The sequence below is a fragment of the Panthera leo genome, chromosome E2, assembly GCF_018350215.1.
Source record: "Panthera leo isolate Ple1 chromosome E2, P.leo_Ple1_pat1.1, whole genome shotgun sequence".
Taxonomy (NCBI): domain Eukaryota; kingdom Metazoa; phylum Chordata; class Mammalia; order Carnivora; family Felidae; genus Panthera; species Panthera leo.
The window spans coordinates 2,423,809-2,709,352 of NC_056693.1; the positions used below are offsets into that span (position 1 = coordinate 2,423,809).

At 47.7% G+C, this 285,544-nt stretch overlaps 8 protein-coding genes, 1 long non-coding RNA gene, 1 other non-coding gene and 1 pseudogene across 25 annotated transcripts; 4 read left to right on the forward strand and 7 right to left on the reverse strand.

The window, feature by feature from the left end:
• The first annotated feature begins 17,790 nt into the window (after positions 1 to 17,790).
• TRNAR-UCG lies at positions 17,791 to 17,875 on the forward strand. The gene has a single exon. It is a non-coding gene; the product is annotated as a tRNA-Arg (tRNA).
• Positions 17,876 to 32,543: 14,668 nt separating this feature from the next.
• LOC122208797 (zinc finger and SCAN domain-containing protein 5B-like) lies at positions 32,544 to 36,554 on the reverse strand. Its single transcript, XM_042920250.1, has 4 exons — positions 36,219 to 36,554; positions 34,559 to 34,762; positions 33,485 to 33,635; positions 32,544 to 33,217 (listed from the first exon to the last, which is right to left on the reverse strand). The coding sequence occupies exons 1-4, from the start codon at positions 36,552 to 36,554 to the stop codon at positions 32,544 to 32,546; spliced, it is 1,365 nt and encodes a 454-aa protein (XP_042776184.1).
• Positions 36,555 to 46,001: 9,447 nt separating this feature from the next.
• LOC122207648 (galanin like peptide) lies at positions 46,002 to 49,845 on the reverse strand. 2 transcript variants are annotated; one of them, XM_042917772.1, is made up of 6 exons: positions 49,717 to 49,845; positions 49,541 to 49,589; positions 48,738 to 48,818; positions 48,521 to 48,599; positions 47,674 to 47,751; positions 46,002 to 46,336 (listed from the first exon to the last, which is right to left on the reverse strand). In XM_042917772.1, coding segments are annotated over exons 1-6 (345 nt in total). In that variant the 5' UTR covers positions 49,719 to 49,845; the 3' UTR covers positions 46,002 to 46,280. The 2 variants fall into 2 exon arrangements, with proteins under 2 accessions (XP_042773706.1, XP_042773705.1); XM_042917771.1 differs by lacking the exon at positions 48,521 to 48,599 and having other exon boundaries at positions 49,717 to 49,799.
• Positions 49,846 to 64,802: 14,957 nt separating this feature from the next.
• Positions 64,803 to 81,875, reverse strand: ZNF444 (zinc finger protein 444). 4 transcript variants are annotated; one of them, XM_042917758.1, is made up of 4 exons: positions 81,723 to 81,875; positions 77,158 to 77,499; positions 67,441 to 67,525; positions 64,803 to 65,882 (listed from the first exon to the last, which is right to left on the reverse strand). In XM_042917758.1, exons 1-4 carry the CDS (start codon positions 81,732 to 81,734, stop codon positions 65,296 to 65,298), a joined length of 1,026 nt encoding a protein of 341 aa, XP_042773692.1. In that variant the 5' UTR covers positions 81,735 to 81,875; the 3' UTR covers positions 64,803 to 65,295. The 4 variants fall into 4 exon arrangements, with proteins under 4 accessions (XP_042773692.1, XP_042773693.1, XP_042773694.1 ...); XM_042917759.1 differs by having other exon boundaries at positions 81,685 to 81,874; XM_042917760.1 differs by lacking the exon at positions 81,723 to 81,875 and adding an exon at positions 81,283 to 81,358.
• A 6,810-nt stretch (positions 81,876 to 88,685) lies between these two features.
• ZNF787 (zinc finger protein 787) lies at positions 88,686 to 119,841 on the forward strand. Of its 8 annotated transcripts, none has more exons than XM_042917754.1 (4): positions 88,686 to 88,703; positions 102,563 to 102,735; positions 107,898 to 107,986; positions 118,117 to 119,841. In XM_042917754.1, exons 3-4 carry the CDS (start codon positions 107,908 to 107,910, stop codon positions 119,187 to 119,189), a joined length of 1,152 nt encoding a protein of 383 aa, XP_042773688.1. In that variant the 5' UTR covers positions 88,686 to 88,703; positions 102,563 to 102,735; positions 107,898 to 107,907; the 3' UTR covers positions 119,190 to 119,841. The 8 variants fall into 8 exon arrangements, with proteins under 8 accessions (XP_042773688.1, XP_042773686.1, XP_042773685.1 ...); XM_042917752.1 differs by lacking the exon at positions 88,686 to 88,703 and adding an exon at positions 94,623 to 94,938; XM_042917753.1 differs by lacking the exon at positions 88,686 to 88,703 and adding an exon at positions 101,652 to 101,884.
• Positions 119,842 to 132,316: 12,475 nt separating this feature from the next.
• On the reverse strand, positions 132,317 to 166,660 carry NLRP5 (NLR family pyrin domain containing 5). Its single transcript, XM_042920251.1, has 14 exons — positions 166,536 to 166,660; positions 163,910 to 164,301; positions 160,987 to 161,061; positions 157,178 to 157,234; positions 155,070 to 155,130; positions 151,665 to 153,320; positions 150,698 to 150,868; positions 148,580 to 148,747; positions 146,536 to 146,706; positions 144,402 to 144,572; positions 141,384 to 141,554; positions 139,389 to 139,559; positions 137,654 to 137,824; positions 132,317 to 132,838 (listed from the first exon to the last, which is right to left on the reverse strand). Exons 1-14 carry the CDS (start codon positions 166,658 to 166,660, stop codon positions 132,706 to 132,708), a joined length of 3,693 nt encoding a protein of 1,230 aa, XP_042776185.1. The 3' UTR covers positions 132,317 to 132,705.
• Positions 166,661 to 173,103: 6,443 nt separating this feature from the next.
• Positions 173,104 to 194,107, reverse strand: NLRP8 (NLR family pyrin domain containing 8). The gene is given in 13 exon segments (XM_042920253.1): positions 173,104 to 173,169; positions 174,249 to 174,386; positions 177,664 to 177,838; positions 179,952 to 180,062; positions 181,362 to 181,511; positions 184,167 to 184,334; positions 186,601 to 186,771; positions 187,594 to 187,613; positions 188,358 to 188,387; positions 189,141 to 190,605; positions 190,607 to 190,691; positions 192,568 to 192,642; positions 193,816 to 194,107. Coding segments are annotated over 13 exon segments (2,946 nt in total).
• Positions 194,108 to 208,014: 13,907 nt separating this feature from the next.
• NLRP13 (NLR family pyrin domain containing 13) lies at positions 208,015 to 233,976 on the forward strand. Of its 4 annotated transcripts, XM_042920166.1 has the most exons (12): positions 208,015 to 208,332; positions 213,628 to 213,696; positions 218,681 to 220,268; positions 221,669 to 221,833; positions 223,280 to 223,447; positions 223,896 to 224,066; positions 224,646 to 224,816; positions 227,396 to 227,566; positions 228,169 to 228,339; positions 230,269 to 230,439; positions 231,688 to 231,767; positions 233,942 to 233,976. In XM_042920166.1, coding segments are annotated over exons 1-12 (3,228 nt in total). In that variant the 5' UTR covers positions 208,015 to 208,031; the 3' UTR covers positions 233,944 to 233,976. The 4 variants fall into 4 exon arrangements, with proteins under 4 accessions (XP_042776100.1, XP_042776099.1, XP_042776101.1 ...); XM_042920165.1 differs by lacking the exon at positions 233,942 to 233,976 and having other exon boundaries at positions 231,688 to 232,027; XM_042920167.1 differs by lacking the exon at positions 233,942 to 233,976 and having other exon boundaries at positions 230,326 to 230,439; positions 231,688 to 232,027.
• Positions 233,977 to 233,991: 15 nt separating this feature from the next.
• LOC122208742 lies at positions 233,992 to 248,567 on the forward strand. 2 transcript variants are annotated; one of them, XR_006197348.1, is made up of 4 exons: positions 233,992 to 234,030; positions 237,145 to 237,261; positions 238,491 to 238,666; positions 248,506 to 248,567. It is a non-coding gene; the product is annotated as an uncharacterized LOC122208742 (long non-coding RNA). The 2 variants fall into 2 exon arrangements; XR_006197347.1 differs by lacking the exon at positions 248,506 to 248,567 and having other exon boundaries at positions 238,491 to 238,947.
• On the reverse strand, positions 237,151 to 267,143 carry NLRP4 (NLR family pyrin domain containing 4). Its single transcript, XM_042920169.1, has 9 exons — positions 266,864 to 267,143; positions 258,111 to 259,683; positions 256,896 to 257,057; positions 255,129 to 255,296; positions 249,918 to 250,085; positions 246,976 to 247,146; positions 241,122 to 241,292; positions 240,063 to 240,233; positions 237,151 to 237,258 (listed from the first exon to the last, which is right to left on the reverse strand). Exons 1-9 carry the CDS (start codon positions 267,141 to 267,143, stop codon positions 237,165 to 237,167), a joined length of 2,958 nt encoding a protein of 985 aa, XP_042776103.1. The 3' UTR covers positions 237,151 to 237,164.
• Positions 267,144 to 281,097: 13,954 nt separating this feature from the next.
• Positions 281,098 to 285,544, reverse strand: part of LOC122208801 — a 13,841-nt pseudogene continuing 9,394 nt past the window's right edge.

Consider the following 285,544-nt stretch of genomic DNA (forward strand, 5'->3'; position numbering starts at 1 on the left):
TGGACATCCTCAAACATGGGCAAAAGTCCACGCAGGTGGGACAGTTGGGACATAGCCTAGTCTCGAGATCACTACATCTTCAGATGCCTATTTCTTCATTTGGGAGACCTAAATCTTTATACCAAAAAAAAAAAAGACTGGAATGAGTCAAACCTGTCATCTGTGTGACCTTGGACAAGTTATCGATCCCTTTGGGCTATAGTTTCTTCACCTGTAACAGGGACAGCATAACAGAATTCTTCATGGGGTGATTGCCAGAATTAAGGGGTATACATGATTCTTGGCCCCCTTCCCCCCCCCCCCCCCAAGGTATTAATTCTCAGTGTCGCGTGAATGGAAGAACTGAGCCCTCACGGTCTCAATTAGTGTACATTTAATTAGAGAAACAGTGGGGGGGGGGGGGGGGAAGAGGCCAGGGACAGCGGTGTGGAAAGCCCCCTGAGGGCCCTCGCTCGCCCTGGGTCCACCTCCTCAGGACCCTCAGGGACACCTTCCTGCAGAGACAGGTGTCACCCCTCAGAGGACCCAGTCCGTCACTCTCCAAACTGGCGGTCCCGGGCAGACAGGGTTCTTGGAGGCGAGACTAGCGGGCATATGAAGGACTGGCGACCGCCCAGAGGGGACAGAGCAGGGTCGCTAGAAAGAGCAGCAGGGGTCGTTCCTGGGGGAGGGAAGAGGGCGGGGAGAAAGGTAGATGTGCCTCGCTCTGCGCCGCCGCTCGGTGGTTCCACCGACTGGAACGCGCGTCCCGGGGTCTGAGCCGGGGGGGGGGGGGGGGGGGCTCCACCTGGTCACTCCCAGCAGGTGCCTCCCCCTCCGAAGGGTTCCTGCGACCACGCGGAGGAAGGAGGCCGCCCCTCCAGTTCCGTCTGTCACCGTCCGGCCTTCCAGGACACTCACTTGATTGCCAGTCACCCTCCAGAGGGCGCTCTCCTTGACCTCGAGGACCTCCCCTGCCGCAGCCCGTCTGTGCCCCGGCAGCTCGGTGACCCCGCCCCTCCGTGACCCCGGCCCCTCGGGGTGCTCGCCCCTCGAAGACCCCGCCTCTCCGTGACCCCGGGCCCTTCCGTGACCCCGCCCCTCCGTGATCCCGGCAGCTCTGTGCGCCCTCCCCTCTGTGACTCCGCCCCTTGATGACCCCGGCCCCTCGGGACGCCCGCCCCTCTGAGACCACGCCCCTCCGTGACCCCACTTCTCCGTGACCCCGGCCGCTCTGCGCCCCCGGCCCCTCCGTGCCCCCTGCAGCACCGCGCCCCCGGCTCCGGTACCCCCAGCCTGGCACACTGGAGCCTCGCCAGGGTGGGGCAGGGAGCGAGTGTACAGGGTCTGCCGTGCGTGCTGGGGTCCCCGGGGTACATCCGTCCGGTGGACTTGCTCCCAGAGGGTCTCGCAGCGCAGTGCGGGGGTCCTCAAACTACAGCCTCCCCCACTTTTTATAGGTTTTTAAAACAGGTAACATCCACATGGCATAAAATTCACCATTTAGCCGTTTTAGCTACTCAAGGATCCACCATAGAATCGTCGCTCAACAAAAGCTTGCTGAGCTCCTCAATCAAGTTCAACAGCAGCAACCCCGCGGCCAAGTGTGTACCCGGAAGAACTGAAAACAAGTGTTCAGACAGAGGCCTGGACACAGATGTCCACAGCAGCACTATTCACAGCTGTCAAAAGGCGGAAGACACCTCAAATGCCCTTCAGCGGGACGTAGAGCGAAATGTGGTCCCGCCGGCCGATGAGGTGTACCCAGACTGCTCGGCCACCGTAAGAACGGACACGTGACCCCTGCCACCTCCTGGATGAACCTTGAAAGCGCAAAGCGTGACACGGGTCACGTGGTGTGTGGTTCCACGTCTATGACACTATCCGTCCAGAACGGGCCAAGCCATGCGGACACAGAGAGTTGAATGGTGGTTACCAGGGGCTGGGAGGAGAAAATGCCCTTCTGGCCGTCACATACCTGATGTCCACTTCCGTGCTACAGGAGTGACAGTAACACTTGGGTGGTTGACGAGGAAGTGAACCGGAAACAGAGAAAGAAACAGGAGGGGTGAGGTACGTCAAGTTCCTCCCCTGGCTTTCTCCCCTTCCTTATTGTTGTGACACCCTGAGGGCCTGCGGGTCTATGGCCCTCACCTCCCACCTTCTGTCCCATCTTCCAGCCAGCTCTTCCCATCCTCATCAGTAACACCGTCCTCTCCCCTGGGGTTTCTCAGCTTGATCGCTACTGACATTTTGAGCTGGATCACTGTTTATTTGGGGGTAGCTGGCCTATGCAATGCAGGATGTTGAGCAGGATCCCTGGCCTCCTCCCACTAAAGGCCAGTAGCACCCCGTCCCCAGTCATGACAGCCAACAGTATCCCCAGATGCTGCTGTGCCCTCTGGGGGGCAAGGTTACCCCACTGGAGAACCACCGGTCTAACCAAGGGCCCAAGTCCAAGCCTGAGGCTCATCTCGTTGGTGCCATTTTCCTCGTCCCTCACATGCAATCCGTTAGCATTTTTATTTTATTTTTCAGAGAGAGACAGAGCGTGAGCAGGGGAGGCGCAGAGAGAGAGAGAGAGAGGGAGACACAGAATCCGAAGCAGGCTCCAGGCTCTGAGCTGAGCTGTCAGCACAGAGCCCTGCGAGGGGCTCAGGGGCTCAAACTCAAGAGCCATGAGGCATGAAGTCATGACCTGAGCTGAATACTGACGCTCAAAGGACTGAGCCGCCCAGGCGCCCCCCATTAGCACTTCGTATAGAACCACCAGGTGGTCTTCCTCATCTCCACTACCTCATCACCAGGTATTCTGCCGGCCCACTCGGACCTCATTCTCTCATCTCTCTGCTTCCGCTCTTGCCCTGTCCTCATTCAGCACCCAGACCGACCCTTTCCTACCTGACGTCAGATCTTGCGGATGGCTCTCCACCAAACTTAGAATAAAACTTCCTTCTCGCCACGGTCTATGGGGCCCCTTTGTGACCTGGACGCCCTCTGGCTCTCCCAACTCATGCAGACTTTCCTTTGGTCCCTCAGAGGCACACAGGGCAGTTCAGCCTCGGGGTCTTTGCCTTGCATGTTCCCTTTGCTCAGGACGGCTGTCCCTGCAGCTCTCAAGGCAGGCTGCTTCCGCCAGCTCAGCTCGCCTTTTCCAGTAAAGCAGCCCACCGCTTTGCGTGCTCTGACAGACCCCCTGATTCGCTTCCTTTCCTGGAGCTCACTGTTTGTTTTGTTTCCGTCCTGCCCCTATCCTGTGAGCTTGTGGGGTCCAGGGACCTTGTGGGGTCTCGTAGTCCCGGCATCCAGCAAGGGGACATTTGTAAATATTGTAAAGCATGTAAAGCATGTGTAAATATTTGAGTTTGCGGATGAAATGAATGATTACTGGCCATTTCTTACAGGTAATATTCCCATGCCTCCGCCCCCCTAACCTCTACCCCCAGACCTCTACTTACTGCTTGGTAAATGACTTGGTCCTTAAGAACCTACCTTATTTACATGGAGAGAGAGAGAGAGAGAGAGAGAGAGAGAGAGAGGGAGAGAGAGAATGAATGAATGGTAGTATTTCAGAGGAGTCTCTGAGGCCGTGTTAGTGCAGAAGGGAGTGTCTCCTAGCCAAGCCTGGTGGTGGAGGGATGGAGGTAGGGAGTGGAGAGAGACAGTGAGGGAGGGGTGATTCGAATTACAGAGTGGGGGGGTCTTCCTTCCTACCCCTTCCCTTGCTTGGCACCTCCTTCACTCCCTCCCTTCTCTGTGCCCTCCGTCTCTGTCTCTGCCATCCTTCTTCCCTTTTCCCTCCTCCCTACCCCCTCCCTCCTCCCTTCCCCTCCCTCCTCCCTCCTCCCTACCCCCTCCCTTCTCCCTGCTCCTCCCTCCTCCCTGGTCCCCCTCCTTCCAGCCCCCTTCCTCCTCCCTCCTCTTTGTCCCTCCCTCCTCCCCGGTCCCCCTCCTCCCTCTTTCCTGCCCCCCCCTCCCTCCTTCCTGCCCCCCTCCCTCCTTCCTGCCCCCCTCCCTCCTCCCTCCTCCCTGCCCCCTTCCTCCTCCCCCCTCAAAGGTAACAGGCTCCTTCTTACCCAGTCTCCTTTGTTGTAGGACACAAACAGGAAGGTGACCATCATATAAGTGCATTTCAACAAGTTCCATCTGGTCCGTTTCGTGGGTGGTTTCTTGGTGGAGGTGGCAGTGGCTAGGGAAATCTTCCCTGGGAGAAGCCGGTGGGAAGGATGCACGCTGAGGATATGCCCGTCCCCATCCAGAAATCCCTGCCCTTCCGAAATCTCTGTTCCCAGCACAAGTCCCCTCCTGACCTCTCTACACCACATCTCCACCTGACGCCCTGAACTGAAATTTTGGTCTCCTGCTGCCGGTTCCCATCCCTCCTGTCCACCCGACAAGCAGCCAGCTACACGTGCTGTCCTCCCCGATTACTCACCAGCCTCCCGCTCACCTTTCTGTCCCTCAAGCCTCCTCCAGCCTCCATGAGGGTGCCAGGAGGGTCTTTCTAACACCCAGATATGAGCATGCGGCCTCCCGCTTCAGACCTGATGTGATTTTCACCTCCCCAACGTCCTTCCCTGCCCTTGTCATCCGAAACATCTTGTTCAAGTATTACATACAGAAAGCCCAAATTTTTGCAATAAGCATTTTAGGATCCTGTAGGTACAAAGTAACATCTATGTAAAATGAGTTTCCTTTCTGACTTTCAGGTCCTTTCTCTTGCCTGGATAGGACGTGCACAGGAAGGAACACCCAGTACGATGGGCAATAGAAGTGGTGACCCGGAAAGCCGTCCATTCACGAGCTGGGGGCTGGGAAATCTGTCACAATGTCCGCATCGAACAGGTTGTTCCCTGTGAGTTTGCGGGGGGGCTTCTCTTTGTCATATGGAGATGTTCTCTCCATCCCTGGTGTGCTGGGATTGTATTCTGTAATCAGGAATGACTGTTGGATTTTATCTTTTTTTTTTTTTTCTGTATCTGTTGAGATGATGATATGATTTTTTTCCCTCTTTATATTAATAGGGTGGGGATTCCAGGGGTACCTGGGTGGCTCGGTCAGTTAAATGTCCAACTTCGGCTCAGGTCATGATCTCACAGTTTGTGGGTTCGAGCCCCACATCGGACTCTGTGCTGACAGCTCAGAGCCTGGAGCCTGCTTCGGATTCTGTGTCTCCCTCTCTCTCTGCTCCTTGCCCACTCATGCTCTGTCTCTCTCTCTCATTCTCAAGACTAAATAAACATTAAAAAAAAAAATGTTCCCTGTGTGGTTTTAAACTATTTTGTGGCAGTGTTCCTAGAAGTGGTTTTCTTTATATTCATTCCCTTTCGCATTCTCAGAGCTTTTAAAATCTGTTGCTTGATGGTTATTTTTTTATCAGAACACAAAATTCTTAGCCATTAACTCTTGAGCTATCACTTCAGCTTCATTTTCTCTTGCTTTTCCTTCTTAAATTCTCATTTCACATGTGTTACAAATTTTCACCAATTCTCATAAGTCTCTTATTTTATGCTTTTTTCTGTTTTCTTTAATTTTTAAAAAACTGTTTACTTATTTTGAGAGAGAATGAGAGAGAGAGAGCAGGGCAGGGGCAGAGAGAGAGGGAGACGGAGAATCCCAAGCAGGCTCCACAATGTCAGCACAGAGCCCTGCATGGGGCTCGAACTCAGGAACCGTGAGATCATGACCTGAGCCCAAATCAAGAGTCAGACGCTTAACCTACCGAGCCACCTAGACGCCCCTTTTCTGTACTTTTCTATTCTTTTATCCGTTGTTCTGCACTTAGAATAATTTCTCTTGACCCATTTTCTAGCTCACTAATCGTGCTTTCTGCTAAGCTCAACCCCTGAACTCTTCATTTCAGGTACATATTTTCAATTCTAGAATGGCCATTTGACTTTTTTTTTTTTTTAAACAAATTATAACTCTCTGGTGAAATGACTCATCTATTTTTGTGAACTTAATAATCATAAGCTTTTTTAAAGTGCTTATGGCCAAACTCTGGGTCCCCTGGAGGCTCGCTCTTATTGCCGGGTTTCCCCTCTCTTGGTTTTTTGGCCACGCAGCCCTGACACTCAGGACTTACGTGTTATTTCCAGGGGGAACAGGAATGTTTCCCACACCTACCTCAGTGGGCGGGGCCTCCTGGGCACCCACGAGTGGCAAAAAGGAACAGAAGGCTTTGGATGCCCTTCTGAAGGACACCTTCACAGGTACTGGAGCTGTGCCTGCGGCTACCTGGGGTCTTCTCCACGGGGCTGTTGGATTTTAGCGGATCCATGACTTACCTTCTTCCTTGCAATCATTTGTTTCTTCTAAAGATGAACATGGAGGAGGAGGAGGGGGAGGAGAGGAAATCAGTAAGGGAGCTTGAGATGGATGGATATAGTGCTTCTAGTGCCTGGGGAGGGAGGGGGATGCAGTGACCTCCTTGGTCTCCTTGCTGTCCCTCGGTTCCCAGCCACTCTCCTCCCTCACGCTGTTCCCTGCGCTGTTCCTAGGCACTCTCCTCCTTTGTGGCCTGTGCACATGCTGTTCCCTGTGCCTGGAGCACTCTTGTGCACTCGACTGGCTCCCTCCTTCAGGTCTTTGCTGAAATGTCACTTTCCATCATCACCCTGTAAATGCCTGTCAACCTGTCCCAGCTCTATTTCCCTCTTCCTTTCTCCAGTGTTTTCCTAAGACTCATCAACATCCAACAGACTCTTAACCCCCTTCTTTTTTTTTCTTTTTTAACGTCTATTTTTGAGAGGCAGAGCACGAGCAGGGGAGGGGCAGAGAGAGGGAGACACAGAATGGAAGTAGGCTCCGGGCTCCGATCTGTCAGCACAGAGCCCCATGCGGGGCTTGAACCCACAACCCGTGAGATCATGACCTGAGCCGAAGTCGGACACTTAACTGACTGAACTACCCTATTTATTTGTTTTCTTTCTCTTCTCCCTGGAATGCAGGGTCCATCCAGGCACAGATTTCTGTCTGTTTCATCCCCTGCTATCTCCCCAACACCTAGAACAGGACTTAGCACAAAGGAGCTAATATTAACCAGCATTTGTTGGATGAATGACAAAAATGTTAAACCATTTATGATGGTAACGATGAGGAGAGAGAGCGTAGGGTTTGGTGGTATCTAAAGGCTCTTCCAACACTAATTAAAAAAGCAAAGAGCTCTGTGTTTCTGTGCACAGGAGTGAGAACAAATAGTGGGACCCAAACAGCACAGTCACTACTTACCGCTTAGCACCTGGAGGCTCAGCAAACCTAAGGAAGACAACACACAGACTGAATTACAAAAAGCAGCATGATGAGTGCTCTCGGGTCAACAGGTTCAACAGGCTCGCCACAAGCTAGCTCTCCTCCGAGAAGCCCTGCTGGGTTGCGGGCACCTTTTCTCCTTGCCACCATGGGCAGGACGTTGATCCATATTGCATAATAACCACCTGTCCCCCAGTAGACTATGAGCTCATGTACAAGTCTGAGCATGTCAGATTCATCTTCGGGGTTCCCACCGCCCTGCATGGTCTTGGCACATACTGAAGTGTCAAAGAATATTCTCACCAGACAAGATATTCTCACCAAAATCCCAGGGCATGCATGGAGTGAGATTCTTACCTAGGATCTCTGAGGTCACTCATCCAGGTAAAAGGGTGGTCCCAGGAGGCAAGACCATGGTGGCAGACAAGGTCCAGAGTGTTGAGTCCATGGGGTCATGAGCGAGGAGGCCATAAGGAGGAAACAAATCACCAGATAAGAAGATGGGGAGACTGGGAACGCATGAGGACAGAGCCCAGGTGGCTTGTGGTGATCAGTTAGGACTTAGCAGTGAGCAGGGGAGACCTTTGAAAGCCTCATTGTCTGGGTCAGAGAGGAAATCAAATGGCTTAAGGGACTTGCATTGGGTCAGGGTTAGGCTGGGCAGGCAGCCACCATCCCTTTCCATGTGTTTAGTGTCCCCATGTTGTCGGCACCTTGCACACTTTGGGTGAATAATGCCTACTTTGTGAACAAGTTGTGGGGAGCCCTGATTTGGTTCCCAGAGGATACCCCACCTTTCTGAAAGTCAAAGTAGTACAGCTAGTTTTTCAAGTCCCTGGTTTAAAAAAAAAAAATTATCCAAGAGATGATCCCTGGCTAGGAATGGACCCTTTAGCAGAGATAAGAAAGGGAACAAAGTGGAGGATGGGGGAGCAGTGTGAAATAAGAATCTTAGTTTCAATACTGTTGAGATGTGAGCAGCAAGGAGAGAATCCAGAAGGGGTCATTGGGCAGCGACAGAAACAGAGAAGACGAAGGAGGTGTTAATGGTTCCTTCTTAGCTCACCCCACCCTGATGGTTCTCAAAAGAGGAGGGAAAGGAGGGTATCCCCCAGATTTCATGGGATGCTCTGCGGACCAGGGTGGGTTGCTTTGACTTACACTTATCCCCTTTGGAGACACATTTATCCAGGTGGCCAGAATCCCTGGGTACCATTTTCCTTGGGGATTCATCCCCCAGAAATTAAGAGGATTAACAGCAAAGGATCCCCTTGACCCATTTTTTATCTCATCTCTCTCCTGAGGGTCAGGTGAGAGACAGGTGGAGGAAAGAGTAGGCTACACTCTCAAGATCTCTTTATCCAGTACCTCTTTGCACACATACACAAAACTCAATACATCCTTGTATTCTATGGCAGTGGTCGTTGGCTTTTGAGAGTCTGATAAAATCTGGGGACCTTACATGCATATGTGCTTCCATACCCAGTCACACCTGCAGCCTCAACCCACCTGAGTCCCAGACACCCTCTCTCAGTTTTCCCTGCAGCCTCAGGGGTCATGTGGACCCCTACAGCTCGTCCCGTAGGGGTGGGGCAGTGGATTGTGGGGCAGTGGATTGTGACCTCCCTTAGCAGAGGGTGTCTCTCAACCTGGTCCTTGAATCAAAGAGAACAAAGATCCCCTTCTCATTCTTGTTTTCTATACTTCATAGCACCCAAATACATCCCAGTTACCCCTAGAAAAGGGAAAACTAACTTACCTTTCACTGTAGGGCACCGCAGAACCAGAAGTCAGGACGTCAATATGGAAAAGAGAGAGCAAGAGAGTAGGATAACATTAATACCTCCCCAAGTACACTCCATTATTCCTTCATTAAGTAATCTTAAAGTTGTGTTTAACTTTTTATTGTGTACTATTTATAGACTCACAAAGTATTGTAAAAATAGTACAGAGGGGTCCTGTGTAACCACCATCCAACTTCTCCCAATGGTGGCATCTTACATGACCGTAGTACTTTATCAGAACCAGTAAGTTAACATTGGCACAATATCAGTAACTGGACTGTAGAACATACTCAGATTTCATCAGGGTTTTTTTTTTGTGTGTGTGTACTCCTTTTTGTTTTAATTGTATTTTATGAAATACCTAGCTATCTCACAGTCATAGGGAAGCTATCTTAAAATAATAAGGATATCATTACCTTGCTCTATAAGTGAAAGAAGGGAGATTCATACAGTTCCTAGGGGTCTCTAGGAGAGCCAGACAGTGACCCAATGCAGGTGGGTACCAGTGAATCCCCGCCTCTCATTCTCAAGGGGCGAGTAGAAGCGGGACTTGAGGCTAATACTGGAGATGAAGGGGGGAGCACTACTTCTTTATTTGTCCACTTCACCCCCATAAATCATGATGGGCCCCACCTAAACAATCTGCTTGTTGAGTTGAAGTTGATGGGTCCATATGTGTATTAAGAATCAACACCTGGGAAGCTTATTACAAACAGGCCTTAAGCTCCGCCCCAGATGTCCTGATTCCTTAGGTAGATCTGAGATGGGCTCTTAATTTTAAACAAAGTCTCAGAGGTCAACAAACATCTTCTGTAAAGGTCCAGATGTATCTATTTTAGGCTTTGCAGGCCACACAATCTGAGTATGACTACTCAACTGCTTTGCCAACCAGAAACCAGCCATAGAGGATACATAAACGAATGTGTGTGACTAGGTGTCAATAAAACTTTATTTAAAAAAAAAAAAAAAACACAGGCAGCAGGCCAGGTGGTAGTTTGCCAACTGCTACTTTAGCTCAGTGGTTCCCAAACCATCTGAATCACATCACCTGAGAAACCTTTTGAAAGAACAGATTTCAAGATCCCTTTCTTTGGTATTCTCATGCCAAAATTGCAGGTGGAATACAGAAATTTGTGTTTTGTTCTTTCAAGTTTCTGATTATCAGCTCGTTTGGGGAACCACGTCTTCTAACCTAGGCTCCATCTGGCTCACAGTGCCATTATGAGACAGAGATAGATCTCCAATATTATTTCTCTTTGACTCCTTCCAATGAGCAAAAGTACCACGCATTAGCAGTTGTAGGGAACATTCTTTTCCTTTAAGAAACATTTGTGTAGCCCAACTGTGTCCCAGACCTTTATTCTAGGGCAAGTCTTTGCCTCAGAGGAGCAGTAGACATGTACCCTTTCCCACCTGTCCTTCTCCCCAAGAGGCAGTTGCTAAACATCTGCCAGGACACTGCAGCTTAGATCCTTCGGTGGAATCTGCCTGTACTGATTATGCTCCTGACCCCAGGCCAATATCTAAACACCAGGGTCTGCACCCACCCTTGCCCACAGAAAGTTACGAGTATGATCTCAAGGACACAAAGTCAAAATGGTCACAGTACTCACTTTCTTCTTCTGTCCTATCTGGAGGGGAGAATGCAGGCAGCCAGGTTCCGAGGGAGGTGTAGGGTAGAGAGAGACATAGGCATTAAGAGTGGGATCCTAGGGGCGCCTGGGTGGCGCAGTCGGTTAAGCATCTGACTTTGGCACAGGTCACGATCTCACGGTTCGTGGGTTCGAGCCCCACATCGGGCTCTGTGCTGACAGCTCAGAGCCTGGAGCCTGCTTCGGATTCTGTGTCTCCCCCTCTCTCTGCCCCTCCCCTGCTCATGCTCTGTCTCTCTCTCAAGGAATAATAAACATTAAAAAAAAAAAAAAAAAGACTGGGATCCTAGACACCAGCAAAGGAGTGTCCCTGACTGGTCAGAAGAGAGCAGTGGTGGAAAGACCACTGGGGATGAGACAGATGAAGACTCAGACTCCACCGTTTGCTCCATCATTCCCTCCCACAAATCTTTTTTTTTTTTTATGTTTATTTATTTTTGAAAGACAGAGGGCGAGCAGGGGAGAGGCAGAGAGAGAGGGAGACACAGAATCCAAAGCAGGCTCCAGGATCCGAGCCATCACCACAGAGCCCGATGAGGGGCTCGAACTCACAAACCGTGAGGTCATGACCTGAGCGGAAGTCGGCGCTCAACCGACTGAGCCACCCAGGCGCCTCATCTCCCCCACAAATCTTGGCGGAGCATCTACTATGTGAGGACACACGAACAGCAAAGCGGGCAAGGTCCTTATGCTCAGGGAAGCAGTGACAAGGGTCATCTATGGGGTACAAGCAGGGTGAGTGTGTTTGGGTAAACCTGCAGGGGGCAGGGGGAGCCTGTAAGCCGGTGGTGGTGGCTGACCTTGTGGGGGTGCCAGGGAAAGCACCCTGGAGGCATCGCTGCTGTGCCTGAAACCTGAAACGTGATTGGGGTTAACCATGTGATGACGCTTGGAAGCAGGGAGAGAAAAGCATCCGGGCAGAGGGAATAGCATGGGCATGGTCCTGGGTGGGGAGGAGCCCAGGGCTTTGGAATGATAGCGAGAGACCCCCCACACACTCACATAGGGACACGATGATATAAGACGACCACGGCACAAGTGTATCTGGAGCACAGCCTTGTAGGCGATTTGAAAGCCCTCAGACTTCATCCTGAGAACAGCCAGGCAGCACTGAAAGGCTTGGACACGTGTCCAAATCTCGGCTGTACAAACACTAGCTTTGTGATCTTTGGCAACTTACCTCACCTCTCTGTGCCTCAATGTCCTTGTCGTAAAAATGGAATTCTAACAGGATGACCAGGCATTCAGGCTTGCCCGGGACGGAGGGGTTCCCAGCAGAGAGTGTTTTCATGCTAAAACCAGGAATGTCCTGGGCAAACAGGGTCACTCTAGATGATGATGGCGTCTACCTCTGTTCTAAGAGCTAAAGAAACAATGCAAGCGGAGCCCTAAACACACACCGGCTTTGTTAAGGTGCTTAGTGAAACTTTTGTTAGTTGCCAGTTGACTCCTGATAGTCTGCTTCTTTGTGGACCTCAGTTTCCCCAGCTGTATACTGGGTCACATGATCTCCAGCCCAGTGAGCCTATGACTCAGGTTGAGGGTATTACACCTAATAATGGCTTTATTACATTGATCTTCTGCTTCCTGACAGGTGCTTGGCACTTGGAAGAAGAAAAAAATTTTACTTTTTTACAAAGTGCAGCTGCCCTTCCAAGGAGGGTGGTCTGGTCCACAGAGGGCTGACGTGAATGGATTATCTGAGGACGGGAGTCAGGGAGAGCTGAATTATTTGCCCCGCAGGCAACGCAGGAGGAAGGGAAGGAGAGAGGGAAAGAACCCCCACTGATGTCCACTCTCTCCATTTGTACAAAATGGGGACCCATTTTCTTTCAGCCATCCCACCACTGAAAAATCAAAAAGTTATATAATTCCCTGTGTGACCAAACGTGTGGAGACATAAGCATTCTTGTTGGCTGTTGATGGGAGTGTAAATCTGTTTATCCTCTGTCCAAGTTTTTTATTTTATTTTATTTTAATTTATTTTAATTCTATTCTATTCTATTTTATTTTAATGCTTATTTGTGTATTTATTTTTGAGAGAGAGACAGCACAAGCAGAGGAGGTGCAGAGAGAGAGAGAGAGAGAGAGAGAGGGAGAGAGACAATCCGAAGTAGGCTCCAGGCTCCGAGCTGTGAGCGCAGAGCCAAATGCGAGCTTGAACCCACCAACCATGAGATCATGACCTAAGCTGAAACCAAGAGTTGGACGCTCAACCAACTCAGCTACCCAGGCGCCCCTCCTTTGTCCAAATTTTAAATGCCAGTGCCCTTTGACCCAGTCGTTTCCCTGTTAGGAGTATATCTCACACATAAGTACATGCAAACATGAGAAAATCCAAAAAGTGCAAGGATATTGTTGTAGCACTGCTCACAATGGCATAAACATGAACTGAAGCAAAACTGAAACGAAAATAAGAGGTAAACAAAAGTCCCGTAAACAGAAAAGACCCATTAAATGACGTGAGTCAGTGAAATATCATTCAGGTATCTGAAGGAAAGAGACGAGTTCTGCCACTGAAATGCATACCCTCTTTAACCCAGATGGTTGAGGATATCCATACATATGTGTTACTCTTTCTGGTTAAGAATAAACCAGAGACTACTCATAGCTATTTCTAGACAGACCTGGGACGGGATGAGGAGGAGATTCTGACTTTTATTTTTTGTCCCCTTGACTTCTTCCACGTGCATATACTATTTTTTTTATATAAATCTACAGCATAACAATTACCAGGGAAAGTTCCAACTGTGCCATATGGCAAGAAAAATTTCTATCACCTTAAAACTCAGAGAAACAAAATGGGACTGGATGCTCTCTGAATGGTTCTTCCCAAATGAATAGGACATAAAATAAACAAGTTGATAATTACATACTTATTTTAAGTAAATAAATAACAACCTCAATGACTCTGTTAAGTCTGCATGTCCTTGTAGACAAGAGAAACACTGTAAGGATATAGGCTCCCTACTTACCGTCCGTTGACAACCTGCTCATCATACCTGAAGAGGAAGATATACCACATGGTATGCAAATACAAGACAAAGAAATATTCCTAATTAATGGATTTCTCCAACTCAACAGATGTAACAACCTCTCTTCTTTGGGAAGTATGGCTACGGTGGCTCAGGCATGATTTAGGGTGTCCCCCAATACCCACCACTGTCCCTTTTCCCCATCTTCACTAGCCTGCATGTCTAATATAATCTGTTTATTTGCGTCTCTTCTCTACCAGCGTCTGAGTTTCTCAAGGACGAGCATCTCTGATCCATCTCTGGGTTCCCATCACCCAAGCATGGGTCCAGGCTCATAGTGGATGCTCGGAAATTCATGCTCAAGGTTCGCCCATCAAAGTTCACAGTCCAAAGCCATCACGAATGTGGCATGGTATTTACCTAGGATTCCTGGCAGCAGCCCATGCAGAAGAGGAGTTGGCAGCCAAGGTCACAGACGCGGTACAGAATGGCGGGATTGCAGAGATGGCACCACAGACCAAACATAAGATGAGATACTGAGGGTCAGGAACGGGCTGGGGAGCAGGGTCAACCATGGGTCGTGGTGGGCGGTTAGAGGCTGAGACTCAGACCTCTGTGAGATGCTGGAGTCTCTGCATTTGATTTTGGAGGGAGCTTCAGTGAGCTGGGGAGGGGAGGGACCATTCCTCCACCATGGTAGGAAGAGATGGGGGAACAAGCCGTTACTGACTCCAGAAGGAAGTGCCCAGTCTTTACTTCCGGTGACTTCATGCCACCCCCCTCAGATCAGACCATTGGCCCCATGTTGCCCGTGAAGATCGCTCAGGAGAAATCATGGGACTTTTGACACCTCATGCAGCTGGTAAGTGAGTGCAAGAATTCAACCTCAGGAGCTCTCCGACCTCCTCTGTAAACCCCTACATCCTCATCTGCAAAATGGGGATGTTAACACTCATCGTGGGGTTGGGGTGAGGTTTCCTACATACCAAGGACTTCTGCTGTTTGTTGGGGGAGCCTTCTGTATTCTGTATTCACAAAACCACCCTCCATATCACTTAAAGTAATCAGGTAGTAACTTGTCGTCAGGAGTATTGGCATGGGAGTTGAATGTGACATCCTGGTTGTATGTGTTACTAACCGGGTGATCCTGGGCCGCTCACTGAACTCACAATGCCTCTGCAAAATGCAGATATTATGTCCCCTTTGGAGCTGTGGCAACAATGAAGGAAGAATGCATACAGAGGGTCGTGGAACTTAACCTAATTCCTGGCCCAAGGCATGTTAGAAATAATAATATGTTGTAAGTGATAATAATAATTGCATTTGTATTTAGAGATGATTGTGTGTGTGTGTGTGTGTGTGTGTGTGTGTGTGTGTGTGTGGTTGGGAGAGGGGAGGAAGGGATATGGTATTTTGTTTTCCAGATATTCTATCTAGTACTGGAGTTGTTATGTTTCTAGATTGGGAGCTGCGCTGCAGCCAGGAGAAAAAAGACAGCAGAAATTACCCTCCCTCTGACATGGGCAATCAAACCGAACTGAGAGAGCTGGAACGAGAGTCTTACCTTTCAGCACTGTTGATGTTCAAGCAGTGGGAAGGAGAGGTCCGATGGTGGCGGGCAGGGGTCATTTTCCCAATAAAGGTTCAGAGAGAATACGAAATCAATCAAGTCGTCCTGTGTACCTCATGGCACCCCATAGGTCCCAAGATGGGATAAGGAACCAGAAAGAGAAGCTGTGACCCATTCTAAGAGTCCTGGACCCCTTTGGAGACACATTTATCCCAAAGTCAAAACCCCCCAGGGATCCCAGCTGCCTGGGGCATCCAAATTCTCCCCCTCCATCTGAGTTTTGGGAGGTTGGCCGAAGGAACCAATTATCACCCCCACTTTTCAACTGGACACCAGGAGTGTTAATACTTGGAAAAGAGGGAAGCCTGGCCACCCTACACCATATTTTTCTTGTCTAAAACCCACCAAATGAAAACATGCAATCCAACCCAATTCGCTTGTACTTTTTGGAGCATGTCACTGATCCTACTGAAAATTTGATCAAATCTATGAAGTACATATTCCCAGAAAACCACACCAGTTCCCTGCCCTCTTTCTCTCTCTCACACACACACTCAGTTTTATGCAAGATTACAAAGGCTCTCTGAAGTCCATCTATTTGCCCCCTGGGATCTGCAGATTCTGGGTTTGGAGCTTGAGTTGGGACCAAGAGCATCTCCCAGAATCTGCCTTGGTTGAACATGGTGGTCAGAACTTTTGTCTCTTCCTTTCGCCCCCTTCTCTGGGTTGAAGGGCTCCCTAGTGAGGTAGAGAGAAGGAGATGGGACTTACTTACGTTTGACTAGAAAGGCAACAGAACCAGGAATCGGTGAATTGACATGGAAAATAAAAGCAAGGGAGAAAATAGGGTAAATGCTAACATTACTTATCTCAGTTAATTTATTTATTCCTTCTTGGAGCATTTATCTGCCTTTACCACTTAGAGTTATGCCCTGCCCCCAAGACAAAGCCTGTGTGGCAGACCCGAGTCCCACCTTTCCCCAGAATTCCCTGAGGGGTCTTGACATCAGAAGGAATCTGAGAGCAGTTAGTTAGCTGTGGGAATACAAACTTGGGGGTTCACACAGCTCTTACTTTTTTCTTCAATGGCCACTGGATGCAAAAGTGTCAGCCATCCAGATGCCAACAGGAGCAGGAAGCTGGGAGAGAATTTGGTGTTAGATCACTGTCATGATCAAGAAGACAGATAACCCATCCACTACTCAGGTCTACCCACCATCCATCCATCATTCACCCAACCAACACTTATTTGGCACAGACTCTGACCACTGCCATATGCTTGGTGTTGGTGATGTGGGTGACTCAGACTCAGCCCCTGCCCTGTAGGCATTTGCAGTACCGCCTGGGGAGAGAGGTGTTGGCCCAGAGTTAACAAGATATCTCAAGCCCTGCTCTCACAAAACTCGTGACCTATGGATTTCTTTTTTTTTTTTTTAACGTTTATTTTATTTTTGAGACAGAGAGAGACAGAGCATGAATGGGGGAGGGCCAGAGAGAGAGGGAGACACAGAATCTGAAACAGGCTCCAGGCTCTGAGCCGTCAGCACAGAGCCCGACGCGAGGCTCAAACTCACAGACCGCGAGATCATGACCTGAGCTGAAGTCGGACGCTTAACCGACTGAGCCACCCAGGCGCCCCGTGGATTTCTTGAACTTCCTACGGACTCTTCCAACATAGCGTGTCCCAAAGAGAACTTGTGGTCATCACCCTCCCACCCATCAAAAAGTGATGTTATTTTTTGTTAATTAAATATCCATGTGTTCACAATGATATAAGTAACTACTCGAATAAATAAAGAGAACATATGGGTCAGCTCTTTCTTACACAAGAATTCCAATTAATACATGTAGAAGGAATACCGGAAATAGAAAATCACCACGGAGCAACTACCACCATGATCATTTTTGCAGGCAAGATCCACAGGTGGATGCTATAATTGGTGGGAAAATGTTTGAGGAGAAACAGGATATTGCGCATAGTCTCCCACTATCCCCGCCCCCCACGATGTTCATTAATTACAATGAGGGAAGTAGTTACTGGACTGTGGAGAACCCTGGCAGACACCACCTCAACCAAGTGATCAAGGTTAACATCGCAGGTAATGACACACATCAACATCCTTGAAGAAATGCATACGGAAGGGCATAGCACCACTTCTGGGACTTTCCTGCCCAAACTGCATAACCTCAATGTGATCGTGAGATAACCTCGGACAAGCTCAGAACGGCACACTCTTCAGAGTGTCTCACCAAGACTCTTCTTGGGAAGGGTCAAGGTCATGAAAGATTGGCCAAGTCAGCCACGAGTTCTAAGGATTAAAGGCGAGATTGGGGAGACGTCATGACTTAGTGAGATGTGGGCTCCTGGCCTGGATCCTCACTTGTGGGCAAACTAGTGAAATTTGGTAGTAGTTTTGCAGTGGTGTTGAGCTCCTGGCTTCGATCACTATACTAGGTTGGGTAAGATGGTAACATTAAGGGAGGTTGGGAGAAGGCTGTTTAGGAACTCTAGTTGTGTGACTTTTCTGTACGTCTAAAATTACTCCAAAATAAAGTTTAAAAAAATCAGTTGTAGGGGCGCCTGGGTGGCTCAGTTGGTTGAGCATCTGACTTCGGCTCAGGTCATGATCTCACGGCTCGTGGGTTCGAGCCCCACGTCGGGCTCTGTGTTGACAGCTCAGAGCCCGGAGCTTGCTTCCAATTCTGTGTCTCCCTCTCTCTTTCTCTCTGCCCTTCCCTTGCTCATGCTCTGTCTGTCTGTCTGTCTGTCTCTCTCTCAAGAATAAATAAAACATTAAAAACAATCAGTTGTGGTACATCTTGGTTACGGGTAGCCTCAATTATCCAACTGCAAAACTGAATGAATGAACGAACGAACGAATGAATGAATGAATGAATGAAATTATTGGAGTCTTTCTTCTCTCTTTCCCTAACCTCCAGCCTCATCTATCATTCAGTCTTATATACCCTTGCTCCTAGATACCTCCAACTCCTTCACCTCCACCCTGAGGATTGCAACCATCTCCTACCTGGTGTCCTTGCTTCCGTTCTGGTTCCCGACCAATCTGTTCTTCAGGACCAACACTGATCATTTAAACACACACACACACACACACACACACACACACACACACACTCCTAAATATGACATTCCCTTTCTGAAAGCCTTTCAGCAGCTTCCTATGGCACTTATAATATCCACATCCCTGATCTGACTCACAAGACTCCGTGTGTGCTAGTTTCTGCCTTCTCTCCACTCTTATGTGTAACAACCCCCACCCACCATGCCCCTCTCCCTGTCCACCTTGCTCCAGACACACTGGCTTCTCTTAGATCCAGGAATGGACCCAGTGCCCTCCTGCCCTATGACCTTTGCATGTGCCAATTCCCCCACCCTGAACCATCTCCCTAACTCTGACGTTAGCTCCCACCCACCATCAGCGTCTTGCCTCAAATGTCACTTATCCAAAGAGGACTTCTCCCAGTGGCCACACTGTGATGTGCTTATTCGTGTAACATGCAAATTCCATGAAGATGAGACTATGTCTGTCTTTTTCACCCACTGCGTTCCCAGCATTGAGCACAGGGAACGAACCAGGCACTCAACGAATATTTGCCGGACAAATGAGGCAATAGGAACTCAGCTTTGTGACAAGACTCTCAAGTCCTCTTTCTAACATATGGTGTCTTTATATTGTAAAGATCTGGGGTCTTGGTGCACCTGGGTAGCTCAGTCGGTTAAGCGTCCGACTTTGGCTCAGGTCATGATCTCACATATCGTGGGTTTGAGCCCTGCACTGGGGATGTAAGGGCAGAGCCTTCTTGGGATTCTCACTCTATCCTCCCTCTCTCTGCCCCTCCCCTGCTCATGCTTTCTTTCTCTTTCAAAATAAATAAATAAAAACTTTAAAAAATGAAAAGATCTGTGGTCTTGGTACAACTCCATAGCCATGATAATGTCAACTCCCAGGCACTATGCAAATGTAACCTTATCAATGACACACAGAAATCCAATGGACTGGAGATTTTCATGATGCCCATTGGTTCAATGAGGACAGTCAGGCTTATTCAGGCAATGTCTCAACCCCAAAGCCACCAAGAGTCCCTGAGGAAGCCAGGATTCACATACAAGTCTGTCTCCGAGGCAGGGCTACGGTCGGTACCCAGGACTCAGGCACTGACCATCTCCACCCAGGAAGAGAGAGAAGGGATGCTAACACCTGAAGCAGGGAGTCTGGCTGGACCACAGGAAGCTATCTGGAGCCAGCCACGGAACCTGTCCACTGTAAGCAGAAATGGAGAGGAGACGGGGAGTGGGTGCAGGCATCACCTTCACGGGGAATGCAGGCTTCTGCCAGTCCCAGGAAAAGCAGAACCAGCAAGGGCATCCTCAGAACCAGCTCGGATCTGCACATCGTGGGGTGGGATTTGGGGCGGACGTTCTCCTTCCAAGGCAAACGGGAACTCTGGTCACCCGCTGTCCTCCCAGACTCCCAGGGCAAAGCTAACTGCCCACACATGCCCTCCAGCTGGCCCGGAGGCTGGCAAGTACCCACACCTGGGCCCCTGCCGCCAGCTGCTGATGTAGGTGCTGCTCTTCCTGCCCACATTGCTTACTTATCTTAAAGCAACAATCTAGATAAAATGCTGGGCATCCTGCTTGCTATCCCATGACCCGCAAGGCCAAATCCTGCCTGTCTCCTGTTATCATGGGGCCCATGAGCTAAGTGTCCTTTTATATTTTTAAGTGGTTGGGGGTGGTGGAAGGGGAGACAAAAGAATATTTCATGACAAGTGAAAACTGTGTGGATTGGGAATTCTAGCATCCAGAAAGAACGTTTTATTGGAACACAGCCCACTTATTTAGATACTGCAGGAGGACTGTCCTGCTCCAATGGCAGAGCTGAGTAGCGGTGACAGAGACCGTCTGACCCACAAACCCTAAAATATTTGCTACTGGATTCTTCACTGAAAAGTTTGAAACCCTGTCCTAGACAAATTGTAATTTTCAGAAAACAAAGCAAAAACGCCTGTCGTACTTTTGCTCAGAGGTAAATATTATTTTCACATTCTTGGGCATATACGTGTTCCAAACACTTACTAGCTATGTACCCTGCACAAGTTACTTAACCCCTTTGTGCCTCAGTTTTCTCATCTATAAAATGGGGATAATGGTATTTCCAATCTCATAGGTTGCTGAAAAGCTTAATTGTGTATATATCTATAAAACACCTGGAACAGTGCATATAGTGTCTCTGTATGTATATCAAGAATGCAGGGGCATCTGGGTGTCTCAGTTAAGCGTCCGACTTCTGCTCAGGTCATGATCTTGCGGTCCGTGAGTTCAAGCCCTGCATTGGGCTCTGTGCTGACAGCTCAGAGCCTGAAGCCTGATTTGGATTCTGTGTCTCCTTCTCTCTCTCTGCCCCTCTCCCCCTCTCTTTCTTTTTCTCTCTAAAAAAATAAATGAACATTAAAAGAGAATGCAATATATGGACATATCATGATTGTACATACATTTAATACATGATATATGTGGTATCTTATGCATGCAGATCTTAAGAAGTGATCATGTCGTGCATAAAGTATTTAAAGTACTTTATTATGTATGCACATTGTAAACTGAGCATTTCTCCAAGGCTTCAAATATTCATCAACTGCAAAGTTTTACAGGCAAAACTTAAAAGTTTTTGTCATAGAGGCACCTGGTGGCTCAGTTGGTTAAGCGCCTGATTCTTGACTTCAGCTCAGGTCATGATCTCATGGTTCGTGGGTTCGAGCCCTGCATTGGGCTCCGCACTGACAGCACAGAGCCTGCTTGGGATTCTCTCTGTCTCCCTCTCTTTCTGCCCCTCCCCCACTTGCTCTCTCTCTCTCTCTCTCTCTCTCTCTCAGAAGAATAAATAAACTTAAAAAGAACATTTTAAGTGTGGGAAAATACATTAAAAATTTCTCAAAATAGGGGCGTCTGGGTGGCTCAGTTGGTTGAGCCTCCAACTTTGGCTCAGGTCATGATCTCATGATCTGTGAGTTCAAGCCCCGCGTCGGGCTCTGTGCTGACAGCTCAGAGCCTGGAGCCTGTTTCAGATTCTGTGTCTCCCTCTCTCTGACCCTCCCCGTTCATGCTCTGTCTCTCTCTGTCTCAAAAATAAATAAACGTTAAAAAATTTTTTTTTAAAAATAAAAAATAAAAAATTTCTCAAAATAGCAACCAAATATAATCCTGTATTACAAAAAAAAAAAAAAAAAAAAAAAAAGTGCAGGCCCAGTGACTGCTCATGTTAAAGCTGACCCAATTTAGGGGCTGCCTGAGTGATTCAGTCCATCATGCGTCCGACTTCCACTCAGGTCATGATCTCATGGTTTGTGAGTTCGATCCTCTGTCCCCTTCTCCCTCTGCCCCTACCCGCTCACGCTCTGTCTCTCTCTCAAAAATATAAATAAACATAAAAAAAAACCTAACCCAGTTTAAAAATTAAATCAGCAGCAGCAGCACCCCCCCCCTCCCCCAGCTCTTTACAGGGAAATTAATGAAAACAGTTCAATCCTTCCATGCAGTTCCTGAAGCAATCCCAGAGCTTGGTCACGGTGGGAGGGATGAGCACTGTGTCCCCATCACAGGGGCCGTTACTCCCACAGACTACACCCACACGGGTGGTCACGTCAGCTAGTGTGACCTGCTTCTGTCACCGGGCAGTCTGGCCTCCTTACCCCAACTTCCAAAGAATCTCAAGCCAACGGCTAGGTCCTGCCATCGACAACCCACTTCCTAGGCTCGGGCTGGCTCTCTGCTCAGTTTCCACACACCTGTCCTGGATGGTGGGTCCATTGGACTCTCTTGTCCCCCCCCCACTGAGCATACGAGGGAATGATGAGCTTAAGAGATTTGCCCGGAAGGGACTTGCACTGTGTAATGGTAATGAGCCAAACTGTGGAATCAGAAAGCCGTAGGATCAAGCCTCAACTCCTCCACCTCCTGGTCTGTGAATTTGAACATATTATTTTTCCTTTTTCGTCCTCAATTTCCCAAGAAGTAGAAATGGAAGCATCACAGGAATAGCTAATGCTTTTAATTTTTTTTTTAACGTTTATTTATTTTTGAGACAGAGAGAGACAGAGCATGAACGGGGGAGGGGCAGAGAGAGAGGGAGACACAGAATCGGAAGCAGGCTCCAGGCTCCGAGCCATCAGCCCAGAGCCCGACGCGGGGCTCGAACCCACGAACCGTGAGATCGTGACCTGAGCTGAAGTCAGACGCTCAACCTACTGAGCCACCCAGGCACCCCTCTAAAGATTTATTTTTGTTTACATATATTTGTTTCCTTAACTGCTGATGGAAATGACTTGGTTTTTTTTTAATCTACAAGGGTTTTTTTTCACCTTTATTTATTTATTTTGAGAGAAAAGGACCACGTTTGAGCAGGGGAGGGGCAGAGAGAGACAGAGAGACAGAGAGAGACAGAAGCAGAGAAAATTCCAAGCAGGCTCCACACTGTCAGTGCAGAGCCCGACTCGGGACTTGATCTCACAAACTGTGAGATCATGACCTGACCCAAAACCAAGAGTCAAACGCCTAACCACTGAGCCACCCAGGTGCCCCCAAAGTCTACGAGTTTTTGAAGCTACAATTTAAAAACTTTCTTCCAGCAGAACAATGTCTGTGCCTTCGGAGCAGATAGGAGGTGACAGGATTCTTAAAAAACCTTAAAAAGGCCTAAAATACCATTTTGTAATATTTGTTTATATTCATATTTATTTATGATATTTTATGATCCAAAGTCACCAAGCCAGTAGGTGAGGGAGGCAGGATCTGAACCCATCCTCCACTTTCAGATCAACTGTTGGGCACACACCCCAAATCCCAAATATGAAAATCCTTACAAAGACGCTTTTAAAAAGCCCCTCAGACGTGTGAATTTTCAGGCGCTAAAATTTGGAACTCACATGGCTTCGTGCATTTTGTGTGTTCTTCTCACAAACAGGAAGGGCGGAGGGCAGATTCGAGGAAGGATAGAGGAGAGCCTGGAATAAACAGAGACCAGATCCGAAAGAGAATGTCCTCTGGACTGTGCAGATGAACACCCTTGGGGGGACCGTTGGAGGACAAAGCAGGGACAGGGCGGGGTCAGAAGTGCAGGGTGGAAAGATGTGACGCTGCTCCAGTTACCTGTCACGGGTTTCCCGTTTGGGGAACGGGTCACCCCAAAACTCAGTGACTCAAATCAGCAACAGTTATTTGAGTACCTCTCGTAGCTTCTGAAGGTCAGGAATTCAGGGAGGACCCCACTGGGCGGTCTGGCTCAGGCTCTCTCACAGGGTGACTGGAGCCAGAAGTTCCAGTGACAGGTGGTTGGTGGCCACCTCTCTCTCTCCGTGTTGTCCAGGGCGTCTCCAGCGTGGAATGGGCCAGTTGGGTCTTTGTCACAACATGGCAGCCTCAGGGCAACGGGACAAGGGAGGCCAGCTTGGGCCTTCTGTGCAAATAAGGAACAGGGGGAATTATCCTTGCTGCCACTTTCTGTTGGGTGCAAGCTAATCACCTCCCGATCCCTCCCCCACCCTCAGACACAAGGAAAAGGAAATCAGATCCATTTCTCCACCAGGAACCGGCTAGTTTAGAGCACATGAGATGGGAGGGAGTGCCATGACCGTCCTTGAGACACAAAGCGGATGTGTTTGTGTGTCCCTGGCCTCCGTTCCACAGACGGTAAGGTCTTCATGGGCAGGAACTCTGATTTCTGTCAGTCTGTCAGTCCCCACAGTGTGCACACGGGTCTAGGCTGTACGGGTGGCTGGATGAGGGCTTATGGGAAGGGTGGGCTTCACTGATGCAAAACGGCACCCCTGTAACTCCCTAGGGACAGCACCAGGGGGCAGAGGCGGGGCAAGGTTCTTGAAGCCTGCCTGAGGTTTGCGGGTCCTCCCAGGCCTGTGTCCAGCAAGATCAGATGGGGGCAGTCGGGAGGGACCAGGGTGAGAGGCGGCCCGTTGCCAGTCAGGTGAGCATGCAGGGCGTCTAGTTCCTGCATGCCAGCCATCTGTCCAGTACTGGAGGGACTGACTCCGCAGCCCATGTCCCAGAAACAAGCCTTCCATGTCCTTCCCATAACTTCTCCTGAGAACATGGAGATCAGCCCTTGGCTTCTTCTTCAGTGTCCTCCAGCCCCGAGGAGTCACCTGCTTCCAGGAACTGTCACGCCTCAGCATCCCTCAAAACTCTGCTGTGCTGTCCTGACCCAGCCACCCCCACCGTCCCCCTGGGCCTTGCTTTTCCTTCCCTTTGTCCTTCCTCTGGTACCTGATCCCCACACTCTCAGTTATCTGGGCTCATGAACCCCTCCGGAGTGGACGGCCGAGTCTGGGGTGCACTCCTGGGCCCTATGCCTCAGTATCCCGTGGACCCCAAGCGTCTCCCTGGACGCCCCACAGACCTCACGGACTGCTAACAGTGAGCACTTAATTTCCGCCTTCAGACCCGTTGCTCATCTCGTGTTTCCTTTTGGGCGGAACCCCCAAAGCAACCGGTTTGCTTTTCTTTACCATCTGGTACAGATGGGCCATCATGACACCTGCTGATATTTACATAGTGCATGTATCCATCCATGTGGGTTGTTACACGTGTGTGTGTGTGTGTATGATGTATACATGTATCTATAAATGTGTCTATTACACACACATATATGATGTATACATGTATCTATAAATGTGTCTATTACACACACATAAGATGTATATATGTATCTGTAAATGTGTCTATTACACACACATATATGATGTATACACGTATCTATAAATGTGTCTATTACACACACATATATGATGTATACATGTGTCTATAAATGTGTCTATTACACACACATATATGATGTATACACGTATCTATAAATGTGTCTATTACACACACACATGATGTATATATGTATCTATAAATGTGTCTATTACACGCACACATATGATGTATACACGTATCTATAAATGTGTCTATTACACACACATATATGATGTATACATGTATCTATAAATGTGTCTATTACACACACACATGATGTATACATGTATCTATAAATGTGTCTATTACACACACACATGATGTATATATGTATCTATAAATGTGTCTATTACACACACATATATGATGTATACATGTATCTATAAATGTGTCTATTACACACACACATGATGTATACATGTATCTATAAATGTGTCTATTACACACACACATATGATGTATACACGTATCTATAAATGTGTCTATTACACACACACATGATGTATACACGTATCTATAAATGTGTCTATTACACACACATATGATGTATACATGTATCTATAAATGTGTCTATTACACACACATATGATGTATACATGTATCTGTAAATGTGTCTATTACACACACATGTATGATGTATACATGTATCTATAAATGTGTCTATTACACACACACATAGAAAAAATATCAGAAGGACACACTCTAAATATTAAATCCGCCTGTCTCTAAAGGATGGGATTATGGGCGGCTTATTGTCCATTACTCTTTCCCCGTGTATTTAAAATGTATTCGATAAACATATGTATATTATCTTTATGGTCAGAAGCTGACGATGATCACTGTTTTTAAAATAAGCCATTGAAAGGAAGCAGGCCACCCTGGAGGCTGGCAATCAACAATGTTTTCCAGAACTTCAGAGTGAACTTTCTGATGGCAATTTAGCGCCACGACAGGCAGGAAGTGAGCCTCGTGCTCTGGGGCTCATTAAAATCGCCCTAACAACCCTCACAGGGACCCTGAAAGTAGGGAAGGCTGTGTTCTTCATCATTGCTGCCAGCTAGGTAATTACGATCCACTCAACCCAACGTGGGACTGGCAGGAAAAACAGCTTTCTTGTTTTCAGGGGCAGGAGGGCGGCGTTGAGATGCCAGAGGGAAAACCTCTTGGGCCACAGGCAAGAGAACTTTGGGAATAAATAAATTTAAACACTTGTGAGGGAATTAGAACTTTGAAATAGCAAGAGGAGAGTTACATCAGGCTGCAATCAGGCAGAAGCCACCTGTGAATGCTGAGGCTGTTTTTGTTTTCCCAGTTTGCTTGAGGGCAGGAGTTGCTGGAAGGGGGTGGGGTGTTATTCTCTGTGGCCAGAGGACAAACTTTTCTGCACGTCACACCTTTCGCTTCCCTGATCCCCACCTCCCAGGTTCCCAACAGGATCTCGACCACACTCGGGCTCAACATGTACATTTTTGGAGTCTCAAGTGAGACACAAGTTTGTGTACTTTTTCACTACAGAGTCACCAAAAGCTTTTACACTAAACTAAAAGTACCTTAACGTTTCCAAAGAGAGCAGCTTTAGAAATACAGAGAAAGTTCAAATCTCCTTGCCCGTTCCTCTCCTTTTTCCCCTCTTCACCTTAACCCTGTTGGCAGTTTGGTGTAGTCCTTTTACTTGCCTGCATGGACGCGCACACCTGTTCCCAGTTTCCAATATGCAAATGCAGAACACATCAAGTCTGTGGGGAAGTAACCCGCTTTTTTTTTTCTCCAGTTATCAGTTTGTGATGGACATTTTGCCAGAGCAGTAGATAAAGATCTTTCTTTTTCTTTCTCAATGACTACACAATGTTTACGGGGCTATTGCTGGGCTCTGTGCTAGCATCTGGGGATGTCATTGTAAATAAAAGGTAATAAAAGACATAGGGACGCCTGGGTGGCTCAGTTGGTTAAGCGTCCAACGTCAGCTCAGGTCATGATCTCACAGTCTGCGAGTTCGAGCCCCGCGTGGGGCTCTGTGCTGACAGCTCAGAGCCTGGAGCCTGCTTCAGATTCTGTGTCTCCCTCTCTCTGCCCCTCCCCTGATTGCACTCTGTGTCTCTCTCTCTCTCTCTCTCAAATATAAATAAACATTAAAAAAAAAAAATTTTTAAGATTCCCTTTCTCCTTCTGCCCCTCCCCCTCCTCTGTGTGTGCGCGCTCCGTCTCAAATTTAAATAAATAAATAAATAAATAAAATATGGAAAATGACGACAGTTTCAGTCTGATAAAATTGCATTAACAAATAAAATAGGTTATAGTCTAATTAGAAGATCATTATCAGTAATCACAGTTTTATCTCTGTGTAATACTTTGGGATTAATAAAAACTATACAACAAAATATTTCATGAAAAAATTTAAATACGCAATTCTAGTAAAGGGAAAAAACTGCAAATCATGTGAAATACCATATGAAGGATCAAATTTAGCCCCACACTAACAGCAGAAAGATTTACTTTTTTAAGAGCTACTCATTCGTTGGTAGAAAACCATTTTCCGGTGGAAACACTGGTTATTGTAAACGTTGGTGGAAGAACCAGCGAACGCAACCTGGTAGAAGGTCTTTGCTGCCATCTACTGGACGTTGTCACAAAAAATATACAAATTAGCCCTAAAATCAATTATTTTAGAATTTAAAATGTTCAGAGGCACCTGGGTGGCTCAATCAGTTAAACATCTGACTCGAGTTTGGTTCAGGCCGTGATCTCATGGTTCATGAGTTCGAGCCTCACATGGGGCTGACAGTGTGGAGCCTGCTTGGGATTCTCTCTGTCCCTCTGCCCCTTCCTGGCTCATGTTTTCTCTCTCTCTCTCAAAATAAGTAAATAAACTTAAAAAAAAAAAAAAAAAAAAGGAAATTTTTTTAAATGTTCAAAATGGGGGACCTGGCTGGCTCAGTCAGAAGAGCGTGTGACTCTTGATTTCGGGGTCATGAGTTTGAGCCCCACATTAGGTATAGGTTACTTACATAAGTAAATAAAGTTAAAAAAAATAAAATGTTCATGGGGCGCCTGGGTGGCTCAGTCGGTTAAGTGTCCAACTTAGGACATGATCTCACAGTTTGTGGGTTCGAGCCCCGTATCAGGCTGTGACGTCTAGACAGCTCGGAGCCTGGGGCCTGCTTCAGATTCTGTGTCTCCCTCTCTCTCTTCCCCTCCCCTGCTCGTACTCTGTCTCTCTCTCTCTCTCAAAAATAAATAAAGGTTAAAAAAAATTAAAAAAAATTTATAATAGTGTCAATATAATTCTGCGAGTTGCAAATAAAATTAAATTATTAAAGGTAAGAAACAGAGCATACTAACAACTAATATCTCTGGATATTGGAAGCAGCCTTTTTTCTTAAAGTTTATTTTAAGAGAGCGTGTGTGAGTGAGGGAGGGGCAGAGAGAGAATCCCAAGCAGGATTCCCTCCGCTCTGAGCCTGATGGGTGCAGGGCTCGATCTCACAGAGCTGTGAGATCATGACCTGAGCCGACATCAAGGGTCGGAATGTTAAGCTAAGTCACCCAGTAAGTAAGGTTTTTAAAAGTGTTTCTTTTATTGTCTCTATGTTTTATAATTACTCCATTGTGTGTGCACAACCTAATAAAATATTTTTTTCATTCTAACAACCTTATACACACACACACACACACACATATATATATATATATATATATTTTTTTTTTTTTTTTTTTACCCGTAACAAAGGTATGCCACTATTTAGAAATCTGGGACAAAAGGGGGATGTGAGGCAGAGAAGGAAGAGGAGAAGCCAGCTGGAGAAGAGCGAGCCAAGGGGACGAGGGGTTTTTAAGAGGGTAGAATTGTTACGGAACGAGGCTGGAACGCTGGCGGAAAAATCAAGCGGCACTTGGACATTTTGGTTGATCGGAGATTTATTTAACACCTGCGGGCTCAGAGGAGACTGTTTCTCCAAAGATCTGAGCCCCGAATGCAAGTGGGAAGGGTAATTTATAGTTGTCTGCTTCCATATCTGTGGTGGGTTCCGGCGGCAAACAGGGCAAGAAGAATGTGGAAGAGGGGTCTCTAAGCCAGAGACCAGAGCTTGTCTTAGTCCCACGGGCCATCTTTGGTGCGGTACTTGATTCACTTCTCCAACAGAATGGCCGGTTCCATCGCCGGCTGCACTGAGTTTGACGACTGACTTCAAGAAGACCCAAATCACTGTCGGCTCTGATAAGAGCTCTTTTAGTGGGGATGTGGGGGAAGGAAGCCCAAGTGAGAAGAGGACAGGCTGGATAGAAGTAAAAACACGTCTCTACACACCTGTGCCCCTATAGACGTCTAAATACATTGGCCTTGTGCCACTTATGCATCTTTTAATAGACTGGATCCAGGGTCCATGGGACCTCTGTGCACTATTTTTCAAAAACAAACAAAGCAAAACTCTACTGCGTGATTGACAGTCTAAGAACCAATGTTGAAGGACAGTGGTTGGAAAATCTCAGTGCGTGTTAGAATCCCCCTGGAGGGCTTGTAAGATGGAACCAGGCACTGCCCGCCCACCCCCCCACCCCCCCAGGGTTTCTAATTTAGTAGGTTTGGGCTAGAGCCTGATTGTTATTTAATTTCTATCGAGTACCACAGTCGTGTGGGATGCATCTGGTCCTGGCCCACACCCAGAGGGTAGGAGCGATTGACTGGTTGATCACACTTGACCCGGTCACCTTCCACTAAATCCTAACTATCCCCCGGGGAGGCATGGAGAAAGCAGAAGGGGGGAGGGGGCAGGATCGCTGACCTCTGTGAACACACAGCAATGTTCATCCTCTCTGTTGGCCATGGAGGTGGGCTGTGAAGCCATTGAAATGGCTTCATGGGTTTCAGTGGGGAAGGGGACCTTGTGGTGTGACAAGCCATAGGAGTCACTAGGTAACTACAATGGGCAATCAGAAGACTCTGAGCTGGCAGAGTCAGGCACACATAGGATCACCTGAGGAGCCTTCAAAATTCCCAATGCCCGGGATGCGCCTGGGTGGCTCAATCGGTTAAGCGACTGCCTCTTGATTTCAGCTCAGGTCATGACCTCACGGTTCAGGAGTTTGAGCACTGAGTCGGGCTCTGCGCTCACAGCATGGAGCCTGCTTGGGATTCTCTCTTTCCTCTCTCTGCCCCTCCCCTGCTCATGCTCACTCTCTGTCAAAAATAAACATTAAAAAAAAAAGAAAAGAAAACCCTCTCAATGCCCAGGCCACACTCCAGACCAGCCAAATTCTTATCTCTGAGTGTGGCCCCCATGCATGGGTGGTTTTCTGGTTTTGTTTTAATTCTCCAGATGGCTCCAACATGCAGACACATTGGAAAATGGGGTGAGGCTCATTGATGAGAGTCCCTACGATGAAAACAAACAAGGCTGTATCATCAAAACATTTCCCAGGTCTGGTGAATAAAGTCGGACTTAATCGCCATGATGGAGAACCACCTCCTGCTCAGCTCCAAGAACGCTCAGAGCCTGAAGTTTCTGGGTGAAGAGCAAGTCCACACAGGATTTCAGACGGGGAGCCTGCCCCAGGGAAGGACTTTAAACCCTCCTTACAAATAGGAGGACTTGTGTAAAAGGCCACCTCCTGTGGGAAGTGACAGACCCAGAGCTTTGAAAGTTACTGGACCCCACCTAGGAGCTAAACTTGCTTTTCTCAAAAGGTCCCAAGAGCAGGAGCATCAGCATCATTTGGGAACTTCTTCCAAGTGCAGATTCTCAGGTCCCTAAAGACAGGGAAAATCTGAGAAACTGTCACCACCAAGAGGAACCTAAGGAGGTTTGACAGGGAAACGTAGTGCTGGATCCTGCATAGGAGGCTGCAACGGGACATCACGTGAAAATCAAGGAAATCAGTAAAGTATGGGACTATTCCAACATATTATCAGTTGACAAATGTTCCTTGTGGTGCACAAGGTTAGAGCAAATGGTGCAGGACGTGAGGGAATCCTGTGGGCTTGGGAAAACTGTTCTAAAACTCAGCTTTTTAAAAACACTTTCTTTTTTAAAGTTTTATTTTGAGAGAAAGAGAGAACACAAGCAGGGGAGGGGCAGAGAGGGGAAGAGAGAATCCCAAGCAGACTCCACACTCAGCGCTGAGCCTGATGCAGGGGTATGATCCATGACCACGAGACCATGACCTGAGCCGAAGCCAAGAAAGAGTTGGACGCTGCACCGTGACTGAGCCACCCAGGCGCCCTAAAACTCAGTTTAGCGTGGGCCTGCTCACCTGTGGCTTAACAAGGCCCTCAGGGGATGCCCATGTCACTAAATTAAGGTGACCTACTAATGAGTGTCTCAGAATGCCTCTGTAGTCAATGTGGGAAATTAGTTTGCCAAATTTAGCAAAACATCCAGGATGCAAGTGACAAAGCAGAACAGGCAGAGCACAAAGGATTTTTAGGGCAGCGACACTATTCTGTATGAGACTACAAGGGTGGGTGAATGTCACACACCTGTCTAAACCCATAGAATGTGTAACACTGAGTGACCCCTAAACTATACACTCTGGGTGAAAATGACATCAGTGTAGGCTTATCAACTGTAGCAAATGCCACCACTCTGATAGGGGATGCTGATAGTTAAGGGAGGATGTGTTTGACTGGGGACCGGGGGCCTCTAGGAAATCTCTGTACTCTGTGCTGTTTTGTTGAATCTAAGTTTGCTCTAAAAATGTCTAGTTGAATTGTTCGGTGGTATGTGATGATTCAGAGCGTGTTTATACTTTAAGAAAATGTTCATCTGAGATCCAAATTTCATTATTTCATATTTAATCTGGCCACCCTACCTGGATCATCCTATTTTACAAGGGAGTAATGGATAACAGGAGGGGGATCTGGGTGGCTCGGGTCGGTTGAATGTTCATCTCTTGGTTTCAGCTCAGGTCATGATCTCGTGGTCATGAGACGGAGCCCCATGTCAGGCCCCTCGTGCTGACAGCTTGGAGCCTGCCTGGGATTCTCCCTCTCTCTGCCCCTCCCCAGCTTGTGCTTGCTTGTATTTTCTCAAAATAAACTTTAGGGCGCCTGGGTGACTCAGTCGGTTAAGTGTCCGACTTCGGCTCAGGTCATGATCTTGCAGTTTGTGAGTTTGAGTTCCGGGTCAGGCTCTATAGTAACAGCTCAGCCTGGAACCTGCTTCAGATTCTGTGTCTCCCTCTCTCTCTGCCCCTCCCCTGCTCACGCTGTCTCTCTCTCAAAAATAAACATTAATAAAAATAATGGATAACAGAAAGACATTCAGCAGCCACCATCTTTATAAGGAAACATTGACAATAAGATTTGCCTTCATAAACCCAAAAGCCTTATAAGGAAACAATGGGACATAATTAAAACAGAAAATGAAAACCAATAAGGAAGATGTCATCGTTCCAAGATCCTCCATAAATTAACATTTACGGAACATCTACTGTGTTCCAGAAACCTTGTAAGTGCTCACAATATCATATGTCATTTTTATAAAATAGGTGACAAATCGCCATTAACTTCCTTCTTGGAGCAGAAGGGACTTAAATCTGATGGTGGAATCATTGGGAAGTCATTTTTTAATGTATTTTTTGGTGGCGCTTAAAAGTGCCCAGCTGACGAAAGGCACAATTACACTCATGACACGTGTAGGGCTTTACCCCAGAGTGTGTGCGCTGGTGAACGTTGAGGTTCCCTTTGTGGCTGAAAGCTTTCCCACACTCTTCACACGCATAGGGCTTCTCCTTTGTATGGATCCTCTTGTGGCTCCGCAGGGTGGAGTCGTGGGTGAACGTCTTGAGGCAGATTTCACAACAGTAAGGCTTCTCGCCTGTGTGGATTCGCTGGTGAACTCGGAGGTCCGAAGTCTGCATGAAACTCCCAGAACAGGTGTTGCATTTAAAGGGTCTTTCTCCCGTGTGTGTCCTCCAGTGGATGGAAAACTGAGATTTATAACGAAATTCTTTCTTACAGAGGCTACAGACGTTTGATGTCCCTCCCGTGGCTTTTTTCCCAACAGGATGAACTGATGACACAGGCTGTCCTGAAAATTCTCCTCTGTCCAAATGTGTGGCCACGTCTTGGGAAATGGAGGTGTTTTCCTGTTTTCTCCTTTTGGAACTTCTTTGAGTCTTCTGAGAATCTCTTCTCTTTCCATTCTGAGTGGACACTTGTCTCTCTGAAACCTGTGTGGAAGGCTTTTCGGCATCCACATTTTTAATACCGGTTCCTTCTTGGAGAGTCTTCATGGGAGCTGTTGAAAGAAGGGTTAACACAACAACACTTAATAAAGAGCATTTTCAATGATACCACCTCATTTGAACCAAACACTGAGGTGGGCTAAGAACTTCTCATCAATCAACAAACTTGAGATTGGGTTGTATGTAGGACACTCTGGAAATCAGTGATGGAGAAGGCATTTGAGAGCCTCCCCACCACCAGCACCACCAAGAGATGTCAATGCTTGATCCCCAGCCCCCTCCCCAGCAGAGAAGTCACTCTTCCCAGTTTCCATGCTCACCAGGACCCTTCAGAAAGGGAGGCTCTTGGGATTTAAGTATTCTTGTCTCTTCCAAGTCTTCTGTCAGATTCTTCTCCAAGTTCTCCTTAGGTCTCAGACCCTCCAGTACACCTTTTCCAGGAATGGTCTCAGGCAGGAGAACGTTCTGTCCCTGACAATGGGCAGTCACTGTAGTTACCAATGTGTCTAAATTATGGGGTGGAAAGCTCTCGTCTCTTCTTTCCCCATCCTGCCCATCTTCCTAATCTGAGACCCCAACTTTCTCCATAATAGTGTTGTGAATATATCCCCACGACTTCCCTTGGACCACCCCATCACCCCTGATAATCACCTGATTCTCAGAACTTTGTTAACCAATACCCACTGCGTCTTTAAATCATGTCCACACATCACAACTTTTGTGCCTAATTCTCTAAGCATGCTCCCTAAAGCCACCCCTGCTTCCCCTTGTCCGACTCTGGAAGCAAGATGGCACTAGGTCCAGGTGTCCCTACTCAGTGCTACTGATACTTTGGATGATTCCCTGTTGGGAGGCTGTCCTATGCATTGTGGGACAATTAGCAACATCCATGGTCTTACCCAACAGGTGTCGATAGCACCCCCCATCCCCACCTCCATTCTGACAACCAAGAAGGTCTCCAGACATTTGCAAATGTCTTGAGAGGCAAAACGACTCCGAGTGAGAACCCTCCTTTAATTTATTGACAGTAGTCCCCAAACTGGTCCTTTGGCCGATTGTCATTTCATGGAATGCCTTTGAGGAACTCGACTATGGAAAAATCAGCTTTCAGTTCATTACCCTGTGGCAAATTGACCTGGCACCATTTCATCACCACTATTTTCCTCCAGCCTCAACACTAAAAGCCTTAATGGCAGGGGGACAAAGGCTGAAAGGTCCTCATTCTCCACAGAGGCTCAGAAATGTCTAGGGACTTGATGCATCCATGGGAATTCCTAGGGCAAAAGGGCCTAGTTCGGTGCTGTGCTAAATATCCCAATTATTCTAGCAGTTGCACACACTTCTGGTACCTTCTGCCACCACTCCCTAGAGATTGAGGAGGGCATCACACTCACCTGCCCCTTTGATGGTTCACTGGTTCCTGGCAGGTTCTGTAGCTCTCTGCTGACCTGGATGTTCTCTGGATGTATCTCACACCCAGAGGATTGAGGCTTCTTGGACAAGTCTGTCACAAGATCCCTGTCACCAGCCTCGGCGTTGGCCATCTGAACATCTGAGCTTCGCATGAGAAATTCCTGTCCTTCTATGCTAACTATGGTCTGCGGGGGGTGGGGGGGGGAAGGGGGGAAAATAAAACAAGATCAGACTCTAAGAATCAGAAGGTAGCTCTCTTGTACAGTGCGCATCCTACCACACATTCAATTTGTTGGAATAACTTGTTTAAAATGGCAACCAAAAATGTCTCCAAGCGTTGTCAAATGCACCCCTAGGGGGTGAAGGTGAAATTACCCCATTCCCTTGTGTTGGGCAGCTAACTACTGGGCTAGCCACAATATCTAATCAACTTCAATACCTCCCTTTTATTTCCCACTGCCCCAGCTAATACTAATACTAATACTCAGCCCTCAAACTGTCCTCCTGATCTAGGCACATGCAACATGGTGCCGTGAAAAACCCAATCCCTCCCCCAAGTGAGGCTGCCAATGTTTGACCTACGTGTCACCCAGCTGGTCTTAAATCCCTTTATCAATCATTCCAGATTAAAACCTTACGGTTTTCACAGCTATTTTTCCACGATGTTGTGGAAGCTTGTAATCTCCATTCTTGGCTCGCCCCCTGGAGGATTTCATCTCCTACCAGAGTACACAGGGAAAGGGGGATTGCCATGTTGGACTTAGTTCCCTCCTGTCCACTGGTTACAAAATTACCTACAGAGGAACCCATCCCCTGTGACTGGAACAAATATGCATGTGGCACACCAGGTCCTATTCCCTTCTAGATCCTTCTGAACCCTTCCTTTTTCTACAAAGGATAAAGGCACACTCAACCCACCATGATGGAAAATGTTCCCACGTAAATAAAGTCTTACCTGGTCTGGTGATTCTTACCCAAGAGCCAAAGTTTTGACCCTATGAGACGTTTTTGGCAACCACCAGAGATTTTGGGGGGATGGGGTGGGTTGGTGAGGTTTGATTTTCACAACTAGGGGAAGTTGCCACTGACACAAGGATGCTGCAAACCACCTTACAATGCACAAGAAAGCCCCCAAAGCGAAGGATGGTCCACCCCCCAGTATCACTAGTTGATCTGAGAGAACCCGATCCAGTCAAAAACCTACTATCCCAACCCCCTCCCTTCCTCAGCATCTTCCCAGGACTCTAGTTGCCATGACAACACATCCAATGCACCTCTCCGCACCCTGTAGCTGCTTTACTCAGGTAGGACCACTTTTAAGAGGGTCTCTGGCAATACCAAGAATTGTGGGGCCAGTGGACCGGTTTCAGCCTTTCTCCTCGAGTGTCTGGAACGTCCCTTACACAACTGTCCCCGTGAGAGGTAGGGCAGGGTTAAGTGACAGTAAAGTGTGCAGACTCACGAAGCCCACCAGATGCCGGTAATGTCCCCCCTCCTCCCTGTTCAACAGCCAGAAATGTCTCTAGACATTGCTGAGTGTCTCCTGCCTCCCACTTGAGAACCACTGGGCCCAGAAAAAGCCCCTCCTGTCCCCCATACCAGCCCCCGCTTTCCCGTTGCAATGAGGAAGGCGCTACTCACCCATTTCTTGGGCCCCTGGCTGCTTCTCAGCACATCCTGCAGGTCTTTGCAGCTCTGCACAGCACCTTCCTTCACTAAGACCTGGAGCTCCTGCGGCATGGAGATCATGAACTGCTCCATCACTAGCATGTCCAGAATCTGCTCCTTGGTGTGCAGGTCTGGCCGCAGCCACAGATAGCAGAGCTCATAGAGCCTCCTCAGGTCCTCCACAGGGTCCGACCTCCCCGAGCTGCTAAACGCCCTGAAGCTCACGTGCCACTGCTCACAGCTGCTGTCTTGCGTTCCAGCAAGGGCTCCTTGGGCTTTCTCCCGTGAGAACGTCTGGTCTGCGGCCATATTTACAGGAGAATTTTCCAGTATGGCTCTGTGCAAACTCTCTAAGGGCTGGTGCCTAATTAAGACCTACCTAAAGGTATTTACTCTGGTTTTCCTCAGCAGTAGACTGGCTGTTTTTTCACAAGTCTGGGGGTGGGGGGAGGAATGAACCAGATTAGTTTATTGTTTGTTGCTTTGAGGAAGAGAGAGACAGCAAGCAAGCAGGGGAGGGGCAGAGAGAGAGAGAGGGAGAGAGAGAATCCCAAGCAGGTTCCACACTGTTACTGCAGAGCCTGACATGGGGTTCGAACTCACAAACCGTGAGAGCATGACCTAAGCTGAAACCAAGAGTCAGATGCTTAATCAACTGAGCCACCCAGGTGCCCAAAGATTAAACTTCTTACCCTTCCTCCCCTCACCCAACACTAGACACCGACTGGTCTGTGTTTAATACATTGGAAAGTGAGCCCCACTATTATTTTCCCAATGTCCTTTATAGTAAAATGTGGTTTAATTGTCTGAATGGACCCCTAAGTTCTGAGCATGAGATATACAGAGGTGGGCTCAGTTTTTGCATCTATAAATTGGGACAATATTGTTCTTTACTATAAATTAAATATAACTAAGTGCAGGCACCAGGGTGGCTCAGTTGCTTAAGCATCTGACTCTTGATTTCAGCTCAGGGCAGGATCTCTTGATTTGAGTTCAAGCCCTACGTGACAATGGACAGTGAGGAGCCTGGTTGGGATTCTCTCTCAAAAATAAACTTTGTATATATTTCAATTTTGAATTTCAATTCAAAATATAGTTCGATTTTTCAAAACATATATTTTGATATATAAAATTTATTTTAACAATGTCAATCTTTGTACCTTCTCATCAGGACAGCATACAAGGCAAAACTGTTAGTTGTAATTCTGCAGAATACAGAAATATATTTCCAACCTAAGAATTTCATGTGGTGTAGAAATGTTGGAAATATTAACCTAGGATTGTCCCCCAATACATTTCCTTTTTCATCCCAGGATATTGATTTCTTCCAGGAAAGGAAGAACTCAAAAGAATCCTAACAGGATTAACAGATAACTTTGTCACTGTGATAAGATACACATTACATAAAATTCAGTCCTTTAAAGTATACAATTTTGGGGCAGTACTCACATTTGCAATGCTGTACAACCATTCACCACTGTCTATTTCTAGAACTTATTCATCCCTGAAAAGGAAACCCTGCCTTCCCCACCCACCTTTACCTCCTGGTAATCCATTAATGGGCTCTGTCTCTATGGGTTACACATACCTAATCTCATCCCAGAAGAAAGGATTTAAAATCCAGCGCTCTTTGAAGTTTTCAAAGAAGATTTTAAGAGAGAGAGTTTTTAAGAGGTTCTCAACCTAGCTCCCAAAGGCAAGAACCACTTTCTTACTCTGCAGACTGGTAGGGGGACTCAGTTCGCAAGTGAGAGCCACGGGGCCCCCAGGTAAAGGGGCTCTAATCCTGGCCGCTCTAGTAGGTTGATAAGAGGCCCATAATTAAAGGTTTGATTTTACCCCGTGGACAGCAAACACCCAGTGATGTGTTTTTAAGCAAAAGTGTGGCACGTTTAGAAATCTCAGGAGAACAATGTGCCACATGGAATTCAAAGGTAAGACATTTTGCCTAAAACCCACAATTGTCCACTTTTGTCCTGTTTCAGATCGTTGGGGAAGCTTGCTTGAGCTCAGTGTTGTTTTAGTTCCATGCTTCAGCTTCAATTAGCTGCGGGGTCTTGGGCAAGTCAATCAGCTCTTTGGAGACCGCAACCCTTCTCCATGCCATGGGCAGATAAAACCTACCTCTTATGTGGTGTGAGGATAAACTAAGGAGGCTAAAGACATGCCTGGCACACGTTTACTGGATGGAGCGACCCCAACATTTCGATCTGCGGTTCTCAACAAAGGTGACTTTTGCCCCTGTTCCCCACGCACCTCGGGACTTTGGGCAACATCTGGAGACACTTTTGGTTGTCCTAACCCGGGCATGGGGGAGGCGGGTGGGGGAGATGTCGCTAAACATCCTGCAAGGCACAGGGCAGCCCCCACAACCCACAACTCCCCTCCCCCCACCCCAACAAAACAGCAAACAATTATCTGGCCAAAAATAGCATCTGAGGTCGAAAAACCTTGGTTCAAAGTATAAACCACACTCACCATAGCATGAATGTATTAACATGATTCTCATTTCCCAGATGAATTCGACAATGAATCGACAATGAATCGAAGTTAATAATGGGGTGTAGGAAGATAACATTGCCGTCTCAAGACCTCAGAGCTGATGCATAGTGAATATAGACCCAAGCCTTCCTGGTTCCAACCTCCATCCATCCATCCATCCCAGTTTCCAAGCAACCTTAGGCATTCCCACCCATAACTTACCTCCTACATGTCTTCCTGCCTCCGAGGGACCAGCTCTCAAACTGTGCCTCAAGCTGAAATGTCTCTGTTTATATACGGCTAGAGAAACTCCAAACTTCCGGTTACCTCATCAGCCTGATGATTGGTTTAAAGCCATAGAATTAACAACTTTAAATGGTTGAGTGGATTAAATTTCTCACTGAAACCCCATCAAGAGAAAAACTCATTTAAAGTAAGTCTCTTTGGAGACAATATTGGTTTTCCTGCTCTGGTGAATTATTTATCATATGCCTAAGGTGCTCAAAGGAATCGGGAAACATAGAGCTGCAAGTTTTAAGCACTTTGGGTCAAGGTTTTATTTAAAATGGGTTGACAACTCCTCATCAGGGAAATACAAATCAAAACCACACTGAGATATCACTTCACGCTGGTCAGAGTGGCTAAAATGAACAAATCAGGAGACTATAGATGCTGAAGAGGATGTGGAGAAACGGGAACCCTCTTGCACTGTTGGTGGGAATGCAAACTGGTGCAGCCGCTCTGGAAAACAGTGTGGAGGTTCCTCAAAAAATTAAAAACAGATCTACCCTATGACCCAGCAATAGCACTGCTAGGAATTTATCCAAGGGATACAGGAGTGCTGATACATAGGGGCACTTATACCCCAATGTTTATAGCAGCACTCTCAACAACAGCCAAATTATGGAAAGAGCCTAAATGTCCATCACCTGATGAATGGATAAAGAAATTGTGGTTTATGGGGCGCCTGGGTGGCTCAGTCGGTTAAGCGTCCGACTTCGGCTCAGGTCATGATCTCACGGTCTGTGGGTTCGAGCCCCGCGTTGGGCTCTGTGCTGGCAGCTCAGAGCCTGGAGCCTGCTTCAGATTCTGTGTCTCCCTCTCTCTCTGACCCTCCCCTGTTCATGCTCTGTCTCTCTCGGTCTCAAAAATAAACATTAAAAAAAAGAAAGAAAGAAATTGTGGTTTATATACACAATGGAGTACTACGTGGCAATGAGAAAGAATGAAATATGGCCCTTTGTAGCAACGTGGATGGAACTGGAGAGTGTGATGCTAAGTGAAATAAGCCATACAGAGAAAGACAGATACCATATGGTTTCACTCTTATGTGGATCCTGAGAAACTTGACAGAAACCCATGGGGGAGGGGAAGGAAAAAAAAAAAAAAAAGAGGTTAGAGTGGGAGAGAGCCAAAGCATAAGAGACTGTTAAAAACTGAGAACAAACTGAAGGTTGATGGGGGGTGGGAGGGAGGGGAAGGGAGCTGATGGGCATTGAAGAGGGCATCTTTTGGGATGAGCACTGGGTGTTGTATGGAAACCAGTTTGACAATAAATTTCATATATTAAAAAAATAGTAATAAAATAAAATAAATAAGTAAATTGAAAAAAAAGAAATTGTGGTTTATATATACAATGGAATACTACTTGGCAATGAGAAAGAATGAAATATGGCCTTTTGTAACAACGTGGATGGAACTGGAGAGTGTGATGCTAAGTGAAATAAATCAGGCAGAGAAAAGCAGATACCATATGTTTTCACTCATATGTGGATCCTGAGAAACTTAACAGAAGACCATGGGGGAGGGGAAGGGAAAAAAAAAAAAAAAAAAAAGGTTAGAGAGGGAAGGAGCCAAACCATAGGAGTCTCTTAAAAACTGAGAATAAACTGAGGGTTGATGGGGGGTGGGAGGGAGGGGAGGGTGGGTGATGGGCGTTGAGGGCACCTATTGGGATGAGCACTGGGTGTTGTATGGAAACCAATTTGACAATAAATTTCATATTAAAAAATAATAAATAAAATGGGCTGACAAGTAGGCATTTAAAAAACCAGACGTTGCATGCAAGTAGGGAAAAATGCATCGACATTGCATCAATTGCACAAGCCACGCTTTTCCTAAAGGCGGAAGGCAGTGATACATCATCAAGGATGTGTGAAGAGATGATAGGCTGGTGTCAAACCAGTGATTTCATCTAGCTCAGGGGTGCCTGGGCGGCTCAGCGAGTGGAACAGGAGACTCTTGACGTCGGGGTTGTGAGTTCGAGTCCCGTTGCAGGTAGAGATTACTTAAGAATAAAAATAAAATAAAATATTTAAGGGGCTCCTCGGTGGCTAAGTTGGTTAAGTGTCCAACTCTCGATTTCAGCTCAGGTCGTGATCTCACAGTTCGTGGGTTTGAGCACCACGTTGGCTCTGTGCTGACAGTGTAGAGCCTGCTTGGGATTCTCTCTCTCTCTCTCTCTCTCTCTCTCTCTCCCTCTCCCTCTCCCTCTGCCCCTCCCCTGCTCCTTCTTTCTCTATTGCTCTCAAAATAAATAAACATTTAAAAAATAATAAAAGATAAAAATAAAATCTTCAGAAAAAAATAACCCTAGCTCAACCAAAGCTTTAACATATTAATTCCAAGGCACTGAAAAATGAAAAGTAAATATTGATACATAAGGAATATTAGTGACTTTTTAAAACTTATTTTTATTATTTTTCAATATCTTGGGATTAATGCCTTAAAACTCTGCTCAAACTAGATTAAATCGCTGATTTGACACTTGTCAATTTACCCTTTTATAAAAACAATGGAAAGCAGACACACAGGGGCACCTGGGTGGCTCCGTCGGTTAAGCATCAACTCTTGATATCGGCTCGGGTCATCATCTCATGGTTTGTGGGTCCTGCATCCAAGCCCTTCTTGGGATTCTCTCTCTCTCCCCCTCCTTCTCTGCCCCTCCACTGCTCATGCACTCTCTCTCAAAATAAACTCAACCTGAAATTTATCTTAATAATGGATTTTATGATTCTCTTCGAGTCCTAATATGTGATCCTGTATATGTCAGATAAAGATATATAAATATAGATGTAGATGTATAGATACAAAGCTATGCATGAACATAAAATAGAATACTTAGCCACAATATGTAGTAAATGTTTTATGCATAGTGTGTCGTTTAATTTAGCAACCAAAGGAAACTATCATACCCTTGGTTCCTTGTGAATTCTGGATTTGCCCCTGACCTTTCAGCCAGCCTATCTAGAAGCTAGAGACAACGTTCTCACAGTACTGCTGTTGTTGATGCTATATTTATACTATTTACTGGATCGTTATGCTTTATTTCATGCTTAGCATCTATTTGTTGAGCGTTTGCATTATGTGTTCAGCTAAGCATTTGATATGTGAGATATACGTATTTTTAAAATTTTTTAAAGTTTATTTTTAGAGAGAGAGAGAGAGAGAGACAGAGTGTGAGTGGGGGAGGGGCAGAGAGGGAGACAGAAGCAGGCTCTGGGCTCGGAGCTGTCAGCACAGAGCCTGAAGCAGGGCTCAAATCCACAAACTGTGAGATCATGACCAGAGAGGAAGTCAGGAGTTGGATGCTTGACTGACTGAGCCCCCCAGACACCCCTCTTATAAGCATTTTTAAATTCATTCTTCTGTGACCACCAGGTGTAGATTTTTCCTGCTCGTCCTGAAGAACACTACCGGTCTGAGAGGTTTTTCATCTTAATCTTATGAAATTTATCTTAACGATTTCTTACAAACATCTCCTTCTCCCCCTTCTCATTTTCTCCTGGAGTTGGCCTTGGATTCTTCATACTTTCTTGCTTCTGGAAGAGACTGCAATGTTTTGTTCCTTTTCTTAATTTGTTTCTCTGTTGTGTCTGTTCTGCCCTATGTCCCGCCTGGCGTGTTCTTTAGTTGAGCTATTATATATTTTTCTTAATGCATATTCGCTGCATTTAAAAGATGTTTAATTATTTCATCTTGCAGATTGCTTTTCTTATGTGTATTTCTATTTCTTGGATGACAGTTCTAATAGCCCTGTTTCTGAAGGTATCTGAAACCAGCTTTTCTATTCTCCATCGACTTTGCTTAACAAGCTGGCTCCTTATTGGGTCCCGTGAGTTAGAATTCTTTGGGATTGGATAATCTCTCAGTTCCGGGTAATTTGGTTTCAGGTGAACGCTCAACCATGGCTGGAGATGTGGTTGGTTGTCACAACCGGGGAGAGAGTGCTGCTGCTATCTTGTGTGTTGAGTGGGGGGGGGGGGGAGCTGTTGAACATCCTGTAACGCAAGGGATGGCCCCACAAAGAGAATGATCCCAACAGAAACGTCAGTGGTGCAGAGGTTGAGAAATCCTGGGATGGGGGTACCGACTGTAGCTGATTAACCTGGCGAAGTCTAGTAAGCCAGAGGCTAACCTGTTCTAGCTCCAATGCCCTCAAGGAGAGGAGATTAATCTACAGTTAACGCTGCCTTTGGTATAATCCTACCAAGTAAAACCTCAGATCAGGGTCACAAAATTAAGCCCGGCCCCTCCACCATGGGGGAAACCAGCACTGGGAGAAAGCCCTCCCTATATGTGAGGTTCACAATAGAATCACCAGGAACGAGACCACCCACAGCTTTGCCCCACCCTCCGATCCCTTGGTGGGTTGATTTGGTCTAGGGTGGGGCTTAGACAGGATGTTTTCAAAGCACCCAGGTGATAGGGAATATTACTCAGCCTTAAAAGGAAGAGAATCCCATCACAGGCTGCAACACCATGAGTATGCTAAACGAAGTAATCCAGACACAAGCAGATTCAATTCAGCAAGCAGGACCCTGGTTGCCAGGGGCTGGGCAAGGGTCCTGGGGAGTGGTTGTTTAATGGCGGGAGTTTCACTCTTGAAAGAAGGAAAGCACTCTGTGGATGGTGGGGCTGGCTGCACAATGGTGTGAATGCCTTTAACGCCACAAAACTGTACCCCTTACATGTGGATACGATGGTAAATTTCATGGTACGTGTATTTCACCACAATTTAAAAAATTTTTAATTAAAACTTTTTTTTCAGGTACCCAGCGTAGGGCTCAAACTCACAACCCCGAGATCAAGGGTCGTGTGCTGAACTGACTGAACCAGCAAGGCGCCCCTTGATTAGATATCTTTAAGAAGACACTTGTTTGGGGAACTTGACTAAGGAGGGACCACGGCTGGATGTGTGTCCACCTCCCTCTGACTCAGGTGTGTCCCTCACCTGCCGTCTGTGCACCAGCAACATCTCTGCTCGTCAGGACTCATTCGTCACCAGGACATCTGGAGGGAGATTTGCACCTGCAAGGAAAGCCCTCTCCCTCTTCAAGAGCCCACCCCTCCCCTCCCCCTCTGCAGACAGCCTCCGAGGTGAAGACCAGTCCAGTGAGTGGCCCTCGGAGGCCACAGCCCTCCAGCCTGGGAGGGACACAGCAGAGCTGTGCTGAGAGGCTGAGCAGAGCAGTCTCCTCTGGCATCAGCCCTTTCCTTCCCGAGCTGGAGAGAAGAGGAGCAAGGAGTGACGCTGTCTAGGGATGGGTCTCTGACCCCACAGCCGCTCGGGGACAGCGACCTTCATCCTGGACAGCCGGGTGTTGATGGCACTCTGGGAATGAAGCTGTGCCTCCTTAGGGTTGTCAGCGGTGGAAAATTCAGGATGCCCGGCTGAATGGGAATTTCAGGTAAGCCACGAATAATTTTCAGCAGAAGTATGTCCCGTGCAATGGGGATTATCCGAGTATACAATCTATTGCACGCAATACAAGCCCATGTGCTCAACATTAGGACAAGCCCTCTGCGGGGTTCCGAGCCCCTGTCAGTGTGGGTAAAACCCCAGCACCTGGGCAGGACCCCTACCCTTTCTCTCTCACCTTAGAGCTCACAGACTTACCATTCTCTGCCTCGGGGCCATCAGGTCTCATCTCAATCTATCCTTTACTTGTGTTTTTATCTGGTTCCCAAACAAGGCTCATTGTCCCCTGGCCACCCCTCAGCCCTCCGGGCCCCAGACGAACCTGACTCCAGGTATCCCCTATTGTCCCCCACTTCCTGAAGCGTCTTCTCTGAGGAGAACCCTTCACCCTCAGCCTCCTCTCTGAATGTACTTCAGGGCTCTCACCCAACGGGTCCCTGTGCTGTCCCCACACCACCTCTGTCCCCCAATTTCTGTGGTTTCTCCCCCCCCCCGTGAGATCTTTGAAGGCAGGGCCTGAGTGCCTTTTTTGTGCCTGGGGCTTGAGGCTGTCTCTTGATTCTGCAATTTAAAGTTGCTAAGGGCTTACAGTGAGATTTCTGATAGTGCACTGCATCCGGCCAGAGATCCAGGAACCCCGTGAGAGTGATCCCAGCCAAGGGGCGCTGCTGAGGAAGGGGCGAATTCAAAGGACAACAGCGACTCAGAACGTGTGTGACCGAGTGCCTACCTCCGCCTCTTCCTTTATGCTGTGTTCTTACAGGGGCACGTGCCCCCAGCTCAAGAGGACCGTTCCCCACCTCCCGCAGGACTCAGAATAGCCACGCACAGGTGTGTGAGCCAACACGACAGGTGCTGTGCAGAGACTTTTCTTTAAAAGAAGTGGGTGGGCCGGGGCGCCTGGGTGGCTCAGTCGGTTAAAGTGCCAACTTCGGTCGTGATCTCATGGTTCGTGGGTTCCAGCCCCACATCAGGCTCTGTACTGACAGCCTGGAGCCTGCTTGGGATTCTGTGTCTCCCTCTCTCTCTGCCCCTCCCCCGCTCACACTCTGTTTCTCTCTCCTTCAAAAATAAACAAACATTAGGGGCGCCTGGGTGGCGCAGTTGGTTAAGCGTCTGACTTCAGCCAGGTCATGATCTCGCAGTCTGTGAGTTCAAGCCCCGCGTCAGGCTCTGGGCTGATGGCTCGGAGCCTGGAGCCTGTTTCCGATTCTGTGTCTCCCTCTCTCTCTGCCCCTCCCCCGTTCATGCTCTGTCTCTCTCTGTCCCAAAAATAAATAAAAAACGTGGAAAAAAAAAATAAAAAAAATAAACAAACATTAAAAGAAGTGGGTGGGCCAGGGCGCCTGGGTGGCTCAGTTGGTTGAGCATGGGACTCCTGATTTTGGCTCAGGTCGTGACCCTGGGGTTCATGAGGGGATTGAGCCCCACATCGGACTCTGCGCTAGGCACGGAGCCTGCTTGGGACTCTCTCTTACTTCTCTCTCTCTTTCTGTCTCTGCAACCCCCACCTCATATGGGCCCTCTCTAGAAAAACAAAACAAAACAAAAAAACGCACCAAAATGAAAACAAATGAAAGAATACAATCACTTTACACGGACTACGGAAATATTCCCTGATTACATTAACCAAATGGTTCCAGAATTATTCTTGAGCTTGTTAACAATGCCCAGGAAAAATCAGTGAAACCCGAGACAGTCTGGGAACTTTTGAGGGAAATTCTGCCAACACTCCAAATTTTCGACATGGGATTTGGGGACTTAATTTCAAGATCCTAGTCTCAGTGGAGGGAGCTAGAGGGGGGCTCAGGAGGAGCTGGAGAGAAGGATGCAGAGGAGAGGTGTGGAGACGTCTAAGACTGCAGGACCTCTCCCTCCCTGGGAGCTTTCTTGCTGAGCTCGCCCGGGTCTGTGGGAGAGAAAGAGGCAAATTTTGAATAGTTCTGTTCACTGCCACCACCCAAACCAGGTCCTCGAGGCTGGGGATGAGGAGTTCGGCTGTGGTTCGTTCCATATCCCATCGCCTTCCCTGTTCGCTCTCCCTCGATCCTTTTTGCTCTGCCCTCCTTTCTTTGCATCTACCCACATATTTCCCTTTTCCTCCCCATTTAAGATGGCACGTGATGGTGGCGGGTGTTTTCGAGAGCCAGAGGGCTGTGAAGGTTGGCGTGGGGCTTAGAGGGTTGAGGAGGTCTGTCACGAGCAACACCGGTAAGATGTGCAGTGCTTTCCAGAGGGGCTAGCACAGCTGGGATGAAAGTATGCTGTTCGTTTCCAGAAACAGGGCTGGGGTTGAAGGAACTGGGGCGAAGTCCAGCCGGAGGAAGGCAGGAGAAAGCGAGCCTTGATCGTTGACTTGGGTCGTGGTTGGGTGGGAAGCCAGCACTTGGATAATTTAATCCATTCCTTTAACAAATATCTCCCAAGAGCCTACCACATATCATCCATCATCGTCCCCTGCACTAGGCAGCGAGCAAGACAGAGAAGGTCCCTGCTCACGTGGAGCTTAGATTTTATCGGGAGATGACAGAGAACAAGCAGAGAAATGTGCAAACCAAAGACGAGGTGCATCCTGGCAAATATTACTATGAAAATAAGAGAAGATGACAAAAATGGAGGGAAGGTAGGTTTACATCAGATACAAAGGTCAGGGGCAGGCCCTACAGTGGAGGAGTTGGCTCAAACGGTTTCTGTGTGAGGCGAAGGACGCAGCCATGCAAAGCTCTAGAGACAGAACATTCCAGACTGAGGCAGCAGCTGGGGCAAAGGTCCTCCAGGGAAATGGACCCTGTGTTCTGAGGAAACCAGGATTCAGAACGGGAGTCGAAGGACACACCTGATCGTGAATGCAGATGAGCACAGGGTCCAGAGGGAGTTGAAAGGCCGGAAATAAAGATCTTACTCCAGACACAGGTCAGAGCCAGAGGTGACCCATGGGGTCCAAGTGAGGGCTTGAGGTGAGTGTTGCAGCAAAGGCCTGGGGGTGGTTTTAGGGCAGATCAAAGTTTGGGAGTGGGGTCATGCCTGGAAAAGCGCCAGGTTGTGGGGAAATATCTGGGGTTGGCTGGGAAATTCGTGTTGGGCCGAGAGGCAGGGAGGGAGGTGAAGGAGCACAGAGGGAGGGAACCGTCATGGCCGCGATGGGTGTTCAGAGTTGACCCTCAAAGCTCCTTTGGCCATTTCTCCTGTCCCTGTTTCCTGTCCCTGTCTGTATCTCTTTCTCTCCTTCATATCTCCTATGCTTACCTGCCGTCTCTGGTTTGGCCAAGGTCTCCCTCGGACTCTTCTTGGTGGCCTGCTGAGGGTGGGGATTGGGGAGCCCGTCTAGGAACAAAACCAGTTCAGGGGTTTGTACCAAGTGACTTATTTCCTGGGAATTTCCTGCAGCTCTCTTATTCCCTGGGAATCTCTCGGTACTTTGTGGTACCCGTACAGGGTCATTTTCTCCAGCCCGGGGATACTTGGGAATGTGTGGGGACACCTGTGGCCCGAACACCGAACCATCGGCACCAAATACCAACAGGGCCACCGGCGAGGAACCAGCCCTTGATATGCCTCTATGGCCTGGCAGGTGACAACAATGAGACTCAGTTCAGGTCACAAGCTGCGTTCACAGTGTGCCTGTCCAGGTGTCTGAACCCCCGTGCACACCCGTGATTCTTTCCCTTCAGATGAGGGTGGGACAGAGCGGGGAGTCTCAGAGACAAGACGCGGCCCAGCGAGCAGACAAGGTAACAGCACCAGGGATGTGCAAGGACAAAGTGAATGTGGATCTTGCAGGGAGAGAAGATTAAAAATGGCAACCATAGGGGCCCCCCGGCTGGCTCAGTCGGTTAAGCGTCCGACTCTTGGTTTCGGCTCAGGTTATGATCTCATGGTTCGTGATACTGAACCCCGAATCAAGCTCCGCACTGACAGTGTGGAGCCTGCCTGGGATTCTCTCTCTTCCTCTCTCTCTGTCCCTCCACCACACTCTCTCTCTCTCTCTCAAAAATATTTAAAATAAATAAATAAAAATTTAAAAATAGATAGATAATGAAACCAACATGGCAACTGTGACTCCTTTAGTCTCCATCACATGCCAGACTGTTACCTGCCTTCTGTCGGCGAGCCACACAACAGAGCCGTTGGGCCTTTCCACTGATACGTTCTGCAGGTGGACGTATTTGAGGCTGGAAAGAATCGCCCTTCCCTGAGCTCCCCCAACCGGTAGGTGGCAGAGCGAGGGACGGAGCCCACACCTGCCAGTTTCCAAAGCCAGCCGCGGGCAGGCAAGGGGGGTGGTGGAGACGAATGCCCCACGCGCTCACCAATGGCCTTCCACAGGTCCAGGACCTCCAGGGCTGTCTTCTTCCCGTTGCCGCGGCCCCTGCTCTGAAGAAGGTGGAGCTCTGGGGAGGGGAGGGGAGGGGGGAGGAGGACGGGGGAGGACGGAGGAGAACAGGACCCATGGATCTGTGAAATGGCAACATAACGGGGAATCCAGCAATCCTGTTATGCTACTCCCTCGATGGAGCACCGCCACCAAATCCGGGGGACGGCGAGCATTTGGCAGGTGAGAAGTGGAGATGGCTGCCCGGAGTTACTACACCGCTAAGTGGCAGAACTGGGTTCTGAACCCGCCTGTGTCTGGATCCAAACCTCAAGTCCTTCCTGCTTTCATACGGTCCCGGGAGCCTGGGTTTTCCTGGACCACCGAGCGGCCCTGCCTTGAGCATCACAGGGACGCGGTGGCTGGAATTGTCCCCGAGCCCGGTACACAAGTGCACAGTGAGGAAGAACCAGGGGAGACCGGGAGCCAGCGATGGAGGAACATAAGTATGCACTGGGGATCGTTCCCGTTCGTCTAATCCGCACAACATCCGCGTGAGGCAGGGGACCAGCACGACGCCCACTGTCACAGGTGAGGAAACCAAGGCGTCCAGAGAATTAGGCGGGGATGTGAACACAATGCCGTGGCTCCGTGGCCCACACGCCCATCCCTCTGCTACACTAACTCTCCAGACGGGTCTGGAAATAAAACCCGTGGACCCCAGTGAATGTGAGTCGAGGGTCTTCCCGGGCTCGCTGAGCCTGGCCGCTGGCGGGGACAGCCCTCAGCAGGCTCACTCACCGGGACCCAGGAGGTAGCCGGCACTGTTGAGGGTCCAGCCTCCTCGGCCCTAGACAGAGACGGAGAGAGCGAGACTCAGACGGGCAGAAAGGGTGGCAGGCAGCCCTCAGCTCTGGGGTCGCGCGCACCAGCCGCCACGGTCCCGCGAGCCTGGCAAGCGGGCTCACGGAACCCACATTTCACGAGCGCGGAAATCGGAAGCTTCCTGAAGCACAGCAACTCGGAATGGGAAGGGGCTTTAAAGAGCACTGCCGTAAACCTTTCCACGCCGTCGCAAACCGCACAACACGCGCGTGTGCGCACGAGTGCGGGATCGAACCAGGCTGCGTCGCTGGGTGGTTTTAGCCACGTTGCTGCGTCCCTCTGATAATTACAACGGCCGACATTAATTGTGGGTTTACTACCTGCCAGCGTCCGTTCCAAGCAGGACTGGATACACGATTTAGGGGGCCCAGGACAACGTGAAAACATGGGGCCCTCTTGCTCAGAGGCGATTAAGCGTTTTGAGACGGCCGCAGCGTGCGTGGGCACCTCCTGGGTGGCGCACGCCCGCATCCCGCCCTGGTTCCAAGTCCTTGACGTGGTTACCACCTGGTGCCCACGACGCCCCGAGTCAGGCTGAAACTCTGGTTTGCTTCATTTAATGAAAGTTGCGTGAAGAGGTCTGTCAGCTTGCTTAAATCAAGCCAGGAAGCAGCTAGAGCTGGCCGGCAAACCCGGGCGGATTTCAGACTTCACGGCCACGTGTACCCAATACTCACGCCTCCCTTTTCCCTCGTGCAAAATGGGGAGTAACGAGGCCGAATTGCCGGACGGAAGTGGTGTAGCCCGGGTTCCCGGGGCCGGGAGAACACGCACACCCACCGACCCTCATCAGACCTGCCTGGCACCTCGGTCAGAGGGTCACCGTCGGCCCCCTCGGGACACAAGAGCCAGGGACGCTCCAAGACACTGGAGCGCCAAGCCTGGGCCCTCTGGACTGGGCAGTGCGCCAGCTAATGAGCCTGAGACCCAGGAGCTCAGTTAGCCCTCGCGGTGCTGGCATCTCACAAAGCACTTGGGGGACAGAGACCAACTAGGCACCTTGTCAGGAGGCGTGCAGCTAAAAGGAGAGAGCCAGGATTCCAAACTCCACGGGGGTCTCCGGTCTCCGCGGGCCCCTACTCCCAGTCAGGACCCGGACCAGGGGCTGGCATCGGGCTCCTCAAGAAACCAGAGGGGCGGGACGCAGCCCCTGCTGACAACTTGGAATGGCAGGGAGCTGTGCCTTTGAAGGCATCTTTTTGTACCTCTGGGCCATGCTAATCCTCAGGACGTTTGTGCTTCCTGACCTCTGGGTCGTGGGTGGGTTCGACAGACCCCCCCCACCCAGGGCCAAGGCGCCCCCACAGCCCGTGGCTCGTGGCTGGGCTGGGAAAATTAGAAAACTCTTCTAGGAGGGCAGTGACGGGGGTGGGGGTGCCGTAGGTGCAGACGGCTGCCGCGGGGTCCCACCTGGTGGACGGGTGCAGAGGCGGGGGTCACTGCCAGGCTGAGCAAGACGGCCAGGAGGAGGACCAGACAGACAGAGGGAGCCATCTGAGGGCCGGAAGGGTGGGCGCTCGGACCTCCAGGACACTGTCAAGAGAGAGTGGTGAGTGTATTTGTTCACGTCTAGTTTCATTAGGTATAATTGCTGTTCAAGAAATTTCCTGTCTTTGGGGCGCCTGGGTGGCTCAGTGGGTTAAACGTCCGACTTCAGCTCAGGTCATGATCTCACGGTTCGTGAGTTCGAGCCCCGCGTCGGGCTCTGTGACAACAGCTCAGAGCCTGGAGCCCGCTTCGGATTCCGTGTCTCCCTCTCTCTCTGCCCCTCCCCTGCTCATGCTCTGTCTCTCTCTCAAAAATAAGTAAACATTAAAAAAATTTTTAATTAAAAAAAATTCCCTGCCTTTAACATGCACATCTGGAGGAATTCGTACACAGGCATACACCCAAGATATGCGGGAGTCATATCCATCACCCTCAAAAATCTCCTTGCGTTTTTTTGATTGTTTGTTTCAGTTTCTTGTTTGTTTCGTTAACACGAGATCTGTCCCGACATACTTTTTTTTCTCTCAGTCTTACTGAGGTACAACGGACCTCCAGCACCGCGAGTAAGGTGTGCCATAGCAGCTTCACACATACACACCGCCAAGAGGGTCACCTCGTAAGTCTGGTTAACAGCATCTGGTACCTCGTACAGGTGGGGAAAAAATGACGTTCCCTTCGTGGTGAGGATTTTCAGCATCTACTCTCTCTCTCTCTGGACACCTTTCAAATACACCACACGGCAGCGTCCACGACAGCCGTGGAGCCGTCCATCACGTCCCCAGGACTACGGGTCCTACACGGGGTCCTACACGGGCCCCAGCCCCGCCTCTGGTGAGCCACCCATCTGATCTCTTTCCCCGAGTGGGTTTGGGTGTTTTTCTCCCAGTCCACACATAAGTGAGATCATATTCATCTTCCTCTGTCTTTTAACAAACTATAAAGTGCCTAACACTGTCGAAGGTTAACCTCTGTGTCTTTCTGCCTTAAATATACGACAGAAAAATAAAACCAAGGCTTCTGAGTTCATCGCTGGTTTTTCTGGTGGGGCTCCATTTTGGAACGCTTTTGTTTAAGTAAAAAAAAAGCCATAAAAAACGAGAGAGTTGGTTGAGGGAAAGGGCCGAAGGAGGCAGGTAAACAGTAGGATACTGGGTGCATAACCACAGAGCCCCACGGTGCAGGAGTGACCAAACTTTAAGAGTCACAGAGGCGTTAGCCCCTCTCCATCCTTCCGGACCCCTGGTTGCCATCCCCCCTCCCCCCTCCGCTTACCTCACTGGTGTTGGCAGGTGCCCCCAGCTCTCTCGGGGTCCAGCTCCTCCACCTCCTCCACGGCAGCTTTTATGCCTCCCGAGGAGAAAGGAGGCGGGCAGGGCAGGGGAGAGGGAGGGGGTCAGCAATTAGGGGGGAAGACGGGAGAGAGTGCCAAGGCTGGAGGAGGGGTGAGGCTTCACGGACACCAGGGGCTTTTATGAGCTGAGCTCAGAAGGGGGTGCTTCCCGCAGGGAAGTGTTTCTGTGTCTCACCTCAGTTTCCCCTGCAGACCCTCTAATCCGACGTGTACATGACCCTTCCTCCTCCCCTCCTGCCCCTCTCAGGTGTGATTTGCGCTTCAAGCTCTGTGTTTACTCGAGCAATCCCCCGGCCTGGATCTGCCCAGGCCAGGCCTGTCTGGGCCCCTGCACCCCACCTCTACCCACGCACGGCCCCGCAGCGCTGGGCTCCCTTCAGTCCCTCCTGCTCATCTGCTTCTCCCTTGTATCATGCACCTTGTCCGTATGTTTCCTTCATTGTTATGGATCTCCCGCTCCCTGGAAAATAGGCTTGGTGAGGGGTGGGAAGGCGCCTTGCTCACTGGGGGGCATTTGCCCACAGGCTTTCTTTCTTTCTTTCTTTCTTTCTTTTTTTTTTTTTTTTGCTCATCATGACTTGGGGGTACTTCTGTGTGATCTCCCTCTCTGTTTCTGTTCTTTTTTTAAACCTGTCTTTTTGTTTCTCTCCCTCTTTACCCCAGAGATCAGCAGGTTTCCAGGGGAAGGAGCCCTGGCATCAGGGAAGGGCATGCACTCCTGGCTTTGCCCTCTGCCCCCTGGAAGTCCTGGTCCTCACCAGACACGGTTTCCCCATCTGTACCATGCAGAGCTGGGGCCCATCGGTACCTTCTTTCCATCTCACATCAACCCCACCCCCACAGAAGGGACCTTCCTCATCTCAGTTATAAAATGAAGTCCCTGGGGGACGCCGGGGTGGCTCAGTCAGTTGAGCATCCGACTTCAGCTCAGGTCATGGTTTGTGAGTTTGAGCCCCACGTCCAGCTCTGTGCTGACAGCTCAGAGCCTGGAGCCTGCTTCGGACTGTGTCTCCCTCTCTCTCTGCCCCTGCCCCACTCACGCTCTGTCTCCCTCTCTCTCAAAAATAAAAATAAACCTTAAAAAAAAAAGAACGTTAAAAATAAATAAATAAAATGAAAACCCTGGACCATGGGTAGAATGAGAGCAAGAAAGAGGACCACTGGGCCACATGGACTGTTTGCTCCCATTTTCATTTCCGGGCATCCAGGCATCCGTGGGTCTCTTCTGGAGGAGGAGGGGAGGAAGTGACAGGAAGGTGTAAATGGCTTTGCTGGGAAAGAGGGTGAAGAAGGAGGGGTGTTGCTCACAGAGGAGGGAGAGAAGGACAGACGTTGCTGGAAACCCAGACGTGGTTACCTGGAGACCGATGAAGAGTCAGAGGACAGAGACCTCGCTTCCTCATTAACCAGGTCTGGAGAAATAAATGGAGTCCAAATCTCATGCAAAACAAAACCAAGGTGTGTGGGAGGAATGTCACTTTCTTTGCACTTCTGTGGCTGAGCCTGCTGTCGTGAGTCTGCATCCCTCTTAGCAACTTGGAAACGTGGGCACTGCAGTTTCCCATCCGACCTTTCTTTGCTGCTATTGGTGATGAGTCTGCTGGGTTTTATCTGAACATCCACAGCCTCGCTAAGTGTCCCAGTGCTGTGGGGAATGCTAACACATGCCTGCCCCTAGCAGGTGACGGGAGACTGGGGTCGAAACTTATCCTTCCTTCCAAAGATGGGTATTGGGTGCCTAACTGTACTCTGTCCCTGCCCACAACCCAGTGAGCCAATGACCCAATTACTCCGGCCAGCAAAAGCAGAAAAGATACTGCTGGAGCTTCTGGGAACAAAACAAAACGAAAGAATCTTCCTTTTTTAATGTTTTATTTTGAAATAATTTTAGACTTCCAGGAAAGTTGTCCAAATCATTCCCCAGTACGCAGACTCTCCAAATGTTTACATTTTTCTGCATTTGATTTCTCTGATACACCCTCCCCCACCCCGTCTGCCTCTCTCCTCTCCGCATATGCACATACAAATATTCTGAACTGTTGGAGAATAAGTCACAAACATTATATTCTCTCAGTCCTAAATTCTTCCACACGTCTTCCTAAAAACAAGGACATTCTTGGGGCGCCTGGGTGGCTCAGTTGGTTAAGCGTCCAACTCTTAATTTCAGCTCAGATCCCGATCTCATGGTTCATGACCTCGAGCCCCGCATCGGGCTCAGTGCTGACAGCATGGAGCCTGCTTGGGATTTTCTCTCTCCCTCTCTCTCTGCCCATCCTCTGCTCACTCGCCCTCTCTCAAAAATAAATAAGCTTAAAAAACTATTTTAAAAAAGAACATTCTTTAACATAACCACAGTAAGATTGTCAACATTGTAGAATGAATGTTGACACCCCACTAGTACCTAAGCTACAGACCTTACTAATATTTCACCAATTGTCCTAATGGCTTTTATAGCAAAACAAACAAAGAAAAAACAAAACAAAAAAAAAAGCAAAAGAAACACCTCCACCCCATGCCCTTTGTTGGTCCCCTTTACAGCTAAAGATTGTCTCTACTTTATCTTTCATGACCTTGATGTTTTCCTTGAAATTTTGGTGAGAGTACCAGTGAAATATTTTGTGGAATGCTTCTCAATTTGGGTTTGTCTGACACTTTCTCGTGTTTGGGTTGTGCATGTTGTGCAGGAAAGTCACAGAAGTGATTGGGGTGGTGTTGTATAAATTATGTCCTCCTGGGTGCATCTGGCCATGGGAGCTTGGGACATCAGTTCATCCTGCTCCTGGTCAATTGCCTGGTTAAGGCGATATTGGCCAGATCTCTCCACTGCGAAGTTACTTTTTGTCCCTTTGTAATTGATCACTGTCTTGTGGGGAGATACTTGGAGATGACGTAAGTGTGTTTCCTCAGTCTTTTGAGAGAATTTCTGGAAGCATATCTCTAGATAGATATGTATTCCTCTGTATCTCTTCCTTGAAAAGAAGCCCAAAGCCCCAGGAGATGCTTGGTGACCCGGTCACCATGAGGGGGAACAAAACGCAGGATTGGAACTGCAACACAGAAGGCAGGATGGGAAGACAGAGAAACTGAATCAGGACAACACTGAGAAACCGAGTCACCCAGATCTGAAAACTCACCCCATTCCTGCATTTCCAATTATGTGCTCCTATGCTGTCATTAAGCCAATTTGAGTTGATTTTTTTTTTTTTAGAGAAAGAGAGACGGTGTGAATGGGGAAGAGGGGGAGAGAGATGAGAGAGAGAGAGAGAGAGAGGGGGAGAGAGAGAGAGAGAGAGAGAGGGAGAGAATCACAAGCAGGCTCCGTGCTCAGTGTGGAGCCTGACACAGGGCTTGATCCCATGACTCTGGGATCATGATCTGAGATGAAACCAAGAGTCAGACACTCGACTGACTGAGCCACCCAAGCTCCCGAGTTGGATTTTTAAAAGAACAGCTTTATTGAGGTATACAGATGTACAAAGAACTGCGCATATTGCTAAGTTTAGACACAGACCAAGGCCCATGGCGCCATCACCACAATCCAGGTAACAGACACACCAGCACCTCCCGGAGTCTCCTGTGTCCCTTTGTGTTGGGTCTTGCGCACGCGCATGTGTGTGTATGTGTAAGAACACTTAACATGAAGTCTGCCCCCCTAGCAAATCTTGACGTGGGCAAGGCAGTTGTACGGCAGATCTCACAGCGTCTAGAGCAACTGAGAGTCTTCCCCGACCGCGAGTTACTGTTACTACAGAAGGTAAACGGGAGAGTTCACAAGCATGTCAGAATCAACAGCCAACAGGGCCGAGAAAAAATTGAAAGGGAAATCAAAAAATGTCTTGAGGGGCGCCTGGGTGGCTCAGCTGGTTGAGCGTCAGACTTCAGCTCAGGTCACGATCTCAGGGTTCATGAGTTCGAGCCCTACATCGGGCACTGTGCTGTGCTTGGGATTCTCTCTCCGTCTCTCTGCCCCTCTCCCACTCACACACACTCATTCTCTCTCCTTCTCTCTCTCAAAATAAATAAATTTAAAAAAAATGTCTTGATTTAGACTAGATGACTTGGATTTCTAGAACTTGTGGGGAACACTTCCCAAGAGACCAAACCTCCCACCTCCACCATTGCGTCCCAGTTTTCTTGGGGTGGGCGTGTGAGGTCAAGATGTCAACGGTGGCTCGTCCTCAGTGCTCTGAAGGGTGGAAGAACACGGACACTGGCGACTATGAGCTGCAGGCACTTGAATCCTTACTCCCACCCCTACTCTCTACACACACATTCTGCTTCTGCTGGGAACACTCATCAACATCCAAATAACTGACTGCACACTCCATTTCTTTTCCATCAAGTACTAGAGAAACGAGGGAGGAAGATTCAGCCTGCCCCCAACTAAAAGTATATTTGAGGGTCTAAAGGATGAAGGTTGTGAACTGAGAGAGTTGAGAAAAAAATAGGGAATTAGAGATAGTAGATAGATAGATAGATAGATAGATAGATAGACAAAACAGACAGAAGAAAAAGATGCAGAGGGTCAGTGAGAATATTTGCATCTAAGATTAGATCCACGCTGTTCCTCAGAGCTAAGGGAATGGAACAAACATTTGCAGAACAATGCTAAGTGGATGATAAATATAATAGCTTCTGATTCAGACCTTTACTCTGCCAGGGATAGAGTGTCTTTAGATGGGTTATCTCATTGAATCTGAAAAACAGCCCTATAAAATGGGTAGTATTGTGATCTCATGTATTTTATTTTTATTTATTTTTTAATGTTTATTTATTTCGAGAGAGAGAGAGAGAGAGAGAGGGAGAATCCCAAGCAGGCTCCACAATCAGCACAGAGCCCAACTTAGTGCTCGATCCCACAACCCTGGGATCATGACTTGAGTCGAAGTCAAGAGTCGGACACTCAACTGACTGAGCCACCCAAGTGCTCCTGCCTTGTGTTCTCATCTTAGAGGGGGAGATGTAGGTTCTGAGAGTTGAAATAACACCTCCCAGGGGACAGGGGCAAGCTTGCTCTTTGGCCGGCACTCCTCACCGCTGCATTAGGCATGTGTTCAATCACATGAAGCAGGCAGTGACCATCGCAGTACATCAATGCTCCCACACACGTCCAATTCTTGAGTCTCAAACCCTACAAGGCAACTCAGTCAAAAGCTGTGTACGTTTTGAGATTCTGGACGTATGTTTTCAAGTTGTCCTTCAGCAAGAGTGTACCAGTTTCTGGTTCCACAGAGCCACAGAAATGTACCATGTCGTCGGAGAGAGTGACAACGGTCAGGAGAAGTTACCGGGAGGGCTGGGAAGCACTAGGCCCTGTTGGTGCGGGAGAAAGACCTACCTGAGTTACTGAACCAGAATCCATTGAATTCTCAGATTTTTAAAGGGGGTTGGGCTGGTGAAGCTGTAATCGTGATGTCAGAAGGATCAAGCACAGCACCTGTGGCCAGAGCCGACTCCCCCAACAATGTTTCTGTGCAAAGCTGAGGAGAGCCAGAATGGAGTGGGGCCAGTGGCCGTCAGGTGGGGGTGGTGCGGCTGACTCATGGGCCAGAGTCACCAGAAGTGGAAGGGCGTCCTGGGGTTGGGCGGATGACAAAGGTGGTGATGGGGAAAGACAGAACGAGTGGATATCAAATGGTGAAAATTTGAAGAGTGAAGAGGCGGCAACCTGTCTGGATTCCGAATCCGAGGGCTCGTGGAGAATGGTACAGAGATGGTTATGTGGGCGGCGATGGGCTCCTTCATGTTGGTGGGGTGGGCCGTATCTTTCTAGTTTCTGCTTTCCTTGTAGGTGCACAGATAATATTAGTAGAATATTGAAAAGGGGGTAGTGTCCCGCCAAGGACGGACAGAAAGGGCGAGCATTCTGCTGTTGGCTCTGCCTGGAATGTCCCCGCCACATATTGCGTGGGTGAGTCCCTTCCTTCAGAGTCTGCAACACAGCAGACTGAAAGAGGGTAAATAAAATAAAATGAAAGAAAAGATCATAATGAAGAGACAGGGTGAGACCTTGGCACAAGCACGGCAGGCTACTCTTTCCTGTTGGTTAACTCTGGCTACCATGAGGTTCGGGGAGGTGCTGTAATGTGGAGGGATTGTTACGCATCATCACGGAGACAGGTACACGTGAATGTCTTTGGATTTTACCCCTGTGGAGTGAGGCAGGCTCTAAAAACCCATAAAACCACTCATAAAAGTCTCCTAAGGTTTACAAATTTAGACCCATGTTTGTCTTTTCAATCTTACCAAAGAAATCCCCTCACAGACGTACAATAAAAGTGAAAAGGGGGTCCTTGTACAGTTCAAAAACAATTTTTCACGGAAGCTTTATTTCTCCTTCCCATCCAAGGAGGTAAAAACAAGCTTGGGGGAGTTGGGTGCATGCTTCCTTCCTCCTGCAGGTCAGCTTTGAGCACCCACCTCTGTCCATTGTGCCAAATTTTCAAAATGTTCTTCACTTCTTTATTATCTTGGACCCAAATTAGGGAATTGCAATTAATCCTCTAAAGGACATAGGCATGCTATTGTTTGGGGTTGGGAACCTGGGTTAGGATTAAGACCCCACTCCCTTTACTGTCCATAACCCCAAGATCAGTGTTGTTCCAACACCCCTGGGTTCTCCACTCGTGTGTCCACTTAACCCCCGGGAAAAAAAGGACTCAGTCAGTCGCCTCGAGTCTCTCAGACGTCTTCACGTCTCACTGACCTGCCATGAAGTTGTGGGAGAGTCACGACAGATCTCTGGATCTCCGTTGCTTTACTGGTAAACTGAGGGATCAGGTCAGATGTCGTAAAGGGGTAACCCCGATCAGACCCTCTTCGGGTTCCTCTGCGGTGTTTCTGACAAATCGCAAGCCGAGCCACCCGCGTGTAGAGTTCAGGAATTTCAAGTACAGACCTGATCTCTGGCTTCTCTCGATGTGTCAGTGGGTCTGTACATCCCCAGATGGCAGCCACCGGCCAGGGCTGAGTGGCAGCTCTTGACAAGGTGTGTTCTTTCCAGTTCACTGCAGACCTCACCAACCCCTACTGTGTACCCCTCACTCCTTCACCTGTTTCTGCAGTATCTCTGGTTCCCATTATGTCACTTGGGACCTCCTGCCCTAGAAACCCTCCGATGTCCTGGATTAAAAAGATGAATCTGGGGCGCCTGGGTGGCTCAGTCGGTTGAGTGTCCGGCTTCGGCTCAGGTCACGATCTCGCGGTCCGTGAGTTCGAGCCCCGCGTCGGGCTCTGTGCTGATGGCTGAGAGCCTGGAGCCTGTTTCGGATTCTTTGTCTCCCTCTCTCTCTGCCCCTCCCCTGTTCATGCTCTGTCTCTGTCTCAAAAATAAACGTTAAAAAAAAAAAATTAAAAAAAAAAAAAAAGATGAATCTGAGACTTTTCCTTGGGCTCTGTGATGGGAAGGGGATACGTGCAGAGGCTTTGAACTGGCTGCCCGCCCTGGAACTCAGCACTTTCCGATATCTTCGTGTCCTGGCATCTCTCGTTCCCTGGGCTGCTCTGTGTTTCTTCGGAGGAAGAAAGGGACGTGGAAAGAGAGCTTTGGAACCGGACGTACCTGGGTTTGAATCCCAGCTCTGCTGCTTCCTAATTAGCCTACTGTCGGCTTCTTCATCTTTAGAAATGATTGTTTTTATTATAAAAATAATAATATCTCCACGGAGTTGTTGTTATTTTATTTTATTTTTTTAACGTTTATTTATTTTTGGGACAGAGAGAGACAGAGCATGAACGGGGGGGGGGGGGGGGGGGGCAGAGAGAGAGGGAGACACAGAATCAGAAGCAGGCTCCAGGCTCTGAGCCATCAGCCCAGAGCCCGACGCGGGGCTCGAACTCACGGGCCGTGAGATCGTGACCTGAGCTGAAGTTGGACGCTCAACCGACTGAGCCACCCAGGTGCCCCTCCACGAAGTTGTTATGAGAACAATTAAGTATTGAGGACTCTGCATATAAGGCAGGCTGGGAAGGGACCCACTGTGGAAAGGAGCCTTCATCAAACATCATGGTCAGGGGCGTCTGCACGGCTCAGTTGGTTAAGTGTCTGACTCTTGGGTTCAGCTTAGGTCATGATCGTGTGGCTTCGTGGGTTCGAGCCCTGCATTAGGCTCTCTGCTGACAGCAATGCAGAGCCTGCTTGGGATTCTCTCTCCCTCTCTCTGCCCCTTCCCCACTCACGCTGTCTCTGTCTCTCTCAAAATACATAAACTTTAAAAATAACAATCATATTTACAGTAATCACAGGCACTAACCGGGCTCTAAGTGATGTGCTAAGGACATTGTGCGTCTGACCTCACTGAACCCTCCTGATAACCCTGTGAGATAGGTATTACCTTCCCTGAACCAGTGACAAACACAAAGGCTCAGAGAGGTTAAGTAACTTCCCCAAGATTGCACAGACAATAAATAACCAGATCCAAACCCAGGCGTTGGGGCCCCAGAGCCTATTTGCTTACCCATCATGCAGCCATGCCTGCAAGTGAGAGTCTCCCCTGTTTGTGTGACTGCAGAATAGGGACGTGGTAGGATCCAAGGTCACGAGTGAGGAAGCGGAGGGCGCTTTCTTCTCTCCTGGACCGGACTCACCCCCTCCTGCATGTTGTCTACACTGAGCAATGCCTCTGAGTTGCCTGCTCTCATCTTCTCCCCACCACCCCCCCAACCTGTTTTCCACACGACGGCCAAAACAGTGCCCTTAAAATATAAGCAGGATAACGCGGGGCTTGCCCAAAACCTTGCAGCGGCTTCCCAGCGTCCCGAATTTATAATTAACCTCTCACGGCAGCCCGGACGCTCATGGCTCATCCTCCCTTCCTTCCTCGCTCCGGCCACCCTGGCCTCCTGCCCACACCAGGCTCTCTCTGCCCCGGGGCCGTGGCCTGGCTGTGTCCTCTCTCCGTAAGGTCTTCCCCAGGCCTCACCTGAGCCCCTCCTCAGACCTTCCCGACTCTTCCATCTCTACTGTCTGCCCCCAAACGTGCCCTGGACCATCTGAGCGTAAACTCAGCCAGGCAGGGACTCCACCTGGGCTCTCCTCCTTCCATGGGCCACTTGACGTGGTACCCGGCCACTGTGCGTGCTCATGAACGACTTCTGAGCAAACGGAGGGGTCTTAGCAGAGGGGCTGCACTGCCGGCCCCACCTTTTCCTGCATCCACACCGTCTGCACGTGGCTCTATGACTCCCTCCTTCCCCTTGACCGCGGGCTGGCCTTGCAGCTGGCTCTGGCTGAGAAAAGACGGCGGGAAAGTTGTGCTGGCTTCCAGCCTATGCCCAGGATGCCTTGCCTACCCCTGCTCCTCTGGCTCACCCTCAAAACCCTGCCTCTGATGGGAACGAGCCCAGGCACGTCTGAGAGTGGGCCCCTCGTCCGAGACAAGGGTGACCTTGCTTACTGATGACAGACAGACTCAGGTTTCCTCAGACCCTAACACCGCCTCTCGTTTGCAGCAGGGGTGAGGGGCGTGGGGGAACACCTAGGCTTGGCTCAGAGTTAGGGGTAACGAAAATGAAGGGCACAGCTTTGGGTGTATTTTGGGAGTGAGAGCAGAGTGGATTTGGGGGACCTGTGAGCAGACGAAGAGCACAGCCCTGGGTGCTCCTGGTCACCTCCTCGCACGGCGGTTCAGGAGCAGCGTTGGGTTCCCCCGGTGTGCTGTCCTGTTATGGGGAGGGAGGGGTGCAGCGGCCTCAGGGGAGCCCCCACGGGGACCTACGCACAACAGTCTCCCTCCCTGTCGCTGAAGAAGGAAGCAGGGAAGCCTCCAGAACCACAGCCCAGGCTCTCTCCGGGCTGTGGTGCCTGTGGGTGAGTAAAAGCTTGCAGATAAGGCGGCCTGTGGTAGGACGGCTCTAACGTCGCCCAGCCTCATCAGGGCGGCCTCTGGGGGGCGCAGTGCTGGCTTTTACCTGCTCCCTTCTCTTGAGAGGAAGTCTGCGACCCTCACGCCCTCCCTTCTGGGCTCCCCATCACTGTTGGTTTGTGCAAAACCATTTTATTTAGCTCATTTGTGGCTAATGCCAGAGATCGTAGGGAAGAGGCATTCGAGGGCCAGACTGCATGGTTAGCGGGGAGCAAGGCTGCTGCATCCAGACAGGTGATGGACCGCAGGACAGTGAACCGTAACACCCTGGGCTTAAACCTGGTCTACCACACTCAAGAAAGACCTCGCAGGAACCAGCTTGGAGCACGTTAACCTGGAAACGGCGCGAGTGGCAGCAGCCTCCAAACGATGGTTGGTCAAACATGGTTTTGTTACAAGATGACCCTCAGAGAGGATTTATTTTTGAATGCTCTAGCGTGATTTTATAAGGAGGCACCGTTGAATTTTGTCCTTATTTCCAAGCCTTGGGCTTTTCCCAACAATGTGGGTGCACCCCTCCCCCACTCTCCAGGGGATGGACATTTACGCGCCCCCCTCCCCCACTCGGTGCCGCCCCAGCCACATGGAGTGGGTGTGTCTGGTGACCCCCCGGTGACCCCGCCTGCAGCGCTCTGCACCACCAGCAGCTGGCACGAAGCTTGTTTCAGCCTTCTAGCATGTCCTTCCGGTCGGGGGGCCGCCCCCAGGCCCACCTTGGGCTGTGGAAGCTGAGGTCAGACGGATGTGCCCCCTGGCGGGCACTGAGGGGAGAACACCTGGGTGCCCATCTCCCCATCTCCTTAGTTGTGTCCTAGGGCGTTCTTCAGTGGCCCCTCCAACTCTAACCAGGACGGAGGCTCACGAGGACACGGCGGGAAGCGGGGGTCCACACCGATGGACACAGTGTGTGGGGGGGGGGGGTTCCCGGAGCAAACCAGGGTATAGGGGAGCTTGTCCGAAGGGACGGAGCAGTGTCCGCGCTGCTGGCAGAGGCGGGGAGCCGAGTGACACAGGAGCCTGTCAACGGTCACTGCGTGATGAGTGGGCGCAAGGCACTGGGGTCAGACCGCCCGGTTCACACCCACGGCCATGACCCAGTCGCTTCCCCTTTCGGAGCCTCAGTTTCTCCATCTGTGAACGGGGGCGGCAGCAGCGCTTGCCTCGTTGGGTGCGGTGGTAAGTGAGACGGTGGATGTCAGCACGGGACACAGGACTTGCTGTTCTCACCGGAACCCCGTCCTCAGGCCCCGCCCCCACTCCTCAGCTCCCCCTACCGCCCTGCTGAGGTCCTCAGACCTCCCCCTACTTCTCCCGTTCCCCCTACTGCCTTGCTGAAGTCCTCAGACCCCGCCCACTCCTCAGCTCCCCCTACTCCCTGCGGAGGAACTCAGACTCCCCTGCCCACTCCTCACGCTCCCCCTACTCTCTGCTGAGGTCCTCAGAACCCCCCTCTCCTCCCCCTCCCCCTCCCGCCCTGCTGAGGTCCTGCAGCTGCAGACGCTGCTTCTCCAGGCCTCTTTCCTCAGGAGGACAGCGGGCACAGGGACACGGCGCCCTGGCCGTGAGGAGGGCACCGTGACAAAGGTGTGTGCGGGCCGCTCACGCTGACAGTGCTCTGTGTCCGCGTTCACTGACCACTGGACTTCCGACTCACAGGCAGGGGCGGAGACCTCGGAGTACACGCTGGACATTCCCAGACGCTGCCAGCCACCCAGACCTGCCTCAGCTGTGGGGACGGTCCTGCCTCACAGGTCTCGGAAGGAGGAGCCCGCCTCTGGCTACAGATGCCCGACAGTCTAGCTGGCCACTTTCCCAGACCCGCTTGCAGCTAGGGCATGGAGTGTGGCCTGGATCTTGCTGGTCAGATGCACCAGCACCTTCCTAGGGAAGGCACCAGGGTTTGGACCCCAGGACTCTGCACTGAGATGAGGACAAGGGGTGGGGGAGACAGCACCCTGATGAGGCTGCCCAGGGACTGCATTCAACAGTGAGCCGCACCCAGGCCCCTCCTCAACCACCTCTGCGAGGTCCCGGACCCATGGCCCCCGAGCTCATACCCCATCCTCAGCAACAGACTGGATTCCTCTCTTCGCAAACTGGGTTACCCCAGACCTATTGAAACCGGTATTCGGGGGTCCCCATGAATGGGTGGCCTCCCACAATTAACACTCTAGCAATGCCCGTTTAAATCTGCTGCTTACAGGTGTGAACACGGGAGCCCAGAGCGGGTGAGATCTAAGATCACGGGCCAGGAAGCCACAGACTGACTTCAGAACCCCAGCCTCCAAGGCTCCTCCAAGGCCGGCCTCCGTAAGAGAGCAGTGCGCGAGCCACACCCAGGCCCTTCGGTGGGCCGGATGGAACCCACCTCCCCCTGGTCTCCAGGCGCAAGGACGAGGAAATGGTGCCCACGGCCTCCTGGCGATGGTGGGGGTCCAAGTCGGGCCTGGCCACAACAGAACCTGGGACTGCGGGGTGCACAACTCAATGACTTTATTACTCTCCATATGCCGAATTGTCTCCGCGGCGCCTCCCAGGAGCAGCCATCTGTCCATCAAACGCCTCTGGCCGCAGAGAGGAGCAAGGCCAAGAAGCCAACTAGCAGAGCCCGACCGTCCTGTGGGAACCACTGGCCCCTTCCCGTCCTCTCCCCCCCTCCCCCAGACGGGGAGGGGTCTCCCTCCTTCGGCCCTTCTCCGGATCCAGGCTCCACTTCTGGGCTCCTGGGCCTCGGGCGTCCTTCCCGCCAGGGCGGGAGGCAGGTGCGGAGGGAAGGGGAGGCGGGGCCTGTGGGCGCACCGAGTAGGGTGGGAGGGGCTGGGAGGGCTCTGAAGCCGTAACACGAGAGTGGGGAGGGGACAGAAAGAGCAAAAGGACAACGTGAGAGCCCGGGCCAGCAGAGGAGCCGGCGCAGGCACCGGAGGGGGGCTGCGGGCCCGGGCAGCACCGAGGGCAGAGGGAGGCGGGCGCTACCCCAGGGGCCAGGCCGGGAACGCGCCCCCGCCCCCGCCCCCCGGGCCCGCCGCCGCGCCAGCGCCGCCCGCCGCCCGGCCGTGGATGCGCTGGTGGCGCAGCACGTGCTCGCGGCGCCCGAAGCCCTTGCCGCACTGCCAGCAGGCGAACGGCCGCGCCCCCGAGTGCGTCTTGCGGTGGCGCACCAGGTGCTCGCGCCAGTAGAACGTCTTGCCGCACTCGCAGCAGGCGTGCGGCTTCTCGCGCGCGGGCAGCGGGCGCAGGGCCGGCCCCGGGCCGCCGGGGTGCGTGCCGCGGTGGCGCCTCAGGTGCTCCTTGCGCCGGAAGGCCTTGCCGCACTCGGGGCAGGCGTGCGGCTTCTCGCCCGAGTGGCTCTGCCGGTGGCGCAGCAGGTGCGCAGGCTTCAGGGCGGCCTTGCCGCACTCGGGGCAGGAGGCGGTGCCCGGGGCCGCCGGCAAGGCGGGCGGGCCGGGCGCAGGTGGGGCCGCCGGGGCCGGCGGAGGGCTGCCGGGCTCCTGCTTGTAGGGGCGCGCGGCCTGGGGGTCCCCCGTCGCCAGCACCTCAGCCCCGGGGACCGCATCTCCTGCCGGGCAGAGGCACAGGGTGAGGGCAGGTGGCTCCGCAGACGGCGGGGGCGGGGAGGGCAGGGGCAGGCCGGGGATGAAGGGCCCCCTGCTGGAGCGGGTGGGGAATGCTTAATGCCTGGAAACCAAGGGGCGGGAGAAGGGCTGACTGCAGGCTGCTTATTCACCCCCAGGAGCCCTGTACCCAGCACGGTGCTTGGTACACACCGCAGAGTCATCGCCAAATGAATGCACGGATGCATGGATATGAGGGAGGATGGGTGAATGGATGTGAAATTCGTGGTGTACAGAGGAGGGGCTTGATGGGTGAAGGCAGGTCAGCAGGTGGGTGGACGGAGGAGGAGGAGATGGGCAGATGAATGAATCCAAAGTACCAGGGTGTAGATGGATGGGTGGGGGGATGGATGGGTGGGGGGATGGATGGGTGGGGGGATGGATGGGTGGGGGGATGGATGGGTGGGGGGATGGATGGGTGGGGGGATGGATGGGTGGGGGGATGGATGGGAGGGGAAGTAAGGAGACAGATGAATGAATGAGCAGGGAGGCAGACTGATGGGTGAACAGTGGGTGAGGAGGGAGTAGATGGCTAGGTTAGTGGGGGGTGGTGGGGGGGATGGGGGGGTTGGTTGAGCAAGTTAGTGGGTGAGTGGGCAGGCTGACTGCTTGCCCCGGGAAGGGGGTGGGCAGCAGGCAGCGTCCGAATGGGTATCTGGGTGGACAGACAGATGGGTAAGTAAGCAGGTAAGTCAGGTGGACGAATGAACCTCATTTCCTTTCTCCCGGCTTTCAAACTGCTCTATGGCGTTCCAGGTAGATACGCAACCCGTTTCTATCCGACTTGCCTCACAAGCTTCCAGCTCACGACTCAACTTACAAAAAACAGTTCCAGCACAACTGAAGAGTCTGGTCCTCCTGTCCCACCCTTCCACGCCAACCACCAGGTCCCAAGTCGTGCTGTCCTGGCCTCCCCCCAGCCTGTGGAGTGGGTGCAGAGACACCTACTATCGGGCAGAAGCCCCAATCCCTATCTGGCTCTGGCCCTGACTTGTTGTGTGGCTTCAGGCAAGCTGCTTGAGTTCTCCTGGCCTCGGGTTGCTGCTGTTAGATCTCGGCTTCCGGAGAGCCGAGTGTGCCAGCTGGGCAGCCAAAGGTGACGTGGGCTTGGTGCACGGCAGTGTATTTAAAAATACAAAAAACGTTTAAAAATCAGGCAACATCCTAGAAATCTACACTTCTGTCTTCTCTTGAGGAAAAACCGCAGACGTACTGTGCCCACGTTCCCATGTGGCAACGCAGGCTGCAGGAGACTGGCAGGACAGTGCCTATCACTCGCCAACAGCTGGTGCGTGTCACCGGGTACCTGCTATCCTGACCCCCCACTCACTGTGCCCTCCATGGGGGCGTGTCTGACCCATCTCCAGCCCTGGTGCCCAGCTCAGGGCCTGGCACACGGCAGGGACACCACGAATGTTCACTGAACGAATGAATGGCAGGCAGGAGGAGAACACCTTCAGGGTAAGAGGGGAGCACAGTGTGAAAGGGGGGTAAGCTACTCACCTAAAGGCATCATCACACCATCTTCCTTTCCGACAGCCACCCCAGAGCCTTCCATCACATCCTGAGGTGCCCTCATTGCTGGTCCCTGAAACGAGAGATACGACACTCAGAACTGAGAGACCACAGCGATAGCCTCTACTTTTCTCCCCTGTGACCTCTGCTACATTCAGACAGTCATCAGGTCCTATCACAAGCTCCGGGGGAAGACGGCCACCAGGCCTCCTGCTGGCCATCATGTGAGGGACCCATCTGGGGAGTGGACCCTCCAGCCTCAGCCACAACCTGAGACACTTGGGCCAGATGTGCCCCAAATTCCTGACCCGTGGAAACTGTGTGGACAACAAATGTTTGTTGTTGCAAGCTGCCAAGTTTGGGGTGACTTGTATGTAGCAACAGACAACTGATGCACCTTCTTTAAATCCTGCCTTAGCTTTTTCCTGCCCTTCGGGTAAAGTGCAAACTCCTTGACAAAATACACAAGAGAAACACATAAGCTACCTTTAACTCAAGAAAAAAATAAAGTTTTTTTTTTTCCCTCAGAAATGGATTTTTTTTCCCAGCACAAGTGGTGGACTGCTTCTGAGCACGATGGTGCCAGCCAGGAACACCAAGGTTACCGAAAATGTCTCAGACTAATTTAAGTTCCTTTATGCTATTGTCAATGTTTCTCAAGCCCTTGCCCCCCAAGGAACAGATCAGAATCCTGGTGCTGATGCAGTTGACTACTGAGTTCCACACATCCAACCCTACCTCTCACGTTTTACTTCTTTCAAGTGTAACGTTTAGGATGGAAGTCAGCAATGCCTAAAATCTTTTTTTTTTTTTTTAAGTTTATTTTCAGAGAGAAACACAGAGAGTGAGAGAGCAAGCGGGGGAGGGGGAGAAAGAGAGAGGGAGAGAAAGAATTCCAAGCAGGCGCCAGTGTCAACACGGAGCCTGACGTGGGGCTCAAACACACCAACCGTGAGATCACGACCTGGGCCAAAACCAAGAGCCGGCTGCTTCACTGACTGAGACACCCAGGTGCCCTAGTAATGCCTAAAATTCTCTCACCTAGCAAGAAGAGTCTTCAGGAAGCTTCTGAAGCCTTTCTCAAACGTGCGTGGTTTGGAATCTGTGACGCCTACGTTGCCTGGTGGTGGCAGGATGAATACTTTGCGTGGTCGCCTTTCTGCTCCGGCAGACTGAACTGGTTCCCGGCCACTGGTGCAGCTCAGGGTGTCATGGTACTGCACGTGCCATCCCGCTGCTTGCTGCTACTGTGGCCCACGAGGCCCACGCGCCCGGCCCCGCCTCTCACCAGGGTCCTGCCTGGAGCCCCACAGTAGAACGCTTACAGCGCCCCGAGTGTGCCAGGCTCTCTCAAACCTCTACTCCTCATTCTGTTCTCTGCCTGGAACCCACTCTTCGTCCCCTTTCCCCTGTCTACCTTCTACATGTCCTTCAGGACCTGGCGGAGCCCACATCCCTGCCATTACACGCAGGCTTAGGACCCTGTGTGACTTGGGAACAGGCCCTACCCTGGTCCCCAGCACACCGCACTTCACAACAGCTTTACTGAGACAGAACAGACGTACAATAAATGCACACGTTTAAAGCATACGATCAAGTGAGTTTCAACACGTATACACGCGTGAAACCACCATCACAATCAGAATGGCAGACACATCTAGCAGCCCCTGAAAGTCTCCTTGTGCACGTCTGTGATCTCTCCACCTCCTCCCCATTACGCCTCAGCACCTGCTGGTATGCTTCTCACCGCTACCAGGCAGTTTTCACGTTCTAGAACTTGACACAGAACCACACGATAATTAGGTACTTTTCTGGGGTGGGGGGGAGTGGGCGGTTCCTGAAATATAATTATTTTGAGATTGGGGATACTGGCCCACAGTTTTCTTATCTTGTAAGCTCTTTGGTTTTGCATGTCAAGGTAATGCTGGCCCCGTAGAAGGAGCTGGGAAAGTTTTCGGAATGTTCTGGATGCCGCATTAATGGAATCTTGCCACACACGGTCCCTTTCGACCGACTTCTTCCCTTTCCCACGTTGTGTGTGTGACGGTCGCCCCAGCTGCATGGCTGCTTCCACTGCGCGTGGCTGAGTATCGCTCCATTGTGAAGCTGGACCACATGTGTTTATCTGTTCGGTGGGTCCCCACAGGGGTCGTTTCCGCTTTCTGGCTGTCACAGATGCCGCTGTCCTGCCATTGTTGACCTCACAGAAGGGACGAGTTCCGTGTGGACGACTCCCAGGAGGGGCACTGGTGGCTCACAGGGCGGCCCCGTGTCTAACCATCACGGGAACTGCAGACACCACGCCAAGCGAGTGAACAACGGACGTATCAAAGGGCAAAACCGTCTGCCTTCGCTCTGATGAAGGAGGGTTTCCTAAAAGGGGATGTTCTGACATAAGGGGGAACCGAAGCGTGGGGTCAGGGTTTGGCCCGTGACCGACTACGTCCCTAGGTGCCTCCAGCCACACACCCACTCGTGGGACCCCGAGCAAGTTCCTGCCCCTCCAGGGTCGGTGCACAGGGGCTGAGGTGCACTCGGTCTCCCCGAGTCCGAGGGCACAATCTGGGGTACCACCTGCTCCCTGGCCCCCAGCGGGGCTCCTGCGGAGGTGCCCGCCCTCACTGGCCTCCACTGCTGCCGGGTCAGCACTGCCAGCAGGCCCCCCTGGCGGTTCTGGGGCCCGCACAGGCTGAACGCCCTTGCTTCCTCTGGAGGACCCTACGGATGTCCTGCGGCTCTGCTCTGGGCTCCCAGACAGCGGATGCTAGACCGTGCGGAGACCGAGCACCGTCCACAAGAAGATACCCAGGCAGACTGGCAGTGGGGATAAGGCTGACGCCCTGGGCCAGGCGTCAGGGGCTCAGTATCCGGGGTACAGCAGGGGTCAGAGCAGAATCTAGAGCGAGGGCCTGCGGGTTCTTTTCCTCCCACTGCCCCCTAACTGGCCATGTGGCCTCAGGCAGGTTGCTTGGCCTCTGTGGGACTCACACCTTCATCTGTGACAGAGGATACTGAGGCCCCAGGGCCGCATGCAGAGACAGGGAGGCCGTGCTGACAATGGGATTTACGGGGACTTGTAGCCTCCAGAGAGGTGGAGATGAGGAGGAGCCATGAGGTGGTCAGCTGTGTCTATACGGCTGACCCCCAATAAAAACCGTGGATGGCAGTCTGGGGAGCCTCCCGGGTTGGCACGAGCAGGCGTTGTCCACACGGCGCCCCTGGGCGAGGAGCTTCACGGGCCCCGCCCGCGGGCCTCTCGCCTTTGCTAACTGGACTCCACGTCCTTCGCTGAAACGAATCTGAAGTCCTGAGTCCTTCTCAGGAATTACGGAACCCAGGCTGGTCCTGGGGATCCCCAGACTTGCAGGTGGTGTCACAGCGAGGGCATCCTTGGGGGAACCCCTGAGGGCTGTGCACTGAGCCGCCTGGCAGTCAGGACCCCGGGGTGCACGTCCACACTTCCCATCCTGGCGCTCGTTCGTGTACTTACTTGAGCTCTACAGGGCAAAGGGCGGGGGTGAGGGCCACGGGCCCTGCAGGCCACAGCAAGAAGGCGGGACGTCCGTCTCGCACAGGTTTGGGGTCTGGCCCAAGTCCTGCTAAGCACTCAGATGCGTCGCCTCGGTGAGCCCCGCCAGCCACCCTGAGCCACGGCCACGACGCCCCCTCACCTTCCTGCCAGCCCCACAGGTCCATCTGCCGACCTTGGCTTTCACATCTGACAGTGGACCTGTGCTCTCTTCTCTGAAGCCTCAGGACTCCCCTGAGTGCTGACCTCTGAGGCACAGACTGGCGGGTGTTTCCTGTTGTGCTGATCATAGCTGGGATCCTCCCCGCTCCTGCCCGCCCACCAGCTTTCCTCCGGGCTTCCTGGGCTGGCAGACGCCCAGCCCCTTGGCTACGGTGTGCCTGGACCGGACTCGGGTGACTGACAGCAGGCAAGTCGGTCCAGCCCCATCCACCTCCCCATCACCTGCAGAATAGACCAGGCTCTCCCTCAACAGAGGTGACAGGAGACCTCACACCGCTGCCCATGTCAAATCTCTCCCAGGACAGACGAGGGAGGCCGGGGAGGCTACTCATCCACTTGCTGGCAAGCACTTTTTGGAGCACCTACTATGCACCAGGCACTACTGAAAGCAGGGAAGCACTGGTGAACGAGACAAAGGCCCCTGTGCCCTAGAGTCTATGTTCTGGCCATCAGACAAACCATAAAGAAGTAACGAGTTCCATAAGGCTGGCTTAGCCAGGTAGGGATTTCTTTCAGCCCCCTGGAACCGGGGGAGGGGGGGGGGAAGTCCTTAGAAGCGTGGAGTCTCGTACGTGGTTGCGGGGACGCCAAGTGAGAAGCCACTCAGGAAGCATTTTGGCAACTTGTTCTAAAATTACACACACTTGGGGCACATGCACCCCGATGTTTACAGAGCACTATCAACAAAAGCCAAATTATAGAAGGAGCCCAAATGTCCATCGGCGGATGAATGGATAAAGAGGATGTGGTGTATATACGCAATGGGATACTACTCGGAGATGAAAAAGAATGAAATCTTGCCATTTGCAACTATCTGGATAGAACTAGAGAGTATTATGCTAAGTGAAATAAGTCACAGAAAAACATATGGTATCACTCATATGTGTAATTTAAGAAAGAAAAAACAGAACATATGGGAAGGGAAGGAAAATAAAATAAAAACAGAAACAGACCATAAAAGACTCTGAAATATAGAGAACAAGCTAGGGGTTGCTAGAGGGGAGGTGGGTGGGGGATGGGCTAAATGAGTGATGGGCACACAGGGCCCCAGGGTGACGGGGCCGTGAGGGCAGCACTTGGGGCCCTGGGGTGACTGCACGGCTCTGTGTCCTGACTGTGGCTGTGGTTACCATTAGCCACCGCGTGTTAACAGCAGAAAGAACCATATGCCCCCTGGAAATGTTACAAACACACAGCGAAGGGGCGCCTGGGTGGCTCAGTCGGTTAGGCCTCCGACTTCAGCTCAGGTCGCGATCTCGCGGTCCGTGGGTTCGAGGCCCGCGTCGGACTCTGTGCTGACAGCTCAGAGCCTGGAGCCTGTTTCGGATTCTGTGCTTCCCTCTCTCTCTGACCCTCCCCCATTTATGCTCTGTCTCTCTCTGTCTCAAGAATAAATAAACGTTAAAAAAAAAAGAAAAGAAACACACAGCCAAAGCCACAGCCCCTCGCACTGTCACAACCGATTCAGCACCTGAGCGTGAGACCCTCCAAGAGTGTTTCTTGAAGCTTCCACGTGCTCTAATGAGCGGCCAGGTCTGGAGACACAGCCGGACGCCCGAGCACACACAACTCGTCCCGGCAGGCTCCGCCGAGGATGGGCACGGACCCACAGACCAGAGCAGCGCTAGTCCTGGGGGCGTTTCCCAGATGCCAGCTCTCCCTGCACCTCCCACAGCGTCACCGCAATGGCCTAACACCCTAGCGATAACCACTGTCCACACCTTTCACCTAAATGGTCGCGAGTCACACCAGAAGTGGGGCAAGGGCATCACAGGGACACTGTGGACAATTCAGCGCGATCACGTAAAATGGCGTCACCCCAGAGCCCTGAGCCCTGGACGGCTCTGAGCCCGAGTCCTGCTCTCCTACCAGAACGGGAGAGAACACACAGAAGGGGCGGTGAAGACACCTGGGCACACGGGGAGGCCTCCTCCGAGCGGAGGGTCATCGGGAACCACGACTCCACGAGAATCGAGGACCCCCCGCTTCCTTGTGCACACACCTGCCTCTGGCCAGGCACAGCAGTGCCCCTGACGACGTCCACACCCTGATCCTGATCCCAGAGCCCGTGACTCTGTGACTTCACGTGTCAAAAGGGCTGGGACACTGAGGATGTGACTGACTTAAGGATCCTGATGTGTGGGGACAATCCCAGATCATCCCGACGGGCCCCATGTCATCATGGGAGTGTTCTGTGTGAAAGAGGGATAGCTGAGGGTCAGGAGGGGATGTGACCTTGGAAGCAAAGGTCAAGTGAGGCACTCTGCAGACGGAGGAAGGGGAAGAAGGCCACAAGCCACAGCACGTGGGCACCCCGGAAGCTGGGAGAGGCAGGAGACGGATGCCCTCCTGGGGCCTCCTTCTGGGGGCAGACCCCCCCCCCCCCCGCCCCGGACTCCCCCGGGACCTCCTTCTGGGGCTTCTGGGGATGGATTCCACCCCACTCCCCCGCCTGCTTCTGGGGGCGGATCCCCCCTCCCCCTGGGCCTCCTTTTGGGGACAGATCCCCACCCCTGGGCCTCTTTCTGGGGACGGATGCCCCCAGCCTCCTTATGGGGACGGATCCCCACCCCCCCCCCCCCCCCGCCCTGGAGCCTCCTTCTGGGGACAGATCCCCCCCCTTCCTTCTGGGAATGGACCCCCCCCACCCGCCGGAGCCTCCTTCTGGGGGCGGATCCCTTCCCTCCACCCACCCAGCCTCCTTCTGGGGACAGATCCCCCCCACCCTGGAGCCTCCTTCTGGGGATGGATTCCCCCCGGAGCCTCCTTCTCGAAGGAACACAGCCCACACCCTGGTTTCAACCAGCGAGACCCGAGTCAGACCGCTGACCTCCAGAACCTTGAGTGGGTAAGTCTGCATCGTCTTTAAGGCACAGGGTCTGCAGGAATTTGTTACGGAGGCAGCAAGAAGAAACACACAAGCAACCCTGGGACACAATGACCCAGAGAAGCCGCCTGAGGGGAGGAAACGGAGGGGTGAGGCTCGTCCCAGGGAAGGGTGGACAGGGTATCAGAGATGCAGGAAGACACAAAGGACCACAACTGCGTCCCTGGCAGCCGACAGTGCCCCACAGACGCTCGCAACAACATCCTGCCATCTTTCCAACTCCTCATTCCCCCTGTCCACCAGCCTCTGACCCGCCAGCCTCTGTGCCGGCCTGGGCTGGGCCCCAGCTGCTCCCTCGTCTTGGCTGCTCTCCTCCTGGTCTCTGCACGGCAGGTCGCTGCGCACCACGCGGCCACATGTGGCTGCTGAGCACCCGGAAAGGTGCCAAGTGCCACGTGCCCAGAGGGTCACAACCTGGCTATGCTAAGCTCAACCAAGTCACCTACCAGGATTAAACCGACTGGTTTCTCTTCAGCCCTCCTGAAGAGCTCCTAGAAGGCTCTCTTCAGCTCTCCCAACCTGCTCCTAGAAGGCGCTCTTTGGCCCTCCCGATGTGCTCCTAGAAGGCTCTCTCTGGCCCTCCCGATGTGCTCCTAGAAGGCTCTCTCTGGCCCTCCCGACGTGCTCCTAGAAGGCTCTCTTTGGCCCTCCCGATGTGCTCCTAGAAGGCTCTCTTTGGCCCTCTCGATGTGCTCCTAGAAGGCTCTCTTTGGCCCTCCCGATGTGCTCCTAGAAGGCTCTCTTCAGCTCTCCCAACCTGCTCCTAGAAGGCTCTCTTAGGCCCTCCCGATGTGCTCCTAGAAGGCTCTCTTAGGCCCTCCCGATGTGCTCCTAGAAGGCTCTCTTTGGCCCTCCCGATGTGCTCCTAGAAGGCTCTCTTTGGCCCTCCCAACCTGCTCCTAGAAGGCTCTCTTTGGCCCCCCCAACGTGCTCCTAGAAGGCTCTCTTCAGCTCTCCCAACCTGCTCCTAGAAGGCTCTCTTTGGCCCTCCCGATGTGCTCCTAGAAGGCTCTCTTTGGCCCTCCCGACGTGCTCCTAGAAGGCTCTCTTCCGCTCTCCCAACCTGCTCCTAGAAGGCTCTCTTTGGCCCTCCCGATGTGCTCCTAGAAGGCTCTCTTAGGCCCTCCCGATGTGCTCCTAGAAGGCTCTCTTGGGCCCCCCCAACGTGCTCCTAGAAGGCTCTCTTCAGCTCTCCCAACCTGCTCCTAGAAGGCTCTCTTTGGCCCTCCCGACGTGCTCCTAGAAGGCTCTCTTTGGCCCTCCCGACGTGCTCCTAGAAGGCTCTCTTCCGCTCTCCCAACCTGCTCCTAGAAGGCTCTCTTTGGCCCTCCCGATGTGCTCCTAGAAGGCTCTCTTAGGCCCTCCCGATGTGCTCCTAGAAGGCTCTCTTGGGCCCCCCCAACGTGCTCCTAGAAGGCTCTCTTCAGCTCTCCCAACCTGCTCCTAGAAGGCTCTCTTTGGCCCTCCCGATGTGCTCCTAGAAGGCTCTCTTTGGCCCTCCCGACGTGCTCCTAGAAGGCTCTCTTCCGCTCTCCCAACCTGCTCCTAGAAGGCTCTCTTTGGCCCTCCCGATGTGCTCCTAGAAGGCTCTCTTAGGCCCTCCCGATGTGCTCCTAGAAGGCTCTCTTGGGCCCCCCCAACGTGCTCCTAGAAGGCTCTCTTCAGCTCTCCCAACCTGCTCCTAGAAGGCTCTCTTTGGCCCTCCCGATGTGCTCCTAGAAGGCTCTCTTTGGCCCTCCCGATGTGCTCCTAGAAGGCTCTCTTCCGCTCTCCCAACCTGCTCCTAGAAGGCTCTCTTTGGCCCTCCCGATGTGCTCCTAGAAGGCTCTCTTAGGCCCTCCCGATGTGCTCCTAGAAGGCTCTCTTCGGCTCTCCCAACCTGCTCCTAGAAGGCTCTCTTTGGCCCTCCCGATGTGCTCCTAGAAGGCTCAGGATCCCAGAACTGGCCTGAGTCCTACTTCTCACTGGACAGCGCTGCTCTGAACCAGGGACTGGCAGGCTTTTCCTGCAGTGGCCGGAGTAGAGGATCTTGGCTGTGCTGGCCCCCCGGCCTGTGTCCCCACTGCCTCACCTTGCCCTTGTGGTGAAGGCGGCCACCGGCAATGCGCAGGACAGGCAGGGCTGTGCGTCCGGAGAGGTCCAGGGTGGGTGGGGGCAGGGCTGGCCCACTGGCCAGTTGGGCGACCCCTGCATTTACTAAAGGGTGCAGCCTCACCCAAAGGGATGGCTGACCTTTGCCCTCAACCACCACCGGGAGGTGACCTCCAAGCCCCTGGGGCATCCTACCTGCCTGGGGGCCTGGGCCACACCAGCGGGTCCAACAATACGAGGTACAACGGTGACTTTCAGACACTGCACCTGCTCCCTGCAGGGGGGCTGGAGAGCGAGGTGGGTCATGCCTGTAGCCCCAGTAAGCACTGGGGGCACCACCACGGCTCAGGGAGCCACCCCCCACTCCAGCCGGCCAGACTGCACACACATGGTCATATAATGTTGCCGGGAGGAGTCAGCTGCCCTCATGCCATGTGAGAGGGCGGTGGGAGGCTCCTTGTGGGTGGGGCTCCTCCAGACCCCACCCCTGCATCCTCCCACTGCCCGGACCCCGCCCTTGCGCCTCCCGCCTCTGCTGAAGCTGCAACCTCGTCCTCCTGCCAACGTGAGCAGCATCACCACCACGGTAAACAAGACGGCTTTCACGGAGTCCTCCTCCTGACTCACTCCACATAGGTCTCTGGGAGGCCCCAAAGCTGCACGAGGGTCCGCCGGCAGGGTGGTCTCAGGGACCACCCCCCTGCACTGCTCTCCACGCCGGACTCTCTCTGCCCCACGGCCGGCCGCCCCGGTGCTGGCCTGGTGGGCTTGCTGACGCACGAAGCGTCACTCCTACCCGCTGAGACCAGCCTCCTTCTGTAGGTCTGCAGGGGCGAGGCGGGAGGGAGGCCAGGCTGTAGGTCTGCAGGGGCGAGGCGGGAAGGAGGCCAGTCTCTGAGCCAGCTGGCGCGCGCAGAGGTGGCGGCCGAGGGCGCGCGTGCGAGCAGCCCCCCTCCCCCTCCCGCCCGTGGCTCACCCAGAGCTCCTCCAGCAGGGCCACGGCGTCCTCCCCGCTCTGGGGCCGGCGGCTGCACACCCAGGCCTGGATGTCGGCGGGCAGGGCGCTCAGGAACTGCTCCAGCACCAGCAGCTCCAGCATCTGCTCCTTGGTGTGCACCTCGGGCCGCAGCCAGTCCCGGCACAGCGCTCGCAGCAGGCCCAGCGCCTCGCGGGGGCCCGGCGCGTCTCCCAGGTGGAAGTGGCGGAAGCGGTGCCACGGGGAGTCCAGGGCCAGGCCCTCGGCAGCCTGGCCTTCCTGCTTCACGGGCTGGGGACACGGGCCCTCCATGGGGTCGCGAGCCCCGCAGGGACAGCGGGCCTGTGGGGAGGGAAGTGAGCGCGGTGAGAGCTGGGCCCGCGATGCTAGAAACCGCCGCCTCCTCCCACCGTCGCCGTGAGGGGGGCACCCCCAGGAGCCCAGTGACCTGCAGCGAGGGGCGGCGTCTCTCTGTGCCTCAGTCTCCCCTATCTTGCTCGGCGGAGGGCCTGCGGGGGAAGGTGCCTGGGGGCTGTGGCGCCCAGTGCCCTGCACACAACAGGTGCCCAAGGAATGGACATTCGGGTCCCGGTCCTGGGACACAACGCGCTCAGACCCTGGCTCCGCCCTCCCTGCGGGGTGACCGTGGGCACCGCGGTCTCTTCCCCCCAGTTCAAGTGAGCAGAGCGGGGCACCATCGAGAGCGCCACCGTCATCATAACGGCTCACCTGCATGACGCACAAACCCCACCATCCCCAGCGTCCCCAACGGCAGCTGCTTCGGGACGCCTACTGCAAAGCCACCCCCAAATCGTCACGCTGAAGCTCTAACCCCAGCACAACATCCGGATGTGGGATGTGGGGAGGTGACGAGGAGGCCACCAATGCCGGCTGAAGCTGGTGGAAGGTGCGAGCTTCGTTAGAGGATGGGTCAGTCGTGGGGGGGTCTAATGTGTGCGGTGACTGTGCCGCCTGCTAGAAGCCGTGAGAGCCGCGATCCCCAGAGTTCTCGTCACAAGAAACAAGTCAGCCAACGAGAGGTGACGGACGTCAGCAGAACCGACTGTGGCGAGCGCGTCGCAACGTCTACACACGTCATCGCATCACCACCTTGCGCGTCAATCACACCTCAATACGACTGGGGAAAGACAGGAAGTCACGAGGATGAGGTCCACATCCAACAGGATCGGTGGCCTTGGCGGGAGAGAAATCCCCACCACCTGCCCTGTGAGAACAAAACCAGGCTGCCGTCCGCAGTCAGGAAGAGGGTTCTCCCCAGACACCCAATCTGCCGGCACCTGACCTTGGACTCTGGCCCCAGAACCGAGACAGACAGATGTCTGCTGTTAAAGCCTCCAGCCAGTGATGGAGCGGAGGAATACACGGATGGCCCCCAAGCACGTCCAGGGACGTGGGAAACGTGGCAGACTGCAGGAGTTCACCCATGTCCATCGTCCCCTTCTCCTCTGTGTGGTCCCCCACCCCCGAGGAAGCCATGTGCCCCTACTTCCGCTTTCCCCTTCCTGAGGGAGGGAACCCAGACGTGACCCCGGGAAACAGCTGGAAATGTCTGGAGAGTTTTCACTGTTGGATGGGGGAGGGGAACAGTGCCTCTGGCGTCCAGCAGGCAGAGGCCAGGGATGCTGCTAGGTGTCCTAGAGCACACAGGAGAGCCCCATGGCACAGAATGGTCCAGTGCCAAGGCCGAGAGACCCCGGCTAGGGAGAGAGGTCCTCGCCTGGTCCAGGGACCCCTGGGTCTTGGCAGGTCAGAAGGATTTCATCACAAAAGACACTGCCCGTTTTACTCCCGTTCTCTGGGTGTGCCGTGGGGTCTTCAGAGGCTGCATGGACACGGGCTGTGAGCGGCTGAGCTGAGGTAGTCCCCTGGATAGCCTGAGTGCAAAGCCCTGACGCTTAACCACTACACCACCGACCACAGGCATCATCTCATTGCTGGGTCGGCTGTCACAGCCCCCGCAGCATCTCCCTGCTCCTGAGAGTGTCGCTCTAGTTGCAAATCACCACAACACTCAGGAAGGGGTTTTTTCCTTAATAGAAATCACGTTGTGACACTTCCCCGCTCCAAACCTGCTGACTGCTTCCTCGCCTACTTTTCTGATTTCTTCCTTCTATCCCTGGCTCTCCATACTCAGCCACACTGCCTCCCTGATTATCTTCTTGGACCTAAGGCAAGTCCTATCCCAGGGCCTTTGTACCTATTTTCTCCTTCCTAACCCTTGCTCGGCCGGCTCCTTCTCATATTTGAGGCCTCCATGTGATTCCCTCCCCCCATTGGAGAGTCTCCTCAAATCATCCGATTTGCACACCATCCACACACCATTCCCTGCAGTTACCTTTCCCTTTAGCAATTCCCTTTTAGCGTTTAACAAGATGGGCTGTCGTGTTTGTATGCTGTTTTCCCTCACAAGAGTTGAGAGCAAGAGAGCCCAGGAGAGCCCAGCATGCTGGCTGGCACTCAAAGGAAATGTACAGGATGATCTTTCCTCTGAAAGGAGTATTATGGCCCCCGTTTCACAAGTGGAGAGAGTGAAGTTACTCAGCTAGTAAGGGGCAGAGCTCAGGCTCTGCAGGACCACCTCCTGCCTACCCGTCCCTCCATCTAAGCACTGACTGGGCCTGGGAGAGGTAGGGTAGGGTTTCCAGAACACCTGGGCCAGAGCTGAGTCTCGAAGGATGCACAGAAGCCTTCTGTACTGTGACAAACACCCTCCCCCCCACCCCCAAAGGGAGTGGAATCTGACCTGAGGGAGCCAGGCCCCGGCACCAAGTGGCAGGGCCCTGCAGTCATGGGTCATGGGTAGCCACGTTCCCACAGCTGTCCACGCTGAGTTTCTCACAGCGGGGCCAGCGGGACCCTTCTCTGGGTCCCGGGGTCACCACCCTGAGAAAGCACATACTAAGTGCTAAGCAAGTTCATGCCACCCTGTAAACCAATCCTTACCACCCACTGAGGGTCCAGTGCCTCCTGCCACCGCTACAAAAGCATCTGTGACACTGTTGTCTGTGTCCAAGGAGTATCGTCCCGCCCGACCAGGCACCCTGGAGGCCTTGGGAGACAGCCACTGAGTGGCCTCTGTCTCACACTGCCCCCACCCCACCATCCCAACAGCCCTGTGAGCTGGGTACCATGGTGAGCAGGAGAAATGAACACTTAGAGGCAGTTTTCAAACCTGGAACCGTTCTGACTCCAGAGTCCCAGCACCTCTGCACAGCACGTTTGGCTAGCTGAATGCTGAAAAGATGGGCTCTGGACCTTGGCTGCGTGCCCCACTGTGTGACCTTGGACACGTGGGCTTCACTTCTGCACCTGGGACACAGGACTCGTGTAACAGCTTCTTCCCCACAGGGGTTGCTGGGAACCTGAACTAGAAGCGGCCCAGCTCCTAGTACACTTGAGGGTTTCCAGACCTCAGCACCAGTCATATCCGGGGCCAGATAATTCCACGTTGTGGCAGTCGCCCCACGTAACGTGTTTATCGACATCCCTGGCCTCTTCCCCCAGATGCCAGTGGCTATCTCCCCAACTGCGACAACCAGAAATGTTTCCAGATATTGCCACATGTCCCTGGGAGGCAAACTCGACCCCGGTGGAGAGCCACGGGTCCACTGGACAAATATTTACTCAGAGCACAAGGGCCCTGCAGCAAATCCCAGTTCGGCCACCTACCAGCCATCTGTCCTTGGACGAGATACAACAGCACCTTTTACACGGACTCTCCACAGCCCGGGCTGTACAATGGGGAGAAAAATCAAACCAATCCCAGACCGCAGGAGGAATTCAAGATACAAGGACAACAAAGACGCTGAGAATAGCACTAGGCTCTATGCAAGTCCTCAACTGGAGTCAGAGCTGAAATTCCTGCTACTTTGTGGAGTGCTAGGGGGCACCGCTATTAACCAAACACGCATTAAAATCCAACTCTAAACGGGAACAGGAGACGCAAGAGGGCGACTGGAGGGGAGCGAGAAGGGGCAGTTTCAGGTGGCAACAGCGGCAAACGCAGCCTCGAGGCATCTTGCACCCACTAACCAACTTCCTCCCCTGAGCACGGCCACAGAGGTGGGCGCTCCAGTCCACAGGGAGCGCAGCGAGGGGACCCACCTTGTCCCGGGGACTCGCAGAACTCCTGGGAGCGCGCGCGCTCGAGGTCGAGGCAAAATGAACCACCTGCACCCCTCCAGAGGGGCGGGCCCCCGAGCCCCCGGCCCCACCCCTGGGGGGACCCTCCCCCTTCCCGGCCCCTCCCCCCTCCCTCGGCGGCTCACTTGCCTCTGCGTTCCCCACCTCCAGGGGCCACAGCCCCCTCCCACTTCCCGGCCCTCCCCCAGCCCCTCCCCCCCCGTGCCCTCTCCCATCCCCCTCGCCCACCTCCCGCTTTACTCGCTCCCCGTCTTCTCCCCTCCGCCCCCCCGCTCCCCATCCCTCCCTCCTCCGGCCTCCAGCCCCCCTCTCCCCAAAGCGCGTCCAACCACCCCTCCCAGCCCCCCTTCCCCCCTCGCTCACCTCACTCTCCCAGACGAGGCCCCCCAAGCCCCCCTCACCTCTTCGCACATGCGCACAAAGCTCACGGGGACTCCATGCCCCGGCAGGCTTTGCGCCAACTCATCCGTCCCCCCCTCCCCCAACTCTCCGAGACCGAGTAGTCCGTTCCAGCCCACACCACCGCCTTACAGGCCTCATCCAGAACTACACTTCCCAGGAAGCATCGCGGCAAGGGACGCGTCCCGTTGGCCCCTCGCCGTGGCGTCCCTCGCACGCCTGTCTCCGAATGGCTCTAACGGCACCAGAACTACACTTCCCAAGGTGCACTGAGCACCGCCAGCGGCCTATCAGCCCTCGCAAACAAGGCCTCTCAGCGCGCCGGGCTTTGGACTACATTTCCCAGAATGTACATAGGGCCTCCCATTGGCTCGCGCGCGAGCCCGTGCAGGCGAAGACGTGCCGACGGGGGAGGCGGTGGGAGGGAAAGGGAGGAGCGTTGGCGGCGCTGTCCTGAGTGGGGCGAGGTTTTGTGCTGGGAGCTCGGGAGTGAAATCCTCTGGCGATCTGGGCGATAAGAGAGGAGGGGCCCCGCCAGAGTTCTGCGCCTGTCTGGCCTGCGGGTTGTCTCCTTGACAATGGGTCGCGTTTCCTCCCCTATAGTACCCGGCGGCGCTGACCAGGTTGGAGGTAGACGTGCTCGGCCCGGGGGCGCCCTGGGCCCTCTGGTTCGGCTCCTCTGGCGCAAGCCTCAGTGCTTCAGACTTCAGTGTCCTCTCCTGCGTGAGTCGGGAGAGGAGGCTTCCTGCCACACGTCCATGGCGTGCCCCCATCGGATAGGGCAACTGCCTCAGTTTCCCCATCTCGGAACCGGAAGAAAAAGTGGTTCTTGGAGCGGGAGGAAATCTTAAGAGATGGGTCGAAGCTTCGTATCCAGACGGATCCAGGCCTGGGGACGCTCACACGAGCCTTGGGGGCCCGGGGGCCAGAGCCAGACGCCATCCCCTACCTCGAACAGTAACTTTCCCCCCGGGTTTCACAAGTGGTCAGTGGCTGGATCAGAACTTGTTGCCCAAGACCGGTGAAAACCATCGCCCTCTTTGTGGCCCACCATCCCCCGGCCCAGCCCTCTGCCCCCTCTTCACTCTTGCTTCTTGTGTTCCAGCCACTAGGGCCTGCTTATGCCCCCAGGAACTTGCTGATCCCACTCTCATCTGATTGCCCAGTTGACATCCCCCATCCGGTGGGGGGGGGGGGAGGGGCGGTAGAAGTTTTTGCACCCCCGCCTCGCAAGGACACACATCTTCCCTCCTCCTCACCGTCTTACAGAATGAATCCTTTGTCCACCCAAATGTCCAGGCCAGCCATGGAAGGGTCGCCTTTGGCCCTGCCTTCAAGGTGGTCACAGTTGTCCATTTCTCTCCTTCCACAGCTGTCACCTGGCCTCCTCCCACTGTTGCACCCCACCCAGTCCCTTCACACGGCAGCCAGAGCGATCATTTTTGTGTGTAAGAAAACACATAAAATTTGCCATTTTAACCACATTCAAGTGCACATTTCGGTGGCATTGAGTACATTCACATTGTTGTGCAACTATCATTACCATCCATATCCAGGACTCTTTTCCTCTTGCAAAACTGAAAGTGTGTCCAGTAAACGACTCCCCATTCTCCCTATCCACCCCCCCCCCCCCCCCACATACACACACCAGCCCCTGGTGCCCCATAGGAGTGGAATCATACAGTATTTGTGTCCTTGTGACTGACTTATTTCATGTAACATAACGTCCTCAGGGTTCATCCATGATGTGGCATCTGCCAGAATTTCCTTCCTTTTTAAGACTGGTTAATACTTCATTATATCACATTTTGTTTTCCCCCTTATCACAGGGCTCTTAAATCTTAAACAGGAACACGTCAGGACTGTTTGGCTTTTAAACAGGACTTTTGCTTAAAAGTCTCCATTGCAAACTCTTGATTCTGGCCTGCCAAGTCCCGTATAATCAGACCCCTTCAGATCCAGAATTACTCTAACTTATATGGTGCCTTGGTGCAAATCCGAAAAGAGTGCCCTTGAAGGACAGTGGGCCTGAGCCAGGGCATGGGTCCCACAAGTATGTCAAGAGGAGGATTCGGCCACCTCTTCCCACCTGGCCAGGTACTTGTAGGTAGGATACAAGGTTCAGCCCGGCCCTCAGCCCAACACCACTTTCCTTCATTCACGACCACTGTTGCTGCCACATTGGCCTAACCCTCCTCTAACAGAAGGGTTCTCAAAGTCGGGTCTCAGACCAGCTACAGAGCATCACCTGGGGCTTGTTAGAAATGCAAATTCTTGGGGCGCCTAGGTGGCTCAGTCCGTTAAGCGTCAGACTTCGGCTGAGGTCATGATCTCACAGTTTGTGGGTTTGGGCCCTGTGTTGGGCTCTGTGCTGACAGTGTCTGGTGCTGAGCCACCCAAGCGCCCCAACCCCTTCATTTAAATACGTGGCTGTGCGGGGCGCCTGGGTGGCGCAGTCGGTTAAGCGTCCGACTTCAGCCAGGTCACGATCTCGCAGTCTGTGAGTTCGAGCCCCGCGTCAGGCTCTGGGCTGATGGCTCGGAGCCTGGAGCCTGTTTCCAATTCTGTGTGTCTCCCTCTCTCTCTGCCCCTCCCCCGTTCATGCTCTGTCTCTCTCTGTCCCAAAAATAAATAAAAAACGTTGAAAAAAAAAAATTTAAAAAAAAAAAATAAATACGTGGCTGTGCATTTTCATTCTGCCCTGGGCCTCACAAATTAAGCAGCCATTCACGTAACACCACCTCAGTGACCTGTGCAATGTCCACACAGTGCTGTTTCTCTAGCACTGGAGGGCACCACAAATACTGGTGAGCATTGGAAGGGACGACTCCCTGGATGTCCTTCTTCCACCTCTTCACCTGGTAACATCATACATCTCTCAGTGAGTTACCTGTTCAGATGCTGCCTCCTCCAGGAAGCCTTCCCAGACTACCCCCACCCCCAATAAATCTGGACGAAGCACCTCATCTGAACTTCCACAGGGCCCCTTTGCTCTCCATCTCAGCCTTGGACTTTTTTTTTTTTTTTTGTAACTGCCCTGCCTCTCCTCCTCCAGCGAGCAAATCAACTTGGGGCCTGCCTGTGAACCAGTAAATAAGGATTGAGGGAAAGTGTTTCTTCCCTTACTTCCCACACCTGAGGGCAAAAATTCCTTTGGCAGGAAATTTGGCCCATAATCCTCCCAAAGCTTCTAGGCTCCTTTGTAGCACCGCTATAATTATTACTCAAAATAATAATTAACGTTTTCTCTTTTGTATGGGGCTTTAAAGCAGGGAGATCCTCCGGGGTGGGGAGGGGATTTGGTTCATCTCAGGGTGCCCAGCCCCTGCACCCAGAGGCTCAGGTGTTTATTGGATAAATGGATGAAGGATGATTGGTCTGTGCCGCACAACAAGGGCTCCTGGGGGCTGGATGGCGAGTGTGAGTCATGGTCGCCGGGCCTCAGGAAACACCCGGGAATGAATAGTTAAATTATGAATGAATTGCTTAATGATGGGCACACACTGCCTATTATATTATTCCACCCTACGCGCTCTCGGTGAGGCTTCACAGCAGATCAAAGCATCAGCCCATTTTACAGTTGGGATGAGTGAGGCTTCCCCAAGAGACACAGCAAGAGAGCCAAATCCCACAACCAGCAGTGGGTGTGGGGAGCCTGCTCTTCTGTTCCAGGTCCTTCGTGCGACCCAGATGTTCCACTGGCCACGAGAGCCTAGAAACACAGACGGTGAGCGGGGCCGACAGCACGAGGGAGTCAGGCAGACCTTACCCTGCAAACACAGAGGATTCCCTGGCAAGTTCTCCCCGGCTCTACGTCCACACATCTGCCCAGCTTCTCAGAGGTGGAATCTCCTGAAAGCGTTTGGTTCCAAGGATCCAGGATCAGGGAAGTGGGGACCAGGTCTGTTGGATGGCATCAAGAAGTAGGGGCAACGCGCAGAGTGGGTTCCCCTGTGTTTGTCCTGGAGGCTGTAAGGTTAGTGCAGGGAAGGGTTGGTTCCCGGTGATGTGGGTCATTCGCGATTTCTGCTTGAGCTGCCATAATAAAGCACCTCAGACCTGGTGGCTTAAACAGCACAGATTAATTTTCTCCAAGTTCTGGAGGCTGGAAGTCCAAGATCAGTCTGTCAGCAGGGCTGGTGTCTAACACGCACTGATGTGGGGGGTAACGAATTTCAGCAAGTAGGCAAATTCTCGGGTACAGAATCCAGATATAATGAGGATCGACGATTTTTTTTTTTTAATAATTTTTAGTTTCATTTTTCAAGACAGAATTCCAACCAGGTTTTAAAATAGCATTCTTGGGGCACCTGGGTGGCTCAGTCCATTGAGTGTCTGACGTCAGCTCAGGTCGTATCTCACAGTTTATGAGTTCAAGCCCCACATCAGGCTCTGTGCTGACAGCTCAGAGCCTGGAGCCTGCTTTGAATTCTGTGTCTCCCTCTCTCTCTGCCCCTCCTCCACTCATGCTCTGCCCGCCCCCCTCTCCGCCAACAATAAATAAACATTTCATGCTCAGTCGGCTGGGCATCCAACTTCAGCCCAGGTCATGATCTCACAGTTCATGAGTTCGAGCCCTGCGTCAGGCTCTGTGCTGACAGCTCAGAACCTGGAGCCTGCTTCAGATTCTGTGTCTCCCTCTCTCTCTGTGCACCCCCCCCCCTCGCCCCTGCCGCCCTGCTTGTGCTCTCTCTCTCTCTCTTTCAAACATGAATAAACATTAGGGGCATCTGGGTGGCTCAGTCAGTTAAACGTCTGACTTTGGCTCAGGTCATGATCTCGGGGTTTAAGAGTTTAAGTCCCACGTGGGACTCTGTGCTGATGGCTCAGAGCCTGGAGCCTGCTTCGGATTCTGTGTCTCCCTCTCTCTCTGCCCCTTCCCTGCTCGTTCTCTCTCTCTCTCTCTCTCTCAGTCAAAAATAAATCATTAAAAATTAAAAAAAATAAGCATTTAAAAAATAAAATAAGGGGCGCCTGGGTGGCGCAGTCGGTTAAGCGTCCGACTTCAGCCAGGTCACGATCTCACGGTCCGTGAGTTCGAGCCCCGCGTCAGGCTCTGGGCTGATGGCTCAGAGCCTGGAGCCTGTTTCCGATTCTGTGTCTCCCTCTCTCTCTGTCCCTCCCCCGTTCATGCTCTGTCTCTCTCTGTCCCAAAAATAAATAAACGTTGAAAAAAAAAAATTTAAAAAAAATAAAATAAAATAAAATAACATTCTTGTAGAAATATGAGATTCAGGTGGCTGTGTGAACTGGCCTTTCCCCGGTGACACTGAGTCTGGGATGCTGAGGCCCTCACGTGCCGTTCAGGGCCTTCCACAGAGGCCTGCAGAAATTAAAAGGCTCCCTCCACCACTCTGGGCAGACTCGGGAGGGAGGGCTGATGATTATGCCCGCCTGGGCAGTCTGAGTCCAGGGCAGCGCCCTTCATCTTTACAGAGACGGGATGCCACCCCTCCTCTAGCTCTAGAAAGATGTGAGATCAGATGTGGAATCAGCAACTCCGAACATCCAACGTCCTGGGATAACACCAGGAAAAACTGCCTGAGATAAACACACCATTATGTTAAACGTGAATCCTGCAGCAGCGAGGACTGTCTCTCCTACCCTTACACCCACTTAGAACGTATGCTGAACATTTACAGCTCGGAGAACAATTCGCTGCCAGAAGAGGAAAGTGAACAGGTTTTACAGTTTGTTTACACCAACCGAAACCACTTACCGCCTCTTGTTAATTTTCTCATGACATTTTGTAGATGTCAAATTAGGTTTCCCTTGAAATGAACATAGGAGGTCATAACATATGTTCCTTTTTAAACAATAAGATCATATATATATATATATATATACATATATATATATATATATATATATATATATTAGTGTTTACTTGTTTTTGAGAGAGAGAGAGAGAGAAGAAGAGAGAGCCAGTGGGAGGTTGGGCAGAGAGAGAGGGAGACACAGAATGGAAGCAGGCTCCAGGCTCTGAATTGTCAGCACAGAGCCCGACGTGGGGCTCGGACCCACAAACCCGCGAACTGTGAGATCATGACCTGAGCCCAAGTCGGACGCTGAACCGACTGAGCCACCCAGGTGCCCTTTGACTTATTTTTTTTTTTTACTGTGTATTTATTTTTGAGAGGTGGGGGAGGGGCAGAGACAGAGGGAGACACAGAATCCGAAGCAGGCTCCAGGCTCTGAGTTGTCAGCACAGATCTGACATGGGGCTGGAACTCATGGACCGTGAGATAGATCATGACCTGAGCCCAAGTCGGACGCTGAACTGACTGAACCACCCAGGTGCCCCAAGGCCATCATATAAATCAAGTTTATTAAAAGCGTTTTAGCTTTTGGCGCCTGGGTGGCTCAGTCGGTTAAACCTCTAACTGTTGGTTTCAGCTCAGGTCATTACCTCACGTTCTGTGTGATCGAGCCTTTTTTTAGCTTTATGGACACCTTTGCCTTTTTGTTTTGTGTTTTGCTTGTTTTGTTTCTGGTAATCTTTTTCCTCTGTGGGTGTCAAGAGTTTTGGGAAACAGTCCAGTGTGTAGCCAGTTCCATCCGAGGGGGTGAAGCAGGTGAAGGCAGGGTGGACAGGACAGAGTCTGGAGCAGCGTCCAGGAGCTGCATTCAGATGCCAGTTCCACTGACTGTGGGGTCTTGACAATATTATTCGACCTCTCTGAGTCTCAGCTTCTTTGTCTGGATTCAAACAAGAGTCTCTCCCACTTCAAGCAACATTGTGAGTTTGAAGATGAAAGTCTTTGAACACACGAGAGTCTTTTTTTTTAAGTTTATTTATTTATTTTGAGAGAGAGAGAGAGAACATAAGCAGGGGAGGGGCAAAGAGAGAGGGAGAGAGAAAATCCCAAGCAGGCGCTGTGCTGACAGCACAGAGCCTGACTCAGGGCTCAATCCCACAAACCGTGAGATCATGACCTGAGCCGAAATCAAGAATCAGATGCCCAACCGACTGAGCCCCCCAGGTGCCCCTGAAAACATGAAAGTCTTGAGTGTCTCCATTGGCACAGAGCTTCCCCAAACTGGCTGAACAGGAGAATGGCTATCAGCATGGTCTTGGGTGTCAGACAAGCCTAGAATTAATAAGGCAGCAGGGTGACCTCGAGCACATAAGCTCCCCTCTCCTGTCACCAGTTTCCTCCAGCGTGAAATGGAAGCAACGATCGTTTCTATCCATATTAGTTGACATGCGTTCAGCTACGGCTCCTGGAAACTTGTTTCCAACTTGCTCAAACTCCAGGGAGAATTTATCAGCCAGTAGGAAAGTCCCGAGAAAGGGACCAGCTCCAGAGTCAATAGGATTCAGTGACTCAAAAATGTCACCAGGGGTTCGTCTTCTTTCCTACCCTCTGCTCTGTTGTCCTCAAACCTGCATCCCTTGATGTGGGGCCGCGAGCAGACCATCAAGAAAGAATTCTTGAGACGGGGCTATTTGTATAGTGTGGGGGCAGGACCCACGGGCAGAAAGAGCTGCACTTTTGCTGTGTGAAGCCCATGGTTATACGCTTAGTGCTCGAGGCAGGAGGGGACGTGCAAGGGAGAACTAGATCATAAATGACTCCTTCAAATTTCTACTCGTAAAACTACTTTCGCAAGATTTCTCTGGTCCTTATCATTCAGCTCGGTATTAACTACCTGTGAGATGTCCAGGCAGTCATGAGACCCTTCGGGAATGTAGCAGCCAGCGTGCATTTCGTACTTATCGGAACCGTGAGGGCTGTAGGTCAGCTTTCGGGGCGAAAGGTGAACATTTCTCTGCTTCTGGGTCTCGCCCTGTCGCTCATGGGACGGCAAGCTGTTTTTGTCACCATTCCAAATATCACATCCCGTATTCCGCCATCCAGGAAGAGAACCAGGGTCAGCTTCTTTGTTAAAATCCCACTGAACGAGGGCACCCTGTACACCCTGTGTGTTAGCCAGTTTGACACTATATTTAAAAAAAAAATAAGAATGCCACTGAAAACACTTCTTTATCATATGGGCATGAATTGGGTTACATCCTACCCAGAGACAGAGAGGCCACAGGGTATGATTTTGCTTGGATTAGCTTGGCCCCAAGGCACCTGTCACTCCCACTTTTTAAAGTGCAGGGGATGGAACTCTGTCCTTCCCGTGCACCCCCTCCCTGCACCTGAGATACATGGAGTGTGGAAATCTGGGGAAACCAGTGACGAAGAGGGCGTATGGTGTCATAAAAGCACCCACAATGTCCTCTACACAGGGCGACCAGATTTAGCAAATGAAAGTGTAGGATGTGGGGCACCTGCATGGCTCAGTCGGTTAAGCGTCTGACTTGATTTTGGCTCAGGTCATGATGTCACTGTCATGAGTTCAAGTCCTGTACTGGGTTCTGCACTGTCAGATTCTGTCTCTCCTTCTCTCTCTCTGCCCCTCCCTTGTGTGCTCTCTCTCAAAATAAATAAATACACTTAAAAAATATGTATACACATGTTTATATACATATATATGTGTGTGTGTATATATATAATGCACAGTTCCATTTGTATTTGAATTTTTTTTAGTGTTTATTTATTTTTGAGAGATACAGAGACAGAGCACGAGTGGGGAGGGCAGAGAGGGAGGGAGACACAGAAACCAAAGCAGGCTCCAGGCTCTGAGCTGTCAGCACAGAGCCTGATAAGGGGCTCTAACTCATGGACCGCAAGATCATGACCTGAGCTGAAGTTGGACACTTAACTGACTGAGCCACCCAGGGCCCCTGATTCCTTTTGTGTTTAAAATAAACCAGATGTAATTTTTTTCGATAAGGATCAGTACATTTTTATACTAAAAAACAACTCATCATTTACCTGGAACTCAAATTTAACTAAATTAAACTAGTTAATTTGATTTGGCACTCACTCTTTGCAGACTTTCTCGTGGGTAGGAACTGCTTGAGGACCGGGTTAAAATGCAGTCTGCCCCCGTAGGTTGGAGCGAGGCCCGGGATCCTGCATTTCTTATGGGGTCCTGGGTGTCGGGGACTAGGCGTGTGTGAGGCCCACACTTTGAGCGAGGGTCTGCGCTACGTCACGGGGTGGAAGTGAGCAGGAAGCACGTTGATTGGAACAGAACACTCAGCTCTGTGTCCAGCCCAGGATGAAAACTCTCCAAGATTGCTCATTATCATAATAATGAACATCGGAGGGGTGTGTGTGTGTGTGTGTGTGTGTGTGTGTGTGTGTGTGTGTTCTCCTCTGTGTCTCAGGGATTGGAGGACAGCTGCAAACTCCACGTGCACCCTGCTCTCCGCAGCTGTTCTGGCCGCTCCGCGTAGGAGGGAGCATCGGGGGGACATGTGAGGGGGTTGTCAAGGGTGCCAGAGTGGCAGCTGGTGCTTGCCCCATGCACCCTGGCGTTTTTGTGAGGACAGCCACGCTGGAGGCTTACACAGCACCTCGTCCAGCCCTCCTTCAATCCCTCATTTCAACCCTGAATGAGGCTCGCGTGTGCGCAGTGCTTTGGTTACAGTGACGCGAACCCAAATGGCCAAAATAGGGATTTCCTGGAAGGAGTCTGGAGGGACTCACTTGAGTGGAAGGGGGAGAGCTGAGGTTTAGGGGATGCTAGGGGCACCTGAGCTCAGCCAGGTCATTTGACACCCACCTCTTTCTTTTTTTGATATTTATTTTTGAGAGAAACACAGAGTGCAAGTAGGGGAGGGGCAGAGAGAGAGGGAGACACAGAACCCGAAGATGCTCCAGGCTCTGAGCTGTTAGCACAGAGCCCGACCCGGGACTCGAACCCATGAATTGCGAGATCACAACCTGAGCCTATCAGACGCTTAACTAACTGAGCCACCCGGGTGCCCCTGCTTATTTATTTTAAACCACATTTTGCTTATTTATTTGTCAATGGCCATTTGTTTCCATCTTTTGTGAATAATGCTGCTGTAAACATGGGTGTACAAACTGGACATTGATTTCTTTTTTTTTTTTTAGGGGGAAAGATTATTTATTTATTTATTTATTTATTTATTTTTAACTATTTCTTTTTGAGAGAGCGAGTGAGAGAGCGAGAAGGGCAGAGAGAGGGACAGATGATCCAAAGCAGGCTCCGTGCTGACAGGCTGACAGCAGAGAACCCAATGTGGGGCTAGAACTCAAGAACCACTTGGTCATGACCTGAGCCAAAGTCAGATGCTCGACCCACTGAGCCACCGAAGCGTCCCTAGACATCTATTTCTTGATGAGGTAACAGCCTTGGGTGGGTGTTGTGTACTGGTGGTGGAGAATGTCTCCAGAAGGTGGCTGTTGAGAGGCCCAGTTTTCTTGGAGTTCCACTATGCCCTAGGACCTGGTTATTTTCTGTATCCAGCCAGCAGGAGCAAAAAGAGCACAGAAGCATGCCTTTTTTTTTTTTTTTAATGTTTTATTTTTGAAAGAGAGAGAGAGAGCATGGGAGGGGCAGAGAGAGAGGGAGACACAGAATCTGAAGCAGGCTCCAGGCTCTGAGCTGTTAGCACAGAGCCTGACACGGGGCTTGAACCCATGAACTGTGAGATCATGACCTGAGCCGAAGTCGGATGCTTAACTGACTGACCGTGACCCAGGCACTCCAAGCATGCTTGTTTTTAAGAGCTGTGGCCTGGAAATGGCCTGTGTCCCTTCTGCCCCCATCCTAGTGTTTGGAGCCAATCACAAGGCCACACACAGATGTCAAGCTGTAGTCCCTGGATGGGAAATAGCATTTCCAGGGATAATTCTATACTCTGAAAGGGAAGGGCAGGTTTTTGTGATCAATGAGCCATTTTGACTACAACCCCATCCTATGACTTGGAAATACCCGTTATTGGTTTGACAGTCTTAAGAGAGACACTCAGAATTATGAATAGTTTAAAATCAGATAGAAGGGGGTTGCTTGGGTGGCTCAGTTGGTTAAGCATCGGACTTTGGCTCAGGTCATGGTCTCACAGTTGGTGAGTTTGGGCCCCGCATTGGGCTCTGTGCTCACAGCTTGGAACCTGGAGCCTGCTTGGGATTCTGTGTCTCCCTCTCTCTGCCCCTCCCCTGCTTGTGCTCTGTCCCACTTTCTCAAAAATAAATGAACATTAAAAAAATTTAAATCAGATAGAAGGTAGCTTTTCTCATGTCATAGCTCTGCTGGCACAGAACCTCTTTCTCGTAAAGCCACCAAGTGTTGACCTGGCCCCTTCTAGCTGTTGCATCACCATCCTCAATACATGGCTTCCGTCTGGCGATCAAGAGAGCTCTCCAGATCTCATCATTGGGTTCTCAATTTGGTCTGCTGGGAGGGTGGAAAGGGAGAGGGAGGAAGCTGTGCCTTCCACTTTGCCCCCCTCCAGGCCACTGCAGACACACAACAAGTGATCTGATTCAGAGGAGCACTGATGAGTCTTATACTCAGGTTTCATGATGTAAAGTTCTTACTCATAGTAATAATAATTAGTATTTAAAAATTTACTTTTGCGATATTTCTGAAGGTGAGACACAGGCATATCTTACTATTTACATATACGTTTAATACAGTACTCTTTTTTATCCTGAAAAGATGTCATTAGATCAACAACACACATCTTATGATTGATGCAGATTGAGATATGAGGGTATTCAGCGGCCACAGCAGAAATAATAGCACTAATAAGTCCTGCTAATCACTAGCATTTTCACTGAGACTTTGCTAGGATCAGGTCCTAAATTAAGCAAATTTGTACAGATTCTTGAGGCTGTGAGAGGTGTTATTCAACAAGGGAATTGTATATCCCCATCTTCCTGACTCCCAAGCTCCGTAACTGTTTCTCTTTTCTTAATCCGTCATTTATGTTTATTTATTTATTATTGGTGACTGTTTCAGTGATGATGATAATAAAACACTTATAAATAATTACGGTAAGTCATCTGCCACTGACGTGAGAGCCAGCCAAGTGTGTGGGGTGGGGAGCGTTGGGGGTAGGGGGTGGGCAATGACTTGGCCTGCCAGCACACTGTGGTGTAAACAATAATTTTAAAACATCTACTTATATGAGAACACTGAAATAACAGCTGACATTCAGTGAGTGCTTCCTAAGTGCCTGCCTCACATGAGGAAAGTAGGTGAATCCTCAGCTACTGGGATCAATGGTCCATTATGGGAGGTAGTTTAGGCACGGTCAAATACAGGAATCGGGAGCGAGCCCACGGTCGGAGCCCAGGCTCTGCATTCTCTGCATGAGACTTTCGGCAGGTGCCTTGAGCTCTCTGTCCCTTGTTATTAACGGATCCTAATGTATGCAAAGACCTCGCAGGAGCATAACGTGTTATTACCCCCTTAAAAGGGAGGGCACTGAGGCCGGTGGGGGGGGGGGGGGGGCGGTGAGCCCTCTCAGCTCCAGGGTTGGCTTCAGGTGAAACCTGAGACCAGCATTCCCCTCTCCCACCAGAGGGCAGGGACCCAGGGAAGGAAGGGGCTGGCTGGTCGCCCGGCTTGGCAGGTGGCAGGTGCACTAAACGAGGGCACTGGTGGGTCTTGCCTTGGGGGCAGCAGGTTCCCCCGCCGCCAGCCCCACCCTAGAGATTCGCTCCGGGACCCTAACTGGGCTCAGTCGCGGACACTGGGCAGGGCTCGTCAGGGCTGTGTCCCGGAGCTGCCTACACAAGCGGACGCTGCCACCGCCTCGAGTCCCGGCACGGAAGGGGTTACGATGATAGAGACGACAGGAGGACCTGGGGTGGCACGAACGGCCCTAGCCGCCACTCTCTCCCACACCTTTCCGCCCCAGGCTGGCGCGGGGCGCCGACCGCGCAGGCGCGAGCGCCGGGAGCCGGGTTGGGGGGGGGGGTACCTCCCGAGCACCCGGAAGTCTCCGCCTAACGGGCCGGGCCCGCGCCTCCTGTCCTGGAAGGGGGCGGGGCCCGAAGCCCCTCGGCGCGCGGCGCCATAGAGCGGGGACGGAGGACCCGTGTCCTAGACGTGTCCGGAAGTGGCTCCCAGGGGCGTCCGCTCCGTACCATAGAGCTTGGGGGGCGGCGGCTAGGGGGTCGCCGGGCTCGCCTTCCTAGAGCGGCGAGGACGGGGTGGAGGCTGGAGGGGGAGTGGGAAGGGGAGGGGGAGCAGCGCGGGCGGAAGCGGCCAGGAAGGTCACTTCCGGCCTGGGCGCCCGTCCCCCTGACCCCAGGGTCTGAGTCGCCGCTGCCGCCGCTGCCACCATCCGCGAGGGAGCAGAGAGGAGGAGTGCGGCGCGGCGGCCCCGGGACCGAGGAGGTGAGGGGAGGGCGCGGGGGCGGGGGGCGTGAACCCAGGGCCGGGTGGGCGCGCGCCTCGAGAGCCGGGCTGCGGGCGGGGGGCGGGCGGGGAGGCGGGCGGCGAGCGCGACTGGGCGGGAGAGTGCGCGTGCGCGTGCTGGGGGGGCGTGAGTGGGCGCGCGGCCGGTGACGCGGGCGGGCGAGGGCGCGCCAGGCGGAGCCGCGGGGAGCGCGCGTGCGCGGCGCCGCGCCGGGGCCGCGCCGGGGAGGGAGCGCGCCTGCGCAGCGCGGGGGCTCGGGCTGGGGGCTCGGGGGTGGGGCCGCCGCAGCTTCTCCGGCGGGTCGTGGCCGGAAGTGGTGGCGATTCCCGGGGGAAGTTGAGGCCCCGGTGGGGGAAGGGGACGCGCGGGCTGGGCTGGCCTGACCGGAAACGGCGGCCCGGGGGGCGCGTCTGGGTCCCCGGCTTGTCACCCCACCTCCTTCCCCTTTTCAGAGAAGCCCGGGTTCCGCTGCTGCCCTGGGCGGGCTGCGTGCGGCCTTTGATCCGGCCGGTGATTAGGGCATTCGCCCGGCGGGAGGCTCATTCATTCGCTCCGGCGCGGGCGGCGGGCAGGAAGCGCGTGTGCCGCAGGGGAAGTGACTGGGCCAAGGTCAGGCACCGCGTGGCCCGCGGGACAGGGGCGGACGGTGGCCCGGCCCGAAGCCGACCCCGAGGCCTCCCGGGCGTCTAGCTGTGCTGTTTTATACTCCAGACCCTGTCCCGGCCTCAAGGGGGGGACACCCCGGTTCCTGGAGATACGTGCCACTGGCCCCGTGGGGTCAGGCCAGCCCAGGATGGCGGCATCACGCGATGGAAAAGTGACCCACAGGCTCCTCCAGGGCCGGCCCCGTACTGGGCGCCAGGGCAGAGAGATGAGCAAGGTCCTGGAGCAGGAGGGCAGAGTCCCCACCCAGATCCCTTATTGGGAGGTGGGGAGGGCTGTGGGAGCCCAGGGCTGGCATCCCTGCACAGCCCAGTCCCGGGGGCTTTCAGGAAGGGAGTGACTCGGTGTGTGGTTTCCTGGTGCCAGGCCCCGCTTCGGGCAATGCCGAGGATCCAGTTGGGAGTCAGAGCTGGCTTCTGCTCTGGGGACGCACGGTTGCCATTGATCCTGGCTTATCTCCTCTGTAAGGCTGTAAGCCTCTTTGGCTAAATGCAGCTGGCATTCACCTGCCTGCCTTTGCTGTAGTCCCCTCTGGCCCTCCGGCCTTCTGCCTCAGCCCTGACGACACTCAGATCGGATTCCGACTTGTGTTATCTCATGTCTTAGTTTTTTCCTTGGAAGCCTTCCAGATCTATCCCCACCCCCACCCCAGCCCAGCTGAGGAGCTGGAGCAGGGCTAGGGCTTGTCACCCTGCCTGGCCCACGAGGAGCACTGTGACCAATTAATTAAGAACTCTGGGGTCAGACAGACCTGCGTTCACATCCCAGCTCCACACCTCATACTTTGTGATTTTACAGCACGGATGAACGTTGACATCTCAATTTCTGTCCAGGTGAAATGGAATGTTAATAATAGTATTGATCTTGGTAGGGAAGCTCTTAATGCTTTCCGTTTAAAGTGAGAACAAACCTCAGAGAGGTGACCGTAAACTATGTGGGAATGGCTCCGGGGCCAGGCCTTCCTAAGCCAGGCCTTGTCTCCTGTCTCTTCCATCTTGGTGACCTTGGATCTGTCACTTCCCTTTTTCATGCTCCGTTTCCCCCTTTCCCCTAAGATAGCACAGCCTAGCGTTCCCTGGACAACTCGGCTGTGTGCTGGGCCCACGGGTGCAGTGCTCTGCTGTGGGGTGGGAGAAGAGGCTCCCCTGGCCCAGAGTCAGAGCCGGGCTGCACTGGCAGTTCCTGTCCTGCAGCAGCTTGGAGACCTGTTGGGGAGACACACACAGAAGCAGCAAAGGACTGGGGGAATGTCCCAGAACAGCTCCCAGGAACTCTAGAAGCATGTCCTGGGGAAGGTGGTGTGTCCGAGTCTTGAAGGACAGGGAGGAATTGGCCAAGAGGACCCTGGGACTCCGCGGAGGAGGACGGTGAGCTCCTTTGGTTGTCCTCCATGCTGCCCAAGGCCTTGTGTGTGCTGGGAGCTGGGGCCTTGGGAGTCAGCTATGGCCCTGCCCTCTTGGTGGAGACAGACTAAATTTGCCAGCACTTGGCTTTCTGAGCGCCTGGCGGGCGTCTGGTCCTGCCTGCGCTTAGTACTCGCTGTTCTGAGCTCTGAGAGGCCCTGGGATGGGGGTGACTACCCCCAGTTTAGGGGTGGGGGATCGAGCCCCAGGCCCCACAGCTGCATAGGAGCACCAGTGTGTGCGAGAGTCCAGGACCTGGCCCTTCACCATCATGCCGCCGCCTGGGGTCTGGGGAGATACAGGCCGTCATGAAGGCCTCTTAGGTATCAGTCGTAGGGTTGGGGACTCTGGTCTCCCTCTGCCACGGGTGCGTTGTCACGAAGGTACCTGCAGGGTCACTGGCTGATTCAGGGTACTCTGAGACCCAGCCCCTCATTTCACGTGTGACTCTGACGCTCATAGTGTCGGTGGCTTTGTTGTGGTAGCACAGAGAGCTGTCGCCTCGTGACTGCTGAGCAGCCAGCCATGCCGAGCCTGGGTGGGTGGACCAGGGCCCTGTGCTGCTCTGCCAGGCCACCCGGGGAAGTTAAGGAAGCCGGGGCTGGCGTTCTAAGAGCGAGGAGAAAAGAAACGGCCTTGGAGGCTGGCCGACCCGGCTGGAGTCTGTGCTCCTCGACTTCATGGTTTTGTGATGACAGGTCAGCCACCGAAGTTGTCTGAACCCCAGTTTGAACAGTCCTCTCAGGGGTCACAAGGCACGTACTGGGCATCTGGCTCCCTGTTGAGCTCTTCACTCACGAAGAGCTCTGCTTTGATCTTGATGCAGGACTCACGAGGGTGAGGAGGCTCACAGGCTGAAGCACCTTGTCCAAGGTCACATGGCTGGGGGGTGGTGGGGCCGATTCTGACTCTGGCAGCCTGCCCAGAGAGCCTGTCCTCTCTTCCGCCTGGGGTTGTGGGGATTAGGATTATGAACCCACAGCACCCTGCACCCAGGTCTGAGATGTAGTTGTGCTTGGTGAGTGGGATCTGTTACTATTATTTGAAAAGAGGACAGTTGAGCTAAGGGAAGGGAGAAGTCTGGGAAGGCTTCCTGGGGAGGTGCTACTTTTGCTGGGCCCTGGCAGCCCGTCTGTAGGTAGAATGTGAACAAACAGGCCCACTAGAGAATGGGGGTCTGGCCCACTGGTCTGATTGACCAGTGACACATAGGCGGTCTGTAGGTGTGCTTGCGTCTTTTTTTTTCTGTCCTGGAGAATATTTTTGTTTGTGTAAGCAATGTGTAGTTACTGGCGAAGATTTAAGAATCAGGAGTGTTCACAGACATCTCTAGATCTGAATGCTGAGCATTCCCGGATGGTGGCAGGTGGCCTCCACACTCCCCACCCGCCTGCCGCCATAACAGCACAGCGAGGTTCTGGGAATTCTAGAAACTTTTCTCTGGGACGTAGTGGGGAGTGGTGACTAGGGCCTCTGGAGTGTGCCTCCTGCCGGGGCCCCTGGGGTGGGCTGCACCCTGGGTGGGCCACGAAGGATTGGAGGCAGGGGTGCGTGGTGCCCCTGAGGATGGTGGCCAGTCTAGACGGGAGGTGGACGGGAGCGACCAAGCCATGAGGTAGACTCCCGGGGAGGCAGTCCAGGAAAAGGGGAAGACAGCGGGTGGGGGTGGGGGTGGGGGTGGGGAGGGGACAGAAGAGCAGGATCGAAAGGGACTGCTTTGCTCAGCTCTTTCTGAGAGCACTGGACATCCCGGATGGGGTGCGGGTTACATTCTGGGGAAGTAGGGTCTACTCAGCCGACCCAGGTAAGGTGGAAAGAGTCTGAGCAGACCAATCGTTGTGGAAGGAATGGGACGGGAGAGGTTGACAGAGAGCTCCCTGTCCCCACAGAAAAGGGCTTGCGTTTCCCATGGTGCTGCAGACTATCCCTCAGTGTTCAAACCACAGGGGAGTCTGACAGGCCCAGCTGTGGGGGTCGGAGGTGATCCAGGTGGGGGCAGAGGAGGGAGCGCGTGGATTTTCAGGCCTGGAGTGAGGGGTGAAGCTGCCCACAGAAAAGGGAAGTGGGTAGGAGCTGGTGAGGAGAGTGGAGGGGTTTGTGGGCATCACCATCCTGGCCGAAAAGGTGCCTGGGGTCCGAGTGGCCCCTGCTGAGCGAGGGACGTGTGCACAGGCTGCTTGCCGTCAGTGAGCTCTGTGCACAAGACAGGGTTCCAGGTGGTGGTGCCCAGCCAGGGGAACCGGGGCGGGGCCTAGGCGGCCTGGGCGGTGACACATGAGTGGACCCTGGAAAGGTAAGAAGGTGCCGGGTGGGTGGAGGACAGGCCATGGACGGGAGGTGGGGGTGGGATCGAGGGGCTGGGTGAAGCGCAGTGGGCACGTGCAGCAGGGTAGTCGAGGCAGGGCAGCGGCGTGAGTCCTGTTCCACACGGGTCCCCCGCTTACACTGCACAATTCGGTGGTGGGTGACGTGCTCACAGATAGGTACGCCCGTTGCCCCAGAATGTCCTCGTCATCCCCGAAAGAGGCTGCACCCACTCCCCTTCTCTGCCCCCCGTCCCCTGGAATCCCTAATCCATCTCTGCATTTGCTGTTCTGGGTATTTCATGTGAACGGGCTCTCCATGTGTGGCCTCTTCACACAGCGTGAGGTTTTCTGGGTTCATCCATGAGGCGGCATGTGACAGGATAGCGTTCTGTCGTGTGATCGAACCACAGTTTGTGTATCAGTTCGTCTGTCGATGGGCAGTTGGCTTGTCTCCGTGTCTGGGCGTCATGGTTTATGCCTCTGTGACCGCACGTGTGCACACTTAGTGTGGACCTGTTCCTGTCTCTGTTGGGTGTCTAGTCAAAGCCGGCGTGACGCGATCCCGCGGTGGCTCTGTGCTTTACCTTCCGGGGCCGCCAGTCCCTTCAGAGCCGCTGCCCCATTTCCCAGCCCAGCCAGCAGCCTGTGCGGGTTCCAGGGTGTGCTCCTCCTCGCCAGCTCTTGATGCCTTCTGCTTTCTGTCACCTGTGTTCTGACACCGTGGGACCCTGTTGTGATGGCGAATGAGGCTGAGAGTCTTGTTACGTTCTCCTCAGCCCTTTAGAGGACGTCTGTTCTGGCCCATTGCTCATCTTTAGTTGGGCGGTTTGAGTTGAGTGACTTAGAAAGATGAGTGGGTTGGGGTGGGGAGCAGACTTTGAAGGGGTGTTGGGAGGGAGTGGGCATGGGGAGGCAGGGGGAGGGTGGACGGGGTGGGAAGGAGGAGGCGGGAGGACTGTGTCCTAGGCGGCTGGGCCATGGAGCCCTGTGAGGGGAGGGGAACGTGTGCTCGCCGCCAGCACAGGGGTTAAATAGCCCTTGGATTTGGTGACCCAGAGGCTGGGGGAGTGGTTGGGAGTGGGTGGGAGGTAAGGCAGGAGGTGGAAGTCACAGCCCAGCTCTGAGGGGGGGGAGAGGGGAGGGCTGGGAGGTGAGGGAGGAAGGCAGGCAGGGGGGTGTCCTGGAGGGAAGGGCCCTGCCAGGCACGGGTTCAGAAGGGGTGGTTTGGAGCTGCTTGGCGCGGGGGAGGGGAGGCAATGAGATTGGCAGCAGAAGAAAGAGAGGGGCTAATTGGTGGGCTGGCATCCAGAGCAGGTGGGCGGGATCTCATAACAACAATAATAACAATAATTTGTCTGAGCTTCATAGCGGCTGGGCCCTGTCTGCCCCTGTGCTAATTGGATCGCTCAAGGGCCCGGCTCCGGCGGGCTGGGGGAGGCCCGTTCTTTATCTTCAGGAATGGGCGAGGTCACACAGAGGCTGTGGGGAGAAACTTGGGGGCTGGGAGGGAGCATGGGGGGTAGGCGGGTCTCCGAAGGTGTCACAGTGCAGAATCTGGCTTCCTCCACAGCAAGTGGGAGGTGGGTCGGGGGCTGCACCCCTTCCCCCACACCTCTGAGATCCTGGGTGTAGGACCCATAAGCCACAGGCCCCCAGGGTCTGACTGGAGGGCTCAGCAGCTCCTTGAGTGGGTGAGTGAGTGAGCGAATGAGTGAGCTAGTGAATGAATGAATGAATGAGCCAGCGAGTGAATGAGTGGGTGAGCGAGTGAGTGAATGAGTGAGTGAGCAAGTGAATGAGCGAGTGAATGAGTGAGTGAGTGAGTGGATGGGAGAGGAAGGGCCTGGGTACGTGTAGTGAACACCCTTCCTAACTCTTCACAAGGACCCCTGGCTCCTCCCTGCCTTGTGTGCTCACCCCTGGGGCACCTGCTGGTCATCCCAGGGAGGATCACAGTGCAGGGCAGTGGCCGGCAGGGCCCAGCTTCCAGGCCAGGGTAGCACCACTGTGGGCCGTGGCCTCACCCCGATCGTTGGCTTAAATCCCCTGGGAGGTGGTGTAACCCGGGAGTGTGCCCTGCTCCTGGCTCACCCCTGACTGGCAGGTCCAGCGGGAAACCTCCTGACCCCTCAAAAGTCAGAACAAGAAGGTGCGTCATTTTTTGAGAGCACGAGTGAGCACACACAAGCTAGGGGGAGGGGCACAGAGAAAGAGGGGGAGAGAGAGAATCCCAGGCAGGCTCTGTGCTGTCAGCAGAGAGCCCGACTCGGGGCTCGAACCCACGAACTGTGAAATCATGACCTGAGCTGAAACCAAGAGTCGGCGCTCAACAGACTGAGCCTCCCAGGTGCCCCAGAAGATGCATCTTTGTCTTTCCGAGGCCTCTGCAAATCCTCTGTGAAAACATGGTTTCCTGCTGTGTTTGGATTAACGTGCAGACTCCTGGCCAGGGCCTGTATGACCTGTATGCGCTCGCCCTCATTGCCCCTAATGCTTCATCTGCTGCCCCCAGGGCAGGCTCCATAATTTTTGGGACTCTGCAAAATGAAGAGGTGAGCCCCTTGCTTGTGCAAAAAGCAGGAAAAAAGCTTTTTCCTTTCTTCTGGGGTCTCGTGATCTGTCAGGGTGATTTCACTTGGTATTTGCCGTTGAGCTCCCTCCACGTGGAGATGCCCACGGGAGCCCACACCCTCTCTGCCCGGGTTTCTCAGGCACAGGGCGTGGCCCGGCTCCAATTGCCCGGTGCACACTTCCTTGTCCTGTCACACTTGATGTGCCAAACACAGATGCAGAGAAAATTACTGGGGTTTCAGGACAGTGCCCGGGCTCAGGGCCTCTTTCCGACTGGCATCCCTGCTGAGGCCCCTCAGGCACACTCCTCTGGCCCTCTCTGCTTCCCGCGGGAGGCAGAGCACCTCCAGGGCTGGCCAGGGAGTCTGGGTGGCCCTCGTTCCTTTATATCAGGGTTGGCACACATTTTCTGTAATGAGCCAGAAGGTAAATATTTTGGGCTTTACAGGCCAAGGGGCATGATTGAGGATGTGGCGTAGCTACTTAGATATGTTTTAAAGGGTGACCATTAAAACACTCAGGTGAAACCCATTGGTAGCAGGGGGTAGCTGATGGGCGGGCGGACCATGACTATGACTCCCTCTCAGTCCGGTCTGTCTCACAAAGAGGCCTTTCCCAGTGGTCTGTGGGGGAGGTAAGAGTTTCCCCTGCCCTCTTAGGGTTTCCTGCTGTGACTAAAACACATCAATGGGAGAAAAGCACGCGGATTGTGTTTCCACAAACACGGGAGCCCAAGCAAGAGAAGTGAACACCCAGAGAAGTTCGGAGGCCAAGGTGCTGCAGCCCCTGGAGGACAGAAGGGTCCCCCTGGAGGGGACTGGAGGACAGAAGGGTATGTTAGGAGGTCCGTTTATACACACTTCCTTCTCTGGGGTCTGGAGGGAAGGATGGTCTTTCCTCCTGGTCCAGGGAGGGCACTTTGCTGTGCGGGTTTCATTTCCTGCTTCCAGGAAGCAAAGTGGCCTATTTGGGGTAGATGGCCCTGGTGGTGGCCCTGATGGAGCCCTGCCTCTGCTCTGTTCACGGGGAGCCCCATGTGTCGCTGCACCAGCTCCCTCACTGCCTCCATGTGGGCACCAGGCTCCTGGCTCTGGGTGACCATCTGCTGGCTGCCCGGGAACCTCATCGGGCCGTGGGGCAGCCGCTGACACCTCGCTGTCCAGCACAGCGAGGAGGGGTTCCTGTCCCTGCCGCCCGGCCCAGGTGCCCCAGAGCCCAAAGGTTTCCTGGGGGGCAGGGCAGGACAGGGACAGGAAGGGGACGGAGCGAAGGCCGAGGCCTTCTTGCTGCAGGAAGCTGGCCTGCGGTGGAGGCCCGGGGCCGGGAAGTCCCTGCTGTCAGCGACTTACACATTAATTCAGGGGAAGCACAGCATGCACACTTGGCAAACAAGTTTCCGTGCACAGAGGAGGGAGCCGAGCCGGCTGTCCGGGCCCACCTCCTTCACCCCAACCCCGCAAGCCACAACCCTGTGGGCACTTACCGGCTCTTTCCTGTGGCTTACCTCGCTTTTCTTGAGGACACAATTGGCTTTGTTAAGCGGTTCATGAATGGGGCAATGTTTCATTTAGCAAGTAGAGATGCTCCCTTCTTGCCTCATTTTTAGCATTTGTGGCCTTGTTATCAGGGGGCCCTTACGTTTTTTGAAGTCTGTCTTCTTTGTTTTTTTTATTTTTTGAAGTTTTATTTATTTATTTATTTTTTTTTTTTGAGAGAGAGAGAACACTAGAGAACATAAAGGGCAGAGACAGAGAGAGAGGATCCCAAGCAGGCTCTGCCCTGCCAGCGGGCGAGGAGCCTGATGTGGAGCTGGAATTCGTGAACCGTGAGATCATGACCTGAGCCAATTGAGAGTTGGATGCTCAACCGACTGAGCCCCCCAGGCAGGTGCCCCAAGTCTTTGTTTTCAATTGAGGTGTAACTTACGTGTGGTGAAATTCACCCTTTGACACGTACAGTTTAGCGGCTTCTAATATATTCACAAAACGTTGCGCAACCGTCACCATGGTCTGATTCCAGAATTTTCTCATTCCGTAAAAAGCGCATTAGCGGTCCCTCTCCGTCTCCACCCCCAAGCCCCTGGCAGCCGCTCCTGTCTGTCCTGGCCATCCGCATAGATGCAATCTGCTGTCCGCATCCTCTGTGGCTGGTTTCTTCCTCTGGTGTTTATGCTGCAAAGGGCACTGCCGTGAGTGTTCGTGGGCTGGTCTGCGTGTGGACACGTGCTTTATGTCTCGTGGGTGTATGCCTAGGAGCGGAGTCGCCGGTCACAAGGTAAGTCTGTTTACCACGTGAGGAGCCGCCAGACTGTTGCCCACGGCGGCCGCCCCGTCCTGCACGCCTGCCAGCCCAGCATGAGGGTTTTTGTGGGTTCGCGGTTACCCTGTGTGACCCGAGGGCCATCCGGCTGTGTCCACTTTGCCCCCTCAACACCCAGCGAGTTTCCCGTTGCCATACGCGACGGCTGTCCCAGAAAGGAATCAATTTTTAGTCTTTCCCCTGTTACAGAAGTAATTACCCGTTAACGTAAAAAGAAAAAATAGAGAAAATGAAGATAAACAAAAAGAAAAAAGTTAAAATCACTTGTCTGCTATCAGGGGCATCAGGACCATTGTCTGTGAGGCTGTGACATCTGTGGGATTTACTTTTTCTTAAAAAAAGTTTGTTTTTAATGTTTATGTTTGAGAGAGAGAGACAGACAGAGTGCAAGCAGGGAGAGGGCAGAGAGAGGGAGACACAGAATCCGAAGCAGGCTCCAGGCTCCGAGCTGTCAGCACAGAGCCCGACGCGGGGCTCAAACCCACAGACCGTGAGATTGTGACCTGAGCTGAAGTTGGACGCTTCACTGACTGCCCAGGCAGCCCTCTGTGGGATTTTCTTAAGCTCTCCCACCGGTGCTGATGGCTTCTTTCCAGTTTTTCCCTGCTCTAGATCTGGCTGTGATGAACTCTTGTTCCCCTGCAAGCAGCGTTTTCCCAGGTTCGGGTTTTCCCCTCTAGTTAGTTTCTGGAGAAGGGGGTTATCTGGTCAGGGTCAGAGCGTTTGCGGCTCCACAGCCGAGTGGCCGGACTGTGCCAGCCTGGTTTCATCCGAACCGTGTGTGGCACTCGCTCTTGGCTGGGGCTCACTGGGCTCTGGGGTGCAGTCCGTCCTCCCTGTGGGGTGTGAGCGGGTGGGTGGGCAAGGGGGACACAGTTGCAGGGCATTTGTTCCTGCAGCCTCTGTTCTGTTCATGCCCGTTCAGGCGTGTGCCACGCGCCTATCCTCAGCCCCCATCGGCACCTGGTGCTGTTGTGGGTGCCGGGCACCTCGTGGGTCCCAGGGTGGGTCAGATCGGGGGCTGGGAGGCCTCTGGGGAGGTGATGGCTCAGACAGACAGGGTGGAACATTGCTCGGGGGGCCTCCCTCCCTCATCTCCACACCCTCCTGGACCTTGGGGGACCCTGTGGCACTGCACGTGGCACTGTGCGTGCCGAGTGAGTCCTGGCTGCCCACCATCGGTGCTCCTTCCATTGCTGCAAGGGACCTCCAGGACCTGGCGCCCCTACATCAGTGAGCCCCAGTGTTGTGACGGTGCCCAGCTCAAAGGGATCAGCTTTGGCCTTCGTTTGGCCTTCTGGGCTCTGCAAGAGAATCCTCCCAGCCCTGCATCTCCAGCCTCGGGGCCTTTGTACCTGCTGTTCCTGCCACCAGCATCCCTCCCAGTCCACGCTTCTCCTGCGGCCCCTCCACCTGCGAGATCCTCTTCTGATGCCTTGGTGCAGCTGCCTGTCTCTCCCCTCCCCTCCCCTCCCCTCCCCTCCCCTCCCCTCCCCTCCCCTCCCCTCCCCTCCCCTCCCCTCCCCTCCATGAACTTCACTGTCTCACTCACCTGCTTGTTCATCAGTGGCAGGGACCTCCCGTGAGGCTGGGCTGTGGCCTGTTCACCACCCCGTGCCCGTGGGGTGGGGGTGGCAGGGACAGGTAGGCAGGAAGGGACTGTGCCACCGAGCACATGCCGGCCCCTGCAGAATTGCTGGCGCTCCCGCCTTGTCTTCTGGTTAGTCCCATAAGTGCCCTGTGTGGAGGGGGAGCCTGTGATCAGTCAGGCAGGTGCCTCTGGGTCACAGTGGGCGCTCTGACCACGTGTGGGGGTGAGAGCCTGCACAGGGCACCGTCTCCTGACCTGGCCCCACTTCATGGTAGCTCCCCGTCGTGGTCGGTGGCACGGTGGCCTTGAGAAGGCCTGGGCTGGGGGCTCCAACCAAGGGCCCCTCATTGCCTCCCCGCAGTGCCTCCAAGTCAGCTGCTTTCCATCTCCTGGTCAGTGTCCTTTGCCCCCCGCCCCCCCGCCTTGGTCTTTGCTTACGTCCTGTGCTCTTACAGGTCCTTGTGACGACTGGTTGGGTGTCAGGAAGGCAGAGCGGTTGGGGCCGGGGGCTCTGTGGCCACACTGTTGGCATCTTGTCCCTGCTCCCTGGTGATCTCACCTCTGCTGCGATCGCATGGTGGTTGTTCAGAGCGTGTCCGTGCAGGGTGATGTGGAGCCGGGGCTGGGGGGGCGGGAAGCTCTTGGGAGGCGTGGGGGGACAGCAGCATCTGTCTTCCTGCCGCTTCGCAGGCCCTGCGGGGCGGGGCCGGCTGGGCCAGGCTGTCCTGTTTGCTCGGACCTGGCCTGCGTGTTTGCGGTTCTCTGCCTGCCATGTGCCTTCGGATCGCTGCCGCTCCTGCCTCCGTTTCCTCATCTGATGGTGGGGCAGCGGTGCTGCCTGCTCGGAGTTAATGGTGTCCGTACCACGTCGAACAGGGCCCAGACCCAGGAGACGTGTCTGCGTGTGTCTGTCAGCGGGACGGCCGGTTGCCTGGCTTCCTCTCAGATGTCAGTAGAGGCCACTGTGGGGCGGAACGGGTTTGGAACGGTTGGTTCCTTTGGTGCCTGGGTGGTGGTGAGCCCCTTGTCGGTGGGGGATTCGAGAGAAATGGGTCAGGCCGGTTGCGAGGAGGTGTGTGGTGCTGGGGGGCCGATGGCTGCTGTTCCCAGATGCTGGGCAGCAGGTGCTGCCCTGTGAGGTCCCGTGGCGGGCGGAGGACCCCGGGGCGGTTTTCTCAGAGCTGCGTGCGCTCACCTTAAGGCAGCAGCTCCCTTGGTTTGGGGCCCGAGGGCCTGACGGTGCAGAGGAGCCCCTTGCGGTCCAGTCGATTGCTCCTGGCCTGCTACAGCCTCCTGCCAGAGGTCCTGCCTGCTGCAGGCTTCCTGCCAGGGAGTGAGGCCACACCAGGGAGCGGGTCCCGAGGGGCCGAACGCCTGGGGCTGGGTGCCGCCTAGGTCTCCCACCCTGCCCGAGTCTAAGACACAGGGTAGACGCCTGCGCAGCTCTGCTCAGTGCATCATGGAGGCCAGAGGGGGCAGGAAGAGGTGGGGGGCTGTCTGCCCCAGGAGCCAGGCCTTGGCCCTTGGGGCCAGTAAGGAGGTAAGGGGTTGGGAGGGCGTCGGGGGCTGTCTGGCTGCCCCTCTGAGTGCAGGTGTCCTGGGGACTCAGCTACCTCCCTCAGGACCCTGATGTGGACTCTGTCTTAGTTCATGCACGTTTGAGACCACAGAACGTGACCCCGTGGGTGACCTGTGTGCCTGCGTCGGTCTGCTTCCCCGTGACGTTGGGCGTGGGCCTGGCATGCCAGCCCTTCAACCCTGTGACTGGCGGGGCGTCATGGATGGAGGGCTTCCTCGTTCCTGGGTCCCCGGCAGGTCCAAGGTGGCGATCATGTGTGGGGCGGCCGTGGAGGCCCAGGCGGGAGGCGGTGTCTCGCCCTGGCAGTTCTGGGACAAGAGCCTGGTGGCAGCCGCTCCTCCCCAGATCGGGTGTGGCCTTGGGCTGGTCCCCCATGCAGGGTCCCTCAGGTACCTGCTGCCACACGCCTTCTGTCTGCCGGGGCCGTGTTTGAGCGCGGATTGGAGCCAGTGCGGCGCCTGGCATCCTGTAAACTCTGTCCTTCCGTCTCATCCTCTCTTAACAGGGACCCAGACATGGAGCTTCGGGAAGAGGCCTGGTCTCCGGGGCCGCTGGATTCCGAGGACCAGCAGATGGCCAGTCACGAGAACCCAGGTGAGGTGGCCTTGGGCGGTTCTTGGCCGATCCTGCCCCCTTCCTGGACCCCGGCTCCCTGCACCTCTCCTCCTGTGGCTCTGGGAGCCCTTGGGGGCTGCTGCTGTCCGTCCCTCCTCCTGCCCTCATGGCCCGGCCCCCTCACCCCCCAGCGGCTGGCCACACTGCCCTGTTTCTAGGTGGCCTGTGCTTCTCCCAAGCAAGAGACTGTAGACCAGGGGGCGGGTGTGACAGGGTTGGGGTGGGACTGTGACCTGAGCTGACAGGACTATAGGGGCACCTGTCTGCTGGGTTTTTGGGGAAAGCTGGGTATCTGGGTTTTTATGGGAAATGTTTCACTTTTTAAATACTGGTACCTTGTTTTATTTAATAAAGCATTATTTGGGTTGAGTAAAACTCCTTTTTGAGCTCGTGGGGCCTGGGGTTTGCTTGCGGGGGGCTTTCCCATAGGGCAGCCGGGAAATAAAGCACGGACGTTCTTCTCGTGCTGCTGATGAAGTGTTTTCGGCCGGGCCGGCACCGAGTTGGCAAATGGCTTTTACCGTAAAGGGCCAGAAGGGAGATACTTCTGGTTTTCTGACCCTGTGTCCTGCCCTTGCAGCAGGAAAGCAGCCGGACCATCTGGAAGTGAATGAATGTGACCATGTGCCAATAAAACTTTATTTACAAAACAGGCACTGAGTTCACAACCTTGTGCCAGTGTACCATAGTGACCAAGAGAAGGGTTATGAGGGCCCGGACCACACGTGGGGGTAGATGTTACTTATGAAGCCCCGGGCTCCTCCCGCTTCTTTATTCTAAGATCGTCTGGAGGAGAATGAAGAGAAACTCCCTGCCGGGAGGTCCCCAGCAGCCTTGGGTACAGAGCAGGAAACCGAGTCATGGGGGCTCCGTGCTTACTCTGACCCAGCTGCCCCCACAGGGAGGACCCATGCCTGTCCTTCCCCGGTGCGCCCCTGGGCCTGCTCCCCCTCCTTCTCCTGATCCATGTTCTTGCCCTTCTAGCCCTCCCTCCCTTTTTTTTTTTTTTTTTTTAAAGTTTATTTATTTTGAGAGAGAGAGTGAGTAAGAGAGCACAAGCAGGGGAGGGGCAGAGAGGGTGGGAGAGAATCCGTGCTGTCAGCATGGAGCCTGACACAGGGCTCGAATTCACGAACTGTGAGATCATGACCTGAGCTGAGATCAAGAATCAGACACTCGACAGACGGAGTCACCAGGTGCCCCAGCCTTCTAGCCCTCTTAAAATTAACTTAAAAGCCTGTTTTGTTGTGGAAACTTGAAACATAAGTGGTGTAATGACTGTTTATTTCTTCTGAACTCTGGCGATCAGAGACCCTTCACCACTCTTAATGTCCCCACTTGTGCCCTCTTCTCCCCCTGGAGCAGTTACAGAAAATTCTAGATGTTGTATCATTACACCTGTAAGTTCCCAGAGGTGCAGGCTCTATAAGAGCACGACCAAAACAACAAGGACACAGTGCTGACCCCACCTAATGAAACACCCAGTCTCTGTCCAAACACCCCGTTTTCTCCAGAGTGTACGTCTGCCTTTGAGTAAGTTAGTTTTAGTTTTATGAGGCCTCCGTGAACTTATTCTCCTTATAAAACCTTGAAAGTGTACAGGTGGGTTGTCTCATCCCCCTTGTCCAGCCGGCTGTCCTGAGCCTGTGCTCCCCATCCCCCACTGCGGTGTCACCACATTGTGACCTTCCCTTCGCTCAGCTCAGCTAGTGAGCCCCATGCCCGGATGCTTCCGAGCTGCTGGGCACTGCTGGGCGTCCCATTGTTGTGGACACCGAGCTGCTGGGCATTCCATCGTTGTGGGCCCGCCAGGTTCCTGCCTCCCTGTGCACAGAGCCTCCCGTGGTACCGTTACTGTGCCAGACTCCTGCCCTGATGTCCCGAGGCCCCGGCTGACTGCCGCTGTGGTGTCTCTGGTGGTGTGATTCCCTGGGCCTGCCCGAGAGGGATGTTGGGCCTTCGGGGTGGGGAGGACACGTGTGCACAGGCAGGCTGGGCTCCGCGGAGAGTGGAGAGGAACGGGGCCTGGTGAGTGGTGAGAGGGGTTGGTGTCTGCCGGCCCCCGAGAGCGAGCTGGAGCCGGGAGAAGGCAGGTGGGGTGGGCCTGTTGTCCCGTCCCAGGGCCGGAAGATGAAGACTGGGAAGTGCTGTGATGGCCCCGAGTCGCAGCCACGTGGCCACAGGCATCCCTGGCAGTGGAGGCTGGGGCTGCACCCTGGAGTCTCCCCGGTCCCCCCAGCTGACTGAGCTCCACGCAGTCCTGTGTCCACCCTTGTCCCCAGCTGCCAGCGGCAGCTCCTTGAGGTAACCTGCAGTGACGCCCACGCCCTGCTCCGCTCACCTGCCGGGGTCACCCGGGACACCATCTGTAGCTCGGGGGTGAGCTCTGCCCTCTGAGCCCGGGGCTGTCGTCCAGCGGCTGGAGGGGTCCCCGTGCACGGCTGGAGGCGGAACCACAGGGAACCGTCCTGGTGGCTTGGACGGGAAGGACGGGAAGGACGTGTGGTCTGGGATGGCAGGCTGCAGGCAGGGTGCTTTCAGGGGTGGTTAGCTCAGCCACTTCTTCGTGATTCCTCCCCGAGCGTCCTGGCCCTGGGTGGCCTTCTGCGTGCTGTCCGGCTGCCCCCACGCTCCCGAGTGGGGCCTCAGCTCTATCAGGTCCACCCAGGCACCCGCCCGAAGTGAAGGACGGGAGGGGCACGGCAGATGCAGGGAGGGCCGCCCAGGCCTGTCTCCCCGTCAACCCCGTTTGGGTCTGGTTGGCCCGATCGGGGACGCGTGACGTAGGGGGTGGCTTCAGGGTCACCATGCCTGGCTTATCCCAGCTCAGCCCTGTGCTGGGGATTTTCTGGTGGGGAAGACAGGACTGACCGTGGGCAGCACCCAGCAGGGTCACCCCAGGGGGAAGGGCCTTCTCTGGGGCTCAGGAGTGGTGGGGAAGCTGTCTGGGCTGCTGTGGGAGCAGGGGTGCCTTGTACTTCCGTGGAGGCCGCCAGCCCCTCAGGAGCTATAGGTCGTGGGCCTGAGGCTCGTTCAGGCCACGCGTTGGGTGGTGGGGCCTCAAGGGGCAGACCAGGAGGTGGGCTTGGGCTCCAGCCCATGGTGTCTGCAGGACGTTCCAGCTCTCTGTCCCCACAAGTTTGAGCGTCCCCGCCCCACCTCTCACACGCCTGCACACTCGCCCCCAGCCCCTGTGTGTGTGTGTGTGTGTGTGTGTGTGTGTGTGTACGTGTGTGTGTGTGTGCCGAGTGTTGAGGTAAAAGTCTTGGATCAGTCCTTGCTGCTGGCGGCACCCAGGCTGTTCGTTTCCCCTGCTGCTGTATTTCGGGCGGGATGCCGCCATCCTCTCCACGCCGAGCTGGCCCCTGCTGCCGGGCCGTGACCCAGTTTGAAGCCCGCTGCTCCCAGGGCAGGCGGCCGGTCACCCGGGCGGTGCTTGTCAGGCAGCTCTGCACACACGAGAGAAAAGAGCCAGGGGGTCGCGTTTCCTTTCCCTGGGGTGCGCTTGCCCCAACCATCTGTGAAACCGCAGGAATTTCTGTTTTCCCCCTGTGTTGGGATGTTTTGGGGAATGGTGTGCAGGCTTAGCTGGTGCCGTTGTCAACAGAGGCTGGTGTTTTAGAAGCACTTCTGCGTGTCCCGGGCTTGTCCGGCCACCGGCCGTCCTGGGAGGCTGGGATGCCAGAAACAGTGCTGGGCGGGGAGGCTGGGCCACCTCCAGGCAATTTGATGGTTCCCAGGAGTGCCCAGGAGAAGGGCGCCTCCTGATGGCCCCAAACTGGCCGTCCAGGGTGGAGTTGGCCAGAGGTGTGGGGTCAGGCAGTGGCAGGGCGGGAAGAGCCGTCCAGGCCTATCTGGGCTTTAGCTACAGAGTAATCCAGAAGAATGGGTATGTGAGTAGAAAAGACCTCGTGATTCTGAGGAGGGCGCCCTCCCAACAGGAAAGATGGCAGCTGGCATCCGGAAGTCACCTGCCGGAGGATGGGTTCTGACCGCCCTCTGCCGCGCCCTGGAGTCATTCCATAGAGCTGCCCTCAAATGCTGCTTCTGAGCCCAGCATGATGGCGGCCCTGGACTCCTCCCAGACCCACACATAAAAAGCCACATGCCCCAGGCCATGCTGATGACACACACCTTAGTGTGAAGGTGCCCCCGTGAGCCCCCAAATACAGTTGGGTGGGGACAAACCAACTGCCCCAGGCCTGTGTGCCGGTAGCATTGTGCTGGAGGGAAGAAAGGGAGGAAGAGCCCCAAATAGCCTTCGGGTTCACTGGAAGGCTTGGGGGTCCCACCGAGGCCAGCACCTGAGATTGGAGGTGTTCTGTCCAGACTGGAAGCAGGGAGCTCGGGGCCGCAGGAAGGTCTGAGGGGCTGGAGTGGCCTGGGGCCCACGCATGGGCTCTGGTGCCCACCAGGTCGAATGCCCTGCCAGGGCAGGACCCACGCAGGGTGGAACCTTCCAGGAGGGGACCCAAAACTGAGTGGGAACTGTTCTTGACCACAGATGAAAACAGGGGTGGCCGCAGAGCCAGGAATCCTGGGAGAGCGTGTCACAGACTCTCAGCCATGATGCGAGGATGTTAGAAGCCAAAACACTACCCGGAACCTTGCCCCCACCCCAAAAAGCTATTAGAATAAAAGGGTACATGGACAGATAACACCTCCCCAGATAGGGTCAGAGGGCAAAAGTCATAACACTCAGAAGCAGGGGTGCACGGCCCAGCAGTGAGTTTGCAATATGAGAGATTTCACAGTGATGCCTGAAAGAGAAAAGTCAGGGCAGAATAAAAACAACACATTCCCCAAGAAAAATTGGAGGTAAAAAGGAGGGACGTTTTATTTTATTATTTTATTACTGTTATTAAAATTTTTTAAATCGTATTTAAATCCAAGTTAGCGAACATAATAGTGTAATAGTGATTTCAGGAGTAGAATTTAGCGTGATTCGGCACTTACATATGATAACCAGCGAGAAAGGACATTTTGCGATAAAAAAGGGGGGCGCCTGGGTGGCTCAGTCGTTAAGCGTCTGACTTCAACTCAGGTCATGATCTCATCGTTTGTGAGTTCGAGCCCCGCGTTGGGCTCTGTGCTGACAGCTCAGAGCCTGGAGCCTGCTTCGGATTCTGTGTCTCCCCTTCTCTCTGCCCCTACCCCACTCATGCTCTCTCTCTGTCGCTCTCAAGAGTAAATAAAACATTAAAAAATACCTTTTTTAAATAAAAGAGAAATGAAGAAAGATTAAAACGGACTAAAAACTGAAGCTAGCCAGAACCCCAGTGATTGGAGGGGGCAGTCCTGCAGAAACCCAAAGCAAAGACAGGGAGTAAATAGGGAACCTTCCTGGAATGCAAAACTTAGGTGTTGAAAGAGCAAATCACAGATCTGAGAGTGTCGCGTCAGGAGAGCAGGCCCCGTTCTGTTCGGGTCACTGGCTGCTATGGAAAGCAGCAAACCTCGGGGCCTGTGGGCAGAGGGCGGGTGCTGGCAGTGTGTCAGCAGCCCTTTGTGCCCAAGAAAGTGGAGCCGTGTGTAGGATTCCCGGGGAAGGCAGAGGGAGCCAAGGGTCTTTTTAAAACTGACGGGGGCGCCTGGGGGGCTCAGTTGGTTAAACATCTGACTTTGGCTCAGGTCATGATCTCGGGGTTCCTGAGTTGGAGCCCCTGCATCAGGCTCTGTGCTAACAGCTCAGAGCCTGGAGCCTGCTTTGGGTTCTGTGTCTCCCTCTTTGCCCCTCTCCCATTCACACACTCACTCAAAAATAAATAAACATTAAAAAACAAAAAAACTGACCCACAAGTTGGAGGCGCCTGGGTGGCTCTGTCCACCGCATTGTGGGCCCTCCTGAGGAGTCTTAGCAGGTGAGGCTCGGACAGACAGGCAGTGAGCCCGCTGGGCTTCGTGAGACCCCGGGAGGTAGGGTAGGTTGGGACCGCACACGTGGCTGGCAGAAGACCGGCTGTGAACAGGAGTTGCGCACCCAAAGCCACTCTTCGTTTGTGTTTTCAGGAATCGTAATTGGCAATGGTGGGATCTCTCTCCGATTCTGGGCCTGGCGTCCAGGTCTCTGGCCCGCACCGAGGCAGCTACTTGCTCCTCGGTGGTTATCTCGAAACTAACGTGGGGTCAGCAAGTAAGTAACTCTGGGGCATTCAGATTCTCTCCTCCCCTTTGAAGAGGGGAGATGCAGAGATCACAGAGAAGACTCTAGAAAAACCTGTAGGTCCGGATTTGTCTGGGAAGTGTCAGTGTGAACTCAGAGGAATTTTATTGTAAGGAAAGAAAACAAACAGTGATCCTCTCCTGATTTTGGTCTTGAAGTATTTTCCGCCAAAAGAGCCCAGGGCCTCCTGGAGAAACAGCGTGTTTCACGTCCGGGTGGGACACGTAGATGAGCCTGGAACTTCTCAGTAGGCTGGGTAGCAGGGAAGCTGCCAGAAGACCACCTGGGCCCCGTCTGGGGGGTGTGGAGCCCCCTCACCTTGCTGTGGATGGGACACTGGGAGGTCCACTAGCTGTAATGACGGCAGTGGAGTGAGACCCACCATATACGTTTACATCCAGAAGTTCATGGCGACGTTGAGAAAGGGAGCTCTGTTCTGCACACTCAGTGAGTTGGGCCACCTGAGTGTTGAGTGCCACTGGCTGCTGACCGCACAGACAGGCACTGCGGACGCCGATGGCACGGACAGACAGGCATGGCGACAGACATCTGTACCTTTGAGGCAGGGGCAGGGTCTTCAGACAGCAGGTCTGGGGACGGAGTCACCTGCTGAACCGCATGCAGCCCGCGCTCTCGAACAGCAAGGCTGTGAGCAAAAGCAAGTCACAGGGGAGTCTGGATTGAAGGAGACTCTCAGACACTCTGAACTGAAAAGTGATGGACCACAGGGACGCCTGGGTGGCTCAGTCGGTTGAGTGTCAGCCTTCAGCTCAGGTCATGATGTCGCCATCCGTGAGTTCAAGCCCCATGTGGGGCTCTGCGGACAGCTCAGAGCCTGGAGCCTGCTTCCGATTCTGTGTCTCCCTCTCCCTCTCTGCCCCTCCCCTGCTCATGATCTCCCCCCCGCCCTCAAAAATAAGTAAACATTAAAAAAAAAATTAAAAAAAAAGTAATGGAACAGGGCCACACCGCAGCTTCCGGGGATGCACATGGGCAACAGAGCCACCGAGAAATGCAGGGGCACATGGTGGGAGGGGTGAGTGCGGGAGGGGCTTCCCTGTGGGTGGCCAGGCCCTGTGTCTTGCTTGACCTGGGCACTTGTCTGTCTGTATTTCTGTGTTCAGCTCCGCAGTCCATTCTGGGGGCCTCGGAGTCCCTGGCTGTGTGTTTTACAACAGCAGGGCTAACGTCGAATTAAACCACCGGCTTCAGCCCCAGAGGGTGGTCCGCTTGAGGCCCTGAGCTGGGCCAGGTCGAGACAATATTTGCTGTGAGTGCTGGTGCCAGGAGACCCGTCCCCTCCCCTCCCCTCCCCTCCCCTCCCTCCCCTCCCCTCCCCTGAAGGGCAGCTACTTCTGCTATTTTTGTGGAGTGAGCTCTTTCTACTGGTCACTACACTCCTCTCTTTACAGCAGTTCCTTGAATCCTCTCAGAGAAAAGCCCCTAGTGAGGAGGGGGGTCAGAGGGCGGCTGCTCACTTCCTGCCTGACCCCCAGGCTGGCCCTTCACCACCACCTCCGAGCCCAGAGCCAGCTGGTGCTTGGAAAGCAAACACCAGCATCCAGAGGTCCTCAGAGGGCCAGGAACCCGCAGGTTGGAAAAGAACCTGCCTCCCAGAGTGATGAAAACCCTCCCCCCTTAGCAATTTCTTTAACACCTGCTTGAAAAAGCAGTGGTGTGTGTGGGCAGCTGGACACAGGCAGAAAATTCACTCAGCCTGAGCTGAGGCATGTCACAAAACCCAGCCGCCCCATCGGCTGGAGGCCACAGCCCGTCCTCCTGGATCTCGTCCCACTCTGGCCCAGGTGCCCAGGTCTCTGGCCCGCACTCAGGCGACCACACTGCTCTGGGGTGAGGACGAGCCCTCGACCTGGGGACCAGCGTTTCACAAGCCTCGATTGTACTCAGAATGTGCGTGGTGGCTGCGTAAACACCCTTCGTAGCTGAAGATTTAGTGAACACAGCGTACTGTTAAACGTTCTCCACAACTTAAAAGGCAAAACGTCTTTTTTTTAAAGTTTATTTATTTTGAGAGAGAGAGAGAGAGAGAGAGAGAGCGCGCGCTACCTGTGCACTCATGAGCAGGGGAGGGGCAGAGAGAGGCAGGGGAGGGGCAGAGAGAGGGAGTCCCAAGCAGGTTGCCCACTGTCAGCACAGAGCCCGATGTGCGGGTCCATCTCATAAACCATGAGATTGTGACCTGAGCTGAAATCAAGAGTCAAACACTTAGCAAACTGAGCCACCCAGGTGCCCCTCCCACGTCCGTTTTTGTTCTCTTTCTTTCCCTCCTTCTCTCTCTCCCTTCCTCCCCCTCCCCCCCCCCTCCCTCTCTCTGTCTCTGTCCCTGTGTCTCTATGCATCTCCACCGGCCGTGCTAGTAACTCCGTTTGTTGGTTGATGTTAACACCAAAATGGGCTCCACCCCGTTCTTCGGAAGCCCCACCCCTCCCGACTTCCTACCTGCACTTTTTTGCTCCAGATGATTCCGTATCCGGTACAGGCCAGATCCCAGGCTCCCTGCCGTGCAGTGGTGGGTCTTCAGAGCCAGGGTCACGCGGTGCTGGGCCCCCTGCCCTAGAGCTGCAGAAACGGCAGGCCAGGGGCAGCTGAGCGAGACCCTACCTTCCCTGCTGGTTCTGATGCCACTGTCGGGGGGGGGGGGGGGGGGGGGGGGGGGGGGGGGGGGCCCTTGGAGGAGCACTACCTTAGTGTGTGGTGCAGGGGCGCGGGGCGGCTCTGCCTCTTCCAGGTTTTGATTCGTCTGCGTGGTGCCTCGGGTTCTGTGCTGTAAAGACCCGATTCATAGAGCCCTGCTCACAGGACCTAATCTCACTGAGGCTGGTTAAGTACGTAGCGCCGGCCTCGGTGCGTCCTCTTGCTTCTTTGTGTGTTTGCCAGTGTTTCCACGGGTTGGTGTGTGAGCCTGTGGGCCCGGCCCGTGCCCGGTTGTTGGATGCAGGACCGGTCTGCCCTGGGCTGGAGCATGTGGTCTGGTGAGGGAAGGAGCGGGGAGAGCAGTGTTTGAAGGGAGCCTGCGGGCGCACCCGTGGAGGTCATGCTGATCCGGGCGGCACATGTGGGGTCCCGGGCTGAGGCCCTGCTGGCCGGGGAGAGCAACAGTCCTGGTCGCAGGTGCACGGGGGCCTTCTCTGAGCTGAGCCAGTTGTGGGGGGGGGGGGGTGGGGGCGCAGCTCCCTTACCGTGGGAGATGGCTCAGGGCCCCACACTTCTTTATTGTTTGCGCGGGGCAGACAGGGACCAGCGTGAGGGCTCTGTAACAGAGGCTCTGGTGTGTGGGGTCACCCTCCAGGGTAGCGGGACTCCCGTGCTGGCCTGTGGTCCCTGTGATTCCATTAACCAGGCCATTTCCTCCTTCCTGTTTCCTCACCCGCACCAGGACAGTCTTCCTAGAGCCCAGGTGTAACACCGTCTCCCCCAGGCCTGCCTTTGCTTTTGGGCTGCGGTCTGAGCGCCCTCACTCTGGGACCTCCCTGCCCCAGCCTGGTGCTTGGGGTTTCAGGGTCATTTCCTGGACTTCCACTCATGTTCCTTCATGTTGACGCTGTTTGTTTCCAGACATTTCTGGAGTCCCTGCCGTGTCCCAGGCATTGTTCTGGGTGTGGGGGAAGCAGCTGGGAGGGAAGTCTTGAGTGTTCAGTAAAGTCATGAATGTTCAGTAAAATGGTAGGGACTGAGCGATGCTCGAGGAAAACAGGGCGGGTAAGGGAACGGAGACCGAGAGCGTCTGCTCAGCCGGGTCTGTGGGCAGGGCTTTGCGCTGACCGGGCCTAGCCGCCCTCTGCGATCACAGGGGGTCCCGAGGCCAGGCCCGGTGGAAGCCCCAGGTTCTCGGTCCTGGACAGCCCCTCTTCACCCCCCCCCCCCCCGCCCCCCCCCCCCCCCCCAGCCGTGACTTCCCTGACTCTCCTCCCCTCTTGCCTTCTAGTGGACATCCTCATCATGGATGATGACGACGTCCCCAGCTGGCCCCCCACCAAGCTGTCCCCGCCCCAGTCGGCGCCCCCCGCCGGCCCCCCGCCCCGGCCGCGGCCCCCGGCCCCCTATATCTGCAACGAGTGCGGCAAGAGCTTCAGCCACTGGTCCAAGCTGACGAGGCACCAGCGCACGCACACGGGCGAGCGGCCCAACGCCTGCGCCGACTGCGGCAAGACCTTCTCGCAGAGCTCGCACCTGGTGCAGCACCGGCGCATCCACACGGGCGAGAAGCCGTACGCCTGCTCCGAGTGCGGCAAGCGCTTCAGCTGGAGCTCCAACCTCATGCAGCACCAGCGCATCCACACGGGCGAGAAGCCCTACGCCTGCCCCGACTGCGGCCGTAGCTTCACGCAGAGCAAGAGCCTGGCCAAGCACCGGCGCTCGCACAGCGGCCTCAAGCCCTTCGTGTGCCCGCGCTGCGGCCGCGGCTTCAGCCAGCCCAAGAGCCTGGCGCGCCACCTGCGGCTGCACCCGGAGCTGTCGGGGCCCGGCGTGGCGGCCAAGGTGCTGGCGGCCAGCGTGCGCCGGGCCAAGGCGCCCGAGGAGGCGGCGGCGGCGGACGGCGAGATCGCCATCCCGGTGGGCGACGGCGAGGGCATCATCGTGGTGGGCGCGCCCGGCGAGGGGGCCGCGGCGGCCGCCGCCATGGCGAGCGCGGGGGCCAAGGCGCCGGGGCCCCGCTCGCGGCGCGCCCCGGCCCCCAAGCCGTACGTGTGCGTGGAGTGCGGGAAGGGCTTCGGGCACGGGGCGGGGCTCCTGGCCCACCAGCGCGCCCAGCACGGGGACGGGCTCGGGGCGGCGGGGGGCGAGGAGCCCGCGCACATCTGCGTGGAGTGCGGCGAGGGCTTCGTGCAGGGCGCGGCGCTGCGGAGACACAAGAAGGTGCACGCCGTGGGCGCGCCGTCCGTCTGCAGCCGCTGCGGACAGAGCTACTACCGGGCGGGCGGGGACGACGACGACGACGACGACCACGAGGCGGCGGGGGGGCGCTGCAGCGAGTGCCGCGGCGGGGAGGGCCGGTAGGGGCGGAAGCCCGGGGGGGGTGGGGCAGGGCCCCTCGGGCTTGGCGGGGACGACGGTCGGCGCAGGACCCGGAGGAGGCGGAGACACGGACAGAGGCGGCGGGGGGCGGTGGCCTCCTCGTCTCGCTCCCCTGCGCCGCCCCGCGGTCGGCGCGGTGCATCGGGCGCCCCCGCCCTGCACTCTGCCCCCGGCCTGGCCCGCCCTCCCGGTTCTCTTCTCGGTGAGTCCGGGACAGAGCGTGCGGAGAACTGGAGACCGGAGACCGAGAGAGAGCGGCCCCTGGCCCCTCTTCCTCTTCCCCCGCCGCCTGGGGCGCTCGCGAGGGATGGAGAGCAGCCGGGCCCCTCCCGTGCAGGGGAGCCTGGGGAGGGAAGGGAGAGAGGGCCCTTTTCCCTTTAGAGTTTTCGTTTAATCGCGCCCGCCCCCTGACTCCCCCCTTCCGTTGTTTTTTTTCTCTTCTTCCCCGCGGGTCCTGTTTTTCTTGGCCCTCGTCCCTCCTCCCCTTCTTGGGTTTGGGGTGTGGAGGAGCGCTGGAGCAGGACTAGCCCCTGTTCCCAGGGTAGCCCTCAGAGAATGGGGTCCCGTCTCTTCCCGGGCCTGGACGGGGCTGAAGGAGGGGTGCGGGGGCAATAAATCGCACTATCTGATTGTCTTTGCTCTGCCTGGTTCTTGAGTTGGTAGGGAGGGGGGAGGTCTCTGCCCAGCAGTCACAGGGGGGACAGCAGCAGATGGCTGAGCAGCTGGTTCCCTCCCAGGCCTGAAGAGTGACCTGACCGGGTCACCTGCACTGGGCTGTGGGCCTTCCGGACCGAAGGTGGCTTGGCCGGCCTGGGAGGATCTGGGGCTGGTTCAGAGTAGGGCCTGCTTACTGCTGCTTTTAAAACGAAGGGACCCACGGTCCCTTCCGGTGGGTTAACACAAAGTGGGTCTTGACACGGGACAGAGGACAGGGGCAAAGGAAGCCCCCTGCTCCTGTCTGTGGTTCCTCCACTGGCCCCCGAAGCCCCTCCCTGCATCCAGCTTGTTGGATAACCTGGCCTGGAAATGACACATGTCTCCCCCCTGCTCACATCCCTGTGTGTGTGGGGGGGGGGGGGGGGAGGAGCAGTCACGGGGTCACATTTCCCTGCAGAGGAGGCTGGAGATGTCCTTGGTCAGGCCACTACTTCCCCGTGACAAAACTATATGGTAGAGGAGGGAGAGGGACTTTGGTGGGTAGTTGTCTCCCCTACAGGGCTCCAGGTGACGACGGGGCCAGCGGAGGGGCTGGGGGAAGAGGACAAGGATATTGACGGTAGTTTCAGGGTGCTTCCTGCCCTCGGCCTCGCGCGATGTGTCTGACCGACACGGTCCCGTGGAGTCACGCAGCATCCTGTGAGGTGAGGCCCACTAGTAGGTCGTTCCTCAGGACCAGGTCCCCCTGATGCCGATTCTGGTTTCCTGGTTGGTACCTGCAGCCGGAGTCCTGGGATTGTGGGAGGAGGGGACCCACCAAGGGGTATTTTCGGCCTGGCTGACCGGCCAAGGCCAGGCTCCTTGTTCCTTTGACCTCTGGGGAAGGAGGAGCTTACTAGCAAAGGGGAGTGAGATTTCCAGCCTGAGCCCGGAATCCACTACCTGGTGTTCCGCTGGCCTAGGGCAGCGCGTGCTTCCCACGCCCCCTAATGTCCCCTGGGCCTCATGTCCTCATCTGGAGGGCGAGGGGCTCAAAACCAAGGTCCTGGATGGCCGTGGGGGGTGGGGGGCGAGAGGCCGACCCCTGGGAGGATCTCTGAGACCCTCTTGGTCATGACTGTAGGCCAGAAAAGCATGTTCTCAAGTGACGTTGCCTTGTTTGGAGAATGGTGAAAGCAGTTCAATTTGTTTCGAGGTCTCGAGGTCTCGGTCGCTTTAAGGCGGGGAGGGGCAAAGTTGTTCGTCCAGAGAGCATGTGTGTGTCAGCAAAGCCTTGAGAAAACATTGCCTAATGCCCTTGGGTCCCCTGTGTGGAGTGGTGACACCTTCGGGGGTGGGGGCGGGAAGGTGAGGAGCTGTGGACGCCCGCGTGGTGCCACGTGCCTGTCCCACGGGTGGGAGGAAGCAGTAGGGTCCTGGGACCAGTTCAGGGTGGATGTTGTGCCCTCAGCCCTGCCTCTTCCGCTCCCGACCCTGGGGGGTGGGGGTGGGTGGGAGCTGACACCCAGCGCAGGAGAGATCCCGCACCAGTCTCCACTCTGCGACCCTGGGCAAGTGAACCCTGACCCTCGAGTTACTTCTCTGCAAAGAAGAGCCTGCCTGTCCCGCATGACTGTGTGTGCCTGGCGCCCACTCACGGACAGTTCATTCCTTTCCCGGGAGGGAGTGTCCTGCCGTGTTGGGGGGCCGAGGTTCACATCGGGATCCACCTGCAGAACTCCCTGCCTTTCTCGGAGCCTCAGCTTCACGTACCGCAGGACCTAGACAGATGTCCCTTCGTCGTTACTAATTAACATCCTCATCGTTGTTGCCACGATGCTTTCCAGAAAGCCGAGTCTCAGACTCACGGGAGTGAGACTGCAGATACGTTTCCCCACGATGTCCCAATCGTACACAGCAAGAACTTATACCGTTGGTGCAGTTACTGTGATGCATCTGCCACCGTTCTCAGCCCTGCTCTGCGACGCAGTCTACTCTGGCGTAGACGTGCCCATACGGAGGGCTAATGCCCAGAGGGGGTCGGGCCCTGTCAGCTTCAGCACTGTTGGCATTTTCAGCTGGGTTATTCCTCGTGGTGGGTAACCGTCCTGGGCCTTGTGGGGTGTTGAACAGCATCCCTGGCCTCCACCCAGTAGAAGCCAGGAGGGCCCTGCAGACAGTCCACCACGTCTCCAGAGATTGCCAACATGTCCCCTGTGGGTGAGGAAAAATCACCCTGAGCTGAGAACCACCGAATGGCTCTTCGGCTCTTGGCAACTTTGTCCTCTCCTGGAGCGAACATTCCCCACCTTCCCTCCTACAGCACAGTCTGCTTCCATGCAGTTAATTTCTTGGCCTCAAGTCACGGTGGTGCCTGCGAGTTCCTGTTCTGGTCTCCTAAAACGGTCACCTGTGAGCTTCAAGCTTAGATTCTTGTGGGGACCAGGCAGGGGACAGGAATGGGCGAGGGCTTTGGGAGGTCAGGGAGGCCACCCCTGGTCTGAAGCGGGCTCCTGCTCAGCTCAGTGACGCACGCCCCTGCATTGTCAGGGCTGGTTTTCCAGGAGAGAGCAGAATTAGGATGTTTTAAAATGGGAAATTCCCATGAAAAATTGTTAGCAACTAATTGAAAGAAATTTTTTTTAGGTTTATTTATTTTTGAGAGACAGATGCCAAGTGGGGAAGGGACATGGAGAGAGGGAGACAGAATCCCAAGCAGGCTTGGCGCTGACAGCACAGAGCCCAACTCGGGGTTCAAACTCACGAACGGAGAGATTGTAACCTGAACAGAAACCAAGAGCCAGAAGCTTAACTGACTGAGCCACCCAGGTGTCCCTACTTTTTAAAAATGTTTATTCATTTTTGAGAGCATGAGTCGGGGGTGGGGGGAGAGGCAGAGAGAGAGGGGAAACAGAATCCGAAGCAGGCTCCAGGCTCTGAGCTGTCAGCATGGAGCCTGATGCAGGGCTTGAACTCACAAACTGTGAGATCATGACCTGAGCCAAAGTTGGATGCCTAACTGACTGAGCCACCCAGGCGCCCCCAGAATTCTATTTTATTTTTAAGAAATGTTTATATATTTTGAGAGAGAGCGAGTGGGGGAGGGGCAGAGAGAGAGAGAGAGAGAGAGAGAGAGAATCCCAAGCAGGCTCCTTGCTGTCAGCACAGAGCCTGATGTAGGACTCCATCTCATGACCATGAGATCATGACCTGAGACGAAATCAAGAGTGAGACGCTTAACCCACGGATCCACCCGGGTGCCCAGACCCAGAATTTTAAATTGGAACATATCGCATAAAAACATATGGATTTCTGGCTTCTCTTAGAAGTTCTGGCAACATGGGGCATCTTGTTGCCTGGAGACCGTTGGCTGGGGTGCAGGTATATGTGTTAGTGTGTGTAAGATACTCACCTGTACACCCCAAGCCCAGGGGGAGGGACTTGTACTGTGCTTGGTCACAGGACCCTGAAGCAGGCCTTTACAATGTGCAGACCCAATATGTTTCGGGTTTCCTTTTTAGATGGTAGAGTTGGTTCTGGAGGCCAAAGATTTTGACTCTGGGGTAAACCATCCTGCACGGCAACTGGGGAAGGTTGTGGTGACCTACGAGACCCAGGACTCTGCCAGTGCCTCAGGTCAAAAACTAATATCCCCAGTCGTCCCCAAGAACTCGTTGCAATGCGGGTTCCCGGGAAGGCTCTGTCCTTTGCATTCAGATTCTGGAAGTCGAGGCTGGGGTCTGATAATCTGCCTATTAATGAGCTTTTTGGGGGGCGCCTGGGTGGCTCCTTGGTTAAGCATCTGACTTCGCCTCAGGTCAGATCTCACACTCCGTGAGTTCGAGCCCTGCATCAGGCTCTGTGCTGACAGCTCAGAGCCTGGAGCCTGCTTCAGATTCTGTGTCTCCCTCTCTCTGACCCTCCCCCATTCACGCTCTGTCTCTTTCTGTCTCAAAAATAAACATTAAAAAAATTAATTAATGAGCTTTTTGGGTGGTTTTGGTGGCTGCCGTAGTGGGGAAGCTGTCTGCTCCAGAATGAACTCAGACTTCTCCACTGGGAAGGAACACTTGCTCTGTGTTTGGGCCTGCTGTCCTCAAGGTTTGACGGACATACGGATGTGGAGGGGCATTGCTGGTCAGGCAGATACCTGGGTCCTGTCCCCAGCGGTTCTCATGCAGTGTGTCTGCAACAGGGCTCGATGGCCCTCGTGTCTAACCAGCCCCTGAATTCCGGCCAAACTGGTGGCCGGTGCGGGAGACACGTCAGCTTCCACAGGACCAGGCACCAGACCTGTGCTTTCGTGCCACATTGTGCCATTTATCCATTTGTCCACACACACGCACATTCACTCAGCCCCTCACTTCCCCAGCAAGTCCTTATGGAATATGCCAGGAGTTGGTTTGGGCGCTCAGGTAAAAGAAAGAGGTGTATGTTCTCTTACGGATCTCACCGTGTAGTCCTCATGGTGAGCCCACACCGTGGCCCTTCACCCACTGCGAAAATGGAGAAATCGGGGACATGGGAATTTGGACAAGTTTTCAATCCCATGAGCGCACAGTGGTGATAGTGCCAAGAGTCTTGTTTGCTGCCATGTATTCAGTGCCCTCCCTGGTGCAAGGCTGACTTCCTGTTCCTCACTTAACCCAGTCCTCACAAAGGCCCGGGGGTGGGCCTTACTCCTCCCTTGTTGGTGATGGAACTGCTACCAGATCACGGTCTGTAAAGCAGTAGCACTGACATCTGAACTCAAAGCCCCAAACCTCATACTCCTTCCACTGTGTCCACATCTACCCCCTTGTTCATGTTTATTGAGCACTTGCTACATGTCTGGGACCCTGCCAAGCACGGGGGACGCATTGATGAACGTGACAGGCACAGTCTGCCCCCCTGGAGCTACCCGCTGGTGTCTGCGTGCGTGTGTGTGGCATCAGGGAGTGACCCGTGGGTGAGGATTGATGTGGAGAAGGTCCTGGGGTGGGGGAAGTGGGGGAGGCGTTTGTCTGAAGAGGTGGGGTCTCAAGGGGTGGAAGCCAGACAGTCATGGGGTGACTGTCCAACTCCCTTCCCACGTCTCCCCACATCATGACCGTTAAGTGAACATGTATTAAGTTGAGCACAGATGGTGAGCTGTGGTTCAACAGCAGACGACAAGAGAAACTGAAACAGAGAAGTTTATTACTTACAGGTCATGGAGGAAGTATAACACACGTCTCAAGGGGCTGTGTGGGGAGGTCAAGGCAGAGTGCAGACAGAGGAAAGATGTGGGGTACATGCTTTTACTGGGGAGTGTTGGGTGGAGTGCTCTGGGCTTCCCAGGCTAGGGCTGGATTGGCCAATTCAAACCAAGAGAGTGGGGTTTTGGTGAGCCCCATAGCAGCCTCAACCAAGGAGAGTATAAGGCATATAGGCTCTGGAGTCAGGAGATACTCACTCATAAGAGTGCTTGTGTGAGTCACCAGGAGCCTGCTTTTGCTTGTGACTTGAGGGCACATGCTCAAAGGAGGGGTGGGTGTCAGGTTCAGGCTCCCACAGGCCACTTGGCCACACAGAAAGGATGCCAAGGCAACAATTCCCTGGAGTCACTTAGCTAAGCTCTGGACACCACCTTTCCCGAAGTGCACCCTGGGGAATGTAGGGTCCAGGGAATGTTGATTAGATATTTGGAGAAAACAGGATCCTGTGTTCAAGTAACTTGGGAAAATGTTGTATTTGAATTTTTTTTTCAACACATAGAACAGTGCTGGGCACATGGTAGGTGTGGAGTTGAGATTTTGATCACCGAATAAATCATTAAACAAGTTTTTGTTTCTTTGTTTCCCTTCAGGAGCCTTTTAATTGCAGAGATGGGGGTGGAGGGTAAGTTATAACAAGCAGTATTTCCTGAACTTGTTTGATCATGAAACCTTCCGCTAATAGAGCGTCTTGGGGACTGGTGTGCTCCAAGCCACCCTTAGAGGAGTGAATGTCGTGTGTGTGTATCTGTGTGCGTGTACACACACGTGTGTGTGTGTCCCTGTGTGTCTTTGTAGTCCCACATGTCTGTGTCCTTGTGTGTATGTATCATTGTAGGTGCCTGTGTCTGTGTATGTATCTGTGTCTCTGTGTATCATACACCTACTCATCTTTTCTCTTCCACTGACCTCCCAAAGAAGTTATGGGTGGGGAGGGATTGTTTCTGGCCCCATCTATGTTGCCTTCTCTCTTGCATTGAGAGACAAAAAAAGTCTATTCCACAACCCCCCCACCTCGTCACTTGGCTAGATCCTTCAGCACCACGGACAGAGCCTCGCCGTTGGGTCTAGAGTGTTGGAAACCCGCTTAATCCACAGACATCATCTGAGGCTTCCTAACCATCTCATGAAGTGGTATTGTCCCCATTTTACAGATAAGAAAAGAGGCTCAGGGGAGGCTTTCCCCAGGCTATCCTAGCTAGTAAGTAGCAGAGCTTAAAAGTCCAAATCTAATTCCCGTCCTCACAGTGGTCTCTACTCCATGCAATGCTTATGAAATGGATGTGGACCCCAGCTAGCAGAGCAAAAACACTATCTCGATATGGCTGCTGGGGGCTATGCCAAGGGAACTTGTGTCAGGAATTGATACGTGATCACAAATAAGATCTTAAAAAAAAAAAAAAGATACTTGGAGGAAAAACACCAACTCTCTTTTATCTCAATTCCCAGGTTCCTTATCCCTCTTTCTACATTATCCTTTAAGAGACTCCGTGAATAAAGTCTTAAATAAATACTTAAAAAATAATTTATCAATGGGAGCACATCATGCATATCATCCTGCCACTTGTTATGGATGTATGTATGGACGTATGTATATATGATGTTTCTATGTATCTGTGTACCTACGCATCTATGTATATCTATGTATGTATCTATGTTTCTATCATCTATGTGTGTATTCTTGCACCTGCATGTCTATGTGTCTATGTATGTGTCCGTTGTCTACCTACCTGCCTACCTACTTGTGTATCCAAGATTGTTCCAGAGAAGCCCATATACATTATCTTATTCCTTTTAATATTTTAAAAAACACTTTATCATGGATGTAGCATTTTATTACCCAGTCTCAGTCAGATGCACACTGAGATGCTTTCTCATCTTCTGCTATGAAAAAATACTCCACCAAAATTCACTCTTCCTCTCCTGGCATGAGGGGGAATGTGCATTTGAATTCTGACATATACAACCTCTCCCCAGAGGTTAGACTGATTGTGTCCCCAACAGTGCATGAAGTGACTCTTTTTGCCTGCTCTCCCCAGTGAGGAGACACACAAGTGAGGGTTTCGAGATGGCTGTTATCTAAGAGACTCTCGGGAGATACAATTTAATGTGAATCTACTGTGTGTCTGGGGCTCCATAGGTCTCATTTTGCCTAATATTCACACTAACACCAGGAATCAGGAACTATTTCCTCCATTTGGCAGAGGGAGAAGCAGCCTCAGAGAGGTGAGGCAACACACCCAAAAATATACAAGGAGACACAGTAACACCGGGTTCCAGTCATTAGGTTCTGCCACACGCTGCAGAGACATGGCTACATTTTGTTAAGTGAGGCCACTCACTCAAGATCTGGTGATGTTCTGATACACTATCATTCCCAATGGGATGGAAATACTGCCCAGAATGCCATCTAGTTTGGCAGCTTCCTTCATCCTCCCCCTTGCCCCTCATCCTGGACCTCAGAGGCTCCTGTCTGTCCTTAGCTGCATTCACTGCTGTGGATAAATCCAGAAAAATTCGGCAGTAGCCTTCTACGATGCAGAAATGCTCCATGCAACCAGGCAAGGTGGATGTTCCCATTCTGCAGCCTCCTAGGGTCCTCTAGGAAAATGCTGGTCTCTGCTGCCACTGTGTGGATTCTTGAGAGTAGCACAGTGTTTGTGAAATCATGAAAAGATGGCTCCAGGGTGAAGAGCAGTAGGGGATATTATATGTCATATCATTTAAATGCGTGGGTCTGGGTTCGTGAGTTCGAGCCCCGCATCGGGCTCTGTGCTGACAGATCAGAGCCTGGATCCTGCTTCAGATTCTGTGTCTCCCTCTCTCTCTGCTCCTCCCCTGCTCACACACACACTCTCTCTCCTAAAAATAAATACACATTAAAAACATTTAAAAAATTAGCTTTCTAGGGGCTCCTGGGTGGCTCAGTCAGTTGAGCATCTGACTTCGGCTCAGGTCATCATCTCGCGGTCTATGAGTTCAAGCCCCGTGTTGGGTTCTGTGCTGATAGCTCAGAGCCTGGAGCCTGCTCTGGATTCTGTGTCTCCCTCTCTCTCTGCCCCTCCCCTGCTCATGCTCTATCTCTCTATGTCAAAAATAAAAATAAAACATTAAAAAAATGAAAAAAAATTAGCTTTCTGGATTTTTGTCTCTCCTCTCCCCCTTCAATTTTTGATCATGGTCCCCAGTGATCTGTGGCAAAAAGATGAAGAAAAACCATTTGACTGACACAGGTATTTCCAGACTATAGAAGGACCTGAGTTGGTTTTCACTAAGAATTTAAAAACTCTGCAACCAGACTCTTTCTTAAAAAAAAAAAAAAAGGCATTTTAGGGCAGTTCTGTGTTCACAGAATGCTAAGTGGTAGGTACACAGATTTCCCACATACTGCCTGACCCACCTGTGCACAGCCTCCCTCCCTATCCACATCCTCCCCCAGAGTAGTGCATTTGTTAATTGATGAACCTGTACCAACACATCATTATCATACAAAGCCTACAAGTTACATTAGGGTTCATTCTCTGTGTTGTATATTCTATGGATCGGGACACGTGTATATTGTATCATACAATGTCACTGTCCTGACCTGTTCATCCTTCCCGCCTCCCCCCACCCTCTGGCAAGCCCAGATCTTTTTATTGTCTCCGTGGTTTTGTCTTTTCTGGAATGTCACATGGTTGGAATCCTACAGCACGCACTCTTTTCAGATTGGCTTCTTTCATTTAGTGATGTGCATTTAAGGCTCCTGTGTCATGGCTTGATAGCTCGTTTCTTTTCAGTGCTGAATGATGTTTCATTATCTGGCCGGACCACAGGGTATTTATCCATTTGCCTCCTGAAGGGCATCTTGACTGCTTCCGGGTTTGGGGCAGCTACCCTCTTGGGTGCCCAGTACACAAATGTCCTGAAGCGGTGGTACCCTCAGCACTGCATACTGATATGGGATTGCCTGCGAATTGATCCAGTCCACTGGGGTAGAGGCAAAGCCACTGAGGATGCTTCTGAGGGAGGTGTTCCGGCTTAATATAGAGCGGTGGTCTTCAGGCGAGGGCGACTGTGTCCCCGGGTGACATCTGGCCGTGATTGGAGTCAGTTTCAGTGGTCAAGACTGGAGGCAGGCGGGTGCTCCCTCTTAGCGGGGGGAAGCCAGGGATACTGCTCAATATCCCGTCTTGCACAGCCTCTCCCCCACAACAAGGCTGACTTGAAAACCTCACTACTGGGAGGCGTGAGCACATCTTTCTGCAGTTTTAGCTTTAGAAATTAAAGTGCTCCACTGCCATCTAGTGCACATCCGGGGACGTTCAAGGGAATTGTGGAGCCATGGAAAGACAGGCTAGGGATCCTGACCTGAAGCCCCTATCTGTGCTACACCCAGAAACAATTCCACGGGCGGCCAGTTCCAGGTTTAGTTAACTCAGCAGCACAGGGAGGTTGTGGGGAATAACTGTGGGGTACAAACGGGCATGAGGGACTTTTTGGGAAGATGAACTGTTCCGTACATCTTGGTGAAGGCTATCCAGTGTTTGTCAAAGCTCAGAACAGCACACTAAATGGAGAAAAGCATATCCCAAAGCCAGCTTTAAAAAATACAAACAGAAGAAGAAGACACATGGCCTTCTCAGGCTCCAAAGTCAAAAACGGCTGGCCCACTCTTGCCAACATGCCACTACTGTCTGATTCTTTGTAGGATGTTTGATTGGACATTTGCAGCTTGTACTGGTCTCCTCGCTACAATGTTAGAGAGAGTAGAGACCTTGCTGGCCTTGCGTGCTGCTGAACGGTCAGCCCTGGCCCAGCGGCCAGCACATAGGGGCTGGGCATTTCCCCTTCTTTTGGAACTTGGAATTAAATGAGAAATCACGAATCAGATACAGATCATGATGTCGCTTCTAGTGCTCAAAACGCCACTGGTCGGATGGCCTGTACTTGCAGATTCCTAACACTTTGCCTTAGAGTCCTCCAGCCCGTGGAGGCTTGCTAAGGACAGGCTGCTTGGAAGGAGTGCCCAGAGGGGCTAAGCCACACAAGTCCAGTGTTTTCCTTCTGGCCTTACCAACTAAATAACTTCTTCTCTACCCTTGGAGATGGCTGGGGGAAACAAGACAGAAGCTGCCCTTTCCAACACACAGAAGTGAGTTGAGAGTGGCTTCCCTCTAGAGCATAGAGCAGAGCATTGGACAGACTATAAGGTGGCCCCATGCTCCCTTCATCCCGATGTTCATGTCCTTGTGGGGTCTCCTTCCCTTGAGTGTGAGCAGGACTTGTGACTTATAGCCAAATAGAATAGGGCAAAGTTGATGGGACCTTGCTTCTGTGGCGACATGAATTTATAAGTCTGTTTTGCAGAGGGACTCTCTCTCTTGCTAGCTTTGAAGAAGCAACCTGCCATATAGAGGGGGCGATATGGCAAGTAGCTGGGAATGCCCTCTGACAACCAGCAAGAAAAAAACTGAAGTCCTCCGTCCAACAGCCTGAAAACATATGAACACTTCTGGGAACCACTTGAATTTGGGAGAGATTCCTTCCCCAGTTGAGTCCCAGATTAGACCACAGACCCACTGGACACATTCATTGTGGCTTCGTGAGACCCTGAGGCAGGGGATCCAGCTAAGCCACTTCTGGACTCTTAACCCATAGAAACTGTGTAGATAATGTGTTTTAAGCTGTTAAGTTTGTGAACAATATTGTGAACTGCCATAGATAACACAGGTAGGTACTTAATATTTGTGGAATGAATGTTCTAGCTGCTGGTGAGCTTTTCCAAAATTCTTCTTCTCAAACTGACCCTAAGAGGCAGGTACTATTTTCCTTATTTTACAGATAAGGGAACAAAGGCTGATGGAGGGTGACATTTGTCTAGTGTCGTTTAGCAGAGTCAGGATTTCAACACGGATCTGAATAAAAAAGTTGTTGCCTTCACTCTTTGATCTCCCTTTTTGGTGGGAATTTTCCAAAGTGGGACATATCTACTGTCAGGAGAGACAGGGACAAGCAGTGCTCAAGAAACTCCATTAAACACAGAAGGCGGGCATTAGGTATTTTTAGCTATAAATAACATGATAGTCTTTAAAAAGACTGAAAGAGTAATGCTTTATTAGCTTTAACACACGCATTAGTGGTACTGCCTCACTGGGTCTGTAGGTCAGATAGTCATGTGTCCCATGTGATGTTCTGAAGACTCCAGTTTAGAAGGTGTCTCTGTGACACCACTCCCCCATTCGTATCCCACAAACCTTGTCCCACTGGCCCAATATACAACATGATGTACTGTGAACACTCCCAGAATGTGTTTAAAAAGTATTCCTGGGGCAGCTAGGTGGCTCAGTTGGTTGAGCGTCCAACTCTTGATTTTGGCTCAGGTCATGATCCCAGGGTCATGAGATGGAGCCACTTGGAATTCTCTCTCTGCTCCTTGCTCTCTTCCCCTCTCCCCTCGCATGGACTCTTTCTCTCTCAAAATGAATAAATAAACATTAAAAAAAGTATTCCTGCAAAGACACCACAGATTGAAGATAATGCTAACTGCATAAACCCAAGGAAACCACAGGGCTGACGTTTCTCCTATGCCTGGCAAAAACTTTTCGTCAGCCATATTACAGGGGTGAGAGGAGGCAGGCCAATCACCATCTAATTTGAGCTGACAGGGACCAAGCCTAAAACATTTCCAGGTTTGAAAAATCATCCTTGGATTTGAAGACCAAATGGGTTGTAGATTGTGCTTAGGATAGAGCCTGGCACACAATAAGGACTATGTGTGTTAGGTATCATCATCATAGACTAGATAAATATGAGGAATAATAAAAAGAAGTACATATTGGTGAGAACCCCAAGAATTTCCCACTTTCCTAGGAAGAGACTGATTGTTCTGTAGCCATGGTAACAAGTAGCTACCCAACCAGGTGTAAACCCGTTAAATGGATCCAAGATAACTTGCCTCGGTGAACATGCTTTGACAAGCCAACCAAGACTCCCCTTAGCTTCTGAAATCCAGCCAATCAGGAAGGATTCACTCTGGTAAACACACCTGTGAATGCTACATGTCAACTCACCCCAAAGGTACACCAATCCATGAACCCCATGCTCCCCCACATCCCTGCCTATATGAGATCAGCAGTCTGCTCTTCTCAGAGAGATGGTGGTAGACCAGTTCTTCACTACACTAAGCAATGCGCTCGGCTTTGTGTTTAAGTTTAGATATTGATAGTCACACCTTCTTTGACTTTTGGATTGTGCTTCAATATTTTATTTTAACTCCAGCAGAATTGTATCACTAACATTTGGGGGCCACTTTGGGGACCTGTTTCCCCACTCTTCTCCTGGATCATATCTCCACTGCACAAGGCCACATGGTACTTATTCCCCAAATGCTCTCAATGTTTGATTTTCTCCATATGCTCTGAGTAGGACAGACATTTCATAGATACAGAAATCCTAGGACTTGAAGGTCACAGGCTATGTCAGAGGCAAATCCAATAGCCAAGATATATTGGACACACAAGAATAACTACCAGTGAGGGCTTTGTGAGAAACAGAAATCATATTCCATCTCCGAGAGGGAAGTCCTGGGCACAGCTTTCAATGTTCCTCCAACAGAATGCGTGTGGGTGGGGAGGGTTTTCGCATCTTCAGTTTTTCCACCAATACCGGTCATCTTCATCAAAAGAATACCAACCATCCCCAATTACAATGTGTGGCTTGAGTAGCTGCACCTCCTTCAGTAGCTTCCTTATTTGAGGAGGATATTGCCATTTCCACAGCCTGGTGAGGCAGAAGGGGGACATGTTACTCTGGGAATTTGCTTTTTTTTTTTTAAGTTTATTTTCAGAGAGACAGAGACAGTATGAATGGGGGAAAGGGCTGAGAGAGATGGGGAGAATCCCAAGAACCCACAGCTGGCAGTGCAGACCCTGACATGGGGTTCAAACTCATGAACCCTCAGATCGTGACCTGAAGTGAAACCAAGAGTCAGTCACTTAACTGACTGAGCCATTCAGGCACTCCAGGGAATTCGTTTCTGACGCTTCTTTCTTTAAAGTTCCTGGAAACCCCACCAAGGATTTGAAACCTCTTTTTGTACTCTTGAGGAGAAACAGAAGGTTTCCCATAGAACAAGAGTAAATCCCTATGTAGAAAGGCACTCTTCAATGTGTTAGATGCTACACTGAGCTTTTAGAGGCATCTGCCCTTTGCCGTGATCCTAAGAGTCAGGCATGATTATTCATCCATCCACAAACTCCTTGAGAACCTATTATGAGCCAGGTCCTATTATAGGGCTTGGGGACATAGTAATGAACAAAGCAAAGTCCCCACCCTTGTGAAGCTTGTATCTTCTAGGACAGGAGAGAGAAATAGGTGTTCAAATAGATACAGAGCAGCTTCCCCATTTTGCAGATAGGGAAACAGGTTCCTGAAATGTCCATTAGGAAAATCTAGGTCTGGCTCTTTTATGCTAAGTCCCAAGGTCACAAGCTGAGCTTGTCCAAGCCTACACTACTACTACTTATTTTTTTCCTTAAGTTTATTTATTTGTTTAATTTTGATTGGAGCATTGAGTCCATTGACGTTTAGAGTGAGTACTGAAAGATATGAATTTATTGCCATTATGTTGCCGTAGAGTTGGAGTTTCTGGTGGTGTAGAGTTGGAGTTTCTGGTGGTGTTTTCTGATCCTTTCTAGTCTTTGTTGCTTTTGGCCTTTTACTCTTTCCCTCTTTCTCACTCTCTCTCTCTTTCATCTTTTTTCCCTTCAGAGAGTCCCCCTTAAAATTTCTTGCAAGGCTGGTTTAGTGCTCATGAACTCCTTTAATTTTTGTTTGTCTGGGAAACTTTATCTCTCCTTCTATTTTGAATGACAGCCTTTCTGGATAAAGAATTCTTGGCTGCATATTTTTCTGATTCAGCACGTTGAATATATCCTGCCACTCCTTTCTGACCTGCCAAGTTTCTGTGGATAGGTCTGCTGCAAGCCTGATCTGTCTTCCTTGTAGGTTAAGGACTTTTTTTCCCTTGCTGCTTTCACGATTCTTTCCTTGACTGAGTATTTTGTGAATTTGACTATGATATGCTTGTGGATGGTTGGTTTTTGTTCAGTCTAATGGGAGTCCTCTGTGCTTCCTGGATTTTGATGTCTGTGTCTTTCCCCAGGTTAGGAAAGTTTTCTGCTATGATTTGCTCACATAACCCTTCTACCCCTATTTCTCTCTTCCTCTTCTGGGACCCCTATGATTCTGATGTTGTTCCTTTTTAATGAGTAACTGATTTATCTAATTCTTAAATTGTGCTCTTTTGCCTTAATCTCCATCTTTCTTTCTGCTCCCTTATTCTTCCTAAGTTTGTCCTCTGTTGCTGATTTTCTGTTCTGCTTCATCCATCCTGGCCGCTGTGACACCCATTCAAGATTGCAGCTCAGTTATAGCATTTTTTATTTCATCCTGACTAGGTTTTAGCTCTGCAGAAAGGGATTTTAATGTGTTTTCAACCCAGCTAGTATTCTTACTATTGTGATTCTAAATTCTGGTTCAGACATCTTGCTTGTATCTGTGTTAAACTCCTGGCTGTCATTTCTTCCTGTTCTTTCTTTTGGTGAATTCCTTCATTTCATCATTTTGAAGAAAGAAAAGGAATTAATAAGGTAAAAAAATTAAAAACAACACACAAAAAAATCAAATAAAGGATGCTTAGATCCTAGGTGTGTTCTGGTCTGGTTGTTGAAAGGAGCTTGATAGATTAGAGAAAAAAGGGAAAGATAAGAAAAAAAAGAAAATATTTGAAAATTTGAAAAAATGTATACAATGGGGAGTGCCTGGGTGGCTCAGTTAAGCATCCGACTTCGGCTCAGGTCATGATCTCACGGTTTGTATGTTCGAGCCCCGCATCAGGCTCTGTGCTGACAGCTCGGAGTCTGGAGCCTGCTTCGGATTCTGTGACTCCCTCTCTCTCTCTCTCTGCCCCTCCCCTGCTCATGCTCTGTCTCTGTCTCTCAAAAATAAATGTGAAAAAAAAATTTTAAAAATGTATACAATGAAAGAGAAAAAAATAAAATGATGGAAGTAAAAAAACAATTTGAAAATTTTACAAAAAAGTAAAAATACAGTAGAAAAAAGTTAAAGAAAAACTATTTTTAATTAAAGAAATGGAAAATAAAAATAAATTTTTTCTCTTTCTGTATTGAAGAATAAGAAAAGAAAAAAAATTGAATAGATGGACCAGCAAACAGACTGAAATACGATTGAAATTACATCGGTTTCCCCTTGACGTTGAACTATGAAGCACTTTGTAGTCCATAAACTAAGCAGGTGGAGAGACTCGAGTTGTTCCTGCAGAGCGCTTTTGGCAGTTGGGCGGGGCTTCATGTAATGGTTCGGTTCTCCACTAGATGGCGCTGCTTAGCTTACTGGGGTGGATGTTGCGGCGCACCTAGGCGTGTGCGCGCATGCGCGGGAGGGGCGAAAATGGCGTCACCCAGGTAGCGGGTCTCTGGTATGGAAGTTCTGTTCTCTCTGGCCAGTGATCGCGCACTCATTCTCTGTGTCCGGCTTCCGTCCACCCCCCGCTTCCACACTGTCCGTGAGCAAGCTGTCAGGTTGCCAAGAGGCTCCTCCCTCCTAAATTTTATCTCAGATGCGGCTGTTTCCGGCTGTCACTTCTGAGGGACTGCAGCTTTGTTCCGCTCAGACCTGCGGGAGGGTCTCACCGAGCAATGGCTGGTGCCTGCCGCCCCCAGGAACGTTCTCCAGACCGTGCTGCTGCCGACGCCCAGAGACCGCGGCCGGGTGCCAGCCCGCCCCAGAAAAAGTTCACGCGGGCGTGTAGCAGCAGCATTTTGGGGATTCTGGAAAATCACAACTCACATCTGGCGCCAGGCTTCACCCCCAACGGCCCTGTTCCAGCACCAGCGAATGTGGTGGTTCTGCAGGATCCGCTGGGACCTTTGCCCATGGGGATTCCTCCCAGCAGGGGAACCGCCTCCCGTGTGGCCCGAGGACCTCGCTCTCTGCTCCTGGGGATTCGCCCCTCCCATCAGAGCTCCACCAGGTATGCAGCTGCGGAGTTTTGGACTCTGCGCTCCCCCTGTTTACAGAGTTTAATAGAATTTAAACCCTCTCCTCCTTTCTCCCTTTTTTGTTCAGCCCCTTACCATACTTTCTTTTCTCTCCAGCCGCTTTCGGGCGTTGGGGGTGGGGGGATGCTTCCTGTACTCTCCCCCCCGACTCCATCCTCTCTCCGCAAGCACAAACAGCCCCCTTCCCTCTGTGACTTTCTCCCCCAGTTCAGCTCTCCCCGCCGCGTACCTGTTGAATTCTGTGGTTCAGGCTGTGCAGATTGTTGTGTTAATCCTCAGATCAGTTTTCTAGGTGTGCAGAATGGTTGATCTGGCTGTATTTCAGGGTTGCACAAAAACCTTCCATCCTGTTCCGCCATCTTGGCCCCCTCCAAGGCCACCCTGCTTTTTGAGTAACTGATACAAGTATGCTCTTTTCCAACCCAGTCTTCCGCCTTTTCTGCTCATTTGCTGAAAAGATCCCTGTAACAGTTCCTGGCCACGTGGAGATTTCCAAATCCACTCAGCCAAGCCTCTCAGTCTTCCCCCTCAGATCCCACACGATAAGCCTTGTGTTCTTTCTGGGTACACCCATATGCCAACATGTGACCCCTGCATAAACCCAGCCGCTGCAATCTGGGCCATTACAGGAACCGACAGGGTCTCAGTTGGGCAGTTTTCTACCGATATAAATACAGGACAACCAGCCTCAATGGGTTGTCCATCTTAACCGTTTTACAGTGTACATTTCAGTGGCATTAAACTGGACCCACACTGTTGTGCAGCCATCTCCACGTGTAGCTTCGTAACTTTCCATCTTCCCCAGCTACAACCCCATGCCCGTTAAACACCAACTTCCCATCCATCTCCCCCAGCCTCTGGCAGCACCCCCTACTTTTTGTCTCTATGGATTTGACTCCTCTCGGGACCTCACTTAAGTAGAGTCACGCAGTGTTTGTCGTTTTGCATCGGACTTATTTCATTCAGCATAATGTCCTTAAGGTTCATCCATGCGGTAATGTGTGTCACAATTTCCTTACACTTTAATGCTGAATTTTATTCCATTGTGTGGCTATACCACAGTTCATTTGCTCATTCACCTGTCAACGGATGCCTGGGTTGCTTCTGCCCTTTGACTGTTGTGAATAATGCTGCTATAAATGCGGGTGTACAAATAATTCTTCTAGATCCTGGTTTCAATTCTTTTGGATATGTACCCAGAGCTATAATTGTTGGCTCATCTAGCAATTATATTGTTAGTGTTTTAAGGATAAACATCTTATTTATATGTTGTTTCTCCACTGTTTCTAAACCCATCCAAAAGTAAGCCCTGTGAAATCAGGCACCTTGCCTCTATGTCTGTGTCCCTGTATCCCCAGCACAGTGCCTGGAACACAGTGGGCACTTAGTGGTTGAATAAATATCTGGTTTCTGAGCCACAATCTCAACTTCTGGGGTAAAGTGTTTGTCCACCAACTAGCATGCCTGTAGTACAAGGAGGTTTGTATCTCAGAAGACAATGCCAGGGACTTACCCAATTATTTGTAGATTAGATGTGGGTTGTGCAAAGGCTGGACATAACTTCATCATTCCTGCAGGGCTGAAATTGTTCCGCATCAGATTTAGGCTGGTCAGGCGCTGGCTGCAGAGGAGGGCCGAAGCGAGTGCCTCACAGCAGTCTGAAGTCAGTCCACATGCCTCCAACCTGCAAAGCCAACATGCCAAGAAATGCCTCCAAAGATTAGTGACTGATCCTTCAACCCATCTGACTTTCACATCAATGTTTAAAACTGAGTTGTGGGCACTACCTGTAGAAGTTTCTGGTTCAGCAGTTCTGGGCAGGAACCTGAACATTTGCTTAGTTTTTTTTTTTAATTTTAATTTTTTATTTTAAGGAGAGAGAGCAGGGGAGAGGGGCAGATGGATGGAGAGGGAGAGGGAGAGGGAGAGGGAGAGGGAGAGGGGGAGAGAGAGAGAGAGAGAGAAAGAGAGAGAGAGAGAATATGAATGAATGGATCTCAAGCAGGCTTCATGGAGCCCAAAGTGGGACTTGATCCCACAACCCTGGGATCATGACCTGAGCCAAAATCAAGAGTCAGATGCTCAACCAACTGAGCCACCCAAGGCCCCCAACCTGTCCCAATGTTTGCATTTCTAATGAGTTCCCAGGTGATGATGCTGCCATTGTTGCTGGTTCTGGTGGTAAGAATCCCTGAGTGACTTAATTATAGTTGTGGAAAGAATGAAAGATAAAGGTTGAGAGCATCTGTCACCAGGGAACCAAACAAGACACATGGAGAAAGACTTGCTGAAGAACTGACATTTCATGTGAGACTCAAGAGACAAGAAGTAAGCCCAGTGAATGGGGGCAGGAAGCAGCAACAGAGCTTAGGACACTGCACAGCCCTTGTGGAAGGAAGGGGTGGGACATGTCTGAGACATGGAGAGTCGACCAGATGGCCAGAGGGGAGCCAGAGGCAGTGGTGTGAGAGGAGGCTGGACATTTTAGGTCATATTAAGGATTTAGGATTTTATCCTAAGAGCAGTGGAGAGCCAAATGGCATTGTTGGATGTAAATATGGTATGGTGACCATGTTCTCACATGTTGGAGATGCATATTGAGGTATTTAGAGGTACAATGACAAACCCTGTAACTCGCCAGAGCAAAATATTGATGATTGTTTAAATTGGATGGTGAGCATACAGTTTTTCATGTCCCAATCATTCTAGGTTTGGCGTGTTTGGGAATTTTTTGTGATAGAGTAAAAAGTCTGTGGCATGGAGCTCAAGTAGTTTTAGCTGCCTATAGTTAGATGGTGAGGTGGGATTGAATAAGGCTTATTATTGGTTTTGCTTCTGAAATTATATCTAAGCATTTATGAAAACAGAAAATCTCTAGTGGGGTGTCTGTGGAAGGAGACAAGGGCAGGTAATTCTGTGATAGTATAAGGCACTTTGTAGATGCTTCTTGGATTCCCAATGTGAGCAAAGTTAGCCTCTGATAGAGGTAGGGATTCCTCCTTTACTGTTTATAAAGAAGGGAATGTGGGTGCAGATATTAACTGCTTTCATGGTGGAGAGTCTAGGACTTTCCTATGAAGTAGCTTTATGCTGATTTGAAGGGGGTGATGTCATGTCTTAAGCACCAGGAAGAACAAAGCAAATTCAAGTGGAATCAAGAGAGAACACCGTCTTTGTTCAAGCAACTTCAGGCTCAGGTCCCCATTTCTCTTCACCCAGCCCTCAAACAGGTGGCCCCAGGAGCTCACCCAAGCCTCCTCAGAGAAGCCTTCTTGTGCTTTAGTCCCTCACACAGCTCTACGATGCCATGATCACCCAGGGCGTTGGCGGCAAGATCCAGGCTCTTCAGGTATTTGCTCTTTGAGATCACCTGGGACAGATTCTTGCAGCAGGTGGCAGTGAGATGACACTTAACCAGTCTGCAAGAAGACAGTCCATGTAATTTGAGGAGAGAGTGCTTCAAGGGGATGATGCCCAGAAACATCAGTGGGGCGTTTCCTTTACTCTTTCCTAACTGGTAACCTTTCTGTTCATCCCTGGTAATGTTTTCGACTGTGCAAAATCCACTAGTTCATGTGCAGAGGGAGATAGTGGCAGGTGGGGAAAGTATGTGATGTGGCTGGAGGTATCTTTGGAAAAAAAGAAACAAGCACATCAGAGCTTGCTTCCCACCTGGAGATGGGTAAGGATTCTCCCTGGTGGATGAGAAGAAAGACACGAAAAAAAAAAAAACCACAAGAGGGAAGTTGGTAGAGTCCGTGACAAAGGACAGAGCCCTGAGGGAGCGAGAAAAGATGACAGAGGACAGAAGCTACTGAAATGCGAGTTAGGTTTGGGGTCTGAAAGGAGAGGCGTCTTGTGCTTCTGTTCCCAGTAGGAATGATGAAGGTGGGAGTCGAGAGAGCCCCTGTAGTAAGGACCGGCTGACTCATCTGAGTAGAAATGATGGGAACAGCTTCACTGTCTTCCTATTTTCATTTTAAAATGAACAATCCTATCAGGGATGAGAGAGTCCTTCTTCATGAGGCATTCACACCAAGAATGAGCAAGAACACAGTTGTTAGGGCCCACACCTGCAGATCAGGTGGGAATGACCAGGTCTTGGATGTCAGCATGGATAAATGATGAGGTGAGGACCAGATAACCCCCCAGCACATAAATGTAATCCCAAAGAGATGTCATCTCCAATTGATTAAGCTTTAGTTTCTACTCCATACAAAAGTAGGGCTTGATATGCCAATTTCATGAAAACAAACATAAGAATTAATGCTTGGGGGGGGGCGGAACTCTGATTTGTGGGCTATGATCTCTATCCAGTTCCTCTCTATTATGTATTATTGGAGAGGAAGAGGTCTTAAAATGGTCTTACTTTTTGGTTCATTAATTCTATTTTTGTAATTGAAGAGAAGGTGCTACCAATTACATAAAGATTTGCAAGGGACATATGACTAAAACATTGGCCATAAGCTCAGTGTCTAGCTTTAGGGGATTTTTTTAAAGGTATCATGCCTCCTTAAATGGAATACTTAGTTACTACTATGGTCTGCAGATCCTTGGGGGACAGAATGTGAGACCAAAGGCAAGATTTTGGCTCCTTGGGAGTTCTGGTTTCCCCTGGGAATGATTGGTAGGGGAGCTACATGAGACTTCACATGCAAAATATATAGAGCCCTGTGCCTGCCACGTGGGCAAGAAAGCCTCCAGTGGTACCTGCTGAGATCCTTTCTTTGTAACACTAAATGCTATTTATGCATCTGGGAGGAATTTGCCAAAGGAGTAACAGCGCTTACTGCTTGGTTATGAATTGGGGATTTATCTCCTCTCATTGAGACCTTTTAACTTTCCTGTAGTCTGTTTAAGGATGGAATACTCTTATTAAATAGAAACGTTCCAGTAAAAGGGAGTGAAAAGGTATCGAGAGAGAGAGAACCCTCCGTTTTCGCCCTACATACGGAACGAACAGCAGAAGAGTAACTTAGGACAAAAAGAAGTCCTCTGAGAAGTGAACAGGTTTTAGAAACCAAGGGCGACCTAAGCTGCAAAGATCCTGTCTTGGGGCTTCTGTTTGGACTCATCTCTCTGTCCTTCCCACACTCACTGTACCGTACCCCAGAACACATGAGCATCTGGTTGACCCCAGAACTGATTTTTGGTACCAGTCTTCCTGCTCACATCTCTTGACTTTCTAGGAACCCCAGGCCCCAGTATGGTAGAGTTGGCCCCCAACAACCATTGAAACTTACTCCAGGTCCTGGAGGCGACAAGATGGCTCCATCATGACCTCACACAGAAGGTTCACCCCATCATCTTCCAAGGGGTTCATGCTGAGGCTCAGGTGTGTCAGATGTCTGTTGCCCATAAGTGCAAATGCAAGAAAGCCACAGCCAGCGACATCCAGGTTACATTCTTTTAGTCTGCAGGGAACACACGAGGGAGAGAGGAAGGCGTACTCAGGACTTGGGGTAACCTTGGGGAAGCAACTTCTGTTGGCCCCAACTTATTCCTGCTTTGGGAGGGGGATATTTACGGGGGTACTTAAGAACCTTTCAGCTTGCTCTGGAAAACAGTATGGAGGTTCCTTGGAAAGGTAAAAATAGGACCACCCTACAACCCAGAAATTGTACCTCTGGGTATTTACCCAAAGGATACAAAAATATAGATTTGAAGGGGCACATACACCCCAATGTTTATAGAAGCTCTATCAACAATAGACAAAGTACAGAAAGGGCCCAAATGTCCATTGGCTAATGAATGGATAAAGAAGATGTGGTATATACATACAATGGAATATTACTCAGCCACTAAAAGGATGAAATCTTGCCATTTGTAACAACGTGGATGGAACAATGTATTATGCTAAGTGAAATAAGTCAGTCAGAGAAAGACAAATTCATATAATCTCACTCATATGTGGAATTTAGGAAACAAAACAGATAAGCATATGGGAAGGGGACAAAAGGGAAATAAACCACAAAAGACTAACGATAGCCAAGAAACTGAGGGTTGATGGAGGGGTATTGGTTGGGGGGATGGGCTAGATGGGTGTGATGGGGATTAAAGAGGGCACTTGTGATGAGCCCTGGGTGTTGTATGTAAGTGATGAATCACTGAATTCTATTGCTGAAAACAAAATTATGCTGCATGTTAAGGGACTAGAATTTAAGTAAAAGCTTGATGCCCGGTATGATGCACGTTCTGGATGCCGTTCAAGATCCCCTGTTTTTAATTTTCCTTCACACTCAATGTGTTAGTTTCCTATTGCTGTTATAACAAATCAGCACAGTCTTAGTGGCTTAAAACACACATTTATGATCATGTGGTTCTGGAGTTCAGAGTCTCACTGGAGCAAACTCAAGGTGTCCGCAGAGCTGTGTGCCTTCTGGAGGCTCGAGGGGATAATCTTTGCTCCTTGCCTTTTCTAACCTCTATAGGCTGCCCATATTCTTTACTCCCAGTCTCCAGTCAGCAGTTATATCCTCTGGCCTTTGTTACCACATCTCTTCTCCTCTTCTCTCTTATAAAATCCCCTTTGAGGGGCACCTGGGTGGCTTAGTCAGTTGAGCATCTGACTTCAGCTTGGGTCATGATCTCGCGGTTCGTGGGTTCTAGCCCTGCGTCGGGCTCTGTGTTGACAGCTCAGAGCCTAGATCCTGCTTTGGATTCTGTGTCTCCCTCTCTGTCTGCCCACCCCCGCCCCCGACACTTGTGCTCTGTCTCTGTCTCTCAAAAATAAATAAATGTAAAAAAAATTTTTTTAAAACCTCTTTGATAATATTAGGGCTGCACAGAGAATCCTAGACCATTCCCCATCTCGAGATCCTTAACTTAATTGCACCTGCAAAGTCCTTTTTGCCATGTGAGTTTATGTATTTACAGGGGTTAGGACACCGACATCTGGGGGGGGAGGGGCACTATTCTGTCTACTATACTCAATATCCCATCACTACTTAGAACTCACTCTAAGAGACATGAACATTAAAGTTATATTCTTTAACAGAATTTATGGCTACAGGTACACCATCAGCCTAGATCAGTTTTTTGCTTTTACAGAGTTATTGGTGAACTGATTGGTCAACGGGGTGAGATGGCGTAAAGCAAAATGACCCCAGCAAGGCAAACTGATGGTATGGAACAGGTGTAACAAAACCCTTTCGTTCTCACTCCCACACCAAAGATGGAGGCTAGAAGAGTAATTTGGCAACACGGGTGGCAGTTTTTAAAGCAGTTACTGAGACATCTTCTTGTAACCCAGCTAGAGTACACAGCATCGCCTGACTGTGTGCGGGTCCCTCCCTGGAGCCGAGGAACGCTGCCTCTGTGGCTCTCAACCCTGTGCCACCATTACCATCGTCTAAACATCTCCCTTATCCAGTTCTCCCTGCCAGAATCTAAGCTCTGTGAACCTAGAGAACACATTTACCATCTCTGCGTCTCTAGCAACTAAGAGAGTTTATGCATGTGGCCGAGCCTCATTATTCTTGGATTCTGTGTTTGCAAATTTGCCCGCTCAAAGTTATTTGCTACCCTGAGAACCCCTAAGCACGGTGCTCACGGTCCTTCATGGACATGCGTGCACGTGCAGAGCAGAGAAAGTTTTGAGCTGCCCAAGGCACCCGCTCCCAGCTGAGGCTGAACTCACTTCAAATTCATCATAAACAAGTATCCTTTTCACTCAGCGCCACGTTTTTTCGTGTTTTTGTGGCTTTTGTTGTTTAAAATGCAGTGGTAATGTCTAGTGCTGAAGTGCCGCCCACTGTGTCCACGCACAAGAAGGCTGTGCTTAGGAGTGGAGAAAATAGCTTCCTCCAGGCATGAGTGATGGCCCTGTTGGCCCTGAGCTCAATGCTAACGAATCAACAATATGCATTAAATAAGGGGTCTTTAAACAGAAACGCACAAAGCAAGGTTAGGCACTGATCGACTGGTAGAGGAAAACGTGACCAGAGGCACCCAGGAACCTAACCCCGTGTTTCCCATGGGAGCAACGGTTCTGTGTTTATGGTGACTTTTCAGAATGTGACTGTGGTGACAGTAAGGAGAATTGCCTGCCTTTGGGTGAATGATGATTTCCCACTGAAAGAAAACAGAGGCAGAAATGGAATGTTCCACGGAAGGAGGAAGTCGGGGTGCGGGACAGGACACAGCCCTTATAAGTTCCTTTCATCATGACAACAGTGTTCCCCTCTGCTTTGTGTTCGGCAGGTGATACATGCTGCTTGTAATAGGACAGTGCACCTCCCAGGGAAGGGAGTCGGACTCACATCAGCCTCTGTAGCCCACAGTTGGGGGATTTGATGGCTCGACACAACAGATTCATGCCTGCGCTCCCCAGGCTGTTGCTGGACAGGCACAGGTGTGTCAAACTCTGGCCGCTGGTGATGCCTGAGGCCAGGTCCTGGCAGTCGGCAGCTGTGAGGCCACAGTTCCCCAGTCTGCAAGGAGAGAGCCCCCCAGAAGGGAATGGTGAGGTTGTTCTTCAAGTTCCATCCCTCCCTCCCTGGCAAGGAGGGGAAGGAGAGGTCACCCCGGGGCTGGCGTGCCCCTGCCGCTATAGGGCGACATCACATTATATGTGCATTTAACTTGCAAAGTCAACGCCACTTAAATGATGTGGGTGACTAGATCTGCCGTGAGCCCCAACGGGCAACACACGGGCGATGCCAGCCGCTCTCCGTCCAGTTGTTTTGCTCCTCGCACGTGCTGCGGTGGGAGGTGTTGTTGGATTAGCGACCTTCCTGTTTGGAAGCTGACCTTCCTATCCCATTGGTTTCTCAAAGCTTCATAGGCAGGAGTACTTGCAGAGAAGAGTTTAATGGTGCTTCTGGCAGGGGCTCGTGATGAAGTTAGATAAGTTAACCCCTCTAAGGTGCTCAGAGCTGTGCATACAGCAAGCACTTACTCCGTATTATTGACAGTGATTTATTTCGATGAAGAAATGCTATGTGGGTTGGATTAGAAGGGGGTCAGGATATGTAAGCCTGAAATATGCCACTTTGGCATAAGGATGATCTTGAACTGAGAGCATCTGAGAAAAAGCAGAGACAGGAAGAGCTCTCTGCTCTCCCTCACCTGCCTAAAAACAGGGCACGAATTTCTCTTGTGCATGCGTCCCTCCTCTTCGATTCCAGAAAGAGAAGGACACTTGTCACCAAAGATGGGCATGACATTGAGGTGACTTATCCTATAAACTTTATCTACCGTTAGGTCCCCCCATATACTTCTTAGTCACCTACCCACAATTTATCAGTTCCTAGAAGCTCCATACCCCTTTTATCTAGTTACTCTTCCACTATTTATCATATGTTATTATAATGATATATAAGCTCAAGTCTGCCCGCTCCTTTGGGTTCCTCACATCTTTTCTGTGAAGCCCCCAGGCACATTAAAAAAGAAGTACCACTAATAAAACTGGTCGGTACTTTCCCCTGTCAATCATCAGTTTAATTTGCAGGCCTCAGACATCGCACCCAAGAGGATAGAGGTAAAGTTTTTTTCCCCCTCCCTTACAGACCAAGGAAGAGAAGATGTGTTGGCTTCTCATGTGATTCTCTGCCCCCCACCCCCCCACCCCGAATCCCACTCAGGACTTTGAAGGGTAGTTTGTGCCACTTAGTTTTCTTTTTTTGGTACGGCTTTAGCCACCAAACTCCCCATGAAAGAGGGAGGTTATTGCCATGGCATGCTTTGAGAGTGATGAGGGAAACAACTTTGCCCACATGGTAGGATATTGAGGGGGAAATTTCCAAGTAATAGATTAGTCCCTTAGGTATCCAACCAGAGCTCATGTTCTGGCTTTGCCTTTTATTCCCCACGTGACCTTAGACAAGAGATTTCCCTTCTTCTGGATTCTCTTTTCCTTATCAGCAAACGGGATGAAAATAATTCCTCCCTGGCAGTTGTTTGTGAAGACGGGATTAATGAGAAGAGAACATCCAGCACAGAGGCTGGTGTTCAAAGACACCGTAGATGGTGGCTCCAGCCACAAGCCTAAGACTCTCCAGGATTTCGGCATGGGTGAAACTTGCCAGTAGGGAACACAGCATTGCTAACTCTAAGCTGAACACTGTATGTTAGTTCCCCAGAACTTACTTGTGTTTAACCAACCTCTCCCCTTTGGTCCCCAGCCAACAGCCCCTGGCAACCACCGTTTCACTCGCTGGTCCTATGAGCTTGGCCTCTCCCCTAGACTTTCATATTGGTTCAGAGTTTAGTGGCGAAGGCACGGATGTTATTTACTGGGTGTTTTTTTTTTTTTTATCCTCAGTATTGGGGCACTCCCATGGGGTCACAACTACCATTCCAACCCTTGGCTTAGGCATCAGCTAATTCCTTCCCCATCGCTTGGACCGTCTCAGTTAAGAGGAAATAGCCCGGGTGAAAAGAAGTTCAACTCACATCAGCTTCTGCAGGGTGCACTGTGAGGCAATCAGGGCATGACAGAGGGGCTTTATGCCCTGGGTTGTCATCTTATTTCCTACCAGGCTCAGAGATTTTAGGCTGATGGACGTAAGAAGGATTTGGGAGATCACCATGCAACAGGTGGGGGTTAATCCACAGTGATCCAACCTGCAGAAACAGGCAACACGAAACACAGTCTCGTCTCTGCCCATAAAGCAACCCGTTTCCCTGCATGCCAGCCACGCTGGCCTTTTTGCTGATTTTTGGACACTGTTTGCTCCAGACTCAGGGTCTGAGCATTTGCTATTTCTTCTGCTTACAACATCCCCCCACCCCCACCTCCAACCCCACGTCTTTATGTGGTTCAGTTTTTCCATTCGGGTCTCTTGAATGTCACCTCTTCTGAGTAAGCCAGTCTCCCAACTTTACTTACCTGTGCCTGCCCCACCCCGCCCAACCTGGCCACCCCTCTCTCCAGCATTCTTTTATGCAGATCAATGATCGCCAGCCAATGTTTTATATGTTTGCACTTAAAAAAACGTTGAAATACATCTGACACGTAACATTGGGTAAGTTTAAGGCATAAACATGCTGATTTGAAACATTTATGTACTGCAGTAGGATTGCCATTGTAAGCATTAGTGAGCACCATTATTTCTTTTTTGGGGGTGGGAATGATTCAGATCTAGTACCTTCGCAGTTTTGATGTTTGTAATACAACCTTGCTGTCTATGATTATTACACTGTGCGTTAGGTCTATAGGACCTATTTGTGTACAGCTTTGCAAGTTTGCTCCCTCAGCGTCTCATAAGCATCCCAAGTAGCGGTGTCTTTTGACCAAGTTAATCTAATCCACAAAACACACGCCCAGGATTTACAAAACTGTGGTACCAGCCCCCAAACTGGAAATGAACAGAACGTCCCCGGGTAGTTGAACGGTTACCTAACTGTTCTGTACCGTGCTACCAGATAGGAAGTACTCAGCACTAAAAAGGAACCAGCATGGATGCTGGATCGGGAAGAATTGGCTGATTGAAAACAGTCCAGTCACAGGGCAGTGACATACTGTACGATTACGGATGGTGTGGTTGCAAAAGGGAACGGGGTTGATGGCACTTCTGGATCTTGGGTACGGCGTGGTTTTACAAATCTGCACGTTTCACAAATTGACACAAAACGACATACACACGTTGGTCACTGTGTCAGCATCCCTGGGTTTGACATCACACTGTTAGTTATGGAAGATACAACAATGAGAAATTGGCTCAAGGGTTCCTGTCATCTAATTAATTTTTTTAAAGTTTATTTATTTATTTTGAGGGAGACGGACACAGTGCACCAGCAGGGGAGGGGCAGAGAGAGGGAGACAAAGAATCCCAAGCAGGTTCCGCACTGTCAGCACAGGCTCTGACTTGGGGCTTGGCCTCAACAATCACAGGATCGTGACCTGAGCTCAAGTTGAGCGCTCAACCAACCGAGTCATCCAGTTGCCCCAAATTGGATTATCTTTGTGAAGCACTGAAAGTTACCTTTTTATTGTGGGGAAATATGCCTCACAAAGTTTGTACAGGTGTGTGGCATTAAGTACATCCACGGTGCTACACAAGCATCCATACCATCCACCTCCAGATCGTGCAGTCTTCCTACTAGTTTTGCAACTTGCTGTGAACAATTATTTAAAAAAAAAAAAAAAAAAGCAGGGGCACCCGGATGGCTGTCAGTTCAGCGAATGACTCTTGGTTTCGGTTCAGGTCATGATCTCATGATTTGTGAGATCGAGCCCCACGGTGGGCCCTGTGCTAATGGCATGGAGCCTGCTTGGGATGTTCTCTCTCTCTCTCTCTCTCTCTCTCTCTCTCTCCCCCCCTCCCTCCCTGCCTCCCTCCCTCCCTCCCTCTCTCTCTCTCTCTCCCTCTCGCTGCCCCTCCCCTGCTCACACTGTCTCTCTCAAAATAAATACACATTAAAAAAAAAAAAAAAAGGTAAAGACAACATTGGCAAAACCAAAATAAAAAAAGCAAAAGCCATCCCCAGAACTTACCTCAAAGACTCCAGCAAACAGTTTGGGTGTCTTAACGCTTTGCACGCCATCATGAGATCTTCTTCCCTCAGGTGGGTGCTTTCCAAGCTCAGGTATTTAATATTACGGTTGGAAATGAGAGTCGTCCAGAGATGACAAAGACCAAGGGTAACCTGTGTACCTTTAAATCTACCGAAGAGAGAAAAGACAACGATGAATCAGACATAAGTGACAGTTATAGCTCAATTTTCCCTTGTTCCTCTTCTTGTATTACAACTCTCTTATCTCTCACTATTTGCATTATTTTTTAATGTTTATTTTTGAAGAGAGAGACAGAGCGTGAGCAGGGGAGGGGCAGAGAAAGAGGGAGACAGAGAATCGGAAGCAGGCTCCAGGCTCCAAGCTGTCAGCACAGAGCCTGACGTGGGGCTCAAACTCACGGACCAAGGGATCATGACCTGAGCCGAAGTCGGACGCTCAACCGACTGAGCCACCCGGGTGCCCCTAATTTTAAAGATCAAAAAAAAATTTAATCTCTCCACCCCATGTGGGGCATAAACCCATAACCCTGAGATTAAGAGTCACACACTCCACTGACTGAGCCAGCCAGGTGCCCCTAATTTATTCAATTTTAAAGCAACAAATACTTGAGCGCCTGGGTAGCTCAGTTGGTTAGGTGACCGACTTTGGCTCAGGTCATGATCTTGAGGTTTGTGAGTTTGAGCCCTGCATTGGTCTCTGTGCTGACAGCTCAGAGCCTGGAGCCTGCTTCAGATTCTGTGTCTCCCCCTCTGTCTCCCCCTCCCCTGCTCATGCTCTGTGTCTCTCTGTCTCTCAATAATAAATAAGCGTTAAGAAAATTTTTAAAGCAACAAATACTTGAACCTCTATGATGCAGGAGGCAGTGGGCACAGTATTAAATGATGCTAATATTGCACGTTCTCACGGAGCTTAATCTCGTGGGGGGACACTCAGTGAAGAGCTGAACAAGACAGCTATGCTGAAGAATGAAATTCAGGACGGTCCATTGAGAACAGAGCTACAGGGGCACCTGGCTGACTCAGTAGCCGGGAACACGTGACTCTTGATCTTGGGGTTGTGCATTCAAGGCCCACGCTGAGTGTAGAGGGCACTTAAAAATAAAATCTTAAAAAAAAAAACCAACAGAACTGCAAACAGATATGATCAAGTTCAAGCTGAACAGAGAAGTTATATGTTGCAAAAAGGAGTCTAAGGTGTTAACTTTGGTTTTAAAAAAAAAAAGTCATTTGCCAATATATGCATATAGTTGCATGGAAAGTTCAGGAGATGTGAAAGTAGTTAATTAGAGAAATAGGAGAGGAGGCAAAGGATTTACCTAAGACCCTTGTAGTGCCCGAATCCCGTTACCATTTCGATGTATTCCTGCTGAATTACAGATATCGTGATGACAGGAACTCTAGGACATCACGGGCAAGAGCGGAGAGCAGGGACTGCTTAGCGGGAAGGGGTGTCCAGGGAAAATGCTAAGATAAGGCTGGCAGAGGAGTCTGGCATAGGACGGAGGTGAACAGGGCACTGTCAGTACTCTGGCATCGCCTGCCTCCCTGGCACAGCCCAGCTTAAGGAAACTACTTAGGGAGGAGATAGAGGCAAGAAGGGGAAAATGCGTGCAGAAGTTGACTTGCTCCGGTCTGGGGGTCACCTGTGCTTTGCTTGGAGGGAAGAGTCTGGAATAGACTCTGTCCGCAGTAGAACTAGCATTGTCGTCTCGTGCCCCAGGTGCTTGGTGAGCACCCTGGGGTCTACCACAGACCCAGGAACCTACGAGCTGTTCAAATATTTGTTACCTTATTAACAAACGTAAAAGCATTAAGAACTGACGGAAAGCCTCTCTGATCTTCCTCTACCCACTTGCCTGAAATGAGCTCCCCTCACCTTTCCCCCTAGTAACCAACTCCTATTCATCTTTCAATACCCAGGCTGAGTGAATCTGCCTGACAGGGTCTCTAGTTACTCCCCCCTTGTGTGCTTCTGGTGACCCGGTTCCTGTAACTTCTGCAGGACTTATCCTCTCTGATTACATTCTTAGATTGGTCTTTTCTCATAGGTGGGAGAGGAGAGCTGTGACACAGCCACGCCAAGGGCATGGACCCTTACATCAGATTCTGTATTTTACAGGTTGGCCGCCTCAGCATGGCACAGAGGGTCTTCATGGCCCCTTCGCTCAGGATGCTGCCACTCAGGTCGAGCTGCCGCAGGCTTGGGTGGGTGCTGAGCACGAAGCAGAGGTCTCCCCACCACTCATCAGCAAGGCGCCTCGCCGGCTTCCTACGTTGGAGAAGGAAAGAAGCATTTGCTTCCACGGGATGGAGTTTAGCGCAAGCAGGTGTCACAACAGGGTCAGAAGAGACCCGTCCATCACGGTAAGACTCGGATGGCTTCCGAGGGTCTGAGGCCCATTTAGCGTTGTCGCCTTGTGCTTTGCGTGAGTGCTCGCCTACCCACCCTGCTTCCGGAACATTCCGACACCCCAGGGGGGTGTGCGGAGGGGACCTGGAGCCACCAGCTCTATGGTCAGATATGCCCTTAGATCCCAACTCCCCCTGGAACGGGAAAAGGTGCGGTTCACAAGGATGTTCCTCAGAAAGTTAGAAGCAGAACTACTCAATGCTCCAGGAGGCCCACTTACACTCAGGAATTGAAGGCAGCACCCTGAAGAGGCATTTGTGCTATCTTCACAGCAGCCAAGATACGGAAACGGCCTAAATGTCTGCTGACGGATGAACGGATTAGGAAAATGTGACACACCCACACGCACGCACGCACGCACACCAGGGAGTATTACTCAGCTTGAAAAACAGGAAATCCAGGGGCGCCTGGGTGGCTCAGTCGGTTAAGCGTCCGACTTTGGCTCAGGTCATGACTCATAGCTCGTGAGTTCAGGCCCCGCGTCGGGTTCTGTGCTGACAGCTCAGAGCCTGGAGCCTGCTTCCGATTCTGTGTCTCCCTCTCTGTCTGTTCCTCCCCCACTTCCACTCTGTCTCTCTCTCTCTTTCTCAAAAGTAAATAACAAACATTAATAATAATAATAAGAAGAAGAAAATGGCACAAGTGAAGGACTCACCCTTGGGGACTCAGGGGCTGCACCTCAGTGAACTCATCCTTTGAGAGGCTCTCCTGCACATCCATCCGAATTTTCCGCAAATACTGGCAATGCCGGAGGCAGAAGGAGGACACCAGTACATCCATTCTCCGGTTCATTGGAAGCCACACTTCTTGGAAGCTGTTCAATGCCAAGCAAACAAAGTCTTCATCTTGAGTCTCAAAAAGACAGTAGAAGGAGTCCAGGAAGTCCAGAGGGGAGGGGGTGCTGGGCTGCTGACCCAGCAGGGAGATCCAGCCCAGAAGCCCCTGCCTCACCACCAGGGGGACTGGACATCCAAGCAGGACTTCCAGGGTCCCCATCACCTCTTTGCTCATGAGGCCAAACAAGAAACGCTTCATCTGGAGCAAGTGAGCATTGGAGCTGATTTGTCTGAGCTCCATCAGGCTCCTTATGTTCTCCATGAACACAGGGTAGGGATCCCACTCCATCTCCAGTCCTTCTAGAACGTAGTGCAGGGCAGCACAGAACTCCTGGATGCTGGGGTGCAGGAACGTGTAGCACCTTTCGTGGCCATTGTGTCGGAGGAGGACATTCATGTGAAACAGAGCGGAGAGCTCAGACTCCCTGAGTCCGTGAACACTCAGGTCATCTGCGTAAAACACAAACTTCATGTTCCACACTCCCTGCACCGCCATGCGGCACAGGCTCCTCAAGGTGGCTCTCTCTTCCCGGCTGAGACAGCGCTGGGATGGGTCTCGGGGAGTGAGATGATGGAACAGAAAGGTGGTGTACAAGCCCGTGAGGGTCTGGCAGGAAGGAGGAAGGCTCTTTCCCGACGCCTCATGCAGATTCAGAGCCTCGCAGGTGAGCCACCCCAAGATGGGGACCTGGCACTCGTTAAACAGCGGGTGGTTGTCCACCACCGAGTTCAAGACTTTTGTCTTCTGATGCTCATTCTTCATGTGCTTAAGGAGCAACTGAACCCTTTTCTCCACGGAGATGCCCCTGACTAACAGGTAACGGGGTGACAGGACCATGGATTTGAGCTTTTCTATGCCCGTGTCTCTGACGGTGATCATCAGGGAGGCCTCAGGGAGCAGGACTTTCTTCAGCAGACTGTGCATCAGAACGGACATGGGTTGCTTGTCTCCCCAGTCTTCACAGAGACCCAAGTCAGCATCTTTGAAGGCAAATTCCAGGTCATTGAAACCATCAACAACAAACAAAAGCCTTTCTGGTTGGGACATGATCTCCGTCACCGGAACCTGTGAGTGTGGCCACTCCCTGCAAATTAGCTCTGCAAAACTGACCTCCCTCATCCACGGCATTTCTCTGGCATGGAGGAAGAAGACATAGGAGAACATTTCCTGGTAGAGTTCACCTCGCGCCCAGTACAGCAGGACCTTTCTGGCCAAAGCTGATTTCCCAATTCCCGATTTCCCATGCAAAACCACAGTGTGAGGCCGGAAGCCCCTCTGGTCTGGATTAAAAGCATCAAACAGTATTTGCATTTCTGGACAGTCAAAGGCAAAGTTGTCAACACCATGGTGTGTGTCCAGCTTCGTAGCAAATTTTGTCATCACGTGACTCTTGTAGTCCTCTGTATTACCTCCACAGCCCACGTTGGACAGGGGAAGGGAGAAGAAAAAACAGGAAACAAAGTTAGAAGAAAGTCTGGATTTCAGGAAAAAGCAAAACACAAGTCCCCAAACCCCTGGACCTAGAATCAACGGATCCTAAGTTAGAGCATGTATGTGTACATGGTTCTTTTGTTTCTTCCTAGCAATGGGCTGATAACAACCTCCATCCTTCTTGCAAAGGTCAATTCCTTAAAGCGTATGAATGTCCTACAAAATACCTCTACTTGTCCCTTTAGTCCCGTCTTTTTGTTCAGCACTTAATACCTGACATATTACATTTTTGTTTGTTTCTTGTCTGTCTCCCCTCAGTAGACTCTGTGCAGGGACTTTGTTATTTACTGTTGTATCTTTATTAGAATGATGCCTGACACCCTGTAGACACTCAAGTATTTGTTAAACGAATAATCTATGCCAAACACTACTATGCAGTCTATGAAAGGCAGAGAAGCTTAGGGGAGCTGAGGATGTGTGTGCATCGGCACTGATTTCTGGGCTTGCAACAGGCATGGATCTCTGGCAGCTCTGGGCTGCTGTGGAGAAACACCTCCATGCAATGGGAAAACCTGCTCTGCCACAAAGAGGCAGACATGGCCCTGAAGTCAGACAGATCCTGCTTGAAATTCCAGGCTCTCTTGTATGGTGTCAATTTCTGAGCCTCAGTTTCCCCACCTCTGAGAGGAGATTAACATCCTCTTGAAGTGTTGGAATAAATACTTAAGAGAGAATGTGCCTTCAAAATTTATTGGCACAGGGCCTGGCAAAAACAATCAGTGGCCACTATTGTCGTTACAAACCATAGTTCTTTCGCATTATCTGATTTTATTTTTATCCCAGCTCTTGTCACAAATGGCAGTTATTTTATGCATCTGGTTTTTGCCTAGTCCCTAGCTTGTGATGGAAGTTCCATGAAAGCACTTTATCTGCATACCTCCAGACTCTTCAACAGCCTCTGACGTCTGACAGGTACTCAATAACATGAAAAAAAAAAAAAAACCTCCTCTAAGCCAGGGTCCTTACATTTGCTGGTAATACTATTATATATTTTTTAAAAAGATGACAAGATCCGGGGGGCCTGGGTGGCTCAGTCGGTTAAGCATCCGACTTCGGCTCAGGTCATGATCTTGCGATCCGTGAGTTTGAGCCCCGCGTCGGGCTCTGTGCTGACAGCTTAGTGCCTGGAGCCTGTTTCAGATTCTGGGTCTCCCTCTTTCTCTGACCCTCCCCCATTCATGCTCTGTCTCTCTCTATCTCAAAAATAAATAAACATTAAACAAAATTTTTTTTTAAAAAAGATGACAAGATCCTCTCTGTACAAGTGTATAAGGCAATGACTATCTTTACATAAAATATCTACCCAGAAGTTCTAAATCTTAAGCTCCCTTATTCTGTATAGGGAAAGGTATTAAGACACCTATATTAAAACTATAGGAAGCAGGGGTGCCTGGATGGCTCAGTTGGTTAGGTGTCCGACTTCGGCTCAGGTCATGATCTCATGGCTCATGAGTTCGAGCCCCATGTCGGCCTCTATGCTGAAAGCACAGAGCTTGGAGCCTGCTTTGGATTCTGTGTCTCCCTCTCTCTCTGCCCTTCCTCTGCTCATGCTGTCTCTCCTTCAAAAATAAACAAACATTAAAAAAATTTAAAAAAAAAACTTCAGGAAGCAGACCTTGAGGTCTGAACAACCTCTATTTGCTGAGCTCAGACTGATGCATTATCCTCAAAGGACAGACTATGCTCCTGGGCTATAGGTTTTCAAAGAGAGGAGGAAGCCCCAAGGAGGTACGTCTGCGTTGAATTTGGGTCGCCCTTGGCCACCTCTTCTCCCGTGGACTCAAGTATTGCATCTGTGACCAATAGTTCCAAATCTCCTTCAATGGTGCTGACTTCTTCCCTGAGATCCTAGGCTCATGTGTCCAACTCACCACCTCAGAGGGTCACAGGGACCTCAAACTCAGTGCGTCAAAAACTCATGTTTTACCTCCAACAAGAAACTCCTCATAAGTTTCCTGTAAGTGGCAATTAGACAAAAGCTTCTGTTTGTGGACTTACTTTGGAACAGATGTTTGCCTCAATGCTTTCTCCATAAACCTAATTTTAGCCCCATCTCACTCTTATGGTGGTTTGTTCATCTGCAAAATGGGGATATTAATACCTCCCTTAAGAGACTGGTGTAGGATGCTATGACATAATCATAAGACATGGAGAATAGCACCTGGCCCGTGGCAAGTATTCTAGAGAGGTCGTCAATACTGGCATTTATTACCACTCATCTCAACTGAAAATGGACAACACTGGCAACTTCCGGGTCTTCAAGCATTTGTCTAGTGAAAGATTAAGGCTAACATAGGTTACGTCACAGAGGTGGAATAAAAGTCCAGCTTGAAAGTCAAATAAATCACTGATTCCTGGCATCACCATCCATCAGGCTGTCTAGTGGAAAGGCAGGAACTACACCTGACACTTTTTCCCCAGAAATCCCAAACACCAACTTTTATCAAATACCTCATAAGTCAGATCACTTCTGTCCATCAACACTTCCTTGTACATGAATATTCATAGTGGCTTTATTCACAATAGCTAAGAAGTAGAGACAACCCAATGTCCATTGTCTGATGAACAGATAAAGAAAAGGTGGTCTATCTACACAACAGGATATTAGTCAGCAGTAGAAACGAGCTAAGTGCTGGTATGCGCTACAACATGAATATAGAAAACATTATGCTAAATGAAAGAGGCCAGTCATGAAAGACCACGCTTGTAGGATACCATTTATATGTATGGTATACATACATAGAAGTCCAGAATAGGCCAATTCATAGAGGCAGAAAGTATATTAGTGGTTTCATAGGACTTGGAGAAGAAGAGATATAGAGTGATAATGGGTTTGGGGTTTCTTTTGGGAAGAGGAAAATGCTCTGGAATAACATAATGGTGATTATTTGCACAACATCGTGAACATGCAAAGAAACACTGAATCGTACACTTTAAAAGGGTGAGCTTTTTGGTACATTGATTATAGCTCAACAAAAAGTCTCAAGTGGAGTGCCTGGTAGCTCAGTTGGTTGGGCAACTGACTCTTGATTTTGCCTCAGATCATGATGTCAGGCTTTGTGAGATCAAGCCCCAAATCGGGCTCTGTGCTGGCAGCGAGGAGCCTGTTTGGGATTCTCTCATTCCTTCTCTCTCTGCCCCTCCCGTGATTTCTCTCGCTCACTCTCAAAATAAACTTGAAAAGAAAAGAAAAGAAAAAAGAGAAGAAAAAAGAAAAGAGAAAAGAAAAGAAAAGAGAAAAGAAAAGAAAAGAAAAAAGCCTCAAGTAATATTCCTCAGAGAAGTCTGCTGTCACTTCCTTGACTGGTCAATTGCTGTTTCATACAAACATGGCACCTGGGATCTCATCGTTTTGTATTTTGTTTTGTTTACTATGGCCATATAACTCTATATGGCCATATGTATATATTTTACCACTATGTTCCTATCAGTTCTTCAAATGGTAGGTATTCACAAAATAAAGGTTGACAGAAGGACTTGGGAAAAGAGGTCACCACTAGCCAAGTACTTCTGAACAAAGTGCTTGATTACTCTTGTCTATATTTAGCACCTGTCAAACGAGCTTACGCTTCATGCCCAACTTCCCCAGAATCCCAGGTCTTTGGAATGTGTCTTCATACAAAGTAACTGTAGATGATCACAGCGGACATATGTGATGCCTTTGATGATGATTCATTCTAGGAGCTCTTGGGGGAGGAGACTGATGTACCAGAGACAAATGCAGATGAGCAATGGGAAAGTGGACTCCTCTGCCAGCCAAACTCCATTCCAGGATGGCCAAAAAAAAAAAAAAAAAAAGCAAACCAAAAAAAACCCCCACAGCGAATCAGATTTCTTTACCTTGTTCTTTCATCTCTGCTGCTGTGGCACCATCTTGTTCTATAGCTTGTGAAATTTCTGCAAAAGAGAGAAGGAAGAATAAACTCCCCCATTCTTTTATTTTTAAATATAATTGTCAAATTGGTTTCCATACAACACCCAGTGCTCATCCCAACAGGTGTCCTCCTCAATCCCCGTCACCCACTTTCCCCTCCCTCCCACACACCCTCAGTTTATTCTCAGTTTTTAAGAATCTCTTATGGTTTGCCTCCTTCCCTCTCTGTAACTTTTTTTCCCCACTTCCCCTCCCCCATGGTCTTCTGTTAAGTTTCTCAATATCCACATATGAGTGAAAAACATAAGGTATCTGCATTTCTCTGCCTGGCTTATTTCACTTAGCATATCCTCCAGTTCCATCCACGTTGCTGCAAATGGCCAGATTTCATTCTTTCTCATTGCCAAGTAGCATTTCATTGTATGTGTAAACCACATCTTCTTTATCCATCAGTTGATGGACATTTAGTCTCTTTCCATAGTTTGGCTATTGTTGAAAGAGCTGCTATAAACGTTGGGGTACAAGTGCCCCTCTGCATCAGCACTCCTGTATCCCTTGGGTAAATTCCTAGTAGTGCTATTGCTGGGTCATAGGGTAGATCTATTTTTAATTTTTTGAGGAACCTCCCCACTGTTTTCCAGAGTGGCTGCACCAGTTTGCATTCCCACCAACAGTGCAAGAGGGTTCCCATTTCTCCACATCCTCTCCAGCATCTGTAGTCTCCTGATTTGTTCATTTTAGCCACTCTGACTGGCGTGAGGTTGTATCTCATTGTATAAATTCCCCATTGTTATGTGAATATCTGAATTAGAGAGGGCACAGACCCACATCTCAGGACCAGTTTGGAACATGGCAGCCACTGGCTCAGCTAGAGATGCCAAGTGTATGTAAAATGAGCACTTGATTCAAAATCAGGAGATATGAAGTTCTGGTCTCAATTCTGCTTTTAATTCTTTGGAGACCTTTTGGCAAGTCATTAAAATGGTGGATAAAATCTGGTGGATAAGAACCAAGGGTCTGGAGTCAGACATAGGATTTAAATGGGAATTCTGTCCCTTCCTGCTTATGAGGTCTTAGTCAACTTGCTGGTCTAACATGCTTCTGTGGGTTCATCTGTAGAGCGAGGATAATACCTCCTACGTTGTGGAGTTGCTCTGAAAATTAAATCAGGTGTTTTGGTAGAGGAATAGCACAGTCTCTGGTGTATAATAGCTACTACTTGCTGAGAATAACCATTATATCTACTTATTAAAAATAGTTTCCTAATGTGGCTAAGTACATATTTGACATAGGTGATATGGGAATGACTTACGGTATTTAAGGAATAGTCAAAAGGGTGGTGTTAATCTTGCAAATTATAAAAAAAACCATGCAATAAATTATCACAAATGTAACAGAAAACCATTTGAGCATTTTAAAGCAGACGAGTCAAGTTTTCAGATGTAAATTTCTAAAAGATCACCTTGGTTATTATTGTATGGAAAATGGATTGCATACAACCAGAGTGAAAACGGATAAGAAATTCGAAGGAAATGATTCTCATATACAGGGTATGGGTAGAAAAACATAGAAATGGATTATACTCTAGATGTGCATCTCATAGGATTTTGATTCATTGGATGAAGGTGGAGAAAGAAAAAAATCAGTCAGTCAGACTAAAAAGCGAGTAGGCTTTTGGAATGAATAAGCAGGTGGATAGCAGTCCCATTTACTGAAATAAAAAAACAGAGGAGGCAGATACATAGAACACCAAGAACACCAATAACAGCAGATTACATGGTCTTCTGAAGCACGCATAGAACTTTCTCTAAGACACGCCACATGTTAGCCCATAAGACACAACGTGAAAATGGAACAACAAACTAAAACTTACAGCATGGAGATAGAGCAGTGGTTAGAGTGTCAACATGTGTAGGGTTTAAGTATACAGCTTAGCCTCTGGATCTTCAGTTTTGTTACCAGATGATTGGAATTACAGTTACTACCACACGAAGTCCTGTGGAGATCTAGGAGATTGAAGCACGTGGCACCATGCTTAACCCGTAAGGTCTCAACAAGTGGTAGTTCTTGTGCACAATGGTAATTTTGAGGGGTTTCCCAATGTGGCTTAGAAGACCCCAGCTTTTGTCCATTTTGATCCTACTGCCAAGATTAGTCAGTCGGTGTCTCTATTTCATATCGCTAAATCACTACTTAGTAATCTTTAAACCCATTAAGATACGATTTTATCCCTCGAAAGAGAATATGTGGGACTACCCCTGTTAAGCCTAGATTTACATTAAAATTGGGATAATTTATGCCCTCTGGGATCCTGAAACTCTGTGACTCATCAGTTCCTCAGACTTTAGTTTTGAAAGGGATTTTCCTGCCCACAGTCTGAACAAAGCTGCTTCAACAGGAGGTTGGTCCTGATTCTTTTGAGGTGTTAGACTTCATGGTCAATGCTGACTGCTAGAAGATTAGCAATATATAAATGGTAGTGTGGGTAACAGTGGGGGAAAGTATGCTGTCTATATAAGCCTACATCTTTCCCTGTATGTTTTGGCATCACTGCTTTGAGTCCTTTTGTTGGTCTCCTTTTTCCTCCACTGAAGTGTAAACTTCATGAATGCCGGGGATTTGCATGTACTTTGTCCGTGGATGTATCACAAGTCACAGAGCGGTGCCTGGCATATCACCAGTACTCAAATATTTGGGGACTTGTATTGAACATGGTTTCATGTTATCTGGTTCTCCTCACCAAAGCCTCCAAAACAGATTATTAGGTGAAGCTTGTCCTGGTGGGGTCATGGAGTTATCCAAACTGAAGATGGAAACTCAAATAGTTGTAAGAAAGCTTTAAGATCACAGAGCTCTTTGGACTCAGAATAAGAAAGACCATGATGGGAATGCAAGCTGGTGCAGCCACTCTGGAAACCAGTATGGAGGTTCCTCAAAAAACTGAAAATAGAACTACCCTATGACCCAGCAATTGCACTACTAGGCATTTATCTACAGGATCCAGGTGTGCTGTTTCAAAGGGACACATGCACCCCCATGTTTATAGCAGCACTATCAACAATAGCCAAAGTATGGAAAGAGCCCAAATGTCCATCGATGGATGAACGGATAAAGAAGATGTGGTGTGTGTGTATACACACACACACACACACACACACACACACACACACACACCACACACACTGGAGTATTACTCGGCAATCAAAAAGAGTGAAATCTTGCCATTTGCAACTATGTGGATGGAACTGGAGGGGGTCATGCTAAGTGAAATTAGTCAGAGAAAGACAAAAATCATATGACTTCACTCATACGAGGACGTTAAGAGACAAAACAGATGAACATAAGGGAAGGGAAACAAAAATAATATAAAAACAGGGAGGGGGACAAAACAGAAGAGACTCATAAATATGGAGAACAAACTAAGGGTTGCTGGAGGGGTTGTGGGAGGGGGGATGGGCTAAATGGGCAAGGGGCATTAAGGAATCTACTCCTGAAATCATTGTTTCACTATATGCTAACTAATTTGGATGTAAATTTAAAAGAATAAAACTTAAAAAATAGATTAAAAAACTAAAAAAATAAATCTTTTGAAAAATTAAAAAAAAAAAAAAAAAGAAAGACCATGATTACCAGATCCTCAGAACCCATACAACCACCTGACAGAACAGAAAGAACACTGGACTATCAGGAGTAATGGTTCAAGTCCCAGATGTGCCACTAACTCATCACCATGTGGCTTGAGACGTATCCATTTTCCCACCATGCCCATACTGACCTGGTACTTCTTTCATGCTCAGTTCTTGGTCATTCTTCATTGTAGAATTTTCTGGCATTTCAGCCAGTGAATACCCTGCAACGGAGAGTAGATGAAATAATAGTCTCTAATAAAGTCAGCAATTTCCAAGACTAGGGATGAGATTTTCCATTACTAAATACTGAGGGGAACCAAGACAAGTCTCAGATCTCAGTTTATTCCACGACTAACTGGTATCAGAGACAATGGAGTCAGATCCTCAAGTGCCACCAGCACAGCAAAGCAACAGAGACTTGTTGCAAAGACAGCTCTGATTTTGAATTTGTAAATTCCAGTCCCAGTTTTGCTGTAAGGCCTTGGGTAATTAACATAACAAGGCAGTTTATGGTGGCTATCAAGAATTTATCTTCAAGAGTCATCCTGAACACCTGTCTTCAACTTCAAACTAGTTAGTTAACTACTCACTAGGGACCTGTGAATTATCCAAATAGAGGTGTCCAGCTCATCAGTTCTAACATTGTTTACTCCTTCTCCTGTCTACTTGCTGCAAAACAACTCTTCCAATGTTTCTTGGGATGAGGTAATGGAACCCCATGCACCCAGTCTCATGCCAGAAACACGGGTGTCATCCATGATAGCATATTCTCTCTCTGCATTTAGTCCTACAAAACTGTTGTGTCTGCTTTTGAAACATCTTCAATTGAATTTCTCCTTTCTCTAATGGCCACTGCCACCCTGGCCCAAGACTCCTTTATTTCTCCCAGGGGATGCCAGAATGGCCTCTTAACTGGTCTCCCCACACCTATTCATTTATTCTGTCTGGACCACAAAACACTTCAGCAACAATGATGAAATGTCAATTGGATTATTTTTACTCCATCCCCTTTCAAACGAATGGCTTATTCTTTGCTATTAAAATTACTTTCAAGATGCTGTGTTGTCCAACTTGTAGTCCACTTCCCCATATTTATCTCTTGTCTTGTTCCCTCAAGTTCTTCATGCTCTAGCCAAGCTCTTTGTTAAAGGCTTCATGATGCTCCTGTCTTCTGCTCATCATGTGCTATGTGCTTCTCTAATCATGCCCAGTTGGCTTGGCTAGCTTCTTTTCTTCATATTTGTTTCAGCCTGAACTTCACTTCTTCTAGGAAGATTCTGTCCTTCACTTTCCTCTGGTCTGGAATAGGAACCTCTCCTTTTTCTACACCATTAAAAAAAAATCACCCGTTTATTCCTCTTCCTTGCTGCACTGGAAACTATGAATTCTCATGGGTCACATGCCAGAGATTTAAAGATATGTTAAATAATGAGTCCTGTCTTTGTCACCTGTAAGCTCATGAACTGGGTCATGTTGTAGAACTTGGTAGAAACTCTATTTTATTTTATTTTTTATATAGAGAGGGAGGGAGCCAAAACATAAGAGACTCTTAAAAACTGAGACCAAACTGAGGGTGGTTGGGGGGTAGGAGGGAGGAGAGGGTGGGTGATGGGTATTGAGGAGGGCACCTGTTGGGATGAGCACTTGGTGTTGTATGGAAACCAATTTGACAATAAATTATATTTATTTAATATGAAATTTATTGTCAAATTGGTTTCCATACAACACCCAGTGCTCAACAGGTGCCCTCCTCAGTGTCCATCAACAAGTTTCCCCTCTCCTCCACCCCCCATCAACCCTCAGTTTGTTCTCAGTATTTAAGAGAATCGAATGGTTTGCCTCCCTCCCTCTCTGTAACTTTTTCCCCCTTTACCTCCGCCATGGTCTTCTGTTAAGTTTCTCAGGATCCACCTATGAGTGCAAACATATGGTATCTGTCTTTCTCTGACTGACTTATTTCACTTAGCATAATACCCTCCAGTTCCATCCACGTTGCTACAAATGGCCAGGATTTCATTCTTTCTCATTGCCAAGAAATATTCCATAGTATATATAAACCACATCTTCTTCATCCATTAGTCATAGAACCTCTATTTTAGCTTCTTCAATGGGGAACTTATTTCATGGAGTGGGTTTGAGACTCAATGACAGGGCAGTTTCAACATAGTGCCTTATCTAGAGTACTGACTCAGTAAACATCACCCATCATTTTAATTTTAGAGCCCTAATTTCCTGTGAATCAATTAGGGCTTTTTTTGTTTTCCACACAGGGCTTTTTTGAAGCTCTGAAAGGATAGCTTCTCTTAAAGTCCTTTGAACTTCAGATAGATGCAGAGTTACACTAGGCATTTAGGGCCAATCTGACTGCTCACCCTTGGGACTCTTTTCTAAGTTTTCTGTCCACAGTTGAAGAGAATTCCTCTTGATAAAGGAGGGCTATTATTTTTTTCTACCTTTCTCCTAAATACCCTAAGATAGTCACACAATATGATCTGAATACATTGCTATAATAAGGGCACCAAGAGTCTGACAAGATCAATCCTTAGAGTTCCTTGAGCCTTAGTCCTTCAGCCTGGGGCAAGAAATATGGGATACACCCGCTGTACATCCACCATAGTGTTCTCAATAAGTGAATGAAGCTTTGTTGATCCCTTTCTATACGTTGTGTTGTTGAAACTTTGCAACAGCACATGTAAGCATTAGTGTTCCAAGATGTGGAATCCAAGGGTCAGAGTAAAAGGGGATTTGCTCAAAGTCACACAGAACAAGTAGAAGGTCCAGAGCTCAAGCTTAGCACTTAGGACTCCAAATCCTATCTACTAACTTCAACCAAATTCTGTCCAGGTAGAGGGTCTATCTACTCAATTCTTCTCTTCCACTGTTTCACAGGGGAGAGACTACTCTAATTTCCAGCCAGGTAGGATGACCATTGAGTGACTTCTCATAGTTCAGACTCACGCTGTGGAGATGGACCCAATTAGACATCAAGGATACCTTCCCCATTCCCATGGGGGCTTGATGTCATCTCCTTTGTCTCCTACCCCCGGATTTGCCCCAAGTCTTACTCACTTTTCATCTCTTTCCTTGCCTTCTCAGAGAGTATGGACAGGTTCATCTTTTCAAAGATGTGAATAGATATTTTCCAGGCAAGAGATTCTCTATAATGCTCATGCAACAGGGAGGCTAGATGTTCCACATTGGCACTGTTTACTTCAGCCCACGGAAAAGAGCACATTGCCAGTTCTGAAGCATTTTCCATGAGCAATTCCTTAAATGTCTGAAATTCTTCCTTTCCTAGCTGCTTGAAACACCACTGCAGTCCATAGTTGGAAAAGGAGGGTAGTTTGGCTTCCCGCATCTTAGTGCAAGGCTGAGAGCTCAGGTTTTGATGGAAAAGTGGATTCTTTGGTAATATGGAGCAAATGATACCTGTGGAAGAGTAGTAAGATTCAAAAGAGGATCTTGCATCAAATTCTCAAGTTCATACAACCAACCTCAGTTAACTCACTAGAAACAACATTCTCTGTTCCTTTTGTGAAACACACAGAAAAGCCCCATTCATGGGTAACAATTCTTTATAGACTTAAAATTACTTGACTTCATATCTGTTTATCTCATTACAAGAATATAAGCTCTGGGATGTTTTGCTGCCCTTATCCCTAGTTCCCAAAACACCACCCAGCACAGGGTCAGATTCAAAACACTTAAAAGAATACATAAACACTAATTTGAAAGGATATGTGCACCGTATGTTTATTGCAGCATTACCTACAATAACCAAATTATGGAAGCAACTCAACTGTCCATCGTAGATGAATGAGTAAAGAAGGTGTGTGTATATGTACACACACACACACACACTTGGATATTATTCAGCCATGACAAAGGACGAAATCTTGAGATACGTAACACCATGGATGGAGCTAGAGAGCATTATGCTAAATGAAATATGTCAGACTGAGAAAAACAAATAACATATGATTTCAGTTGTATGTGGAATTTAAGGAACAAAAAACAAATGAGCAATTGAAAAGGAAAAAAGAGAGGGGAGCCTGGGTGGTTCAGTCGGTTGGGCGGCTGACTTCAGCTCAGGTCATGATCTCACACTTCGTGAGTTCGAGCCCCGCGTCGGGCTCTGTGCTGACAGCTCAGAGCCTGGAGCCTGCTTTGGATTCTGCGTCTCCCTCTGTCTCTGCCCCTCCCCTGCTCACGCTCTGTCACACACGTGCGTGCTCGCTCTCTCGCTCGCGTGCTCTCTCTCTCAAAAATAAACATTAAAAAAAAAAAAAAAGAAAAGGAAAAAAGAGAAAGAGGCAAACCAAGAAACAGACTCTTAAGGATATTAAGAGAACACACTGATGGCTACAAGAGAGGAGATGGGTGGGGGTGATGGGCAAACAGGTGATGGGTATTAAGGAGGGCACTTATGTGATAAGCACTAGGTGTTGTATGAAATTGTTGAATCACTATATGATACACCGGAAACTAGTATTACACTTATATTAACTATACTGGAATTAAAATAATTAAAATCAACAATAAAAAACCCCAAAACACTTATCAGTGATGCTCTTGGCTAATGTAGCTATACTCATGAAAACTGGCAAATAAGTTACCACCACTTACTGAAAATTAGTCCACTGTTTATTACTATTATTGTGTTTATTTTTGAGAGAGAGAGAGAGAGACAGACAGAGAGACAGAGAGACAGAGAGACAGACAGAGACAGCATGAGCAGGGGAGGGGCAGAGAGAGAGGGAGACACAGAATCTGAAGCAGGTTCCAGGCTCTGAGCTGTCAGCACAGAGTCCAATACGGGGCTCGAACCCACCACGATCTCATAGTTCGAAATCATGACGAAATCAGACCCTCAACTGAGCCACCCAGGCTCCCCTATTATTATTTTTTTAAAGTAGGCTCTACATCCAATGTGGGGCTTGAACTCATGGCCCTGAGATCAAGAGTTGCACGCTCTACCAACTGAGCCAGGCAGGTGCCCCAGTCACACAGTTTTTAGAGCAGTTGATTCCTTCTGTGTCTGTTAACGTAATATGAAGTTACATAAACATAGTAAAGAGTTGTGGTATAACAATAAATGGGTAAACATTTGAAAATCTTATTTGACAAGGATATTCTATCTAGAAAATAAAATAAAAAGATAAACAACCTGATTAAAAAATGGGCAAATGATCTGAATAGACATTTCTCCAAAGAAGATCTACAATTGGCAAATAAGCACATGACAAGATGCTCAACCTCCTTGGCCATCAGAACAGATTCTACACCCCTGGCCCCCTCCATCAGCTTGTTCTGTACATGGACATCCATGACCTGTGCCATGCATTTCTCCTCAGAATCGTCTAGGCTGGTCGGTGGTGACAAACATTTTGTACTTGTTAGGAATGCTCCAGGAAGAATTCTTAAATCTAGCAAATCTCCTCTTCCATTATTATATGGCCTCTATAAACAGGGACAACCAATACCAGTTGGGCATTTTGGGGCTGTTCTGGTCTTGCCCAGCCATTGGTTTGTGGTGGAAAATAAAGCAATCAAAGGGATATCATGCAATAAAAAACTTTGAGGGCTCAAGTAGACGACAACTTGATTTTTTTCCCCATGAGCCATAGTAGAGTGGAGGTTAGCTGTGCTGGATATTCCTACACTTGCTGTGCTTCTAGGTCTGATTTGTAGATACCCAGTGAGGTCCTCTCGAGCTCCTTCCTGGTACTGGAAGCATGTCACCAAGGTGTAGCCAGATTGTAAGGTACATGTCTGGTCAAACTCGGAGTTTTGTTGTTGCTGCCTAGGTAGATGGGGCATCTACTCTCTGTGCCCTTAACTTACACACTGGATTCTGGTAGTTTCTCTCTGCTGCTCCCCTGCCATTCTCTACATGCAGTTTTAAGGAGGGGGTGGTGACTAAGATTACTTCAATTTACAATGAGAGAGCTGGAGGATAAAGAAACTGAAGATTATAAAATACAGTTAAAACCTTGGATTGAGAGGAACTTGTTCTGTGAGTGTGCCACAAGATGAGCAAGCATTTCTTTTTTTTTTTTTTGTTTCTTTTTTTTAACATTTATTTATTTTTGAGACAGAGAGCATGAACAGGGGAGGGTCAGAGAAAGAGGGAGACACAGAATCTGAAACAGGCTCCAGGCTCTGAGCTGTCAGCACAGAGCCTGACGCAGGGCTTGAACCCACGGACCGTGAGATCATGACCTGAGCCGAAGTCGGACGCTTAACCGACTGAGCCACCCAGTCGTCCCAGAGCAACCATTTCTAATAAATTTTAATTGTCTTGCAGTATGAGTAGTACGTGATGCTGAAGGTCACATGGTCACAACTGAGCCAATGCTTCTTGAAATTCACCTTGATATACAAGTGCTTTGGATTACAGGCATATTTCTGTTTTTTGTTTTTTTTTTTAACCATTTATTTGTTTTTGAGACAGAGAGAGACAGAGCATGAACCGGGGAGGGGCAGAGAGAGAGAGGGAGACACAGAATCGGAAGCAGGCTCCAGGCTCTGAGCCATCAGCCCAGAGCCCGACGTGGGGCTCGAACCCACATACTGTGAGATCGTGACCTGAGCTGAAGTCGGAGGCTTAACCGACTGAGCCACCCAGGCGCCCCCAGGCATATTTCTGGAATGAATTAAGCTCACAAACCAAGGTTTTACTGTACATGGAAGGAAACGTGGAAGGAAGGGCTCTGGGCTGGTGAAAGAGGGGGACACAGATGCCACTGTGACAAAATGGTAGTTTTCCTAAGCTAGAGTATTTCAAAGACCGCTTTCAGAGATGAAGCGGTCTACATGGGCACAAGTTTTCCCCCTAGGATATAGGACACAGGGGATCACAAATGTCTGGTTTATGAGAATTACATCTTAAAACAGTTCAGAGATGGTAGTCAGACCATTATCATGGACTGACCAGCTGCCTGGAGAAGCAAGTAGAGTGGTTGGGACAGAGTGCTAATGGCCCACAAAACTGAAAACAATCAGCCCTTTGCAGAAAGTCCACTGACTTATGCTCTTAAAAAAAAAAGCTTCAACATTGGGGTGCCTGGGTGACTCAGTTGGTTAAGCATCTGACTCTTGGTTTTGGCTCCATTCATGATCTCACAGTTTGTGGGCTCTGTGCCAACAGTACAGAGCCTGCTTGGGATTCTCTCTTTCTCCCTCTCTCTCTGCCCCTCCCCAACTTGCTCTTTCTCTTTCAAAATAAATAAACCTAAAAAAATTTAAAACTAAAATTTCCTATTTTTCCCCCTCCAACATAAAACAACCTAGATACGTGGAGATGGAAAACAAAACACCCCTCTCCCCCTACCCCAATCTCCCAACTATTCGGTTAAGTGGTGACTAAATGAATATGGGAAGCTCATTTAAAGGAGAATAAATTTCAGATGGCCACACCTGCACATGGGTATAGACATGATTTGAATTGAACGTTTGCCTTATCGTGCAAAGCAATCAAAGGAACAAGTAGAGGAGACCCGTGGCTGTAAAAAGTCACAAAAGTCTCAGTGGTCTCAGGAAGGTTATTTTTAGGATGGGATGCTTGACAAAGTTTATATGCTCAGAGGGAAGAGTAAGTAAAAGTAGAGGCAGGAAACAAAACAATTAAATGAGTACTTACTCTTTTCTAAATCCCTTCTTAGGCAATTTACAGCAACTCATTAATACTTTCCATCAGTAATGTGGATACACAAAGAGTGTTACTGTCTTCACTTTACAGAGTGTTTTAGGAAAAAGCATTTTAACGCACATCTGATTATAATGCTCCACCTCTTCCAACACATCCCAGGAGGGAGCTGATAATCAAACCCAACAGAGTAGGAGGAAAGCACAGGTGGAGGGACTGGCCTGGGGAAGGCAGATGGACCCCTTCCCCTGGAAAGCTGAAGAGGGATTGGGGAGAAGGTAAGGACATTATTCCCACAAAGGGCAGAGTTGTAGGTTGGAAAGATGTAGAGTAAGACTGGTGGTTAATATTATTTTCTGGAAATAAATGACTAGCCAAAGCTTCCCCTTTGTCTTTATCCTTTATTCTATCTATGTCTTGCAATAGCTTTCTGCACCGGGTCTTGAATGATCCCATAGAAGTGGGCAAGATCACAGGGCTTGAGATCTATCACATGCAGTTTTGAATGTTCATTCAGCCCTTGCTACTCCAGGCAAAGCCATTTATTCCTCTGTGACTCAGTTTCCCCATGTGACAACACCCTCAGGACTGTATAGCGCTTCAATAACTGTAACCCTTCCCTGTGTGGTTAACATATAATTAGCACCTTAATTATAAATAACATATAATTAACACAGTGACAGCGCTGAGCTCCCACAAGACCTGGTCCAGACATCAGCTGATCTTGAACTTAGAGTCACAGCACCCCCCCACTCTGTACTCTATTTTAGACCTAGAGACTGGGAAGGATTAAAGGAACGTACTGAAGGAACCCAAACAAACGTGAAAAATATTCTTTTATCAAAATGGGGAAATGGGACGCCTCATTCTTTCAAAGCATATCTTTGGTTCTTGGTCTCTGGCTAGTCTAAATGGAGAGCGTGGGCACACAGAGCCAAGCTCAAGGAATAAGTCCTAACCAGTGCCAGAGAAAGAAAGGAGACGAAATCTAGGAACAAGAGAAAATACTCACCAACTCTCCTCCAAAATCAGAGCCCGCTCCCTGGCCAATGGGCAACCACACGGTGAGGGTCTTTGGGGAATCCTGGGTCAATGACGTTGTTGCTTACCATTGGTTGTCCTGGGCTCTGAATGGCCAGCTCCAGGGTAGATGTGGAGCAGCTGTCTTCTGCACCTGTCCTTGAACTATTGAAGATGCTGCCTCATCCTTAGCACACCTGTGCTCAGCCCTCACCTGGTTGTCCCAGGGCAATGTTCTTATTTTACACAACCTGCATTTACTGACCAGTGTCTAATGCCACTGCTGTTGTCTGTTCAGTTGACTTTCTCCATAAACTCTTTTTTAAATGTTTATTTATTTATTTTGAGAGAGAGAGAGAGAGAGAGAGAGAGAGTAAGGGAGGGATGGGGAGAGAGAGAGAGAGAATCCCAGACTCCATGATGTCAGCGTAGAGCCCAATGTGGGGCTCGAATTCACAAACTACAAGATCATGACCTGAGCCGAAGTCAGATACTCAACTAACTGAGCCACCTAGGCACCTCTCTCCATAAAACTCTTATCTGGATTCCCTGTGAACTCATCGTAAGCATTCCTGTTTGTTATCAAAAGAACAGTCTCCGAAATTCTCCCCTTCTGAAGTGTCCATCTTGGGCAGTAGAAGTACTAGCCATTTTGTGCCTTGAGTTTCCATGTTAATCGTTGTCTCCTGGAATTCTCCCATCCTTCCCCCTGCCCTCCTCGCTTTACTGAAATATAACTGACAACACTATGTAAGTTCAAGCTACACAATGTATTGCTTTGACACACTGATTCACTGAAAAGTGATTGCCAGCAATGCTAACAGATACCTCCTATTACAGTAGTTCCCAAACTTCACCCCAGGTTAGAATCATCTGGGAGAATTTTAAAACCCCTGATGCCCAAGCCACACCCTACTCCAATTAAGTCTGGATGTCTGGGGCTGGCAGCCAGGCAACAGTGCTTTTATTAAAGATTCCCAGGTAAGACCCTGTGCCACAAAGACTGGGGACATTGTCACACTTTCAAGCCCGGCTATTTTCAAGGCACATTCCCCTACTGCTTTAGCAAAGGGGTGTCTCCTGGGCCCTTGTGGGGAACCTGTCAGTGGGTGGATTCTCTGGCTTTCTGTTGCCCCCAGGCAAGGCAGTTCAGGGCAGCCCCACCTCATTCACTGTGGATCCTAGTGGTGGTACATTGTGATCAGCTCCAGCTGTTAAATTCTGGGCTCTGGAGAACAAATCAAAGCAAATGAAATTTGCAAATGACATATTGGATAAAGGGTTAGTATCCAAAATCTATAAAGAACTTATCAAACTCAACACCCCAAAAGCAAATAATCCAGTGAAGAAATGGGCAAAATACATGAACATTTTCCAAAGAAGACGTCCAGATGGTTAACAGACACGTGCAAAGATGCTCAACATCACTCATCATCAGGGAAATACAAATCAAAACCACAATGAGATGTTACCTCACACCTGTCAGAATGGCTAACATTAACAACTCAGGAAACAACAGATGTTGGCAATGATGTGGAGAAAGGAGAACCCTTTTTCACTGCTGGCGGGAATACAAACTGGGGCAGCCACTCTGGAAAACAATATGGAGGTTCCTCAAAAAACTACAAATAGAACTACTCTATGACGCAGCAATTGCACTACTAAGTATTTATCCAAAGGTTACAAAAACACTAATTCAAAGGGGCACATGGACCCCAGTGTCTATAGCAGTGCTATCAACAATAGCCAAACTATGGAAAGAACCCAAATGTCCATCGACTGATGAATGAATAAAGATGTGGTACATATATACAATGGAATATTACTCGTCGATGAAAAAGAATGAAATCTTGCCATTTGCAACAATGTGGTTGGAACTGGAAGGTATTACGCTAAGCGAAATTAGAGAAAGACAAGTATCATATGATTTCACTCATCTATGGAATTTAAGAAACACAACAGATCAACATAAGGGAAAGAAAAATAAGATAAAAACAGAGAGGGAGGCAAACCATAAGAGACTCTTAAATACAGAGAACAACCTGAGGGTTGCTGTAGGGGAGGTGGATGGGGGGGGGGGATGGGCTAAATGGGTGATGGGCACTAAGGAGGGTACTTGTTGGGGTGAACACTGGGTGTTATAAGTAAGTGATGAATCAGTGTGTTCTACTCCTGAAGCCAATATTATACTATATGTTAACCAACTTGAATTTAAATAAATAAATTTTAAAAACCAAAAAAAAAAAAAGCAAATTTTAAGTGGAAGATTTGATTACCTTTATTTCTCTCTATGCTTTAAGGATGGGGTGGAGGTGGGGTTGAGGATTCCAACTGCTCTGACTTTTGTAATGAAACCCTTCTGGAGACCAGAGAACCAATGCAGATAATACCTGATCATTACTTTGTATAGAAAAACATGAGTTTTTCTTTTTTTTTTTAATTTTTTTTTAAGGTTTATTTTTTTGAGACAGAGAGAGACAGAGCATGAACGGGGGAGGGTCAGAGAGTGAGGGAAACACAGAATCCGAAACGGGCTCCAGGCTCCGAGCTGCCAGCACAGAGCCTGACGTGGGGCTCGAACTCACCGTGAGATCATGACCCAAGCCAAAGTCGTACACTCAACCGACTGAGCCACCCAGGCGCCCCAAAACATGAGTTTTTCAAGAGAAAAATATCGTATGGCTGCCTCTATATCTTTGAGTTCCAAATGCTGTCCTAACTCCTTCATTCATGTACGACATGATTTAGACCTGGAAAGTTCAGACTGCCCTGTGATGTATAGTCCCTTCCTGTCAGGTTGGAGGGGAGGTCATCTGCATATTACTAGAGTTTCTCAAAGTTCTGTGGACCACGAGGAGACAGAGCATGTAGGGAACCACTCTCTAGAGCAAGGATCTAGTTCAGCCTGCTATGTGTCCAAGAAACATTTGCCTTAATTTGTTTTATTGTATTAATACACTAAAATCATTTTTAGAAGTTCAGTTTTTAAAAAGTTTATTAATGTTTGAGAGAACGAGAGAGAGAGAGAAAGAATCCCAAGCAGGCTCCACACCCAGCACGGGGCTTGAACTCACAACTGTGAGATCATGACCTGAGCTGAAACCAAGAGTTGGATGCTCAGCCAACTTAGCCACCCCAGTGCCCCTGAGGTTTCTTCCATTGATCTACTAGTCTGCTGGTAAATAAATAACACTTGAAAAGCTTTCACATTGCATTTATGTATACATTTTTAATTAAATTCTTCTGATATCCTCATAGGCAATTCAGATACTTCCCAGAGACAATATTAACAGGACAAATTCAAGGACTTCCAGAAGCCAGGGGTGGAAGAGGGCTGGTTTCCCCAACTCAGTGACTAATCCATGTCTAACACATGACCGTCAACATCTCCAAGGGAGCTGTTTAGAGGTCATGCCCCACACCATTTTCCAGAAACAATTGGGCCATTCCAGACTCAGAATGGCCCACAGAATAGGCCAAAATTCCCCAAGTTTTCTCTAGGAAAAAAATACCCAGGGTGGGGTCGCCAGATCACTCCATCCATCTTGCCTCCTCCCAGTACTCAATGCTCCAGTCCTGTATGATCCTCAGGACTTCATTCTTCACAGCTGGGCCCTCCAGCCTTGTCATTGTCTCTGCTGCGTAGTTCTGCTTCGTCTCCCTGTGAAGGACAAGAATCAGGCTTTGTTGTCTCACATTTGGTGTGCATGTGTGTGTGTGTTCCTAGAAACGTACACAGAACCTTGAAGACAGAAGTGCACCACCCTGGAGACCACTCTGGTCCCATGCTGCAAACCAAGACCAGACTACTGCTCTGGGGAGTCAGGGATGGTGGCCGAGGTCCTCCGTCCAACCACTTACTAAGTGTGGTCAGCAGCCTCAGATGGCCCAGTGATTCTGCCCTGTTATTCTCACTCTGATGGAGTCTCCTCCCTTCTTGGGCTATGGTTGGTCTGTGTCACCAGCAGAATAGGGCAGGAATGATGGATGCCACTTTCAACTGAAGAGATCAAAGACTGAGGTCTTTTTTTGGGTGTCCTCTCTCTGTCTCTCACTTGTTCTGGAGGAAGCCAGCTGCATCGTCATGAGCAGCCGTACAGAGAGTAATCGAGGCCTCCTGCCAACAGCCACATGGGTGAGCATAGAAATCACTCTTTTAAGTCTCCATCATACCCTGTCAGTGAAGACCATGAGCTAGAACTCCCCAGCCAAAACGCTCCCATTGTTCTGACCCTTGGAAATGTTACAAGAAAATTAACGTGTGTTGCCTTAAGGGATTAAGCTTTGCAGTAATTTGTTACCGAGCAATAGATAATGAAAACTCCAGATACCCTTACAACCTCCACCCAGAATCCACCGCTGACTGAGAACGCTGTGGCGTCACATCTCCATGGAGGAAGCTGCCATCCCAGTTCACAGATGGGGAAACTGAGACTCAGAGAGGTAAAGGAACTTGTTCACAGTCATATGGCTGGTAAGTGGTGACTAACTCAGTTAACACAAGGAGGGAAGGTGAAGGACAGAAGGAAGTTAAAATCCGACAGGAGAGTGCAGGCCAATGTTCCCAACAGGCACCAGGAAAATATAAATCCCCAGGAAATAAGAGGAAAATCAGCAACAGCTGCAATAGATTTTTAGGTCCAGAGTTTCCCTCTTGTCCAGGAGCTTTGCTTGGGCTGTTGTTTTTCTGCACAGGGAACCCAACAGAGACTTACAAAACAGCCCTCGCTTTCCACTTGCGCTGCTGAAAAGCAGGAGCAGTATGCCCCTGCACCCGATGTCATTCTTGCTCACGTCCAGGTATCTCAGGCTCTGGTTGTGGAGGAACATGGAGGCCATAGCCTGGCAACAGACACAGGTGAACAGGCACCTTTCCAACTTGTGGGGTGGAAGCAGACAGTAGACAAGTGGCCACGTCCCACATCGGAGAGCTCAGCCAATCCGAATCCTGGAAATCACACCCCCTGGAATGAGGCATTTCCTTCCAAACATGGGTTAAGTATGTGCTACAGATGCGTCAGTTTTTTCTTGTAGTTTAGGATGGCTGTCCAGGGTAGGCTATAAAAGTCCTAACTCCAAGAAGTGAGGAGCCACACAATCTCTTTTAGAAATTGATTGTCACTGTGCATTAGCTTTGTTCATTCAAAAAATATTTATTTAGCACCACCTGTGTACCGAGGCACACAACCATGAAGAAAACAGCATCCCTGGCTTCCTGGAACTCATAGTTGATTGGGGGTGGTGGGGGGCAGGCAGGTCACCAGATAAATATATCCAAAGAGCATGGTTTCAGTATTCTAGAAAGATACCTTTGCCCTCACAGGCAGTGTTCATGGCAAAAGGGAGAGACAGGTCCAGAAAGGAGCTGAGTCACAGAAGTGCTGTGTATCATAAATTCAGAACAGGCATATAAGAGGAAGTGGTGCGTGGGTGAGCGAAAGGTACAAGAAGGGGGTGGTTTTGGCTCCCATCTTTGAACAAGGAGTACAATCTCCCCAGGAGCAAGGCTATTATAAGCAGTGCAGAGCAGACATAACAGAGGAGGCCTTGGGATCCCTGTGTCTCCTACTTGTGGACCGTTTGCTTTCATTCTGAGTGCTTGCCTCCCCTGCCCTGTGCATCTCTGCTAGCCCATAAATGACAAGCTGGGAGCTGCTGCCCAAGCCAAAACTACAAGGGCATCACTCAGCTTTGCCTTAGTTTACAAAGGCCCTGACTTTCTTTCTGTCAGGTAGGTCCCTGGTCCTCCCTGTGCACACCAGCCAAAAAGTTCCCTAACCTCATTTAGAGTCACTTAAATCATTTCCTTTTGACAGAAGGAGGCAAGTCATTCTAAATTAATTATTTTTTAAAAGCTTTTATTTTTTATTAAATAAAAAAATGTTTATTTCTTTTTGAGAGAGTGTGTGGGAGCAGGGGAGGGGCAGAGAGAGAGGGAGACACAGAGTCTGAAGCAGGCTCTAGGCTCTGAGCTGTCAGCACAGAGCCGGACGTGGGGCTTGAACTCACAAACTGTGAGATCATGGCCTGAGCTGAAGTCGGATGCTAAACCGACTGAGCTACCCAGATGCCCCCAGATTCTATTTTTAACTAATCTCCACACCCAACGTTGGGCTCTAACATACAATCCTGAGATCAAGAGCTGCAAAGCATCCCTAAAATAATTCTAATTATAAATAAGACGCACAGGTATGTGAGGACTGTTTTTAAAATGAAAAGAATAAGCAATAGAAGTCTGGGTTCTTCTTGGGAAAAATAAAGATGTCGATGGCTTTTCTACAAGACTAGAATTCTATAGAATGAAATCTAGGGGATTTTTAGATCAAGAAGAGGGAGGGAGGGGAGGGTGGGTGATGGGTATTGAGGAGGGCACCTTTTGGGATGAGCACTGGGTGTTGTATGGAAACCAATTTGACAATAAATTTCATATATTAAAAAAAAAAAAGAAGTTTGGGATACAGAGGGGTCTATGAATTTCATACTCAGCCAGGTTACTGCTCATCAGTGAAAAGTAGTAGATTTTGAAAAGTAGTCTCACACAAGCAAAGGCTTAGAGAACACTACATAAATGCTCATCTGGAAATTTATTTCATTCTTTTTGTTTGTTCAATTGTTTTTCAAGTTTGTTTGTTTATTTATTTATTTATTATTGTTTTTAATATTAAATTTATTGCCAAATTGGTTTCCATACAACACCCAGTGCTCATCCCAACAGGTGCCCTCCTCAATGCCCATCAGCCACTATTTCATCCTTGAAAATGTATTTCACTCAATTTAAGAGATAAATCAGTATTTAAAGCCCAAGATTAAATTTCTGGAGAAAAACAATCATGAGCTGGGGCACCTGGCTGGCTCAGTTGGTGGAGCATGCAACTCTTGATCTTGAGGTTGTGAGTTTGAGCCCCACATTGGATGTAGAGATTACTTAAAATAAAAAATCTTTAAAAAATGAAAAAGAATCATGAGCTACAATGAACAATGAAATTTTTTTTTACTGGCTGATTATCAACAAAAGTGAAATCCATTATCAGGATATCCTAAGAAATTAGAGATGTAGGGGAAGCTGGGTGGGATAGTTGATTAAGCGTCTGACTCTTGATTTTGGCCCAGGTCATGATCTCATGGTTTGTGAGATAGAGACCCAAGTCAGGCTCCATGCTGAACATGGATCCTGCTTAAGATTCTCTCTCTCCCTCTCTCTACTCCTCCCCCTCTCTCTCTAAAATAAAAAGAAAGAAAGAAATTAGAGATGTAACATAAAACAATGATTTTAATGATCTAGACTTAAAACCTAAATTATACTAATAGAGAACAGATTATGTGGGCAGAAAAGAGGCAAAGCACTTTCACCCATATCCACTGATCACCAGAGAAGAGACGTTTCCAAATCTTTTCCAAATACTTAATCTAACCACGATACTCATTAAAAATAGGATGAATCTTGCCAAATCTTTGGCTAGTGTGCATGTTAGCATAGAGACCATTTAGGAGAAGAAGAAGAAAAAATATATATGTAAAGAAAAGAATTTATAAGTACAAAAGTTGATTTCAGAAGGCCAGCTATCTCAGGCATCAGTCCACAGCCAACAAATACACTTTCTTTTACTGGATGGAAGACTGTTTCCTAGAACATTGGTACTCCAAGTGTACCATGCCAGGGAACCACTTGGGCATGCTGGTCAAAGAGAGCCCGCCTCCAGAGCACCACGCGACCCAGCAGCCCTACTTCTGTGTACTCAACCAAAGGAGCTGGAACCAGGATCTCCAAGAGATACCTGCGCCTCATTCCCTGCAGCATTACTCATGATAGCTACCCTCCGGAAACAGCCTGCATGCCCACCAGCAGATGAATGGATAAAGAAAACATGGTGTTTACACACAATGGTATATTACTCAGCTGCAAGAAAGAAGGAAATCCCACCATTTGTGATGTCAGAGAGGCACCTTGCCATAGTTATGCTGAACAAAACAAAACAGACCAAGAAAGGCCAACACTGCAATAATTTCTAACGACTCCCCAGATGAACAAGTTCCCAGTCTGAGGAACCACCTTCAGAACCATGGCACACAAGCTTCCTGGAAGACTTGGATCCTGCATTCCACTAAGAATTTTACAGACCATTGTCCTCGTTGCAAAGGAGGGGATGGGGGTAACTTACTCCAGAATCTGGAGGACAGACTCAGGATTCTCGAGGGCCTCAAAGAGCAGGATAACACCATCATCCTTCAGACTGTTAAAACCCAGGTCCAGGCTTCTCAAATTTTTATTTTTATCCAGAGCAGAGGCCATTTCCTGACAGCACTCGGAGGTCAGGTTACAGTTTCTCAGCCTGCGAAGGAACACATGTCAAGAAAACCAATGAAACACCCTTAGATTTTATTCCTTTCTTGCCCCCCACCCCGCTTTTTTTTTTGGATATAACATCAAGATATTATTATCATGCTGTATCATTCACCAATTTAGATTGTACAAATCAACGTCATTTAGTATATTTACAAAGGTGCATGTTTGCCACAATTTTAGGATATTTTCAGTACCCCAAAAAGGAACACCCTGTACCCTTTTAATTCCCAGATTCTTCCCCCAACCACCCCCCAGTCTAGCAACTGCTGTCTGGATATTAATCTGAAGGAAGTGAAATCAGGATCTCAAAAAAAAAAAAATATGGCATCTTTCATTTACCATAATATTTTCACGATTCATCCATATTGTAGCATGTGTCAATACGTCATTCCTTTTTACGGTTGAATAATATTCCATCATATGGATGCACCGACCCTTCTTCATTCACACATCAGCTTATAAACACTAGGGTTGTTTCCACTTTTTGGCTATTGTAAATAATGCCCCTATGAGCATCGGTGTACAAGTTTTGGTGCGGATGTACGTTTTTTATTTCTGTCGTGTGTGTACCTGTGAGTGGAATTGCTGACTCATGTGTTAGGTCTAGATTTAACTTTTTGAGGAGCAGCTAGACCATTTTCCAAAGCAGCTGTACCATTTTCTGCTTCTTTTTGGGGAAGCTGAAAGTGTAATGGGTTCAGGGGGTATTTTGTGCCACTCTCTCATTTCTGGTTTTATGAGCTAGAAAATTTATGGTTGAAGACCATCTGAGTTTATTTTCTATTAATAATAGACAAAAGCACTGTGCATTGGTGCTCTGAGACTAATTTCAACATGTGTGGGGTGGTCTCCCACACTAATAAACAATTCTTAGACGTCAATAGGGTCCAAGAATTCAACTCACTTCTGATACCGTCTACAGATCATCAGATTGTACAGGTTAAGGGCTCAGTCCTACAAGACTGCTTCCCCTACATCATCCCCTCCCTAGATACCAGGCACGAGCCCAGACTATTACCTGTGCTTCTGAACAGTGGGTTATAAACTGAAGGTTCCAGTGCCTTCTTCCAACCTAGGAGGCCAATCACCTGTTACCCGTGCTTCTGATCGACTGACTATAGATGAGAGGTTCCTATGACCCCCTCCTTGGATTTGATTAATTTGCCAGAGCGGCTCACAGAACTCAGGAAACCCATTTACTCATTACATTATCATTTTATTATAAAAGGTTAGAACTCAAGAACAGCAGATGAGAGAGATGTGTAGGGCCAGGCATGGAGAAAGGATGTGGGGGGGTTCCATGTCCTCTCCAGGTGTGCCTTTCTTCCCACATCTGAACGTGTTCATCCACCCAGAAGCTCTCAGATCCCATCCTTTGGGGTTTTTATGAGGCTTCATTATGTAGGCATGATTAATTAAATCATTGGCTATGGGTGGCTGGTTCCACCTGCCTCTCCTCTCCTCTCTTCTCCCCAGAGGTCAGGGCATAGGACTTAAAGTTCTAACCCACTCATCACAAGGCTGGTCCTTGGGGCAGCAAGCCTCCATCCTTAGGAACTTTCCACAAGCCACCTCATTAACATAATAAAAGATGCCTTTATGGCTCTCACCACTTAGGTATTTCCAAGGGCTTGGGGACCTCTGTGCCAGAAACAGGGACGAAGACCAAATACATATTTTTTATGTTATAAGTCACAGTATCATACATCCTGACACAAGGGAAATCATTTAAAGAATTCATGATGGGGCACCTGGGTGGCTGAGTCAGTTAAGCATCCAACCTCAGCTCAGGTCATGTTCTCACGGTTCGTGAGTTCGAGCCCCATGTCAGGCTCTATGCTGACAGCTCAGAGCCTGGAGCCTGCTTCTGATTCTGTGTCTCCCTCTCTCTCTGCCCCTCCTCTGCTCATGCCTCTGTCTCTCTCTGTCTCTTAAAAATAAATAAACATAAAAATTTTTTAAAAAGAATTTATGATAGAGATCAGTGCACACGCACGCACACACACACACACACACACACACGCATGCACACATGCACGGCTACCTCAATCACTCTGTTATACTCCAGGCAGTCTCAAACAAGACATTCTGGGACTCACACCAGCCTCTGTAGAGGGCACGAAGAGTGCTGTAAGGCACTGCAAAGCTGTTTTGTTCCTTCGTCTTTCAAAGCATTTTCTGCCAAGCTCAGATGGGTCAGGTTCTCGTTTCTCTTGAGGGAAGAAGTAAGACTTGTACAAGAAAGCAGTGTGAGGTCACAATTCTCCAACCTGTTGGGCAGAAAGACACAGATGGGATGCAATTTCATTCATGTGCATGTCCCAAACTGAGAGAGGAACATGGCCATCTGGGGTGTCCTTTTCAGTGTGAAAGTGTCATCACACCTCTGTAACCACCCCTTAGGGCTTCCGAGTCCTAAAGGAGAGGTTATCAGCCTTCCTGTGAGGCTAGGGGAGTGGAGGAGATGTGGGTCAGGAAAACAGCAATAGGGATTTACAAGGATGGGAAAGAGACCACCAATGACTAAACAATACATAATGGGCACCGGGGTGGCCCGGGAGAGACAGCCCTTCACAAGCTTCAAAAATGTATGCTTAAAAGAGATGCATTTTAAAGACATGAGCAGGCATTCATAGTCTGCTGTGAATAGTAAGGTCATGAAAACATTCTCATAGTAATAAAGGAAATACAAGTGAGAACAATGAGGTACCACCTCCTGTTCGGCAGACTGGCAAAAAACAGTAAGGAGAAGACAGATGGACGGTAACAGCAGTGGACGAGGGACTGGAGTTCTGGGAACTGGTGGCTACCTGCTGGAGAGGGTGCAAACGGGTGCAGAGATGCTGGAAATAAGCAGGTAAAATGGAACACGGACGCTGTCCATGACCCAGAGATCTTACTGCTGGAGCATTCATCACAGTGTGTGTGTGTGTGTGTGTGTGTGTGTGTGTACAGCCCAAACCTCAGCGGCCAGTAGATGGTGCCTATTCACACACACATGATCATCCAGTAGTGAAGGTGAATAGATTTCCAAAACCACGGAGCACGAAAGTGTCGGTTGATCAGAAAAAGAACACATACTAAGCTGAGGCCACTTATGTGAAACTCAAAGCAATGAAAAACTGTGTGGTGCTCAGTTTAAGAATACATGTGTGGGGGGCCTGATCAGCCCAATTCGAGGTGGCTATCATGAGGTGGGGGAGGGGGGCAGGAATCAATACAATTAGTGAGGAAGGAAAATAATACTGGTGAGCCTCTAGTTCATAAACTAGATGACAGATATATCAGGCTCACTATAATTATGTATTCCAGGGTCTTGGGTATAAATGTGTACTTTTATGGAGACATTCTTGGTCTGTCCTCAGCTTTTCATGGACCCGTCTATGTAATTATATCAGTCACCAGACTTAAGTTGGCACACATTCCCCCATGACTGCTTTTCTCCCAGAAGCACTCAGTTCACCACACAAATGAACAGCAGTCATGACAATAACAGAAAGATTTATGACAGCCTCTCCAGCTGGGCCACGGACAGGTAATATTCCCCAAATGTCTCCAGGTAGCTACTTCCTAATATTAGTGTCTTTGAGTGTATGTTACTTCTGAGATGCCTGGCAATATCAATCCAACTTTTAGGGTTAAGTGAGCAGTCTTCCAGGCTATGGAGGCCACAGAAAAATGCCCAGCCTGAGCCCCTGGGGAAAATGGTACCCGTGTAGACACATAGATCCCATGAGCCGTCTCACATCCTTGTTTTTCACACAGAGTGACTCCAGGGGTTACTTCCATCCTTTCCAGGAGGAAAGCTTCAGCACTTGGGGTCAGACCCAACTGGCATGGTCTTGCAACTGGGCTCTAACTATGAAGCAGGGACTCAATTCAGCCCTTGAAATACAGCTTCTTTTTACATTCATCCAACAAACAATCTTCAAGATGAAGGACTGAGATTTCAGTCATGTGAGACAAGTCTTCCCATGTCACCCACCTGCCATCTTGCCAAGCTAGGTTTCCATCTCAAGTCGATCGCTAGCAAACTACTGTGCTGCCCTACCTCCAGTCTGGCCACCTGAGCCTGGTTCCGTTAAATGTCGAGATTATCCAGGCTCCACTCAGCTCTGACGAGTGTGAAGAAGCAGAGCTGGCAGATGGAAACAAGAGACTGCTCAAGCTGTGTCGGTTCAGCTCTCGGTTCACACACGGAGAGACTGGTCGGGATGCTGAGCACTTGGGTGCTGGTAGATGTTCAGCCATTGACTCTGGAGAACAAAAACCCTGATGTGCAGTGTCTACCAATGTCTAGTGTGAATGCCCCCACAGTGGCTGATTTCAAGCTACCAATGTCAAGTTGTTGGACGCACAGTTGGGGAGAGACGTGCAGGAGCACCCCACCACACAAATGCAACAACCTCAGAAACACATACTGGGAGTTGGCAAACTATGGCCATGGGCTAAGTCTGGCTGGCCACCTGGTTTCGTACAGCCTGTGAACTAAGAATTTAGAAAACTTCTTAGGGGCGCCTGGGTGGTTCAGTTGTTAAGTGTCTGACTCTTGATTTTGGCTCAGGTCATGATCTCACATCATGAGTTTGAGACCCATGTCAGGCTCTGCGTTGGCAGCTTGGAGCCTGCTTAGGATTCTCTCTCTCTACCCCTCTCCCCGCCTCAAAATACATAAACATTAAAAAAAAATTTTTAATGGTGAAAAAAGATCAAAGAACAATACTTTGTGACACATGGAAATTAAATGAAATTCAAATCCTGTGCCCACAATAAATATTAGTAAATTATATAGTGAATAGAGTTATTAATAAATTTTTAATAAATTATTAATAATAGCTATTAATAACTTGTATTATTCACAGATGCTTAACAAATTAATAATAATACAGTTTTATTGAACATAGCCATACCTATTCATTTACATATTGGCCATGGAAACTTTAGACCTATAACAGCAGAGTTGAAAAGTCATGACAAAAGACTGTATGGCCCACAAAGCTGAAAATACTTATCTGGACCTTTATAGAAAAAGTTTGCTGAATGCTGGCATCAATAATAGTATAGTAAAGAAATTAGGAGGTGATGAATTTTGATAATCTATTATTCTTTTTTCTTTTTTTCTTTTTTTGGTGGGTTCTATGCCCAATATGGGGCTTGAACTCACCCCACATGCTTTACTGACTGAACCAGCCAGGTGCCCCTAAATTTGTTTTTTTCATATAGTTTATTTAATTGTAAGTCTGTATAACTTTGTAATAATGGCGTTTGAAAATCATGCATAGAAACTAGAGCCCAGCTGGTTTTTCTTTTCTAGTGCCATGCTAGCTGCTCTTAACAGGACAAGGTAACATTCGTCGTAAGGTGTATGTAACCCAATGTGAACTGCATCGTCTAAAGTGTTAGCCATCAAGTAAGACCAAATGTTTCTGTCACTGAAGTGTTCTGAACTATACCTTGATGTTTAAAAGCAAAATCTTGGTTAGAACAACCTTCACCTCCTAGGATCTATTTTTTAAATCTTCTGTCCCCTGTGGTTATCAACTGCATGTACCAGGCCTCTAGAAACTAGTGTGTTAAACTGAACCAACTTGATGGGAGTGACTATAGGTCTTGTTTTCCAAAGAAGAGCATCGTTTAGAGTAGCGAAATTATAAGCCTGCTTTAGGCATGTTGTAAAGCTGTTGGAGAAGTAACTCCTCAAGTTTTGTGAGTGGAAATGTAGTTCTCAAGTCACACTATGCTTTAAGAGGTTGTAACAAATATAAACAAATTAAAAAAAAGAAAGAAAGAAAATCAGCTCACAAAACTCCTGTGTTCTTTGAAATCACCTCTTGCAAGCCAGTATGAGGGGAGTCAAGCTCACCACTGGAGGCTCTAGTCTTGTATCTTAGACATATCTAGGATATGGTCAAATTGTAGAGTGTGAAAAGTTGAGTGAAAGTTAGAACCAGGGAGTAGAATGTTGGTTGCCAAGGTCAGGAGTGTAGCGGTAAGGGGAAGAAGATGGTCTTTGGGTTGTAAGATGTGTGAATTGTGGGGATCTAACATACAGCTGTAGTTAACAGCACCATATTATATACTTGAAATTTGCCAAGAGAGGAGATCTTAAATGTTCCTTCCCCCAAATGGTAACTAGGTGAGGTTGATGGTGATGATTATTTCTCAACGTGTGTGTATATCAAATCATCATGTTGTACACCTTGGAAAAAAAAAAAAAACAACTAGATCAAAAGAAAGATGGCAGGCAGACCACACATGTAATCCCACCTCCGGAAAACCAGTCTGGGTCTCTCTCAATCCCAGGCTTTTCTTACCTGAGACTCTGTAGATAACACTGTGGGTACTTCAAGGCTGTGCACAGAAACACCATGGTCTCACATCTCACTTCTGTGCCTTGTATTTCCAAGTGTCTCATATACCGGTTTTCAATCAAAACTTGGAAGAAGTCTTCATTCAACATGGAGGGATTCACGTGTCTAAAGCTGGAGAAGTAAGCAGCGCCTAGTTACAAGATCTTATCGGCTAATTAGTTCTTTTTACAAAAACAGCTTTACTGAGGTATAAATGATATATCAGTAAACACATCTATCATGTATTTAAGGATTATCATTTGGTGTTGGATATATATATATATATATACATATATATATATATATATATATATATATATATATATATATATTACACTCATGAAATTATTACCACAGTCAAGGTGGCTAATTAGTCCTTCTTATCCTCCAGCTTTATTGAGATGTGATCGACACATAACAATGTATGAGTTAAGGTGCACAATGTGTTGATTTAATACACTAATATATTGCAGAATGGTTGCTGCCTTGGCATTGGCTAACACCCTCATCCCATTACAAAATTATCATTACTTGTTTTATGATGGGAACGTTGAAGATCAACTCTTGGCAACTTTGGAGTTTACAATACGGCATTGTTGACTACAGTCACAATGCTGTCTTATCAGATCCCCAGAACTTATCTTCTAACTGGAAGTTTGTACTTTTTGACCAACACATGCCCATTTGCTAATCAGTTCTACATTCAATTAGTCTATACACATGTGAGAGCCTTTCTGTGTGGTCCAGGGCTCCGAACCAGGTTGTTCTCAGCTCAGCTTGGCCTCCCTGGTTGGGCAAACTTACATATATCCCTTACCTTCCAAACTTCAGTTTTGAGTCCACGAGAGAGTGAAGGATGCCTTCTCCTTAAGATGGGTATGGGAGGGGCGCCTGGGTGGCTCAGTTGGTTGAGCGGCCGACTTCAGCTCAGGTCATGATCTCGCGGTCAGTGAGTTCGAGCCCCGCGTCGGGCTCTGTGCTGACAGCTCAGAGCCTGGAGCCTGTTTCAGATTCTGTGTCTCCCTCTCTCTGACCCTCCCCCGTTCATGCTCTGTCTCTCTCTGTCTCAAAAATAAATAAACATTAAAAAAAATTTTTTTTAAAATTAACAAAAATAAATAAACGTTAAAAAAATTTAAGAAAAAAGATGGGTATGGGAATTAACATACACGACACCTGTAATTGGTACTGCACGGTGCTTGATGTACAGTAGGCACTCGATAAGTGGGAGCTAATAATAATCGTTATAGTAACAGCAGAGAAAATAGGTCAGATGCTGGCTAGGGGCAGTCCCATGATGTCTGGTAGGCTATTTCAAGGAATTTTGAGGAGCTACTGGGTTTCTAGGTATTAAAAAGCACAGGGAGCAAGAACATGGGGTATTGGCTATGAGAACAGACTCTGGAGACAAGATGTCCAGTTAAACCATATTTTAAGTACATATCAGCTGTATCATCTTGTGCCTCAGTTCGTTCATCTGTGAAATGGGGAAGCCTACCCCATTTGTATGTTTTTTTAAACAAAAAAAAAATTTTTTTACTATTTATTTATTTTTTGAGAGACAGAGCATGAGCAAGGGAGAGGCAGAGAGAGAGAAGGAGAGACAGAATCGGAAGCAGGCTCCAGGCTTTGAGCTGTCAGCGCCGAGCCTGACACGGGGCTTGAACCCACAAACTATGAGATCATGTCCTGAGCTGAAGTTGGACCTTTAACTGACTGAGCCACCCAGGCGCCCTTCCATTTGTATGTCTTAACGGAAAAGTGACCTCACTGATATGTGGACCTAAAACAACAACAACAACAACAACAACAACAACAACAACAACAAACCCTAAAGCTCAGGAAGAGATATGTTTTTGTGGTTGTCAGGCAGGAGGTGGAGGAATTGGGTGAGGGTGGTCAAAAGGTACAAGCTTCCCGGTACTGGGGACATGACGTACAGCCTGATGACTGTGGTTAACACCACTGGCTGGTCTATTTGAAAGTTGCCAAGAGAGCAGATCCTTCTTATCACAAAGAAGAAAAAAATTTAACTTCTAGAAGGTGATGTGTGTATTTTTTTTTAATTTTTAAAAATTAAACTAACTCTAGAAGGTAACTCTAGAAGGTGACTCTAGAAGGTGATGTGTGTATTTTTTTAATTTTTAAAACTATTTATTTTTGAGAGAGAGAGAGAGTGCATGAGTAGGGGAGAGGCAGAGAGAGAGGGAGCATTAGTCTGCACACCTTAAACTTACACAGAGCTGTTTGTTCTGCCTCATTACAACTAGAAGGGGGAAAAATATAAACATGGGTGGTTTCTGCAAGTCTATGTGAGCAGAGAAGGGGAAGAAAAACGGGATGGGAAGCAGACTGTTTCCATGGAATTCCCTCCAACCAGGGTCTGTGTTATACGCACATTAGTTTTTGCAGTGGACATCGAGGGTGTCTCAGAGCTGCATGAAGAGCCCTCGCTGAATCAGTCCCCATAAAAGTGTTTGTCACAGCCAGGACTTCCAAACTTGCATGTGTCCAAAACACGGAGCAGAAGTCTCGCCACCAGAGAAAACACTGATCGCTGCTTTCCGGTCTGTGTGCAAGAGACAAAAAACCCTGTGGCTTGTCGTCAGAGATTAAACTTGAGCAAACCCACTTGTAAACCCAGGGCTGGTGTTCCCTTACCTTGGTTGTGATCCACAGACCCCTTTATGACTCCAGTAAGACTCCCTCACTTAAAAAAAAAATGCCCAGAAGAACCATTACAAGATTTCGCATTTTATTCCAGGAAGACTTGTAGCCTTAGGTAAAGAAAGGTACCTGTATTTCCCCATGACTTAGAAAGAAAGAGAGTTGCTGTTTTAACCACTTAGGATTTATATGGAGGCAGAGATTAAATTATATCTGCATTCTCTAGTCTTACTCTTTGCTTATAAAACTGTTATTAAAAATTAAAAAAAAAAACCCTGTGTAGGAGAATAAGGGAATATTAGTCTCTTTTGGCATGGTGAGTGCAGGAGAGGAAAATGCATAGCTAGACTCGCATGTAATGTAGTGTGGCTCTGGAAACACCTGCTCATTTCCCCCTTCATTTCCCCCCATGCAATCTTTTTCAGAAAGGCTGACCAAGAGATGCCTATGAGGAATTTTGTTTCATGCTGTTTGTATTAAATAGTTGGAAATAACCCACAAGCATACGAAGGGGGAACTGCTATAATTATCTCCAGTACACCTATTTTTGGGAGACTTTAGTACACCTCGTTGAAGAAGAACCATTAAAGAAAGTGTGCACAGATATTAAAATACTTCTAAGACCGGAGCCCTGGATGGCTCGGTGGGTTGAGCGTCCGACTTCAGCTCAAGTCATGATCTCACAGCTCGTGGGTTCGAGCCCCGCGTTGGGCTCTGTGCTGACAGCTCGGAGCCTGGAGCCTGCTTCGGATTCTGTGTCTCCCTCTCTCTCTGCCCGTAACCCACTCGCATTCTGTCTCTGTCTCTCTCAAAAATAAATAAACATTAAAAATTTTTAAAAAATATTTCTAAGAACTGTTAGGTGAAAAAAAAGAAAAGTTTGGAATACTTACACTAGCATGTAATTTTTGTTTAAAATAAAATCCCATTAAATAAAGCCATGTACGTTTCATATCCATTTTAAATACAAATACATCAAAATAATACCAACTCCGTGTATGGGAGTGGGGAGAGGAATGGATACAGGTAGTCAAAGCATGCAAACCGTTTACCATGTTATATATTTGAAAGTCACTAAGAGAGTACATTGTAAAAGTTCACACACACACACACACACACACACACACACAAATTGTAACTATGTGAGATGAGCGATATGTTAAGTAACTTTATCATGGTAATCATTTTGCAATGTGTACATATATAAAATCACTACGTTGTATACCTAAAACATATATCAATGTTATATATCAATTATAGCTCCAAAAAAGCTGGGATAAATATACCAACTCCCTTCAAGAACTCCTGCAAACGTTATCAACAGACTCACCAACACAAAGGAAATTTCTCACCTTAAAAAAATTTTTTTTTAGTGTTTCTTTCTTTTTGACAGACACAGAGAGACAGAGTGTGAGCAGGGGAGGGGCAGAGAGAGAGAGGGGGTGACACAGAATCAGAAGCAGGCTCCAGGCTCTGAGTTGTCAGCACAGAGCCTGACGTGGGGCTCAAACTCATGAACTGTGAGATCATGACCTGAGCCAAAATCGGATGCTTAACCGACTGAGCCACCTAGGTGCCCCAAAATGAAATAAAATTGAAAAATGCCATGTCAGGGGGGCACCTGGGTGGCTTGGTAGGTTGAGCCTCTAATTTCAGCTCAGGTCATGATCTCATAGTTTGTGAGTTTGAGCCCTGTGTTGGGCTCTGTGCTGACAGCTGGGAGCCTGGAGCCTGCTTCGCATTCTATGTCTTCTTCTCTTTCTTACCCTTCCCCCCCCCCAAAAAAAAACCCAAATAAACATTAAAAACATTTTTTTTTTTTAAATGCAGTGCTCAGTAGTCACACGTAGCTAGTGGTTCACTTATTGGATGGTGCATTTCCACTCTCAGAGAAAACTTCCATTGGACAGCACCTCCCTACAGACTAATGAGCTGGAGACACACAGAAGTAGGGGGGACAGATGCAATGTCCCCATGTAGAAGGGGGGGAGGGGATGCAGACTAGAGATAAAGAAGGTAAACAAATCACTTTGCTTCTCTGGGATTCTCCTGGTTTTAGCATGCAAATCTGCATCCTGGGAGCACCTCCTGTCCTGGTTTTAAAATGGAAAGTCCCTTGTGTAAGGGACCGCCTCAGGACAGGTGGTCGCCCTGGACGCTGGGAGGACCGCAGGCAAGGTCCCTGGACAGGTCAGGCTGCCCAAGCAGAGAGGAGAGCACTCACTCAGTGGAACGGAGGGATTCTGGGTGGGGTGTGGACACTTGGGTGACGGTCAGGGTGATGGTCAGTTTTAGACACCGCAGGTGTCTACAGTGCTTCAGACAAAAAGCAGACACCTGCATGTCTTTGACCTTGCTGATGGTCAAAGCAGCTTTCTGACAATCATTTAGGATCTGGCTCACAAATGCCTCCTCCTGGATTTCATGCAGACAGTACAATAGCTGTAGGACGCCATGGTGTGGGGTTGGGGGGCCAAATTCATGTGACAGGGCTGCAACTTTCAACAACTTCTTTCTATTACTCAGGGTCAGCTTGCATCGGAATGACTTCTCCGTGGCTAAAGCGCACGTTTCATTTAAAAGGCCAAATAGGAAAAGCCCCATCTGAGCGAGATAGTTTTTCTTTCTTCCGGGGTAGGCTATCAGGCGTGTGACGTGAACACTGTCCAACACCTGGAAACTTCTGAGTCTTTGCGGGGAGGAGAGGACGTACCACAAGGCAGCAAAGAATTCCTGGAAGCTCATGAAGGCAAAAGTGTAACGGTCTTGGTCACCTGCAACCCTTTGAAAAATATTCACACGGAGAAAAGTGGCAACGGCGGTCTCCTCCAGCTTGGCGTGCTCCAGGTCTTTTGGGTCAAACACCCATTTCATGTTCCACATACCCTCTGCAGCCAAGTAACACAGACCTCTCAGCTGTTCTTGGTGAGTGTTGCCGGGAAGTCCTCCAGCCTTGGTGGGAAATAAGCTAGACAGATACTGGATGAATAGAGCCGTGGCATTTGGATACACCTGGCTGAGATCTGCTCCTCTCTCCATCTGCTGCCTCAGACAAGAGCACACCATCCAGCAAACCACAGGGACCTGGCACATGGACAAGAGAATCGTGTTTCCCATGACGAAACTCAAGGCTTCATCAGCTTCCCTCTTGTTTCCGAAATAGGTCCTGAAATACTTGCCTCTTTCTGCCATACCAAACCCTGTAAGGGTTATAAAAGAGGGCTGTTTTAGGAAGGGCTTAAGTTTCCTCCGAGACGTGAACCTCAGAGTGATCAGTATAGTGGCTTCAGGAAGCATTCTTTTGCTCAGCAAACTGGTCAGCAGGATAGACCCAGGCAATTTCTGGCTCCAGTCCTCACTCAGGTCAGTTGGTCTATCTGTGAGGGTTAATGTTACCTCCTCAAAGCCATCAAAGAGGAGCAGAAGTTGGTCTGGTTTGGACATAATCTTGGACATGAGAGCTTTTGACCCTGGCCACTTATGGGCAATCAGCTCCGAGAAGCTCTGCTTGTCCACCTGGGCCACTTCCCGGCAATGGATGTAGAAAGCACACCAGAACTTATGGGGGTAGAACTTGTTTTGTGCCCACTCCAACATCACCTTTTTGGCTAGGGTTGTTTTTCCAACCCCAGCAACTCCCTGTAGGACCACAGTCATGGGCTGTCTCCCTTGAGGTCTTCTGGGAAGAAACAGACATGGTAAGAACCTCTTGTGTCTCTCTATTTCTTGGTAGAAGGTCTACATGGTTCCCAGGCCAAGTGGTCTTGCTACATGTTGTGGAACACTCATCGATCACGTGCAGTTTGTACTCTTGTATTTTTTCTAGATGAGCAAGATGGGAGAAATACAGATACAACATCAGGGTTATCTGTGAGAACTAATTGAACAAAAAGAAAACTGACCTTGATGCCTACATCAAGCCCAACAACACACCTGCACACGCCATGCACTTTTCTGGAGAGCACTGCACAATGTTAGAAGCTGTGAGTAAACAGAAGAGTCCACTTGAAGTGGCTTAAACAGAACAAGGGTTGCTTTTTATTAAAGAAATATGGGGAGGGTGGTGTAGAGATGTTGAAATCGGTTTCGTGGTTCTGAAGCTTCAGGGCCAAGTAATATCACATTTCTATGAGCCCATTCTTCATATTTCTTGCCTCATGAATAAGACACTGCTATTGTAGCTATGTTATTGTTATGTAGTGGGTTATGGCATTTGTATTCAAAGCAGAAATAGTGGGGAGGAGGGACATACTAACAGCTCATGTCTACTTTTATCAGTACAAATTCATGAACTCAGGAGATTTTTAATTATATCTTATGGCCTAGAGTTGTCAGATAGTTAACCCCAATTTTAAGGGATTCTGGAAAAAATATTTCCCTTAGGGCTGGTCACATTTTACCCCTAATTGAAACTGGATTCTGTTAGCACATGAGATATGGGGTCAGGAGTTAACAGGATCTGTCACAACCTTCATCCCAACATGTGATTCTCTTTCTTTCTTTCTTTCTTTCTTTCTTTCTTTCTTTCTTTCTTTCTTTCTTTCTTTCTTTCTTTCTTTCTCACTCTCACTCTCACTCTCACTCTCACTCTCACTCTCTCTCCCCTCTCCTCAACAGGAAACTTTACAAATTAGACATGATGTCTGGTACAATTGCATTCCCCCCCAGCCCCAGCTGATGGGTAGAAGGAAGCTTACTATAAGTCCAAGATCTATGGACCTGTTAGCTCTATGAGGGTACGCCAGTCACAGAATCTCAGCCTCCAGCCTGCCATCTCCAAAATAAAGTAGGGTTTATGACTCTGTCTCAGACTGTGGTGTCAGAACTATAAGCCCTCCAGTGTTTGTTGAACAGGTGAAATCTAACTGTGCTAAGGCTGGAGTTGGGAAACCCACATCCCACTTACTACATGCTTTCATGGCAGATAAGAATGCTGGCCTTGGGCTCTTGGTTCCTTTTGACCTCATCTCTTCACACAACCTGACTGAGAAGCACAAACTCACTTCGCACAAAAATAATTTGGGTTCTTTGTAGAATCTGACTTCTGATGGCCCAGGATGGTGGAATGAAGAAGAGGACGGAATAAGAGATGCACTGTATTTGTCTGCCTACCAACCGTTCCCATTCTGGCAAGAGCACTACCATGATTCTTTAGGGAAACCTCCTCTTGCAGCCCTCAGTTTGTTAAATTGGGCTGTGGGCTGGTCCTATTACCAAGCTCTCTCTGAAGTTCATGAACCAGTCTTAACCAACCAGAGCATTTCATCACATCATTCATTCATGAGCTTGGGACCTCAGTTCATTAGATGAGTCAGTTCTAGGATGAGTGCTGGAGAAATGAGAAAATACTCCTCTTTCTGCTGATGCTAAGTGGGTACAATGTATGTGTAGGGTAGCTGGTGATCAAGATGGCCACCATGGCAGGAGACACTACTTGAAACTGGGTCCCACAAAAGAAGAGGGAGCTAGAAGGACAGAGCGATGTCTCAAGGATGTAGCTGGGGCCCCTGCCTCTATCTGGGCTGGTGGCTGGACTTTGAGTTATGTGTGTCCCCAACTACTCTTTTATCTTAAGTTCTGATTCATAGAAGAGATGCTGACTTACTCATTTATAATCTGCCCTGCTTCAGGAACTGAGCTTCTCACCCTAACCCACAGCCTATTTTCCTCCAGGCTTTGTCACGATGCCAGCACATACCAGATTCTCTTTCCTCCATATTCACTGGCATTTCTCTTGGGTTTGCATCTGCTGGCTCCAGTCTGGGTAGAATGTCTGGAACAGACGGGGAAGGAGAATATTCCACTGGAATGACTGACAGGACAGGGAAAGCCATGTGGAGGGGATGGGATCTTTCAGGATGGGGGCAACAATTCACCACCTTAGTCCAGGGAGAAGAACATTGTCTTGACCCCATCATGACATTAGGAAGTGAGAAAATGGTGCTGTTTTAGGATGTACTGAGGAAGGTGTTCAAAAACAAATTTATAGCCTAGCCAAACACAGAGGGAGAAATAAACACAAAAACACACACACACGTGTATGTGTATATAAAATATATACAGACTTTAATATATATGTATGTTCACATATGGATGTATTTGTATAAATCTATGTGCAGATTTATATGTATATGAACATAATCATATATATACACGTATACACGTATAGTCATTGATTCTTCTTATTCATGCCATTTATGTTCTATAAAATTACTGTGAACATTCAATTAGCCAATACTGCTCCCATGTGAATACAGAGATAACTTCCTATAGCCTCTGTCTACATTTTTGACTCTTCAATCCATATGTTTGTTTTTGTTTAAAGACATCATATTCGACCGTGCTATAACTCATGCCTGAATGAAGCTTACCCAACACATGTATTTTCTCTGTAAGGCATGTCCCGACCCTTTTGTGCTTAGGACACCAAATAGCACTCCACCACTATGCTTTGGGGATCAGGTTCAACAGCAATGGCACCAACAAAATACGCAAAAACACACAAAAAGTGGCACTAAACAGATGATGGAAAAGACACTCGTTTGCAGGATAGGAACACAGGTAAGAAGGCAGAGTATTGCTTTGTTCGTCTGCACTTGGAAACATGTGCATTCAATTGTCCTCCATCCTGCATGTCTGTAAATGAGCATCAAAGTACCACCATTATTGATTTCAGAGTTACAAATAAATTTTAGTGAGTAGTCAGATTCACAAACATGGTATCTATAAGTAACGAAGATGGGCTACAGATAGGTCCTAAATAAGCAGTATCTGGTTAAGTTTGTTGTTGTTGTTGTTAATATGCTCATATGATGGTCTTTGCCTTTGCACTCAGTCATCAGCTTACTCCACTGTTTGCCTTCTGATTCAGTATGGTTGGCCAGTTAAGCATATGGTTCTTTAGCACTGAAACCCATCCCCATTTTTATACCAGATTATTACTTACCATTTAGCTCCATCTGTACCTGAAGACACAGTTCTGTCTGGTTCATCTTGGCAAAGATGTCACGAGTCACATCCCAAGCCAGTCGTCCAGGGAAGTACTCCATGAAGAGATGAACCACCTCCCCCCATCTGGCTGTCTTCACCTCGTCCCAGGTGATCTGGACAGAGCCAGGTCTGGGGTTCTCATCCACTAAAAGCTGCTTGAACCTTTGTAGTTCCTCCTTGCTTAAATAGACCATGTACAGCATGACCCCATTTTCAAAAGGGGAGGAGGAGGAGGAGGCAGAGGACATCAAGGATGGGAACAAATAACAAGGAGAGGAAGAAGAGCAGGAGGAAGAGCAGGAAAAAGGGCTAGAATTCTGATTCACATCGCTTATTTTCTCTCGAGACCTAGAACCTCAGTGCCAGTGACAAAGACAACCAATTGGGAGAGAGAACAGACCAGACCTGTGGAGACATGAAAATAGAAGAAAATGAAAACTCACCCAAGAGGATAGATTTATCAAATCCATATTTTATAGAGCATACTGCGTACCAGATACTGTCTTTACCTCCTTCCCCCCAAGTTTCTCTGTCCTGTGGAAAAACCCGGGGGCACATCCAGTGCTCAGGCTTAGTGTTTAGACTCAAATGCACTTGGTTGTTTTTATTCTCAATGCCACATATTGGCCAAATTACAGGATCTCTCTGTGCCTCTTTTCTCACCTTTGATCTTGGGATCAGAGCCTACCTGCTCATGGGGTTGTGAGGATTCTCAAAGAGACAGAGCTACAGGTACATTTGGGATAGTGCCTGGCACATCATAGCTAACACTTATTTGGGGCTTCTATCTATACCTCAGTTATTTTAGAGACTCAATGGGAATGTATAAAAAGCACCTGGAATCAAAGGTGTGTTGTTCCTCTCCATTCATTTCCTCCACTGTCTCATCCTTCTCTTGTCTTCCATCATGGTTATAATGGGAAAGAAGTGGAATGTGGAGAAGAAGAAAGAAAACAATGAAGTCACTGGTGGGAGAGGGGCTTACTTCTTGGTCTACCTGCTGCTCACATACCATTACTTCTCTGAGTTATTTTTGTCACCACATTTTAATTCTCATCCCCATCACCTGAGAACTTCCTGCATATGTCCTTTAAGTCATTATGTATTTAAGTCACCAAAGTTTTATCACCTTCAATTAATTCACTGCAATGGTTCTGGATAATTGTAAGTTCCCTGTGGATGACAACTTCCCCTTAAATTAGCACTCAACCTTCACCTCCACTCTTGGATTCTGTCAATTCCTGATATGCGAGCAAAAACGCCTACATTAAGGGAAAAAAAAAAAAAAGATTTCAAACAACCCAACTTTACACTTCAAGGAACTAGAAAGAACAAACTAAGCCCAAAGTTAGCAGAAGGAAGGAAATAGTAAAGTTCAGAGAAGAAATAAATGAAACAAAGACCAAAAAGACAGCAGAAAAGATCAATGAAACTAAGAGTTGTTGTTTTCTTTAAAATTTTTAAAATGTTTATTCATTTTTGAGAGAGAGAGATAGAGTGTGAGTGGGGAAGGGGGCAGAGAGAGAGAGGGAGAGACAGAATCTGAAGGAGGCTCCAGGCTCTGAGCTGACAGCACAGAGCCTGATGTGGGGCTTGAACCCATGAACCGTGAGATCATGACCTGAGCCAAAGTTGGACACTTAACTGACTGAGCCCCCCAGGCACTCCAAAAGTTTTTGTTTTCTTTGAAAAGATCAACAAAATTGACAACCTTTAGCTAGACTAACCATGAAAAGAAAAAGAGAGGGACTCAACATCAGAAACAAAAGAGGAGACATCACAACTGATACCACAGAAATACAAAGGTTCATGAGAGACCACTATCAACAATTATAACTCAAGAAATTGGATAACTAAGAAGAGATGAATACATTTCTAGAAACATACGAACTACCAAGATTGAATCACAAAGAAACAGAAAATATATGAACAGATTATTAACAAGTAAGGAGATAAAATCAGCAACTGAAAATCTTCTCCAGAAGAAAAGGCCAGGACCAGATGGTCTCCCTGGTGAATCCCACCAAACACTGAAAGAAGAATTAACACCAATCTCAAATTCTTCCAAAAATTGAAGAGGAGGGAACACTTCCAAACCCATTTTACAAGACCAGCATTACCCTATTACTTAAACTAGACAAGGACACCACAAGAAAATTACAGGCCAGTATCTGATGAACATAGATGTAAAAATCCTCAAAAATATGGCAAATTGAATTTAACATCACGGTAAAATGATCATATACCACGATCAAAGGGGATTTATCCCTAGGATGCAATAAAGGTTCAACCTAAATCAATAAACGTGATAAAACACATCCACAGAATGAAGTGTAAAACCCATATGATTATTCCAATAGATGCAGAAAAGGCATTTGGAAAGATTCAGTATCATTTCCCAATTAAAAAAACTCTTAGCAAATTAGGCGTGGATGGAAATTACCTCAACATAATAAAGGCCATACATTAAAAGGCACAGCTACCACCACATGCCACCATGAAAAGATAAAAGCTTCTCCTTTAAGATCAGGAACAAGACAAAAATGCTGACTCTCCCACTTCTGTTCAACATAGTACTGGAAGTCCCAGCCAGGAGCAAGAAAAAGCAAGCAAAAGGTATCCAAATGAGGAAGAAGTAAAATTATCTCTGTTTGCAGACAACATGATCTTACAAATAGAAAATTCTGAAGACTCCACCAAAAACTACTAGAAATAACAGACAAATTGAATTAAGGTGCAGAGTACAAAACAAATACACAAAAATCAGTTGTGTTTCTATATATTAAGAATGAAATACCTGGAAAAGAAATTCAATAAACAATTCTGTTAACAATAGCATCATAAAGAATAAAATATGTGGATACAGATTTCATCCAACAGGTACAAGATCTGTATGCTGAAAACTGTATGACATTGATAAAAAAAATCGAAGACACAAATACATGAAAGGACATCCCATGCGCTTGGATTGGAAGAATTAATATTGTTAAATGTCCACACTGCCCAAATGCATTGCAATCCCTATCATAATTCCAATGGCGTTTTCTACAGAAATAGAAATAGCAATCCTAAAATTTGTGTGGAGCCACACAAAATACCCTGGATAGCTAATACATTCTTGACAAAGAAAAACAAAGTTGGAGGCATCACACTTCTCAATTTCAAGCCATATTACAAAGCTATAGTAATCAAAACAGTATGGTACTCGTGTAAAAACAGATACAGAGACCAATGGAACAGAATCAAGAGTCTAGAAATAAATCCATGCATATATGGTCAACTGATAATTGAAAATGGAGCCAAGAATATTCCATGGGGAAAGAATAATCCCTTCAATAAATGTTGGGAAAACTGGATACCCACATGCAAAACAATGAAGTTGGACCCTTATCTTACACCATATGCAAAAATTAGCTCTATATGGATCAAAGATGTAAATGTATTACCTGAAACTGTAAAGCTCTGAGAAGACAACATATGAGAAATTCTCCTTAATATTAATCTTGGCAATGATTTTTGGGGTGTAACACCAAAAACCTAGGCAACAAAACAAAAATAAACAAGTGGGACTATATCAAACCCAAAAGCTTCTGTGCAGTAAACAATTGACAAAAAGAAAAGGCAGCCTACGGAATGGGTGAAAATATTTGAAGATAAGGATTAATATCCAAAATATATAAAGAACTCATAAAACTCAACAACGAGGTACCAAAACCAAAACAAACCACCAAACAGCAACAACAACAACAAAAACCAAAACCCCATTAAAATGGGCAATGGACCTAAGTACACATTTTTTTCCAAAAAAAATGTACCAATGGCCAAAAAGTATGTGAAAAGATCCTCAACATCACTACTCACTAGGGAAATGCTAACAAACCATGAGATAGTCTCTCACACCTGTGAAGATGATTATTCTCAGAAAGATAAAAGACAGCATGGGTTGGTGAGGAGGTGGAGAAAAGGGAACCCCAGTGCCCTGCTGGTGAGAATGTCAACTTGATGCAGCCACTGTGGAGAACAGTATGGAGGCTCCTCAAAAAATTAAAAATAGAACTACTTTATGATCCAGCAATCCCACTTGTGGGTATACATCCAAAGAAAATGAAATCAGTATCTCAAAGACCTATTTGTACCCACATGTTCGCTATTGCCAAGATACGGAAAAAATCCAAGTGCCTATGGATGGGCAAATGGATGAAGAAAATGTGGTAAATGCACAATGGATTAGTATTCAACCATTAAAAAGAAGGAAGTCCTGCCATTTGCAATTTGCAACAATATAAATGAATCTGGAGGACATTCTACTAAGTAAAATAAACCAGAAACAGAAAGGTAAAGACTATGATCTCACTTATCTGTGGAATCTAGAGTGTTGAACTCATAAAACCAGAGAGTATAGAATGGGAGGGGGGTTGCCTGGGTTTGGGCTTAGAGAAAATGGGGAGACGTTGGTCAAAGGGAACGAACTTTCAGTTACAAGATGAATACGTTCTGGGGAATCTAATGCACAGCATGGTGACCACAGTCTATCACATACATCCTGTCTCCTCCATTTTACAAAGGAGAAAAAGGAGATTTATGTGGGTTAACTAAATTCAGCCAAAGCCATGACAGAAACCAGCGACTGGAGCCATGCGTCATTCCCAGCCCCATACGCCGAGCCACGTGGCTGAACTGACAAATATCTTTATCAATAAGGAATATTTGGGGAGAGGTGGGGTCAAAGAATTCCTGGGGCACCTGGGTGGCTCGGTCGGTTGGGCTTCTGACTTCGGCTCAGGTCATGATCTTACAGTCCGTGAGTTCGAGCCCCGCGTCAGGCTCTGTGCTGACAGCTCGGAGCCTGGAGCCTGTTTCAGATTCTGTGTCTCCCTCTCTCTCTGTCCCTCCCCTGCTCATGCTCTGTCTCTCTCTGTCTCAAAAATAAATAAAAACATTAAAAAAAAAAGAATTCCTTAATCTTAGTTGCCTCCTGTACTTCTCTGTGCCTCATTCTTTCTCCTTTGTGATGACAGCTTTCTTGATTTTTTAGAAAAATTGTATCAGCTAATGGCTGCTGTGGACCTCTGAGCCCCGGACGACCCATTGATATTTCCTTCAGGCTCAGCATTGTGCTAGCTCTCAGACACTGAGAGCTGGGGAAAGAAAGGCTGGGAATTTAGGACTTTACTTCAGGAGCAGGAAGACTGGGTTACTGAGATTGGTAAGGATTTTTATCAATGAAGCAGAGCTGGTCATTTTCAAAGGTGAATCTCTAGCTTTGCTTTACATCTTTAATACTGGCCAGCTGGACTTGGTGAGCTCAAGTGTCTGTCACTGTAACTCTAAGAACGTGAGATGATGCAGAAAATAGGGGCAGGAGAGGGAAAAAAAAAGATGACACTCACCCCAAAGGGAAATAGGTTCCCTAGCTCCTTCCTGTCAAATACATCTCCCAAAGCAGAAAGAAAAGTGCTTGGTCTGCCCTGCCCCCAACCCTAATAGGTTCAGGCTCCTGCATTATCATTGTTCTGCAATGCACCACCTTGCAAGCAGTTAGCATCCCTGGTCTGTCCCAGGTAGTGGGCTACCCAGCTTGTTCCCTGCAGGTGCTTTCAACTTGAGGAGAGACTCCCCTACCTCCTCAATTCAGAAGGACAAACAACTTTAGAAAGTTATTGTTTTGGAGAGCTCCGACTCAGAGAGGGCTGACACCTTCGACCGTCCATTCATATGTTGTTTCCCGTTTGCAAGAATCTAGAGCAACTTATGCCATGATCTTGTTCACCTGTCCACCCCCACCCCCACCTGGAGTGTAATTGTACCAAGCAAAGGGAGGATCTTGGTATCACCGGGACCCAATCAAACAAGCCCCATCAAAGACAGACCCAGGGCCAGAGGCTGTAGGAAAATGACATAAATATACATGTTGGTGGTAGCTTTCCCGTTGAGTTGTTCAGGTTTTCTGATATGCGATCAGGTCCTCTGCACATACAGTTTTGCCTGTTCCTTTCCAGTTATTATACCTTTCTCCAAGTGGTTCCTGATTTCCAGTTTAAAATTGCTAGTGTAATTTGAAACAATTAGCTAAAATCTATAACTTAATCCGCTAATACCTCCAAGAACGATATTAAATCATGGCATTAAAACTATCCTGTCTTGTTCCTGACTTCAATGGAAAAGCCTTCGCGTGGAGGATGGAATCGTGTCATCCACGATTCTGGACGCCAGGAGGTGGATCTGGACGCCAGGAGAGGAAACGGTCTCCAGATGTGGCTGCTTCTGTGGTCTTATTGTGAGGCTTCATGGGCTCTTCTTCCTCTTTCACTGTTCTACACGACCTTGCAGATGGTGGGAGAGGCACCTCAATGGCCTTGGCTGGAGTGGAAGACTGTGTTCGCACCAGGAGAGCATGGTTTTTTAATTAGAAACGCACCTGTGCCTCCCTTTCCCAGCTAGTGATGATTTACACCTGGAAGGGAAGGGGTCAGAGATTATGTGTGGCAGCTGGGTCCTGGGTGGCATCTTGACCCCATAAACTAGGAGCTTGGAGAGAGACCTGATAGGCTGTGGAGGGGCCTGAGGGCCAATCACAGAGTGGGGAGGAAATACAGCTGGCTACTTGTTTGAGCTTCCCTGACTCGGGGCCCTGGGAAGTTGCGTGAGATTAGAAGTCTGACAGGTAAGTGATGTCCCCTTTCTCTGTTGCTCCAAACCTTTCCTTCTCTAGCGTCCCTTCCCCTCTTGGCTCCCGCTGGTCTTTATAAAGATCTGCTTCACTAAGGTACGGTTGATGAAAAAAAAAAGCAACCTGCAAATATTAAATACATACAATTTTATGAGTGTGGACACAGGCATACGCTCTCAGAATAATCACCACCGGGGTAATAGATCTGTCCATGACCTCTAAAAGCTGGTGTCCTGTGTGTGTGTGCCTGCAAGTTGAGAGCATTTAATGTGAGATGTACCCTCTTGGCAAAACTGCTGCTGACTGTGTGCACTTTGCGGTACAGCAGACCTTTAGAACTAATTCTTGTGTCACTGATACGTGGAATATACGTGCAACAGAATTTTACTCAGTCTTAAAAAACAAAACAAAACAAGAAAAGGGCTAAACCCTGCCATTTGTGACGACGTGGATGAACCCGGGGGACGTTATGCTAAATGAAGGTAGGAGTCCCAGAAGGGCAAACACTGAATGATCCCACTTGTCAGCAGGACCCAGAAGAGTCAAGTCTACGGAAGCAGAGGCTAGGACGGTGGTTTACCGGGGGCTGGGCAGAGTTTGCTGCTGGCGCTTTCTTCATCAGCAGCAGGAATGGGCTGCATCTCTGACCTCTGATTTGAAGCTTCTCTCTTTCTAGACAGGGAGATTCCATAGTTGTTGGAGAACTCTGTCTTCTCCCACTCGCCGTGATTCAATCTGGTGGACCCTTCAAGCCTCACACAATTCCCTTTCCTCTCTCGCTTGCCTGTGGTATCGGCTGTGTGATCTCCCGGCGCCCTGTAGGATTCTGTCTCAGACTCAGCACACTAATACTAATTACCTTCAGTTCTCATTATTTGCGGATTCCGTATTTGTTAACTCACCTACTCGCTAAAGTGTTTTTTTTTAATCTCCGTGTTCCCGCCCCCAAATCATTACCTGCCTTGCTTTCCCTGGTCATTCTTGGACATGCGCAAAACGGTGAAAGATTGGAGAAACGTTCCCAGCTGGGGTTTGACAAGGCAGCGGTCTGCCTTCTTGTCAGGTCTCTTGCATTTTGTGCTTTTTTTTGGGGGGGGGGGGGTGGCGGGTAACATGACTATTTAATATGACCTCCATGGGTATTGCTGAAGTGCTGTTTAGTGTTCTTAAGCTCAAGAAGGCTCTGATGCGCCCTGCAAAGCAACGCCTGCGTTAGATGAGGCCCCTTCAGGCGTAATGGTACCACCGGCTGTGAGGTCAGATCAATGAACCACCCATATGTATTGAGTAAGGCGTCCTAAACCGAGAGGCACATAAAACAAGGTTAGGTGTTGATGGGTTGGCAAAAATGCTGTGACCAGAGGCTTACAGGATGCTAACCCTGTATCTCCTGTAGGAGGAAATGTGTAGCATTTGCTAATTCAGTGTTTCTGGTGACTTAATAGCACATAATGACCGTACTTAACAACAAATGATACACATTTAATGAGCAAGTTGGCACAGAACTGGACCGGACCAAGACTTTGCAAACATACATCTTCACTGTAAGCTCATGCAATCTGCTCATCCAAGGCTGTGTCCCCAGTCTTAGGGCAGCGCCTTGCCTGGCTTCTGGTGGGTGTTTAATGATTGTTTGATGCCATTCAAAGCTCAGACTTCCTCTTGATCTTTATTCTCCCTGTTAATGCCTCCTAGGGCTTTTCCCCACGAGCTTCCCCCTCTTTCCCAATGTTCCCTCTCTCTCTTTTCCCCCCACCACCTCCAGTGCTAGTCCTGTGAACCTGGACTGCTGGGATGGGCTTTAACAGCTGTCTGTTCTGAAGGAGCTCCTTACGGGAGAGGCAAGTCAGCAGACCAGTAGCCCCAAGCCTCTTCTCTGTTGGTTTCAGTGCTCCCTGGGATTTGAGATGAGCGGTGTCCTGGCTGGACCAAGCTCTGAGGGGAGTAAGGGTAGATCTATCTTTTTTTTTTCCCCCTTTGTCCTAAATATTGCCTATAAACCTCAAGATATTTTTAATTTTTTAATGTTTATTTTTGAGAGAGGGACAACAGAGTATGAGCAGAGGAGGGGCAGAGAGAGAGGGAGACACAGAATCTGCAGCAGGCTTCAGGCTCTGAGCTGTCAGCACAGAGCCCGTCGCGGGGCTCAAACCCTCGAACTGCGAGATTATGACCTGAGCTGAAGTCAGATGCTCAATCGACTGAGCCAACCAGGCGCCCCCAGTTAATCATTTTAATGTGTACATTTCAGTGTATGTAGTACATTCACAGTGTTGTGCAACTGTCCCCGTTGGTCCCCTAAATATTCATCACCCCAAATGAAATGTGAACCTATTAGACCATCACCCCACATTCTCCTACCCTGGTAACCTCCTACTTTCCTTGACTCTTTGGTCCAAGTGACTTGGTTGAATATTTTCCACCTTCACGTTAACCATTTGTTCAATAAGTATTTGGGTGCCTGCAATGTGTTGGGCACTTTTGGAATAAAATGGTGAGCAGGATGAAAGCTTGGGGTCCCCCTTGTGAGACCTGAGAGCTTGCACCATGACTACATCTTGCCTCCAGTGACTGACACGAAGTAGGCACTCAAATATTAAACCTTACAGACTTGCTACCTTTGTAGATGTGAAATTGTGGGAGTCTTGGCAACCTTTACACAATTCAACCTGGTGGCAACTGAGGTAAGTCTGCAAGGCAGAGACCCATGCACAGGCTGTTGCTGACTTTGTGTTTTTTTTAACAGGGGTCTTGCACCGGGATCTTGTGGCGGGTTTCTTTGGTTCTTTGTTGAAATGTAACCCACATAAAGCACAGATCATCTCAAGTGTACGGTGTTGGGGCAACCATTAAAAACAAAATCTCCTGCCGACCCAGAACACATCTGCACAAAATGAAGAGAAAGACATTTTATTATTGTGGTCTGGCTTCATGCTTATTCAAAGCGCATCACAGGTGATTCACTGAAAGAGGATACAAAGGCAGATACAAAATTTGCCCTTTTTATAGAGCCCAGGGGATACAGCCGGTTACATACATGTTCTCAAGATAAATAACTTGTCTTGCAGTATGAGGACGTGTACAGGAGCTGACAGCAACATTTGATACATGTATTTTATCCTAAGTTTACCTGGTAACTGGGGCGACCATTTGTATGAGCTAATTGTCTTTCACCAAAAAAGTAATGAAACTTGTAGCTTCTCTGGGACCAGCAGGTAATCACAGCTTGGAACCAGGACCTCAATTAAAGTGTCCTGGAGACCGAGGGATGGGGGCGCTGTCTTCCTTGGTGTTTATGGCTCAGAGTAACACCAGCAAGAGACAATTTAGACTTTTAAGATTTGTATCTCAAAGGGGAAGAGAAAACATTTGCAATGACAAGTTTGCTAAAGAAATGCCCTTAAGGAAGGGGCAACCTTTTGTCTACTTTCTGTTTCTGTGTGTGTGTGTGTGTGTGTGTGTGTGTGTGTTTAATTTAAGATGACCCATAAGTGACACCATGCAGTATTTTCCTGTCTGGCTTACTTCACTGAGCAAAACATTTTCCAGGGTCATCCTTGTGGCAGGGGATTGGGGGATGGGGGAAGGAGGGACAGGTTGGTGAGAAGGCAAAACTTTTAGCTCTAATATAAGGTCTGAGGATCTAATGTAAAACATGGTAACTCTAGTCAATAACACTGTAGTGCATAATTGAAATTTGCTGAGGGGTGTCTGGGTGGCTCTGTCTGCTGAGCGTCCAGCTTCAGGTCAGGTCATGATCTCATGGTTCATGAGTTTGAGCCCCACATTGGGCTTTGCGTGGACAGCACAGAGCCTGCTTGGGATTCTCTATCTCTCTCTATCTCTCTCTCTCTCCCACACGAGGGGGAAGGGGTCTCTCAAAGAAATAAAACCTGTTTTTTTTTTTTAGCTTTTTTCTCCCAACGTTTATTTATTTTTGAGAGACAGAGGCAGAGTGCCTCTGTCAGAGTGCCTCCCTCTCCTGCTCAGGAGAGGGGCAGAGAGAGGGAGACACAGAATCCAAAGCAGGCTCCAGGCTCTGAGCTGTCAGCACAAAGCCCAATGTGGGGCTCAAACCCATGGACCATGTGATCATGACCTGAATTGAAGTTGGCACTCAACCGACTGAGCCACCCAAGGGCACCAAGGAAGAAAACCTTTTACAAAATGATGAGGAGGAAAGTCTTTTCCCCCTTTTACATGAGGACAATTAATAATTTTTAACTTGATTCATATTTGCACTTAGAGCAGCTTAAGGCCTTTTACATATACTGCAATGCCTCCTCTCCCTGTTCAAGACATTGAATATGTCCAGTACCCTAGAATGCCCCCAAGTGCCCCCTCCCAGGCTCCCCTGGAGCTAACCATTACTCTAAAGTCTATCATGGTAGCTGATTTCTGAGCTTCATATAAAGCTACTATGCAGTGTGGGGCACCTGGGTGGCTCAGTTGGCTCAGGTCATGATCTCACGGTCTGTGAGTTCAAGCCCCACATTGGGCTCTGTGCTGACAGTTCAGAGCCTGCTTTGGACTCTGTGTGTCTATCTCTGCCCCCCCCCCCCCCACTTGTGCTCTGCCTCTCTCTCTCTCTCTCTCTCTCTCTCTCTCTCTCTCTCAAAAATAAACATTTGGGGCACCTGGGTGGCTCAGTCAGTTGAGTGTCCGACTTGGGCTTAGGTCATGATCTCCTGGTTTATGAGTTTGAGCCCCGCATTGGGCTCTGTGCTGACAGCTCAGGGCCTGGAGCCTGCTTCGGATTCTGTGTCTCCTTCTCTCTCTGCTCCTCCCCTGCTCACACTCTGTCTCTCTCTCAAAAATAAATATTAAAAAACAAACCCCCTGAAAAACCCAAACTCCCCCAAACCCTCCCAAATCCCCCCAAAACAAAAAAAAACCCACAAAAACCCCAACCCCCCACAAAAACAAAAAAAACCCAACCAACCCAACCAACCCAAACAAAAAAAACCCCAAACCCCCCAAAAAACAACAAAAAACCATTAAAGTTATGCAGCGTGTACCTTTTTGTTACCTGTTCCCTTCTCCATGTAATAATTGTGAGAGGTGCGTGTGGTTTTATGTATTGCTGTACAGAATGACATTGTATGCGTGTAACACATTCCCACATTGGTGGACATTTGGTTCCTTCCAAGTGTGTGATAACCCTCGAGTAGAGCCTCTGTAGACACTCTTGTTCATGTCTGTGGGACATGCGCCTGGAAGGGGAATTGAAGAACCTGTGTGCATGTAGCTCAGGGACATGTCACCAGGCAGTTGTACACAATGGCCGTATCTTTTGTTTTTCTTTCTTTTTTTAAAGTTTATTTATTTATTTTGAGACCAAGAGGAAGTGTGAGCAGGGGAGGGGCAGAGAGAGAATCCCAACCAGGTTCCACACCGTAAGCAAAGAGCCCGTTGTGGGGCTCGATCCCACAAACCTGAGCTGAAATCAAGAGTCAGACACTCAACTGACTGAGCCGCCCAGGCAGCCCCCACAGTGACCGTATCTTTTTACGTGGGTGTCCTGGCTTCACGTCAGTGACCACACTGGGAGTCAGCCCTTACCATTCTAGCTCCTCCAGTTGGGGTCTAGAATTATCTCATTGTGTATTTAATTATCTGATGAGTTCTATTCATGGGTCATTTGGATAACTTCCTCTGTGAGATGCCTCTTGAAGTGTTCTGACTATTAGTAAAAGTAGGATGTTGTTACCACAGTTGTTGCGGACAGTGTTCTGTACATACATATCAGGTCAAGTTGGTTAATGATGTTCAAATATTCTATACCTTATGCTTTTTTCCTGTCTATTCCCTTATGATGGAGATCTGTGGTGAAATCTCCAATTATTTTATTTCCCTTTTTGCTTTATGGATTTTGAAGCTATATTATCAGGTATGTAAATATTTAGACCTGCTCTATCTTCCTGCTGGACTGGTCTTATTATAAAATGTCCTCTGCATTCAGTGATAATTTTGCCTTTAATGTATTTAGGTAATGCTATCGTTAAACTTGTTTCCTTATGGTTAGGGTGTGCACACTGCACTTTTTCACATTAATTTAAATGTTATGTGCTCTGATACTTGTCATGTGCCTTTTATTTTTATCCAGTTTGACATAGTTTTCTTGAGTCACTATTTATCCCATGTATGTTTCTGTAGTTGCCAGCACATTGGGGTTTTGCTCTATCTTCTTGGTACTTTTTGTTTTTAATTTTTTAAATTTTTATTCATTTTTGAGAGAGAGTGAATGGGGGGGGGGCAGAGAGAGGGAGACACAGAATCCGAAGAAGGCTCCAGGTTCTGAGTTGTCAGCACAGACCCCAATGCGGGGCTTGAACCCATGAACCGTGAGATCATGACCCGAACTAAAGTTGGACACTCAACTATCTGAGCCACCTAGGCGTCCCAGTGTGTGTGTGTGTGTGTGTGTGTGTGTATGTATGTGTGTGTGTTAAATAGGCTTCATGCCCCACATTGGGCTCTCTGCTCTCAGTGCAGAACCCACTTCAGATCCTCTGTCTCCCTCTCTCTCTGCTCCTCCCCCATGCACATGTGTTTTCTTTCTCTCGCTCAAAAATATTTTAAAAATAGCAGATAACATACAGTGTAGTGTTAGTTTCAGGTGCACAATATAGTGATTCAACACTTCATACATCACCTGGTACTCATTACAACAGGTACACACCTTCATCCCCATCACTTATTTCCCTCATCCTTCACCCCCTCCCTTCAGGTGACCATCAGTGTGTTCTCTATAGTTAAGTCTGTATTTTACCTTCATTTGTAAAGGACATCTTCATGAGACATAGAATCTAGGTGGGCGGTATATTTCTTTTCACAGCAATTTATTTTTTTTTATTTTTAGTTTTTTAAAAAATGTTCATTTAATTTTGAGAGACTAAGAGCACAAGTGGGGAAGGTGAAGAGAGAGAGGGAGACTCAGAATCCAAAGCAGGCTCTAGGCTCTGAGCTGTCAGCCCAGAGCCCGAACCAGGGCCTGAATTCACAAGCCATGAGATTGTGATCCGAGCTGAATTTGGATGCTTAACCAACTGAGCCACCCAGGCACCCCTTTTTACAGCAATTCAAAGATGTCCTTTCATTTTCTCTTTTATAAAATAGAGCTGATTGATGTACCTGTGTGTCACTGGTGGTTTAGAGAATGAAATGAGAGTGAGCGACCACGGTGTGGAGTAAGTGTTTGGTATTGCTTATTCCTTCTCATGTGCCAGGTGCTGCTCTAGGCACTGGTCACGCAGCCAAGAACAGACAACATCTCTGTCCAGAGGGCATGCACGGTCTTACAGAGGAGAGCTAGAGAAGTACACAAACACAGATAGCAGGAAGTGCTCCTGGGAGAAGATAGAATAAGCGTGTCGATGAGTTTTGGAGGAGGTGCAAGTCCTGGCTTAAGGTTTCAACTCCCTTTCTTCTCTACAGGTTCTGTTTGTGCTGTGGATGTAACACTTGTTGGCCAGAGCTAGAAATCCTGCGTGTTCAGCAAGATGACCTCCTCGGCGAACATCTATGTCGACGATGGTTCCTATAATAAGCTTCTGTCCTACCTGATGGGCCTGGATCAGCCTCAGCTGGAGGAATTCAAGATCTGCCTCCAGTCCTCACAGCTGCTGCTTGGGAACTTCCAGCAGATACCCTGGGCAAACTTGAAAGCCATCGATCCCACTAACCTGTTGTGTCTGTTGAGTGAATACTTTTCAGAAAGGCAGATCTGGGAAGTGACCCTCAGCATCTTTGACAACATGAACCTGACTTCACAGTGTACAGAAGTTCGAGCGATGATGAATGGTGAGTGGGTCCGTAGGAAGGATGGATAGATGGGGGCAGGGATGCAGACGGGCATCGACCTGCTGCTCCTGGGAGCTGCTGGACTTTTATGGGGTCTTGCCAAAGTGCTAGTCTATTCCGTAACAAAGAATCTCCCTGCTGGGCTATGAAAGTTTCAGGTAAAGGGATAACAGCTACAAAGACTTGGAGCCCTAGCCTGGGAGGGAACGGGAGTTGACGATCCGAAGCAAAAAGAGGAAAATGAGAGGCACACTCAGTCGTGTCGCAAGCCTTCTTTTCAAAATATAAATTTGTTCCCATGCTGCTGTAGTATTGGGGAGTGATTTGAGCATAACAGGCATTTCACGTTTGCGTATGCAGATATTTTTTTCCTGCAAGGAAAACCCTAGGTACATGCAAACGAAACAAAAAACCGCACCCAGTTGAGTGGAGCTGTGAAGCAATATACCAAATGCACATGCACATATACACACCTCAAGTATCTACCGGCTTCCTAAGTTTTGGGTACATGTGACTCATGCTTACTGCCCGATTTCATTTTTTAAAATACAACTTATTGCCAAATTGGTTTCCATACAACACCCAGTGCTCCTCCCAACAGGTGCTCTGCTCAATGCCCATCACCCACTTTCCCCCCTCCCCCACTCCCATCAACCCTCAGTTCTCAGTATCCAAAAGTCTCTTAAGGTTTGCCTCCCTCCCTCTCAGTAACTTCCCCCCCACCCCTTTCTCCCTCCATGGTCTTCTGTTAGGTTTCTCAGGATCCACGTATGAGTGAAAACATATGGTATCCGTCTTTCTCTGCCTGACTTATTTCACTCAGCATAATACCCCCCAGTTCCATCCCCATTGCTGCAAATGGCAAGATTTCATTTTTTTCCCATCTTACTGCCTGATTTCAGATCACACTCTTTCCACTTCACAAAACCTCACAAACTACAACACTTCCCACACCTGCAAGCAAACGTCAGGCTCCCCCACCCCTAAAGTGCATGCTGTGTTTATGGTGGTGTTGCAGTAGCTAGCTAGCTACCTAGTGTGGCATTGTATCATGCAGTATTTATAATAGTTGTGATGTGTTTCATAACTAGTTAGCAAGTGTAAAACTGTGCTGTTTTTGTTTGTTTCTTTTTTTTTAATGAATGTATTCCTGATCTCATTTTCCTATGAAAATAAAAACCCGTGTGGTTTTTATCCAGTTTTCTCTCTGCGGTGAGTCTTAAGAGTTCTTGATGGCAGACCTGGCTGCCTCTGAGACCTGTAAAAAAAAAAAAAAAAACAAAAACAAAAAACCAAAATTACTGGGGCACCTGGGTCACTCAGTCAGTTGGGTGTCCGTCTGACTCTTGATCTTGGCTCAGGTCATGATCTCCTGGTTGGTGGGATCGAGCCCCACATTGGACTCTTTGCTGACAGCATGAAGCCTACTTGGGATTCTCTTTCTCTCCCTCTCTGCCCCTACCCTCCTTCCTCTCTCTTTCTCTAAACATTAAAAAAAAATAATAATCCTGACGTTTGCCAGTACTCGTTATGAGCCAGGCATTGACCCCAATGCCTCCTGTGAATTTGTACTTAGGACTTCCTTCTAAGGAGTGTGGTAACAACTGTCATTCCAGTTTTATAGACAGGCAACAGGCCCAGAGCTCAAGTGAGTTGCCCAAGGTCACAGAGCTGGTGACTTGAACCCAGGTAGCGGGTCTCAGAGGCTCTGTGCCTGACCATACACTGCTTCTCTTGACCCACAACAAGAGCATGGGTTCTCAGGAGTAGGGATGGGAGCTGGCAACATGATGTCTTCTATCTCTGAGCTTTTGGCATTGGACATCCTGAGCCTGGAAATTCAGGCTCTGTATCTTCGGTGAGCAGGAGGATGGGGTGGGACTAGGTTTCCCTGTCCATACCTCCCCCTTCATTTAAAATCCCTCATTTAGTCTTGTCTAGAATAGGCAGGTGTTGAGCAGAGAGCTAGAGGATGGGACCTTGTCTCCTTAAATCCTGTTGTAGACTGGAAACCCCAGAGGGAGGCATTTGCACAGAGGACGCCCTTAAAGGAAGGATCTCCTTTCTGGTCACTGGTCCTGTGTGAAGGCTGTAGAGCCAGACCTGGCATGAAGAAGGGACCCCTTCTTCCTGGTCCTTCTTTCGGTCCCACTTGGCCTTCCAATGGGGTGTGGAGGATATGTCTGCAGCAGGGAAAAGCCCTAGACCACATCCAGCAACGTGGGAGACAATGAAAGGTCCTGTGGGCCAGGATAGCTTCTACTGCCCCTTGGCTCCCTCTTCTAGGAACTACAGCATAACAAGGTCTCTGTGCTTGAACGATGCTGTGGACTAGGAGTATGTGAATGCCTCTGTGTTGACGGGCACACACATGTGTCCTGTCTTTTGGGGGCTCTGGGTTTAGGAGCTCAGGTTCTAGAGTCAGATTGCCTGGGTTCAAAGACTGGTCCACGTAAGCAACTATAACCCTGGGCAAATTAGTTACCACTGGGCCCCTGTTCTCTCTTCTTGAAAACCAGACCCCACATAAGAGTGAAAACATATGGCATCTGTCTTTCTCTGTATGACTTATTTCACTTAGCATAACACTCTCCAGTTCCATCACGTTGCTACAAAGGACCATATTTCATTCTTATTGCCATGTAGTACTCCACTGTGTATATAAACCACAATTTCTTTATCCATTCATCAGTTGATGGACATTTAGGCTCTTTCCATAACTTGGCTATTGTTGAAAGTGATGCTATAAACATTGGAGTACAAGTGCCCCTATGCATCAGCACTCCTGTATCCCTTGGGTAAATTACTAGCAGTGCTATTGCTGGGTCATAGGGTAGATCTACGTGGATCCTTAACGGAAGACCATGGGGGAGGGGAAGGGAAAAAAAAAGAGAGGGAGACAGCCAAACCATAAGAGACTGTTAAAAACTGAGAATAAACTGAGGGTTGATGGGGAGTGGGAGGGAGGGTGATGGGCATGGAGGAGGGCACCTGTTGGGAGGAGCACTGGGTGTTGTATGGAAACCAATTTGACAATAAATTTTATATTTAAAAATAAACATATATAAAGAGAAAACCAGGCCAACTGTACCCACCTCTGAGTTTCTAGGATGAGATTCTTAGAAGGCACTGGGCTCAGAGAAAGTTCTCCCACATCTGTTTATCTTTGGGGTAGTTTTTTCTAGATTCCAGGTCCTAGGTGTTTTTTTTTTTTTAATTTTTTTTAACGTTTATTTATTTTTGAGACAGAGACCGAGCACGAACGGGGGAGGGTCAGAGAGAGGGAGACACAGAATCTGAAACAGGCTCCAGGCTCTGAGCTGTCAGCACAGAGCCGGATGCGGGGCTCGAACTCATGGACCATGAAATCATGACCTGAGCCCAAGTCGGCCGCTTAACGGACTGAGCCACCCAGGTGCCCCTAGGTCCTAGTTTTGAGGACGATGCTGGATGGGCAGTATCAGAACCAGGAATATCTTTGCCCTCTCCCTGAACATCCCTTCTGTCCTACCCAAGACCATCTCAACAGATTTTGGGTAGGTGAATCTGTAGTACAACAGGCTTTCCTAGAGAGACAAAAGGAAGTCAAATGGGTGTGTGTGTGTGTGTGTGTGTGTGTGTGTGTGTGTGTGTGTGTGTTCTTTATACAAAGGAATTGGACTCAAATTCTAGGCTGTTTTCTTGGAAGAGCCTGCCTCTTTTGACAGGTGGCCCCAGCAAGATCTAGAGCCTTGAATTTAATGTGTCAAAATATAGATTGTGGCAGCAAAGCTATAACCTACAAGGATTCCATCACTGGGTTTATGTGCAAGAGAAGAAGGGCAATATGTCATGTAGTTGGTGTACAAATAAATGGAACCAGTGGTGAGGGATGATCTCAGACTACTGAGCTATGCTCCTTGAGACTCAAATTCAGGTTCCCGTTGCTAGGAGAGCTGGTCTAACCCTGGACAGACCCTGCAGGCAGGCTCTATGGGGCTCCACAGAACTGGGACTTTTTTGGCCAAGACCTCCTTGGTGGAGAGTGATGGGTCGTGGTTCTTCAAAGCAACATGGGAGCATGAGGAGGAAGCCAGGACCCAGCTGGCTACCCAGACCAAGTCCTGCAAACCTTGACAACCAATGGAATTATAAATATTAGATCCATGTTCTCTGTAGAGCCACATCCTTTTCAGGGCATTGGCTCATAACTAAGCACCGGGCAATGGAATCTGAATTACTACTGTGTGACTTAGACACAGAAGGGCCCTTTAGCTCATGAGGAATGGGGCATTCAGAGTGGTTTTGTGAAACCCATGGAGGGAGGTTTAGGTTAAAACCCAATTCTTTGTGTCTTTTTTTCTTAACAATATTTAATCAATAGAAAGCTTTTAAGAATTTGGTATAGTTAATGATCGTACATAGAAGCAGTCAGGATACCAGTTTATATTACATTTTTTAATGTTTATTTTTGAGAGAGAGTGTGAGCAGGGGAGGGGCAGAGAGAACGGGAGACACAGAATCTGAAGCAGGATCCAGGCTCTGAGCTGTCAGCACAGAGCCCTATGTGGGGCTTGAACTCATGAACTGCAAGATCATGACCTGAGCCAAACTCAGATGTTTAACTGACTGAGCCACCAGGTGCCCCTACATTTTTAATATTTGAAAACACTAGAATTCTTTTTTTTTTTAAAGTAGGTTCCATGCCCAATGTGGGGCTTGAACTCAAGCTACAATGTGGGGCTGAGATTAGGAGTCACATGGTCTACTGACTGAGCCAGCCAGGCACCCCTTGGTACTTTTATTTCTGTAGTACTCTGGTATCCAGAAATATTGGAGTGGCTTTTCTGTGCTGGGTCTTGTTCTACATACTTGGGATAAATCAGTGAACAGAGGCTAGCCACCCGTGTCCCTCCAGTGGGGGAGGTGGGGAGAGAGGTTCTGAATATGAGAAATGTGTAGACCACACGGCATGTTAGGAGTTGACGAAATTGGAAGAGAGAAAGGTGAAGGAGGAGAGCCTCGGGTGTGGGCTGTAGAGATCAGTTGCAGTACTAATCAGGACTGTCCAGCACTGTTGAGCTAAAATTTGAGCAAAAACTCAGGTGAGGTAGTGATCCATGTGGGTGTGGAGAGGACAGCATTCCTGACAGGGGATGGCTGCGTCCAAAGTACTTGAGTGGATGGAGCTGGAGGATGAGATTCCTTTGGTCTCTTCAGTCCCAGGCTTACCAGTTGGCCCTGTGGAGAGAGCATCTGTCACTGGTCATTTACAGCCTGGGTATCTCAATATCCCACCATCACTGTTTATTGCAGAGCTAGCACAGACACAAGGATCCCAAGATCCAAGCCAAGAAGAACCAGAGGTGCCAGAAGAAGAAAAAGGTTTGTATGCTACTTGGTGGTGATGATGGACAAATTGCTTGATGGGGCATCCATTTTACTGGGTCTATAATTGCCACCTTCTCTCAATTGTTCATCACTTTACAACATGCGAGAAATTCACCCCTCCCAACCTCGTCTTCCACTACTGCTTTTTTTCCCCCTCATGTTTGTTTATATATTTTGAGAGAAAGAGAGTGTGCATGAGCAGGGGAGGGGCAGAGAGAGAGAGAGAGGAGGGAGAATCCCACGCAGGTTCTACACTGTCAGCACGGAGTCTGATGTCATGAACTGTAAGATCATGACCTGAGCTGAGATCAAGGGTTGGATGCTCAACCAACTGAACCACCCAGGCGCCCCCACTGCTGTTGATTGAATGATAAGTTAGCATAAACTGGATAACTTCTCTGACTCCGCTCTCCAGTTCTTAGATACCAGTGTCTGTTTCTGGACTTTTCATTAATAGGTAACTGTGTTTTGTTTTGTTTTGTTTCGTTTTGTACCCATTGATTGTGGGAGACTTCGATGTTGAAAAAGTAATATACACAGTTAAGGAACAGGCGAGGTTTTACCAAATAGATGTACCAGTATATGATCCAGAAAGAATCATGGAAACTTAAAACTTGTAATGAGAAACATCAACCTTTTGCACATCGCTTGAGTTCTATTCTGTAGAAGCCACCCTCTGCCACTCTGGGTTGCCACTTTCATTATTTCTCTGCTCAAACAGGATTAACATACACTGCAACCTCTTAGTTTTTCAATCAATTATCATGGTAGGTAAATATCTCCCTTCTCCAATTACTTATTTTTGTGGAGGAAAAGATTTTCAGTGTTGGGGATATAAACCAATGCTGAGCCACATAACCCATCAGGATCATGTGCTATATTTGTTTTTCAGAGCTGCCGTAATAAATTTTCACAAACTGGGTGGCTTAAGTAACGGAAGTTAACTCCCTCACGGTTCTGGATTAGTCTAAAATCAAGGTGTCACCAGGGCACCTTGAGGGGACCATCCATCTTTGTTTATCCAGCTTCTGGTGGCATTCCTGGGCTTGGGGCTGCATCCCACCAATCTCTGCCTCTGTGGGCACATGGCCACCTCCTCTTTTGTGTCACAAATCTCTCTGTCTCTTGTGAGAATACATTTGATTGCATTTAGGGCCATCCAGGATAAATTCCTCCCCTCAAAGTTGTTGTTCTTTTTTTAATATTTATTTATTTTTGAGACAGAGAGCATAAACGGGGGAGGGTCAGAGAGAGAGGGAGACACAGAATCCGAAGCAGGCTCCAGGCTCCAAGCTGTCAGCACAGAGCTCGACGCGGGGCTTGAACTCATGGACCGTGAGATCATGACCTGAGCCAAAGTCGGACGCTTAACCGACTGAGCCACCCAGGCGCCCCTCAAGGTTCTTAATCACATTTGCCACATAGGTTCTAGGGATTAGGATGTAGACATAGCTGTGTGTGTGTGTGTGTGTGTGTGTGTGTGTGTGTGTGTGTGAGAGAGAGAGAGAGAGACAGACAGACAGACAGACAGACAGACACGGTTCATCCCATTACACATAGCTTTTGGAGAGAACCATTTCCTGTTTTTGTTTGAGCTAATAATTCCTTTTTAAACTTTCCATGCAATTATTATAATCATCCCCAAATTCTTTGGGGAGTATAATGCAATCGGATGTAACAAGGAACCCATCAGCTCCGTCATCACCATTTCTAGACAATTCCTGAAGCCGTCCATCTTTCCCTAGTCTGTATCCACTAGCACCTACCTCCCATCCTGGGACTTCATTTAATCTCCGTTTCCATTTTCTATTCTCAAAAGGTGCCATCCCCTTTTCCCTGGGTTCCACATCTGTCTTTCTCATGGCTATTCCAGGGGACCCATTTTATAATAACTTAGAAAAGTCCGTATGAGGTAATATCTTTGAGAGTTTGCCTGATTGGAAATTTTCTCTAGTACGCTACTTGATGAATTGCTTGGGTGTAATTGTCCAGTTCAAGAGCCTTTCTCTCTGTGTTTCTGGTGTTCCAATGTCCTCTAGTGTCCACTGTTGATAAATCTTGATTTTTTTTTACATTGTTTATATATGACGTATCTTTTACACTATGAAAGCTTAGGGGGTCCTCCACCCCTGTGTTCTGAAATGTCATGGGGTAACTAGGTTTTGGGTTCTTTTTTTTTTTTTTAATATTTATTTATTTTTGAGACAGAGAGCATGAGCAGAGGAGGGTCAGAGAGAGAGGGAGACACAGAATCCGAAACAGGTTCCAGGCTCTGAGCTGTCAGCCCAGAGCCTGATGCGGGGCTCGAACTCACAGACTGCGAGATCATGACCCGAGCCGAAGTCGGACGCCCAACCGACTGAGCCACCCCTAGGTTTTGGGTTCTTATCCCCTTAATTGGATTGGATACCAAGCAGGACATGTAAATGTAAAAAACCTGTGCTCTTCTCTCAAATATTCTTGAGTTAGCTCTTTGGCATTAGTTGTTCCTTCTCTGTTCTTTTTCTGAAACTCTAATTAGGTGTTGTGTTTCCTGGGAGTAACCTTTAGATGATAACTTTTTAAAACAAAACTCATTTTACTGTTTTTTTACTTAAGTGTAGTTGACGCACAATGTTACATGAGTTTCAGATGTACAACATAGTGATTCGACAAGTTTATACATTATCCTGTGTTCACAAGAGTAGCTACCATCTGTCCGAATACATCGCTATTACCATTGACTTTATTCCCTGTGCTCTGCCTGTTATATCCCCCACTCCTTTACCTATTTTGCCCATCCTCCAAATGTAACGTTTTAATCTCAAGCAACTATCTTTGTTCTTGTTAAACTCATCTGAAAGATTACTTCAACTTTCTATCATACCTTCCATGAAATCTATTTCATCAATAATATTTTTTTAACGTTTTATTTATTTTTGAGCACAAGCAGGGGCGGGGAAGAGAGAGGAGGACAGAGGATCTGAAGCAGGCTCTGCACTGTCAGCACAGAGCCTAATGTGGGGCTCGAGCTTATGAACCTGGAGATCATGACCTGAGCTGAAGTCAGATGCTCAACTGACTGAGCCGCCGAGGTGCTCCATCAATATTTTTAATGTCAAAACTCTTAACTCTATTTCCCCTTATTGGTGTCTTTTTAAAATAGATGTAGTATGGGATGCTTGGGTGGCTTAGTTTGTTAAGCATCCGGCTCTTGATTTTGGCTCAGGTTGTGATCTCATGTTTTGTGAGTTCGAGCCCCACATCTGGCTCCGTGCTGGTGGTGTGGAGCCTGCTTGGGATTCTCTCTCTCTCTCTCTCTCTCTCTCTCTCTCTCTCTCAAAACAAATAAACTTAAAAAAATAAAATAGATGTAATATCTTTTAAAATATATTTTTTACAACTTTTGGGGAAGTTTTTGGTTCCTAGATTTGTTTTCTGGTTTGAGTAAAGTGGTTATACAAACAAATATAAATGGTACAGAGTGCTTAATATTCTAAATTTTTTCCTATAAAACCAATTCTGCAAAGGTAACCAACTTAGAAACTATGTGTTTATGGGGCACCTGGGTGCCTCAGTCGGGTAAGCATCAGTCTCGATCTCGGCTCAGGTCATGATCTCACAGTTCATGAGTTCCAGCCCTGCATTGGGCTCTGCACTGACAGTGTGGAGCCTGCTTGGGATTCTCTCTCTCTGCCCTACCTCCGGAAGATGACCTTTCCCTTCTGATGGGGGAAAGAAAAATGTTTTTCCATTCTTTACTGCTTATTTTGAACTCCTACCAAGGGAACCGAGGTTCAAAGAAGTGGAGTGTCCACAGAGCATCGCAGTCCTAAGTATTCTAAATCTTGAAGAAAATGCGAAGGTGGGTCTTTGGTATTCCTACTCTGTGTTCTTTCCACCAGGAACATGTGTGTGCATGTAGTAAATGGAATCTTCCCCCACTGAGCTAATTAAGCCACAAACATAGAATGCAGGTACAACTATTTTCCTTAGCAGTCCCCACCCCCACGTGAGAAATCCATTGGTAATGCTGTTGGCTCTACTCTCCAGATATACCCTGGATCCATTCATTTTATTTTATTTAAAAAAATTTTTTTAAATGTTTATTTTAGAGAGAGAGACATGGAGTGTGAGCAGGGGAGGGGCAGAGAGAGAGAGGGAGACACAGAATCCAAAGCAGGCTCCAGGCTCTGAGCTGTCAGCACAGAGCCTGACACGCGACTCAAACTCACAAACTGTGAGATCATGACCTGACCTGAAGTGTGGTGCTCAACCAACTGAGCCACCCAGGTGCCCCCCACCCCACCCCATTCATTTTATATACATATGCTTTAGTTCTTCACAGGCTGTGCCAAGTGCTTCCACAGGGAATCAGAGACCTGTTGTTGCTGTTAGGTTATCAACGGGTATGTTTGACCAAACCTGCCGACTTTCACTTAGACGATCGAAGTAGCTTCATGAGTGGGTTTCTTGCACCATAATCCCCTCTCCAAACAACAGTGACCTTTGAAAAATGTAGACAATCTCTGGGCCTTTAGAATGAAGATACTCATGACCAGCCCCTTCCAAGAGACGAGCTCACCTATTGGGCCTCTTGCTGTGTTCTAGAATGTTCTTCCTGTCTGAAGGTGTTTGCGGTAGCTTTTCACTCTGCCTGGCAACCTCTCCTTCTACATCTTGGACTGGTGGCTTCTCACGATTATGGCACTAACTCTCATCCAGAAGCCTCTGCAGATCCCTTCCCCACCTCAGAGGGCATTCTCAGTCTCTCTTGTGTCCTCTTGTGTTTTTTTTTTTATCTGTGTATATCCTTAAACTATTTACTTCTACCTTGGCTCCTCTCGATCACCACATGGCCCTCCTCCAAAAGTTAGACTCTCAAAGGCAGAACTTGTTTGTCTTGTTCAAGGCTTTATATAAGGACTTAGTATTCCTGAGGCTGAACCTCCTTCTGACCATTATTGTGTTGTGTTTTGCCTCACTTCTCTGTTTTTAGACCACAGAAGAAGATACAGAGAGAGAATGAAGGCTAAAATTCTGATGATGTGGGACAACATCCCTTGGCCTGAAGACCATATATACCTGCGCAATGTGACTGAAAAGGAACATGAAGGACTGAAGAGCCTCCTGTATCCTAACAGGACTGGAGCCCAGCCACAGACGATCGTCTTAGAGGGTCTAGCAGGGGTCGGGAAGACCACCCTGGCAATGAAGGTTGTGCTGCATTGGGCAGAGGGCTTTCTCTTTCATCAGAGATTCTCCTATGTTTTCTTTATCAGCTGCCATAAAGTTAGAGACATGAAGGATACCACATTAGCTGGCCTGCTTTCCTGGGACTGGCCTGACTCCCAGGCCCCCATTGAAGCTCTCATGAGTCGCCCCGAGAGCCTCCTGTTTGTCATCGATGGCTTTGAAGAAATGGACGTGCCCTCCACTTTGGACGAGAGTCCACCATGTAAAGACTGGTACCAGCAACTCCCAGTCAACAGAATCCTGTTCTACTTGTTGAAGAAAGAGTTGGTTCCCCTGGCTACCTTACTGATCACGACCAAGGAGTATAGAACCACCGATCTTAAAAAGTTGTTACTGAATCCATGGTTTGTACAAATCGTAGGGTTCACAGAAGGAGACCGGGAGGAGTATTTCATCAGGTACTTTTGTGACCAAAACAAAGCTAAGAAAATCTTGCATTGGGTAAGAAAGAATGAATCTCTCTTTCACTTCTGCTCTGCCCCCATGGTGTGCTGGACCGTGTGTTCCTGCCTGAAGCGGCAAATGGCGAGAAATCCTCACTTCCAGCTAAGCACCCAGACCACCACCAGCCTGTATGTCTACTTTTTCTCCAGCTTGCTTGACACAGCAGAGGTGAGTTTGTCAGACCAGAGCTGGCCAGATCAATGGAGAGCCCTGTGCTCTCTGGCTGCAGAGGGGATGTGGTTTTGGAAGTTCACATTTGCAAAGAAGGACCTCAAACACAGGCACCTGGAAGCACCTGTCATTGGTTCTCTCCTCAGGTTGAATATTCTTCGAAAGGTCAGCGACTGTGAAGATTGTGTTACTTTCACTCACCAGAGTTTCCAGGTGTTTTTGGGAGCCATGTTCTATGTGCTCAGGGGGGTGAGAGGATCCATTGGTGGTCCTCCAAAGCACCAGGAGATGAAGGTGCTTCTGAACGATGCTTTGGCTGACACAAACTTCTACTGGAACCAGATGGCTCTGTTTTTCTTTGGCCTTTTAAAAAGAAACCTCGCAGAAGAACTGGAAGATACTTTGCGTTGTAAAATGAGTCCTAGGACAACGGATGAATTACTGGAATGGGCAGATGAATTAGAAAGCTATGACCTCGTCTCCAGCTGTTTTGAATTCCTACACTTCTTTGAGTGCTTATACGAGACTCGGGAGGAAAACTTTGTAAGGCAGATTTTGAGTCATCTCCTTGAAGCTGACGTCGATATCTTTGGGAGTCTACAACTCCAAGTGTCTTCGTTTTGCCTAAAACACTGTCAAAGGCTAAGTAAGCTAAGGCTTTCTGTCAGCAGTGCTATCCCTCAGACGGAACTGACTTTCAACTTGGAAACTCTGGAGTGAGTAATGCAAGACTGTTTCCCCTCCCAGATTTCTTCTTTCCAGGCTCTGTCCAAGTTCTTCCATGAAAAACTGGGGATGTGTTTTTGGGTTGTCAGTGGTTATGGTTGACCAAACATATCTTCTGGTGTCAAGGTTAGTCTGTGCTTCCCTACAGTACAGCTTCTTTTTGTCTTTCCTCAGTGGTTTTTAATTATAGATCAGAATTAACCGGGATGTTAAACACAAATACACGGGCACATGTACACATACAAATACAAATACACTAAGATTGGAACAACTACTCTAACCAACACTGTAATAATTCTGGGCTCCGCGTGTAGAACTTTATATCCTTCAGGTGCTATAATGTGTTCTTTGTTTTTACTTTCTTCATCTAAGATAAAAAGTTTAATTCATGACTTGAATGCTCTTTTACTCTTATAAACATTGAGAGCCTACTGCAGTAAGAAAATACTAAAGAGTTAGAATTCCAATTATCCTAAGTTCTAAATATCACATGAGCCTTTTTTTTTAGATTTTTTTTTTTAAGTTTATTTTTGAGAGAGCGGGAGAGACCATCCATCCCAAGCAGACTCTGCCCTGTCAGTGCAAAGCCCCACATGGGGCTCCAACTCACAAACTGGGAGATCATGGCCTGAGCCAAAATTAAGAGTCCTATGCTACGTGGGTGGAACTGGAGGCTATTTGCTATGCAAAATTAGAGAAAGACAAATATCATATGCCTTCAATCATAGGAATTTAAGACACAGAACAGATGAACACAAGGGAAGGGAAGTAAAAATAATATAAAAACGGGGACAAAACATAAGAGACTTAAATACAGAGAACAAACAGAGGGTTACTGGAGGGGTTGGAGGAGGAGGGATGGGCTAAATAAGAAAGGGCATTAAGGAATCTACTGAAATCATTGTTGCACTATGTGCTAACTAACTTGGATATAAATTTTAAAAAATAAATTAAAAAAGAGATTCTTAACCAACCGAGCCACCCAGGCACCCCCCCTTTTTTTTTAATCACAAAATTCTATTAGGGTAAGTTTTATTATCTACATTGAGGGAGAGAAAATTGGAGCACAGAGATTAAATCATATCATAGGTGACCCAGCTCTGAATTTATCTTAGGTCCTTTTGACTTAAAGTCTGAACTCATAAGGAGTATCCAATGGCCACCTCACCTCACATGGTTGCCTTCCTCCAAAAAGAGTGGTTGAGGATTGTTGGAATAAACCATCTGGGACTTTGAGAGCTATGCTTCCGGGGGTCACAATTTTCCTGCCCTGAACTCCAGTAAATTCCTGCACTTTGACTGAGTCTGTTTGCATCTCCAGTAGACCACACTCTGGGTGTTGGTTGAAGATCACTTACTCTAGTAACCCTTCTTTGCCTCCCTCGTAAAGGACAAGGCCACATTCCAAGATACGTCAGTGGCAGGATGTTTGCTCCGTGTTTTCCAATGGGAATCTGACTGAGCTGGACTTCAGTAACAGCAAGCTTAATGCTTTTTCAATGAAGAAACTCTGTTACGAACTGAGAAATCCAAGGTGCAAACTCCAAAAACTGACGTAAGTGTGAGACCCTCACAGTGTGAAAAATTCCATCGGAAGATAATCCAATGTCTTCCTTGGGATTATTGCATTGAGTGTCTGTTTTCCAGAAAGTAAGTTCAGGTGCTTGGGAGAATAAAACAAGTTCCCTTTATGAGCAAAACTGCTCCTTGGGCAAAGACCCAACACCCTGCTGTGTGTGGTCTTGCACGAGAGAAACGCGTAGGCCAACTAGTTTTTCCATAAGACCTCTGCATGACGCTGCTGTCTTGAGCTGGATATGAAGGAGTAGAAGACTTGTAGGATGTGGTGGAGACCAAGCGCTTGAGGAGAGCCAGAGTTCATGTGGAGTCTAGGTGAAGTGTTGTGTCTTAAGGAAAGGTGGATAGTTTGCAGTGAAGCATTTGTTCATTCAGTGAATACCTAGCATCTCTTCTCTGTTATGAGGTTATAGCAGTGAACAGAACAGATAATTCCTGCCTTCCTGGAGCTCACAGTGTTGGAGAAACAGACGTAAATGATAAGAGTAGTGTAGGAGACCGTGACCTCTCCCAAAGCAGGGGGAAATCTGTTCAGGGACTCAGGAGAGGTCCTTCTTCTATCTAAAAATGCCAAGCCTCCTCTTTCACACCCTATCTAAAAGGTATTTGAGTAAAAAAAATAAAATAAAAGATACTTGAGTAAAGACCGAGTTGTGGAGCTGAAGCATCATTCTGGACTGAAGCCTCTCTCACATGATGTAAGTAGAGATCACAGGGCCTTAAATCTGGCTTGAAGGTGGCGAAGAATGGAGGTGGCTCTTGAAGGGGGAGCCAGGGAAGAGCTACCTGACCAAGGACAGAGTGAGTGGCTCTTGTTGGAGAAGGCGTTGGGTTGGATGCTCTCGAGTTCAGGCCAACTGATTCTGTCCTGCTGTCCCTCTGCAATTCGGTGCTTACCTCAAGGTCTGAGGATCAGAAGCATGTGTTGACTCAGTGAGTTAAGAGGCAAGGATTTGGCAGTAATGACTCCCCTCAAACCTGAGGGCGCTGGCTCCAACACCTGGGAGGCAGCCTTAAACATCCTGCTTGATGATCTGCTTTTTCGTCCTTCCCCCTTTCCCTCGCTCTTGGTCTTCTCACTTAGTACTAAAGATGAGGAGAAATAAATTTAAGAGAAAACAAGAGGAGAGATGTGTTCTCACTAGGCAGTACTGGGTTGGTGTGGGGGACACCCACCCCAAGGAAGAGTGGGGGGTTGATTTCTGATTTAATACATCCAACTGTGCTTTGGATGTATCCAAATTTGGATGAATCCAAATCAGGTTTTGGATTCCTCTTGTATATGCATGTCCTTGAGGGAGGGTGTGCATATGCACATGTGTGTGTGTGTGCAAGCATGCATATGCATGGGTGTGGTAGAAAAGCGAGATGAGGAAGCACTCCCCTCCATGAGGCTACCCTCCTCCCCGCCTCTCTTCCCCAGGTGCAAATCAATAACTCCTGTGAGGATTCTGAAGGAACTTGTCCTTGTCCTGTATGGTAACCACAGGCTGACACACCTGAACTTGAGCTCGAACAACCTGGGAATTCCCGTGTCCACGATGATCTTTAAAACCTTGAGGCACTCAGCCTGCAACATCCAGTATCTGTGGTAAGTCTCTGGTTTTCTGGCTTGGTCCCCAAGGTCACCCCACAGTTCAGGGCTGCATTGGGAGGATGGGACTCAGCACGGCAGCGAAAGGCTGTAGAGAAAGATGAGCAAAGGGAACGCGCATGGGTACAGAGCAGTGCTTTGCAAAATTCTTGCCTGCCAGAGCCACCTGAGGGGGTGCGTTAAAAGGCAGGGGCCTGGAACCCACCCCCTGAGCCCCAGCAGGGCTTCTGGGTGGGTGGTGGAGGTTGGCAGCATTTCTAACAGCCTCCAAAGTGGCGCTGGACCTTGGACCACACTCTGAGTAGCACTGACTTGGAGACCATCCTGCCAGGAGAAAGGGTGAAGAACAAGGAGAAATTGGCTTTTGGTTGTGAAGCAAGGGGGACTCCAAATGAAGATCCCTCTTCTCCGGGAGTAACTCCCTGTGTTGGGGCCTCTCTGGTAGGTTGGAATCCTGTGGCCTCACCCCTCTAGCCTGTCGTCATCTCTTTCTGGAGCTCAGCAAGAACTCGAGTGTGCGCTTCCTCAGCCTGGGGGACAATGATCTCTCTGGTGTTGAGGTGAAAAGTCTGCAGGGGCCCTCGGAGATGCCCGAGTCTTCCCTGAAGGAGTTGTCGTAAGCCTTCCTGCCTTGTCTAAATAGCATCTTTGGGGAGTCTTGGGGAACATCCCATTGTAGTTACCCATCCCACGGACACATTCCCCGTCTTCACTCTTTCCACCTTCCTCCTTAGGGCTCTGTCTTGGCCAGTTTCGCCCTCACCTTGACTGTGTTGTCTCTCCTGCCAGTCTCCCCTAAACCCAGTGGTTTTAAACTGGTGGTGATCTTGTCCTCCAGGGGACAGTGTCTGGACATTGACTTGGTCCTCACAATTTGGAGGGGAGGTTGCTACTGGCATGTAGTGGGTGAAGACTAGGTGTGATCAATATCCTTCAATGCACTCGAGAACCCCCACACACAAGCCCCCACCTCCACACCAGCACCACAAAGAATGTTCTTGACCAAAGGTCAGTAGGGTTGAGAATGAGAAACCTTACTTGACCCACTTTTTTCTCCTGGAAGCTTTTGTTCTTTATACAGTTTAATTTTTCACGATGTCTGGGTCCCAGATGTGTGGCCTAAGGGACTGAGAGTTTGAGAAAGAAAACGTGGGCATGTCCAAGGCTCGCCCTGTACCTGTGCCTTCCTCTGCAGCCTGGAGAAATGCAACCTGTCAGCAGCCAGCTATCAGGATCTAGCTTTGTACCTCACCAGTACCCAGAGAACAAGTCGACTGTGCCTGGGATTTAATCCGCTCAGAGACGAGGGCGTGAGGCTCTTGTGTGCTTCCCTGACTCACCGCGAGTGTGCCTTAGAGAGATTGGTGTGAGTATCTCCTGGCTCTGTTTCTAGAAATGACTCTGCTTGGGGGTGGGCATGGAGGAAAACAATGGGCCCTTCATTTGGGACCCGTTTCTTTTTTCTTTTTTTAATTTTTACAAATGTTTTATTTATTTTTGAAGGAGAGACAGAGCATGAGCAGGGGAGGAGCAGAGAGAGAGGGAGACACAGAATCCGAAGCAGGCTCCAGGCTCTAAGCTGTCAGTGCAGAGCCTGATGCGGGGCTCGAACTCACAAACTGTGAGATCATGACCTGAGCTGAAGTTGGATACTTAACCAACTGAGCCACCCAGGCGCCCCCATTTGGGACCCATTTCTATCACTGAACACTAACACACGTCGAGCAAGTACTCCATGTGCCTGGCACCGTTCTAAACACAGATTCTGAGTAGCACCCTCAGTTTGTTGAATCAATCTCTGGGGGTTGTGCCAAGGAATTCAGTTTTAACAAGGATACCAGGAAATTACCATTTAGTCAACCTATATCTGAGCTCCTATATCCCAACACAGCTGGGCACCAAGGTTGGGGTGGTGGATAAGACAGACAAGCTTCCTGCCTGTGAGGAGGATGTAGATTGATGAGTGAGATACCAAAAAAACAAAACTAGTAGTTCAGCGAGGAAGACAAAGTGGAATGAGTAGACAAGGCATGGTGTGTTGGTTTCCTGGTAAGGTCTCCCACCGACCTGAGGAGGTGACACTGAAGCAGAGACTGAAGGAACCAGACACAGAGAAGGAAGAGGAAGGAAAGGTCCCAAGACTGGAGTGTTGTAGGAACATCCAGAGGACTCGTAAGGCTAGAGTAATGTGAGCGAGGGGGATAATGGGAATATGCCCTGGCCATGTACGAATCTGTTTTGTTGGGAGCAAGGTGGAAAGTCCTCTGAGGACTGGAGGTTGTACAGGGACAGACTCTGAACGATCACCTGGACTGCTGTTGAAGGCTAGACTATAATGGAAGCAAAAATAGGAGGCAGCAAGTGCCTGTTCATCAAGCAAAAGGATGAATATGAATCAGCCAGGTGAGGTGGTGGGACTTCAGGGCATACGTGAAGGTACAGCCAGTAGGGCTTGCTGATGGGTCAGTGGTGGTTGAAGAGGGAAAGGAACCAGGAATGCCCCACAGGTGGTGGGTTTGCCAGCTGGGTGAAAGGCACTGCCATTTTCTGACTGGAGAAGATGGGAGGATGAGGTTTGGATGTTAAGATTGGGACATGGGAACGTGAGATGCCTATTAGCCAACCACGTAAAGCTGTTGTATGTATGTAGGACTGTAGGTCTCAAGGGGGTCGTCGGGTGGGGATGAGTCCACTGGCCAAGTGTCATTTCGATGGGTTTTCCAAAAACTGGATATTGTTCAGGTGAGCATAAAAGGATAAAAAGGCCAAGGGTCTTGAGGCACATCCAAGGGGGTGTATGGTGAAAGACGACAGAATCTGAGCTAGGGACTAAGAGGTTAGCACTCTCAGCACAGAGCTTCAAAGAACCAGAATATTAGTAAGTAATTCATTCATAGGTAATATGAACTAATATAACATATGACAGTTATAGGTTACATTATATTTATCCCATTTATAATTACACCTATATAAGATACTTTAATATATACATATTAATAATACATAATATATGAAATATATAAAAATCTTATAGCTGCACATTATATGTGATATATGTTACATGATAACATATGTACACCATGTATGTATCTGTTATATACCTAGATATCTAATATATGCCATATATTTCAAACATGTATACTATATATATCTAATGCATAAATAATCTGTTACATATCTCCTATATAACTATATATCATATGTAACATATATAATTCACATGACATATGCTACACAGTAGCATTATCATATGTACACCATGTATAAATGTCTGTTATACCTATATGTCTAATATATACAAATGTCTAACATGTATCTGTATTCTAGATCTCCTACAACTTGTATTGCATACTGCACTTTTTTTGACATGTGAAAAGTCGTACATATTTAATATATACAAATCGGTGAGTTAGGGGAGAAGGACACACCCACGAGACCATCATGGCCATATGGTGGCCATATGACCACCGTTAAGGACATAAACATATCCATCTCCTTCCAAAGTTTCCTTCTGTATCCTTTTTTATTAACTGTTTTTTGTGGCTAAGACTTAACATAGAAAATATAAGCACGTAAAAAATCTGAATCTTGGAGAACTTTACACAATACAGTATTGTTAGCTATAAGCACAACACTCTATGGTACATCTTCAGAACTTACTCCTTTTGTATTACGCAAACTTGGCATGCTTTGAGCATCCCTTTGTTGTTATTATTTTTTTTAAACCAAACACTAAGGACCGGCATGTTCATGGTGTGCTCATTGCAGAAGTCTGGGGAAGGACAAGTAAGCACAGATACTCAGCATTTCCTGGGTGGGGGTTCAGGGGGACACCGTGGCTGAACTCAACACCATAGTTGAGGTGGGGCTTGAGGCTTGTGTCCCCAGTGGTCTTGGTTTGGGCTGCTTTCTGGAGCATCTGTCTCCATGGCTCTTGCCCCACAGGCTCTGGTTCTGCCAGCTCGGTACATCCAGTTGCAAGGACTTGTCAGATGCTCTCCTCAAGAACAAGAGTTTGACCCATCTGAACCTGAGGAAGAATAACCTGAGAGATGAGGGAGTGAAGTTTCTGTGTAAGGCCCTGAGTCATCCGGACTGCAGCCTCCAGAACCTGGAGTAAGTTCCATTGCCTCCCTGCCCTTCGGACGATGAGAAGAGACCATGTGAATTGACCTGCAGATGCCTGCGTTCCAAATGGGGCTGAAGTCCTGGGTGTAGATGTGATGGCTCACACAGAGAAGCTTCGGGCTCTATTGGAAGGGCGTGAGGGGATGGGTTACGGGGATGATTGTGAAGGACCAACCACAATGTGTGCTGGGAGTCCCCAAGACCACCCCAGGAGCTTGATGACTCACAGAGGACTCCACTCTGTGTGCAGCCCAGATTAGTGGCTGTGGTTTATTACAATGAAGGGTGGAAAAGCAAAATTAAGGTGCATGGGGTGAAATCCAGAGGAAACCAGGTGCAAGCTCCCTATAGATGGCATGGGGAGAGGGTTATGCTGTTGTCCTGTCTACTTAATTTCCACCAAGGGTAGATAGAGTACCCGGGGTGTCTCAGACCTCCTGACCAGCACCCTTTTCTTCCCAGGGCTCTGGATGAGAAGTCTCACTTTGGCATCTCTCCTTTCCTTGGGAGACTGTGAGATGGGCTTGGTATATAGAGCAAAGTCTAAGGACTCCAGGATTGTTCTTTTTCCCTTTGTGTTTGTTTTGCAGTTTGTCAGATTGTTCTTTCACAGCGGAAGGCTGTCAGGAGCTTGCTAATGCCCTCCAGCATAATTGTAACATGAAAATTTTGGATATCGGGAGCAATGACATTCAGGATGATGGAGTGAAACACCTGTGTGAGGTCCTAAAACATCCGAAGTGTGCATTGAACACGCTTGGGTGGGTTGACCCTGTTCTCTTTGCAGGAAGCCCCCATCTCTACTTTTGGGGTAGGAAGGAATAGATGGGGTCACCTGGGGGTTCAAGAAGGTGGGGAACAAAGGACTAAATTCTCCTGTTAAAAATCTCTTCTCAACAATAAGACTCCAGTTCAGAGACAGAAGTTCATACCACTCACCCCCTCCTTGGAATATTAATACTCTTTTCAATCGGTACCTTTTGGATAGTAGGTGGGGGGCAGATACAGCCTGTTTCCTGGCCACAGAGTCTTTTCTGCCTAAGGGGAAGTCTGATTTTAACTATAAGACAATGTGTTTGTTTAGCAAACTAAGATGGTTTAGACTCCAGGAATAGGAGTTTGGGTTAAGTGTGGCTTACATGTTAGCTATTTTTCACATAGGCAGTGATTCTACTCACTCTCAAAAAATGTTAAGAGATTCTACAGTATTTCTTTCTCTGTGGAGACCCCCCCCCCCCGCCATGTGTGTTTAATGGATGCACCTTGAGGGCATTATGCCCATAAGTAAGTCACCAGTTGCTGCTTCTTAGTACATCCTTATCCTCCAAGGAGTATCTTCAGGTGCACAATTCTTTATCCTTCAGGTGAAGGAGAAGCCCTGGGATTTACGCAAGTAATTCAGGGTCCTCTTTGTGCCTTAAAAAAGAATGATGGTCTGGTTTTAAGCCCTCACTCTCTAGCTGCTTCTCCCTGGATGCAGAAATGAGTAAAATGTTTGCAACAGCTCTCCTGTTGTCTTTAATGATGAACGCCTGCCTGATACTCAGTTCACTTCCATCTGGTTTCATTCTCCAAAGTAGTAGCCTTAAAGCAGGCACCTGCATGGCTAACTTGTGCTCACAAGGTCCCATCTTTACCATCAAACCAGGGTTTCCCAACCTCAGCACTGTGGACACCTTGGGGTGAGTAATCCTTTGCTGTGGGTGGTCCTTCATTCTATATGATGCTGAGCAGCATCTCTGGCTCCCACCCACCAGATGAAATAGCACCTCCCTGCTCTGCAGACTTTGTTCCGTCTCCCCTGTGGGGGAGGGGGGGAATCACCTTTCATTGAGAAACACTGACCTAGATGACCATGGAAATGTTAGAGGTTCACAATCAAGGTCAACAATATACAGTATAAGGTACCAGTAAAAGCCCTGCAGGTGGCGCTAGACTGGAGACAGGGTGCACTTATGTGATCTTGGAGTGGGTCTTTCTCCTGTCATTCTCTTCCTATCCTTAAATAGTACCTTTATCTTGAAGCATTCTCTGGATCTTACCCAACCCCTTCCACCCTAAGAAAACCTATCCTTTCTCTCCACTCTTCATGCATCGCAACTTTTTTTCGGAAGGCATTTTTTAAACTTAAGTTCAAGTTAGTCAACATACAGTGTAGTGTTGGCTTCAGGAGTAGAACCCAGTGATTCATCTCAAAATTTTCATGTATGGACACCTGTCACATATCTTTATAGACTTGGTGGAAATTTCCACTCTGTTAAACTGATGTAACACTTTGTCACTTTCGTCTTTGAACATATGGTTGGCCAGCTACTAGGCATACAGATTTTTGTTTTGTTGAATTTAGGAACAAGATGAAAGTGTAGTGAAGAGGTTGTAATCTTATTTTAGTCCTTTCAAGGATCTTCCAAACTCACATCTACTTTTTACAAACATGGTTTCTTTCACAGTTGGGCAGACTGACGTTCTGTTGGCTCATCTGGCAAATGGAGTTTAAGACATTGGCCACCTCTTTATAGGATTGGTATATGAGTAAATGAGTTATGTGTAAGCAGTTGGAGAAGTGTCTGGTGTGTGGCAGTCTCTTCACTGCTTAACCACAGACTTTTTCCTAGATGTGTATCATTTCTGTTTCTACCTTCTCAATCCTAGTGGACCATCTTTCACACTTCCTTCTCACCCACTCCTAGGTTGGAGAAATGCAATCTGACACCTGCTTGCTGCCAGTATCTCTCCTCTGTTCTCAGAAGCAGTAAAAGCCTGTTTAACCTGAACCTTCTGGGGAATGACTTGGAGCCCAGAGGAGTCAGCACACTGTGGAAGGCCTTGAAAAAATCAACCTGCAAACTACAGAAGCTTGGGTAATCCCCACCACCTTTAATGCTGGGAGGCACCTGATAAGAGGGGATGGATGGGCCGATGTCTTATAGCAAGCGTCAGATTCACCCTGCATTGGATTTCCTGGAGCAGTGCTGGCCAGCAGAGCCTTTAGTAATGACGGAAACAGTCTATATCTACTGCCCGATAGAATAGACGGTAGCAGCATGTGGTAACTGGGCACTTGAAATGTGGTTAATGCAACCAAGGAGCTGAATTACTGAAATGGCCACATGTGGATAGTGGCAACCATGCTGGGCAGCACCGTCCTGCAGACATTTGTGTAGTTGAGGAGTCCCCTCATTTTTTGCATTTTTGTACCTACTCAATAATTCAACAACATTTCACTCAATGATACCTCTTTTTTTTTTCCAACTTTTTTTTTTTTAATTTATTTTTGGGACAGAGAGAGACAGAGCATGAACGGGGGAGGGGCAGAGAGAGAGGGAGACACAGAATCGGAAACAGGCTCCAGGCTCCGAGCCATCAGCCCAGAGCCTGACGCGGGGCTCGAACTCACAGACCGCGAGATCGTGACCTGGCTGAAGTCGGACGCTTAACCGACTGTGCCACCCAGGCGCCCCAATGATACCTCTTTTTAATGCTGACTATGGGCCAAGCATGCCATAGCAGATAGCAGTAAATAAATGGTCATGAGCCTTGCCGTCATGGGTCTGCATTCTCCTTAGGGAGAGGACAAATCTGAAATGTATAAAAGCAGTGTTGTCACGAATGCTGGGAAGGAAACTTGGGATTGTGGTAGAAAAACAAGGGTGATCAGAGTGGTACCAGAAGGCATGTCAGAGGTGGTGATGTTGATGCTGAATCCCAAGGAGGCTAGAAGGAGGAATCCACATGTCAGGAGGGGAACATGGACAGTGACAAAGGACCAAGAGTGTTTGAAGGAAGCTGGAGTAGCATGTGCAAAGGCTGAGGTTAGACTACCAAGCTCTGTATTGCCCTTTCCAGGCAGTGAAATAAGAGTGTTTAATTAGAACACACTCTACCTTATTCAGTATTCTGGACATGAGGTCAGAAAGGTAAGCAGAATTTTCTTTTCCCCTGGAGAAAGACCTTAAACTAGGCACATTTTTGCAGAAACCTTCTCAGATACCAAAGAATCTTGCCTGCTTGAGGAAGTTGTTCAAAATCTACACATTCAGGACTTTACATTACCAACTTCACATCTAAGTAATGCATTATTAAAAACATTCTATCTCTCTTTCTTGCAGGCTTGAAAAAGAGTTGTACAACATAGTGAAGGGGGAGCTCGAGGAATTGCAGGAGAGGGGGTCCTTTCTGAGAGTCAAGTGTAAGTGGGATTTCAATGACCTTGAGGACAAATGGTGGTGGTGATCCAATGGCTACACTATGGGATGTTCTTGGAGTAGAATCGCCAGGAGATTTATCAGGTGTTGCTGCTCTTGAGGACAAATGAGCAGTTACCTCCAGAGTGTTTTCCCGCAATTTGTTGTAAGCAGCATATTTAAATACCCAATCTCCAGAATCCTAATCTAATACTACATTTGGCCCCAAGAGCCTACATTGGCTTTGCCTTAACTTTCCTTTTGTCTTTCTCGGTGTAATGTCTTTAACTCTCACATGTTAAGAGAATTCAATAAAGCAAAGGATATAAAAAAAATACCTTGAGAAAGCCTAAAACCTCATTTCCTATGGATCGAGAGATGGGATAGATGTGACTGTAATTCCGCAGTTATTATACTGTGGATAAACCAGCCAGATGGAGATCAAGAACCATTCCTACGATTTAGATAGACCCAATTTTGGCTTTTGCGTGTACCTTTGAATGATCCATGGCTGTGTTATGTCTAAAATGTATTTTACTCACCTGAAAATGCTGGGGAACATGGATCCTACCCAAGGATGTAATGTGAAATTGATGTCGTACATGGGAAATACATATGAAGATAGGATCTGATCACAATTTTATCTCCTTTGCCCTATTATTTAATAGGCAAAAGCTATCAGAAGTAGTCCGAGGGAACAGTGGGACATTCATTGCATTTTGCATTTCGTAGCTTATAAAACCCATCATAGTGTGTCTAAATCCACATCGGAGCCCTGTAGGTAGGGACATCCCTACTTGACTGATTTTGAAAACAAAGATTATGAGGGTAAATAAATGTTCTACAACAAATTACAGAAATAGTAAGTCAAATAATGGAACTTAGAATCCGAGTCTTCTATTTTAAGAGCCAACATGCCTTATGAGACCCAGTGGGGTCTTGGAGTAAGTCCATGATCCTTCTATCCATCATGTTCCCTCACCATTAAATATAAGGGAAACCCAGAGTCCTTGAAATAAATCCTTCCTTCTCTTTCTTGTGCATTTTGGTCATTCATCATAGATAAAAGCTGGGATAGTGGGGGGGGGGGGAGGTTTATGAACTAAGAAAATCTTGTCAAGGAAGAGAGATTTTAAAATCAAAGGTTTAGATACACCTCAGTCTCCATGTCTTTAGTTACTGTAGGTTAAAATAGCATTGTGTTAGTTCTGATAATCTGACAAACTGTTAACCCCAAATCCAAGAGGATCCCAAAATTTCTTCATTGTGTCTTTGGAAACAAAACATGGGCATATTCTTCTGTGAACATTAGATCTACAAATTCTCTATCAATATTTTCATAATATTTTAGGATTTATTCTAGAATTTCTGGATGTGCCATGGAATTATTTCAATTACAGCAAAGCTTCTTCACCTTTGGGTCTTCTAACAATGTTGTTTTATTTCAAAGCCACGTAACGCCAAAGTGGCTTTCTAGGGAAATCAAGGATAGGTCTACCCCCATCCCCAGAAGGGAAATGGGATGGGACTGAATGGATTTGGATGAGGTGACAGCTGAGCTACTTCCCCAGGCTCACTGCAGTTTAGGAAGCCCACCACCCAACAAACACTGCTTAGCTTGTGACCAATTGTACTCTAACTTCAAGTCCGTGATTATGTGGAAGACCACCTACCTCCCCCCACCTCCTTTTTCACACCTGATACTTGGCCATCTTAAAAGTGTGGGTAGATGTGGCCAGGACTATGGTATGGCCAGGGGGTAGGGTTAGGCAGGGGTAGTGTAGAGTTATCTAGAAGAAGCAGAGAGAATCCCTCTTGTGATGTAATGGAGGGGATGTGGTTGAATAAAGGATCCCCTGTGTTGAATCTGGCAAGACAAACAGGTTCTATGGAATGGAAACATTCACAGTGGCTTTTGATAAAACCACTGCTCAGCTAATGATTTTATACCCTTTAAGCCAATTTTCTCATTACAACTTGGGTCTGATAGCATCAATCTCAGGTTTTGCAAAAATTACACAGAATGATGTGTGAAATGGTCAGTTGTGATAAGCACCTGTAAATGATGCTCTTAGGTTAATAATCTCCTTTAATCCTATCATCTCAAGATCCTCTATTGCTAACTAGATGCTTCATGGCTCAGTTTTTTTGTCTTATTTTTTTATCACCTCTGTTGCAGAAACCCTGGCAGGATGCCTTCCCTCTTCTCCACAGATGAGAGATGAAGTGACTTTCTCAGTCTCTTTCTCTTGTGATTTTTATTGTATGGTAAGATGGGCATAACAAAAATTCACTGCTTAGCCATTTTATTTTTTTATTTTAAAAAAAATTTGTTTTAACATTTATTTTTGAGACAGGGAGAGACAGCATGAACGGGGGAGGGTCAGAGAGAGAGGGAGACACATAGAATGTGAAACAGGCTCCAGGCTCTGAGCTGTCAGCCCAGAGCCTGACGCGGGGCTCGAACTCACGGACCGCGAGATCATGACCTGAGCCGAAGTCGGATGCTTAACCGACTGAGCCACCCAGGCACCCCACTTAGCCATTTTAAAGTGAACAGTTCATTGACATTAAGTAGCTTCACACTGTTGTGTAACCATCACCACCATCCATCCCTGGAACTTTATGTCCCCAAACTGAAACTCTGTCCCCATTAAACACTAATTCCCCATTTCTCCCTCCCTCAGCCCCTGGCAACCACTATTCTTTATGTCTCTATGAATTTGACCACCTGAGGAACCTCGAAAAACTGGGATCATACAGTATTTCTTTTTGATGGCTGACTTACCTCACTTAGCATAATGCCCTCAAGGTTCATCCATGTTGCAGTAGGTGTCAGAACTTCCTTGCTCTTTAGGAATCCTATTTCACTATGGGTATGGACCACATTGTGTTCATTCCTTTGTCAACAGACATTTGAGTTGCTGACTTTACAAAATCTAACTCCTAAGTTGATGGCAGGGGAGTCCAGAAGTGAAATACTTGTATCCTTAAGCTTTCCTTCCAGTTACCACCCCCTCTCTTCAGTTGGAGGGTTGGAGGTCCTCAGTTGGAAGAGGGGAAATGAAGAGAGTCTTGAAAGCCATAAGGTTCAGCAGGAAGAGGAGGATGGGAGTAGAGTTTGGGGAAGGATGGGAGATGCAATGAGTCATGCAGGGAAATGAGATGAACAAGGACAGAGAGATGACCCAAAACTTGGAAGGAGGCAGAAGAGAATGACTTCGGTATCATTTTGGGGACCCTGCTGGGCTTGCAGCTTTGGTTGATGGAGTGACTTTACAACTCTGCAGAGGCTGACTTGTGGTGTCTTCTCTGGTGTTTCTGTACTCGTTAATGTTTTGCTTCGACTTTGTCAATTTATTCCACTGAACAAGCACGACTCAAGAGACCGAATCACAAAGCATTCTTTTTGCCTGACTGTTGAAATTTACTCAGATGTGAACTCTTCTCCTGTACCTGGTTAAATACTTGTCCTGGGCCATTTCTTTTTCTTTTTTTAATCATTTAATAGTCTCAATAGCGATAACTTAACAACCTAGTCCCATGCCACAAAATTCAATTTAAACTTTAGGCTCTCCTGAACCGTGATATGGAAGCCCTGTGTCCCAAGAATGGATGCACTCAGAAAGGTGGAAGGCAAGGGAGCAGGGAATGTAGTTACTTGATTGACACAGTGACAGATTCCGCATCTGACCACCGAAGCTGGGTCTTTAAAGCCAGCATTCTTGGAATCAGCAGAACCTTCCCATCAATGGAGAAATACCCATTGGAGCATCAACTGGTGAAGACAGATACATGCTTAGCTCATCTGGTGGCTTATTCCTCCCTGAACCCCTACACATCCCATGAGACCAGTAGCTTATGTTGCTTATATTTGTTACATTGGTTTCACACATTATCTACTGTGTAAAATGCCTTACCGTCCTGGGATTGAGCTCATTTCTTCATGCACAATCTACCTACCTCCCTTGTTATAATTATCATCCTTCTCTTGGTGTCTTATAACCATACGCACTACATGTACATCTCTAGGTGGCTGCCTTAAATATTGCTGTACGAGAGGAGATTTACAAGGTCGTAGGTTGTAGTGATACATGATGTCAAATATTAGGATTTTAGGTGGTTTCTATCAATAGATCATTCAAATGACATACATATATACAAGGCAATTCTATCCCGCTAAAGAAACCACTTTTAGATATATAGAGACCTATGGTTTACAAACCTGTATCTCAACCTTTTGGCATGTGTGTACATACGTATACATGCATACACCTTTTTTAACCTGACACAGAAGGCATTGTATATATGCACTCCATTGTGTTTATACGGTGTTAATCTATCCGTGTTGAACTATACACACATTTCTGTGTATACGCATATATCACGAGTGATCTGTTTTCAGTCTATCCACGTTAGTTTACACACAGCTATCAATATGGATAGCCTAACAATGAAAAAACAATGCATTTGGCGTGGGATCTTCATGTAATTTAAAAAATCAAGGCTATTTTGTTAATGGATGCATTTGCATATATGGAAGTATAGAAAGGGTATGGTACTTAGTTTCCTGCCAGATTGCCTGTGGGGTGTCGGAAGAAGGGAATGAGACAGGTTGGTGGTCAAAAGGATCTTCACTTTTAGCTGTACATGTAGGTGGAAGGCTATGGATGACTTATAGCACTTTTCTGGGTGCCTGGGGGGTACAGTCTGTTAAACATCGAACTCTTCATTTCAGCTCAGGTCATGATCTCCTGGTTCATGGGTTCGAGCTCCACGTCAGGCTCTGTGTTGACAGCACAGAGCCTGCTTGAGATTCTCTCTCTCCCCCTCTTTCAGCCCCTTCCCTGCTCGTTCCTGAGTGCATGCTCTCTCCCTGAAACATTTAATAAAATAATACTTTTCAAATCCCATCATGAGGCAAGAGAAGAGAAAGAGCCTGAGTTGGGACACCAGCAGCACAAGCAGAAAAGGGGGACCAGGTTATACCTCAGGTCCAATGCTCACAGTATGGGCAGCACCTGTCCAAGCCATGTAGGGAAAAGACCACAATTTCTACAACCCACATGCTTGCTCTGGGCATGCACTGGGAACACAATCTTTTTGGAGATTTGACAAACTGTTTTAAGATCTAAGATTTTATTGAGTGTCTATAAAATGTCCTTGTGAGACAGGATAAGAACTTGACCTTGACAGCCTTTCAGGGCTTGCCCAAGGCCACAAAGCAAATAAAAACCATATACACACACAGTATATGATGTATCCAAAGTGGGGGGAGGGGGAGGCCATGCAGAAAGATCAGGGTTTACATCTGTGTCTGGAACTGTAATTCCTGGGGACAGAGTAGGCATGAGTAAGGGCTCCAATAACTTTTCTTTGCAGGTCACTTGGGTCAGGAGGAGTCACCAGTCACCTATAACTGTCAAGGAGGGATTTTCTTCTTCTGCAACTGTCAGAAGTCTCTGGGTTTCCTCATCAAATTCAGTTTTTTGGAGCCTGGTAAGATATAAAAAGGGCTCTGTTGAATTGCTACCTCTTTTGTTTCTTCTCTGCAGCTCTTCTCTAGCATTTCTTCCCTGGTCAAGCCTAGGAGAACCTGGTGACGCCTCCCTCCCCACCCCCATGGGACAGACATACCTGTCAGGCAGTGGTGCACTGATAAATGTTTAACACCTGGCTCTTGGCAGGGGGCGGGGGCCTGGAGGGGTTGGGGGGGGGAGAAAAGCCCTGATTTATAGCAGTGCACGTTTCTGAGGTGTAAATTCTCCTGCCATGGCCAATACCAATTTTTTTTTCCAATTTTTTAATATTTGTTTTTGAGAGACAGAGGGTGAGTGGGGGAGGAGAAGAGAGAGGGAAACACAGAATCTGAAGCAGGCTCCAGGCTCTGAGCCATCAGCACAGAACCCAATGCGGGGCTCGAACTCATGAACCGTGAGATCACGACCTGAGCCGAAGTCAGATGCCTAACTGACTGAGCCACCCAGGTTCTCCTATCATGGCCAATTTAAAGCTGCCAACTTGATGTCGCTAAACACAAGAGTAGGAAGAACTGTACACACAGGGTTATCACCATCTGGTGGCAGTGGTCTCCAGCACATCGCTGGACAGAACAGATGTCCTATCTGATAGAAAGCCCTGACTCCACCTGAACATTGGGGTTTGAAGATGGGAATTCAGGAAGCTAAGGAGCAAGACCAACTACTTTTATTGTTAAAAAGATAAAACAGTAATAGCTTCCGTTATCTGAGTGCCTGGTCCTAGCCTTCTGCTGAGGGCTTTAGGTGCAGCTTTCATTAAAATTTCTCAACCGTGGGAGATAGCATTATTGACCCGATTCGTGATGAAGACAAGCAGGCAAAGCAAATTGGCTCAAGGTCACACAGCCATCGAGTGGTAGAGTCAGGATACAGATGCCAGTACTGTGGCCCTGGAGCCCCTGCACTTAACACGAGGCAGTCCATTGTGGCTCTGAACTAAATGGGAGGGTTAAGGGTTAAGAACCCACTGTTCTTCTGTGGGTACAAATATCTGTGGTGTCTGCTGGTATCTGTTGGCAACCGTCCTGAGCACCTTCACCTCCCTGTTGGAGTGAAGGACATTCTTTCAGGCATCTGTTCGTCTTGACACCCAGATCTGTGGGACTGTCCACGGTTGGGGAGGGTGCACGGGATGTGGAAACTCATTTATGTGTTTCCAGCATTTTTATTACATCTGTATTTTCACAGCACCTGTGTCAAATCATTTCCCTCGTTTGGCAGAGAACAGACAGTCAGGAGAAATGCCTTGCCTGGGGCCACAAGACTCAGCATGGAAAAGCTGGCATAACATGATTTGGAAAAACTATGGAAAATCCAAGTCTTCCCCCTGCCTCAAGCACCACCTTCGGAACCTCTCACAAAAGGTAAGAGGAGGATGAACTTTCTAGATGGCAGGCACCTGAAGTTTCTAGACATAGGTTTACAAGGATGGACTTTGAGGAAATGGACTCATAGCTTCACAAGTTGGAAAAGACAGTAATGGTCTTAGTGTTGGAGTTATACCAGTGTTAACCCAACATCTCCTAGTCCTTTCTAGAAATGAGTGGCCATGTAAATTCCTATGACTGCCCTGGATTTCAGATACGTTTGAAGAGAGCAGGAGAAATAAATGAGAAAGCGATGCTTAAGGTTCATTATATTGTAACCTAATAGAACAGTCTTTGATAAAATAACCTAATATATACATTTTGTATTATATGTATAATTATAGTTTTATAAATATAATTATATGAATAATATATATTACATGTGTATAATTTAAATATTTAAATCTATAATTATAAATGTGTGGGTGCCTGGGTGGCTCCGTCAGTTAAGCATCCGACTTTAGCTCAGGTCATGATCTCATGGTTTGTGGGTTTGAGCCCCATGTCAGCATCTGTGGTGACAGTTCAGAGCCTGAAGCCTGCTTCGGATTCTGTGTCTCCCTCTCTCTTTGCCCCTCCCCTGCTCACACTGTTTTTCTCTCTCTCAAAAACAAATATACATTAAAAAATGAAAATACATAATTATATACATGTATAATTATACATATAAATTATAACTATGAAATCTAATATATGAAATAATACACAACTACCTAAATTTTAATATAAGTCTATAACATATAACATGTAGAAGTCTACTTTATACTTTAATTTTATAGCTATAAATGTTTATGTCTATACAAATATACAAATTATATGTGTTTTACATTAGATTTTAGTTATAATTTATAAATGTATATTATGTAAGTCATAGGGGCCTATATAAGTATAAATGTAAGTCTGATATATCAATAATTATAAATCTAAAATTTTTATATAAGCTTTAATTTTTTTTAATGTCTGTTTATTTTTGAGAGAGTGTGTGTGAGCAGGGGAGGGGCAGAGAGAGAGGGAGACACAGAATCCAAAGCAGGCTCCAGGCTCTGAGCTGTCAGCACAGAGCCTGATGTGGGGCTCGAACCCATGAACCGCGAAATCATGACCTGAGCCAAAGTTGGATGCTCAACTGACTGAGACGCTCAGGCGCCTGGTAGATAAGCTTTAATATAGTAAGCTATACTTTGTAATTGTACTGGAACAATAGCAAGTGCCCCTGTTCATAGGGTATCACCACCCACCAGGTACTGTGCTGAGTTGACGTATCTTTCACTCCCACAATCCCAAGGCAAGGAGCACCATTTGCATTTTGACTGTGGCAGCACCACACCTCGGGTTCCAGTGAATCCCCCCTCACCCGGGCGTGTCCTCACCAGGAGAGCAAACCCCAGCTCACCCTAGAATCTGCAGGGTGCAGGCTGGGTGTCTCAGGGCTTCACATAGCACCGCCACTCCAGTGTGGTCCAGGGCGTTTCCTTGCAGGTTCAGACTCTGCAGGGTTTTACTGCTGGTGAGGGCACTAGAGAGGTCCTCACAGCAGGCACTTGTTAACTTGCATGTAGCCAGCCTGCAACCAAGCACACAGGGTGAGAGGTGGTTCATCCAAGTGAGTGGGATGGGAGTGTCACATTTAGCCAAGGTCACCCCTAGCCTCTGAGTACAGTGTGTGACATCTGGTCCCTGACTGGGGGGAGATCATAGAGGGCCACACTGTGTGTTGCTCTTTGATCCCATGCCTGTACAGGGCGTGTGTCTTGGCAGCTCCTTCCAGTCATGGAAGGACCTGTTTCCCTACCCCTGAAAGAGGCTGGCCTCCTGCATGGTGTTGGCTCGTAGGACCCCATGGAAGCAAGGTTACGGGAGTTCTGAGCCACCACGTTGTGCATTTCTTGCTGTCTAGAACCCGAGATGCTGATTGTGTCCCTCCAAAAACTCATGTTGAAGTCCCAACCCTCAGAACCCCCAAATGTGGCTACAGTTGGAGACAGAGTCTCCACAGAGGCCAAGAGGTCCAAATGAAGTTATTAGTTACTCCTAATCCACTATGCCTAGTGTCCTTATAAGATGACAAAATTAGGACCACACACAGGGAGAAGACAGCTGTCTACAAGCCGGGGAGAAAGACCTTAGGAGAAACCAGCCCTGCCCAATCCTGGATCTGGGACTTCTGGTCTCCAGATCCATGAGGTGACACATCTCTGTGAAGTGGCCCAGTCCATGGGGCTGCGTTATGGCAGCCCCAGCACACTGTCAAAATGATTGAGAGGACCACCTACATGAGCCAGTCCCCAGGGAACCTTGGACTCCTGAGCCATCGCCAGTGCTCCTTACTTTACGTCTCTAAGTTAGGAGTCATTACTCCAGGACAGCTCATGACTCCGTGTCCCCGTCTGGTTTCCACTTTCCTCCACCTTCCACCCACCAGAGACCCAGCCTTGACATTGGGGTCACCCACCCAAGAATCTCTAAGTGACAGCTGGGATGTGCTAGACCTTGACACAGCAGCTTCACACCAGCATCTTCTATGTCATTGTAGCTGATTTGTAGACTTCTCAAGTTCTGATTGCCAGTGAGGACTGAGGCGAGGTCTCGACAGCCATCAGCGGTGATGGAACATTTCACCAAACTGCAAGAGAACAGTGCTGATGTCACTCTTAAGGGTTACTGCCTCCACACTTGAGATCAGAAAAAAGATACCAAAGCATTACATGTTCATCCATGCACAAAGGGCATAATGCAGCAGCTCTGCTAAGGCGGTGTCCACTCCCTGCCCCCCCCCCCCCACTGCCCCCATGATGTACTTGTCCTCAGGCAATATCTGAACACACGTGGATGGGTCTTTTGGGGCTCCCTATGCTGGTTGTTCATACCTCTGGATTCTGCTAGGCTTTTAATTTCTAAGACCTTATAACAAGTTATCTTTTTAAAGGTTTAATGTTTATTTTTGAGAGAGAGAGACACACACAAAGCACAAGCGGGGCAGGGGCAGAGAGAGAAGGCGACACAGAATCCAAAGCAGGCTCCAGGCTCTTAGTCGTGTGCACAGAGCCTGATGTGGGGCTCAAACTCACGAGCTGTGAGATCATGACCTGAGTGGAAGTTGGACACTTAACCAACTGAGCCACCCAGGCGCCCCTATAACACCTTATCTTTAGAGCAAGACCTTCCCACTTCTTATTCATTAGGTGTTTCTGAGGTATCTTTGGCCCCTTGCAAATTCCACATACATTTGGAAATTGGCTTTTCAAGTTCACCACCACCACAAGTATTGCACTTTGGGATTTCATTAAAACTAAAAATCATTCTGTGTAGAATTGACTTTGGATAGTGAGTATTTCAATCCTTGAACATGGACTCTATCTCACATTTCCTGAATTACACTAGCATCTCATGATATTCACTGCAAAGTTTTCACACATACTATATTAGCTTAATTCCCAGATGATTCCTTTTTGATGCTACTGTAAATGGTACTTCTATTTAATTCCATTGGTGTATTGCTTCTTGTTGGCCTATAAGAAATCTTTTTTTGGTAGATTATTTAAACGAAGCTTGTTAGACTCAATTCTGATTATTTAGTTACAGATTTTTAAAAGATCTATAATATTCTGTCTGCATAGAATTAGGGGCTTGGGGGCACCTGGGTAGCTCAGTTGGTTAAACGTCCAACTTCAGCTTAGGTCACAATCTTGCAGTTTGTGGGTTTGAACCCCACCTCGGGCTCTGTGCTGACAGCTCGGAGCCTGGAGCCTGCTTCAGATTCTGTGTCTCCCTCTCTCTCTGCCCCTCCCCCACTTGCACTCTGTCTCTCTCATTCAAAAATAAACATTAAAGAAAAAGGAATCAGGTGTCTTTTCCCTTCTAACATTTTTAAGGATTTACAGTTTTATATTTTTTACCTTATTGCTTTTGCTGACATTTATAGGACAACGTAGATTAGAAGTGATTATAGCCAGCCTTCTTACCTTTTTCTTGATACTAAAGAGAAAGATTTTGTGTCTCCATCGCTAAGCGGATGTTTGCTTCAGATTTCTTGAATGTTTTATCAAGGAAAGTCCCAATTATTAATTTTCCAAGAGTTATAATAGGTGGGTATTGTTTTAACTCAAAGCTTTTTCTGTAGTTTAGAGGATAGTGACTTTTTTTAATCAGTTAGTATGGTAAGTTACACTGATCTTTTTAATGTTTAACTACCTTCTCTGGATAAACCCAAACTTAGTCCTTATATTTATTCTTTTATTTTTTAATTTTTAAAAAAATTTTTTTGGAGAGAGAGCATGTGAGCAGGGGAAGAGCAGAGAGAGGAGGAGACACAGAATCCGAAGCAGGCTCTGAGCTGTCAGGACAGAGCCTGACGCGGGGCTCGAACCCACAAACCGCGAGATCATGACCTGAGCCGAAGTCGGACGCTCAACCGACTGAGCCACCCAGGCGCCCCTATATTTATTCTTTTAATACATTTCTGGAATCTGTTTGCTCATGTACCTTTTAGTGCTTTTGCATTTCATGAATAACATTGGTATATACTTTGAGTTTGACATTATTCTAGCCTTGAAAAATAGTAGGAAGTATTTCTTCTTTTTCCAGTCTTGAAAGAATTTGTGTTAAGACTGGAATTATTTCTCCCTTGAATATCTGGCAGCAGCCATTGATGAAAACTTTCAAGCCTGATTTAATTTCTTCAGTGGTTTAAAACTATTCATTTTTCGGGGAGCCTGAGTGGCTCAGTTGGTTAAGCATTAGACTCTTGATTTCAGCTCAGGTCATGATCTCACAGTTCATTGAGATTGAGCCCTGCTTAGGGCTCTGCATTAATGGCACAGTGCCTGCTTGGGATTCTTGCTCTCTTCCTTGCTTGCTCTCTGCCCCTCCCCCACTTTCATGCATGCTTTCTCTCTCAAAATAACATTAAAAATTTTTCATTTTTCTAAGTTTGGTCATCCTTAGTATTTTTACTGATATTTGAAAAAATCTAAATTTTCAAGTTTATTGTATACAGTGGCTCATAATAATCTGATATCTGTATCATCTGTAGTAATGTCTTTTCCCATTCTTGATACAGAGCAGTGCTGTTCAATATGGTAGCCACCAGGGATGTGTTTTTTATTCAGGGCGTATCCTAATTTCTACTCTGATCTCTTCTTTGTTTTATGGATGATGACTGTGAAGTAATTACATTCACCTCCTAAGAATTTGAGTTCAATGGAATAGGACATTAGTTAAAAAAAAAAACAGCAGGATGCAAATAATGGATTGATGCTTTCTTTTTCAAATTCTGTTGTCTGTTGGATACAGCTACAACATGTTCATGGCATATTGTTTGTCTTTTCCGTCTTCCAAATTTTTCTCATTAAACTTGAGATGAAATTTCCATAACAGAAAATCATCTTAAAGTGAACATTTAGTGGCATTTTCAGTGTAATGTGCCATCACAGCTTCCTTGTATTTTAATAGGTCACTTAAAAACATCACTTTTTTTAAAAATCCAGTATGACAAGGGTACCTGGGTGGCTCAGGTGGTTAAGTGTCTGACTTCAGCTCAGGTCATGATCCCACGGTTTGTGAGTTCTTGTGAGTTTGAGCCCTGGGTTGGGCTCTGTGCTGACAGCTCAGAGTCTGGAGCCTGCTTCAGATTCTGTGGCTCCCTCTCTCCCTGTGCCTCTCCCACTAGTGCTCTGTCACTCTCTCTCTCAAAAATAGACATTAAAAAAAACTTTTTAAAATAAAAATCCTGTATGACAACCTTTCTTGTGGCCAAAATACTTAATTTTTTATATTTACTTATATTTTATTTAAAAAATTTTTAAAATGTTTATTTATTTTTGAGAGAGAGAGAGCGAGCTCAAGCAGGAGCGGGGGAGGGGCAGGGAGACAGGGAGACACAGAATCCGAAGCAGGCTCCAGGCTCCGAGCTGTCAGCACAGAGCCTGATGTGGGGCTCAAACTCACGAACTGTGAGATCATGACCTGAGCTGAAATCGGACACTCAACCGACTGAGCCACCCAGGCGCCCCTATTTACTTAGATTTTAGATCTACATCTTACATTTTATATTAGTCTCTTGATTAGGTATTTTTTTTTTTTATCATTCCATCTTCTCTGCTTATTTGGGAGTCAGCAATACTTTGTTTTTTTTCTAACGTTCTATAGAAATTTCTGTGTCCACATTTAACCCATCAACATATTAAGTTAATCAACACCTTTACCCTCTTTGTGGACTTTAGGACATTAACTTACATTTTATATTACTGCTGTTATACACTTAAATTGTTCTCCTTTAGGATTTAATAATTGTATCTCTTTTGTTAGTCCATATTTTGCTTGGATTGATCTACAGATTCACCACTTTTTCTCTCCATTTTTCTATCTGGAATATTTTACCTTCTCTTTGAGGGATGTTCTTTACAATTGCCTTGAATGAGACTTAGGTTTTATAACAAATGAAAATCATTAGGAAAGAGAACAAAAACCTAAGGTTGACAATTTCTCCCCAGCATGGCAAAGATTCCCCCTGCACTGCCTTTTTCCATGGTTAGTCTTCATCTACTCTTTGTGCTTCCTTTAGATATGATGGCTTCCCCCAGCCCCAAGCATTGAGGTTTTAAGACTACTACCTGCATATTTGGTGTTCTGCAGATTCTCCAGTATTTATCCTACTAGAGGCTGATGTGGATGATTGGATCTGTAGATCAGAACCTTTCATCAATTTCTTTTCCATCGGGAAAACTGTGAGCCATTACTTCATAAAATAGGTTGTCTGTCTGGGATTCCCATTACTTGGGCTAGAACATCTTGTTCTTCTAGGCCCCCAGTCTCTCCTATTTTACATCTTTTTCTCCTCTTCACACAGTCTTAATTATGACCTGGCTTCTGTTTTACTAATTCTCTTCAATTATGTCTAACCTATTAAATGTCTTAAGCTTTTGGTATTTACAATTTCTAGATGTTTATGGCTTTCCCCCCTCTAAGATATTGCAACTTTTTAAAAAGTTGGTTATTTTGAGAGAGAGAGAGAGCACATGTGAATGGGGGCAAGGGAGATCGAGAATCCCAAGCAGGCTCCTTGCTGTTGGCACATACCCTGATGCAAGTCTTGTTCTCACAAACCGTGAGATCATGACCTGAGCCGAAATCAAGAGTCGGATGCTTAATGGACTGAGTCACCCAGGTTCCCCCCTTGTTCTTTTTCTCAAAACATAGTAAATGCAGTTATTTTATATGTAAGTCTGATTTGAAGGGGTATATGCACCCTAATGTTTATGGCAGCATTGTCAACAAACTGTGGATAGAGTTCAAGTATCCATCAAGTAATGAATAGATAAAGAACACACACACACACACACACACACAGGAATATCGCTTAGGCATCAAAAAGAATGAAATCTTGTCATTTGCAATGACTTGGATGGAGTTAGAAGGTATTATGTTAAATGAGATAAGGCAGGCAGAGAATGACAAATAACATGTGATTTCACTCACATGTGGAATTTAAGAAAACAGATGAACATATGGAAGGCAGGCAGAAGAGAGGGGAACAAACCATAAGAGACTCTTAACAACAGAGAACATACTGAGGGTTGATGGAGGGAGGTGGTAGGGGATGGGCTAGATGGGCGATGGGTATTTATGAAGGCAGGTGTTGTGATAGCATTGGGTGTTATAGGACTCCTTTCTCCCATTAACCATCTGAACAATTAACAAAATTCTGAACTGAGATATCTTGATGTATTAGGTAAAAAGAATTGTGTCTAATCCACATCTCTTGATTTCTCAGGGAAAGAGACATTTGATGAGGTAATGCTGTCCCTCTTGGTAACTCCACCACCACAAGGTTACCCAAATATTTCTCCATTTTATAACATCAAATTAAATCTTTTCATTATTTCCTTTACTATTAAATTTACTGCCATGATTCCTTCCTCAGGTGTTCCTTGTGTTATCCATGTGTGTCCCACTCCTGTTATCAGGCCTCCTATTGCCATGTTAGATATACCTACCTGTGATTTCCACCCCAAGACCCCTATTCATCTGGTGGAACTCATGTCAAACATCCAACCCAAGACCATCCCTCAGCCCCCAGTCATAATTAGGTTCTTTCCCTCAGCCTATATGTCTACCCTGCTGAATGACTAGCTACAACACCCTAAATCTGTGACACAAGAAGGAGGTAAGGTTTGCTCATCTCAACATTTCCACAAGAGTCTGAGTCAGGTCATTTCTAACCTTTACATTCTGAGGAACAGACCCTATGGCTCTCCTCAATTCCAGATAGATTCTGAGCAATCCAAGCCTTCCTCAAGAACACCTACCACAGTGACCACAGGTGGCAGCCTGGCTGCTTCAAGGCCTCACAGAGAAGTTTCAAGTTTTCATATTTCAGGACGTTGGCGCTGAGGTCTAGATGGGTCAAGCTTTTGTTATACAGAAGAACGTCGTAGAGGTATTTCCAGGAGTGTTCAGTGAGGTAACAGTAACCTAATCTGTGGAGACAAACATGGGAGAAAAGGAGGGAAGGACTGACACCTCACAGAACTTTAACTCCACGTTAAAAGTAGGAGTCCTGTAATTTTCCATATACAGTCCTTAATGAAGCAATGAACCTGTGACTTATCTGAAAATACCTCTCTTTGAGTTTTCTTCCTCACATGATACACGAATTAGAAAATAAAACTGATAAAGTAATGCTGAGGGAAAACTATGGCACAATGAATACTCGAGAAGAATGTAGAAAATGTTGGTTTTAACTCTACATCTGATATTGTCCTTGGACAAGGCATTTACCTTATGACACTGTTCTCTCATGGACTGAGGAAGTGCATTGAATTACCTTATGTATAAAATCCTCTTTCTTTTTCAATTCTGTTACTCTTTAAAATCCTAAGTTCATGGCTTTCAACAAGATGCATGTTAACTTGGGAAATATTCTAAGGTACCGCAAAGTAAAGCAGGGGTTGCAAACTCGTGTCGACTGAACCACACATAGCCAATAGACTTAAATTTTCTGGCACTTTTATATTTACATTTTAGTTGCTAACCTTTAAACATGAACAAAATTTTATGTAAAAAATCCAGGTTTTCAACTTATGAATATCATTTTTTTCAATTAAAAAGTGAATTTTAGTTTTAAACTTTCACAATTTAGTGGCTGTACAATATTGTTACTATGGTAAAAATATTCTTTGATGAAGATTACTCTAACATTTCATAGGATTTAAATATTTTGCTATGTTTAAGTGTCTTATTTTCAACCCTGGCAAACATTGACAACTAAAAATTTTCTACTTAGAGAAGTTGTCATGTTCTTTATTTACCAGGAATAAAAAAAAAAATGCAAGTTAATATGCTGATGCTGAATATACTTGTACTTTAGATACTTAACCCTATAAGTAAAATAACTCATTTTAAATCCAACAAATTCAGGAAAAATATGTAGCTTGTTTGTAAGATCTCACTCAATATTAATGTTGTATCAACTACTTCTAAGTTTTTTATATCCGTATATTTATTTCAATATAAGCAATCATTTCCATGTGGTCTTCTTCCCAAATGTTTCTATTTATATTTCATCCTGATTTCTTTTATTGAGGCATAATTCAAATACAGCCTAGTGTATTTTTACAGTATTATATATTCAAGGTGTATAGTTTAGGTATACCCATCGCCATTGGATGATGGAACATATCCATCAACTCCAAAATTTTCCTCATGCCCCTCTGTCATCTGTCCTTCTTCATGACCCATCTGCCCCACACTTAGGCAGTCACTGATCTGCTTTGTGTCTCTATAGATTAGTTTGCATTTTTGAGTTTTATCGTATAATGTGTATTCTTCCTTTCTAGATTCCCCTGGATTTTCTACACCAACGTTCATGTTGCTTAAGAATAAAGACAGTTTTACTTTACTTTTTCCAGTCTGGATTCTTTAGCTATGTTCTGGGAAATTGTGAAACTACCTGAGAACAATTTTTCTAAGCATTTTCACCAAGACTCAGGTTTAGTTTACAGGTAATCATATCCCCCTCCCAAGGGGAGACTATTCTGAACACTCTACCTGATGCCTTGTGAATGAGAACTATGCCCTAGTCTGTGTGAGGACCAGGCCCAGCACGCTCACATCCTCTCAGGGTGGCCCTTCCCTGAGAAAGGGAAAGGTAGTTTTCTCTCATGCTTATGTGAGCCAGAACCCTGCTGGGTGCTTGAGGGGGTGTCTTTCGGATTTTGACATTTTCTAGATGCTTTGGTGTGCTGTCCTATGACCTCCCACAAACTTCCTAGACTCTCAGCCAACATCTCCCCAAACCCTGTAGTCTGCCATGCTCCATGTGAGTTCTCTCTTCCTGAACAGTATCCTGGAAACTTTCTGCATAGTCAGCTGGGACAATTATAAGACTCCCCCTGTTTTTCTCCTGTCTCTCAGGAATCCATGTCCTTCATTGCCTGATGTCTAGAAAATGTTGTTTTACTTACTTGGTTATTTTTGGTTGTTTTCAGGGGGAGATTAAATCCAGTCCCTGTTTTTCCATTTTGACTAGAAGTGATGGCCTCTAACTGGCTTGATTTATTCTCAGAGTACTCTTATTCTCACATAGGTCACATTTTTACAAACCCAGAAGTGTAAACAGAGAAACGTTTCTCTCCCACCTTCCAGTTCTGTTCCCCACAGACAATCTATATCATATATCATATCACTAAGGATATTTGTGTATAAAAAAACAGACCCAAATGCCTATGTATTTTCCCACCTCCCCTTTCTTACCAGTATTATCATAAACTGAAGATAGATGTGGAACTTTATTCAATGAAGCCAATGCCCCCAAGGTCATCTTGCTCCGCTATGGCCCTTAGCAAGGACCATAGGTGAGAGCTCACTGTACATACTAGTAACAGGTAAACAGTAGGGAGTAAGGAAGTATCCGAGTGTTGTAGTTACTTTCACCCAGTCTAATATTGTGTATGCTCTGTAGTGCTCTGCATAACCTCAACTTTCCTAATACTTCTAGGACAGCATTTTTCCCTCCTCCTGTTTACAGAGCAATTTGAACCCAAGAGAAGTTAGGTAACTTGGCTCAAGATGACAAGGGCTAAGTGGTAAATCCAGGGGTAGAGCTCGAGTTCTCCTGAATCCTCAGCTTAGGCTTTCAAATCTCTGCCGTGGTACCTCCATCACTGGGTAGGATTTTAGACAACCGGCCCAAGTTCAAACTAACCGCTGCCATGGTTCTCCACAGTGGACCCTCCCAATGTGCACTTACATCAAGCCCTCTAGACCACAGTCAGGGCGCTGCAAGGCCTCACACAGCAAGGGTACCCCTTGGTCCAGGTAGTTGTAGGATACATTAAGAAGCTTCAGCTTCTTGCTGCTGTTTAGGACGCAGGTAAAGGCTTCACAATCATCTGCTGAAAGGTGACAATTTGCCAGCCTGTAGGAAAAAGAAGAGGTCACATTTTGTTGGTTTCTTTCTCTGATCCATTCCCCTTGTTAATCCTGTACATGTCAGGAAGAACATATTTGCTCTTCTTTGGCACCTCATGGACCCCATTCTTGATCCTGGTAACTCTCGGGACTTGAGGAGTCACTAGAGACACAGGCTTATTATCCATGTACGACCTAGGGAACTGCTACAAACACATCACATGATCTATGAGGCCCCATCCTATTCCTATATCCTTGTGTCCAGCCATGTTGGCCATTTTCAGTTGCCTTACCCACATTAGGAGCCACTCAAGGTAGTCATTCATGTTTGCTGCTCTCCACATGGCCCCCAAATCTTCTGACCCACTTAGGGTTTTTGCACTTGTGCACCTTGTTGGAATGCTCTTTGCCTGGTCTTTAGTTTGATCTTCATCTTTCAGGTGTCTGCTTGAGCAACACCTCTTCGGAGGACATCCTGTTGAAGATGCCTTCAACTGGAATTCTATAGCACTCATCAATTGGTAGCTTGAGTAGGTGGAGGCTGCCAGTAATTATGGTTTTCTATTACCTCAGCCACTCTCCCTCTGGCTGCCACAGAAAAGGTATAAACTAGGTCCAGAGGTGATAGAATAAAGATGTAAACAATTAGTTGTTAAGAAATGAAAATGTAATTGGCAAGTTACCAAGTCTGTGGCTCCTAAAATTTTTCTAAGATGATTCTGTGTCAAAGCTTGGTTTAAAAAAGTTGTTTCTAGCATTCGGGTATTATTTTCAAGGATTAAAAAAAGGGGGGGTTGACTTACTGTACACTACCTACAAACAATAACTCAAAATGGATCATAGACTTAAATATAAGAGTTGAAACTCTTAGAAGAAAACATGGCAGTAAATTTTCATCGCCTTGGGTTAGGCAATGGTTTCTTAGATAGGACACCAAAAGCACAAGAGGCAGAAGAAAACTACCTTTCAACATAAAAAAAAATGGAACAGAATAAAAAGCCCAGAAGTAAACCAACACTTATATAGTCAATTAGTCTATGACAGAGGAGGCAAGAATACATAATGGGGATAATACAGTCTCTTCAACAAACAGAAAGTGTTCCAGTTTTTCCAGCATTAATACCATACACAAAACCAAAATGAATTAAATGCCTGATGTGAAACCATAAAACTCCTAGAAGAAAACATAGGCAGTAATCTCTTTGACATTGGCCTTAATGACATTTTTCTAGGTAGGTCTTCCCAGGCAAGAGAAACAAAAGGAAAATTAAACTATTGAGACTACATCAAACCAAAAAGCTTTTGCATAGCAAGAAAACCAACAAAATGACAAGGCGACCTACTGAATGGGAGATATTTGCAAATGACAACCCCTTATGGGATATAACATCCAAAATCTGTAAAAAACTCACACAACTCAACACCAAAGAAACGCTCCTCCAAAGAAGACATCCAGATGGCCAACAGACACATGAAAAGATGCTCATCACTCATCATCAGAGAAATACAAATCAAAACCACAATGAGGTACCACCCCTTACCTGTCAGAATGGCTAGTATCAAAACAACAAAAAATAAGTGTTGGTGAGGCTGTGGAGAAAAGGGAACATTTATCCACTATTAGTGGGAATGTAAACTGGTGCAGCCACTATGGAAAACAGTTTGGAGTTTCCTCAAAATATTAAAAATAGAATTTCCATACCACCCAGTAATTTCACTACTAGGTATTCAAATTAGAAACAAAAACACTAATTTAAAAGATATGCAGCACCCCTAAAACATTATTTACAACAGCCAAGATATGGAAGCAACCCAATTATCCATACATAGATGAATGGATAAACAAGAGTGGTACACACACACACACACACACACACACACACACACTGGAATATTACTTGGCCATGAAAAAGAAATCTTGCCATTTGCAACAACATGGACGGACCTGGAGGGTATAGTACTATGTGAAATAAGTCAGAGAAAGACAAATACCATATGATTTCACTAATATGTGGAACTTAAGAAACAAATGGACAAAGAAAAAGACACCACCACCACCACCAACACCAGACCTAAATACAGAGAACAGACTTGTTGCCAGAGGGGAAGTGGGGATGGAGGGATGAACAAAATAGATAAAGGGTCTTAAGAGGTATAAACTTCCAGTTATAAAATAAAGTCATGGAAATGTAAGTACAGCATAGGGAATATAGTCAATAAAATTGTTGTAGCCTTGTAGTGTGACAGAGGGTAACTATACTTGTCATGGTGAGCATTTTGTAATGTATGTAATTGTTGAATCATTATGTTGTTCACCTGAAATTAAATATGTGAACTATATATACTTCAATTAAATATAAAGACATATAGAAAAACTAAAAAATTTTAAAAAATTATGTTTCAAAGGACACCATTAAAAAAGTGAAAATAGGGGTGCCTGGGTGGCTCAGTTGGTTAAGCATCTGACTCTTGATCTCAGCTCAGGTCATGATCTGAGGTCATGATCTCATGGTTGGTGGGATCAAACCCCTCAATGGGCTCTGAGCTGCCAGTGCAGAGCCTGCTTGGGATTCTCTCTCCCCTTCTCTCTCTGCTCCTCCCTTGCTTGTGCTGGCATGCTCTCTCTTTCAAAATAAATAAACGTAGTTTTAAAATTCAAGTGAAAAGATAAATGAAATTAAGAGTACATTTATCTTAAGCACTGAGAAATGGATAGAATTGTTGAATCATTATATTGTACATATGAAACTAATATAACACTGATTATAAAAAATTGAAAAGACAATTCATAGAATGGGAGAAAAAATTTGTGAATTATGTATCTTGCACATAACTTGTATTACAACTCATCACATAAAAAGACCAACAAACCAATTAAAAATGTGCAAAGGACTTGAATAGACACATCTCCCAAGACATACAATTGCCAACAATCACATGAAAAGATTTAACATTAGTCATTCAGAAAATTCAAACCAAAACCAGAATAAGATGCCACATCAAACCTGCTGGATGGCTACAATAAAAATAATGGAAAGTAAGTATTGGTAAGGATATGGAGAAATTAGAACCCTCATACATTTCTGGTAGGAATGTAAAATTGTCCAGCCACTGTAGAAAACACTGTGGTGGTTGCCCCAAAATGTTAACATCAAATTATGACTCATTTCCACTCCTAATTATATACCCAAGAAATTGAAAACAGGTGTTTAAACACTAATATTCATAGCAACACTATTCACAACAGCCAAAAGGTGTCAATAACCTAAACACACATCAACAGAAGGGTAAACAAAATGTAGTATATCCACACAATGGGATATCATTCAGCCATAAAAAGGAAAGAAATACTGGTACAGAACATGATTTAGATGAACTTGACAACATTTTACTAAGTAAAGGAAGCCACTCACAGAAGACCACATATTGTATGATTTAATTTAAATGAGAAGTCCAGAATAGGCAAATTCATTGAGACTGAAAAGTTAGTGGTTGCCAGGGCAACAAGGCAATGGGGAGTGAGTGCTAATAGGTATGGAGTTTGTTTTCAAGGTTCTAAAATCAGATCGTTGTGGTGGTTGCATACTCTTGTCAGTATAGACTAAGACCACTTGGAATATTCTTAATATGGAAGGGGTGAGTTTTATGGTTATGTGGATTGTATCTTGATAAAGCTGTTATTAACAAATGGGTTTGGGTCTTTGTGTATTTGGTTGATGGGCAACTAGAGAAAGCATTTGAAAATGTGGGTACTATTTGTAGCAACATGGATGGAACTGGAGAGTGTTATGCTAAGTGAAATAAGCCATACAGAGAAAGACAGATACCATATGGTTTCACTCTTATGTGGATCCTGAGAAACTTAACAGAAACCCATGGGGGAGGGGAAGGAAAAAAAAAAAAGAGGTTAGAGTGGGAGAGAGCCAAAGCATAAGAGACTGTTAAAAACTGAGAACAAACTGAGGGTTGATGGGGGGTGGGAGGGAGAGGAGGGTGGGTGATGGGTATTGAGGAGGGCACCTTTTGGGATGAGCACTGTGTGTTGTATGGAAACCAATTTGACAATAAACTTCATATATTGAAAAATAAATAAATAAATAGAAACACACTAAAAAAATGTGGGTACTACAGAAGGTCAATAGAGGTTAAGTATTGGAATCATTACTTGATTGAAAACAATTCTTGAAGTGTCATATACACACAGAAAAGTACATAAGTGCTAAGTGTTGGCCAATGAATGGTCACGAACTGAACACACTTGTGTTACTAGTATCCAGGTCAAGAAACTGCATATCTATCACCACCTGTCACTATCCTAACCTCTCATACCATGTCTTGCCCATCTTCTAACTTTGTATAAAATCATATAATCTACTCTCAAGTTTGGCTTGAGATTCATCCAAACTGTTGCTTATAGTTGTAGATTCATTCTCAGGGAATGAGAATTCTCTTATTTAACTTACTGTTAGTAGATATTTCCATTTTTCAGGTATTATGGATACTTGCCATGTATGTTTTTTAGTAACTCTTTTTCAGCAAACTTATACATCAACTCTGTTGAATGTACACCTAGAAGTGGGATTTTAGTTATACAGAATGCCAGAACCTATGAAAGCCAAATACAGGCAAATGTTTTGCAAAGTGGTTGTACCATATTCTAACCTCCATATTCTTTTTTTTTTTTTTAACTTTTTTTTCCCAACGTTTATTTATTTTTGAGACAGAGAGAGACAGAGCATGAACAGGGGAGGGGCAGAGACAGAGGGAGACACAGAATCTGAAACAGGCTCCAGGCTCTGAGCTGTCAGCACAGAGCCCAACGCGGGGCTCGAACTCACGGGCCGTGAGATCATGACCTGAGCCGAAGTCCGACGCTTAACCGACCAAGCCACCCAGGCGCCCTTCTAACCTCCATATTCTATCCTCAAATGCACAGGAGATTACATTTGCGTATGAATAATAGAAAAGGGGATAAAAGTAGACAGGTAAAAAAAAGTATATAATCCCCTCTGGAATCACATCAGTGATCCTGGGGAGCATAAAAACTTACAGTAGTTCTTCTACATTGCACATTGGATTGTTGAGGGCATTACAGAGCAACTTCACATCATTGCGCGAGAGTGTTGTACCACTGAGGTTCAGGTATTTCAAATCTGGACTATGAGTGAGCACCTCAAAGAAAAGCCACCTGTCACCAGCGAAGGTAACATTATTCATCCTGCAAAAGTAAAGAAAATTTGGGGGACGTTTCATCCAACAAAACCCGAGAACACAGCCTGAGCACCTGTCTTTGAACTATGGCCTCTAATTAGCTCTCAGATCTCTAATTTCACAACTGAGTCATGTAGCTTAGTGGTTCTCAATCTGCCAACCAGCCCCTGTGAGGGCAAAATGGCCCGATGTCTGGAGACATCTCTGTTTTGCTGGGGTATGTGAATGTGTGCTGCTAGCAGCTAGTGAGTAGAAGTCAGGGATGTTACTAAACATCCTATGGTGTACAGGACAGTGCTCCACCACCAACAATGAGACACCCTGATGAAATACCATCCATGTTAAAAACTCCCAAATTTAAATGGGTTAGCACAATGTTTATTTTTCCCCCGTGTAATGTTTCAACACAGGTATTACTGATGTTTGGAGGGGAGGGGTTTCTTTTAAGCCAATAGTTTTCTACCTTGGATGTACATTGAAATCCCAAGGGAGATATTTTGATAAATTGGTTTTGAGGCTTCACTTGGGCACGAGGAACTTTTTAAAACATCCTTGGATCATTTTAACATGCAGAAAATATTACAAAGTCACTGCTCTACATCCTTCTCAAAGCATGGTTCCTGGACAAGCCACATCTCAGCATCATCTGGGGACTTGTTAGAAATGTAGTCTTATGCCCAACTCCAGACTTACTGAAGCAGGTGTTTCCATTTTGATGAAGTTCAATTTTAATGACCTGACATTCCACTGTGTAAGTACAGACCCGGCTGGTTTCCCTCTGTCTTGTGACTTCAACATTCCACTAGCAAATGGGGAATGCATGTATAGAAACTCTGGTCTCTTAAAGGCTTTTGTATAAAAGTCATACTTCTGCTCACATTTTATTGACAAGAAAGAGTCACATACTCCTATTTAGATGCCAGAGATCCACAGACATGGACAAGACAACATCATACTACGGCAAGGGGAGCACACCTAGACACCTGTGCCAGACCAATTCTCAGACAATACCACTCTTGCATATCCTTCCTGTTCTCTGGAATCCATAAGTTCCATGTCCTCTCAGAAGGTAGTCTAAACTCCTAGACTAGGAGGACTTTCCAGACAACCAGAATCTCGGATTGTCTCTCATCCTTTCATGTGCACCTCCCACTCAGAAATGTCTATACATTTCATGGCGAGGAAACAAGCCAAGTCACACCTGACCATAGTGTTCCTTGAGGTCAAGACCATAATTCTTACCCCTACTTTATCCTTGGGATTTAGTAAAAGTCTCACACCCAGCTGGATCCCAAATGTTGGTTGACATAATGCTCCTTAAGCATTTTTTAGAAGCAGCAAGTGTGGTGGCCACCAGAAGAGGCTCTGCAGTTGACCAGCTCTGAAGTTAAGAACCCAGATTTTCCCTTTCATAGCTTTGTGACCTTGAGAAACACATTTTAATGTGATGAGTGCAGTAAAAGGTGACACGGCAAGAGAAATAGGCATGTGGAAATCTGCTCTGATTATAATTCTTTGATTATGCAGTTGGCCTCACCTAAAAGTGAGGTGGGACCAATTTGGTATCTACACGAGAGACTCAAGTCTAGGAGTATCCCCAACTTACTGAAGCTTTTGAAGGTGACAGCTGGGATGCCTCAGCTGATGACACAAAGTTGCATAGGTTGACTCACTGAGGATACTGTGACTCATTTGGAGTTCTCTGAGGTGCTCATTTGTAGTGAGCACAGAGCAGATATCATGCCAACAGAGGATATTGTAACTTGACCTGTAAGAAAGGAGAAAGGATGTGTTTTCCAGGATATTGTCAACCCAAGCAATTCATAACATAAGAAAAAATTATCTTCCTGGACATAAAAACTCTGACATAGCCCAACCTTTAACTAGACAGAATAACATCCATCAGGTAAGTTTTATATTCATTATTCTCAACCGAGGGGACTGTTGTCCCCTCTGCCCAGGCAACATTAGGCAATATCCGGAGACATTTTTTTGTTGCTACAACTTATGGGAGGGGTACTTCTGGCATCTAGTGGTAGAAACCAGGGATGCTGCTAAACATGCTACAATGCACAGGAAAGCTTCCCCTCACCCCCTGCCAACACAGAATTATCCCTCCCAAAATATCAATAGTGCCAAGGTTGAGGAACCTTGCCCTATATATGGACAGTTTTATACTTAAGACTGGGGCAGGACATCCCAGCTGTAAGTGAGTCTTGAGTAATATAGCCTAGGCTCAAACCTAGCCTTCACAACTTCCTAACTTGGCCAGCCTACAGGATCTTTTTGCTCCAGTTTCCCCATCTGTAACATGATAAGAATCTACCTCATATGATTTTCAGGAGCACTTAGTTAAAATTTATAAGATTTCTAGAATAAATTTTAAAAGGTAATTTTTTTTCAATATATGAAATTTATTGTCAAATTGGTTTCCATACAACACCCTAAAAGGTAATTTTTAACTGGGAATTCAAGAAAGGATGTGAGTGTGGTCCTTTGAGAATGATGCTAATTATAAGTACATACCAACCATATTGAAAAGTATAAGAAACACACATGGATTCTCATATTCAATCTCCACAATACCTCACAACGTAGTTAACATTATTGCGCTACATTTAGTGAGGCAACTTCAACAAAGAAGGGAAATCCCATGGGCAAGGTCATGTAGTTCATAAACAGTCACACCTGGACCTGAGCTAAGGTCTGTTTGACAGAAACAATGACTATCCTATAATAAAAATGTCATCAGCCAAGCCCACTTGGAAATGTGGACAAATGCTGAAAAGATAACAGAAAGAAAGCAATTAGATGGACTCACACAGAGCTGTCTGCATTTCCCACTTGAAAGACATTCTGGATGGAGAAGCAAAGCTTCTGCAAATTGGAACAGTATTTTAAGCAGTAGGCAGAAACCCGCAAGTCCATGTGGTCCGTGATGGTAAAGTGAACATCTTGGAAGAAGTCCATTGCCCACTGCACAAAAACTTCATTCTGCATCTCAAACAGACAGTAACACAATGCCAAGAAATCTATCTGTTTCTGAAGATGCTTGTTCTCACCTATGCGCTGCAAGCACTGGTGACATTCCTGCTGTATCTCCTGGGACAGGTGAAAGCCAAAAACTGTATCCAGCTTTTCTTGTTCCTTTTCATTTAAAAGGCCAAATATGAAACACCCCAAAGAAATCCAATGTACCTTTTCTTTCTTCAAATAGGTAAATAGCACAGCTTTTCTACATCCAATAGCTGGGTTAGGATGGTCCATGTGGCTCTTTAGAAAATAGAACATGGCGGCACAGAACTCCTGGACGCTCACATGGAGAAACATGTAGGAGTTCTCCTCCTCCTTGCACTTCTGAAGAGCCTTTATGTCCAGCAACGTAGAGATGTCAGAATCAACTAACCCATTTCTCCTGAGGTCCCCTTCACTGAACAAAAACATGTTGGTCCACATACCCTCTGCAGCCAGGGAACACAAGCCCTTCAACTGGCCTTGGCTTTGCTCATCTGGACAGTTAGCCCCCTTGGGCGTGAACAAGTTAAAGATGAAAGAGCTATAAAGAGAGGTGGTACGTCGGCAGGTCAGTGCCAGGTCTTTCCCCTTTTCCATTTCCTGCTTCAGACAAGTGCTCACAATCCAGCAAAGGATGGGGATTTGGCACATGATAAACAAATGCCCATTTTCTCTCATGAAACTGAAGGCTTCCATGGCTCTATTCCGGTCTTGAAACATAGAGCAGAAATAGATCTTCTTATCACTGTCACTGAATCCCAGGAGTGTTCTAATTTCTGGGCGCTCCAACCTATCCTCAACTTCCTGGGGGTACACAGGTGCAGCAGTGATGAGCAGCGAGGACTCGGGGAGCAATTTCTTCCTCAGCAAGCTGCTCAGGAGCACCTGTACTGGCACCTGCTCCATACAGTCGCTGCACAGATCCGACTCAGGTTCACTCAGGCTACATTTCAGTTCTTCGAAGCTGTCTATGAGAAACAAGAGTCTCTCTGGTTGGGACAGGATCTCCACAAAAGGAGTGGAGGAGTCAGACCAGCCTCTAGAGAGGAGTGCAGCCAAACTGGTCTCTGTCAACTGCTTCATTTCCCGGCAGCATAGGTAGAAAACATAGGAGAATCTCTCCTGGTAGAGGTTGCCCTCCACCCAGGCCAACATCAGCCTGATCAGGAATGTTGTCTTCCCAATCCCTTGTACTCCTTTGAGGAGCACCGTCCGTGTCTGTTTCCCAGTTTCCTTAGGAGCAAAAAACAGTTCCAAGCATTCACGTTCTCTCTGGGTGAGTTCAGGATGTAAGTGATCTTGAATCCTGGGGATAGATTCTCTGAGCCACATGTTGTTGAATTTCTCCTTCACGTGCATTTGGTACAACTTTGTGTGTCCTGAGAACAAGAGGAAAAAAGAAACATACAACATCTCCAAGTTAAACTCAATGCTCATCATATATTATATATCCTTTTTGACCCTGCAATTTTTCTTCTAAAAATGCATCTTCTCGGGATCTGCAGGCTGCAGTCTTTGGGCCAAAGCTGGACAACAGCCTGTTTTATAAATACAATTTCAGTCGAACACCACCATGCTCTTTGTTTACATGTTGTCTATAGCTACCTTCCCACTACAAATGGCAGAGAGGGGTAGTTGTGGCAGAGACAGTATGAAAAAAACAACAGTGACAAAGCTCTGCATATTGGGACACTTGAGAGATTTTGTATAGAAAGAACCCTGAACTGGGGCACCTGGGTGGCTCAGTTGGTTAAGTGTGTGACTCTTGGTTTTGACTCAGGTCATGATCTCACTGTTCAAGAATTTGAGTCCCGAGTCAGGCTCTGCGCTGATAGCTTGAAGCCTGCTTAGGATTCTCTCTCCCTCTTTCTGCTCCTCCTCTGCTTGTGCTCTCTCACTCTCGCTCTCAAAATAAGTACACATTAAAAATAAGAACTCTGAACTCAGAAGTTCAGTGGCCTGTGTGGAGGTCTGGCATCTGCTGCTTATAGGTATGTGATCTGGGGAAGGAAGGAATCTCCCCAAGCTTCAGGTTTCTCAGTTGTAAATGAAAGTAAGGCTGAGCTACCTCATATAGGGAGATTGTGAAGATCACAAGCTATAAGAGACCATGCATGTGGGAGCATAACACATAGTATGAAGGGATTTGGAATAGGAGGGATTTGTCAGATTTGCACTTCAGTTTGGAAAGGGATGATGATATCTCCTGTGGTTGAGAACGAAGACACCAACAAGTCATTCCCACCTACATATAAGCACCATCATGTCTTATAAACCTAATTCTCTATCAGGTTCTGAGCATGATAGTATTTGCATAGCACTCCTCATGCCCACAATGGTGCACTAAGGTAGAGAATTTGCCCTTCCCTCTCCCTCCTCCCTTTTTTTTTTTAAACAGAGTTGTGAGAGGCTCACTGATTTCAACAGGCCCGTGTGAGTAAGTGTCATTAAGATTGCAACCATTATCTGCCATGCCCTGGCAGGTCCAATCTGAAGGCCAATTCTGCCTTCTGTTCCAAAAAATATATTAGAGTGACTCTTTCAACATGTCTATGTCCAACAGCATGTTTAATGACCTGGATTAGGGAAGATCATGTTTCTGGTAAGGTTTGACATTCAACCCTCACTCTAGAAAAAAAAAAATTACAAAGAAGGAAACTGAGGAGAAACACACAAAGGGGAAATTCAGAAACTCCTAAAACACTTCCAAGATGACAAGAAACAAACAGAAATTGTTAAAACACAGAAACTATTAATAATTTCATTCACCACTACCAACCAAAAGCAGCACCAAAAATTTGGTTTTAGTGCCTATGATTCATGCCACAAGACATTTGTTTTGCCATATTTTTTTTGATAAGAAACCGAATCCTGTTGAATGTGTATTTTTAGTACTTTTTTTTCCCTACTGAAAAATTTAGGTCTTCCACTAGCTACATGTACATATTCAGCAACTTCAATGGGACTGGTGTAACTGAGGGATGAAATTTCTTATTCAATTTAAATTAATTCAAATATATGCCAACTGGTGCAGCCACTCTGGAAAACAGTGTAGAGGTTCCTCAAAAAATTAAAAATAAATCTACCCTATGACCCAGCAATAGCACCGCTAGGAATTTACCCAAGGGATACAGGAGTGCTGATGCATAGGGGCACTTGTACCCCAATGTTTATATCAGCGCTTCCAACAATAGCCAAATTATGGAAAGAGCCTAAATTTCCATCAACTGATGAACGGATAAAGAAATTGTGGTTTATATACACACTGGAGTACTATGTGGCAATGAGAAAGAATGAAATATGGCCTTTGATAGCAACGTGGATGGAACTCAAGAGTGTTACGCTAAGTGAAATAAGTCATACAGAGAAAGACAGATACCATATGTTTTCACTCTTATGTGGATCCTGAGAAACTTAACAGAAGACCATGGGGGAGGGGAAGGAAAAAAAAAAAAAAAGGTTAGAGAGGGAGGGAGCCAGAACATAAGAGACTCTTAAAAACTGAGAACAAACTGAGGGTTGATGGGGGGTGGGAGGGAGGGGAGGGTTAGTGATGGGTATTGAGGAGGTCATCTGTTGGGATGAGCACTGGGTGTTGTATGGAAACCAATTTGACAATAAATTTCATATATTAAAAATAATAATAATAAAAAAGTTATGTGAAGTCAGAGTGCGTGGGTGGCTTAATCAGTTGAGCATCTTACTCTTGATTTTGACTCGGATCATGATCCCAGGGTTGTGGGATAAAGCCCTGTGCTGAGCTCTACACTGAATATGGAGCCTGCTTAAGATTCTCTTTCCCTCTGCCCCTCCCACCCCCCACTCATGCACTTGCTCGCTCTTTCAAAAAAATTAAATGGTGCCTGTGTGGCTCAGTCGGTTAAGTGTCCAACTTTGGCTCAGGTCATGGTCTCACAGTTCATGAGTTCAAGCCCCACACAGGGCTTTCTGCTGTCAGCACAGAACCCACTTCAGATCCTCTCTCTCTGCCTCTCTTCCACCCTTGCTCATGCTGGCTGTCTCTCCAAAGTAAACATTTAAAAAGATTAAAAAAGGAAAAATTATGTGAGGTCACTAAAGAGCTATGAAAACAGAAAGTTCTTGAGAAGCCAAGATACAGGAGACAGAGGGAAAGGCCAAGAAGGAGAGATTAACACTTGTCTGTTTTCCTTGGGGCATTTTCCTCTAAAGAGGCTGTGAGCCTGAATAGACATTAAGGGCTAAGAGGCTAATAAGCCAAGTCAAACTCCTGCCAAGTTCAAGGGTTTGGGGGACAAATGATGGGTTCAGAAGTTCAGCACACCTCAGGCACGAGGGGATACTGGATGGACCATCTGGGAAGAAGGGGAAACTAGCAACAAAATATTCCTCACAAAACACAGCCTGGCTTTGAATTATTTCAATCTGCACTATTAAGGACATATTCGTCTGTTACCAGAAGCAATTCCACTTGATCTGGAAGAACATAATCTTGCAGAGCCTCAGTAGCCTCTGCAATGTATTGTATCAAAAGCCCAGTGCTCAAAATTTCCAGGCATGCTGGGAGACAAAAACCACAGGACCAAAACAAGGAGAGGTGGGAAACACATTAGAAAAATATTTACTTTAATATCTGTCTCAAAATGAACCTAACTTAAAGTGTTCAATAAAAAAGAAGATAGGAAGGAATGGAAAAACAAAGGGAAATTATATCCATAAAATGTCTGAGTTTATGAGATCAATAGATGAGTTTGTTAGCAGATTGGAAATAGCTGAAAAGGGGATTAAGGACTAAGAAAATTAGAAATAAACACACAGACTAAAACACAGAGAAGTGACTGAGGAGACACAGTGTAAAGGTCTAATATGTGTCAGCAGAGTCCCAGAAGGGAGCAAAGAATGGGACAGAAGCAGTATTTTCATACGATGGCTGAGACTGAGAAATGAGGAATGCTACCAAGACACAGGTGCAAGCTTAGCAGCTCTAACAGGTGAAAGCATCTCAACAGCACCTCAGACAGGTGCAAGTACTCCCAACAGGTGCAAGCACCCCAAAAAGTGAGAACACAAAGCCTTATCTATGCACATCTTGGTGAGGAGTTGAACGTTGAAGATGAAAACATGATGGTAAGTCAGAATGGCTATCTCCTCCCACTGATACCTTAAATATGCAAAACAAAGGTAATGCCTGCTACCAGGATAAATGTACAAGTGACCCTTAAGGTGTGACGTACATTCAGCTGGCATTACAGAAGGGGAGAAGAGTCAGAAGAGACTCAAATGTAATGGGGCAGACTTTTCCAGAACTGGAGGAAGATAGGAGTGTCCAGATCAAAAGCATCTTTCAAGAGTGGAGCAGCAGGAATTACATTCACATCCACACAACAAAATACGAGGCTCTGGTTACAAGTCCATGGCATGGATTAGAAGCAGACCAGAAACTGACGAATGTTACAGGTTGTATTGCCAGGATGGTTCAACATTACCCAATGGAGTGAGTGCTTATTCTTCAAAGCAACCCTCAGTCTCTGTTACACCAACAGGAGCAGAGGAGCAGAAGCATGGTGACAGGGATGACTGGTCTCCTGTTGTGATGAGGCCCTGGAGGTATCGAGAGGACAGTGCGTGAGGCTCAAACCTCTACACAGCCCTGAGGAGAAAGACCAGGGGTCTTTCTGGTCTACGACACAGCATGAAGGTGGGTAGTGGTGCAAAGGTGTGCGTGGGAAGGCACATATTCCCACCTGGAAGATCCAGGGGAGGCTGACCTCATGCAACCCACTCTCTATGACCACAGCCTCTGGTGCCATGGCCATGGGCAAGAGGTCACCCACCCGTTTAACCCTTAGAGGGAGCACCTGCCTGGCATTTGCCATCACTTGACAATTTTGTGCAAGGAGCTCAGGTGCCAGACCTTAAATTAAGATGCAGTATTATGTCTTGCCTTGATATGTGGTCAAGTTGTGGAGGAAGAGCCTGGAATGTCCTAAACTTAAGTCCCCCTCCCTACTTTGTGCCCACAGATATGGTCCCCTAGCTAAATAATCTGCTTATTAAGGAATCAGGCATAATTCATGTTTATCCCTGAGTAGTGGGTTTCAGTTCCTGTCGCGACCGGCGCGACAATCACCGAGGTCAGGGTCCTGAGGGTAGGGGAATGCAAGAAAAAAAGAGAAGAGAGAAAGTTTGGGAACAGGAGGGTCCCCTGGGCTGATGGCCCAAGTGACGGCTTTATTGTTGCTGTACACAATCTTTTATAATATAAGACTCTTATGGATCAGGTCATTCTAAGAATAAACAGGTTTCACATGATCACTGCCAGCCAAAACATTTAGTTCTGTGTACCTTGTGAACTTTCTGAATGGGTCACAAGACCTTGTTGATAGATTGCTAGCAAAACACAGTTCCCATGTTTGTTTCTATCTGACTCGGGGTAGAAAAAGGGAGGTAGCATTACTGCCAACACCTGCAGACCACAGGCTTCAGGAATTAACTTTCTCAGCCTTGACAAGGCTTCTGTATGCCCTTGAAAGTGGGGGAATGGGAGGGGGAACCACCGGGTTGGCTAAGTCAACAGGGAACATTGCTCGACCCGGTCTCAGCCTGGCGCCGGGACCGGCCTCCCACATGAATGGGAGGGGGAACCACCGGGTTGGCTTGAGTCAACAGGGAACATTGCTCGACCCGGTCTCAGCCTGGCACCGGGGCCCGGCCCCCCACAGTTCCCTGAGAGTCATAGAATTATTCACATTCACATCCTCCAGGGATTCAGGGCACACCCACTCTTTCAATACCACAAACTGCCTGCCACACCCCTGGTTGTTCACTCTGTTTCTAAGTGCAGTCATCATGGGGCCCCATGTGGTGTGTTTTGACTATATGTGGCTGTGAGTCTATGTGGTGAAACACTGCTGTTGACTTCTCCTGTACAGTGTTGGGGATTACGGGTTTAGTCATCTTCATAACCTAAAGGTGGGAATCCTTCCCCCACCAGCAGGGTATAAAAAGGAGGCAATTAAAACAGGAGTCCACAGGATCTCCAGAAGTATTTTGCTTTATTCTACCCCCTCTGGTCTGGGTCCTGGGAGTGCATGGGATTGGCGGGCAGAAGATCTCAGGTGTGAACCTCTGTTGGTTCATGGACTCTGCTGTAGCTCCTCTCTCTGATATGGTTTGAGAATGGGTGTAGGATCGCCACATGGAGCCAAGTCAAGACTGTACCATCAGTGTCCCACTAGAGATTAAGTGGTTCTCCATCTTATTAGACCCAATGCCCTCCCTTTTGAGTAATCTTGTGTCATATCTTTTCTAATCTGAACGGACATGGTGCGCCTGATTGGCTTGGTTGGTTCAGTGTCTAACTCTTGATTTCGGCTCAGGTCATGATCCCAAGGTTGTGGGATCAAGCCTCACATTGAGCTCCATGCTGAGTGCAGAGCCTGCTTAAGATTCTCATTTTCAAAAAAAAAAAAAAAAAGAGGTTAGAGTGGGAGAGAGCCAAAGCATAAGAGGGAGGTGGGAGGGAGGTGGGAGGGTGGGTGATGGGTATTGAGGAGGGCACCCTTTGGGATGAGCACTGGGTGTTGTATGGAAACTAATTTGACAATAAATTTCATATAGTGAAAAAAAAAAGATTCTCATTTTCTCTCTCTCCCCCTCTCTCTCACAGCACACAGTGTGTGCTGTGTTCTGTCTCTCTAAAAACAAAACAAAACAAAACAAAACTAATCTGAAAGGACATTTGTGCCTCATTTAACTTTCCCACAAATGTAATTAAACAGTCAACATGATATCCTAACTGTAATTATAAAAATAAAGTAAAACTTACAGTAAAATGGAATGTATTGCAATATCTAAATGCTCCAATGGGGCTACTATAAAGATGTAATGAAGTTGCCAAGAGCCCACATCATATGTGAATAGGATACACACAAATACAGACGGTGGTAGTGGAAACTCAGAGGTCACAAGAAGGGCTGATATTTGGGCAGATGAGGGTGTAAAATGGTCCACAATTCAATAAAGTTCTGAACAAAAGACACGCTTCCTCAAAAAAAAATATTGGCCCTTAAGATGATACTGCTTATAGGTCACAGGTTTTCCGACATGAACTATTGCTTGCTAAATATTAAAACACACACGTATGTGGCAATGATTTCAAAATCTCACTGAACACTGGCACTCTATGCAGTCTTGAATAAACACACTACCACACCAGTTACCGTCAGCTCAGTGGACCACCCACAGCAGATGGTGTCATTGTTAATGGGTCAAAGCTATAGTTCCTACAGTACAATATCACCTTGGAGTTTCTGCTTGGACACAAGTTCTCTGCTGAGGACAAAATTACAGGTAATCCAGACAAGAGCAGTACAGGTTAGGACAGAATATCCACCCACATTTTACCACGTCTAACCATGAGGTCCTAATTAAGTTACTTTCTATCTACAAGGGTAACACTGTCCCATCATAGATTCTGGCTCTGCTGTAGGTAGACATGTAGAGAACGTTTATCAGCATCATGGCATAATCTTCATTATGAGGAACCTGTCCCCATCCCACAGCCCCAGACCCTCTCACCTGTGATCTCTTTCTTTGCCTTCTCACAGAGATCTTTTCTATTGATCTTGTTAAAGACACTGAAAGTCACATTCCATGCTTGCTGTTCCTTGTAATGCCTCATCAGCAGGTTTGCAAGATCTTCCCGTGTTGCCTTCTTTACTTCAGTCCAGGGAATTATCTTGAGTCCAAGCTTCAGAGGCTCCTGTTTTAGGAGCTCCTTAAATTTTCTGAACTCATCCTTTTTGAGCTCCTTCAGGTACCACATCAGGCCAAAATCAGAAAAGAAAGATGACGCCATCTTGACCAGGACAGAGATGTCAATCTTCAAAGAGAGAATTACCAGTAACAAGAAATATATGGAACCTGTGAAAAATTCAGGGCAGTACCAAGCTATAAGAAAAAAAAAAAATCAATTGTAACTAAGTTTTTGTATAGTACCTTGCTAGTTTTGGGGGGAATGGGGATGAGGGCAGGAAGTTCTTTAGACCAGGCTCATCTCTTCTCACCTTTTTATTGAAACGATCATGAGAAGGATGACAATAAAATTCAGCATGAGTAAGAAATAATCCTTGGAAGAATTTTTTCTAACCCTAATTCTGACAATGCCTGGTGGAGATACATAATAAAACATATCCAATATTAGTATCCAGGAAAGGACTCCTGATGAAGATATAGATACCTGGTATAAACCAGTTGAAAAAAATTAAATAAGCCAAATATGTCCCAATTAAGGCTTACATAGTTACAGTACCTGATGAGTTCAACTTTAAGGCAAAAATCAAGATGACAGATAGTGATATCTTTACCTAATAAAAAATTGAACAATTATTTCATAAGATATGACAATCTTAACCTATATTCACCTGATATATCCTGAATTTCAATGCAAATAAAGACTTACAAGCAGTGAGAAATTACGTATCTCTCAGTAGATAGTGGAGAAGGCATGCCCACACAAAAACAGTCAGTTGATTTTTTGACAAAGACACAGTGCAGAAAGGACTTTTTTTTTCAACAACTGGTGCTGGGACAACTGGAAGTCTATATGGGAAAAAAAAAATGTAGATTCAGATCTCAGATCTTATACAGAAATCAAGTCCAAATGAATTACAGACCTAAATGTAAAACTCAGAACTATAAAATCCTGGAAGAAAAGATAGAAGAAAATCTATAGGACATTGCGTTTGATCAAGAGTTTTTCCTATACAGTATAAAAAGCCTGATCCACAAAAGAAAAATGATAAGCTGGACTTTCCTTTGTTCTGAGAAAATCTTGTTAAGGTAAGGAAAAGACAAGCTACAGACTGGAGAAAAATTATTAAGATTACGTACCTGATAAAATATGTCTATCGAGAATATACAAAGGGCTCTTAAAATTCAACAAGAAATTAAACTCAATTAAAAAAAGGTAGAAGATCTGAACAGATACTTCACCAAGGAGGATACACAAATGGCAGAGAAGATCAATGAAGCCAGGAGAATGTACTTTGAAAAAACAAAACTGACAGACCTGTAGCCAGACTCATCAAGGAAAAAGAGGATCCAAATAAAATCAGAAATCAAAGAAGGGGCACCTGGGTGGCTCAGTCAGTTGAGTGTCTGACCTCAGCTCAGGTCATGATCTCATGATTTGTGGGTTTGATACCCATGTTGGGCTCTGTGCTGACAGCTCAGAGCCTGGAGCCTGCTTCAGATTCTGTGTCTCCCTCTCTCCCTGCCCCTCCCCTGTTCACACTTTGTCTCTGTCTCTCTCTCAAAAATAAACGTAAAAAAAAAAGACGTGAAAGAAGTAACAACTAACACCACATTATATGCCAGCAAAGTTGGCAACATGGAAGAAATGGATAAATTCCTAGAAACATACAATCCTCCAAACCTGAATCAGGAATAGAAAATCTGAAGAGCTCAATGACTAGTAATGAAACTGAATCAGCAATAAAAAACTTCCAATGAACAGAAGTCCAAGACCAGATGGATTCGCAAGTGAATTCTACCAAACAATTAAGGAAAAGTTAACACCTATTCTCCTCAGACTATTCTAAAAAAACAAAAGAGGAAGGAAAGCTTCCAAATACATTCTACAAGACCAGCATTACCCTGATGCCAAAAATCAAAGTGCCATACACACACACACAAAAAAACTATACTATAATATCCCTGATGAACATAGATGCAAAAATTCCCAACAAAATAATAGCAAACTGCATTCAACACTACATTAAAAAGGCTCACTCAGTACAACCAAGTGGGATTTATTCCAGGGATACAGGATGTTTCAATATTAGCAAATCAATGTGATACACCACACTAATAAAACAAAGGATAAAAATTATGATGATCTCAATAGATGTAGAAAAAGCATCTGACAATCGAGCTCTGCGCTGACAGCTCAGAGCCTGGAACCTGCTTCAGATTCTGTCTCCCTCTGTCTGCCCCTCCCCCACTCACACTCTGTCTCTCTCAAAAATAAATAAACATTAAAAAAAAAAAGAGGGGCGCCTGGGTGGCTCAGTTGAGCGTCTGACTTCGGCTCAGGTCATGATCTCACGGTTGGTGGGTTTGAGCCCCGCACCGGGCTCTGTGCTGACAGCTCAGAGGCTGGAGCCTGCTTCGGATTCTGTGTCTTCCTCTCTTTCTCTGCCCCTCCTCTGCTCACACTCTGTCAATCTCTCTCGCAAAAAATAAATAAACATTTAAAAAAATTAAAAGAAAAAAAAAAGAAAAATCATCTGACAAAATTCAACATCCATTTATGATAAAAACTCTCAACAAAGTGAGTTTAGAGGGGACATACCTCAACACAATAAAAACCATATATAAAAAACCCATAGCTAACACCACACTCAATAGTGAAAAACAGAGTTTTCCCTCTAAGATCAGGAACAAGACAAGGATGTCCACTCTCACCACTTTTATTCAACATAGTACTGGAAGTCCTAGCCATAGTAATCAGACATGAAATACAAGGCATTCAAATTGGTAGGGAAGAACTTAAACTGTCACTATTTGCAGAGGACATGATACTATGTATAGACAATTCTAAAGACTCCACAAAGAAAAAAAAAAGCCCTATTAGAATAAATGAATGCAGTAAAGTTGCAAGATACAAAATTAATGTACAGAAATCTGTTGCATTTCTGTATACTGCTAATGAAGTAGCAGAAAGAGAAATTAAGAAAACAATCCCATTTACAATTTCCCCAAAAAGAATAAAATACCTAGAAATCAACTTAACCCAAGAAGTGAAAGACCTGTACTCTGAAAACTAAAACATTGATGAAATAAATTGAAGATGACAAAAACAAATGGAAAGATATTCTATTCTCATTGATTGGAAGAATTATTATTAAAAATGTCTATACCACCCAAAGCAATCTACAGATTCAATGCAATCCCTATTAAAATACCAACATTTTTCATGGGACTAGATTAATCCTAAAATTTGTATGGAATCACAAAAGACCCCCAATAACCAAAGCAATCTTAAGAAGGAAGAACAGGGGCGCCTGGGTGGCTCAGTCGGTTGCGCGTCCGGCTTTGGCTCAGGTCATGATCTCACGGTTCATGGGTTTCAGTCCCGAGTTGGGCTCTGTGCTGACAGCTCGGAGCCTGGAGCCTGCTTCGGATTCTGTGTCTCCCTCTCTCACTGCCCCTCCCCTGCTCATGCTCTGTCTCTCTCTGTCTCAAAAATAAATAAAAAACATTAAAAAAAGAAAGAAAGAAGAACAAATCTGGAGGTATCACAATCCCAGATTTCAAGGTATATACTACAAAGCTGCAGTAACCAAAATTGTATGGTACTGGCACAAAAATAGATCAATAGAACAGAATAGACAGCCCAGAAATAAACCCACTTATATGGTCAATTGGTCTATTCAATGGGAAAAAGACAGTTTCTTCCACAAATGGTGCTGGCAAAACTTGACAGCTACATGCAAAAGAATGAAACTGGACCACTTACTTGCACCATATACAAAAATAAACTCAAAATGGATTAAAGACTTAAATGTAAGACTTTATACCATAAAACTCCTAGAAGAGCGTAGGCAATAATTTCTTTGATGTGGCCATAACAATATTTTTCTAGATAGGTCTCCTCAGGCATGGTAAACAAAGAGCAAAATTAAACTACTGGGACTACATCAAAATAAAAACCTTTTGCACAGTGAAGGAAACCATCAGCAAAACAAAAAGACAACCTACCGAATGGGAGAAGATATTTGCAAACAGTATATCCAATAAAGGGTTGATATCTAAAATATATAAAAAAACATAGACAACTTAACACCAAAAACAATACAATTTAAAAAGTGAGCAGAGGAACTGGATAGACATTTTCCCCAAACATACAGATGGTCAACAGATTCATAAAAAGATACTCAAAATCCCTAATCATGAGAGAAATGTAAATCAAAACTACAATATCACGGGGCGCCTGGGTGGCTCAGTCGGTTAAGCGTCCGACTTCGGCTCAGGTCATGATCTCGCGGTCCGTGAGTTCGAGCCCCGCGTCGGGCTCTGTGCTGACAGCTCAGAGCCTGGAGCCTGTTTCAGATTCTGTATCTCCCTCTCTCTGACCCTCCCCCATTCATGCTCTGTCTCTCTCTGTCTCAAAAATAAACAAAGGTTAAAAAAAAATAAAAAAAAAAACCCACTAATTTGAAAAGATATATGCACCTTTATGTTTATTGCAGCATTATTTACAATAGCCAAGATATGGAAGCAACCCAAGTATCCATCGATAGATGAATAAAGATGTTGTATGTATGTGTATACACACACACACACATACATACATACAGTGTAATTTATCAGCCATAAAAAAAAATGAGATCTTGCCCTTTGCAAGGACATAGATAGACCCAGAGGGTATTATGCTAAGTGAAATAAGTCTGACAGAGAAAGACACACCATAGGATTTTACTCATAGGTGGAGTCTACAGAGACCCATAAACACAGAGCAAACTGATAGCTGCTGGAGGGGAGGGTACGGGAGATTGGTGAAATGGGTGAAGAGGAGTGGTAGGAACAAGATTCCAGTTATGGAATGAGTAAGGCAGGGGAACGAAAGGTATAGCATAGGGAATTTAGTCAACGGGATTATAGTAGCATTGTCTGGTAACAGATGGTAACCACACTTGGGGTGAGCATAGCATCACATGAGCTAATGTAACATGAGCTAGTTCACATGAAACTAATTTAACAGTGTGGGTCAACTACATGCCAACGTAAAAAAAAAAAAAACAATATGAAGAGATGCTTAACATCATTTGTCATTAGGAAAATGAAATCAAAACACTGATGAGATGCCATTAGGCACTATTAAAATGGCTAAAATTAAAAAGACTGACCACATCAATTGATGTTGAGAATATGAAGTAATAGGGCCTCTCCTTTGTTGCTGGTATTGTGGACACTTTGGAAGACAGTTTGGCTAATACTCTTACCATACAGTTGAGCAAACATATTTCTAGATATTTACACAAGTGATTTGAAAAACTTTTTCCACACCAAAGCTATATGCGAATACTTATACAGCCTTATTCATAATCACCCCAAACTGGAAGGAACCAAAATGTCCTTCAATAGACAAAGGGGTAAATAAACTGTGGTACACCCATACAATAACACGCTATTCAGCAATAAGAATAAACTATAATTCTATGCAGAAACATGGATAAGTCTTAGATGCATGTTGCTAAGTGAAATAAACTAGTCTGAGAAGGATATACATGTGTGATTCCATTTATAGGACATCCTGGAAAAGGCAAAATTAGAGAGATAGTAAGTAGATCAGTGGTTGCCACAGATTCAGGGGTGGGATTGAGGGTGAATACGTGCAGCACAGGATGTAGGGCTGGTTTTTTAGGGTCGGTTTTTTAGGGCAGTGAAACTATTCTGTATAACACTATGATTGTGGATACATAACACTGTGCATCTGTAAAAACCTATAGAATCTGGGATGCTTAGGTGGCTTGGTTGGTTGAACATCCAACTTGATTCCAGCTCAGGTCATGATATCGAGCCCTGTGTCAGGTTCTGCACTGAGCACAGAGCCTGCTTAAGATTCTCTCTCCCTCTGCTCCTACATGCTCTTTCTCTCTCCCTCTCTAAAAAAAAAAAAAAAAACCAACTCTATGGAATCCAACAGCATAAAGTGACCCTTAATGTGTTCAAACCAAAAAAAAAAAAATTAGGATATCTACAGACCCAGGAGGGAAAGCCAACTGTTACAAACATTTTGTTGTATTACAAATGTATGATATAACTTCACTGAAAGGGATGGGAGCACAGAGTGTTGATCTAAGTAACTTAGGAAACGAGACGGAACTGACAAAAGGAAGTGTACATAAGCACTGCTCTTGAGTTTTTCAGGTTGTTTGCACTCTTATATATGACACACAGTGCTCATCCCAAAAAGTGCCCTCCTTAGTGCCCATTACCCATTTAACCCATCCCTCCACCCACCTCTCTTTCAGCAACCCTGAGTTTTTTCTCTTTATTTAAGAGTCTCCTGGGGCTCCTGGGTGGCTCAGTCAGTTAAACGTCCAACTTCAGCTCAGGTCATGACCCTGTGATCCTATGCTGACAGCTCAGAGCCTGGAGCCTGCTTCAGATTCTCTGTCTCCCTCTCTCTCTTTCTCTGCCCCTCCCTGCCTCACACTCTGTCTCTCTTTCAAAAATAAATAAAAACATTAAATTAAAAAAAAAAGCCTCTTATGGTTTGTCTCCCTCTGTGTTTTTATCTGATTTTCCCTTACCTTCCCCTATGTTCATCTGTTGTGTTTCTCAAATTCTACATAGGAGTGAAATCATATAATACCTGTCTTTCTCTGACTGACTTATTTCACTTAGCATAATACCCTCTAGTTCTATCCATGATGTTGCAAATGGCAAGAGTTCATTTTTTTGATCACTGAGTAGTACTCCATTGTGTGTGTGTGTGTATCACATTTCTGACTTTTAAAAATCACTCATTGAAGGGTGCCTGGGTGACTCAGTTGGTTGAGCATCAGACTTTGGCTCAGGTCATGATCTTGCAGTTCATGAGTTCAAGCCCCCCATCAGGCTCTGTGCTGGCAGTGTGAAGCCTGGAGCCTGCTTCAGATTCTGTCTCCCTCTCTCTCTCTGTCCCTCCCCTGCTCAGACTCTGTCTCTCTCTCTCTCTCAAAAATAAATAAACATTAAAAATAAATTTTAAAATCTCTCATTGTGATGAGCACCAGGTGTTATATGGAAGTTTTGAATCACTATATTGTACACCTGAAAATAATATTACATCGTATGTTAACTAACTGGAATTTAAATAACAACTTTTAAAAGTTCAATATAGAAAAGGCAGAGGGAGGTAATTTTACAGTGGAGAAAACTAACACACCTAAGGTAGGTGATCAAGGTTAACATCAGTGTAGATTATGCTGATAGCATAGGATACGAGCATGGCACTACCTCTTGATTCTTCCTCAAACCCCAGTTTAATCGTGAGATACACATAATGCAAACCCAATGGGAATGACATTCTACAACATATGTGACCTTATCAAAACTGTCAACATTATCAAAAACAAGGAGACTTTAAGAGAGTGTCATAGTTTAGAGGCACCTAAGGAGACATAACAGCTAAGCATCATGTAGTATCCTAGATGAGATCCTGGCACAGAAGAAGAAATTAGATAAAAACAAAGGAAATCCAAAGGAAGTATGGTCTTTAGTTAATGTTAATCCATCAATATTGGGTTATTAGTTATGAGAAATGTACCATATTAATGGAAGATGTTAACAAGAGGGAAACCGGGACACAGGATCCATAGACACTCTCTGTACTGTATTTACAATTTTCTTGTAAGTGTGAAACTATTCTTTTTTTATATTAATTTTTTTAACGTTTATTTATTTTTGAGACAGAGAGAGACAGAGCATGAACGGGGGAGGGTCAGAGAGAGAGGGAGACACAGAATCGGAAGCAGGCTCCAGGCTCTGAGCCATCAGCCCAGAGCCCGACACGGGGCTCGAACTCACAGACCGAGAGATCGTGACCTGAAGTCGGACGCTTAACCGACTGAGCCACCCAGGCGCCCCTGTGTGAAACTATTCTAAAATGGAAAAAAAAAAGTAGCCAAGGTGGACCAATAGTTAATGTTGATATAAATAGATAAAAATTAGCACATCATCTAATGGATATTTATAGAGTCCTCTACACAATGAGGAAACTTTTTTTTTTTTTTTTTTTTTTGAGAAAACATTCTCTTTAAGCACACACAGAATACTCACAATTGTTTATGCCCTGGGCTGTAAATCAAGTCTTAATATAAAAAGAAAAAAAAAAACAACAATAACAGAGAGACCATCTACTCCATTCCTAGGACAACAAAATTGGATCTCACTAATAAAAAAATCAGCAAAAATCTCAAACTATACAATGGAAACTTAACAAAAAATAACACCACTTTACTCATGAGTGGCCCTAAGGTAGGATTTACCACCAAAATAGGTCAGGTGATTTCGATAAAAACTTAAATCTTAATAGCATTAAATATCTAAAAATTAGGATAAATTGCTTAGTACACAGAATGAGAATATAAGAACAAAAAGATGGCTTTCAAGGAGATTCAATGGCTTCTTCCTGGGGAGATTTTGCCCAATGGTGTTTTAAAAAGCCTGCTTTTGGTCAAATCTTGTTTTCCTTTTTTTTTTTTAAGTTTATTTATTTATTTATTTTGAGGGGAAGAGGGGCAGAAAGAAATCCTAAGCAGGCCCCACACTGACAGCGCAGAGCCAGACTCGGGGCTCAAACCCACAAACCATGAGATCATGACCCGAGCTGAAACCAAGAGTCGGATACTTGACTGAGCCACTTAGGTATTCCAACTTTTGGTCAAATCTCAAGTCACAGGCACATCTGAGTCCTGAAACCCACAGAGGAACAGACTCTAAAGCAGTGGTTCTCTAAATGACATCACCACCACCAGGCAATTTGTAGAAATGTAAATCCGCAATGCCATCCCTACACCTAATAAATTGAGTGAAGTACAGACACCTGTTAAAGCCTCCAGTTGATTCTGATGCACCCAAATTTGAGAACCACTGACCTAAAGAGTGGCTTTGACTGGGCAAGAACCTTGCTGGCACTTGGCTCTGAGCCCTTCTACAGGAAGCAAGAAACTAGCTGGAATTTTCATGCCTGGAAGACAGAGCTTGTAAGATCAGAGGTCAGCCTCTTACCAAAGGCTGAAATCTTAACATGGGCAGAGACCATGAAAGTGAGGGGATTGATTGCATTCAAATTTGGTACAAGTCAGATTTTAAATGTCCACCCAGGGGGTGTCTGGGTGGCTCAGTCGGTTGGTGTTGGACTTTGGCTCAGGTCATGATCTCACAACTTAGTGAGTTCAAGCCCTATGTCAAGCTCTGTACTGACAGCCCACTTTGGATCTTCTGTCTCTCCCCTGCTCAAATGCATGCGTGTGCTTTCTCTCTAAAATAAACATTAAAAAAATTAAGTATCCACCCAAATGCATGCACATGCACACACTTCTTTACCCCCAACATTAAGTCAACAGAGATAACTTTTCTGTCTCCAATGCAATAATACTAGATGCATTAGGAGTTAAATTGTGTCCCCCTCACAGGTCATACGTTGAAGCCCCTGACCCCCAGCACCCCAGAAAATAGGGTCATTGCAGATGCAATTAGTTAAAAAGAGGTCATACTGGAGTAGAATGAGCTGTTAATCCAGTGGGTCTGGTGTCCTTACTAACAGGGGAAATTTGAACAGAGACATACATGGAGGGAGGATGACATGGAACACAGGGGGAACACCGTCTCGATGCCTGGCTCTGTTGTGCATCAAGAGCCAGCAAGTGTTGGACACCTGGCACTTGAATAGAACATGCTTAAAAACAGAGACGTCGAACATCATCACCACAACAGTCTTTTAACTGACCTTAAAGAGTCAAAATCCAGGACCATAGAGTAAAGACACTAGGAATCCTTTCTGGTTCATCAAGAAAAGAAACAGGACAAAGAGGAGAAAATGAAGACACTGTAACGCAAGAAATAAATGTTTAAAGAAGAGACACAGCAAGGCGTGCTAACTCACCCCTCCAGGCCTTCCTGGTTGGTCCTAATGCATAGCACCTGAAACTGGCAGGAAAAAGGGTCTGGAGCCATTTGATTGGCCAGTGAATCACTCCCTTCCCATTGGCTCAAGAGGGCTTTCGATGACCAGGCCAGAAAATAGGTAAAACGAAATTCTTCAAAAAAATTTTTTCCCACCTTGGGTGCTGGTCTAGTTCTTTGCCGCTGGCGTCCTACAGAATGGTTCTGATTTAGGATTCATGAGGAAGCTCCTCCAGTCTCTCCAAACTGGGTAACCTAGGGAATGAGGATTACTCTCTTTGCAATGCAAATGACTATGAAATTTAACAATCACTTCCTTCCTCCATTCTAAGGTCCTTGAGGAACGTCAGTGCGTCCTGATCACTTTTCTGTCACCACTATGTCTAACACCCAAAAGAAACCCAATGACCAGTGGCTAATGTAGTTTTGAGGATGTGGAACAGGTGTTAAGGTTTTCAGGTGTGAGGTCAGTATTTCATCATTGAGCATGATTTTCACTCTGCCCTGGGATTCCTTGTATTCATCACAACCATCTCTGAAGTTCACTGGAAACTTCAATATGCCAAAGCCTATCCTTTTTCTAATTGTAATTTGGGTTTCTCCTTTTAAGAACCCTATAAATTAAGTACTATTATTGGGGGTGTGTGAAATACATTATGCATATAAAGAAGTGTAGACAGTATAATGGAAAACTTGAGGAATAACCATAAACAGAACACAAATATCTGTGGTCTAGAACCTTGATTAAGAAATAGACATTATGGGAGCCCTGGGTGGCTGAGTTGGTTAAGCACCCAATTTCGGCTCAGGTCATGATCTCGCAGGTTCATGAGTTCGAGCCCTGCTTCAGGCTCTGTGCTGACAGCTCAGAGCTTGGAGCCTGCTTTGGATTCTGTATCTCCCTCTCTCTGCCCCTCCCCCACTCACTCTCTGTCTCTCTCGGTCCCTCAAAAATGAATAAATGTTAAAAAAATTGTTTTAAATTAAAAAAAAAAAAGAAAGACATAGGGGCACCTGGGTGGCTCAGTCAGTTGAGTGTCCGACTTTGGCTCAGGTCATGATCTCACAGTTCATGAGTTGGAGCCCCACATTGGGCTCTCTGCTGTCAGTGCAGAGCCCGCTTCGGATCTTGTGTCTTCCTCTCTCTGCCCCCTCCCCTGCTTGCGCACTCTCTCTCTCTCTCTCAAAAATAAACATTAAAAAAAGAAATAGACATTATAAGGACCTTTGCAGGTTCTGTCTACCCAGCCCCAACTGCATGCCCTTTCCACCCTCAATAGTTGCCAAATGAAGTAATTTTGGTATCAATTTTTCCCCTCAACCTTCTTTTTATTTTTCCCTCTGGTAGATGCTCCCCTAAGAGATATGTTTAGTTTTCCCTGATTTTGAATTAGGGAGCATTTGTCCTTCTATGACTTGTTTCTTTCACTTACCATTACGTTCTTGAAATTTACCAACACTAAATTTGTTTTAGCTGTGGTTTATTTATTTTTTTACTGCCTTAAAGTATCTATGTGTATGAATATGTCACAGCTTATCCATTCTGTCGGTGATAGTTTTTGTTTCTCAATTGTTGCTAAGATGAATAACGCTGTGCTGAACATCCTTGAACATATCCCCTGGTCCACATGTGTCAGAATGTAGAATTATTGAAGAGTGAAATTGCCAGGTTAATGTAAGATGCCCAGACCACTCCTGCCTATGCCTATTTCCAAGTGTTTTAACCAAGTTACATTACCATCCGACATAGATGAATGTCCCCATGGCTGCACATCTCTGCTCACTCCTGATGATGTCAAACTTTAAAAATACTTGCTAAATATTGGGTGTTTCGTTGTTGCTTCCCTTTGCCTTTGCATGATTACTAATAAAGGTCAGAAGTTTTCTCATGTCCAGGGGACATTTCTTGCCTTTTGTGTTGTGTGTGTGTGTGTGTGTGTGTGTGTGTGTGTGTGCGTGCATGCGTGTGTGTGTGTGTGTGTGTGTGTGAGAGAGAGAGAGAGAGAGAGAAATGCTTTTTTGTCACTTTGTTTCTACTTTCTTTGGTTATTTCCTGCTTTTGTTTGCACACAGAAGTGCCTATGTTTTCTGATAATGGTGCTTGGCCAGTAACATAGCATAATCTCCCAGTTTGTGGTTTGTACTTTTCTTTCTTTCTCATAGGATGATTTGCTGAACAGTTTTTACTTTTAATGAAATATCCAGGTTTATTTTACGAGTCTTGTTTAAGAATAAATCATTCCATTTCCCCAAAATAAACATCCCCTAACCCAAATCAAATGGGTATCTTATATTGTCTTTGAAGATGATAGTTTGGCTTTTCACACAGAAGTATTCATCCACACGAATCCCATTCATCTAGGATAGGGAGAAGGGATCTTTTTTTTTTTTTTCCAATTAACATCAAAAAAAGTACTAGCTCCATTTATTTTATTTTATTTTATTTTTTAAATTTTTTTGCCTTTAATTTTTTTTTAATTTTAATTTTAATTTTTTAAAATTTACATCCAAATTGGTTACCATATACTGAAACAATGATTTCAGGAGTAGATTCCTTAATGCCCCTTACCCATTTAGCCCATCCCCCCTCCCACAACCCCTCCAGCAGCCCTCAGTTTGTTCTCCATATTTATGAGTCTCTTCTGTTTCCCCCCCCCCCCATTTTTATATTATTTTTGTTTCCCTTCCCTTATGTTCATCTGTTTTGTCTTGTAAAGTACCCATACGAGTGAAGTCATATGATATTTGTGTTTCTCTGACTAATTTCGCTTAGCATAATACCCTCCAGTTCCATCCATGTAGTTGCAAATGGCAAGATTTCATTCTTTTTGATTGCCGCGTGATACTCCATTGTATATATAAACCACATCTTCTTTATCCATTCATCCATTGATGGACATTTGGGCTCTTTCCATACTTTGGCTATTGTTGATAGTGCTGCTATAAATATGGGGGTGCATGTGTCCCTTCAAAACAGCACACCTGTATCCTGTGGATAAATGCCTAGTAGTGCAATTGCTGGGTCTAGGGTAGTTCTATTTTTAATTTTTTGAGGAACTTCCATGATATTTTCCAGAGTGGCTGCACCAGCTTGCACTGCCACCAACAATGCGAAAGATATCCTCTCTCTCCACATCCTTGCCAACATCTGTTGTTGCGTGAGGTGTTAATGTTAGCCATTCTGACAGGCGTAAGGTGGTACCTCATTGTGGTTTTGATTTGTGTTTCCCTGATGATGAGTGATGTTGAGCATTTTTTCATGTGTCAGTTGGCCATCTGGATGTCCATGTAATGAATAGTTTGCCTTTCCCGCTGCACAGCAATCTGTTAAGAAGCAACTTTTTAAAATTTTTTTTTTTTCAACGTTTTTTATTTATTTTTGGGACAGAGAGAGACAGAGCATGAACGGGGGAGGGGCAGAGAGAGAGGGAGACACAGAATCGGAAACAGGCTCCAGGCTCCGAGCCATCAGCCCAGAGCCTGACGCGGGGCTCGAACTCACAGACCGCGAGATCGTGACCTGGCTGAAGTCGGACGCTTAACCGACTGCGCCACCCAGGCGCCCCAAGAAGCAACTTTTTATATTGATTGCCTTTGCTTCTGGGATCTTTTGTTCTATTGATTCATTTGTCCATCCATGTCCCAATAAGTCTTAATTACTATAGACTTTTTTTCCTTTTTTTGTTTTGTTTTTGTTTGTGGAAGTTCATCATCTTTAGACTCAAGGAATAGACTCAAGTGATGGGTACAGACTACACCAGGCCCAGAGTTTTGTGGCTCCGGGTGGGGGGTGGCGGGGGTGGGGATATGGGCAGACCCAGCTACAGCAAACACACAGGAAACTTGTGAGAGGGGAGGGGGAAGTTAGCAGATTTGGTCTTGAACTTAGTGGGAGTGGGGGCGGAAATGTGATTATCTTTGGGGCTTGGGAATGAGGAACAGAAGGAAGAAAGCTGTTTTAGGGGGGCCAGAGCAGGCCTAGAGGGACAGCTCCCTACCCCAGGAGCTCATAGTTGAGAAGGAAGGGAAATGAGGCCCCTCCCCTCAGTGCTGAGGACAAGGCACTTGGCTCAGTCTTCTTCTGCCCCACCCTCAACCATGGAAGAGATGTGGTCCTTGTCCTCTGGCTCCTTTTAAGAGTCCAGAGGCTGTTCTCTGTTGAGCCTCTGGAAGAAGCTTTTGCTAACCTGATAAGTGCTGATCATTATGGCACAGGAGGGGGTGGCCTTGATGACCGCTGGAACAGAGCCTGCAAAGAGTCCCGTGGTGCCTGGTTCAGCCAGGATCTTCCACAGCAGACGTCACTCACAGCCGCGACTGCTCCCAGTGTGAGGTGGCATGGAGTCAGGATGGCCACCACTATCCCTTAGAGGCTGCCAGCCACAAAACTGATGATTCCCACAGATGTCTGGTGTTTTGGCCAGAGCCCACTCATCCATCTGCTCACCAGCTGTAGTTGAACCAGGACAGGGTTGAGAAGGGCACATCCTAAAGGGTAGCAGGACCCTGGCCTCAGTGAGTGCCAGCCAACCTGAGCCATGGCAGCTGGGCACAGGCACCAAGCTCCCGGTGTGACACGGGCTGAGCCTACAGCTTGGTCTGCACCAGCTACAAGTGGGCTAGTGTGCCAGCCACCATGGGTGCAAAGAAGTCAGGAGTCAGGGCTTGACCACAAAGGAAGGCCTTCAGTTGGTCACAGGCAGTGAAGGAGATGGCAGTGGCTAACACGGGTGGCTGGGAGGCCAGTCCACAGGGTCCTCTTCTGTCCTACAGTCTTCACAGAGGTATCCACGATGCCAGTGAGGCAAGCACAGTCCTGAAACAAGGTGGCATGAAGTGCACCATTTGGGTACAAGTACAGGGGCTCCAGAACACCACTGCAGATAGGAGGCACCTCCCTGTGGACCAGAGAGAGGAGAGCAATTTGGCATAGCAGTGGCTCCAGAGTCTGGAGGGAGGCCTCAGCTAACTGGCCACTGAGGGACACAGCCTGCAAGTGTGCCTTCCCCACATCCAGGGGCGTCATGCAGGGGGAGGTGGCCACAGTCCCAGTGCCTGAGGCAGCATTTGATGGAGGGAGCTGATGCCACCTTGTAGCTTCAGTTCTGGCTGGAGGCCAGTTCACGGTCTGTGCACCAATTACTAGAGCTTTTAAGTGAAATCTTTGTAAGGTCCACCCAATTCAATCAACATCCCCTCTCCCACACTTTGTTGTGCTCTGGGAGTAGCATGGTTTACACTAACTCCCTCTGTCTCCATACACTTCAGAATAGCTGCACAAAAATTTCTGTTGGGATTAGCAATTTACTGAATATAGAGGTGGATACGGAGAGTATTGACATCCTTATAATAATGATCATTCACATACAAGAATTTAGTGTAATTCTTCATTTGTCACAATTTTTATGTGTCTATCAATAAAACTTCATACTTTATCCATTAAGGCTTATAATATTGTATTAGGTTTATTTCTTGTGATTTTATATTTTTCTTGTCATTGAGTAGGACATTCTTTCTTAATTTTCAATTATAATTCGAGTACAGTGAGTGCTTCCACAATTCTGTACCTTCCTCAGTGATCATCATGAGAAGTGTGCTCTTAATCCCCTTCCCCTATGTCACCCACTCCCCCCACCGACCTCTCACCTGGCAAACACCAGTTTGCGCTCCGTATTTAAGAGTCTGTTTTTGGGTTTGTCTTCTTTCTTCTTTGTTCATTCGTCTCTTAAATTTCGCATGAGTGAAATCATATGGTATTTGTCTTTAACTGACTTGTTTCACTTAGCATTATACTCCCTAATCCATCCATGTTGCTGCAGATAGGAAGATCTCATCCTTTCTATGGCCAACTAACATTCCTGTGTGCATGTGCGTGTGTGTGTGTGTGTGTGTGTGTGTGTGTGTGTACTACATCTTCTTTATCCATTCATCAATGGATGCTTGGATTGCTTCCATATCTTGGCAATAATAATAATAATAATAATAATACTGCAATAAACAAGGGTGCACATAATCTTTTCCAATTGGTGTTTTTCTTTTCTTTGGGTAAATATCAAATGGTATTATCATATGGTAATTCTACTTCTAATTTTTTGAGGAATCTCCATGCTGTTTTCCACAGTGCCTGCACCAGCTTGCATTCCCACCAATAGTGCACAAAGATTTCTTTTTCTCCACATCCTCACCAACACTTGTAATTCCTTACCTTTTGAGTCTAGCCCTCCTAACAGGTGTAAGGTGATATCTCATTGTGGTTTTGAGTTGCATTTCCCTGATGATGAGTGATGTTGAACATATTTTCATGTGTTTATTGGCCATCTGTATATCTTCTTCGGGAAAACGTCTATTCATGTCTTCTGTCCATTTTAATCTAGATTCTTTGGGGGTATTTTTGGTGTTGAGTTGTATAAGTTCTTTATATATTTTGGATATTAGCCCCTTATTAGATATATCATTTGCAAGCATCTTCTTCCAGTCAGTAGGTTGTCTTTTTGCTTTGTTGATGGTGTCCTGCGATGTGCAAAAACGTTTTATTTTGATGTCATCCCAATGGTTTAATTTTTTTATTTTCCTTGCCTGAGGAGACATATATAGAAAAATATTTCTATGGCTGATGTGAGAAAGAGTACTGTCTATATTTTCTCCTAGGAATTTTATGGTTTTACATCTCACAGGTCTTGAATCCATTTTGAATTTACTTTTGTGTATGGTGTGAGAAAGTGGTCCAGTTTTGTTCTTTTGAATCTAGCTGTCTAGTTTTCCCAATGCCATTTGTTGAAAAGATTCTTTTCACATTATATATTTTTGCCTCCCTGTGGAAGATTAATTGATGATATAATCATGAGTTTATTTCTGGGCTCTTTACTCTGTTCTATTGATCAGAATTGATGTGTCTATTTTTGTGCCAGCACCATACTCTTTTAATTTTTATAATTTTGTAGTATATCCTGAAATCTGGGATTGTGACACTTCCTGTTTTGTTTTCTTTCTCAAGATTGCTTTGGTTATTGGGGGTCTTTTGTGTTTCTATCCAAATGTTAGTATTATTTGTTCTAGTTCTGTGAAAAATGCTGTTGGTATTTTGATAAGGATTACATTGAATCTGTAGACTGCTTTGGGTCGTATGGACATTTTCACAATATTTTTCTTCCAATCCATGAACATGGAATGTTTTTCCATTTGTGTCCTCGTTAATTTCTTTCATAAGTGACTGACAGTTTTCAGAGTACAGGTCTTTCACCTCCTTGGTTAAGTTTATTCCTGGGTATTTTATTCTTTTTGATGCAATTGTTAATGGGATTGTTTTCTTGATTTCTCTTTCTGCTACTTCATTAACAGTGTATGCAAATGCAACAGATTTCTGCATATTGATTTTGTATCCTGCAACTTTACTGAATTCATTTACCAGTTCTACTAGTTTTTTTTTTCGTTGAGTCTTTAGGGTTTTCTACATAGAGTAATATGTCATCTGCAAATAGTGAAAGTTTTACTTCTTCCTTGGATGCCTTTTATTGCGTACGACACCTTTTTTTTCCAGGTTACTTCCAATGTGTCATTTTAAATATTATATACATTTCAAAAACACTTGACGTTCATAAGCCCTAGAAGAATATCAAAGGGACATGTTTATAACATCCAATCTCAGTTGCAAAGACCAACAATAATAGTACCAACATATGAATATTATAGAGTTTACAAATGGTCAAAAAAAAGAATACCTTTTAATGGTAGGCTGCTAACTAAAGTAGTTGGAGGATTATTAACTCAAGATAACAGTTTTCTATCTGATGAAAAAGCCATACTAGTTGTTAGAAGATAGTTCTTCAGATAGACAAATACAATCTTGGATCCTATCAAGATAGCTAAGAGGTGAAATGGAATTCAATAAAGCCAAGTTTTTTTTGTTCAGTGATATCCAATTTTTTTAAAAATGTAAATGTAAGTTAGTAAACATACAATTAGTATTGGTTTCAGGAGTAGAACCTAGTCATTCATCACTTACATATGATACCCAGCACTCATTCCAACAAGTGTCCTCTTTAATGCCAATCACCTGTTTAACCCATCCCCCCCCCCACACCTCCCCTCCAGCAACCCTCAGTCCATTCTCTGTATTTAAGAATCTTTTATGGTTTGCCTCCCTCTGTCTTTTTATCTTCTTTTTCCTACCCTTCCCCTATGTTCATCTGTTGTGTTTCTTAAATTTCACATATACGTGAAATCATATGATATTTATCTTTCTCTGACTGACTTATGATATCCTTTTAAATTTCAAATTCTAACTAGATTTATTTATGGAAATGCACATGAATTTTTATATTCATAAAAGTGCCATTTAAAAGCTTAGTAACATTTTTTTTTCCAGCCTTATCGAGATATAATTGACATAGGACAATGTGTAAGTTGAAGGGCTTAGGATGTTGATCCGATATACTAATATACTGCAGAATGATTGCCACCATAGGATCAACTCACACTGCCACCACATCTCATAATTACCTTTTGTGGGTGTTTGTGTGGTGAGAACACTTAAGAGCTACTCTCTTAACAACTTTCAAGTATACAATACAATATTAATTC

Coding starts and splice junctions, on each gene's coding strand:
- NLRP4 (XM_042920169.1), bottom strand. CDS start 267,143: ATGGCGTCATCTTTCTTTTCTGATTTTGGCCTGATGTGGTACCTGAAG. Junction 257,058..258,110: donor GGAAATGCAGACAGCTCTGT/GTGAGTCCATCT, acceptor CCTTTCTTACAG/GTCAAGTTACAATATCCTCT. Junction 240,234..241,121: donor TGTCACTTAGAGATTCTTGG/GTGGGTGACCCC, acceptor GCTTGGTTGCAG/GCTGGCTACATGCAAGTTAA.
- NLRP13 (XM_042920165.1), top strand. CDS start 208,032: ATGACCTCCTCGGCGAACATCTATGTCGACGATGGTTCCTATAATAAG. Junction 213,697..218,680: donor GGTGCCAGAAGAAGAAAAAG/GTTTGTATGCTA, acceptor CTCTGTTTTTAG/ACCACAGAAGAAGATACAGA. Junction 224,817..227,395: donor TGTGCCTTAGAGAGATTGGT/GTGAGTATCTCC, acceptor CTTGCCCCACAG/GCTCTGGTTCTGCCAGCTCG.
- ZNF444 (XM_042917758.1), bottom strand. Junction 67,526..77,157: donor CCCTGCTGGAGGAGCTCTGG/GTGAGCCACGGG, acceptor CTCTCGTTTCAG/GGACCAGCAATGAGGGCACC. Junction 65,883..67,440: donor TGGTGTGATGATGCCTTTAG/GTGAGTAGCTTA, acceptor TCTGCCCGGCAG/GAGATGCGGTCCCCGGGGCT.
- LOC122207648 (XM_042917771.1), bottom strand. Junction 47,752..48,737: donor GGACCTGTGGAAGGCCATTG/GTGAGCGCGTGG, acceptor TTTTGTTCCTAG/ACGGGCTCCCCAATCCCCAC. Junction 46,337..47,673: donor GGCCAAACCAGAGACGGCAG/GTAAGCATAGGA, acceptor TCTCTCCCACAG/ACCCGGGCGAGCTCAGCAAG.
- LOC122208797 (XM_042920250.1), bottom strand. CDS start 36,554: ATGGCCGCAGACCAGACGTTCTCACGGGAGAAAGCCCAAGGAGCCCTT. Junction 34,763..36,218: donor GCCAGGGGCCCAAGAAATGG/GTGAGTAGCGCC, acceptor CACCCCCCGCAG/ACCATAGTTAGCATAGAAGG. Junction 33,636..34,558: donor GTGAACCATCAAAGGGGCAG/GTGAGTGTGATG, acceptor GCCCATTGTCAG/GGACAGAACGTTCTCCTGCC.
- ZNF787 (XM_042917749.1), top strand. CDS start 96,905: ATGTCCTGGGGAAGGTGGTGTGTCCGAGTCTTGAAGGACAGGGAGGAA. Junction 96,991..107,897: donor GGACTCCGCGGAGGAGGACG/GTGAGCTCCTTT, acceptor CTCTCTTAACAG/GGACCCAGACATGGAGCTTC. Junction 107,987..118,116: donor GGCCAGTCACGAGAACCCAG/GTGAGGTGGCCT, acceptor CTTGCCTTCTAG/TGGACATCCTCATCATGGAT.
- NLRP5 (XM_042920251.1), bottom strand. CDS start 166,660: ATGCCCCATCTACCTAGGCAGCAACAACAAAACTCCGAGTTTGACCAG. Junction 139,560..141,383: donor TGTCGCCTCCAGGACCTGGA/GTAAGTTTCAAT, acceptor GTCTTCTTGCAG/ACTGGTTAAGTGTCATCTCA. Junction 137,825..139,388: donor GCTTCTCTGAGGAGGCTTGG/GTGAGCTCCTGG, acceptor TTGGCTTTGCAG/GTTGGAGGCATGTGGACTGA.